The sequence below is a fragment of the Ammodytes marinus genome, assembly GCF_949987685.1.
Source record: "Ammodytes marinus genome assembly, chromosome: 1".
Taxonomy (NCBI): Eukaryota; Metazoa; Chordata; class Actinopteri; order Uranoscopiformes; family Ammodytidae; genus Ammodytes; species Ammodytes marinus.
This window is the reverse complement of record NC_137230.1, coordinates 20,910,328-21,198,685: the sequence shown is the minus strand read 5'-3', so window position 1 is coordinate 21,198,685 and position 288,358 is coordinate 20,910,328. Positions and strand designations below refer to the sequence as shown.

Here is a 288,358-nt window from a genome sequence, read left to right as displayed (position 1 = left end):
GACCTTCTGTTCATTTGATCATAAACAACTGATTTATTTACTTATTTTTTTCATTTGATACAACATGTAATGTATGTGTGAAATGATCTCAAAGAAAATCTAAATTGATTCAATTTATTTGTGACTTTTAGCTGAAAGAGCCACATACATAAGTTGCTGATAAGTCTGCAAACCATATTTCAAACCTCAGTCACATCACTAGTATTGTATACAGTATATAAAAAAGTTTTACTATTCTAATTTAAAAGCTAGTCAATGGGTGTTTCTAACCTTATAATGAAGAGTTTGCAGGAGCTTGGAGAAACCACAAGGTAATAGAAGAAAAGTGTTTAGCCTTGCATTGGGCACTCATAGATAGGCCTACACCTGAATATGTTAGGGTTACAGGGACACAAATTCAGATATGCTGACAAGCGCTGGCTAAACTAACACTGACTTCACAGATTATTTTGAAATAAACCCAAATACTTAATATTTCTTTATAACATTTAGCTCTTGTTCCCGTGTTGGTTAAATGCACTAATAGTATTCTACAGAAGTTTACCTTTCTGGCTTCAAATGTCCTGAACACCTTCCTAACTCCCCTTACTTGTATCTTCTTTTTTAAGTCTCAATGTATCTGCATATATGTAGAAGTGAGGATGCAGGACTGTCAAGTCAGAATAGGATCCAATAGACCCCTTACCAGTCTACGTCACACAGCGTCACTCCCCTCTCTACTGCGCATGTCCGTTGCAGAAAGAGACAAGAGCGACACGAGCCACAATCATGTCTTGTTGTGCTGTTGGATGCACAAACCGTTTATTTTTAGTTTGAATGGTGATAAAGCTAGTAAATGCCCAAATGCACCGCTGTATAATTACATAAATGAGTTGTGAAATGTTTACAATAAGGACAGTGACCGGAGACGAGGCTATAGCAATGGAAAGCAATGGAGGCTTATTTACAATGACCCACGTTATACATCTCCGTCCTCTTTCCTTGTGTTTGACTCTATGGTTTGACTAGGCCACTGAAGTCGTCGGGGCCATTTCTTCTCATCATTTATCTACTCAACTGCCGGCAACGTGTATGGGCCATTAAAGACCTACTTCACCGGTTTGAATATGAAGGTGTATTGAATTCTGAGATCCTATGTAGTATAAATGTGCGAAAAAAATTGAAATCGGTTCATCCTAGCCTGAGAAAAGGCAGAAAGAGTGTTTTTTTAACCCTATATTTCTCTTTCTCGTGACATCACAGAAAGAGAAATATAGGGTTAAAAAAACGTACTTTGTAAATATTACTGTGATGTCTTTTACTGTGACATCACAGTAATATTTACAAAGTACGTTTTTTTAACCCAATATTTCTCTTTCTGTGATGTCACGAGAAAGAGAAGTATAGGGTTAAAAAAAACACTCTTTCTGCCTTTTCTCAGGCTAGGATGAACCGATTTTAATTTTTTTTGCACATTTATAGCCTACTACATAGGATCTCAGAATTCAATAGCCTACACCTTCATATTCAAACCGGTGAAGTAGGCCTTTAAGACTTATCTCGTTCAATAGTGTTAATGTTTCCGCATAACCAATGTTATCACTCGCTGATAAACAGTTTTTTAGTAAGCTGACAACATCGCTATTTAGCACCATGGACCTATAAAGAAACACCGCAACTGCAATATAACCAAACGGGTAACCATGGCAACCAGCCAAACAATTTTTCTTTCTGCAAATATGCAGCGCGCGCATCCGCCGTGTTGATAAACACGGTAAGGGGTCTATAAGGTAAATAGAAATAACTCTCTACCTGTACACTGAGGACCCCAGCTGGTTACCAATCGTCATTACAGCTTTGTAAAGCAGAGGAAGTGCTGTGAGCGATAAGAAAGATTACACATTTCATGTTCCAAATAATCCTTTATTAAATTGTTGTTTTAGTATACAGTGGGAAAAAAACCCTCTTGACGTGTCTTTTGCAACAAGACAGCATTTTGCGTCTCTAGGTTTCACATGAAAGAACAGTTCAACATAGAAAAGACAGTGAGCAAATCACAGTTCTGTAGTGTTAATAATCCCTCTCTACTTTCTCCAACACTGTTACTTAACGGCATCGATCGCCGGGCTGGAAAGCTTTTCGACGTGCTTTCCAGACCTTGCTCAATCACTTCATTCAAGGCCACCGTCCATTTGCCATGCAATCAGAGCCGGGTGTGGTTAGGTTACAGCAATGCGTCATGTCTGTATGACAACAAAACCCTCTCACTTCCACTCCTCCACAGGAAACAGAAACATCTACGTTTGATATAAGTACAGATAAACAGATGTTTTTTTCCCCAAACAATATACAAATTTCAACTCAAAAGGTTTTGAGATAATTGCTTTTAAGTAAAGCAAATAAAGAAAAGTAAAAAGAAATCAACAAAGACTTGGAAGTCCTTATGGATAAATGCATAACCCTATTACAGATTGGCAAGGCCTCTGATGAGAGATGGAAACTAAGGCAAATGTAGTGGTGCACAAACGGTATAAAACACATGCACACACATTCACAGAGGACACAAACCAATAACCTCTAGGTTCAGTATTTACATATAATCAAATCAGGTTGTTGTGTGACTGTTTTTGTGTGCACACATTTTGCTTGTATATTAAATACTACAAGTATAAGAAAGTGCAGGTTTTTTGGTAAAACTGACGTTTCGAAAAGGGATGGGAGGCAAAAAATAATAAAATATATTGTTTATAGAAACAGATTTGTCAAACTTAAACTCTCTCCTACCAAACTCTTTTTGTTTAACAGATCAATCATTGGAGTAAATAAATCTATCCTGTTGTAAATGTATTATATTACAGATTTCCATTCAATGTTTTTATCACTTTACTTCTGTGCCCCTATCATCTCTGTAACAAGTTTGACATGTCACTGTAAGCTTTTCCTGGAGGCTGAAGGGTTTGACCTTAACCTTTTATCCTGGTATAAATTAAGCTAGAACTTTTTTAAATGTCCTTTCCACAGTGACAAGACTGCATTCTGTAAGTGCAAAAGACACAGAAAGTATTTCTTCTGATTACTTGATGGGAAAAAAATGGTTGTGTAATGGAACCTTGCCTCGGAAACAATCCGTAGCCATTGTTAGTGTGAATGCCAGCGAAACTAGGGCGGCCAGTTAGGCTTGTTTGACCAGTCTGAGAAAGGACTGCAAAAAAATATCATACAGCCAGACAGCATGTGGCAAGTACAATCAAGACAATGTACTGCAAATATGAGTCGGACCAAAAATTCGGAAAAGGCAACAGTTCAAATCTAAGTCAGATAAAACGGTAAATCACTCAGACAAATGGGAAAAGTTAAAAGTTGGTGAGACTTCAAATGAGAAGGAGTGAACAGGGGTCACCACCCACATGATTGTATGTAAAAATTCATATAATTTGCCCTATAGAAAGAAATGTTAATATGTGGTGCTTGCTGGTACCAAAGCAAAGAGAAATAAAACATCTGCTAACTGACAAGGTCAAGTGAGCAACCACACCCTCAGTAAGATGGTCATATTTATATAAATGAGGTAAGAGTACATGTATGCTTATTAGCTAAGTAAGATTACTTCCTGGTGGAAGGGGGAGAACTATTAAAAGCCTTTGATTACACTTTCCATTCTCTGTTCTGAGTCGCGTAGGTGACAAAACAGGCCTGTGTATGTGTGTTTATGTGGGAGTGTATAGACCAGTGTTCTAAGCAATTAGGTCTTCTTCTTCAGATCCTCAAACCGCCGTGTCAAATCGTCAAAGTCGATGTCATCCGAGGTGGTGGTGTTTCCGCCAAAGGAGGATGTGGGGAGTGTGTCAGGAACAGAGGGGAGCTCTGGGAGAGAGTTGTCGTCAAATCTCTTAGATGAAGGGCCAGGACCTGAACAGTAATAGATTGAGTTTTTTTTCATTTATGCAGCAGTATATCATGCAATTTATTTTTAAATTTAAGTTGAGTTTGCCTTTGTGAGTTTCACACAAGCAGTGAGGAATAAAGGCTTAAGAATATATATTATTTACTCTTATTTTGGTAAAGAAATACAAATATATAATAAGAATAAAAGCTGTGTACTTGGGGTCAAGTGCTGCAGACAGGTTAGGGAAGTCAGAAAGCAATGACTAAAGCAGTGTTGCTTTTGGTCTTTTCATTGGAATTGTGGAGAATAAAAAAATATAACATATCCTCAGCCTTATCCTTTAACTGCTGTCAATTGTTGGCATAACTCACCCATGGCCTGGAAAGGAACAGAAGATTTGTCATTTAGGTCATCAATCTGAAACACAGGACCATGTGTAAGAGATCAAGTCATCTTTAAACAATGAAAATTATAATAACATTGTGTATATTTGAGTATTAGTAGTTTGAGAAATAATTCACAATTGCGTTTGAAGGTGCAGAAGTGAAAAACAGTAAGAAAAGTAAAGTAAAATGGAAGAATATGGGGTATTTTCAAGAAACCATCACCTTTAGTGTGAGACAAAAACTGGTTTTAGGACTAATCTGGCCTGAACTCTCTCTAATCTGTTCATTATAATCCAATTCAGAGCAATTCATCAAGAAAAAGTTAGTAGTTATAGTATTAGCACAACCGAAGCAGAATCAGAATCAGAATCAGAATCATGTGCATTGCCAAGTATGTTTTGTCACATTTTAAATGTTCCATAATGGTCAAAATAAACATTAAAGAGAAAACAAAGTAATGCGATCTAGCCCTACTCTGAGAAATAGTGTTACAAAAAAAGTAGATGTTAGGCAAAAACTGTAAGCAAGCTGAATGAACTGCTCTTCCCTGAGTGGTGCCCTGCTCTGTCCGTCTGTCCATCTGTGGGGACAGGAAGGGGGCATGGATGGGAGGGGTTTGGTCACTTACAGACTCATATGTGGGGGGAAAAGTGGGCAGACTAGGGGGCTGCCCTCCTCCCATGGGATGCTGGAAGTTGCTGTAGGCTCCAATGGGAGCATTAAACGGCCCCTGGAGGAAAACAAGGTAGTGTGAGGAAGACACCTACAGTACATGTACAATGTTCATCTCTTTCAATCCAAAGCAAGAATGGCAAAGTACAGTTATTGGCCATGCATCACATTTTGGCTGCAATTATCATAAAACCATCTTTATCACATAATCACAATATGTCTTAAATCGCAATAAAAATCAATGGACCGTGAGGGACGTTCATCATCAAATCACTGAGGAAAATCCACAGACCTCTCAGCAGGCAGCATTTGTTAGAAATGGTTTCAAGAGAAAAAAAACAAGAACTGTGTGTGGAGAACTTTGAGTGACCTGGACATTGTTAATGAAAAAATATATTGTTGCTGTTGAGTTTTTCCAAAGGGTAATTTTGGGGGGATTTCCAGCACCAAAAACTAAATTCCCTTTACCTCTGTTGTATGGGGTTGGGCACTCTGTCTAAGGATTTAATAATGAATGACATTTGAAGCATTTTGGCAACGTTATTGCACTACATGGTTGGTCCATCGACAACATATACTGTGAATGAAGATGTATTCCATGTTGCACACTCCTATTGCACTCTAATGTTTTTGCATCACTAAATGCATAAAGTCACAATGAAACCACTCAGAATGGTGTCTTTAAGGAAAGCTCTTAAAGGAATCTCTTACTGCTCCGTTGGGAGGTGGATAGTCGAAAGCTGACGGCATGGGCATAGTCATAGGCATGGGCATGGGCATGTGCATGGGAGCAGTAAAACCTCCTCCTCCACCACCACCACCACCACCACCTCCACCTCTTCCTCCTCCGCCAAACTTCTTGTCATTGTCCACATCAATCAGGTCGGCCTCCTCTCCGGGACACACCTCGGGCTGTGCAGAGTCACAGGTGGATGAACCAGTAAGTAAAAACAACGTAAGACTTCATTGTTAATGGTGAATGATAATAGATTCTTTGAACGCTTACCCGGACCATGGCGTCAGGTTCATACGGCACGTTGTAGTTCTTGGCAATCTCTATCAGGTAGCGCTCCACCAAGATCTTGGGAGGGGCCTCCACGCTCAGTTTGTGCATCAGCTATCAACACATCAGATATTTGATTAGATGTAGCTAAAAAGTGACAAGGCTAAAAGGTTGGTGCATTTTTTGAACAGGCACAGAGAGAAAAAAAAAGGTTGCGTACCCTATCGTTGACCGTACCAATCTGGTTTGTTCTGCACAGCTTGCCATACTCCTTGCTATATTTTGCACATAGCTGGTCAGATACCTGAAATTAAGCATTCAGAGATAAGGGGGCAAAGGCTGGCCCGATAGGAGTAAATGAGCAAAACTTTAATATGGTTAGGAATGCCGCCAGCAATAATCTAGAAAGTACTTACAGTTTTTAGTTCAGTCACCTCTGCCTGGAGACGAGGCGCTGCCCAGATAAGGGTGGACACTGCCTCCTGTAAGCCGGGGTCCAGTTCCCTTATTAGAAAAACAGAAAAGGGGTTAACAAGGAAATGGCACAATGACAGCCAGAGAGAGAGAGAGAGACACCTGAACATTCCGCTCAGATGGACACGGTGCATGAGTGGGTTTACTCACTTCATGGACTGAATGAGACCAAGTCTAGTGATCAGCAGGTCACAGTAAAGCTCCAGGATCTCCATGGCTTCCACTAGATAGTCTTCTCTGATGATGTGCTCCACGCGGATCCGTGCCCGCTCATCCTTCCCTGATGACAGGTAATCTGCGATCTCCTTCCTCGCCTTTTGAGCAAGCTCAGCTACGTTTTAAAATAGGTTGATGGGTGTGTGAAAATGATAAAATTTCATTACTTGAACGATCAGAAAAATATAACACACACACACACTGGTCTTCTGTATGAGAGTGGGACACTGGTTGTTTTTCATTCAGCCCCAGGACTTACTTTTCTTTTTCTCAAGGAGTTTGAATCGGTTGATGACCAGTCGGAGATTGACTCTCAGCCTGTCAGCTTTGAATCCTCCTCCCAGCATGATGACAGACTATCTGTGTGAACAGGACAGAGAGCATGAGAGCACAAGTCACTCGAAACTAAAACTGAGAGGCCATGTAACCTCGCCCCCACCTCTGATCCAGTGACTCACTTAATCATGTGAGCATGACCGATCCCCTTTCAGCAGAATTGACTTACACAGGTTTAACTCCAAAACAATAAAATACACACAAACACAGAGAAAACATTAAGTTGGCTCACTGACAAAACCTACGTCCGTTTAACGGCTCAAAACAGTTAGCATTTAGCCTGACGAGACGGACAGCTAACGCGGCGACATGCCAGGCTACTTTTATAATTAACATCCTCCTATGTTTAATTTTTAATAAGTATATTAACTTAACCAACTGAAATCCTACCCGGTGTTTCCGAACATGAATGTTAGCTAGCCTTTGCTTTGTTAGCAGGCTTCTGTCTGTCACGGTCTGTCATCGTTTGCGCTAAGCTACGTAACCTAGCTCAACGCCAGCAAAATCAAAACAAACTTATCAAACACAAGTAGATACACGGGCTGGGTCGTTTTATCAGCAATGAATCGCGTATTAAGCTCAAGTAACTCACCTGTTAATGTTTGTCACGCGTGCAAACCAACTTATTTGTGTTTCTGTCTGTGTTGGTGTTTGGTGTTTCGTCGCCTGCTTCACTTCCGTAATGATCTTCAGTGACGTCAGGGGAGTTTCTTCTAGTCTGGGGCGTGGTTTTCATACCAAGGGGAAATACACTGGTCAAACAGGAGTCAAGCAAGTCAATCATAGGTTAGATCATAGTACTATTTATAACTTATACAATATCAATTGATTTACCTCTAGCATTAGTTTCAGAGAGAAATATTGCACTTTTTATGTTCTGTTTTCAGCAGCGAAAACAAAATTCCCTTCACCTCTTTGGGATGGTCCCTGTGTGTGTGTGTGTGTGTGTGTGTGTGTGTGTGTGTGTGTGTGTGTGTGTGTGTGTGTGTGTGTGTGTGTGTGTGTGTGTGTGTGTGTGTGTGTGTGTGTGTGTGTGTGTGTGTGTGTGTGTGTGTGTGTGTGTGTGTGTGTGTGTGTGTGTGTGTGTGTGTGTGTGCGTGCGTGTGTGTGTGTGTGTGTGTGTGTGTGTGTGTGTGTCGTATCTGCTATCTATGGTCTTAACTCTGTTTAAGGGGTTAATAATGATATTTACATCTTAATCATTGTGAGAAATGTACTTACACTAAATGGTTTTTCGATATTCCCACATGTATTATGTTTGAATGTTTCTTCCATGTTGCTCCCTCCTGTTGCACTATTTTCTATCACTAAATGCATAACTCACAACAAAACTATTATTACATTATAAAACCACTACAAAATAACTCAAAATGAACCAAAACACAAAGAGGAAGATCTTACAGTATGTAGTTATTAATGACAATACATATGGAATTAAATTTAAATCAAACTCCAAACCTTTCTAAACATAAACAAAAACAGGTTTGAGATCAAGTCAAACCCTATTAACCCTTATGCCCTGCTGGTGGAGATTTGTGTATTTGGGGTTGCATTTTTGACTGTGTGAGATGTTTTTGTTACACTGGGTCTGTTCGCTACACAATTTGTACCATTGACTTCCATTATAACGAGATTTTTTGAGCGCCACCTTAAAATTAAAGTGAAAAAATATTTTTACTGGAATTTCCCATTTCTCTCTAGCAAACTTAATAAAGTTATGTAAAAATAAGCTCTATAAAAAAATTGCCCCATTTTATATAATGTTTTGCAGTCATTTTGAAGGCAAGGCAAATGGGTCAGTGGCTGATTCCCTTGGGGCCATGTTTGCAGGGAGCACTGGTCTCCTGTGTGACTGGCATAATACACACGACACACACACACAGGGCCGCCGTTCCCTATACGCAGAGTACGCAGACTGCGTAGGGCACCAAGTTCCTGGGGGGGGCACCCCAAAAAAAAAAAAAATTATAATTATAATTTTTTTTTTTTTTTTTTTTTTAATTAAAAAGGAAAAAGAGATGGTCCGGGGGCCCCCCAAAATAGTTTTTTTTTTTAAAGTTCATGATAATCATTACATTACAAAAAATATATAAATTAGTTATGAACAGGCCCATCGTTGTTTTTTCTTAATTGTGTAACCTATCCAGGGGTGGATTACTGCACAGGCACACCGGGCACAGGCCCAGGGGCCCAAGGGCTCAGGGGGCCCTTAGCCAGAGATACTGATAGTAACTTTTCATGTTGCATAGTCAAAGAGCTCAGTCACTGATGTCAATAACAGGGTCCAAAAAGGAATAGCCTAAATATAAGTACTCATTAAAATGTAACAAGATAGTAATCATCATGGGCCCCTCAACTAGTAGGGGAGAAATACAAAAGCAAGTTAAAAACAACAGCATTAGTAGCTCTGTCTAAGGGGGTTGAAGGCCCCCTCACACATACACAAATAAACTTTATATGTGTGAATTCTAAATTGTTCATATCCACCCTTTATCTGTTGAAATGGGCCCCTCCATCATAGAACATGGGTCTGCAGACCAATCTACTGTTTTTACAGTTGCAGAGTAAAGAGTGCTACCTGTTTAAGAAAAATCTGAAAAATAATGTTCCTTCTGCATCTCAGGATTTGATATCTCTCTAGTCTCTAAAATTTCCTCACAAAGTGCACCAGATTGATGCATTTTACTTTAAAAAGGTAAAAAAAATTCCACCCACCCCCCAACAAGGTACAGGGTCCCTCCAACAATACCCCAAGATCCTGTGGGAAACACTGACTTCCTTAATATGTTTTTGCCATTAATTGTATGTATCCGTGTAGAAAATTCAGTGTACCTGACTGGATAGGGACAAGTGGGGGGCCCTTTAAGAGTGTAAGCCCAGGGGCCCATTATCTCATAATCAGTCTATGATCCTATCACTCAATTCCTTTGCAAAGGCAGTTTTTTCACAAGTTAAGCTGTTCTTTCTGTTAGTAAATGCTGGCAAATGTGCCAAAAAGCAGTCGCAGAGATCTTGCAATGGCAAAAAAAATTCGCTCGCGCCCTGCGGACGCGAGCTTCTGGGTGTTTTTTTTCTTTGGGGGGGGAGAGGGGGGGGGCATCACTGACAATTTCTGCTTAGGGCACCCAAAAGCGTAGCAGCGGCCCTGCACACACATACCCATACACACATGATTTGTGATTAATTAAATCACAACCTAAACTGAACAACAACCCCTTCATGAAATCAGTGAAAAAAAAATTGGGAAAAAATATTGATCTTTCATAATTTTATTGCAGTTCAAAGGTCAAAATACACAAAATGTACCGAACAGACTAGTGTAACTTTTTGATTCAATCTGACATTATACAAAAAGTATAAATGCACCAAAGTCAATTTTTTCACCCATCATTCAGATGGGTAAGCCGGTGATACTAATAATAATCAAAGTTAAAAAAATATATATATTATTGAATTTTTGTGTATTTTTCTAAAAAGTAGTTGGTGGTATATGATCAAAAATGGCATCTAAAGGGTTAATTTTTAATTGTGATTAATTAAATCACAACATACATTGAACAACAACCCCTTCATGAAAAAAATGAAAATTAAATTGGGAAAAAAAATGTATCTTTCATAATTTTATTGCAGTTTGAAGGTCAAAATACACAAAATGTACCGAACGGACCCAGTGTAACTTTTTTTGAACAGGGCATAAGGGTTAATGAGCTTGTTTACTACACATTTAGTCAATGCTGATCCATAAAAGTAGAAACCATAGAGAGAATCTTTGGATGATTCAGGAAAACAACACTGAATGGAATTGCTATTAATTCTCCCTAATGAATAAAACTTCCCACACAATAATTTCCACCTCCACTAGATACAATATTTAATGCTGTTTACGTATTAAATAATAATCATAAAAAATAATACCTATAATAATATAAAACTCTGACAGGGTCTTGTCTGCATAAATTATTCTTTTTCCTTTTGAACATTTTCCCAATATTTCTGAATTTGTACATGTCTATTTTTATAGCATGACTTAAGGACTTTTTTTTGTATACCGTTCCTTTTATCTGTTCATGTGTAAGGTATCTAAATACATCACCACTAGTTGTTGTGACAGTGTACAGTGAAATAAACCAATGTGAGTTTTTAATGTTTTTACTTAATGGATTTAACTGTACCTGATATTTGCCACATTTAATAGATGCTACTGACTTGCCTGGCTGAGCCATTAAAGGCCCTGGCAACCCAAATCCACTAAATCCTTGTAACTATGTTATTTGGGGAGTAAAATCAGTGCTAATATGTATATGAAAGGTTTTAGGAATATCTGTTAGGCCCCCGCAAACATACTGTCATGTCAGTTGGTCGACCATTTGAAAAATCCTGATTCGAATGTTGCCTTGGCTTAGAGCGAGCAAAGGCTTGGGACGTCACGCGATGGATCTCCGTTCTAAAATGCATTGAGACGGCCATTTGAAAATGTCTGATTCGAACTTTGGCTTACATCACAGGCTTGGGACGTCACACGTTCTTAAAAACAAATCAATATATCTGGAGCCGCGCAAGAGATACAGACTGTCTCTTTGCGCCTGAGCCTACACTCAAAGCCTCGTCTGAGCAGCGCGCACCCCGGTGAAACACTGTGATGGTGACGTTCACACAGTGAGACCTCGCCGAGCCGCCGTGCAGGAAAACTATGTGGTTTAATACTAAATGATCACCGGGGATTCCTGCACGTTAACGTTGTAGAGGGGACAGGCTTTCACGAGCCGATTGCATGTCCCGAGCCCTGATACACACAGAGACATGTATGGGCAGAGATTTGTGTCAGTAGAACTTGAATTTGAATTGATCGACTTGAATATGAATTGATCAACCTGCATTTGAATTATTGATACTTGAATTCGAATTTATACACTTGAATATGAATTATCCATTTGAATTTGAATTAATTGTACTTGAATCTGAATTTTATTTACTTGAATCTGAATCAGTTAATATGCCAAATGACTTTCAAATAAAAATTCAAAATTCAAGTTTTCAAATTCAAGTAGAAAAAATTCAAATTCAAGTAGAAAAAATTCAAATTCAAGTAGAAAAAATTCAGATTCGAGTAGAGATGTGCACATCCGGGTTCTTTGAGGAAGAGCAATCGAGTGCAGATCTCTGATCCTAGGCTACAGCGTCCGGCGGGTGTTATTATAGGCTAATATTGCCAGGCTATAGGCTATCAATGAAAACAGACGGTCAAACAGCGTCCAAATGAGCTAACATCCTAAATAGCCTACAATAAACAGTAACATGGCAAACTTATTTTTAGGCAAGCTCTAATTCATTATTTATTCATTTTTTCACACGTTTACATGTTTGGAGGCGGAGGATTCCTCCGGCGCTCTCTGTCCGGCTTATCAGACAGCACTCAGCTGTCTGTCAGTTGAGCTGGACAAGCAAACGTAAAATCATCAGGAAATGATAAAAACATCCCGATGGAGATTTCTATGCAGTGATTTTGCTTTAACTGTCCTACAGGGTCACGTTTGTGCCCCGCTTTCCCATGCACACTTCGGTAGACTCAGAGTGCTGGGGCGCGCACTAATGCATTAGGTTATCATTAAAAATCCAGGTTAATGGCACAAAGCAGTAGATAACTTCAACATAGTCACTATAGCCTACGTTCCCTCCGTCTGCTAAGAGCCCTACCACAGGGGGGAGAGAGAGAGAGAGAGAGAGAGAGAGAGAGAGAGAGAGAGAGAGAGAGAGAGAGAGAGAGAGAGAGAGAGAGAGAGAGAGAGAGAGAGAGAGAGAGAGACGCGCTGACAGGATGCAATGTTCACCTGCGCACCTGCTCCTCCAAGGTGTGTGCCGGTATCGTGCCAAGTTACCGCTGATAAGAATTGTGTCCCCGCCGGCCGGTGAGCGCGCATGCATCAAGTAGGCTAAAGGCGAACATAGCCTATTAACACTTCGGTCGTAAAGTCGGGTCGTCTTATATTCGGGGTCTAGTATTAGGCGTCCAGTAATGGACTGCCCGTTACTAGAGCGGTCATTCAGCTTCAGGGCCTATGTCCAAGTTGTATTTATTTTATTTTTTCGGGTGGAACCAACACTGGCTGTGCTCTCAGAAGAGGCCGGGGCATGCGTGTGTGCAATGGGAGAGATAACGCTTTGTGTGGAGAGAAAATAGAGGCAATGTAATGTCTTCATTTTATAGCATCATTATGTTGCGAGTCAACGTGTCAGAGGCAGGAATCGGCTGTGCGATCGACTTTTACTGTGGCTTTTTAGCTGCGGTAGTGTGCTGAGGAGAGATTGCCAACTGCGCTGTCCTTTTACGCACCACTAGGGCCGCCGTAATGTTTAGATTTCATCATTTGCATCAACGCCCTTATGATAATAAGAATGAGAGGCTTCATTAAAACGCTGTCCATGCGCTGTCTATGCGGTCGTTGTGATTGTAACTTTGTCGGCTGTAAACTGAAACTAACGGAGATCGCGGAAGCCTTCCCCTCGACAACGTTAAGGTGCACTGCCCCGGTTATAATTTCAGCCTTAAACCACGGCCTTGATAGTTTTCGTTTCAGCACTAGGCTGGCTATGTGATTAACTATGAGCATTAAATAAATGCTGCGTCTCAAATGCCGAGGACAGCAGCGAGGATGCCACGACCAAACCAGAGTAGGCTATAGAGATGACAGCGAGAGCGATCACAGCGGGGCACAAGAATAAATAGTCACACATCAGAGTTCGGTCTATTTGCACTACTGTTCATTTGCACTGAAGAAAGGTGTTTGGTGAATACAAATTCACCAGAATGCAGGAAATTAAGCATTTAATGCTCCAAAAAACAGCTGAGTGCTGTCTGATAAGCCGGACAGAGAGCGTCGGAGGAATCCTCCGCCTCTAAACATGTAAACGTGTGAAAAAATGAATAAATAATGAATTAGAGCTTGCCTAAAAATAAGTTTGCCATGTTACTGTTTATTGTAGGCTATTTAGGATTTTAGCTCATTTGGACGCTGTTTGACCGTCTGTTTTCATTGATAGCCTATAGCCTGGCGATATTATAACTACTTTCAGTTTCATTACTCAAACGTGATTAGTGTTCTAAAAGATACTTCAATTATAAAACAAGAGGTCAAAAACACAGATGATGATTAAACAAACTAATTTATGACTTTATATTTCCTGAACGTTAAACAACGGTCACCCGCCGGACGCTGTAGCCTAGGATCAGAGATCTGCACTCGATTGCTCTTCCTCAAAGAACCCGGATGTGCACATCTCTACTCGAATCTGAATTTTTTCTACTTGAATTTGAATTTTTTCTACTTGAATTTGAATTTTTTCTACTTGAATTTGAAAACTTGAATTTTGAATTTTTATTTGAAAGTCATTTGGCATATTAACTGATTCAGATTCAAGTAAATAAAATCCAGATTCAAGTACAATTAATTCAAATTCAAATGGATAATTCATATACAAGTGTATAAATTCGAATTCAAGTATCAATAATTCAAATGCAGGTTGATCAATTCATATTCAAGTCGATCAATTCAAATTCAAGTTCTACTGACACAAATCTCTGCCCATAGACATGTCTCCAAACTGACTGCGCGACTAACTGCAAAGTGAAACAACCGCCTCGCTCCGTTAGTTTCAGTCCACCTGCGCATTGACAACTTTTGAATAAAGCCTCTCATTCTTATTATAAGGGCTTTGATGCAAATTATTAAATCTGAACATTATGGCAGAGGTGGGGCGTAAAAGGACGACACAGTTGGCAAGCTCTCCTCACTACGCCTGCCACAGCAGAATCGCTGTTGATCGCTGCGCCGATTCATGCCTCTGACACGTCGACTCGCAACATAGCCTAATGCCTCGTTTCCACCGAGTAGAGCGGGTCGGATCGGAGCGGCTCAGAGCGGGACAGCTCACTTTTAAGAATCTCGGTGTTGTTTCCACCGCCGACCCTACCCTTACAGGGCGGGGTTTAGGCTGGACTGCGATAGCCGACGCCAGAATGTGGGTCAAACTATCGGGCTGTGGGAACAACTGTGGTCAAGCCAGCGGTCTCTTGTTTTTGCTTGGTCAAACCAGCCGCTTCTTTATTTATTCCCCCCGTGTTGTGAGCACAGAGACGGCTAGGTGCAACTGATAGAGACAGTGAGCGAACAGCACTGGCTGCGGCAGCTACGTGACATCGTAGCAGTGGGACACAGTGTAGCCAACTGATTCATTTAATGACGAGGAAAAACACCACACAATAAACAGTGCCGCGCTCACATTTTCGCCAAAACTCTCTTCACTCTAGCCGAGGTGACTACAAACGGCGGAGATGATTCAAACCAGCCGCTTCTTTATGTATTCCCCCCGTGTTGTTGTGAGCGTGTATTTTACTACTATCTATGGCGTAAACACACAGAGACCGCTCGGCGCAACTCATAGAGACAGTGAGCGAACAGTGCTGGCTGCAGCAGCTACGTGACTATGGGACACAGTGTAACCAACTGATTAATTTATTGACGAGGAAAAACACCACACAATAAACAGAGCTGTGCTCACATTTTCGCCAAAACACAAGACTCTCTTCACTCTTGCCGAGATCTACACATGGCGGAAATGATTCTTTCGACCAATCAAATGACGGCAGTGTGTAGCTCCGCCTTCTCATGCATTTTCGGCCCGCTTTCAGGCCGCTAGTACCCCTACGGAGGAGTACTGAGATCGGGAGCGGCTCAGAGCGGTTAGGTGCGCTTAAACCGTACCCTACCCAACTTTTGGCAAATGAAAAGCCAAACTACCCGGACCGAACCGCTCCGACCCGACCCGCTCTACTCGGTGGAAACGAGGCATAAGTCAAGGCTTTGAATTCTGTGCTGGGGGATGTGGAGCTCTTTGGCCATTTCCCGTGCCTCTTTTTCCTCTCGTCACTTCGTTCTCTATCCAAGCGCACACACCTCTGTCCCGGCCGCATCTGAGTGCGCAGCTCGTGCTCCACCCGAAAATAAATAAATAAACACAAGTTGGACATAGGCCCAGCTGATGATCGCTCTGGTAACGGTCAGTCCATAACTGGACGCTGAATATTAGACCCCGAATATAAAACAACCAGACTTTTTACGACCTATTCTCAGGGGGAAACCCTGTCTTATAATCAGACCAATACGGCATGTGTCACCGCTGCATGTAACAATATTGCATTGGTCATTGGTCAATAACTCGCTATCAATGTAGCGAGTTATTATTTAAGTGCAGGAAGAGCTTTTTTTTTGTCAGCACTCCCTTCTGGGAATATGTTTCTGCGGCTGCCTGTAGCGTAGGCTACTTCAACAGCGGGTCTCCACACTGTTGATCGTCTACACAACGTTAGCCTGCATGCTTAGGATCCAACTGGCCGGCTGGTTTGAACTCATTTGATTGTCTTTTTTATATTTGACGAGTTTACTCCTTGTGCTCTTAATTCAAACCGCATATCGCATCAGCTCACGTTAATCAGACTCCCCTCTCTCTCTCTCTCTCTCTCTCTCTCCCCACTCCTATCCTCAAAAACATTTAAAAATGCATATGCCTAAAATAGATAGCAGATTGTTTTGCAAGTTCAATGGTAATAAACTAATAGGCTAAGAGATAACAATACATATGAGACAGAGATATTTTCATATATTTTCATTGTGACACTGACACCTGTTTCAATTAAATAGGTTGCGGTTGTGGTGGGAAAAAATAGCCTATAACTAATTGCAATGCAAACCTATATGGGCCTAATAATAATAGGCTAAGTTACTTTCCGCAAGTGATTCTGAGCTGCGGCTCTCAGCTGTGCCAGAGCATTCACCGTTGCTAGGGAAACCAGCTACCGTGCAGCCCGGTGCAGCAGTGTGAACTGCCAGTCAGGCTCGTTGTGAGCATGTGCAGCATTTTCTAGTTTGCGTCTCGTTGTGTGGTGAATCTTTGGTCTGAACTGGGCTAAACCTGCTCAGCACCGTGAGTGAGAGAACGTTCCCTTACAGAACGTTATTGGCCACGCCCACACCGCCCTGCAAAATGTTCTAGACAGCAAAAAAGCAGTTTTTTAGACGAAATTTTATAATATTTATGAAAATTATTTTTTAATTGGATGACTGTAAATATCTTATAAAGAAACCCAACATTAATGTCATATATTTATGTCTGTGGGTTGCCAGAGCCTTTAAGGACTTTCCTGCTGGAATATTACTGCCTTGTGTTTGTTCAAACCATAACTTTTGTAATGACAAGTTATTCCATCGCTGAGAGTGTGAAATAATGATTACCGGAAGCTGTTTCAAACCAAATCAATTTCACTGTCAATGTATTGCCAATAAAATGGCTGGTCTTCAGACGGCCTAATACACATACACACTGAGTCTATTTGATGTTTGTGGTAATCAGCTGATCATTATTTTCTCTGAAAATGCTTCCGTTGACGAAATTAAAACATGTATCATGTGTTTTGTTTCCAATTTAGGTGTATATTTCTTTTAGGCATTTTGATCTTCTTTAGGCAACGACAGTTTGTCGTTCAGACAAGCACTGTACATTCATCTACCAATAAAAGGGCTCAGATATTTTCATATCAAATTAACATTTATTACAGTTGAATAGGCTCTACTTCTTGCCAAACAAACATTTATTTGAATGAAAATGGGAGGCATTTTACAAGGACTTTCAGATTTAATATATTGCAGCTCTCATAAAAAAAAAATCTGTACATAAAAAGTTGATATTCAACAACAAACCATCAGAGTTATAACTTGAGTTTGCCGACAGAAACCTCTTTGTGTTTCTTTTTCTTAGAAGACTGCTCCTTCGCCCCTTTGATCTGACTTTTGACCTGGTCCTGCAGCTGAGAGAAGAAGGCTTGAGAGGACCGCAGAGCCTTGTCCTTCCCTTCATCCTGAAACAGGAAAGCATTTATGAAATAACTAATGCAATGTGTATTTGGCACTAAAGGTTTATGACACATATGCTGATCGATATGATATGCTTGAACAGGCCAATACTGATTTCAACTTCTTTATGTGTGAAAAATACAGCCGCTTTAAAGGACGATGAGAGAAACCGCTCACCTTAAGAATCGTGGCTTTGCCTCCTTTTGTGAGTTTCTTCAGGCTTTCTGTGATTTCAGCCTTTGAAGCCTTCCTGTTCTCCCCGGTTTGACTGGCCTCTTTAAGTTTCTGTCTCTTTTCTTTCTCCTTGATATTGATACGCTTCACCGTCTTCTTGTGGCGTCTCTCACGCTTCTTGTCTGTTGACGTCTTCTCAGTATCACCCAGAACATCTCCCGCTTTGGTCTTCCCCTTTGGTCACAGGAGAGTATTATTAGATACACTGTGCAACTTAATATACCACAATAATAAGAAATGTTTGAAAGACTGATGACAAACCTTGACTTCTTCAGGCGCAAGCAGTGTAGCATCACTAGCGCTGACTGGAGCCACCTCCTCCATTGTAATGGAGGGCAGGTTCGACACCACTTTGACCTCAGGAACATGCTGTAGACAAAGAGCAACACAAATTTAATGGTTTTCATTAAATGCCCACGCTTGCAGTAAACAGTTTTCTCAAGGATATGTTCAAATATTAGTTCTATATTAATAGTAAATTTCATTTCTAATTTGTATTGCTCTCTATTATGTATTAAAAAAAACACAGATTCAATTGAATTAATAAATTAAATGTCACTAACCAGAGTTACATCCAGGTTAAAATCCTACATAATAGGTTTAAGCTAAATTAGCATGTGATTTGTTCTGAGTACTAACACAGTAGCTTTTAAAATTCTTCATCTACATCACATTAAGTTAATGTCAAAACTTTAGCCATATTTGGAGACTTTCATTCAGTGCTGTTGGTCAAAACTTACTGGTTTAGGTGTGAAGTGGAAGTTGGAGAGAGCATCCAACTTTAGGAAGAGAGTGTCCATGAGTTTTTGAATTTCAACATGGCCTGGGTTCTCCTCCTCCTCTGTCTTTTCCTGAAACAAAAAAGACAAAACAATTATGCAGCACAGGGTCATTTGTGTTGGAGTAGCAGTGAAAATAAAAAAATAAACATCAAACCTGGGTCTGCTTGAGGTATTCTTTCTCATAGATTTCTGCTAGACTCTGCTTGCTCTTCTCGTGGTCCAGCGTTAGCCTCTTCTTATACTCAAAGACCTCCTCTTTGGGTTTCTCCTTGCGGACCACGTCATCAAAGGCCTTAGAGATACACAAGTCAAAAGGCACTGGGTTAAATAAAAAAATAAAAGAAACACCTTATATTGTTTGAGACAGTATGAAACAAATGCCATTGAGACTAACCTGGTCTTTAATTCTCTGTTTGATGATGTCTTCAAGCTGTAGTGTGGTTTCCTCTGTTATAGCAGGGGCTGAAAGATAGAACAGAACATATTGTTATCTGGTAAGAAATATCTCCATTGTAACAGTAGCCTTAATTAAGCAAATAAACATAACACTGGTGTGAATAATTGTATTATTCAAAATAACTTGCAGTCATTAGCGGACACATAAATGCATCACAAAAAAGAAGGAGGTGTCACACACCCGTCCTGGATGTCTGGTCAAACTCCACATCTTCCTCCAGCATGCTGTTCTCTGGACGAGTCAGTGCCGTCACCTCTCCGGACAACTGCCAGGGCTTTGCTGCTAGAGCTGCGTTCTCCAGCTCCTTGATCTTCTCTGACATCTGCAATAGTTGGATTTAATAGAGGCGGTTAGTGGACATTAGGAGTTAGTGGGCCCTATGCTAAAAAAAAACAAATGCAAGGGTCTGCGCTTGTTGAGACATGAAACACAATACATGAATTACAGCTTCTCAAGGCCCTTTCAGACATGCAACCTTTTTACGGTAATCTGAGGGCAATGCAACATGTTGGGTGTCATGTCTGATTAAACCACGTGTCACCTTTTTTCTTAAAGTTACTGCTGCGATCTTACTAGGCGGGACCGAGTAAAATTCAAATAAACACCATACGTTTTAAACTGCAGTCATATTAATGTAAAGACTGCAGTAAGACAAGGCTAAAGAGAGAGAGAGAAATGTGAACTTTTGCTGCCCTCTAAAAGCCCTTAGACCACTTCCATAATTCCTCCACTACCAACTCAAGTCTTTACACAACATCAAGTGATATTGTGAAGATGTATTTAGTTACTTAAACTCTAGAACTTATTCTTCGTCTTACAATAGGTGAATTTCCAGCGGACCCCTACAATATATAAAAACGTGCAAGACTGTTAAGTGTGTCTGTTTTTACAGTGTGCTACTGCAGAAACATGGCAGGGCGACATGGAGTCATGTCCCACCCAAGTGTTTTTCAGTATTAAAAATCAGGCATTTGTTCACCAGTATCAAAGCAACAGTACCCAGCAGTACCATCAGCAGCAGCATTGCATTAATACCTTTGTGGTCTGCAGTTAGTACAAAACTCAAACTAATCATTACTTTTGCACCGCATTGAAGCCACACAGAGTGGCAAATCTCACTAACACAATCTTAAAGCTACTATGAGTAAGTCGGCACGTTGGCGACACCTTTGAACAAAAGCGGTAGTATTATTACGACGCCAGCTGTCGTGAAGCTGTTTTGTAGCTCGTGCAGGGAGTGCAAGATTCAAATAATCAGGAAGCAATATGGTGCGTGTCCGTGTGTTGAAAGTGTGAGGGCACCGGACTCTTTTCGGCTCCGTGAGTCTATGGGTGACACAGCATCAACTAATGCCAGTAAGTGCTAAACACACCTGATTGCAATGAGTTGATGCATTGTCACCTCTCACGGAGCTGAACGAGTCCCTGTGTCCTCACACAAAGCGAATGAACGAGAGATGGCAGTTAGTATGGATCACGATGAGGTAATGTGTTTATGTTGTAAATAATGACTATTTCCGATGAATAATGGTCATCTGATGATGCTGGTGAGGCAAAGTAAACTTTGTTTTAGTAGGCTACCGTTCATTCATTTAGGAGTAAACACTGCAGTCTAGTTTCGCTGCGTGAAATTGTGTATACGTTGCTTGGCAACGCCCTCCCGCCCGACTATCACTCTCCCTTTTAGCTTTTCTTCATTGCATTTTCTTTTTTTTCTTTTATGGTTCAGCCCCGTTATGTCATTATGACGACAAACGACTGTCTCAAACAAGGCTCCCGCTCCCCTTCCCTCACCAGGAGGGATAGGCTTCTCAATTCACGTTCCTGCGCCACACTGAAATCTGTGACCAATACGGATATGTGACCATAGAGCTTGCACGCGTGAACCGAAAATCGGACTGGGTGTACGACCAGATCAAATGCAGCAATAAAAACGCCTTTCTTTGCACTGATGGTCTCGTTTGCTGTTAAAGGTCATTTATGATTATGAGAGGAAACATGAGGCTGTTTAAAAGATATTTAAATGTTACTCGTAGCCGCTTTAAGCCGTGGTTACCTTTTCTTGTCGTTTCTCAAATGATGACTTGGATTCAGGCTTTGCGGAGGTTGAACTTTTCCCCCCCAAAATGTCCTGTATGTCCTCTCCCTCGCTGTCCTCGTCGGCAGAAAGGTTAAAGGACACTTTCTTATGGGATGCATTGGAGTGACTTCTCTCTTCATTCCTGGCAAAGGGTGGACACAAACATGCTGCGATCAACCATACTCATTACTCAATCAAATGTCCTTCCCCCACACATAATCATACGCATTATATAATTGATCACACTTACTTATCGTCACCCTCCTCTTCACCATCATAATCATCTTCCTCGTCATCCATTTCTTCTTCACCTTCTTCCTGGCTTCCATCCATGCCGTCATCCTCACCATCTGACTGGTCATCTGCTTTAGCTGGTTCACTACCCACAGCATCGAAGAAGTCCTTATATTTGAGATTCCTGGAGCTCTTTGCCTGTCAATATAAACAATTAATACATATTTGACCTTTTTCCTGTTGTAGTATAAGGACACGCTGATAGGTGAGAATAAGTGATTAGATACATACAGTGGTTTTCTTCAGCTTTTTTTGAGAAATTATTTCCTCTAGGTTGAGATCATCGTCCTCATCTGAGCCCACATCTTGAAATAAGTCCACGTCATCCTCGTCCTTATCATCCTTTCCCTCTTTTTTGTCCATATCGTCGAGAAACGACTCCATCTCGGACAGCTTGAAGAACTTATCGTCGACATCAGAGGGAACCACCTTTGTTGTGGAGCCTTTGCTTCCAGTCGCCTTCTTCCGTTTCTCCCGATTCTCCAGAGCGTCCACGTCAAAATCTAAATCAGAGTCATCATCTGTGTAATCCTCTGCCCCGTCCTCAGCCATTTTCTTTGGCTGTCTGAGCGGTTCGTCCTCCTCCTCTTCCTCATCATCATTTACACTTTGATACTCAGTCTCTACTACTTCTTCCGCCTCCTCATCACCATTCTCATCCTCCTCTTCGTCTTCCAGCAACGTTAATGTCCTGTCTAACAAAGCCTCTTGGGCTGCATTTTGAAAGTGTTTCAACACAGCATTGTTCTGCAGCTCCAGCTCCTGCCAGATCTGCTCTTCGTCAAACTGTTCCACCACCAGCTGAGCCAACGGGCTGCCTTTACACTCTGTGGGCTCCTGAGCTTTGTGTAGGTCATACAGGGCCTTAGTGAGAGAGGTAAAGTCTGCCGCCACTCCATCTTGAAGGCTGGAAAAGGTGGAAACACAAAGTCAGTATGGCACACCTAGTGGGTGCAGGTTTTCAATGGTAGGATTTGAAAACTGTTATCGATGTAACCCCAGAATCAGCTTTATTTCCAGGTCCCTTCCTAGTTCCCACATACAATGAATGTGTCTGACAGTTCACAATAATATAATAAACATAGAGAACATGATCAAAAGCAGAATATATTATAAAAGGAAATATATGAGCAATCATTCATTTACATTCTGAAATAATATAAATGGAACACATTCACGTGTGGTAAACTGCCATTACACCAGCACCGAGAATTAGAGAAATATAGTTTGTTATGAAAGAGTGACATGTCTTGTACTTTTTATGACAATTTGGTATTTTTAATAGTCCTTTTAGAGACAATATTTGGATTGGCATGTGTTGTAATGCACCATGGCTTGCCGCCTTAATTTGGTTATATAACGGGCCCAAATGATATCATGTTATACTGTATCAAATTAACAGAAGCCAAGTGAAGATGCAGGTTTCAGTGGTTGTAGCGGTTCTCAATTCTCATTGACAGACCGTCCGTTTTAAGACATTTAACTAGTAATGTTACAATAACAAAGAATATAGACTTAGTAAATAAGAAAGTCCTTATCCGACATGTTTGTGGCGGTTTCCCTACCCATTTCATAAAACGCGTTTGACGCTAACGCTAGAAGTTCACGCAGTTAGCTTTAGCTAACAGTTAGCACTTGTACCTTCTCTGCTCGGGCACGTGAACCACGTCTTGAAGTCACTAAACAGCTTTTATCAACAAATGCGCACACATCGAGCTAAAGACCTGCCTTAGAAAGTTCTCCGGCTGCGCTGTGTCTGCATTTATCGTTTTCACACACTCCTCCAGCACGCTCCACACATCTCCAGCAGCCATGGTTTTCTTTCACACATGTGTGACGGTCTGTGTCGCAGGTAAAAAGGCTCGCCGAGAAACGCTTCCGCTGCCGTTTGGGTTCCGACATACAAACATGGCGTCCGCCGTGCTGAAGGTTGCAGGTTTGTTTGCGCAAATAATGGTCTAAATACCAAACGGGTGATTTTCTGTACCATGATCTGCAATCGCTAAAATTACTAAGGTCGTTCTCTGATTCATTGTTGAACATTCTGCGTTAGGTTACTGTATGATGAAACCCTAGGTGAACATCATGAGTGTATCTTGCAACGCTTGGGTACAACAAGGTACTTTTCGTGTTTAGTGCATATTTTGTGCAAGTGAAAACATGTTTTCTTATTATTGTGTATCCGTCAATAAAAGCAGGCTATTTTTATCTTTGTTCAAACCTACAAATTACTTTATTTCAAAAGATACCGAATGTGGGGAAATTATGTTAAAATTATACAAAAAAATAAAAAAAAATCTTCCATTTGATAAAAAAAAAAAAAAAAACATGTTTTCATTCTGTAAACAACATGCAGCTTAGTCTAATTGAGGTGCTGAAACAAGCTGGTGCAGAATAAACTGTGGTAAGACATGTGATACTGAAAGTGTGTAATGAGATGCTTTTTCCAAGCTTCAAGCTACATAAAGGAAAAACTGAAAACCTCCAGTTTCAAGTCAAATGTTTCAACACAACAGCTACATCTAATCTGACTAGAGTTTAATGGGTGTATTCAGTGGCAGGTCTCTCCAGATGTTCTCGTCTCACACTCCTGAGGGCACATTCCACGACAGCCCCCGTTGGTCAGGCTGTTCCCGGGTCACTGTGGAAGCTTGGGAGGCTCAACCACATCGCCATCGCTGTCCCCGACATGGAGAAGGCCACGGCTCTGTACCGGGACGTGCTGGGGGCCACAGTGAGTGAGAAGCTGCCCCTGCCAGAGCACGGTGTCTACACAGTGTTTGTGGAGCTCGGTAACACTAAGCTGGAGCTGCTCCATCCTCTGGGGGAGAAGAGCCCCATCGCTGGATTCTTACAGAAGAATAAGTCTGGAGGGATGCACCACATCTGTATTGAGGTGAGAGAGTGCTGATAGCATGGTCAAGGAATATTACTCACTGGAAACTAGTACGTTACGTCCAGCGTGTCTAGGGTAAAGGAAGCAACATAAAACCAGTTGTAAATGGTAAATCAAATGTATTTATTTAATAATAAAGATTTAGATTGTTTAGGACAAAAACAGCAGGTGCTGTGAAGAACAAACTCAGGGCAAATGGGTGCTGTGAAAATCAATAAACAAATAACCAAAAGAGCACTCTTAAAGTATGAGCCACAATTACTTAATGAAACCAAAGGAAAACAACAGCTCACCGTTTTTACCAGCCAACCAAAACACAAGGAAAACAGCACCCCTCAAAACCTAGTGAATCAAAAAGTGCGAACAAAATCAGTAACCTGGTAAGGTGGTAAAGGCACTTACACACCTGGGTGGAATGTATCCATTATTCCTTGATAACAGTTTTCACCAGTGTTCGACAAGAGTGATGAGTTACAGTAATGGATTTAATAAATTGCCAGGCACAGTATTGTCTGCAGTAGTCAGACAGTAGCAGAAACGTGTTTGTATTTCCAATACAATGTTATTTGTCTTGTTTTGCTATATTTGTGAAATGTAACATTTTTCTCACAATTTTCTTAAAAAAACAAAACAAAATGTTTTGGTCAGACCATCCAAAGTTAGACCAATCAATAACATCTTTCCTATTGGTTGCAGGTAGACGACATTAAAGCTGCGATAGCTGACCTGAAAGCAAAGCACATCAGAACTCTGTCAGCAGAGCCTCGGATAGGTGCTCACGGGAAACCAGTTATGTTTCTCCATCCTAAAGACTGTGACGGTGTGCTGGTTGAGCTGGAGGAAGCATGATTACGTCAGTCTGACAGGGACCGTGGGAGCTGTTAGGTCACATAAACATGACCATGGTCTGAGTGATCCTCTCTGGGATAACAAAGGCTGATTTTGTAATATTTTTCTTTATAGCACTTAGGTTTTGATCTACTAATTTCAAAAAAGTGCCTCAGAGTTATTCTTGCATTTCCTGTTGTGTTGCGAATAAATTGTGGTGTGATATGCACATTTAGATAGTTTCCATAAACTTTAATGTGAAGTGAATGTTCAATGAATATACTGGCATTTCAGTTCCTGTCCATCAGCTGTCCTTTAGTAAGAGGACTACATATTCTCTCAAGCACATGGAAACATGAAAAGAACTGGTTTCAAGATGCAGACTACAGAAGGCTAAATTGAATAAAAAGTTAAAGGTTGATATGTTATTCATGTATTTTTAACATGGATAGGCCAAGTTCCCAAATGTGTCTTTTGGGAGCGTGTCTATGTTCCCACATCCTGATGATCCCACAGCCCTATGTTCCCACATTTCGAAATAATCTAACTATATAATAGCAGATAGTCAGTCTGTGTTCCTCACACCTATTCTAACCTATCCCTGTCTCCTTCACCATCCATCTGTGATACCTGAACCTAATTGGCAATTTCAGGAACACAGGGCTGTGGGAACATAGAGATGAGTTATAGATAGTATATAAAATGAGATGACCCCTGTCTTAAAGTTGAAACCCATATATTGTAACAGTTCAGACCAGAGTATGTGCAGGAATGGAGTAAAGTTTTGCCAAATCCCAAATAATCTATCTGCCTGGCATAGTGTTTATACAAACTTTATATTACTGTATTGTTTTTCCTGAATTGATAGTTAATTAAGCCAAAAACATTTTAAAATGTGTCCCCCCCCTTCCACTAGGGAGAGTAACAGCACCAACACTGTCCTATGCAGAATAGACACAGTTTGAGTCTGGCTTCTTAGTAGGCCTACACTACACCCCTCTGTCAACTCTCAAACATTTTCATTTTCTCTTCCTTTTAAAGTTTGAGTGTTGGAAATATCCTGGTGACTTGAATTTGTATATGCCCTCTTCATACATAGTTCAACTTTAGAAACTGGCCAATGGGACTATCAATTAAAGGAGACCAGACACCTCTTAGAAAAACTGTGACACAGCACAGGTCAATGGCAATTAGCGACAGATGATCATAATTAGTTACACACAAAGATGCGTATTTGGGATTTTTGGTGTATATTTTACGGAGACCACAGGTTCTGAGGCAAACAATAATTATGTCCTGAACATTCAGATAATAATGATTATTTTCTTGATAACCGGTCGTTCACCTTCAACTAGAGGATTTAGTCCACCATTATTCCAAATACAAAAAACAAACTCATTTGATTTGAAGAAAGACCCTACAACAGAGGGTTTTTTGTAGTATAGTTCTACTATTGCTCACTGCTTATTATAACGTTAATTTATAGTGAACATTTTATTTTTGATTATTTGCTACTGAAACAATAGAATTTCTCTTCAGGGATGAAAAGAATATTTATAAATTATACTAAAGGGGTAAGTCCACTACCTAGTTTTGTATTTTCAGGAAAGGGAAGTGAAAAATATCTTTAGTGCTATAATTACCCAGTTTTGAAAGTGGAGAGTTGAACTGTTTTTCAGATAGGTAGCTGAACTAAAACAATTCAAACATCACAACATTAAAAATGACACTGTTCAGAATCCAGAGGGTTTGTTTTATTTGGTCAGAGAAACAGCTCATGGCATAAAACACAGCAAATACATGGTGATGATGTAGGCATAGCTGACAGCATAGATACAAGTGCCAGAAATAAAGAGTGTTCTCCGAATGTTAAAGCTTATAGCTGCGGGAACAGAGGATTATTGATGTAACTGTAATGTGGGGGAAATGGCAATAACAACATGAGTAATAAGAGCCATGCAGGTGGCAGCCTTCTTTGAAAACGTATGGAAGCGAGATACAAATATACATAGAGAAAGCTTTTTTTTGTAAATAACTGGACGGATTTAGCTGCTTTCCTTGCCCGCCATGGTGTGTTTGTCAAACAGGTACTCGGCCATTCCATTCTGAGGAGCTCCCATTCGGCGCAGGTTGGTCACCCAGTCTGCCAGCTCCTTGATGGACTTCACCTGCTCGTCCAGGTAGTGAGTCTCGATGAAATCACACAGCTGGAACAAAGAGTTCAATAAAATTAGAGCTGAAAAGTAAAAACACTCACTGCATTTCTATGAAATACTCTTGTGACGATGACAATTCTACGATGATGAAGGGACAATCCATTATTTCGCAACCACTCAGTGAGTTACAGCTCCATGGTCAAAAACACGTCAGCTGCTGTGTTGCACGGATGCCAAATAGGCCAGGTCAAAGTCTGAAATCGGTTTTTATAAGTGTTTTCTAATGTGCAGAACAGGCCAAGACTGGATTCAATAGTGTACTAAGTCCATCAAAACCGTTAATATTTTATTTGTTTATTATTTTGGGATGTGTGTTCTCTGAAAAACAAATGTGACATGAAAGGATAAAATGTTTCAAGGTGTTTTGAACCGTCCAGGCCTGATCGAATACTCACATGTGGGTCATTGTGATCAGAGCAGAGCTTGTGCAAGTCCAGCAGGGACTGGTTCACACTCTTCTCAAGCTGCAGGGCACATTCAAGGGCCTCAATACCACTGCCCCACTCATCCCTCTCTGGCTTCTGCAATAGAAAAAGCAGGTCCAAAAAAGAAAGAAAGTGAGACACTTATCAATGAGTGGTAGGAGGCCAACGACCTAGACGGCAAGCTTACTCATCCTTAAAAAGTGGGTTCACAGTTTAACGTTTACCTCAAACGTTAAATGGGTTGTGTTTGTGCAGCAGGCAAAGATAAGTGGCACAGCGCACTAACGCCCTCGCTATCTGTTTGTCCTTATGTTGCCCTCCCAACATTGGGCTGCCTGATAGCTCAGAAAGTGCACACTCCCACATAGTGCTTATGTTAAAACACACATAAAACAAATGTCTGCTATCACATAGGAGCTCGTACCCTGACATCTTGGAGGAAGATCCTTCCCCCCCTCTGGTTCTGCATTTTCATCAGCTTCTCAGCATGCTCGCGCTCCTCGTGGGATTGAGCGCGGAAGAACTTGGCAAAGTTGTGCAATGCCTGGTCATCCCGGTCAAAGTAGTATCCCTGTAAGGAGGAAAAGAAGGGAATTATGGGGTTATCAAAACTAGCCCTTTCCTTCAGGTGAAGCAAACACTGCACTGAAACACCCAACTACCTAGCGGCCCCGATATGGCACCCATCTAAAACTAGTCACAAGTTGAATATGTTAGAATTCAGGAAGAGAAACAAAAAATAGTCCAACAAAAGCTTTCAGTAGCAGTTTAATAGTAAGAGACCGTAGACTGATAGGAAATATAAAACAAAACTTAAAAAAAAAATAGACAAATTGTGTTGTGCAAAATAGCAGAAACTAGACAGAATGTTTAAAATGTAAATCTAACATGGACAAGGTATAGAATTCCTTTTATATATCCAAAGCTGTGTTGGGGATTTGTAGGTGAAATGTGTATTAAGGACAAGCGGTGCACTCACTGCCCTGTAACTGAAAAGGAACTTCAACCTTTGTTTTATGACTTAGCCACACACCATTTCTTCCAGTTCAGACACATGACACCAAAAGGGACACCTAAAAACTCACTCAGGTGTTAATGTTTAACGAAAATGTTATGTTCTGATGCTGGCTGTATTCATTATGGCATTCACTCAGAATTAGAATAACTTCTCTATAATAACTTGTTCCCCTTATGCTAACAAAGGCTGTCCTGTATTATCATCTGCTGTTTTTCCCCCTTTTTTTCTTCCACTCATCTGCTTTTCTATTGTCTCAACTCTTTTTTCTTTCCGTCTGCTGGACTCTCACCATAGACAGGTAGACGTAGGAGGCATACAGCTCCAGGTTGATCTGCCTGTTGATTGCAGCCTCGCAGTCCTGGTGGAAGTTCTGTCTCACTTGGGAAGTCATGGTTCTGTAATACAGCAAACAAACGTCTGACTAGTAGACAAACAAACACAACTCAAAATGATAAAATATAGTATGTAGCATTATACATGGCTGATGTTGGTCTGTGGAGTAGGCTACAGATCACAATAAGAGAAGCTTAAACAATAAGTAAATTACTTAAGTATTTGATCTAATTTATCAGCACACCGGTTACGAGTAAATCATTCAAGTTATTTACCAAGAAAAACATTGTCATTCTAGCTTCTCAAATGTAATGGTTCTGCGGCTCACTTTACACAAAACACTATTATGTTCAAAAATAATTTTAATTCTGTAAAAATCAAGACTATAGTGGTTGTTTTGTATTTGTATGTCAAATTTGAATATAGACAACAAAACTACAGATTCACTTTCATGATTTTTTAGGTTAAAAAAAATATCCAACAATATAATTTAGGTGTATCCTGATAAGTGATACATGTTACTGGCTACATTTATCAGCCTTTGTGAAGCGAGGTTCACAATTGAACAAATAATTTACTGTAACTTAAGCGCATGCAATCGATTGGCCCTAGTTACTTTAAGAGGTATTTCATTACACGGAATGAATACTGCACCAGACCTTTTTATTACCCGAGTATCACTGGGTTGGCCACGGCAAATATGTTTTTATTATGGCAAGACCTTAAAAGAAGTCAAAAACTAACAATAACCAGAAAATCTTGTGAACTTTAAGTCTTATTTTTCTAAATTATATAAGAGTTAAATATCGCACTTTTAGTTAAAACAATAACGTATGAATATGGGAGAGTTTGGAGGCACGACTGTTACAATATACAGTATTTGAAGTTATGTTATGTTGGATAGATCCAGTGTTGTTCTGTTGCACTTTAGGGTTGGCGCAGAGGCTAGAGACATGGGCAAAGGCCACACTGGATGACAAGGCAAGGAGATAAACACAGTAGTACTAACCAAGGTTTCGCTCTGCTGACCAACATTTACGTAACCGTCGATGTATTTCAGTCAGGGTCAATTAAATAAACACAAGAGAAGACACAAAACTTAGATATTTTGTCTTACCTGGTCTGAGAGTTGGGTTTTCTTGAGGGGATGTCGCAAAGCTGTACTGAGTCGAGTGGCTTTAGCAAAACAAACAGTTAGCTAGTTAGCAAGCGTAACGTGTTTAGGGTAAATTACACTGGCTGATGTTTAAAGGTAGTTTAAATTTGATTCGATGGTTGTCGATGGAAGACCGAGTAATTAAAGAGATAATTTCAGGCCTGGTGGTGTCTGAAGACAGGTGGAAAGGTTGCCGTTCAAGCACTGTTGAAGCAGGTAACCTTCACTGTCCGCTAACAAGACGAGCAACTGTGGGCGCGCGGCCTGAAACTCAACACATAACCAAATGGTGCGGACCGTGACGTCACTGCCAGGAAGAGAAGGGAGGGGTATGGTGTTTACCTCCCCCCGACGTGACGTCGATTCCCCTTTTCGGCAAGAGGAGGAGGAGTAAAAATCTCACAAGATGGCGACGCGCACAAACCAGGATTATTGGATGCCGTGTGAATAACTGAGGTCAGCCCGGATGCTACATCCATATTATTTACTATCTATGGTGTTTACTCATTTGTCTGAAGAATTTTAAGGTTTTTATTTTGTTTATATATTCCCTTTCTATTTAAATGTAAAGCACTCATTTCTATATTGGTAAATACGTTAAGCTGCATTTCTTGTATGAAAGGTACTGTAGCCTACTGTACAAATAAAGTGCATCTTTTTAAAATATACAAATATACAAGTAGCAAATAGGTCAACCTTCTCCAGGTATTAAAATGCAGCTTACATACTAATGCATCGATAAAGAATTATATAATATGACACTGTATTAAATATTTCTGTTTTATTCTGTCCTGTATTACCCATCAATATTTACAAAAACATAAATATGGGTTATCAAATCCAATCAGTGTTGTACTGTATAGCCAAGAATCACAAATAACAGTTTGCCTCATGGGCTTTTCAATCTGTTCAGCAATACGACAACCTTTGTCCTTGGACATTCTACTCTGTTGAGAAAAAAATTCCCCCCAAAAAACCTTTAACAGGGAAGAAATGGAATAAACCTAAAAGAAAGGAACAGAGATCTCTTTCCCAGAATGGATGCAATAGATAGAGGTTTTGTGTGTCCAGAACAAAATCAAAATCAAAAAGGAACATAATTCAATGACACAATTGTTACATGCAGATAGTAAAACATATGAATAATGTGGTCCACGTGGATGCAGGAAGACTTCAGATGCTGCCAAAGGCAGGACTTGAGCAATACCGTCTCGTTTCAAAGGATTATAATGACATTTTCTAATGAACATTTTCTAATCAACATTTTCTAATGAACAATGTTTTTTTTGGGGCGACTGTGGCTCAGGTGGTTAAGCGGGTTGGCCAACGATCCAGGGGTTGGCGGTTCGATCCCCGCCCGGCCACCTGTGTCACGGTTGTTGTGTCCTTGGGCAAGACACTTCACCCACCTTGCCTTGTGTGAATGTTTGAGGTGGTGGTCGGAGGGGCCGTTGGCGCTGAATGGCAGCCACGCTTCTGTCAGTCTGCCCCAGGGCAGCTGTGGCTACTCTCGTAGTTTACCACCACCGGTGTGAATGAATTGAACCAGGAACCCTGTAAAGCGTCTTTGAGTGCCTAGGCAATAAAGCGCTATATAAAACCTGTTAATTATTAATTAAGTGAATAAATCATGGACTGACGATTAATAAAGTCTGTAGTTTCAAATAATTTAGGTAACAAAATGCAGCTATGAAGCATAAACCCCCCAGAAAGAATGCAATGTTCTATTCCCATGATTGTGAATTGGTGAACTCACTTGTTTAGCAGGGATATTAGCATTAGAGCATGAGAAAGGGATAACGTTTATTTATGCAGCCCCAAAAACCCAAATTTAAAATACTGAAGAGGATTAACAATCACTGCAGCATAAACAATCCTTTATCATCACATCTTCAACTCAATAAAACTCATAGAGCAAATATCTACTGACTCAGCTTTGACACATGACTACATTAGGACACTTGAGGAAGTTTGGGATTAAGTAATAGTCTTATCGTCACATAGGATATGACTAATTGCCTTACGAAGACATTGTATTAGTTGGCATGAGTTCAGAGTTTAACCTTACCTTGGTATATATTTTATCTACAGGGCACAAAAAGCTGTGGGTTAACTGTGTGCAGGGCCGACGGACTGCGGGGGAAAGTGCGACAGTCACGGGGGGGCCCAAGGCAGAGGGGGGCCCATCAGAAAAAAAAAATATATATATATTTTATTTATTTATTTTAAGCTGAATGTGGGGCCCCGATCTTCGAAGGCCCTGAACAATGCCATTCCAAAAAAAGAAATAATTGACTGGCTCATGATAGGCCCCTGACCCTTGCAAGGAGATCAGGGGCTTGCGCATGACTAAGGCATGTGTGCGGGAGAGTAAGCAGGAGCAAGCCGACATTGAATTGAACTGGTGGCGAAAATAAACGCAGCGATGTTTCTATGGGGATATTTAGCTGTACAGATATAAGTGCTGGTAAAGCTAGAACAGTTTAAGACTCCACATCACTGTGGCAACACAACCTATCTATCAGCTCAGAAAGCGCAGAGAAAAGTATGATAAATACATGAGAGTGATGGCCCCTGCAAGTTTCAGTAAGTTTAAAGAAGTGCCACACTGTTACTGTCTTTGAAATGCATTTAGACATTTTAAGGGGAAAACACATTGTATTTATTATTTCAACTATTGAGTTATTTGTAGAACAGCATGCTAGTGTAGGCCAACAAGATTTATTTTCTGAATTTTCAATGCTGCTTTATTTTTATGTTTTAAATTGGGAAAGACATGTTCCAAAACGACCAATAACCTTTGTATTTAAAAATAAATCAAGCAAGTAGGCTAATAATAACCATTAATGAATTATAGGCTATCGCATCACAGTAGGCCTATTGTCCACAATAATCACAGCCCCCCATCCATAAAGGAACTTTAAAAAGTTGAATTTGCACTTGTTGTGCATACACAAGTGTATGGTCTATTATTTGTATTTAGTGTGTCTGCATAGCATTGCACCAAAACAGTAGAAGTTTTCTTTAATTGTGTTTTGTACTGTCCGTAAAATTTTACCTGCACATAGCAAACAAAATTGCACAACTGTAAGGTCAGTGTCTGTTGTATTTTTGTATTCAAATAAACAGTTGTTTATTTCTATAGTGCGCATTGGCATCTTTGAGCAAAATACCCCCAACATTTTCGCCGACCCTGGCCAGTGACCACCTTGACTAAGACATTTTCTGGGGGAAACACCGGTAGAAGTAATGATTTGGTCATTCCTCAAATAAATGTATTGTGGAGTTGTCTGGCTCAGAGAGCCATGTGTATTGTAAGACCGCCTTTCAGGGGGCCCATCAGGACTTTTTGTATAGGGTCCCAGAATTTGGTGCTACGCCCCTGATTGTGTGGCAATTGGTTTTATGACAATTTAATTAGTTGTAATGTTATGAGAGAGTAGCCATAAACTAATACCAATGATCAATTTAAATAACAAGAGTTATTTGATGGCTCCTTCTTAATTGGCTGATTTTAGGCCCTGTATTGAAAAAATTGTCAAAATCTAGTTTTATTGTTAAATTGATGCTGTGTAATGTTATATCAATGTCTTACAGACTTTGACAAAAACACAAATTAGATGTTTTTGAAACTGTTTTTTCTCTGTCATTTTAAACTTTATCCACAGGAATCCCATATATGTTTAGCAAAGCACTGTGGTGCTCACTATTTGAAGATTTAAACAATATGAGTATTTAAGCATTGGTGAAGACACCAATATTTGTTCCACATTTTAAGCACTATTTTGCAATAACATTGACATTTCTGCATTTACAGCAATATTGTTACAGTTCCTTTGACATTTCTCCAATTTCAGAACTATTTTGCAGCTCCATTCAGCATAATTTTTCATTAAATATTTTCAAACTTTTTCATATCTTCATACTCATTCAGCTATCCAGTTAAGTGTCCGCTTTTTCAGCCTCCAACATTCATACATGGAAATGCTTCTTCTAAATTAGATAGCTGTTTTGTAATGAGCTTTAATTTTTGTCTCCTTCAAAATTCTTGCATTTTGTAATTAGATTTTTCTCTGAAATAGGCCTATATAATCGACCATAACACTTGAATGCAGTTATTTTTATCAACGTTAAAAACAACCTAGTGCATCCTAAAAATACATTGTTTGAGGCATGTATTTTAAGCATAAGATACGTTGTGGGCAGATACATGCTGTGGTGGAGTACATTTAGTAGGTAAGTTTAGGAAGTAGGCAGACAGTTGGAAAGTTTTTACTCAAATTTCTGAAACCTCATTTTTGAACTTATATCCGGAGGAAATATAGTAGCCTACTTTTTACTACACTATGGGCCGGTTTCACAGACAGGGCCTAGATTAAGCCAGGAGTAGGCCTTAATGTGGACTAGTTAAACTGGGACGTTTAACCCTTGTGTGGTGTTCATATTGTTGTTACACAGCCAGTGTTCGTGGGTCTGGTGGACCCACTGCATTTTAGGAGGTTTTAATTCAACACAATCAAACATTTTATGTTGGAATACTCAACAGATGTTTAGTTCAACCCAATTACAAGAAATATAAACAGCATATATGGTTAATATTTGCCCTTCACCTTTGTTAGATCACATTTATTAATTAAAGTACCACTCGTTTTTTGTCTGTTTTTGAATAAAATGTAATAAAACAAGAAAAACAATTATAAAAAAAGATATGAGGGGAATAAATTCAACACATTTACAAATGAAGCAGGGTTTTTCATAACTATTGATTTTAATTTATTTAAACTTAATTGGAAATTTAACCCATTCAGGTCACTTTACACTACAAAACTAAAGGGCTGGTCCTATAGGGCTGGCTGCTGAAGGCTGGTCCTGTGTCTTCGTTTTGGAACTAGCTGATGCTCAATCTCACTCTCTTCTTCAGAGTCACTGTCAGATTCTGAGAGAGTTGAGTTGGAAGGCTAAGCTCTCGATATACCGGTCGATCTTGGTTCCTACTCTCACCTATGGTCATGAAGGCTGGGTCATGACCCAAAGAACTAGATCACAGTTACAAGTGGCCGAAATTGGTTTTCTCTGGAGGGTGACTGATGTCTCCCTTAGACATAGGGAGAGAAGCTCAGTCATCCTGAGAGATTTGGAGTAGAGATGCTTCTCCTATGTGTAAAAAGGAGCCAGTTGAGGTGGTTCGGGCATCTGGTCAGGATGCCCCCTTGGCGCCTCCTTGGGGAGGTGTTCTCTTCACGTCCAGCTGGAAGGAGGCCTCGGGGAAGACCCAGGACTAGGTGGAGAGATTATATCTCCACCCTGATCTGGGAACACCTCAGGATCCCCCAGTCAGAGCTGGTTACTGTGGCCCGGGAAGGAGAAGTTTAAGGTCCCCTGCTCGAGCTGCTGGCCACGAGACCCGACCCCTGATAAGCAGTTTATGATGAGTAATGATCATGAGAGAGTGAGTGATCCTCACATTCTGACACCTCTAACTCTACATCATCTTTAAAAGCTTCTCTCTCTTCCAAAACCTACAATTTTCCCACTTTTATTAGTCCTGGGTCCAGTAGACCCGAACATCCTGAATGTAATATAAATGTGTAGGGGGGGTGTATAGTGCGTGTTGACCAATTTTTTTTTCTGATATATGTTCTTCACAGTAAATGAGCCAAGGCCAATGAGTCTCAGTTTGAAATTATAATTTATAGTATAATTTTTCTTTTGATAAAAATTAAAATGGGTCCCACAGACCCGAACACCACACAAGGGTTAAATCACTGTCATGGATATGGCTTAACTTTGGCTTAGTTTGTCTGAGACTATGAAGTCCGGGGGCCTCATTTATCAACCGTAGGGCGTAAGAACATTGCCACGCAAAGTATGGAATTTACCAAAATGTACTTAGACTTATGAATGTGTGTAAATGTAAGCACAACTCTGACCATGCTTACGAACAGAATCTAGTGGTAGAATAGCGATATTACAAGCACAAAGCAAAGCATGTAAGAGTTTCAACGTCTGCATTAACACTAGAACCGCCAGCGTTCTCTTTATATCTATAATCGCCACGCGTCAAATCCACCCGTGCATTTCTAGGGTAATATAAAGTCATACATTTATTTGTTAAATCATCATCTGTGTTTTGGACCTCTTGTTTTATAATCTAAGCTTGCCACAATCTTTCAACAAAGGACAAAAAATGACGTTGCATGAAAGTTAGCCCGAGAATTCCATGAACAGAAAATGCAATAGGCCTATCTGAAGGAAGTATGACATGAAAATGAAAATTCTACAGGCGGAATTGGACATTATTTAACCTTTATTTTACCAGGCAAAATTCCTTGAGGTCAAATGACCTCTTTTCCGAGCAAGGCCGGCAGAAAATGGCAGCAGTTAGAATGAATTAAATATAAGACAAACATAAGAAGAAAGCACAGACATGAGAAAACAGAGACAAATACATTCCAGAAGGCGAAGAAGAAGAACAATTTTGAGGCAATGAGAAAAGTTTTAAAAATCATTCTTAGTGATGAGTTCCTGCAATTTGAGTGTTTTTTAATAGTGTTCCAGGCGGTGGGAGCAGAGTACATGAAAGCCCTCTTCCCAAACTCAGTACGGGTTCTGGGGATAGAGGTGGAAAGAAAGTCCAGAGAGCGTAAACTGTATGACATGAAGTTGGAAGAGAGAGCTATGATTCAAACAAGATACAGTACTGAGACAATTGTGATTACTAATCACAGTGAAGATATAAGTAGAAAATAAAAGGTGTTCATGTTGTGTTTTGTCATTTTGTTATTCATGTGTGTCAGTATTTTAAATCACAACAACCACATTTGAAAACAGAATTGTTTTAGACACTCATTTTATTATGCTGAATACATCTTCAATTTAAATGCATCCATCTAATAAACTCAAGCAAAGTTGTTATTTCCAGTGCATTTTCCATATTGAAAGCGGTCTCGAAATCTAAGTTCGTCAAATAAATGTTAATAAGACTTAACCACAAGTACTCTTCTGGCTGGCCTCTGCAGTGGGAGTTGGTCTTCATTTAGATATTCCAAATAGTCCATGCTCTCACAAACACCACTAAGATGAAGTTAAACCTGCCTCCTTGGAGGATTAATTCAAACTCAAATTTAGACCTAGAGTAGCTCTAGTCATCCGTATTGCAATTGGGTTTGTTTAATCCAGAATAGCTTTAATCTAGGACTATTTTAAACTCAGTCTGTGCAAGTGGTTTTGAATTAATCCAGCTCAACAGGCATTTTCGTCTCGGACTAGGCTTAAGCCTTGTCTGTAAAACCGGCCCTATAATAACTTGACTTTTAAATTGAGATGAAGCTTAATTAATTTCATTAAGCTCCCCAGTGGTAGCCAATAATTATAATACAATATTCTTATATTAAATGGACCACTTTACATTGGATATATTTTGGTGCTAATCATTTTGTACTTGACAGCAGTTTTTATTGCTGGACTTTTACTTGTAACACGGTAACTTATTTCCATTTTTCATATGAAGGCTTAACATTGAGTAGCCTAGGCCTATAGCCCACTTTTGCCACCTATGGATAAATGGAAGTGAAAAAGAAAACAATGCAATAAGTATCCAGTAATCCTTATAAACCCTTGTTCATTTCTGGAGGTATGCTAATAGACTTACAATTTCAACAAATCGTTGAGGTACGCTCATTTTGTAAAAAAAAAAAAAAGTCACTAGCCACTGGCTGACATAAGTGACAATGTGAAGCTGCTGGAGTACCAGTAGCTCAACTACTGGTCAGTTTTTAGGCGTGGCACTAGACTAGATAATGGTATTGTTTTTACCAGTCAGGTGTCTGGATTTCCGTATAATTCAAACCGTTTTGAACAGTGCTCCACATGAAGGACCTGCAGTGTCTCATTTAATAATTTGGAAAAAAAATAACAGTGCCATCTACTGAACACTAGGCTCAATTACACAAACAATTCATCAGCTGCAATAGGCAAGTAGTTCTGGTTCACTACAGCAAGAAACACTAGAAATACTTTTACGTTACGACACTCGGACTTGTACTTGTTTGTGTGGCATACCTTCTTTTTTGTACCCTACTAAACCCCCCAAAAATCAACAGTGAAATAAATATTTATACAGTTCTGAGTTTTTTTTAACATTTTTTTATTCATGTTTTGAGAAAGTTTAGTCGAACAGTCCGAATCCCATGTCATCATCAGATTCCTCAGCAGACTCTTCTTTCTTCTCTTCCTTCTTCTCCTCAGCAGCTGAAAGACAAAGATCACTTGATATTATTTGCTGGTAGGATGACCCTAGTTAACAGCTATGCTAATTTTGACAATAAGAGTAATTTTTCTTGACATGTCTGTTAGCCATTGTTTGGTTTACCGGACAACTAGACCCCCAAAAATTGCACATTATCACTACTTTCTCTTAATAGACCATGAATTAAAAACTCATTAATGTCAGATAAAATAAAATAAATCTAACAGAACCTAGTACCTTCTTGACTGGTACCCAACACATAAAAACAAATGGTGACTTAAGGAATAGTTCGTTTTTTGCCTCACTCTCCGACCCTAGAAAAGGGGACAGAAACCGTTCCTGTAACTGCATGTATTTTGATATAGAAATGGGCAAAGGTCGCTCATCCAGGTAAGCTTAGCTCAAACACTGGTAGTCAAGGGGAGCAGGTCAAAAGAAACTTTACAACATCACTTAAAACTTGTGTGCTTTTTGGTACTTTATTATTTATATATATATATATATATATATATATATATATATATATATATATATATATATATATATATATATATATATATATATATATATATATATATATATATATATATATATATATATATATATATATATATATATATATTTCTACACGTTGTGTCATTTTAGAATCAAATACACATGGGACAGTTACTTCCTGGTTTCCTTCCCATATGAAATTTGTTTTTTTACAGGAACGATTTCAGATGATTTTTTTTAAACTATTCCTTTAAACGATTTGGCTGCATGTAATCATTTTACATACAAGGTGAAAGCAAAGGCAATGTGCCAAATATCACTGATACTGACAAACAAGGTGCTAAATTGCAATGTTTACCTGCAGCGGGGGCTGCGGCTCCGCCTGCGCTAGCAGAGCTGGCAACAGCCACGGCACCACCTGCTGGCATGCTGGCCAGCTTACCGAAACCTGAGGAGACATGAGTTGGCAGACATGAAGCACAAATGATAACAGTGACACTCAAGACAGGACAACATATAGGTCAGTAACAGTATGATGTTGTAATTAGGCATTCTGGCACACAACGTTTAAACAGTATTTTCTTGGGCTTAAAGTGGGAATGTTTAAAGCGTTTTACATGTTTAGCTTAGGGAAATGAACACTGATTTCTCCGTTATATAGCATTTTGCTATTACATTATCACTGTGATAAGATAGTAAGGATCACTATTATTAATGACAGTACACATACAATAAAAATTGGGATATAATTATTTCCAGGTGTAAATTCATCCACATAGTACAACTTTATGTTAACAGACTATCAGTTAATGAAGCGTTTGAATAAAGTGATCAGAATACCCCCATAATTTAATTTCAACACTTAAAAGCCTCATGTAAAAACTGGGAATCTTGAGCCCCTTTTACACAGAAATTGCGGCATATTGACGGAACAACATCACTCCAATATGCCGGCTTTGCTTGCTTCCGTGTTATTTACACAGAACCAAGCAACGCCGGCCTGCTGGCGCATCAGTAGCCCCTTTTACACAGCGTTCCGGAATGAAAGAGGTGCTTGTAAACAGCATCAGGTGTGACGTAAACATTTAGCGCCACGCCGGTCAGCTGCTTTACAACAACAACAACACTGGCCGGTGAATTGAGAGCAGAAGTGCTGGAGCTTGCAGTAAGAGGGCCGTATTTTACTGTCCCCACGATGTGCCGGTTGAGCTCGCTACGCGCTGAGTCCAACATCACTGGGACTGTTAAACAAACTGACAAAATCAATCCGCTTCACCTCTGTGTCTGTGTGACAAGTTGGCTGTGAGCGAGTCTCTTTGTGAGGGCAGAGATCTGCCAATGAGACATACACATACACACAGTGTGTGAAGTCACGTTACTGTACAGAAATAAAGTGTGGATATACGATCAGACTTAGGATAATAATAGCGGCGGCGATCCGGTCGCAGCCTAGCTTAGCCATTGTACAACTTCCCCCGGGCAGAAATAGACTCAAACTCTGCAAAATGAAGCGCGGGGGTTTGGATTGAGCAGCGGACCTTATGACCAGCTAGATTAAACGCCGTTCCTTTTATTTGGTGATTTTTACAGGACATCAGGCCGCCGTGATTAATGTTAAACACACATCCTTCAACTGCTAACATGGTCGCATGTTTAGAACGTAGGCTAAGGAACGTCAAACGCCCCCCTGTTCCGCAACAAGCCGGCCGCATTTAAACAGAGAGGCGGAACTGATTGTGTCGGCAATCTTACTACCCCCCGAGGTAGTAAAATTCCCGGAACAATCTCTCGCACTTTTCTTCCCTCGTTCCGCAACAGTCGCATTTATACAGCAGGGCGGAGGGCCGAAATTCCAGCATATTCAAAAAGGTGTTTGGATATATACGACGGGGTATTTAAATCTTTTATATCCTGCTCCATGCTGCCTAAAACTCAAACAAAAATAATTACTACACAAAGGTATCACTGACAAAGTGCACATTGGAAAACTCACCTGCGGCAATCAAGTCGTTCACACTCTTGCCAGTGAGCTCAGAGATCACCTGTTGAGAGAGATCAAAATGTGTGAAAATCACTCAGGCAATGATTAGGCACTGGCGGAGGAACTGTTACCACAGACAAACAATAAAAAGCAGATGGCTCTGTACCTTCTCCAGCTGGGCATCATTGGCCTCAATGCCAACACTCTCCAGGATCTTCTTGATGTCCTTGGCTGCAGGGTTTTCATTGCCACCCAGGGTAGCGAGCAGGTAAGCAGCTACGTGACGCATTCTGCAAAAACAATCACCATCACAATCAGGTTAAAATGGTGACTGAGCAATCCTTTATTCATTTTACTCCATTTAGAAAAGGTGCTCAAAGGAAATTTCAGTTTGTCAATTCTTGCAACCCCTTTGGATTAACACAGTGGTGGTATTACTATACCTACTGTTGTTCCACTTCCTGGGTGAGTATACCCATGACAAAGGCATAAAGAATTATATAAAAAAAGCGTTCTTTACACTGATCTTGTTTGCTGTAACATCATTTATGATCAGAGGAAAAATGCCGATATCCGAAATTTAAAAGTTCCTCATAGCACCTTTAACAGATTAAAGCAACATTTTAACTATAAATGGCATGTTAACTTCATTCGAGACACTGTTAAGTATTTGAGTAATACGGTTACCCTTAGATAAACTTACTTATTATATGATCACCACATCTTTATTCTGTGCCTCATTGCATAATTAGCCTATTTTACTGACAGCAAGATAAGCCCTGTTTGGCAGCACTGTCTTCCAATCAGCAGAACTCTTTCTATCTGGCATCAGGTTTAATTTAGTAGTGAACTTTTCCCACATTGCCATCATGACATTTAAAGAATATTGTATTGTTAGAACATTTCAAACTTTGAGGGCGATGGCAATTTAATTCCATTACAACACAACTTAGTGTTGATTTTCAGGCTCTATACACATGCTAGATAGCCTGGCATCAAATCAGAGCATCTACTGAGACTATGAATTACAGCGAGGGTTATTTACCATGGAGCAGTACGTCTTTGAATTAAAAAAAATTCTCAAGTGTGACAAAAGCAAAAACACAGGAGCAGATTTTTCTCCCATGTGGCGGCGTGCTGCAGTCCCGCTTACAATAGCTAGTTTAGCCGCTCCGCTGTTAAAATGGATTTAATTGCAAATATTTCGCTCTTTGATGAGATTGTCACACCAAATATGGAAGTTAACATATATATTGAAGTCACAACCATGTTCTTTCAGCAAATTACACATGATTTATACTGTAAAAAATATACTTACTTGTTAGACAGGCGGACGCGTGTTCACTACGAGGTTAGCACGGACAGAAAGGAAGTAACGTCACCGGAAGAGAAAGGAAGAGACCTCGTTTCTTCTTCGTGTTTCATTAAAGACGAGAGCATGTGAGTTGCTGCCATGGTCGAAACCTGCTGCACCGGAGGATTAAAAATGACCGAAGCATAGGCTACATATAATCTGTATGCATATATAAAATTAATAGAAATGATAACGGTATATGCAATAGATTAGAATAATAAACAATAAAGACATACAAAATAAAGTGCATAAACAAATCAGAGGTTGGCTTCACAGACTGTATATTTCTATAGATATATGTTTATGTAAATGTGCATATATTTGTGGTGTTTATAATTTGTTTTCTTATTCTCTTCATAATTCCCACAAATGAATAACGTGTGGTTCTTTTTTTTTTAAAGTTCATGAAAATCATTACATTACAAAAAATATATAAATTAGTTATGAACAGGCCCATCGTTGTTTTTTCTTAATTGTGTAACCTATCCAGGGGTGGATTACTGCACAGGCACACCGGGCACAGGCCCAGGGGCCCAAGGGCTCAGGGGGGCCCTTAGCCAGAGATACTGATGGTAACTTTTCATGTTGCATAGTCAAAGAGCTCAGACACTGATGTCAATAACAGGGTCCAAAAAGGAATAGCCTAAATATAAGTACTCATTAAAATGTAACAAGATAGAAATCATCATGGGCCCCTCAACTAGTAGGGGAGAAATACAAAAGCAAGATAAAAACAACAGCATTAGTAGCTCTGTCTAAGGGGGTTGAAGGCCCCCTCACACATATACAAATAAGCTTTATATGTGTGAATTCAAAATTGTTCATATCCACCCTTTATCTGTTGAAATGGGCCCCTCCATCATAGAACATGGGTCTGCAGACCAATCTACTGTTTTTACAGTTGCCGAGTAAAGAGTGCTGCCTGTTTAAGAAAAATCTGAAAAATAATGTTCCTTCTGCATCTCAGGATTTGATATCTCTCTAGTCTCTAAAATTTCCTCACAAAGTGCACCAGATTGATGCATTTTACTATAAAAAGGTAAAAAAAAATCCGGGGGGGGGGGCATACCCCCGGACCCACCAACAAGGTACAGGGTACCCTCCAACATTACCCCAAAATCCTGTGGGAAACACTGACTTCCTTAATATGTTTTTGCCATTAATTGTATGTATCCGTGTAGAAAATTCAGTGTACCTGACTGGATAGGGACAAGTGGGGGGCCCTTTAAGAGTGTGTGCCCAGGGGCCCATTATCTCATAATCTGTCTATGATCCTATCACTCAATTCCTTTGCAAAGGCAGTTAGTAGGATACTAGGCAACTTTTTTCTTTTTTCACAAGTTAAGCTGTTCTTTCTGTTAGTAAATGCTGTTCGCAAAAACTCATCACTACAGCAAATGTGCCAAAAAGCAGTCGCAGAGATCTTGCAAGGGCCAAAAAATTTCCGCTCGCGCCCTATGGACGCGAGCTTCTTCGTGTTTTTTTTTTTTTGGGGGGGGGGGGCATCACTGACAATTTCAGCCTAGGGCACCCAAAAGCTTAGCAGCGGCCCTGGGTGAAGTAAGCGATTTATTTATGTAAATATACGTGTTAAATCGATCTATATTCATACAGTGATCACTTATATAGTGTGCACGTTTCATAACGATCTCTCAGTCACCCGCTCGGCATGTAATCGGCAAATACACTTTTCTGGCATCCCGCAACTGATATCCAATCAGAAGAGGGAATGCTACAAACCAGCACGTGTCACTGCCGCTGCACGCACAGAGAGGGACAGAGGGGTGAATGTTTATTCGCCTACAATGGCAGCGCAGGTAAAAATCCTTCACAATGTCTGTTTTGATGGTTTTTATCATGTTTTATCGCACTTACGGATCTGAGATGATGCAGATAACTTGCTGCTTGAAGACCGCAGTGCATTAATGTGGTGACATAGGGATGAGGGAGGGGTCTGCTAACTGCAGTCACTGACAGAAAGTTAGCTAAAAGAACCATTTTGCTTACAGCACCTTTAATGTACTAGAGACACCTTATAATATATATTCATGCCTAATCTATTCTCTTGTTTGAATGAACAGAACTTTGTAAACAAATGTGTTGCAATAGAAAAACAGCCTCTGGAAAGAATGTATAAATAAGAACAGCAGTAAAATAGATGTATGAATAAGTAAAAACAAATAAAGGCTGTAATACAGAAATGTGTTAACAAAGAAATACATTAATCCTGAAATAAATAATTAAATACATATACATGAATAATAATATAAAACTTGGTAATCAAACAGGACCTACATAATTGTCTTAAATAACGACCCAGAAATATTGATGTCGATGGAAAAAACATTTAGAAATAGATTAATACATGTATTTATTTCTGTAGTTCAGCATTTATTTTTTATTTTTGTTATTTCTGTATTCATTTATTATTCTGGTATGTATTTGGACAGCTAATGCTTATTTATACATTATAAGTTATTTTCCTTTCTCCATAGAGGTTCAACCACCTGCTTTAAAATAACCTGTCTTCATTATTAATAAAAGATAAATGAGAATACATTATCCAAAATTGTGTCACTGCCAATTAAAGCAATCATTTTCCAAACATGAATTATGTCTTTCAAGCTGCTTATCAGCATCCTGTCTTTCTTGTGATACATTTCTTGATTGTGTCTCCCACACATTGTTTCACGGTTGGTGCAAAGCACACTTACAGTTCCCTCAAAGTATTGGAACGGTGAAGCCAATTCCTTTATTTATTATATGCTGTAGACTGGAAACATTTGGGTTTGACACCAAAAGATGAATATGAGACAATAGATCAACATTTCAGCTTTAATTTCCAGGTATCTGGATCTGATACACAACTGAGAAGATAGCATTATTTGTAAAGGAACACCACATTTTTAGGTGAGCAAAAGTATTGGAACAGATATACTTCAAATAAATTAAAGTGAATAAAACTTAAGATTTTGTCGCAAATCCTTAGCTTGCAATAACTGCATCAAGCCTGTTACCAATTGACATCACCAAACTTTTGCATTCTTCTTTTGTGGAGTTCATGATGGGCAAGAAGTTGAAGGTTTTAGACTGGCCAAGTCAATCTCCAGACTTAAATCCTATAGAGCATGCATTTTACAAAGAGGAGATTGAAGGGAGTAACCCCCCAAAATAAATAGCAACTGAAAGAGGCTGCGGTGAAAGCCTGGAAAAGCATCACAAAAGAAGAATGCAAAAGTGTAGTGATGTCAAGGGGTCACAGGCTTGATGCGGTTATTGCAAGCTAAGGATTTGTGACAACAAATTAAGTTTTATTCACTTTCATTTATTTTAGGTCTAGCTGTTCCAATACTTTTGCTCACCTAAAAATGTGGTTGTTCCTTTACAAATAATGCTATCTTCTCAGTTGTGTATCAGATCCAGATGTAAATACCTGGAAATGAAAGCTGAAATGTTGATCTCTTATCCCATATAAATCGTTTGGTGTCAACCCCAAATGTTTTCAGTCTGCAGGAAAAATAAAGGAATTGGCCTCACCGTTCCAATACTTTTGTGTATGTTTTTAAATTATGTACAGTATATTAACACAAACCAATATTTTCCTCCTTGTCCCACTGCTTATTTGGCTCAAGATCCAGTCCGGCCTCCTACCTCCTCCTCAGCCCCTGCTGCTGCTCTTGGGTGTGATTGATTTGGATGCCAGAAAAAAAAGACCGAATGAACCATCCCCATCCGACACTCTGCAATGGACCTGGTTCACAACACCAAGAGAAACCAGCAGCTGGGACAAACCACCAAATGCTAAATCTTCATTGAGAGGGGAAACATATTTTGGCTGGCTGCCAAAGGCTGCTATGTCATTGTCTGTCATAGGTTACCATCAAGAGCCTTATTTTACAAAAAGCTCAATTCAGATATAGCCTAAACGTGGACAAAACATAGCCTAGACAAGTTTCTTTTTTTCTCGACACACACACACATGCACGCACGCACGCACAAACACACACGCGCGCCCCCTTAAACTGGGCGATTGCCCACTTTGACTCGGCAAGTGAAGTGAAAACAGGGAAAAAAGAGAGACAGAGACGACGATCGCCTCAGACGCAAATTTCACTCGTGGACCTAACCAATAAAAATGCTTTCATATGCAGCTGTCTGCAATGGGGCTCATGCCTCAGCTGATCACGAGTATCAATAACATTATCAATAATGTAGGATGTGTCCCTCAGTTCCCAGTGCGATGCTGACGTCCGCACGTAATCGGTGATTAATGAATGAAGAGTAAAACAAACATGTATTAGATGATTATGAGACCCAAGGCAATTGCCTACCTTTGCGCAATGGTTAAGATCGCCTCTGGGCGCACGCACACGCGTGCGCACACTTCTTTCACTAAATTGAAACGTAAATGTATTTTTCAAAATCAACATTTAGGCCATTATTCTCATATTTGATATCCTGGTCATGAATTGTGATTAAAAATAGATAAAAACGTGTTTTAGTATAATATATAATGTAGATGAGAGGATGATTATTAAAAAATAGATCACTTTTCGTTTTTTGATTTCCAAACGGATATGGATTGAACGGAAGGTACACGGATTGAAGTCGTTCTTCAGTGGCTTATTTCAAACTTTGTTTTTAGACTACTGTTGACTGGTCTCTGCAGCTGAATGTTGCCTTTCTAGCTAGAGCACTGCAGGGCTGTGAAGCGCTAACTTCCTGTTCTTACCGGCTTCAAAATAAAAGTCAACTCACGTTTGGCTAGTAACAAGCTTTTAACGTGAAGGCGCACAGGAAATGTTCTGTTTGCACACGCGCTAATTTAACTGCGGTAATCTCCTTCCGGTTATTACCGTTGGTGAAGTTTTTATACGGTAGAATCGCTGCACGAGCACAGATCCCGAGGACACATATCTTTCACCAGCCAAGGTGAAGGGTGGACTCAATAACTTACTTGCCTAAAACTACATTTACCCACATTTGGAGTGTTAATGTAGAGCCCTCTAAGCAGTGTTCTGCATCTCTCCTCTGTGTTTCAAAGACAGCCTCTCCTCATTATCAACTAGCACTAGTGCGAATGGACTTGTATTCATCATCGCACGTGATCAATTTCAGTAGCAAATGCGATCAAAACTGTCGCACTGTACTGCCCTGATTTAAGTGTTCCCTTTATTTTTGTTTGAGCAGTGTATTATGTTGGAACTGCCATGTCGCTCTCATCAAGTTTAGATTTTCATAGCTGAAGCAGTTTCCTGCTTTTCAAACAATTGAGGCAAGAGGTTGAAAGAGGAGCATTGAAGTGGAACAATCATTGGTAGATGCTGAAGTGTCAGTCTGTGTTGCAGAAAAATAAATAGTTGGGAATTTAAGTTAATTCTGGGTTCATTCTTAGTATCTAAAACCAAACATGTTACATTAGCTCTGCATTAGCAGAGTCTCTGTGTGTTGTCTGCATGTTCATGGTGCTGAATCTCCATCAAACATTTACCAAACACGTGTCAGGCATGACAATTATTAGAGATACACAATACACTTTTTTTCACTACCGATCCGATTAGAAAAACAAACATTGATGTGGTTATCTGCCGATACCAATACTGATTCAAATAACAGAGCTCTTTTTTCTTGATTATTTTTGTTGCTATTTTTGGTATTATGTGTAAAGTTAAACAATGCTGTGGGAAACCACACAGCACGTCATATTAAAAAAGTAAAGAATATACAAAAATGCATTGAAATGTATTCCAAAGCCAAATCTTTTTACTGTTTGGAACTTTTTCAAAAGCATAACAGAATTTCAGAGGGTGCAATTGCAAATTGAAAGCTCTTTCATAAGGTTTCCATAATGAATATTTGAAAGAAAAATGCACAAACTTTGTAAAGACAAATAAATCTTTGCTATCAAAAAACCCTCTCAAATAAGTTAAAAACAAACAATGGCTGCTTTTTAAATTTGAACAGAGCAAGTCAAGTTGGGCTATATATTAATGCAGTGGCAACAGCTATACAGAAACAACAGCATCATTAAAGTCCAAGAGAATGTGCTTAAGATACCTGGATTAATCGTCAAAGTCAGTCCCATATGTGATTTACGGCCGTATCGGCAAACAATACTGACATCAGATCGGTCCCATCTTTAACAATTATTATGAAGAAGGAAGACTACTAGTCAGTGTTAGTACATCCTTTTGCAGAACAGTCTTACGCGCCCCACACACATCCTACCTCTACTGCGCGTCTACCTCGCGTCTGCGTCTGACTTTTGGTCACAGACTGTGAAATCAACGTAGAGCGAGCACACATCCAACCTCAGACGCACTGCTGAGGCGCGTCGGAGGCACGTCTGCAGCGCCGCTCCCCTTCACCTCAGGAGGCTCGCCTATTTTTTTCTGAGAGCAGCGCGTCTCTCTCGCGTCTCTGTGCTTTAACTGATAGAGAAATACTCTGTTGACAGTCATACCAGCAGCATTCACTCTAGTTACACGTTTACCCGGTGTGTTTATTTCAAAATAAAACATCCCTCAGTCGTATACGCGAATAATCCCTTTATTTCACGATTTAATTGTGCAATCAAAATCCGAGGGATTTAAAACCTAATTTTCAATTAGTTCTGGCATTTCATTTTTGGATAAATGACACATATAGAGATCCAATATAGTGAAGAAATAAAAAAGATCATGATGAGCGCAACAGTTTTCCGTTGCTCTATGTGTCTACGGCCTTCTTCTTCCCCGACCACACCCCCCTCTCTCTCTCCCGTATAAATCAGTAAAGTGATTTTTGAAATACTCTGCTGAGAGTCATATTGACTTCATACTGGCAGCTTTCGCTGTAGTTTCACCATTTCCTGGTGTGTCCCCTTCAAAATAAAACTTCCAACAAGCGAAAATATGGCAAAAAAAAAAAAAAAAAATGGCAATGGGGCGCACGGATTACTGTCCAGACTCAATATAAATCATATGCATCATAGATAACATGAAAGAACTTCATTTTTAATGGGAATTATCTATGAAAACTCTATGTAGAAAGATAGGGCTTTTAGAAGCAGCGCTGCAGCAGCAGCAGCTGCTGAGACGTTGCATGTGTGTCCGAGAAAAGTCCGAGAGAGGCAGCAGTAAGGTAACGCGACGCGCTCCAGAGGTAGACGCAGGATGTGTGTGGGGCGCGTTACATGTTTGGAACAAAACCTGAAACCTAAACAGCCTTCAGTGGTTGTTCCATATGTTATTGGGCCTAAAACTGAAAAATAAAAATTGTGTGTAAAAGATGTTCAGAAAGATCTTCAAAAGTCATAAATGTAAGCACTGTTTATTTAGCCTCCAATCCAATTATTATTTTCTACATCACAACAGTTTATATTCCACATCAATGTAACACAGAAAAATTAGTTAAGAAACCAGAGAACACAAAATAACAACACATTCTACAGATAATAATCCTAAACAGGCAACCACTAAAACATTTACAAACATTATAATTTTTTTTTCACAAATGTTGCAAGTTTGGTCTTGGTACTAGAAAGGAAATAAACCTCAGATCTCAAAGAAGGAGCCCTGATGTGAGACAGTCTCAACCATCCAGCATCAAAGCTGCTTTTCAGAGAGGTTGTGCTGATATGGCCTTGGTACACAGTCAAAGAGGAAGTACCAATCATTCCTGGTATTTAGGTTTTTAGGAAAATCACTTATAAAAATTGTGAAAAATATCAAAAGAAAAGTATTATAAAAAATACTCTATTGACCATTCCAATATATAGACAGGGAAAATGGTTAGAAAGTTGAAGGGTACTTCACAAAATGTTGCAACAAAATCAGACAATGGTCAGTGACATTCAGTGGAGAGCATGACTGCAATATCAATTCCAAGTCTCATTACATTTCCTTCTGATATACTATACATGTGACGCAGTGAATCTAGCTAGCTAATGCTGGATAAAACACAATTAAAAAGGACAAACTATACATTTTATATTAAGACATTTCATTTTGTATATACACCCCAACTAATCTGCTTAATGTTCTGCCTCAAAACAAAAGTATGCTCAAAAGTAGCTTATGGGATTTTATTGTAAATTCTTCATAACATTATGTAACTCCAATGTGTCCGAGTCTAAAATGGTTGAACATATATTACATTCGACATTGTCAGTAAAATTACAGCTATTTCGCACCATAACATGACATTTTCTGAAGGTTTTTAAAGTACTTTGCATAGATAATTTATTTGCATTCATGTTTTGCAGCACTGTGCGAGTGTTTTATTTCACACTTTGTCCGAAAAAATCCGCAATTTTTGATAAGGACTAAGGGATTACAAGGAGCACCACCAATAAAAAAAATAGGTTTATGTGCTTATCATTTTACTTGCACTATTTAAAGCGCTACTAAAAATCTTTGAATTTAATAAAAGTTAATAACACTAAGCAAGGAAACCCCATGTTTAAAGGAACAACAGACTTTGAGACTAACAGATAAAAGTAAGATGTCAAAGAGATGGATAAAATATGCATAAGAAAACTGCAATTTTTGTTTTGTTAAAAAAAACTCATCACATTGACATCACACTGGATTGAGGACTGAAGCTAAATTGAAGGCAAAGTTATTCTGCTTTTAGACACATGTTTCTGTTGCTTTATCCATCATCCATCTAATGTTTTAATAAATTAAATAAAGCATAACTATCTTTATCTATACTACACTCCCATCTCAATAGCTTGTCTTCATAAAGCCTAGTTTAAATGATGCTATATGTTCATGTTGTCGAATTAAAACAACATTTTGTGAAATACATTTGTTCCATGGATACTTTTGTGCCCCACAAACTAAAATAATGTTTGGTGAAAGGCTTCTAATGACAGTCATTGATATTGAAACATTCATTTCCCCCCATTTGCTGTGAAAATTAGAAAAGTCTTTAAAGAAACTCACTTTTTGTTATATATTGTAAAAATCATGATGCACAGATTTCTTTGATTGGCATGAGTGTAAGCACAATGGTCAATTTTGGAGTTTCACAATAAGGTTTTACACATAGCTATGATAGCTGGACATGCATCTTGCAAAACAATTACAACTTTTTTTATATGGGTTTTATGTGTAAACATGGGAGAAAAGCCTACATAAACAGTATATCGACATGAGCCTGCTTAAAACAAATGTAACTGTTTGGCAGTATTCAGTAATGAAATGTTATCATTCTTATTTTAACATGATGTGTCGTTTGTGTATGACATACAGAATACACAAGTTCCTAAACTGTGGGCTTTATTGAAGCAAAGACGATACTTAGTGATGATAAAATGTTTTAAAAATGTGTGTAGGGACACAGGTCAGAAAAGATTTACACTTATTGCTCTACTATATTATTGAAACGTATGGGCGTACTCTTGTCTTAAAATGGGGCACAAGTTTCCATAAAAGGAAATGATTGTTTAAATTTGAAGACATTTTACCATAAATCTTATCCCAGCAGTAGCACTGGTGTCATCTTTAGTGCAAGGATGTCAACGGTTAGAAGGGTAAAAGTTCAAATGGAGTGAATGTTTAATTTAATTGGTTCTGCAAGACATTGTTTTAAAAAACTGGACAGCAAAATTGAAATGAATGACATGCCAATGCAACAGATTTACAACACAAGACTTGATGAATATGCCGCAGCCTTATACGACATATGTGACATCAACATGTGCCATTTCATTAATCAGAACAACGATGAAAGCTCACATTAGATGTTATTGTTTCTTAAAGAGATTGTTTGATATGTTCAGACTGCTGGATATTAGGAAGGTGTTATTTTTTATTTTTTTTTAACTTTCACTGAATGATGCAACACAATGATAACAAGCAGTTTTGAGTAAAGATCAAAGACAAAATGATAAGTAACTTACTTCTCATTAGGTACTGTACTTGGCAAAAGGAAAAACATGCCATATAGTACAGTCCTGATTTATGTCAAGAGAAATGCATTAAAAGCTAAATAAAACTTCATCTCACGTCATGCTGCAGAGTTTATGCTCATAAACCTACTTTGATAAGTGAAAATGTGAGCATCTGGGGTGGCAGGAATTTAGTTCAAAGTAGCTGGACCCCATTACATCACTTACAGTACACTCTGAGCTTTTTGTGTGGTATGTTAGAAAATTTGAAGGGTAAGCCCAGAGAAAAACCTTTAAAACCTTTTTGAAGTGTCCTTTCAGTTGTTTCCCTTTTTATCAAACATGTAATAATAATTTTTTAAATAATAATATGCCCAACCTTCCCTACCCAGACATTCCCTTAGAGCTGCAATAAGAATAAATCCGTATCTTTTTAAAAGTTTTGCGCAATTAAAGGGTTTTACATACGTTTACCATGTTATTTATATCAAATTATCTTTGACAATAACAGATGCAAAGCATGTAATAATCCCTCCCACAATGATTTCATTAACTGAACTTGACTTTGAACCATTAAAGAGAAAAGGAACAATGGTGAACACAGTAAATAAGATAAATGTGTTTGCCCTGAGGCACTTGGTAGTAGCTATGATAAAATAATTAAAAACACTACCTTTTCTACTCAAAGGAATGTGTAGTTGGTCTCAAAAGCATTCAGAGTTGCATTCAAATTGTCAATTCAAAAATAATGCACACGTGTGAGTGACCACCTACACTGACAATCATTATCATTCTAGTGTTTGTCTACAGTTCTCGTGTCCAGTGTAAATATGGTGAACATTAAAAATGCTGCAGAAAAAGGGTGGAAGTGGAATATATGGTATGTGTGACGAGGAACTAAATCTAAACTTGGATAAGTTTGTTGTGTTTTTTTGATGTGGCAGGGAGATAAGAAGGAGACCAGAACAAATGTCCAGAAGGCTAGACGAGGAGAGACATGGGAGCTGGGCATCAACACGGAAAAATCCTACTGGGGATAGTTGTTCTGTTGCCGGCGCTTTGCTGACCTCATTTTCTCAAAGCGTGACTCCATTTCCTCTAGGACCTTGGGGGTGTACCTTACTACCAGCTTAACCGTGCCCTGAGCTGCTTTGAGGAGCTCCACAGCTTTCTCGTGGTGCTCACCTTCCACACTCTGAAAAGAATAAACAATACGGAAATGTAGGAGAGTAAGAATGTACTGTAAGAAAGTATCACAAACAGGCCTAACAACTGCAGTAAAGTCTAGTTTTATAAGTTTATATTACAAAAACAATTAATGTACTGTGGGAAATTGTTAAGCACAACATCAACAAGATATTATGTCTCTGGAAGAAACAAATACCCCAGAACTTTAAACGTATTGAAGTGAACTATATACAAGCTTATCATTTGGGAATTTTAATGACACATCAACCAAGCAAAGCCAATGGGATGACTGTCTTTGTCTGAACATGGAATGTACCTAAGTACAGCAAGCATAAATCACAACATCTGCTTGTTGTAGCTAATTTGGAAGAGCTTACATTTTTTTTTACCCCTGTTGAATTAATTTTAACAAAATAATGTATGTTTACATTACATTTTTCTCCAAAACCCATTTTGTTTATCTTTGAGACGTAAAGGCTGAATTAATTTCCTCCCAAATAGAACATTGAAATCTACATTGTAAACATCTAGTCTATTTTCATTTTTCAAATACAACAGTAGATACGGCGGGAGGTGTGCATTGTCAAGGCGATGCCTTAACTATAGCCTTAAGCGCTGCGATAACCCCTGCTTTTCTGGATGTTTGTTTTTCAAAGTTTGATGAATCACTTTCCTTGGAGAGACAACTTTTATAGCAAGGCTTGAAGGTGCTTAAAGCCACTACGAGTAACATGGTCCGTTGGCGGCCCCTTTGGACAAAAGCGGTAGTATTTTTACAACGCCCGCTGTCGCAAAGCTGTTTTCTAGCTCGTGCCAAGCGTGCGAGTGTCAACTGAGAAGGGCGCCGCGCAATATAGTGCATGTCCGTGTGTTGAAAGTGTGAGGGCACGGACTCTTTTCGGCTCCGTGAGAGTGGTTAGTGACACTGCATCAACTAATGCCAGTAAGTGCTACACACACCTGATTGCAATGAGTTGATGCAGCAGTGTCACCTAACTACTCTCTCACGGAGCTGAAAGATTATGTGTCCTCACAGAAAGCGAGAGACGGCAGTTAGTATAGATCACGATGAGGTAATGTGTTTTATGTTGTTGTAAATAATGACTATTTCAGATTAATAATGGTCATCCGATGATGGTGAAGCAAAGCACACTTTGTGTTAGTACCAACTAGGGGTGTGCACATGTACACGTGTACACGTGTAACCGTTTAGTAAATCATAACCGTTTAGGAAAAATCAATAAACGAAAACCGTTTTTTTTTTTTTTTTTTCTTAAAATTTCAAAGTTTTTAAATATGTTCTGGAGACACGCGTTTATTGATTTTACATCACTAATAAACTAATTGGGGAGGATAAAAGCTAGTCTTCCGAGAATCTGTCTGTCCCTCGGCGAGTGTGTGTGAGTGAGTGTGTGTATCGGCGCACACACACACACACGGGGAGTCGCCGTGCTGGGACTCGACTCACAGCCATGGAAGAGTGATGAAAGATAACCTAAAGATTAAAGTTACCCGGTTGACGTGAACTACGCTCGTAAGTAGCCCGAACTTTAAAACACCTGTTCAACATGCATTTAACGTGGACATGTAGAAAGCCATAGGCTATATTAATCAGGAAATTAATGAAGCGCGATTATGACGGCGAACGTGTGTGTGTGTGTGTGTGTACCATGGACCTATTATAAGAGGTGTGTAAACGAGCGTAGTTCATGTCAATTGTGTGTTTACAGGCGAACGAACGCGTATGTGTGTGTGTGTGCGCGCGCGCGCGCCTACAAGACGGCGGGGGCACGAGGACAATGACGTAACGGTTAACCGTGTACACGAAAAAAATTTCGTCGTGTACACGGTTAGGCATTTTTGTAAACGTTCACACCCCTAGTACCAACCGCTCATTCATTTAGGAGTAAACACTGCAGTCTAGTTCACTCCCGTGAAATTGTATACACGTTGCTTGGCAACGCCCTCGTCCCGTCCGTAGCCTATATCACTCTCCCTTTTAGCTTTTCTTCATTGCATTTTCTTTTTTTTTTCTTTGATGGTTCAGCCCCGTTATCAGTCATTATGACGACAAATAACTGTCTCAAACAAGGCTCCCGCTCCCCTTCCCTCACCTGGAGGGATAGGCTTCTCAAATCGCGTTGCTGCGCCACACTGAAATCTGCGACCAATACGGATATGTGACCATATAGCATGTACACGCGAACCGAAAATCGGACTGGGTGTACGACCAGACCAAAAGCAGTAATAAAAACTATATAAAAACGTCTTTCTTTGCACTGATGGTCTCGTTTGCTGTTAAAGGTAATTTATGATTATCAAGGGAAACATGAGGCTGTTTAAAAGATATTTAAATGTTACTCGTAGCCGCTTTAAGTGTTTTCAGTTTTGCTCTTTTCATTGGCTATGATATCAAGCCAAAATATTTCAAATAATACTTTGGGCTCTTTTTCAACGTGTTGTGGCTTTTACAAAGTTGCAGCGGCAGTGCCATTCTACTCATGCTTTGTCTTTGTTGACGCTTCACTCAACGTGGATCGGCTCATATTACATAGTGTTGATTCCGGTACTGTCCCCACTGACAGGCAGTGTTCCGCAATATGAATAACACTGGCGTTAAGTTTAAAAGTCATGTGGACAGAGTTCAATCCTTCCTAAATATTCAAGTGTTAAATGTTTCACCTGGTGGATGATGAAGCAGCAGCTTTGAATTTCACAATATTTGGAAAATAAATGTCCACATGGTATGTGTATATTTCATCTAACTGAAACAGGTGTAAAGCTACACCATCTAATCTCAACATCCCGGAGTAGGTTATGATATCTGTGAATTGAACATACCACCCCGTTAACAGAGAGAAGCTGGTCGCCTCTCTTCAGGCCTCCATGTCGGTCAGCGATGCCTCCTGGGATTATCCGGGAGATGTATATAGGGGAGTTTTGCTCCTTCCCACCCATTATATTGAAACCCAGGCCTTCTTCTGTCTTAGGCAGTTCCACGACACGAGGATGCGAGTGTCCCTCACTTGCAGCAAAAGCTGCCACAGTAGCCTTAAAAAAAATAAAAAAAGGTTGTTTAACCTTTGAACCTTTGTAATTCAGATTAGAATAAGTAATGCTTGTGTATTAAGTGGTATTTTACTTGGTTCTACCTTAGCTGTGGCGTTGGCCCTGACCTCTGGACTGCTGTTGATGTCCACTGTTTCATACACATGTTCATAAACCTGAAGAGACATTGGATAGATTTGGTCACATACCAGCAACAACTGTCCACATTTCCAAAAGTTAACAAAGTAATCATACCAAACTTTCACAGCTAGGTGTTTTTAAAGAACAATAAAAGGTAAAGTGTCTCACTTCTCTCACAGCGTTACAGAATTCACTCTGTAGGACCCTCTGCAGCGCCTGCAGCTTCTGGGGAGGAACTTCCCCTGTCCTCTGAAGCTTATCAAGCAGCTCAACCGCTCGGTTAATATCTGTCAACGAGAACACAAACACCACCATCAAGGTTTTTAGTGATCCGAAAATTGACTGTTACCTGTGTTAACTGTTTAGGTCAGTAATCTGTACCAGACAGTATAAAAGTAAGTACTGTCGGTCCTGTCCAGATCATTGTCAGTTGTTAATATGCAGCCTAGGCTCTGTAAACGGGTACGTAAACAACGGGGCCCCACAATATAGCAACATGCCTGTTAACAGATCCTAGGCTGTGTGATTTTTTTCTCCAGAGCAAACACAGTACATTGGACATGTAGCGGATTGTGAGCGATATTCACACATTTTAACAAATTTATTTGACAACAAACATAATAATAATAATAATTGATAGGTTTTATATAGCGCTTTATTGCCTAGGCACTCAAAGACGCTTTACAGGGTTCCTGGTTCAATTCGTTCACACACAGTCATACCGGTGGTGGTAAACTACGAGGGTAGCCACAGCTGCCCTGGGGCAGACTAACATTCTCCATAATCGCTGGTTCCACCTTTAATTAAATGTTTTAGAAATTGCCTCAGCCACCAGTGGGGATGTGGCTCTGTCAAAATAAATAACCATGTGAAACTGCACTTTCAACTGAACCTTTTTTCCTTTTATTTTTGCATTTAGAACGCATTAAGTCCAATTAAAATAAATCTACTTTAAATGTTAAAAAACTTGTGAGAGTTTTCACGTGGTATTTGATATTATTTCAGGTTATTCTAAAAAGCCAAAAAGAAATGCCAAAAATAACAATGTATCACTGAAAATGTTGCAAAGCGACCATATCGAATCATGCCATGCTGATCTGCGAAGAGAGAAGATGCTACCAATTATTTAGTTTAGAAATTGCAACATGAGAAAGAAACTGATTGAGATCATCCTATTCCCCATGTCTTGGCATTATTAAGACTTTTGATACATTTAAGACACTTTAAATTCCAATTTAGACCTAATTTTTAAATCAACTGAATGGAATTGAAAGCAGTGGGGGTTTAATTAATCCATAATGTTCTGCTATGTTTAAACAAAGTATTTGTAAAGACACAGCAAGAGCTAATGTTAGCATGTTGTTAAAGGGAAGACTGAGGTTGAATGTGAAGACGAAAAACAAACATTAAAAGTCTGTAATTGCACATTTCTATCCGTTCATCCTTTGATGATGAAGCTGGTAAAACATGTGTAATTTGTTTTATTTCGCAGACTTTCTGACAAACAAGACAGACAAACTAATCACTCTCTGTTGTCACTCAGCTAGCAAAGTAAAGCAATGCAGTTCTAAAAACTATCGTTTCTTTAACTCGACGTCAAGAAACGTGTTGTCCTGGCAAAGGCAATATTAACTACACGCAACACTTTATTAAGGCATTATTAACTAATTAAACAAGAAAATGTGCTGTTATTAAAACAATCACCATCTGTATTTGGCTAAGCTAAGCTAGGCTAGGTTAGGTTAATGACTCACTGCTATCACAACAAATGTTAGCCAATTAACTTTACCTCTTTCCAACCGCACAGGCTCCCCAAGCGATGCCATTCCTGAAATGAGTTGTTTATTTGACGTCAGATACACCTGGTGTAAAACGCTGGATATGGAGAAAACTAAATTTGGCAAATCCTGGCTAACGTTACGTCGCGCTTAGTCGAAGACGATCAATCAGATTAGCAAAGTTAGCCGGCTAGGCTAGCTGCCAGTGTCATGATGCGTTTATGTCACCTCGTAAAGTGGAAACACCACCGAACTCATCATGTTGACTGGATGCTGGTGGGCATGAGCTATCTTCCTGAACTTTTGAGAAATCTCAAACATTTCCCAAATAAATGCAATATTTCCAAATAGAATGAATTAGGTTCGACGGAGGATAGGAAGAATCAATGTTGGTTTCGAAAAAGTATAATTGAGGCCTTTAATTAATTTGGCAACCACATCTCGCACAGCCAGACGCCACTTGACCAACGCGTTACGGCATCATCCTGAAAATGGCTCAAGCTAAATATTGAAGCTCTTTCTTAAATAAAAAAAAGCAGATGCCTTTTAAAATGATGTTAAGTGGACATATCAAGTAAACTAAGCTAGGTCTGCAATAGACCAACTGATCGTTTATGACGAAAGGTAGGCTACTTTCGTCCTGTTAGTATAGCCTCTAGGGACGACACTTTCCCTATAGCCTAGGCTACTTCGTTACCGTCACGAAAGTGAAAGTAACTTTGGATTTCTGCTCGATAATTTCCGACATGTGCATTAAAGTGTCAATCTGGGTATTGACCATGGACCAAAGAAATTCAGCAGGAAACCCACAGTAGGCTTACCCACAGTCATATCCCCAACTAACCGTCACATCAACACAATCAACAATCATCTGCAGGTAGGTGCATCATTTATTTAACAGCTGTACTTAAACTCTCTCTGGATACTCATAGCGCCAGGGATTTTTACATAATGTCCTGTGTTTTGGTGACAAGGGACGAGCAACCAGAAGGTTCTGCCCTCTGCTGGTCGGCTGCAGCACACCTTGAGGCTTCAGTAGGCTACATCATTCTGCAGAACACTGCTGCTGCACTGCTTTCTGTGGCCTGACACTTTTAAAGCATGATTCACTCCTGACCACACCCCAGTTGGTGATGACACACAACGTGACAGATGATGAAAATCACCTGCTGTAACATCACAGATAGGGGCGTGGTTAGAGGCCCAACATACATGAATATAGGACCCACATTTAGTGGAGCAGCAGCATTTTCACACTATCCCTGCGTTCCAATTCCCATACTTCCATACTATTTAGTATGCCAGAAAAACATTTAGGATGTCGGATGTCCCAATACATGCACTTCAATTGTAGTACGCTGAAAATACATTAATGCCCCAGTAACTCCAATAGCATTTTGGAGTATGTGTCTGTACCTATTCTCGACATTTCTCGATAATGAAAAAAAAATCTCCCTTATCTGATTTGTTTTTCTCTTCTGTGGCCCTAACACTCTTCTGTACTGTAGTATGTATTGTAGTAAATAGAAAAAGTATGTGATTTGGAACGCAGGGTGTGGCTTTTGTTTCTGTGTTTATTTCCTTGTTTTTGTCTTCAAGGAATACTTCACCCATATGGAACCGGCGTTCTATCATTATAACATCGCCATTATAATATAATGAACTAGAAGCTGTCCTGTAAATCCTAACCCCACAATTTTACTAGTGTGATGTCACAATAGTACAATGTAGGGTTAGACAGTGAGACCATAAAACACTCTTTCTGCCTTTTCTCAGGCTAGGATGAACCGATTTCAAAAATGTTTGCACCTTCATATTTTCACCGGTGAAGTAAGTCTTTAAGGCTTCAGCCTTATTCATAGGTAACAGAAATATTACATCATACTCTGAGATTTATTCACATGCAGGATTTGTGATCACAAAAAACAATTGGATTTTCTTCCTCCTGGCTCAAAAACAAGTGGTGATTTCAGATCAACTTTGTCCATTACTTTTACAGCTGTGTGATTGGTGGATGGTGGTTTTCTGGTATGCTTTACGTAACAAAAATAGCCAGAGGCTTCTATTCTCATAAGAAATAGAGCAGCTCAGAATTCCTTGTCTAAAATACATTGCATGATGCTTGATTCATTGTCCCATCTGCTGAGCCACGTTGATCGTAATTTACTTAATCAGTGCAATTCTGTCTTGAGGTAGACTCTCTATATAGCTTCGGTATGAGACAAATAACTTACAGCATCTTTGTTGGGCTCCTCTGGCAGATCCGAGTGGAAAATTTTCCCCTGGACGCGATAAGAAAGGTTTTCTCTTCTCAGCAACATTGTTTTTCCAAATCTCAATACGTCAGGTACGCTTCTCTTCAGAGGTCGCACTTACCTTTGGGTTGATGAAGAAGAAGGAAAATAAGGGCTGGGATCACATGCAGCACTAACAGAAGTCGCGATTGAAGTTTTTTTTGATGCTTTGTATTTGTCTTTGTAAATATGGGTGTATTCTCTTTTTGATATTATGGGTAAATCTGGAGGTGTTTCATGATAAGTAGATGGAAAATTGGAATTAGTTTTATTGCTATCCTATTATGACCTTAAACTTGGCAAGCAAAGGGTTGTCACTATCTAGTGTACTGAGTTATGAGGGAAATCTTCATGAAGCAGCAGCAGCCTTTAAGCCACATACCAAACCGTTCTGTTACCAACAATGGCTATTCCTTCTGATCACAGATATACACTATACAGCTGTAGCCTGTGGAAAATCTGTGATGATTGTCTTTATGTGGAGGATTAAAAACTGGGATTACCTTGAACTAATGGGAAAATGTCTGGTGATTATTTGTAATGCACAGACATGTATGGGTGGGCAAATCCACTGTCAAACTCAGCTAGCGTTCATGTGCAACCAACTTGTACTAGTCTACGCTTGTATCTGTAGTGCACTGCTCATGTTAAGTTCTTGTAATTCATAAAATATGGCTTGTGCAGCTGGACTAACAATGAGGTACATCTCTGAATACCTGTGTTTGTTAACACCAATAAAGAGGCCTTTCAGTAAGTCTGTGTTCCAGTAATGTGCTGGTTGAGATCAGGAAGTGGTCACTGCTCAAAATAACAAGGAGATCACCCATTACACTGCAGTCAATTACCGAATTCATCAACTCCATTGTAACATTTTGAATAACTACATTAATTATTATTGAGCTTCCTGGTCATTTCATGATCTTAATTTGTTCACTTTGGGCAGTGTTCATGTGCATGTATGAATGTTTGTATGTGTATGTGTGTGTGTGTGTGTGTGTGTGTGTGTGTGTGTGTGTGTGTGTGTGTGTGTGTGTGTGTGTGTGTGTGTGTGTGTGTGTGTGTGCGTGCGTGCGCGTGTGTGCACCTGTCAGTAAAATAATGTTTACCCTGCCTGGAAATGCACTGTTGAAACTATCGACATTGATTTTGTTTTTTCAGTTGCCTATAGTCATTTTTATTTCTTCAAATATTTCAGTTTAATATTGCAAACAACTTCACAACATACAAAATGAATAATATTAACCCAGAAACATGTCAATGAATAAATTTTATATATATATATATATATATATATATATATATATATATATATATATATATATATATATATATATAGTTTTTTTTCTTTTATATATATCTTGTCCTCTGGTGGGGATAAAAAAATAAACAGCAAAGCTTTGACAACAGCACCTTGACATAGTATGTAATTCCAACATTACCTTGAGAAGTTTAGAACAGTAAACAGATAAATTACTTGAGAGGAAAATAGTTTTCTGCTGAAAATGTAAACGGAATGTTTTTTTTTGTTCAGCATCATATCCTTTTTTTTGTAAGTGGAGAATTTCTCAATTCACAATTGAAGCAGCATGCAAGCTTTTGAAGATGGAACTGTCCCCTCTCCTTCCTTGCCTGTTTTTTCCCTTCGTTTTCTAATTCTTGGCAACGTAAACAAATCACAATGTCTTGAGGAATGTGATATAGTAATTTAAACTGGGCGCAAATGACTGATCAGATTTTTTTTAATTGTTTACAAGGTCATGAATATGTTCAATAAATAGACTGTAGTATAACTTTTACTGTATAAACTTCATCTTTTTTTTACATGCAGTCCATAAAATTTTCATTTGACGGAATAATTTACCCTGTTATGTATATATACAAATAGATATTTTCTCTTTATTCTCTTTTTTAAACTCTTCAATAAAATCTATACATTTTATACACTATCTCCCTCTTTTAATGGTCAATGTGCATACACATGAAGTGTCTATCCTTATAAACCGCCAGCCGATCTTCTTTTTGCTATCCATGGTGAGCGCTCGCACGTAGGACTGGGTTGTCCTGCATTGGGAGTTATAATGCCGCTTGTCTATTCCTCTGCAGCCCTCCTTCGTGTACCCCATGGGGTTGCATTTGGTCTCATAAAAGTATTGCTTCAGTTGGCCATTGGGGACAGGGACCTTTTCCATGACGGTAACTGTCTGCCCAGACATGTCTATTGCCGTCTTTTTATCCACAGCTGTCACCCACTGGCTAATACTGTCACACACGCTGAGCTCCCCGCGCCGGGAGGGATCCGAGTGTCGCCGCACCCTCATGGACATGTTGGCCGAGTCCAGATAGTTTTTGTATTCCTCCAGAAGAAAGAGCAACGGTGGCTCCAAAGGCACTTGGTTGCTGATCATCACCCGCGAGTCGTACAGGTCGACATCCTTGGTGTCTCCTTGGAGCACAGAGGACGGGCCCCCATCAGGCCCCTGTCCCAGCTGTGCAGCCTCTCCCTCCACCTCAAGCAGCTCCTCTATCACCTGCTCAAACGTGTCTGTGAGAGAGGGCAGCTCCCCGCGCCCGCCGCTCTGTGGAGTCCCGTGGCCCCGCGCGGCCGTCGCAGCGGCGGCGCCCAAGTACCCTTCCGTCCGATGGCTGCGCATGCCCGGGGCGTCTCTCAGGGGCGCAGCTCTCATGCAACTGAAGTATGAAATAACCATAGTAAGGAACAGGATGGTCATCACTCTTCTAACCTGGTGGAACTACAGGGGGAGAGAGAAAACAAGAGGGAGGGGGAAAACAAGAGGGTTAGTCAAATGGCATTTTTTAATGAAGCTGGCTGGTCTTTGTGAGGGAGGCAGTGGAATTTGGATCATCACAAAATGTAACTGATATCGGTGCGATCAGCGTTTTGAAATTGTTTGCAAACTGTAATCGTCCTGTTCCCATGTGAGGTCTGGCTTAGATTTTTCATGTGTTGGCAACAATGCACAAAACGCTGCGCCAAGCATCAGAGAGATCGCTCATTACAAAAGATGAGATGGCACGAATAGATGTCACTGCATCCTTACAGACTCGCAATTATTTATGAGCTTTTTATTACACATGATGGAGCGTGCAGGGTTGTGTCGTTTTTTTTTATAATGGCAGCACCTGCCAGTCATCCCTCACTGCCTGAATCATTGTGTTGTCTTGTCCAGTTTTTTAAAAGCTCACACCTTCCCAATATATTGAAGGCTCATCTTACATCCTCAGACTTCATGTTGAAAAGTGCATGTAGTAAATTGTGCAATCTATTAATAATACAATTGACGGTTGGGTGCAATCTTGGCTCCAACCGTGGGAGGGTCAATTGACATTGTGCTGCACATGTTGACAGTAGGATATGGTTTTGTTTGTTCGAAGGGCTCGTGTATTATCTTTTGACTATGACTAAATCAACATAATCAACACTTATGGAACCTCCAACACATAGAACACTTTCGGAAATGTTGTTTTTTTGTCACCTGTGCTGCTGTGTAAATATTGTTGATTATTTTAAAACTGGTAAGACAGGTCTGATAGTAAACCTTATCGTCATGAGCGGGACTTTGTTGAGGGACAATGTTTGTCTTTGGCAGGTGGGTGGCAAGAGCACTGCAGGATAAACAGGATGTCATGAGGAAACTGAATGTCATCCTCCCTGCACTGTCAAGTTAAGTACCAATCTGGAGATGCCGAAGAGCAACTCACAAGATAAGCAAAGCACTGCCAGGGGGTAGAGGAGAAGAAAAAAAATAGCCTGGCCGAGGCTTTGACTGTACTCCGCATGTCCCAACTTGAAACCGCAAAAAACAAGTTGTGGAAGCACACTGCTGCTGCCTCCGCTCTGTCAGGACGGACACGAGGACATATACAGCAGGGAGGAACCTGAGAAACCCCACCTTAAAAGCATTTGTTTCTTTCTTAATTGGTATCTTGGGCCGCGGCTGCAATTAACCAACGCCGTGGTGACTGCCATAGAGATATCTTGTCTAAAAATAGCCGGGCTGGGAGTCTCACAGTCTCTATTCAGAATATCACATCCTTCTTCTTAATGAGCCACTTGTTCCCCAAGCTCTGTGACGTGCAACGCCGGAGTGTGTGAGTGTGTTTGTTGGAGGGAGGGGAGGGGGGCATGGGGAGGGGCTGGGTGTGTGTGTATTTGCAGGGAGATGTGGGAATTTTTTTTCCTCTCACCAATAAAACAACAATGAGGACAAAGCCAAGAATAAGGAGCTAATGCCCATTTCCCCCCCCCCCCCCCATTAACCATTGTTAATAAAAGTAAATTTACCATTGTGAGTAAAAGTCCATTTAACATGTGAAAATCCTAAGCCTATTAATAACCCATCAGTAGGCTCTCTAATGCCTCGGTTCCAATAACAAGAATTTCCTGTGAGGCTTCCCAGCACAGAAAATCACGTAGGTTTTATGGGATCTGGGCCAACCACAAGCTTTTTGTGCGTAGGATGCATTTAGGCTGATATTATTATCAGCATTTGCGCTCCAAATGGTTCCACTTCCACATTAAGGGAGGGCTGATTACTGTCAGGCGTCAAACTTTCATGCTGGAAATGGTGCAGACGAAGAGTGCTGCTGCATCTTCCGTAACAGACCACAGGGGTAATATTGCAGTAGCAGGGGGTGGAGAGAGTGTGCCGGCGTCATTTCGCAGCATAACAACCACAGATGACGTCTCTTCCAGGTCTCCATAGGGGAGAGAATGGAGGGGAGGAGGAGGAGGTTGCTGGGGGTAATGCCACTCAACAGCGTGCGATTGCATGCCGTTCCCCCGGGTACCCTCACACCGGGAACAACAAATGATTTTATTTCTATCTCTTGCGATTTCCTGTTTCCATCAGCTCCAATCAATATGGCTCATGCTCTCAATCAACATCCTGTTAAAATGCGATAAAGCCAATGAATCATTTAATTGCTGTGGGACGGCGAAGAATCTGTGGCTTTCTATCTACTGGAGGCTAAATGTGACAACTGATTGGTTTGCTCTGGTTTAAATACATCCAGGGAAGGAACATTTTTATGCTCGCTGCTGGATTTCACAGTTAATAAAAAAAGAAGAAAAAAAAAGCGGTTTGCGAGTTAACACAATGAGCATGAATAATAAAGCAATAAGGGGGCAACTACATATGAAGGAATGTCAGGAAATAAATTTGATTCTTTTAAGGAGCCTCTCGGGCAGCTCGGTTTGGTTATGAAAGTGTCTGACGCAAATTAGTGGTTGAGCATGTTCCTTCCACATAGATTGTTTATAAATCTAATAAATACAATCCGGGTAGCCTACAATTAAGCTGTGTCATCAGCATCCAAGTATAGCCAATGACGGCCCTTTTGACCGAAAGCATAAATCACTTAACATGGGCTGGGGGGAGATAAAGCCTCCGATAACTGCTGCTCAAACATGCCTTTATTCGTGACAACACACACGTATAGCACAAAACACCCAGAACAATAGGAGCAGATCTACCATTTGGCTCTGAGGTCTCTACATGACCACCTGTTCATCTGCTTTGAGAAACCGCGGCTGTATGGCAGGGATATGTAACTTACCCTCACATTCTATTCTTTGTGCCAGGTGGGGATTATAGTGATAAATGCCGCCTTTGACAGAACCTGAAAAGTTTCTCCAAAGCATGAAAGGACAAGTATGGCTAGTATTATTGCACATTCAGTAGGATAGGCCTAATGCTCCCCCAGCCTAACCTGCCGCATGCGTTTCCTCTTCACCATTGGCGTGCATGACATCTTAAAAACCGTTAAGGGGGGAAATAAACATCAAACAGGAGAGATGAAAGAGGCCAACGTGCCCACCACATTTGAATAGAAATATATGACCTGTAGCAACATTTGTTCTCTGCCGCCAACACTGTTTGCTCGTGGGCATCCGTATTTGTTCAATTCCTTAATTCCTTTCATGGCGGTTATTGGAGCTATTTATCTGGCAACATGTTTTGTCACGTTCAATATGTCAAAAAAGAGAGAAAAGAAAAAACAACAGAACAGCAGCACATGATATCAAAACGTTTTACCTGAGGACCCCTTTTGTGCCCCAATGCAGCACAAAAAAAGCAATTAGAGTTGTCTGCAGTAATGGCTGACACATGTGAACACTTCCCTGAGATCTGTTTTCAATCTGACAAAGTTTCACAGGACGTTTAGTAATAGATGAGCATCACTAAGGGATTATAGCTGGCCTCCAGGCCAACCCCGGCCACTGGCACGGAAAGCCCGGCATTCAAATAGCTGCTGAGTGATCTGTGCCATCCAAATGGGTCGCTGCCTCACTCTCACACTGCATGCGTGCAACAGTGGACTACAGAGAGAATACAGTGGCAAGTATGGGGAAATCATTACCGACTCTAATTTGAGGCTACTACACACTCATCCCTAAATGCGCCAAAGTCTAGCTGATAAGTGTGTATGCCCTAATTTGGTTTTTAATTATAATCTTGACAAAAAAAGCTCAAATTGTTTCCCATGAATCAGCAACCGAGAAAGCCAAATAATAAAGTATCGCTGACCAGAGCTGCAACTCCAAATGAACAGCATTGCAGTTCCCAATTGTGTACACTAGATGGCGTATGAGACCGTGAAATAATAAGAGCTCCTTCTTTCTTTCCATCCCTCAAACTTCCTCCCATTTCTCTATCCCTTCCTCCTATGAAAGACAATATGATAGATAGATAGATAGATAGATAGATAGATAGATAGATAGATAGATAGATAGATAGATAGATAGATAGATAGATAGATAGATAGATAGATAGATAGATAGATAGATAGATAGATAGATAGATAGATAGATAGATAGATAGATAGATAGATAGATAGATATTTTTTCCAGGACGCACAACCATGTTTTTGTGCGTAAAAGTCAATTGGAAATCGAGTTCACTGATGGAATTTAGTCACAATTTTTACCTTTTTTTTGGAAAGCACATCATAAATTAATCGTTAAAACGTCAACTAACTGGCCCCCTTTGAATCTCGGATTTAGTTTCTTGGAAAATAAACTTCCCCATGCGAGCCAATTTTCCATGACTCCATAAACGGGGCTTTATCTCAAATCCGTGTTCATTCTGGCCATTAATTTGAAGTTATTCAGTGCGAGCACAAGACCGAGAGGTAGACCCAACGGTGTAGGCCTACGTTTAAGTCTCGGGTTTCCTATAAAGTCTTAATGAGTTCATCAAAGTCCCCCCCAACAGTACAATCAACAGTACAACAACTGTCTGGAGTTTTTGTTTTGTTGTGTGTTCACAGGGCAGGAGGTGAGATTAGATTATGTTAGCCCCAAACAAAGAGTTTATTGTGCTATTTATGCGCATAAAAAGTTCAAACGTGGCTTTTTTTTCAACCAGAGACGCACGCTGGATCGTTTCCACTTCGTTACTTGGAGAAATACTTAGGTACAAAAAGTCACATTGCTCAGGCTGCTCTTATGATTACTTTCTTCTTCTTCTTCTTCTTCTTCTTCTTCTTCTTCTTCTTCTTCTTCTTCTTCTTCTTCTTCTTCTTCTTCTCGAGATTACATCTGCCGAGCTCGTGCTCTCGACTGGAAACCCAATCAACATAATAACTCCGTTTTTTATTAATGAACGAGGGGATAAGGTTACACATATCCCCTCTCGGGCTGCAGCGCAGTCTCTTCGCAGGATAGCCGGACTTGATAGAGCTACTTTTAGTCCCCCTCCCCCCCACCCTCTACTACATCCACCCCTCCCAAACACACAAGTAGTATAGTCTATACACACACCTCTGTCTTTTTCTCAGGCAGCATCAAACAAACACCAAAGTGGCTTAAAACAAACTTATGGAAAAGCAGACAAGACGCATAGCCTACCTTTAACTGCCCAGTCGTAAAACAGACCATTCAACAGGACAGTAGTGTCATCTGGGATGTTCTGGAAAACTCCCTGAGTAATTTTAAGCGATATTTTCCTCTCTGTGCTCTCCCCGACAAGCTTCGGGATATCTCTTCAGCTTTGGAGCAAATAGATTAAATTATTGATGGTGGAAATTGCATGGATGAGGTAATGCACTCCCATGGCTGCACGGCTCCTTTGGAGATCGTCTGAAATTGAAGTTGTCGCATGCTGAAAACGCTGCAGCGGCAGCAGCACGGGATGAGAGAGAGAGAGAGACCGCTGGAGCTGTAATGAGGAGCGTCTTTGCAACTACAGTAACTTTACTACACAATGACGCTGCAACATGTGACCAGCCGCTGGCTGACTGGTCGCCACCAAACTCCTGTTTAAACAGCCCCGAGGCGGAACTATTAGTGCGCTCTCAGTGTGCATTATGCGCTTCTGTTTGTCCGCATGTCGTGCAGCCTGCATCCACACCATAGAGTCTGGCGATATATTAAGGCTCTCCTCTTCCGTATTTTGCTCGCTCGGGGCTAAAGAGGTTGTGTATTTTCTGGATTGTTGAAGGTTTTTCCTAACAGCGCGTCTCCACCGAGTCCTGATACCCTGTGTGCCATTTGGAGATGGCCTATTTGTGTGTAAAATTAGATACGCTGAGATGTAAAAAAAAAAATAAGCATGTGTTGTGCTGGTGTGCAGCTAGTGAGGAGGCGAGGCGTTTTATTACAAAATAAGCTTTAGGATGATGCGTTTGAGTCGAAAATAGCCTATATATCCGTTTTTACCACCACTTAATCCATTTGAGTCACTATGAGTCTTTCTTAATCTCTTGATGTAGCCCAAATGTTTCCCATTTGACCATATAATGTGGTGTGTATAATGTGACCAAGAGTTATACATATATATATATATATATATATATATATATATATATATATATATATATATATATATATATATATATATATATAATTATATCCTATATATATATTGGAGTTTAGGATGAGGCTTATCCTTTGCTGCTGTAAAATGATAAGTGTTGAAACATTTGGATGGCAACAGGCACTAGAGGCCAACACGAAGGTTTGAACTTATAGAAAAGAATTAGGCTTCTCTTTGCTTTCAAAGAGATGGATGCTTCCCCTGAAAGTGCTCCACAAGGGTATTAAACAGCTTTTGCAGGTTATTATTACTAAATGTCGGCTTAACAAGCGCGTTTAAATGAATTACACAGATCTTCTTGAAGAATGAAACTGCTTTGCTTGGATACTCTGGTTTCTCTCCCCCCATCATCGGGAACAGACTGGGAACAATTCCTTCCCTTTACAATGCAGAATTCAAATAAAAATGTCAGTGGACCCACAACCTTTCAATGGGTGATGAACGTTTGGAAACTCCACCTCTGGTGAATACAAGAGTGAGCATAATGGGGAAATAGCAGCTCATTATCCTTGTGACTTGGCCCCGGTCCAGTGCAAAGATTTATTGTGATGTGTTTGCTATATTGCCATCATGATTTTTCCCTGCACGAGCTTATGAGCTGGAGAGCTCTTGTTTGGCATGTAGCAGTATGGGAGTGGATGCTCACACCTGCTTAATGAGTCACTCCCACCTCCAACACACCCGGGGACATGCCAAGATAGATATAGACCTCCCCGAAGGCTCACAGGAGGTGAGGGCAAACTCTGGATGACAAAGAGTTGCATCAGCAATCACTGAGCGACATGACTCCAAAGAGGATAAAAAAAGAAGCACACTGCACAAGGGGGCTGTTCCAAACAAGTAATTCACAAATAAATCACTTGGCATCTCATTAGAAGAGCAAAAACAACAACATGGTCTCTCTCATTTCTGCAAATACAACACAAGCAAAGATGGCGTATCAAGAGAAGCCTTTTGGCGTGCGTGTGCGACTGAAGCTTTAGGGACTGATTACTGAAGGATATTAACAAAATGTGTAATACCTGGAAGCAAAAAAGGAGCGGTGAGCGGTGACTCATCCGAATGAGGGGTCAAACAGAAAACATGAGAGAATTGGCTTTTTACAAGGCAACCAAGAGTCCTTCTGAAAACTGCTCATCCACTATTTCCTCTGAACTCAGATGTAAGATTTCTCTCCATGGCTCCAATAACAATGACTTCAAACTATCCGAGGGACTGGGATGAAACCTCTTGTCTTTGCACACTGAGACAAATATTTTCTACTGGTTTCATTCATGGCTAAACAATTGGGATTGTCAGTTGGGTAGTTCTCTCCTCACGTTATCCCCCGCTCGCAACCCCTTTCGCCTATTCGTGCAGCGCAAGAGAAGAAACAACTACAGGAGTTGACTACACAACACACTTGTATAACCTTTCAAGGCTTTTCTTTGCCAGACGCAGCACGATGCTGATGGGTCTGCACTGCCAAAAAGCTTCACTTAACAAGTAGAATTATGCCCTCCTTGTGCGAGAGGAGGAAACCGTGTAACACGGACGAAATGACATTTTGTGAAATGTCATTTTCACTGGGGATAAAGGAAGGCGATGAGGGTATTTTGATCAAAGTGAAATTGCATTCCTTCCCAGGGACGAAAAACACGTCAACTGAGGAAAAAAATATATGTCTCTTTTTTTATAGTATGAGGCTAGATGACGTCAAACAAGATGAGGGCGAGCTGGAGAACGCTTGAGAAAAACTCTCAGGCTGGTGAACAGGTAAATCAGTTTTAGGCCTTTTTCTAATCTGAGGCTGCAGTGAGGAGTTAATGTCATCCCTCCTGTGATGACAATAACCTTTATAGTAATCATCAGGCAGACAGACACATAAGACACCAGTCTGCTAAGCTTCACATGCACTCCATCCTTCCACCTCCTCATACAGCTGATACATTATATCCATAGTGGCAGAGACTGCAAATCACTCCATAGCCTATTAAGCCTCTCTCTGTTTCTGTCTGTCTGTCTGTCTCTTTTCTTGGCTCCCCCCTCCCCCTCCCTCCCATTCTCCTCCCCTCAATCCAATATCACCACAGCATCAATAACCTTTGCATGGTTCACTGCTGAGGGGAAAACACACTAATCACTACTTGGAAATGCTGAAATATTTGTTGTTCAGAATGAAATTCAAGAGAGCAGACATATTTATTTTTCATCTGCTGTAGAATAACTCAATCAGATGTCTTGAATATGCCTCATGCTGCCACTGCCAGCATGCGCAGCGACAAAGTCATCTTTGACCAAATAAGACATTGATTAGAAAGAGCCCGCTCATAAAAATGCAAAAAATAAATAAACAAAATTGAATGAAAACAAAATCAATCGATTTTTTGTTTTGGTTTTTCCAACACTGACTCAATTGGGTCTATCTGACATTCATGGAATAGAAACATTATAAATCTATATATACCTACACATGTTTGATGATTTCTGGAAGTCGCTTGGATTGAGTGATGCATGAGAGGCACACTTGCTGGCATGATCGAACATTTCCTCACACGCACACACACACACACACACACACACACACACACACACACACACGCACACGCACACACACACACACGCACACACACTCACTCACACAGCGTCATGAATCCGTGCAGTCTCGCACTGGTCCGACATACTAGATGTCTTTACAGTCAGAATAACTATATCCACTGTGTATTAATAACTTATCGTGAGCTTCTCCGCTGTAAAATCTCGATCGTGCCACTGTGACGAATAAGGTTCGGGATGAGTTTCATGGCTTCGCCTCGTGCCGGAACTTGTTTAAACAAGCCTATTAATTGGATGAAGATGTGGGTGATGAAGATGATATGCTAGTGGTGGTGGTGACTAAAGCAGCGGCAGCAGAAGCGACGGCGGCGGCGGCCGATGTAGTGTACATTTCCATAATGATGAAGACGCTTAATTTCTCTCTAAATATATTGTGACGTCTGACTGGCTGTGAGACGAGATTTTGTCCCAGCTACAGCTCCGAACATATTAAATTTGCCTATTTATAATTGATCACAGACATCATCTTGGATAAATAGACAAGTTATTACTTGTCATCATGAATGAAAGCCTAAGTATTTTTTCTTTCTTTAAAAAAGAAATAAAATACCCGTTATAAAATCAATTTGAACGTGCTTAATAGAAAACCAGATTTCGCCCAAATCCCTTTAGTCTCCCAAATTGATCGCAGCGGAAAACGAAACTCAAAGGCCAACCTTTACATTATGAGGAAAAAGCAGCAAACACATTAGCTATAGACCTAAGACACAAATTCTACGTATTATTTTTAAATTAATATTTATTATTAATTATTTCTACGGAATGCATTTATTCGTTTATTTTCCCGTTAAATAAATAGGCCTACCGGAATAATTTCATATGAAATCTCATCCGATTTTTATTTTGCAATGAAACCTACCATCAGGTTTGTTATTGACGCCCACCTCAACTCTGCAGAGCTGAGAGTGCAGAGAGAGGCAGAGAGAGGGAGGGAGAGAGAGAGAGAGAGAGAGAGAGAGAGAGAGAGAGAGAGAGAGAGAGAGAGAGAGAGAGAGAGAGAGAGAGGGGAGATTCTCGGTAAAGATAACACACGCGGAGACGCACGCACACAGTTGCGAGCGCACGCAGGCGCACGCCCGCACACAAACACACGCAGCCCCATTTATGGACTGATCCGCTGACGTACATTGCAGAAAAGTGCTATAAAAAAACCTTCATACATACAAAGTGTGTCGTGCCACCCCACAGACCCCTCCTAACTCGCCTCCGCTCATCCCTCCTCCTCCACCCAACACGCCCACGCCCACACCATAATCCCACGTCTCAGTAGAGGGAATTAAATAAATAAATAGAAATACTGCTACATGGCCAGAAAATCGGCAGTCTGCAAAAAAATGTTTTAAATTTATGAACAAAATGCACTCTGGAAAGATGCCGCAATAAAATGTCTAACAGCATATGTGAATAAAAGGCCAAACATGTATTTCAAGTATCACAATTTACCTGATCTTTTATCATCTTAAACGCTTATAGTAAATAAATAAATAAATGATAGCTAGTAATTTGTTCATTAAACGGGTTTGTGGTGTTGATAAGCACTAAATAGTTGCGACGCAGCCTTTATTAAAGCATCATTAAAAAAGGAAGAATGTCGGACAGCCTTATGAGTAATATGATGTTGCCTATTTTAGTTTCACTGTCATATAAATTTGGTGAGAAATAAGCAGCCTGCGTTAAAGGTAAGACGAAAGGTGGATAAAAGACCGAAAACGCCAGCACATAATACAGATTCAACTAGAAAGAATTTACTGGATACATTCGCTATTTGGAGTATTTATTGGAAAATGTGCAGCCTGCAAGATGAGCCTTTATTAAAACCGGACTGCGAGTGGGCGTTGGGGGCTTTCTCTTCTCTTGCAGTTGTTTTGCCATGCAATTGCTGCGTCTTGGATCAGAAATCTTTCATTTTTGACCAGAGGAGGGGAAAAAGAAGAAGACGAGAGAGAGAGGGAGGGGGAAATAGACAATATCCACCGCTCCTGCATCGGTGCGAGACGATTTTTTTCAGGCTAAAAGTCCTTCAGGACAGCGGAGAGAATAAACCCCCAGAGCAGTTTGGTGTGATGATCATCCGGATCTGACGGCTTCGCGTGACACATTTTACGCGTGCCTTCATTTGAAATAATGTTACTGAAATAAATAAATTTAGAAACACACAAGAAAGAAAGCGAAAGAAAGACAGTAGAAACATCGATGCCTCGCGAACAATTGCATATCAAGCCATTTTATCTGTCTCCATCAGCCATAACATCTGTGAGTGGATGCACTTTGACCACGCCCATTTATATTGTAATGTTCACACCGGAATGATGGAACAAGTTGTATACTGTAACCGAGACTCGTTCCGGCAAAACACGAGTCAGAGCCATTAAGAATTAAATAATTTTTTTCTTTTCTCTCTCTCATCTCCTTTTTATTTATTACATTATTCATCCTTAGCCGTCGTTTGACAGGTCGACACAGAGCCGTGCGCGGACAAAAGAGGGGGTAGGGTAGCAGGTGAAGTGAAAAGTACCTTATGAATGAAACCGTGGAGCGGTCGTAGTAAAACACAAGTGATTTGATGGCGATGACGGAGGGGGGAGGGAGGGTAGGGGTAAAGAGTATAGGGCTATTTTTGGTCGATAACAAAATCCAGAGGGTTAGACATCAAGACAAAACATGAATGCAGCAGACCAAACAAGAAAAAAAAGATAGATAGATAGATAGATAGATAGATAGATAGATAGATAGATAGATAGATAGATAGATAGATAGATAGATAGATAGATAGATAGATAGATAGATAGATAGATAGATAGATAGATAGATAGATAGATAGATAGATAGATAGATAGATAGCAGACTTCCAGACATATTTTCTGTGATATGCACCTGCATCAGTATACTCCAATTCGTGCAAGCAGAGAGGCTGGAAGGATCACTGCAGCGTCTTAAATCCCATGTTGGGAGCATGATTAGGCACAACGCAACGATTACGCAAATTATGTTGCAGCAGGCGTGTGTTCGGAAACTCCAGAATGGCTTCAAAAGAAAGGGGGAAAGAAAAGCCCACGAAAACAAAAAACGAGTCCTCCAGTCCAAACGTCTCAGATAGACTGACCCAAATCCGAACGTTCCACGCAGTCCGTAGGCTATCTTATATACGCCTACTTCAATTTAAGAAATAATTCAATTTGAGAAATAAAATAAAATAAAAGACGATGGTCTAGGCCTAAGATATGTTGGTCACCTGGATCGGGTTTCCCTTTCGGAGTTATTTCGGTCACTGATGTCCGTATAATGAAGACTCTGCTTAAGGCGAAGGCTGCATGCTGTAGTTTCTTCTAAAGCCGAAGTTCATTTGAGAAAATAAAAAAGCCAGAAGCCCCGCAAATACGACAGGAACAAAAGAGTGACATGAAAACAATGGATTGTGCTCTTACCTTTACAAGGGGCTGACAACCACTATGTGCGTGGTTAGATCTCCGCGACCAAGACTTGCATTTCCCAAAGTTTAACGCAGTGTGGGGGGGCTTATAGGTAGCCTACCGCGAATGTGGTGTGCAAAAGAGCAGACGACCTAACATTTCAACTTTCACAACGCTCTCCAAAAACTCATCGCAAAGCACAAGCTCTCCTCTTTCTAACGGCAAGCGCTTTTCCTTTTCCCCCTTTTTAATTGCCCCTTTCTCGCTCTCTCTCTCTCTCTCTCTCTTTCGTTAGAATCCCGTTTAATTTCCGTTCACAGACCACAGGCTCCCTCAGAATAAGCTTACCAAAAGTTGGAAAAAACAATCCCAGGTTTGGCAGAGGGGTGCCGGGGGGAAAGAGAGAAAAGAGAGTTGGCGTCCACTCGGCGTTTTAGTCCATGCACGACTCCGGTGCCTCTGTCCAACGTGCTGAAAGCATAACAGCCAGGGGTAACTATGAGGGGCCAATGAAATATCTATATACTTTTGTTTGAGCGCCCACTTAAAACTGTTTTTTTTTCTTCAGTTTTTTTTACACTGCTGCTTCTCCGCGTCCAGTCACGTGTATCCCCCCACCACACACACAGTTGCCAAACCAGTCTTGTAAATATTTGATCACATGTTGGTCAGACATTTCCTTCCAGATAACATAGCACATATAACAAAACTCCGGTTTAATTCAGTGTTTAGTCGCCTTTAAAAGAGAGAGAAAAAGAGGCTCCACTCTCACGCCAAATTACAACTGGCACCGGTGATATTGAGCCCTATTGTTCTTAGTGTCATGCATGGCAAGTGTCACAGGTAAGTGGCACATGTTGCTTTTTCTTTTTTTTTAAATTTGATATGCTACAGGTATTAACATGGGCAGCGCACAAAAAGAACATACATTCATCCATAAAATATGAAGCCCTCGCTGCACACACACACGCACACACACACACACACACACACACACACACACACACACACACACACACACACACACACACACACACACACACACACACACACACACACACACACACACACACACACACACACACACACACACACACAAACAGCCCTGCAAAGCCTACATCACATCCACACATTTGCGCGCGGACGCAATGTAAAATTCCCGTAGGCTACCTCTCTCTCGGCATATCCTGCGCCGAGAAATGCCTCACAATCTATTTCTTTCTTTCTTTCTTTCTTTCTTTCTTTCTTTCTTTCTTTCTTTCTTTCTTTCTTTCTTTCTTTCTTTCTTTCTTTCTTTCTTTCTTTTTTTGCACCAGCTTTAGTCAATGTCAGCCTCACCAGACATGCACGAGTCTCGATACTGAGTTTCTCAAGTAGCCACTGAGTCCAACCCTTCCAGCAATGCGTTGCCAGACTAAATGGCCAGCACGACTATCTACTGGTAATCATCCTTTCTATGCTGTGTGTTTTCTTTGCTACTTACCATTTTCCCCTCTACGCTGGGTCCTGGAGATAGAAGTGTCTTAATATCCACTCACTCCAACAGATGCTGGTAGGTAATGTGCCTTGTTTGAAGTCATCATATGAGAACTTCTGCTGTGCTCAGTAGATCGCCCACCACTTCGTTGACTTATGAATCTAATAACCCTTTGCAATATCGGCGTGCTTAAACTCTCTCAGGCAAACACCTTGGTGGCTCCACGGTGGCGACACATATCAACAAGCCCGGGGTTGTCAGAAAAGCTTGTACAGATACACGTAACACCCTCGCCCGGACAACGCCATTAGGGGTCTTACGTGATAGAAATAAGCGACGGCAATCCAAGTTTATGGGGGACACATATAGGCTAGATCCTGACTGATCGGCTCGTTCACCGGCTCAAATCTTTCAATCCACATCGGGCAACAATGACAGAGACATGACACTTCTTAGACATATCCATCTTCACGTGTTCGTGTTATAAGACTGTTAACTCCTTCTTTGGCGAAGGGCCATTGGTCTATTACGCATAGGTACGCGCAACTGGTAATTTGCATTTTTTTCTACGATGCTATGCCAGGTCGCTTTAATAATATATGATTCCCCACCCCCCCGAACAATACAAATATCGCATTGTTAGCGCCCCTGTGTCTGCCTGCCAAGTTGTGGAGGAACTTGTTGCTGCTCAAAAAAAAGAAACCCCCCCTCCGCTTTCCCCCCATCGTCCCCACCTTTTTTAGATAGACAAAACACTCTCAGATATATACTTACATTGTCAATTTATGTGTCAAATAAGTGCCTCGTGTTCTTTGCTCCGGAGAGATGTGACAGAGATCCCCCCCAGAAAAAAAAGTTTATCCACGTCCTCCAGAGGAGTAAGTATAGGTACTGAGAGACACGACCACAGCGATTAGGCACGCGTGATACTTTTTTTCGATCAGGAATATCTGGAAGTTCAAAGGCAAAAATTTGTTTTCAGTAAAATTCCATCAGTTACACTGCCGACACTCAGCCATCTGATTGTCATGCAGTGACGAAGCGCTGTGCTTGCAAGTGAAGCCCCACATGTACGAACTCACATGAGTAATAGGTGATATTTTGCCTGACTCTTTGCCAGCGTCCCTAAAACTTTCGACATTGTTCATAAGGAGAGTGTCATTCTTGCTGTATAATTAGCTTTTGTTTTATGGGTCATCGTTTGGAAATTACGTTGCAATGGTGTCGCGTTAATTTTCTCACAAAACAAGAAGCTGCTCATCAATGTGTTTTTTATTTATATTTTACACTCGCCACTCACACGTTTTGCCTTCAGCCTCTATACGTCACTTGTGGTTATAAGAGGAGAGGGAGACACCATCCCTAGTTCTTCATCCTGCGTGCTGGACAAAATGCACTGATTTGTGTTTTTTATGTGCAGCTAGTGGCAAAGAGAAGGGCTGCAACTTTCTGTGTTGTCAGTACCACTTGTCAATAACCACCAAACGTATGACACATTCAAAAGTCTCCTCTTTGCAAATACAGTTGATTCTAATTTGGTCTGACTATGCATGTACTCTGGCATCTCTTGTATAGGCAATGACCCAAAACTCAACAACACAAACTTTTTGTGTGTGTGTGTGTCAATGCATTTCTATCTCAAAGACACAGGATGGCATAATCAGATTCAATTAGAATACTTATTTTCACCATTTAAAATGTACCCTTTTTTGTGTGTCATAGAGGCAACAAGTGCTGGAACTGAGAGTCACACATAGCTGATTATCCTTAAACTCACTCCTCTCCAAAGGTAGGTTGCTTTTTTTTCTTCACACAGTGGCAACTCATTACATGCTACTAATACAAGGGAGTGACGTCAAAGAGAGAGGTAACACATATCAGCTCTGCGTGGACTGCATGCGGCGGGTGAACAATTCCCCTTCATCCGCTTCACAGGATTAAATGATTAGGATGTATGTGTCCCTACACCTTGCGGGCTCCTATACCATCATCAGCCTACTCTCAGTCCTTTTTGCCTCCTGACGTGGTAACTTGACTTGCTCCTACTTGTGATGTTGTTAACACTTCCTCTGCTCCCACAGCTTTTCGCAGACTCAGTTACTGACTCATGCTCGTCCCTTCTTTTTTTTAAATTTTTTTTTCTATTCCTCCACTATTCAAGCCCTCCCCCGCACTCTCCACCACAATATCCTATGGCTGAGACCTAGGTCACAGATCAATCACTCCATCCCCCTGGGATTCATATGACTGCGTGGCATTTTGCTCCACCGTGTGCCAAGACACTTCACCTCTTTCAAGCTTACTCCTGGAACTTTAAAGTGTTGGAGTGGACGGAATATGTTTTGGTAGAGGGAGTGTTATTTGTATGGGAATCCAACTGGGCTGCACCAGTGGGATGAATATGGAGAAGGAATTTTTCATCCTCACATATCTTCTGTAAAGAAAGGCAGAAATTTGTTCTGATATTGATATTCATTAGAGTACAGTCAATGCAGAAAGAATCACGGCAGGGAGAGTTGCAGCATCGCTCATTATCACTTGGTTAATATATCTCTGTTTTGTGAAACTGTCTTTACTTCTGTAGCAGCCTCTCCCCTTCAAGACGTAATTTAATTTGACTTCATTCAAAATGTCTCTCCGAATGAACCCCAGCTCCACCTCCTCAAATAACCCCCTAAAAAAGTATTGTTAAAGCCATTTTTAACATCACAGTCGTCACACTTCCCCGTGTAGGTCTGCTAATTACATTTGGGCCCTGTCTGGTCTCTTGAATCATTACTAAAATGTGGAGTGCCAGCCTAAAAATGTGAGTCTATCAGCACTTTCCTCCCCCTCGCCGTAATGACAACTATTAAGCGAGGATGGAATCCAGTAGGGGCTACGTGTATCATCGCTCTGTCTTAATCTTTGTTCCATAAATATTGATAACAGGAGCCCCACGTCATGTGTTACTAGTACCTGCTGTTATAAATAGAAGGCCTGCTGATGGCAGGTTATCTCTTACTGTCAGGTCCCAGTGTATCCCCCCTCCCTCCCCTCGTCTACCTCTTGTATCTACAGGAAGTTGAGCTCTGGGACACAGGAGGAGCATGCAGAAAAAACAACAAATACTCTTGATTACACACCAGTATATCAAACTAGTAAAGCTCATGTCTCCTCTGTTTGAGCCTTTGACGTTCAAACAAAGTGTCATTCGTTCAATATAACCTGGCACACATGTTTGAGACCTTGATTTATTGACGCCAAAACATCATTCCTTCCTTTCTCCATGATGAAACAGTCAAAAAAGCTTAATCCAGTCAACCCCTGTTGACAATGTGCTTCACGCTGTACATCTGTCATTATGTCGCACAGCTTCACAATCTTTCTGTGGTGTGGAATTAATTATCAGGCCCAGTCGGTGACTCAGAGCTCAGGTCTCCAGAAAGTAATGCGGCCCCGTAAATAATCGCCCTGCTGCCACCATACTTCACACTGATGGCGGGCGCTGCATTTGTGCTAATTTTTGCCGTTCTATGTATAGAGTGACGGACAGTGTGAGGATGGCTGATATTTGGGTTGCCCCAGTGGCTTGGCTGGCTGAAACTGGACTTAATTTTCTGGTTCTATATTGAGGGTTTCTTTCCGGCTTCTTTCCGGCTTTGCTCTGTACAGTATGATCGAGGGGTGAATTTTGTCATTTCTTCGGCCTGAGGCAAACACATGCATTGGGCCCTCCACACCCCTTGATATTCTCCCCCTTTTCAAAAAATTTCTATCTAAGAAAGATCTACGTGTCACAAATTTTATAGCTGTGTGGCATCTAAATAAAGTAGTAAAGTTGGAGTGCCATCCTCGTCTTTATTTCTTTATTTCATTGCTTTTATAAAACAATTAATTCAAATGGCTTAAATGGCACAAATGTATCAAAAACCATGCTTCCAAAGCACACAATTACCAATGGACAGTGGGGTGTAACCATAGATAGTATATAAACCATTGGTGTAACCAAACATCGATATACTGTATCAATCAATTGGCGGGAGATCGGACCGTATCGATGCAACGGTAAAACATTGATGCATATCGCCTTCCTTGTATACGCTTTTATTTCGACAATCTCTCTGCACATCTGTGTGTGGAATTATTTCCACTAAAATAATGGATTGTCTTCATTTCAAAATCTGGAAGAGCTCAGAAATAAAATTGTTAAACAGCATTTTAGTTATTTTTTGTAAATTGATATAAATGTAACGGGATGTGTTAATGGGATATTTGACATTGTTTCAAATCGATCTCAGGCCCCTGAATCGTATCGAATCAAAGTTGTATCGCTTCACACTTTGTTAAATATTATATTGTTGTCCAATGAATCGATCTAATATCTTATCGTGATGAAACTAGGGATTTACACCCCTAATGGACAGTACAAAATAATATGTTCACTATAAACATTAAAGGTTGAGTATACGGTGTCCAGAAAACACTGATATCTGAGCTTATCTAGGCACTATTTGATGCTCAGAGCGAGTGCTCCAGCCATCCAGACCTGAGTGCAATGACCAAGTGTAGGCCACTGACGCGCTGGGAGTGAGACAGTGTGGCTCGCACTCAGCCACTGTTTCCCTAGCCATTTATAGAACTTTGGTTGTGTATAAACACCAGATTATTTTTTCAAGCGCACACACACTAAGATAGACAGATAGCTATTGGTGAGTAGATATTCACTGACTTTCAAGTGTTTTTGATTTCAATGACTGAGTATACTTTTAGACACATTAAGATGAAATTAAAATTCATAATATTAACTACTACTACTACTACTAATATAACTACAATGTGTATTTTCGTGTCTTCATAATTGACCTCTTAATGTTGTGTGTTATCTTGTCCTGTTAGTAACACAAGACAGAAAACAAAATACCATAGAGAAGAGTAGTGGAGAGTGTGAAAAGTAAAACATTTATATTTGATAGTTTGGGGCCCAAGGCAATTGCCTACCTTTGCCTAATGCTAAGTCAATGATCCTTCCACCCCTAGCTGTCTGTTAACCAGCTAAACACCTGGTGAAGTATGTAAACTCTGATTTAATTGCCTGACGGGGAGAAATCTGGAGCTCTGGGTGTGACAAATAAGAGCATCGATCTTTTAACTCTGACTAACCTTTGTGTGTTTGACAGCCTGGAGTGGAGGAAGCTGGTAGTCTACTATTAGCTTTATGACCGCCTGGGTGGGATGGGTAATCTGGGTTTGCCACTGGACTGAGAGGCTGCCAAACTACAGCAGGTAACAAGGAGGGTAAACACAAAAATTTGGATTAAAATGATCTGGAGTATTTTAGATATATTTTAATTTCTTGGACAACAAGAACAAAGAAAAATGGATCCAAACAGATCAAATATCACGCAGAGTTCTGATTTATTCAAGACTGAAAAGAATGCAATGTATTTAAATTCTGTAGCGTGGTGCACTGAGATGACATCGTGTGCGAGGGTTTGGGTAAGCTCGAATGTGTGTGGAGTGGTGCGAATTTGAATAGATGTATTTGCATCTTGTTGCTTAGCCAAAGGCATTATTGGTTCCCAGTGGTAGTGACCTGAAATTTTGCATGCACGGCAACTCTTCAAATGGTAGCCCATTTTATGATCAGCCAAATTTTGCACAGAAGAAGTATGAGGCACTGACCTTCGATGCAATGCATATATGTAACACACGTTGACATAGATGTTTACGTTTCATGATTGTCTCTCCTTCCCAGTTTTCCCACAGAACTCTATGGAAAGGAAAGGAGAAATAGTTTGTCCTATTTATATGACACCCAGCTTTCAAGAAGTCCGACTGACTGTAATGTAACAATAAATTACAGAACAGACAATAGCACCAGTAAAATACCACAAGTTTGCAGATGAACAGAGGCAGCAATGCTGCATGCATACTTAGGAGGTAGGTGTTAGATTGTGAGTCCATATTATCAGTGATTCGGTCCGACACCAGTGAACTTAAGCAGCACATACTGTTGACTTTATAATGGCTTTTCGAACTAGACGATGAACCAACAAATGTCTTATTTTACTTTGAAAGCATAGGCTATCTTAGATTGCCAAAACAGTAAGACTATAAATAGGTTTCCAATATAACAGCAACAAACAATTGTAAATACCACTTTAAAATCCAGTCCAAGCCAACTTAAAATATAAAGTCAGACAAGGTCAGCAACCCGGCTGAATTTAAATCAGCATTACGCAGGGTTTAAAACAAAAACGTTTTTTCAATGTTTTTATGTAAAAGCTCTATTTCCAGATTCACATACTAAAATGGCTATGTGATGAATATAATCTTTATCTGCTTACGCACTTGTGGGCGCCCAGGAATGGACAAGAGGTCAAGAGTTTTAGCTCTTTTACTGGTCACCGGATATAAAATACAGGAGCAGCAGCCTGCAGAGGAGGTGGAGGCTCGTGACTTGGGAGCTGGCAGTTCAAATCCCCGGACTGAGTGACGAAAGCAGTGTAGGGGAAGTAACACTGTGATCTGCCTCAACAGCAACTGTCAGAGTACACTGAAGTCCCAACTGTTCAGAAATGACAGTGTGAGACGGTGGCAGTGTGCCGAGAAGCTCCCAGGTGTGAGCATGTAAACTTCCTCTTCCCTGTGTCCCATAAAAAGAACTGGTTATTACTCAATCAGTAATTTATGTTTGGAATTACATTCACAACTGAGAGTTTGCTCATCAAACCTGAAGCAATGTGTGGCTGCTTCGATGGAGATTTGAACTGCAATACTGGGAAATCATCATGTAAAACATACTGAAACGGTTGATTTTGAGGTAATAATTTTATTCTCAACAACTGCTCAGGAAGTACAGGAAGCAACCTCAAAACAAGGTCAATGTAGGAGCTTTCGATTATATCACATGATCTGTATGTGTAGATGGAGTTTGTTATGAAACAGCATGTTGAATCTTGGCCCAATGACGGAAGGCAAAGAAGGCAGCTTCTGATTGGTTCATGAAGTTTTCAGTCTAGCCTCATGAGACCAGCTATATCTCACATGCTTATTCGTTGTTCCATGCTGACATCAACGACTACAAGAACCTCAGGGGCTGCCTTCCACTAATGGACGGAAAGAGGGGAGGGTCGGTCTGACTGGATGCTAGATTGACAACTACATAAACCAATCAGGGGCTGCCTTCCACTAACGGACGGGGCCAGATTCCTTTCGACAGAGATTAGAGAAAGTCCAGACTGATCTGCAGGAGAGAAATAAATGTGAAGCTCGCGAGAGCAGGCTGGTCCACCATAACAGGCGGTGAAACCCCATTGTGTTATTTTTACATGTCGTTTCAAACTTGCAAGTAAGTGAGCATTTGAGATGCTGGCATGTGGATTTTGTTTCCTTCTTGTAGCTCTCTGAAAAGCTAAGCTGCTGGCTGTAGCTTCTTATTTACAGTACGGATACGAGAAGAATCAAGCTCATGAAACTCAAATAAGGATATCTCCCCAACTGTCAAACTATTCCTTAAACTGCTCAGCCAAATGGAAATGTAAACAGCTATAATTGTATTACAACTGTGCAAACTACATCTGCTGAAGAAGATGAAATTATTAAACTCCAGAAAGAGCTACTAGAAAGATCTTGAGGTGAGAAAGGATTTTGCCATCTACGGTTATAATATGTGCACACATTTTGACACCTCTTCTTTGTCTAAACGTTAGAAACACCAACCTGTCTTGAGAAACAATGTTTTTCATATCTGAACTTCATGCCCCCAACTCCCAATCAATCCTCCTCCCCTCTGTACGATAAAGTCAAACAAGATTCCCCATTACAGTTGACAGACAGACAGTTGGCACGGAGCTTAAAATAAAGGTCTTGAAGGGGAATAAAAGCCCTGCCGTGAATTGTGAGGGAATTGTTAAGGATAATACAAAGGAGTGGGATTTCTAGTGCATTTGTCTGCGAGGGATATCCCAGCCAAAGTTTCTCTATACATCAAAGGGCCGCCACAAATAAAAGCACACTTGTCATGGGCGAACAAACTGCCTCCTTTGTGCCTCCTACCAGCCAAATTCAGCCACACAAAGCCTATGGATGTACAACACTGCAAAGAATATACATGCTATTCAGATGGATGCTTTGCTCTCTGGTGGGTTGCTGTGTGCTTTTGTCTGCCCTGACCAGGACAGATATATAATATCACTGGATCAAAAATCCTTTCAGTCCCTTTTACTCCCTGTTAAAGACTCCCGTTACACTCCCTCCCACATACACTCCACTATTCTTTCTTCTCTTAAACAAAGTAAACTTGATGCAGCCAGATAACACTTGCAGCCCTAAGGCCTAATGCCCAAAAATGAGTCTCGGGTTCATTCAGGTTTTTTTTTTCCTTTTTTTTTGAAGTGCCTTGTACAAACTGTGGTCTGACAGACTGGATGTGTTTCACTGATGCCTTAAGTAATCTTTGTCTGTTTTGGGTTTCCATTTCTTGAAACCTCTGTCATCGGCATCTCTCACATTCCTGTGAAATAAATCACCAGGACACTTGCCAAGAGGAAAAAAAAAGAACAGGAAGAAAGTAGTTTTACCGCCCGCACACACTCTGGCACGACTCACAATTACACAAACCCATCTGAATCACATGGAAGTCCTCTGCTCCTTTTTGGCTCTGATCGACAAAAGCAAGTAAAAGTTTGTCAACACTAAAACATACTGTGGAGGCATCTAATGTTCTTCAAACAAATTCCTCTTCTGGTTATTTTCTCAGTCGATAGTTTGTGAAATATAAAATCAAATCAGAATTTCACACATATTCAGTTTACTATCACAGGAAACAACCAGGAGCACCAAACATTTAAATTTGAGAAGCTGGAGGAAATTATTTTGTTCATCACAACAATTTTTTCAGCTGTGATTTTAATATTTTGATATTGTATGCATTATTGCAGTTCTGCAAATGTGTTGATGATGTTCAATTCTGTTGATTTGCCCCCAAAAAGTATTTTTTCTTAATTACAATTTATATTAAATGTGTTTAAAACATTTATCACTTACAGTTTCTACATATACATGATTCCTGAGGAGTCTTGAAGTGATTAACAAGATAGACGTTACCTGAATCTTAATGTTGTGATTTATGAATCTGACTTATAATACATTTGCTATAGTTATTGGGGATTCCTGGTTAAGGAAAAGGTAGAGAGTGTTTGTAATTATAGTTTTACTGTATATTCGACAATACGGACAGCGAATAAAATACATTCACCATTATCAGCACAATAATTATCACAGCAGTTTTAAGCTTATTATTTTAATTATAATGACAGGTTTATTTCTGAGTAACACCTAATTAGTAATTGGTCAGAAATATTATATAGCCCACTGTGATCACAGGAGAGGGGAGCCCTTTTTAATTGTAAGGTGTGTGTGTGTGTGTGTGTGTGTGTGTGTGTGTGTGTGTGTGTGTGTGTGTGTGTTGGTGTCTGATTTCAATGCAATTACGTCTTGTGCTATTTTTGATTGATTGTATTTAAAAAAAAAATACATTTGAGAAAAAAACGTCAAGACACACCTAAGTTCACTTAGAGGCACGACGGCAAGAAACGGTGCCTCACTCTGCCTTAGGAGATTTCAGTGTGTGAATAAAGCGAATCTCTGAGTGAATGCAATGAGTCATCGCCAGGGTCATTTGCTTTTCGCTGCAAATGAGTGTGGGTGTCTGACTAACTTGCAGTTATAAGCTGGATATTGTTTTCTTAATCATGGAAAAGGCACAGAGAGAGAGAGAGAGAGAGAGAGAGAGAGAGAGAGAGAGAGAGAGAGAGAGAGAGAGAGAGAGAGAGAGAGAGAGAGAGAGAGAGAGACATAGTGCTTCTGTGTACAGTAGGAGTTTAAGAGCATGTGTGTTTGTGTGTGTGTCTGTGTACAGTTTGTGTGTCGGAGGCCACATTTTTAGTCTTTGAGACACATTGTGCGCCTGGAGCCACGCAGGCTATTTATCAAACAAGCGCTTTGGCCTGGAAATGCAGCTTCATGTCATCTGAAAGAGAAGTCCTCTGTGTCAGTGGCAAAGTACGCCACTCTACCACGTCCATTACAAGGATGAACACATAAGAAGTGGGAGGGGATATGATAAGTGTGGTCAGTTGCACATTCATCATGATTTCTTAGAGTTCACAGAGTTTTTAAAGGCCGGTTTAAATTGGAAACTTCTTCTTCTCTGCAAGGCAGTTGCAGGTTTTTAAAATTGAAAGGCCATGGTAGGCAGATGAAAATTTACTTAAGCTATATCTGCATCAATCTAGCCTATATACAGTAGCTTATACTTTATCCGTGGTAACACCATGGCCATGTCATGCACATACATTTTGGGGGGCATGGGCTCATGCAGTAAGAACAACAACAAAAAAGGGCACAATTGTATTTTAAAACTAACCTTCTGGCTAAATCTTGCATATTCACTGTCGCTGTCAAATACAATAGAGATAAAGATTTAAACAGGAACACTTTGGACATTGTCTTTGTATTTGATTGATGTGCCATTTCTCTCTCTGACTTGTTTTGGTTGGTTTCATAATTAAAAAAAGTGCCTACCTACCAAGGTGATATAATTTACTATAGCAGAACTGGGGTGGGGCTGATGTGTGCTTTACATGACAAGTCAGGACAAGTAGCAAAGTTAATTTACAAGGACGGGGCATGTGGAGTACTTTCTAAATTGATATGAAGTCATATTTCTCATGGACATTACTACATTTCTGTCTTTATATTTAATTTTTATTTTATTATAAGAAAGGGTACTTTTGGACTCTGGGGGCACAAGGGCATGAAGTCAGCCCCCCTTGTTTCCTATCTGTGCACTTAACTGGTTAACACCTTAATTAGAAAGGTACAAGGTTAGCATTACACTATGATAAAAAACTGACATGGGCACGGATCATTTATTTTAATAATGTGAGCCATAAGTTGTCACATTCTGATATGTACCTTGGGCAAATGCTGTCACTTTTCAGCAGTGTTATTACAATGACAGTGTCAAGCCACTTGAGAAAATGAGAACTCAGGGCGTTCGTGGTGTGGCTATTGGAGCTGTAAGCCCTCAGTGAGAGTTACTTTGTCATGACAGAGATCTTGATATTGCATAAAGTGAAATTATTATATATTATTACAAAATGACTTGCAAGAGGAAAAATGAAATACATATCCTGTACTCATCAGTTTTTCTTTATCACAGTGTTTATTTTAGAAATGCAAACGTCATCAGTTCTGTAAACATGCAACTCCCCCTAAAAAAAACTCCCTAAAAAATATATAGGGGCGCTCTTGGTGTAGTGGTTAGAGCGTCCCCCTAGAGGCTCAGTCCTCATCGCACCAGATAATCTCTCTTGCTTCCATTAATTATTTTATGCTAACCTTATACACATTCTTAAAATGGTGTACACACAAATGATTTAAAGCTCTACATTCTCACATGTTTTCAAATGTTCCTCTCAAGAAGGTCAATAGTATCGACTTTTCAGAAAATGCCCACAAACAACATATTTTTAGTTCTTTTTCTGTGTTCTGAGAAACAAAGCGGAGGAAAACTTAAATTTTCTCCCACTTCACAGTTATATCACCAGAGGCGACCAAACTATTTACGCACTAATGAGAACAATAAAGGTGTCAAGTTGCAGTTCCTCAACAGGTGCAACAAAATAAGAGTGATACAGATGTGAATCAAGTGCAGTCTGAAACCTGCCAACAAAGTCCAGTCTAAACCGTACAGACTGAATAAAAAGTTGTTAAATTGTTGAATAAAAAGGATGGAAAGAGGGTCTGTGTTGAGGTGTCACTTTCCCCTGCAGTTGGAATTTCTCACAACTGAGAAATTAACTTTGCTACTTGTCAGGCAGCTGTCTACACCGCCTTATATGAAATTTGCATTATGATGATCACTTAGGTTTTAGCACCATCACCCAACAAAAGGTTGATTGTCGGTCATTATACAAACTGCACTTGAGATGCTCCCAATTTGAGGGTCGGAACCCTCCAAGGGATTGCAAATCTGAGGGGTCACGAAATGGCCAACAAAACAGGAATCAGAAAAATATTTTTTGTAGCTACCACATAAACTTATTGTTTGATTTAAATATTTTCTTAATTAAATGTAATAATATTGAAATTTCAAGCCTCCAAAATGGTTCAAATGAAATTATCTGAGAAGGTGTGTTCACCCTTTGTTTCCCTGGCCATAAACTGTAGACATATGTGACAGTGTTGCATGTGGATGTAGCTTCGTTTAAAGGGGTGACAAGCCAAAAGTGTTAATAAGGCAACAACACCACTCTACTGTTAATATTTGCCCCAGAAGAAGAACATGCTGAGTGGTATTGAAAACAAGCCACTGCTCCAAAACAAGGAAAACATTTTTCCCACCGGGATTTATCAAGACTTATTAAACAGAGCTCTCACAAAAGCGTCACTTAAGCAACATCGTCATCAGGTGAAGAACCCCACCGCCCTCATTACTGAAAGACTTCATAATACAAACAGCACAAGCAGAAACGACAGAGCAGAACATGGGAGGGTTTACAGGATGTTTGAAGGGGAACAGGTGTGAAGGGTTGCCGAGAAACTAAATTCATTTGAATGGCTGCATATTCCCTCACCATCCTGAAGAGGTGGAGTCGACCAACCACTCAGTGTGCAGTGGTTCCTCGAAGTTGCGGTAAAGGGTAATGAGCATACACTCATGCACCGTATAATACCAGTAGGCTTGGGACTTAACCCTGTCTCCATGGCAATTGGTGCAATGATGACAAAATTTACTGTTTCAATAAACTAAATGACACAAAACACTAGAGCCTTAACCAATTTCTCAGTGTTATGTGTTTTATGGATAAAGTCATTACATGTGTGACACAGAAGGGACACATACACACGGGGGTATTTTACACTGTCTGCTTAAGAGCGGAAAATACAGAATTGGTTTGTCAGAGGTTTGTATTTGCGATCTGTGGGTTCAGACTGTAAGTCGGCAAAGTACTTCAGTAGACTCTGCAAATCTTGAAATGTTTATTTGCAAGGCTACCTGCACCATACAGCCCATTCTCCCAAGGATGAGTCATCCACAGGCTACATACAGTACGTTTGAGGTGGGCTTTGGATAAGTGCTTGGAGGAGAAAGCAGAGGGGCAAAGAACACTGCTGAGCCATCACAGCTGTACTGATTTTCTGTCACATTGTTTCACAACAGGAGACATTACCTGGTAAATGAAACTGTAAATCCCGCCCCCTTCCCCCATCACTATAACCACAGCACAAGGTCCTGCCAACAGTCGGCTACGTATTCTATTGATAAAGGGAGCCATGTATTTGCTGCCACATTGTTTTCACACCAAATTTGTTTGCCATGTATAAAGGTAGAGGGAGATTATAACATGAGACATCTCTGAACAAGACGGTCACTAAATACACACGTTATCAGATAGATTTTCATGCACGTCATGTGTGCAAAACAATACATTCGACAGAGGAAAAAAAAAAAAAGAAGCAATCTAGTTCCCTGAGTTTCATGTGACTGGCAGTTTGCATGTGATCTCATTGAGGATAGATGTTGGCTCAGATTAACAGAGCCTAACTTTTTTCCCCATGTCAACCAAATATCCAACTTCATTGGGTGTTCTTCTTAAAAAAGTGACAAACAACAAAATGTAGTTGTGTACAAAACTTCAGAAGTAAAAACTGAACAAAACATAACAATAAATAAAAAGCACCACATTCTCACAGTACAGTATACTGTATGCTAGTTAACTAACTTAAATATTGGTGATTCATTTTCTGCCGACTGACTCGTCCATTGATTGATTAATCATTTTAACACTAGTTTAAACCTGTGTGAAAGGTGATAGACGTACCTTGTCCAGAGTCACTTTGTTTGACAGCCTTTTGATTTGAAGTATCTCCCCAAATGTGCTCCAAACTTTTGGACAAAACAGCAATTATTTTATACTTGTTTCTCTATTCCTTTGCTTCTCACTGTTGGATATACTGGACACAAACGTACGTGGTGTACACAACAATCTCCTTTGCCCTACTTTACATGCCAAATCCAGGGTATGTTTCCCAGGAATTTCCATAAACCCCATTTAAATATTTGCATTTGGCATCACGAGACGAGACCATGAGTGAAAACAAACTATATGATGCTACAATTTTGAATGAAAATTAAAACACATTTGATTTTTTACTACAGCACAGAGACAGGTCAAACATTTTCCCTTCTAATGTTTTTTTTGTATCTTTATTAACAAAGGGAACAAAATCAATTAAACTTTCCATGAATGCATCAGTGTCCCCCTAAAAATCTGAATTATTAAGCTTAATTTTTCAGTGCGTTCACACAAAAATCAGATGCAATCAACATGTACAGTATACCTATTCCCAGGTGACATGTACATATCATTTTAGGCTAACAGGAGTTAAAACAAAGCCACAATATTAGTGGTAAAAGAGAGCACTGGTATAAGTGCTCCACAAGTTATTCCGCCATGACATATTGCTGTAAGATATGGGGTCATCTAATTAGACAGGAAACTAAAAGTTCACAGCTGTGACGTGATGCCTTGTGGGAGTCAGGAACATTGGAGGAGGGATCATATGCTTATATTAGAATGCGGCAGTCAGGTTTTCTCTCTTCCTGGCTACGCATATAGATCCATAAATGCCTCTTTTCAAATGCTGTATTTACCCAAAACTTGTTTAATTTGACCTCACACTCAATGTTTCCTGCATCAGAATAAGAATACAGAGATTTAATTGATTGCATCAGTACTTTGCCTGTGTGTTTGGGTATAGTAGTGTGATGGTATCTGGGGGTGTTTGCTCATGAAGTGTTGCAAACACTTCAAGAGCAAGTGCTGACGTTTCATCTACATGTAGAAACTTTTTTATTCTAAGCCTTGTCAGTTGTCTATGGTCATAACCACTCATCTCTGACGCTACATGGTTTTTCAGGACATTATTATCCCTGTAATCAAGCCAAAGAAAATAAAACAGTAGAATCAATATTCAATTGGATGTAGGCTACTCCAGTGACTTGGCAATGAAAACAAGACATATACTAACATAATGACAATCAAGTACACTTGTTCTGACTAGAGGGCAAAATGCCATTAAAGTCACTGTGATCTTTGTTTAACGATACAAAAATAGAGTTAACAACTTTGTGACGCATTTGCACAGAGGTTTTTTTTACTAACAAATCACAACACATAGCATGTAATGTCTCTCAGGGAGGCAAGATAAAACAATAGGTCCGACATGATCTGAGATTCTACCTGCAGTTGCTAAGCAACACCCACCTCCAACCTCTCAATCTGTCCCATTGGTCAGCAGGAAAAACGCACTAGGCGCCCCATTGGCTAAGAGAAAGTTAATAAACTTTAGCCAAGACCTGCCTCCCCGTGTGCGCACACACTATCTCCCGCCCTCCCTCACTCTCTCACACACAAAATGAAGAGATTCTTGTGAATGAGCGCATGAGAGGGTGTCAGTGCTTGCGCAGTACAGTGCTGATATATGCATTGAGCTCCTGAGCTAAAAATAAAGATCATACTGAATGCTGTGCCACTGTAACTTGCAAGACTGAATTCAAAGTGACAAGTCTAGTTCTCTCCAGACAGAGCAATGTGGTCTCACCCTCATCATAGATCCAAGTGATTTGTTTGATATTTTTTTATTTTCTTTTTTTTCACAAATAAAGCTTGTTCATGGATTTTCGTCACATCTGAACAAGATAAAAATGCAACTTAGAAAAAGCTAATTTAAATAGCCTACAATTTAAAAGTGGTAGATAGAGTGGATCATTTTTGTTTACCCCACAGACCTTTCACATTAGCACAATTATACCTTCATACAAAATTCATCCTTGGTCAATTTATTGGATTTAAACATGGTTAATGATATAAAAGTAGATATTAAAGGTGCAGTGTGATATATCTGAATATTTAGTGACATCTAGTGGTGAAAGTTCTAAAATGCAACGCTTCCTGGGTAACCCCACTGCTTTAGAATAATAACAGACCCTACAAGCGCTTTGAGTGCGAGAAAAGCGCTATATAAATTAAATATATTATTATTATTATTATTACAGTGGCCTTCAAGGACAGGAATCTAGTTACTAAAGATGGCTTCATCCACCACTGCCTCAAGTTTTTCCACAATATCAAGTGATGAAGTGAAGATGTATTTAGTTATTTATTCTATTTGACTTTTTCTTTGTCTTCCAACAGGTGCATTTCCCAAGGACACCTTCTCTAAAAATGCATATGGCCATTGTGTGTCCATTCTGTGCTACTGTAGAATCATAGCAGTGCAAAATGGCAGCCTCCATGGTGGCAAGCCCCACTCTTATGTAGATATAAAACGCTCATTATAAGGAAATAAAAGAAAAAACTACTTTTATTTTTAAGCGATTTTAGATCATTTAAAACACACTTATGAATATTATATTCCATTTCTACCAAGTCTGTTATGAAACATGCCAATAATAATGTGATAGTAGCTTGACTTTTCAATACTTTTACAATATTTGTTTATACCTATATGTCGGCTAAATGAATAGCTAAGAATAATTTAATTATTTCAAATGTATATACATCACATTTAACATTTAACAAGTATTTCCAGTGTTAATCAATTATTTCAAGCCAACTTTATTGTTACTTAGCACACAATATCGACCGTTATCATTTAGGTATTTAAACTATTTATAGATTTATTTTTAGCTATCCATCACAACCATTAATTTTTTTTAAATTAACTGTTCAGCCATTACATAACGCATGTTTTATCTGTTATTCTTACTAACTATCTCAACTATTTATCAATTTTTTTGTTTTGTTTAGCCAGCTAAATTTAATTGTCACTGATTAATGGTTAAGATACATTTCCACTGTTTACCAATTACTTTACGCAAATGTTATATGACCCTTTACCAAATTTTTAAACCTTTTATTCAAAAGCTTTTCTTCTGTTTATCAATTTATCTCAATTTATTCATCACTCTAACCTGTTAATAAAAACTAAATGGTTGAAATAATAAACAAACTCCACTTATATAGTGCTATAGTGCAGACCCAAAGTGCTTTACATTGTTTAGTACACATTCACCCATTCATACACCAATAGCAGCAGCTATCACGCAGGGTGCACACTAACGGGGTTCACTGTCTTGTCCAGGGACACTTCTACATATGGCCTGAAGGCAGGGGATCGAGCAACCGACCCTGCACTCCAGTGGACTACTGCCCTACCCACTTTGCCACAGCTACCCTAATAGGCCATTTCATCCATTACTTTTTTTAATGCTTAGCCATATATATGTATCAAGACACCCTTGGCTATGAGTGATGGATACATTGTCAAAATAAGCCATTTCTGTTTCTTATGCAAAGATCACAATTTCTACTATTTATCAATTAAGTTTCTTTTGATTATTTCGACTTCAGTGATCGCTTGTTACCATGTGCCCCCGTTTGGAAATAACTGGTATAAATCATGAAATAAATAATAAATACTAATTGGAAATCATTTTCTATACCCGTAGCTATTCTTAAAACTGCAAATCTTACGTTTTGGACAGCAGTATTTGGGTTGGTGGTTAAACATCTTAAGACTGAATGTGGAGTCTCTACTGTGTTGATTTGTTAAATACACTTACCATCCAAAATCACCTCAAAGCATTATTGGAGACCTACAACATTCTATCAATCGCGACAGTCTGGGCTCAACTTTAGAATCGGACGTCCCCCCCCTCACTAATAAGAGGAGAAAGTTATTTTAGCATGTCATGCTAGGACAACCCTAGGACAGTTACATTTCTCCTGCCTTTGAATTTTTACCTTCTCCGAACATATCCTTTTATTTATTTTTTGGAACCTCTCGTAACCCACACATTGAAAAAACCACATCGAAACTCTGTAGCAAAAAAGCTGATATTACATTTTAGAAAGATATTTATTAAACATAAATCAGCCATAGATTCTGTTACAATACATTTTATTGTGAACTATCTATAACCATGTCATTAACTGTACAAGAAAAAAAAGACAGAATAAAAAATTAAAAACAGAACCATTCCTCCCTTTGCAGTCGTGGTATTTTCTACCTATTATATTAGCTGCTCATCAAAATGTGTGGTCACTGGTAGAGTGATCAATGTAAAACACAGAACATCAACAGGACAGTTTGTTTTATTTCTTGCTGTTAGTGTGCACATGAGTTTTAAAACATATTTTCAAATGTAAAGGTAGACTTAGAAAAGACAAATGTAGAACGCTAAAATAACTATACAATGTTCTTATTCATTCAATTATGATTTCCCTGCAGCGTAAGGCTAAATCGAAGTGCATAACAGAATGATGCAAACTACATAACATTTAATCTTATAACATTAGCATTTGTGTTGGTGTAACCTACACAATAGAACATGTTTCTTTTGGGATTTGAGAAATTATAAAAAAAATAAAAGATAAATACGGATTTTAAAGGGTGAAAAGTGAAAATGTTTTCTTTCTTTAAATACAGTGAACACAATGTTGCTTTACAATCGTTTGGCCACTCGTTTCAACTGTTGGGATGTTTTATAGAAAATGGACTTGGATCTTTGAGGTTCAAACATGTTGAGATTTCCTTCAGAAATGCTTTTCACGACCCTTCGAGGCTCGTTCTCCTCTGAACCTGAGGACAGAGACAAAACAAGAAATAGTTTCAAGAATGAACAGAACACTACTTTTCCATCCATTACTCAGTGCGTTTACATGCAGACTCATAATCGGATAACTAAACGAATAAGACCTCAACAGGACTTTTAACCTGCATGTAAACACCTTTATCCGATCTACTTCGGACACAAATCGGCACAATAACGGACAAGAGAAGTCGGATAAGAACACCTAGATAACTCGTTCATTGTCGGCATTCTCTCTGCATGTATACAGGGATCGGATATCGCATATCGGACTTCTCGTTCTGTGCTTGTGTGCCTGCGCGTGATAGGCTACACCATGGGTTATTGACGGAAGAGAAGCGGACGTGGCTCTAAAACCACTTGTTGAAAGCATGGTTGAAAGGGCTATAGCGCCACCTAGCATAGTGGAGACAGCCATGCATCGGACATTTATCCGATTTCTGAAAGGCCATGTATACTCAGACAAGTGACACGGTCCGTTCGAGTGTCTTGTTCGATATATGTGATAATCCAATCTAGTTGTGCCATGTAACCGCACTGACTGATAGCTCTGAATAATTGCATGTCAACGTCATGATAACGATTTCATTTTAAACACTTTGCAACTTCGACACAGCCCCTTCTTCAAGTATACAATCATTGTAATGATTTTCAGACAGATAATGAGCTTCAATGGATCGTGTCCAGACCAATGGGCAGAGCAAATTTAAGTTTTCCGGCAGCAGGTCTGGATTTCTAGGCTATAGACTTGCTGCATGCGGAAAGAAAATGTAAGTAAACTAAACCTCAGAGAGCTACCTAGCTTCTTATTGTAGTTAATGAGTTAACTAGTAAGTTAAGCCTTCTGTCTTCTTCAGACACTATAGAGACAGTGCGGAACGCGTCATAATCGGAGGCCACGCCCATCGTGGGGGAAAACAATACACAGCGCTCCATCCACTTTATATTGAATGACACCCGTATTCGGCAAACTACTTAATATAAACGTAATACGACATGCCTTTCACACGTTACTTTCTTTAAAGCCACGACTCTTGTCTATCTATACGAGCTGTTTTTGTGAAAAAGTATTGAGTAATTTTCAATATCGAGACAAAACTCTTAACTAATGTATGCTGTATGCTAGGCTAATGTTAGCCTTCTGCTGTAGGCTAACCCTCACGGACGGAAAAAAACACCTCAATATTGAAAATTACTCTATTATTTTTCACAAAAACAGCTCGTATGGACAGACAAGAGTCGTGGCTTTAAAGAAAGTAAAGTTTTTTGTAAAATGGATGTTTGAATACGTTTTAATTAAGTTTGTGCCCTGAAATTCACAATTTTTATAGTACATATACATGCACATATTATTTTTGATATGTATTGCAAGAGCAAGAGCAGGGGATAAGCAGGTGAGGAGCTAGAACTGGCAAAGGAAATATAGAATAAGAGTAAATGGTAAATGGTAAATGGACTCCACTTATATAGCGCTTTTCCCTGGTTTTTCACAGACTCAAAGCGCTTTACATTGTTTTGTACACATTCACCCAATCACACACACATTCATACACCGATAGCAGCAGTTACCACGCAGGGCGCAAGCTAACTCTCGGGAGCAATTCTACTTAAATTTGAATTTAAGTGTAATTTAAGAGTAATTTCCACAGCTATTTAACTACTTTAGAGTTCTACTCAACATTTCTAATGTCTTTGCACAATTGCAATACAGCACTGCACATGAACTTTAAGTAACTTGCATTACTCAGTCTAATGGGCAGTGAGCAGACTAGTAGAGGATTACTTAGTAATACATAGACTGAATATAGACTTGAATTATCTGTCTCCTGAACATTCTGTCCCCCCTCACTACAGAAATCATTGCTACACTCCGAAAAGATCTAACCCAAAACATTTTGGGATTTTATATTGCTATATTTCATGTTATTTAACCCATTGATGACTATGGCAATCTAGGATACATGTCCTTATCACCTGAGGGTTTTCTGAAAAAAATACTACTAATTGTCAACGTCTACCAAAACCTTAATATATAAGCCTCTGTAGCGCATATAAATAAAATAAATTAAAAATTCAAGGTTCACAGTTTTTATATTTAAACATGCTCCCTCAGCACTTACAAAACAACACAGTTTTCGAAAAATCGTCAAAATTAGATGAAAAATAAAATAAAATAAAGAATAAATAATATAAAATATTTTAAAATAATGTGCTAAATGAGGTGATACTCCTACTTCCTTTAAGCATGGAAAGTAGTGACTGAGTGTGCAGTGGAAAGAGAAAGATAGACAGAGGGAGGAAGAGATAGCTTTATTTTATAATTTAGTTCAGTTATCACTGGCAACATAAATCCGACTTCCCAGTAGCCGATCACTTGGTCCAAACAGATGTATAACACGGAGATGAAAACGATACTGAAACTTAACCATCGCCTGGCTGGGCTGAATTTGAGTTGGAGCAGCAAAATATAGCCTAAATTCACATTGTTAATAAATAGATGCAATGGCCCTCATTTATCAATTTTGCGTGGAAACTGGTGCAGATTCTGGCGCAAATACCTCCCTACGCCAGGTGTCGCGTGGTATTTATCAAACAGTCGTATCTCGCCAATCTCAGCGTACGCCAGGCCATTATTGATAAATGCGGCGGCTGAAAACGATCGTACCACGCCCCTATATTTTCTCAGTTTAGAGGCCTCGCCCAGAGGTTTTACGACATGGATATGCGAATTACGGCACAGAAGAGGAATTTATCTGAAGTAAAAATTGAGAATAACAGCGAAAGTAGAAAAAAAAGAGTTTCATTTCGGAGCATTACAAGCGGCATCAAAGAACAACAGAAGGCAGCAGTTAGGAAGGAAATAACTGCTGCAGTCAACAGCGTTGGTATTGACAAAACGATCTCCAGCTGAGGATTTTGCATTTTAGGTTTACATCAGTAGGCTACTATCGCTCAAATGCTATAAAACAGCATATACAATTATATGTCGCCATTTCTTTACATAGATGAAGAAAAAGTGGTCTGGCTCAAACATCGCGTGTTGCTGTTCTGAAATGCAACCAACTGAGGGTGCGGGCATAATATAGCCTAAGTGGTAGAGGAGAAACAGACGCACCAACTGTCCGGTATTGGTCCCCATGAAATAAATACAGAGATTTGAATGATTAGAATGTATTGGCCCTTTTAGATAGCACTACTCAAAAGGGTTGTAAAAACTAAAAATAACACATTTTGCGTTTTACTGTATGACAGCAGGAGTGGTCAGCCCGGCGGTCAGCTGCACAAGCCGACCCGGCAACGATCAGCTGTGAGAGCGCCCACAGTCCTGCTCCACCAGCAGGTCGGAAAAACGTGCCGGTTAACGGTGGAAATAAATCGCTCGCTTAAGCGATCAATAACACATTAAAAGAGGAACTAACATCTAAAAAGTGCGTCAAATAAATAAAATGTTAAGCTGAATGTTGTGCCGTGTATTTTTTATCATAAAGAGCAGTGTAGGCCTACTACATATTTAATACTGTGGCTAACATTTTGAATGAATGCAGCCCCCGTGCCTCAGTGTCCCCCCAGCAGCTCCAGACGGAGATAACTGCCCTTACGCAGTCCCATGCAGCGCTCCTAAGTGGCCGGTGTGTGCACTATTGAATCAGTGCTCCTACTCAGTTGCGCACCATAAGCTGCACAATTTTAAGTGATTAATATCTTTATTTCGGTCTGAGCAAACACTGCATTTGTATTATCTTCTTATAATTGTCCAACAAAGTCATCGGCTACCCGGCACAGCCTGCACTGCGAGTCCATGCTGTTTACAAAATTGCGTACACCAGCTGAGAGCTGGCGTGGGATTTGAGCGTATCCTACGCTCACGTCCATATTGATAAATGCCGAGATTTGCGTGGAAATGTACGTACACCCATTTTTCTGGTCTACGCAAGATTGATAAATGAGGGCCAATGTGTTGTGCGATTTTTGTCAGATTCTGCGCTCCGAACGCCACTAACTGTTCTGTAATACAATCAGGTTACTCCCCCCACCCCCAATACAGCATTGATTTGTCTAAAAGCAAACATTAAAGTAACTGTGCCAAAAAGCAAGCGCAAAGATTTTGCCCCCCGTCTTTAAATCTTAGTGACGGCCCTGATTTACAGTAAAGTGACGATAAAATCATTTTTTTGTTTTGTTTTAGATGAATATCTTATCGAAAAACACATTGGATATTTTGAAAAATGTATATGCGTGAACTCTTGATCATGTGCTGACACTTACCTGCCAAACGATGCACTCTGAGTGGTCTCCGGGCCACTAAGGGGTCTTTCTTTATACGTTTCGCTGCAGTGAGACCCTGTGTTAACTCTTCTCGAGTGCTGCAACAGTGAATTAAACAGACAGGGAAAATAGAAAAAGTAATCAAACATGAGTTTCATGATCTGCAGCAGGATTCCTTCCTAATAACACTCAAAACTAACGATTCCTGTTGTAGACAGTTCTTAGTCTGACCCCATATTCTCACAAATATGTCAAAGCAGAGTGTTTAAGCCACAATTAAATAAAAGGATCCCCATGAACGCAAAAAAAAAAAACAGTGGGACATTACCTGTTTAATTTCCGCTTTCCTTGGGCAGCAGACGTCATTTCCATATAGGTCGGCTTGGCTCGTCTTGCTTCTTGTAAAGACGTGATCTGTTGTCTACAGAGCAAAGTTAATGTTACAATCACAAATCAGCCGGTTGGATTGAATAGAAAACATTTCCCTTTGTATTTAAAATAAGATGAAGAAAATAGCCTATAACTGATCGTTTTGTGTGCGTTTTTTTGGTATCCCACGACGCTTAATCCAATCAGGAGAGAGAACTCTTCAAAAAGGTGGGTCTCTTTGCCCGTTCATCATTTGAACTGTTGGAACCATCTAGTTCCGAGAAATTCTTACTTAGGTTACCTCATCTTGCTATGCAGTTTTCCTTTGAGATATAACCAGGTGCAAAGTGCTGTCATAAGGTCTGGATAGGGTTAGGGTACCTGATCTCAAGTATTTGAAGAAAAGCAAGTCCTCGTGAAACTTTGTTTGTAGGGTAACAGATGTTTTCAGGCAATTTGATTTGTTTGTGTTTATATTTTTAGGTGTGTAATGGTACACAAAAGTCACGGTTCGGTATGTACCTCTGTTTAGAAGTCACAGTTTGGTTCAGTATGGTATGGTTCTAAGTTAAGAGTAAAAAAGGAAAGAGACTTTAACTACAATTGCAGCTTAAAGGTATTTTCAGTTAAAAAAAGTTCCGTCCCACAATCAAAACAAGTCTGTTCATTTGGCATATTTACGTCATCTTGACGCTATTTACGCCATAATTACGTATTGCGGTAAGCTACGTTATGTTTTGTGACGGTTCGGTACGAATACGTGTATTATTACACCCCTAGTTATTTCATTAATGTGTTTTAATTTTGAGGTTGGTTAAAACACTTCTCTGTCAGGAGGATCTATGACTTTAGCTCCTTCTCCACAGCAGATACTTTCCCCAGGAACTAAGAACCTTTGGAGGGACTCTGAACTTTTTGATAGCAGGAACCAGGGTCTAAACCTAGTTACCGGGAAATTGATTTACCCTGGAAAAGGTCCATTCTTGGGCAGTAGTACTTTACAAAGGTTCAGGAACTGTGGGGGTTGCAGTGCTGAAGATCTCTGATTGGTTGAGTACTTGCAGCGTTTTATTTCACTCGCCATGTTAAAAACGGCGCCTCTGCTACGAGCAATCGTCCCATTTCCTGTGTGGATTCAATCCATTTGCGGCGTTATAAAGAACGATCAGCAACAGTACAACTTCAACTTCCTACATGCTGTGCTGAGCAGCCACGTACAGCGCATGTCAGCAGTTACGCAACACTATTTAGCTCACCAGCCTTGTTTTTTCCTGCCAGACTTTAGTCTTACTGCTAATATAGATAGAGAAATAATCTGTTGACCCTCATAGTGACATCATAATGGTAAGTTAACATTCACGTTAGTTTAAAAGTTTAGATGGACCAAATCTTATATCACAGGGCTCCAGACTAACTTTTTCATTGGGTGCACCGGTGCGCCTAACTTTTTCATCTAGGTGCACCAGCATATATTTTGGGTGCACCAAATTAGTGCTGCACGTTTTGGAGAAATTGTGTGATTGCGATTATAGTGGCTAATATTGCGATTTGCGATGCAATATAATAAATAAATGGTATTATGATTCTTGGTTTTCAAGGAAAATGTGCGATTATTGATAGTTTTGAAATTTGATCTCAATTTAAAACAAACACATATTAAGAATCATTGAAAATATATAGAAAATAAAGCTTGTACTAGGCTAGCAGCCTACACTAGGGGTGTGAATGTTTACAAAAATGTCTAAATGGTTACAGTCTGCAATTTTTTTGTGTACACATTTAACCATAATATGGGGGGGGGGGGGGGGTCAACGTCACTTTTTTTGCAGAGGCTGTTGGACAGTGTGCAGTGAGAAAGACAAGCAGACAGACAGACAGACAGACAGAGAGAGGCAGTCATTTCATGATTTAGCTTTTTGACTTAAGTGATCATAACTGCCTAGTGATCATCTGTCATTAGACTGACTCCCGCTGTCGGGCCGTTGGGCTCGCGAGCCGATCAGCTGTTTGAGACGGAGATGAAAACAAAAGTGAAACTGAAGGTGGAGCGTGCAGTTAAATATTTAAATTAATAAATATTGTAACCAAACACAATAATGTGTTGTGTTATCTGCTTTAGTACAGTAAATCACATCGCCCTCCACTCCTGGAGATAGCCTATAATCATTTCCCAAAGTAAAAAAAAAAAAAAAAACGGTTTTCATTTATTGATTTTTTCGTAGACGTTTATGATTTACCAAACGAGTACACCCCTTACCTACACTGTTTTCAAAATAATAAAACACTTGATTAAAAAATAATCATAATTTCCCCATGAAAATAAAGGCATTCCTCAAGACAATAGTCTCTATCAACTTACTGAAACTTTCGTGGCCCTTCACTCTCATGCATTCGACTTTTCTCCGCACTGAATTGATAGACTGGGTGAGTTGCCACCGGTTGCCACGCGACATATAGCGACTATTACTTTCCAAGTTTTAGACAGCAGTTCAATGTGTTCAACGTCACCGTACTGAATCCTAAAAATCCCCATATAGCAGACGTTGGCTTTGATTTCCGTCACAGTTCAGCGTGGATGCTGATGCCCGTCGGTGTCCATGTTTGTTTGTTTACTCTGCTGTCTGCACCATAGTCTGCACCTGTCTTGCACGCCGTGTAGGTGCTCGCGCAGCTACACACACACACTCACTGTCAGAGGAGCCGAGTACGCTACCAAAAAGACGAGAGGAGCGGTTGGAACGTTTAGACACACGTGCGCACATTTATCCTACATTAAATCGCAATTGCAGCCATTTGTGAGGAATGTAATCGCTCTAGCTCACATCGTGATTAGAAGAATCGTGCAGCACAGCACCCAATATTACATAATATGACGTGAAAAATTTCAGGTGCACTGGTGCGACCAGTGAAAATATCTGGGCGCACTCACCAGATTTTTGGGCGCACGTGCGCCCAAATTAGGCGCACTCTGGAGCCCTGTATCACGATATAGGTAATTTTATATCACGATATGGATATATATCACGGTATAGTATTTTTAGGGCTGCAACTAACGATTATTTTCTTGATTAATCAATTATTAATCGATTAGTGTTTTGGCCTGTAAAATGTCACAAAATGGTGAACATTTTTCAAACTTTTTCCAAAGCCCATGTTGACTTCCTCAAATGTGTTTGTATGTCCAAAACACACAGATATTTCAGTTTACTGTCATAATAGGATTAAAGAAACCAGAACATATTCACATTTGAGAAGTTGAAATCAGAGAATTTGGAAATTTTTTATTAAAAAATGACTCGAAACGATTAATCGATTATCAAAATAGTTGGCGATTGTTTTAATAATCGATCAGTCGATTAATCGTTGCAACTCTAAGTATTTTTCCTTTAAATTCAATGGATTACAATAACCGTACTGAACTTTAATCACATTAGATTATTTTCATCTTTTGCTTGGAACTTAAATTTCCATACAAAAGAGAAACTGGTACAAAATGCCACACCAGTCTGGCTTTAGTCAGTCAGTGCAAAATAAAAATGACAGCATCAACCAAATAGCCTACATTTTCCAATTGATAGTAGCCTATATCAAAATAATGAAAGACTTGAATTTTCCTGCAGTATTTGCTCATCTTCATTTAAAAAAGCTGTCAAAATTAACTAGTGAGCAAATGTCTGGTAATACTTTCACTCCAGCTTCAACACAAATAATATTTTCAAGTTTGACATGTTTTAAAGTTACATAAAACCAGCCTTGCTAGCTGTCTCCACCAATAACAGCACAGGGGTTAAGCCCTGATTGATAATAAAGATGTCAATGTTGGCCAGCTAGCTCACGAGAGCTAACCCATGTAGTTTGCGGCTTACAACAAGCCAACTCTGCGTCACGGCAACAGCACGCTGAAGCGCCACACACAGCAGCAAGTTTCCTTTGCCCGGTGACATTTTTGATCGTTAATACCAGCTGCTCTGCCACCGTGACATGGAGTTTGTTCGTTAACTGTAGTGACGGCGCAGGGTTCGACATAACGTATAGCCCGATGGCCCGGGGCCAGTAAAATCATATGCAGGGCAAGTTGATTGGCCAGTCACTGGCCCGGGCGGGACAGTGACTGGCCAATCACAGTTCAGTATCTTTTTGTAGACTACATCATGGTTCATTGAAATGCGCGTTGAGAGTCGGAATGAAAGCAGTGTTTATTTAAGACTCAATATAATAAACCTAATATAAAATATATTTTTTAATGAAAGGCCAGTGGACAAACGATGCGTGGGCGTTTTGACAGGCGGAGCAACAAGCGGGTGCACTCTCGCTCCATTGGCAGAGCTGCCTACCGTCAGCCTGCGAGTCGACAAATCAATCGACTTAATCTGCCCCCTTTCTTTCTTCCCACAGCAGAGGTTGAGGTGCAGAAAATGATAACTGCGCTTTTCCGTTAGCTGCCGCCGTAATGTTACAGTATTTGCATCCAAGCCCCAATGGTAAAACAAATGAGAGGCGTTATTTAAACGCTGTGAATGCGTCTCCGGTGATTGTGTCGGTTGTAGACAGAAACGAACGGAGGGACTCGGCTCACTGTACAGTTCCTATAGTCGCGCAGTTTGGCACTGTGTTTTCAGGCTCGAGACATTCAATCAGATCGCGGAAGTCTTTCCCATTGAAATCGCTAACGGGGAGAATATCCCCGGTTATTATTTTAGCCACAAACCACAGTTCATCTGCGCGGCGGCTCACTCGCTGGCGAGATCACACGGTGAAACGCTGCTGTGATCGGACGAAGGCATTGTGTGTTTCTAAGGTGATTTAACCTCATAGTCTTAGACGAGCGTTTAACGTAGCCTATGCTGCATATTTTGCACTGCATTGTTTTTTATCAATAGTTTGAAAAAATGGTCCCGACCCACACCGGACTCTTATGTGAAGCTGACACTTCATGGAGAAGTGACACTCCTGCAGCGCGCTCACGACCAGACGTGAACCGTACACGGTGAAATCTCCCATAAAAAAACTGCATAACCCACTGATTTTCGGATTTCTATTCTATTTTTAAAGTCAACTTGAGCGCAAGTGGAAAACCGGTCATTCGGTCGACACATTCACATCCCTAATGCATATAGAGAAAGTAATAAAAACAGCCTACCACACCACAAAGAATGATCAGACCTTCATCTCTTATTTTTTTTTTATGTTTGAACATGACTTCTGCAGGTGAACTATTCATTAAACTGCCCAAATTCAAGAATAAAAACAACCATCAAACTACTGGACTTTAAAATACTGGCCGACTCTTTTAACATACTTTCAGTTGTAGGCTTCTAATTCAATATGTTTGCCTGGTTTTATATTATGTGTATGAGCAATATCAACATTTCATATAGGCTAATTAACTAAAAGAAAATAGATATTCCCTTTAGATCTGGTTATCTTTCTTTATTTTTCTAATACAGGTATTATAATTATTGACACTAAATTATGAAGAAAAAAAAAGTGTGTGCAGGGCCAGTGAAAATATACAAGGGGCCAGTAAAACTCGGATCCACTGGCCCGGCGGGCCAGTAGGAAAAAAAAGTTATGTTGAACCCTGCGGCGCACCAGAGCTAAACAGCTAGGGCAACTGAGGCTTCTTCTGCTGAGGGTAGAGAAGCTGTATTACAGCCCAGAACTCTGCTGCAGTGTAACTGTAGGGACTCGGAGGGACAGCTGCCTCCCACGTCATGATCTTTTTTTCTCCGCGGTATAAACGGTATGGCCAAATCTCTCCCGGTAGACACTTTCATATCGTCCACGGTATGATACCGTCATACCGCCCACTCAGCCCTATTTGCTACTATAGCTTAAAATGTTTCCCGTTTTGTTTGCCACACAGCTGAAGAATTCAAGACGCTGCTCAGCTCACCCGACTTAAGCCTCTTGGCCCACAGCGTTCCAGTCTGGAAAACTTATACTATTTTTGCACTCTATTCTCAGTCTTGTTTTGAATAAGGGTTGAGGGATTTACCACTTGTGTATGAGTGTTTCTGTTTCATATAGAATTCTTGAATTGCTTTGAAACGTTCAGTGCGAAGACAAAGGGAAGGGTTTTAGGATTGTTGTTTTTAAACATCTAATGGAACTGTGTTAGCTCCCAGTGTATCATAAAAAAATGCAATAAAGTGATTTTAATTGTATAATTAACTATTTCTAAATGCAATTTAATTATACACTTTTCAATGTGTCGCAAGAATTTAAAAGACATGACCATTAACCAATGTTGAATCCATTTGCATGATATAGAGTTTCTTTGCAGAGAGGTTTTTTTCCCCTCTTTGACAATTGCTACTGTCATATTGTTTGCTATTCTTATTAAGGCCAGGACACACCGGTCCGACTACCGACCGCCGCCCGAAAATGTAGTCTGCCGATTCAGGCAGCTTCAGTCTGCTCGTCGTGGCCAAAAAAGTGCTAAGAACACACCGAGCCGACTACTGACTTTCCGTACACTCTGCGCTTGCGAAGGACGTAATGTCTCCATAACAGCAGGCGGCGCTAATCTGTATTGTGGCCCCCAAAAAACGGAAGCTGGAAATGATGGGACAACTCTCTAGACCATAAAGAGCACCATTTTTAGCAGGGAGTATCGAGCATGGTGTCGAGCAGTCAAGAAGGGTTGATGCATGCGAGTACTCGCCGAACGAAACAAACAAACAAATTAAAACAATGGCTAGCGATGCTTCACTTCCGGGCTTCACTGATTCGCTAGCCCTCCACCAATCAAATTGCTCCGACTAAAAGACTGCCCGACAACATCTACGACGGCAGACGTCACCGAACACACCAAACAGATTTGTGTCCCCGCCCCCTCCAGATTCTCCGACCATGTCTGATGGCCGATTATCGGGCCGGTGTGTCCTGGCCTTTAAAAGCTTAAAGAGGCTTTGACAGACATGAAAAACTGAGAAATACAAAGGCATGTGTGCTACGCCATATAGCAGTTAATGTTTGGGAAACAGGCTCTTCCCTTTGGTATAGTTCTAACACTAACTCCCAGCTAATTGTCCATTGCTTAAAAGAGCATGTTGAGATAAATTGTTTGGTGAATGTGAGGCAAGAAAGTGCGACAACTCGTTCCAAAACATTGTGGCGGCTGTTGCAGTTTTTCCTCTGAACATGACAGTAAAAATGTATGTCAAACTTAAGATCGTGATATTCTATATACCAGTTTGTCTCTGCTGTGAAATCAGTATTTTCTTTCCCAAAAAGTCCCTGTTCCCAAGAAGAGGAATGCATCCTACGTTTTTTTGTTACAATATTTCATGTTTATGTGAAGAGAACTGTACACTTTTTTAGCAGTGAATTGTGAGCACAGGAGTACAGCAGGCGCTTTGTGGGTGCATCGATGCATTTGTTTATGTCTGCTTCAACGTGAAAAAAAGCTGCTCCATATGTACTGCCAAGAGAACCAATATACTGTAAGGGTGTATTCACACTGGGAAAGTCCGCTAGTTCACTTGCTTTGGTCCAGACCAAATAGAGTTTAGATTTTTTTTGTTTGGGTTGGTCCACTTTCATATTGCCCCTTTTGCAAGTGGACCAGCATTAAGAAGTAAAACCACACGTGATCTGAGGTCATTCATTCATTGGACAGACATTCTGGGGTGGGGAGAAGCAGGAAAAACAAAGTAAAAACTGCGAAATATATAACTGATACGATATGGGGTTAAAAATTATAAATAAATAAATAGGCCTACATCTAGCCTATAAATAAAATAAAATAAAAAAACATAAAATTATTGTTGTTTCATATGGTTATAATATGTAGGCCTGTGTCAATGTGTGGCTTGTAGCCTACGATGTGAAACATAATATTTACTGTATTTTTGCTGCTGGACGTGCGGCTCGCGAGGAATAGGCTCAAGCTGACACACAGCTGATTTAGCCGTGTGTCAGCTGGGTGTGAGTTCGGCGCGGCTCAGCTCCAAACTGACACGGGGATAGTATTGCCGGTCCCGTAACATGGGATGCAAAATAAAAACACGCACTTCATACAAAGCGCAGCGTGAACCTGTTGTCACTGTGCGGGAGACGCTCCCCTCTCCTTCATCTGATCGCTGAACACATCAGCATGTTTAGGCGTCCTGTCTATCAAATGTAATTCGCTCGGGGCTCCCGGTCAAACCACAACTAATCTTCCTAACAATGGCGACAACAACACTTTCCTATAATGTGAAGCTGACAGCGATTCATTAAAAAAGAAAAGGCACAGTGCTTCCTGCAATTGGGTCGGATCGAGTCCGGCCAAATTCACACCACAAACGAACTGCAGCAGAGTGCGTTTTGAAGCGCATCGAGACCACCTCTTCAGCTGGGTCTCGGAGCGTTTGTTTGGTCCGCCCCCGAGTGCGATTGCTGTATTCACACCTGTCTGAAAGATGCGCACCGAAGGCAGAAGTGCATCTGAGTTCGTTTCAACTGAACTAAACACGGCATGTGTGAATACACCCTAAGTATATAGGCAAGATAAATGTAATTCACATAACAAGCAAGCCTAACAACTGGCCTTTAGAAGGGAGGAAATATCCTAAGAAACCATGTGAAGTGTGTACACTAGATGGAGAGGAAGTCATGGGTCAAATATTGATTTTTGACGACTATGGGAAAGTTAAGATATGAATATTTTCTCACCTTTTGGTGGGAATCTGGTTCCCTTCAGTGGCCTTGGTAGGATGGACTAGCTGGCTGGGACCTGAGAAGTCTGTGGACTTTGACGCTTGACAGGAAATACCGGTGCTTATAATGATGGTTGCATTACATCCAGTTTGATCTTCATTTTCTGGAACTTCAAAGGTCGTGTTGGAATCCATGGCCTGAACAGTCTTTTGAGCAGGTTCTGGCGTGCACTGGAGTGGGAACATGTCTTCTTCAAACCCTTGGGTCTTGGTAACAGTCCGGGGGCTTTCTGGTGGAAGTGACGCACACAGATTTCTCCTGATAGGCATCCTGGGAAGTGGTTCCTGTTTTGTACACCCCTGATTTGCTTTACCTAAAAACAAAACAAAAAACAATCACTAACTGTTCGTGGAAGACAAACACCGAAATGTCAATGCATATTAAATAACAACCTATTCATAAAGGGAGTTGTAATCATACACACAGAACAAGCCAATATAAGCCTGTTTGAGTAGGAGAGTGACAACACCTGTTCTCAATCAACTTCTTAGTATGAGTTATGGGGTCCTACAGAAACACAACACTTTCTGCCATACAGTTTTGGTTATTTCCCATTCGATTTCTGTATTTTCTTTTTTCTCATTTCGCTCGTTTTAAGAGGGAGGGACTCAGTGGGGAAAAAGTGACGTCACATACTTTCAAGTACCAATGACCATTCAGTAATATTTGAATCCAAATTTGTTGAATGTTGTAGGTTTGTTGTAAAGAGTCACCGTCAAACAACGCTGATCAACACACAGCCACAGACTTGTTGAAACAGGTTAAGTCTTTAACAATTAAAACCACTACTTTGCTCCTAATATGTTTGCTAATTGAACATCTCTTAAACTGACATTGTTTTAATTCAACAGTGTTATCTTTAGAACAAAACAAGCTGCATTGTAATCAATCATGTGGTTTTCAAGACAGATGAGATTAATCTTTCCCTAAAGTTACAGTGTACTCTGCTTTTGAAAGTAGAGTGTTGAGCAGCTGCAGCTGTTGTAGATAATGCTTGCTAAAAAAACCATCTTGTTAATATATAGTCGGATACCATTTTTTGCTGCCATAATGTTTAAATGTACCATCCCAGTGACTGTCAAGGAGCAATAAAATCACGAGTCCGTGATTGCAAAAGCGCTATCTGTTGTGTTAATATTAGCTAGCATTTCACAAAGGCCAAATGCATTACTGGGACTCAACACAGGGCCTCACATTTCTCTAATACCGAATTTTGGTTGAGTTTCTCTTAAATAAATACTTTTCTCTTGCACCCCTTTTTAACAGTTTGTAGTCAGTTACCTATAAAAATGGCTAGTCAGAAATGTGTATGTCTTAAAGTTTGGGCATGTAACAGAGTTTGTAAATTTGATGTATTTCTAAAAAGGAAAATGGGCGCAATGTCAGTTTGAATGCAAAGCTTAATTGCACAATTAAACACTTAATTTTAGGTCAATTTTGGAAATAAAACATTATGATAAGCCAAAATGATAATGAACCCTCCATTTTTTCAGCATTAGTAATTTTTAACACTGAACATTAAATGGGATTACTAAATCAAATATGATATTTAAATAATGTTTTGTTATTTGCCACAATCTTTGCCACTGCTTAATTTAAGAATGGCAGCGACATAAAAATTGCACTGGGTGCAGGGCAGAAGGAGTTTAAATCAGTGTGTCTGCATCACATTATGAAAAAAATTACACTGATGGCATTTCCTGCAGAGGTGTGGGAGGGGTTAAGGAAGGGGCTAAAAAAAAAAAAAAAATGCCAGCACATAAAGGAAATGAGCACACTTAATGCAAAGGTGAATGACTGATTTAACCATTACCTTAAATATCCAGATGCAATATTTAGAAAATGTGAGTCAGACCTCAGACAGCACAAAGTGAGGAGACGATGATAAATAGCCCCTTTCTGTGGCAGAGGAGTTGTCCCTAGCAATAAATGGCAGCAGAGTTTCTTCAATCACATATTTTTGGCTAGTAGGGGATTAATACATGCATGAGTTGCTATTTCTGGTGGAGGCTGCATTGAATTAGGGTCGCCTGGTTGCAGCTGCCAGTTTTTTATAGTGCGCCGTTTCTGGTTGGTGGAGCAGGGGAGTTTACGTCTTTTGACGTTTTTCCCTGCCCCGCTGTGGATCTGCATTTTCATGAATGAAACTCAAGAGGGATTGGGAGGGTAGGATGCTAGACAGACAGAGAACAACACGAGAGGGTAGGAGCAAAATAAAGGTAGAATGGAGGAGAAAGCCAGATTTACAGACGTTTGAAGCAAAAATCTAAGGAGAAATAAATAGATAAGAGAAGTGAGGGGTAGAAGATCGAATGTGTGTAAAAAAAGAACAAGATAAAGGGGCAGTCGGAGGTAGCTGCATAAAAAAATCATGTTGCTATTAATAAATGCATGTGTGAGCATGTTATAATCCACACTCAATTGTGCAATATTTTTGTGTGAATCACTATTATTAAGCAGTCTACAAAGAGTTAATGCTCTTACAGAACCCCAACCCTCTCCAAAGCCAGTGAAATTTGATTGGCTTTGCAAGCTGCAGGGTGGAGCTATTTCTCATAACATGCTGCAGTGACTACCATTAACAGCTGAGGAAGCAGTGAGAGACTCACAACAGCATCAGGATAAGATCAAAGCAGTTTGTCTGAATACTAAATAAAAGTCTTGTTTATTGTCTTTGCCTACTTTTTAACTCAATGTAATTTAGTCAGAACATGACCGGTTATTAAGAATAGCTGATTATACTGCACTACGCACGCACACACACACACACACCCACACACACACACACACACACACACACACACACACACACACACACACACACACAGCTCTAGACTGATATTAAAATGGACAGGGTGGTTTTCAAGGATGCAAATGTGAGCAAGTGAATACATAATTGAGGGGGATGCACAGTTATGATTTTATTAGTCAGATGGAACTGTGGCTACAAGGCAACAATGAGAAGATAGTGATGCAAAGACAATGATCAATAGTAAATGGTAATTCACTATTAAGCTATTTTAAAGCCTCTAAAAGGCTTGCATGTATGCTGTGGTAAAATTGGATGCATGCATGAATACAATTCATTCTGAAGGTGCTGCAATATGTGCCATAACTACAAGCAATCATCCTGCATTTTATGTAGATATTAGACATTAATGTTTACATACATTTCTTGTAGCAGGCACATTTACCTTTAATACTGTACAGCTGTGTCAACTATTGTCAAAGGCACACTGTATGTTACTTTTACTAAACTCTTAGTTAGTTCGGGATTTGGTATTTTAGATTTGTTGTCGGTTTGTCAAATTCTGCAAGTTGGAGTTTGGTCAATTCATTATTTTCTTTAAAAAAATAAAAGCTCACCATAGTTATATCATTAGAGCGAATACAGGTGATGACACATGTGGGAAATAGTGAGAAAATAATGAATGACCAAATTGAAAAACCATAACATAAATGACTTGACTGGTTTGTAATATTTAAGGAAGGGTTGGATGGACAGTCATACAGAAAAACTTTCCCAACTTAATAAAAAGTAACTCATTTATTATAAGTTTCAGGGGAATGTAATAGCAGTGCAGAAAAACTCCCTTGTGATTTCATGTTTCATTTGCCTTCAAGGAACTCTAGTCAACTGGCAGGAGTATTTTCTTCAAAAGTTACACTTCCCACTAAATTTCCAATAAAACCTAGACCACATGTAGTAAATATCATTACAGCCAATTTGAACTGCAATATTTCACCAAGGTTTTTGTGTTACTTTTCCCAAAAGGTTCCATGTGTAGTTTTCCCTCTATAAAACGGGTAGTGAGTATTCACATAATTTCATTATTCAAGTTTTGGCCAAGACAGAATGCCTAGAGCACAGCTATAAATCAAATTATATTACACGTCCGACTTTTACCTGTATTTTACTGCTCTGTACAAGTCTGTTTGGTTGAACTGCTAAAACATATTCAGCAAATAAATAGTAACACGTCAAAGTGAAGATTTGGGCTTAAGCAAAAACAAAAGAAAATGTATATGCCACAGAAAAACAACTTTGTGATGTTTGTGTTTTGCATCAATAAAACGTACTAACATCTCAAGGGTGTTTGAGCAAGTGTGTTGGATTGAGTGAAATGTGACAAGGAGAGAACAACTAAGTGAATGCTTGAGGGGGAGGGGGGGATTATCAGGTATGCAGGGGTTTTAGATTAATGACTACAATATGTTAGCAGGCCGTGGGAGAGAGGAGAGTACATTTACCTTTTGGTGATGGAGCAGCATTGCACAATGATGTTATTTTTGTTCTCCCCTCTGCACCTGAAAATGAAATATCAAAGATTCAAAGAGAAGCAACATCAACACATCATTACAATTACAACAACAACATGGAAAGTTGGAAAGTATTCTGGAACCCATGTGTGGTATTCCTTCAGTACAAATCCTGCTTTATGATTTAATGGTTGAGAAGTTCTAGCTGATATTCTTTTTCCTTTACTTGTTGCATTGGTGTCTTAAAGACTGTCAAAAGTAATCTTTCGGAAATAAAAAGGTGAAACATAACCAAGGCGAAAAATGTGTTCTTCCTGTGCAGATATTAAACCAGCTAAAAATAAATTGTGAATCCATCTTTTACTTTGGATAGTTTTCTCGGGAAAATGTCAATCTGGCAATTGTTCTAGAAAATCAAATCTGACCCAAAAGCCCAAGCATGATGTACAGTTCAATGTGTCAGTTACACTCTTTATTTATAATCAATTGCCCAAGGACCAAATCTACCTGGAGTGTTGTGGATTTTATGCAAACATTTATAATCTTTAAAAACACAGCAAAAAATTTAAAAGTTCTTTGTATTTCTGATAGTTAATGTAATTGAAGTAAATAAATAATGACTAATTGTTATTTAAATTGAGACAAGCCAGCAGTGTAACAGAGGGACAGGTGCAGAGTTTACTGCCTTGCAAATAATAGGACACCATCATAATAATTGAGTTTTGTTGGCCAGCTTTGGTTCATGCTCCACTGTCTGTCATGGCTTATATGTCATGAGGGCCGGTGCTGCTAGGTCATGCAGAGATGACAGTTAAAAATGAAGTGTGCAATCTCATGGGACCCACAATACACACCAGACGTGGACTAATGCCAAATACTTGAACTAAGACACCTGTCTAGTATATTTACCACCATATTAACATTGATCTTATATGAACATTTCACATGTGTATATCAGTATTTTCCCTTATATTGTAGGCCTGCCACATACACAACCCGTCAAATGAAAGAAACCCTTAAAAACAAACCTAAATCATAGCAAAATAACACACTCCTTTTTCAATAAACTATTCATTTGTATCACACTGCGTGTAGCTAGCTGCTTTATGTAACCACTTGACATAATAAAACCGTGCATATTTATTCTGCCTATGTGCGGCCACATGTAACTTAGTGGGTGGCCCAGTTAAGTCAAATTGACTGTCAGACTATTGATAGCTAATCTTTGACAAGTTACCATAATTATGCAGACGACACACAAAGAAACCATATTACCAGCAGACTGGCCAACAAATCAATAATTGGTTGGCCAGAAACCAACTAATTTTCTTCAATTAAATGGTGATCGGAGGAACTTTCAGTTTGTGTTAATTCTTGCGACAAAAGCGGTAGTGTTTTTACAATTAAAAGTCGGCGCACAGCTAGAATCTGTTATGTTGGAAATCACACACCAAGCCAGAAATCTTAGGGTGTATTCACACATGGAAAGTCCGTTAGTTCACTTGCTTTGGTCCAGACCAAATAGAATTTGGATTTTTTTGTTGTTGGTGTGGTCCACTTTCATATTGCCCCTTTTGCAAGTGAACCAGCATTACGAAGCAAAACCACACGTGATCTGAGGTCATTCATTCATTGGACAGACATTCTGGGGTGGAGAGAAGCAGGAAGAACGAAGTAAAAACTGCGAATCTATCATTGATATAATATGGGGTTAAAAATAATAAAAATGCCTACATCTAGCCTATAAATAAAGAAGAAAAACATCAAATTATTGTTGTTTCATATGTTTATAATATGTAGCCCTATGACAATGCCACGTTATGTGGCTTCTAGCCTACGATGTGAAACATAATTTTTACTGTATTTCTGCTGCTGGACGCGCGGCTCGCGTGAAGAATAGGCTCAAACTGAAACACAGCTGATTAAGCTGTGTATCAGCTGGGTGTCAGTTCGGCGCAGTTCAGCACCAAACTGACACGGGGACAGTATTGACGGTCCCGTTGGGAGGAACAATAAAAACACACACTTCATGCAAAGCGCAGCGTGAACCTGTTAGCACTGTAGGCTATGGGAGACGCTCCTCTCCATCTGATCGCTGATCCGCACGCGTCATTATCAAATGTAATATTTTCGCTCGGGGCTCCCGGTCAAACCACAACTAATCTTCCTAACAATGGCGACAACAACACTTTCCCATAATGTGAAGCTGATGGCGATTTATTAAAAAAGAAAAGAAAGAAAAGGCGCAGTGCTTCCTGCAATTGGGTCGGATCGAGTCCGGCCAAATTCATACCACAAACGAACTGCAGCAGAGTGCGTTTTGAAGCGCATCGAGACCACCTCTTCAGCTGGGTCTCGGAGCGTTTGTTTGGTCCGCCCCCGAGTGCGATTGCTGTGTTCACACCTGTCTGAAAGATGCGCACCGAAGGTGGAAGTGCACCTGAGTTCGTTTCAACCGAACTAAACACAGCATGTGTGAATACACCCTGAGTGTTGTCAAAGACTCAGACCTGATTTTCAGAAAACACATTAAGTCAATTACTAAGGCAGCCTACTACCACCTTATGAAGATATCAAGAATTAAAGGGCATATGTCTATCTGAGAAACTGATGTTAGTAAAGTACTGAATGGTGTAGGGCCCAAATACTGTATTCTTCTTATTTTTTTAAGATAATTTTTTAGCATTCTTGTTTAATTAAGAGTTTTGTAGAGACAGGTGAAATGGGGCAATGAAGGGAATGACATGCAGGGAACGACCTGGGCTGGATTCAAACCCTGGAATGCTGCGACGAGGACTGAGGCGCGCTCTAAACACTACCAACCCTTTTAATCTGTAATTTTTATATTCGCTTGTTTTTATTGTCTTATAAATGCAACTCTTTACATTTTTAACAATTTGTCTGCCTGTATTTGCTCTTTGTTTTTATAAACTCTTAAATGCATTTTTATAATGTCTAATCCTTATGTATTTTATGCCCTAAGGCACTTTGAATTGCCTTGTGTCTGCATTGTGCTTAATAAATAAACTTGCCTTGCCTTACGTACATCATGCCTAAAACATTAGGGTAACACTTTACAATAAGGTACACACAATTGCAGTACCTACTACATAGATATGTATTACCTACTACATAGGTTTTTTGTGCTACCTAACACAGTTTTTTTTTGTGTTTTTGTGATTTTCGCGGCGAGCATGCAAAAGCATTATTTATAAAAAAAAAAAAAAAAGTGGGGGGGCCCCTACACTAGGTCTTGAAACGGGCCCCAAGATCGTTAAGGCCGCCCCTGCCTGCCTGCCTGCCTGCCTGTGCTACCTAACACAGTTTTTTTTTGTGTTTTTGTGATTTTCGCGGCGAGCATGCAAAAGCATTATTTATAAAAAAAAATAAAAAAGTGGGGGGGCCCCTACACTAGGTCTTGAAACGGGCCCCAAGATCGTTAAGGCCGCCCCTGCCTGCATGCATGCACAAGTATTATTTAAAAAATAAAAAATAAAGGGGGGGAGGGGGTGTAGTGCAGACTGTAAGCTGGTTACCTACTACATAAAAACCTATGTAGTAGGTAACACAAAAAAAATAAAAATAAAAATAAACAAACTGACATCTTCCCAGTAAAGTAACATGGCAGTGCACTACATATTTTTAAGACTGAAACAGTTAGTTAATCGATCAAAAGAAAGTTAACTTAGCACTTTAACTTTGAGGATTATTATATTTTATAACCCATACACCTTATTGATCAATTGAAAAAAATGATTGATACCCACAATTTGCCCTAATAGATGTTTGACATGTTGTGTACACACATACAAACAAACAATCTAAATGTATGCCAAATAGGATACGATTATAAGATGATAGTGACTTACTGCAGGGGCTACTCTGGTGGTACAGCAGATGTGAGAAAGACAGGACTGGAGCCAATTCGCTGTGCAGCCCAGCACTTCCATCCTCATTTGTCTCCTGTGATTCCTCTCTATTCCCTCCACCTTTAAGAAGCTGCCCCGCCACTTCCTGGTCTGCCCATACCACACCTCTATCCCTCAACACAAGTTGCTCCAATTCGTGGTTCTCCAGCTCATCTGCTGCTTTGACCAGCCCAGCCCCACACGACGCAGAGTAGAGCTGACTGTAAGCTGGCAACAAGATGTTTAACATTCTGGAATGCAATGAAAAAAAGAAAGAAAATGGGTTGCAGGAAAAAAATTCACAGGTGTATTAGGGTTCAATTCCTTAGCAACACAGTAAGAATTGGGTCTTGGTATTGTAAACCTACTTCTGCATGCGCTTGGTCTCCTGATCCTGTAAGGCAGTGAGCTTGACAATCTGCTTGATGTGCTGTTTGAGATCATTAACCTGCAGCTCTAGTCTGTGGCAATGTAGGTCCTTCTCTAACACCTGAACAAGTTTGAGTACAGTCAGAGAGGAAATGATATGTTAATATAACATTATAACATTACATCAAATCAAAACAGCAGTATTAGGAGGAACAAAGGGTGGTTGGGGGTCAGGAATCAGGATACTACATAACAAATGTAAAGTTCTGTTTTCATCCATGTTTGATCAGAAAAGCTGTCTGCTCTGGGTGTGGTAGGGGAGAAAAAAAAGGAAAATACACTGTGACGTAAAGAAACTACGAAACAACAGCAGAGAGAACATTTGACCGGTGAGTGCGTCATAGTTCTGGGTCAGTTCCTGGAAGAAAGAATAAGGAAGAAAAAAATAACATGGTTTAAGGTAACCGGCTGCTGTGTGAGGGATGAGTAAAGGGTATTGATTTATTCTCTTCAGTGATCCACGAGTGAGCTGGAGAAATAAAATGAGCACGGTTCTAATTACTGGGAGAACAGATGGGAAGAAAACAAAGACAGTCACGACACCAGTGGAGACACAGCCTACCTTGCAATATAAACAAACACAAAACACCAAGCAATGAGTTTTGAAAGATGTAGAGAAAAAACTTCGCAATGTGGGCTACATCTAATCTAATCATGTTAATTTGTCTTCTTACATGAACTCAAACCTTTTCCTCCTGTCTACAGGTTATGTTATTAAGTACCTAGATTTACTCACTGTTCGTCTCTACTAATATATTGATCCAAAGTTGCTGAGATTTGTATAAACAAGGCTTAAAGCATTTTAAAAAGGGATAAAAATAAACAGAAATCACCAGAATTGTACACAACTTGTAGATGCATAAATGATAAGGTGATACTAATTCATAAAGCAATTCTACAATTTTTTTCTCTCTCCGGAAATTTAAAATCTAAATTTTCCAGCCGATCACTCAGCTGTTTTTTCAGTACCAATAAATGTGTACAGGTCAAAAAGTTCTTCTTACCTCTGAGGTCTGATCATTAGACTTCAGGAGCTTCATCTCATTTTCAACACGATGAAGCCAGCCGTCATTCTCCAGGAAACGTGTTTCTGAGTCCTTCAAACGTTTGCAAATGTGTTGCTGCTGAGTGCGTAAACTGGCAATCTTCCGCTCATGCTTACAAGTGGCCTATTTAAAGCAACAACAAGAAAAGGCGAATTAAGGGATATTGTGGAGCATCCACCTTTTGTTTTTCCACTTTCATTTGAAACAGTTAATGTGGTCAAAATAACAGTTAATGATTTATAAAGCAATATTGCAACCAGGTTTCAGTCTAGCAATACTATTTTACATTTGTTAAGAATTCCTTGTTGGAGAGGCAGATCTGAATAAACAATTTTATTTAAAAAAATAAAAATAAATAACATTCAGGCACATGACTTAGACGCCTCTGTCTAAAACAATGATCAAATAGTTTAGCTTGTTGTGAATTAAAATACATCATTATGCAAAGTTTGGTAACCAAAATTGGTCAGACTCCACATTTTACACTTTAACTGGCATTTACAGCTGGGCCTAACACCAGGACTCTAATGGGTGAGAAAAGCCAGAAACTCGGGGCGCGGTGACCCTGTCCTGTAGTGGCGTAAATGAGAAGGTAAGACAACTATAGAGAAGAGAGAAGTGAAATGATGACTCAGCAGCTGGTTTTCTGCAAGGATGATGGAAGCTGTGGATAGCAGAGTAAGCATCAGCTACCTTCTCACTCTTTTCCTTGGCACAGAAATATTGGACCTGCAGGTTGTCCTCCTCGCTGTAGCGCTGGCGCAGCTCATTCTCCTTCAGTTGCCTCTCCAGATCCAGCTGTTCTCTTCTGATTTGGGCCCGGCCCGAGAAGATTCGCTGCAGAGCTTCTGACACCCTAGAGAGAGAAAAAGAGTGATGATCAAATACATTAGCAGATATGAACTTACCAAAACTTAAATAATTATTGAACATGAATAAGAAAAAAGTTAATGAGCATGTTATCTTAGTTCCATCTTTTTTTGTGATTTAAGGAAAATCTGTGATTCAAATGAAGCATAGTAATCAGAGCCAACCTACAGTTGTATGTACAACACATTTGTAAAAATGTTGGATAAACTTCATGAATTGTCCCTTAAGACAAGAAAAAAAGTCATTTTGAGGTAATGGTGTTGTTTTTGATTATCATATTGAAAAGTGATTTCTCACATGCATAAGTTGGACAGAATAATAGAAACATCGATTTAGTATTTTGCAATCCAATCAAACATCACCATCATTACAGGAACCTAAGCCAGATGTTATTAGAAGCTGCTGCGCAAATTTATATTAATTGGTGTGCCAAGAGCTCTTACAAACCACTTCTTTGTGTATTTTACACATCCTAAATTAGGCATTTGGGATATTCAATATTTTTAAATTATTTTAAACCAGTTTCAAAACAATACGATTAATAAGTGTCAGAAAACGCAAATGAATGTTCACCACACTAATATAATAGTTATTTACCACAATTTATAATAATACTGAGTCAATTTTTAAATCATGTTGTCAACACATTAGTATAATCAAGAGGTTCCACAAGATCCCAATTGTGTTCGGAATGTGCCGGAAATACATTGTTGGTACACGATATACATGTGTTCCTCGGATAGAGTTGAGGTGATATACAGATTGAATGCAAGTGGCTGTCGAGTTGAGTTAAAGCAAGAGGCGAGACAGGAGAGGCATGCAGGTAAATAAGACTGGAGAGCTGTCGCTGAAATGTGACTGCACTCTTCCATGTAACTCCAGTGACGTAGGAGACGGCGTGGCCTTGCTAGACTGCTGAATTTTTAATAGCGTGAGAAGCGTGCAGCCTCTATTCAGAGCCTCTCACTGTGCGAGTTGTGAATTCTGATGCCAGTGAATGAAATGTGTGGGAGTGAGACTCATTCAGCTTTTCTGTGTCCCCTGCCCCCAACCCAAATACCCCAACAGATGCCACTGTATGCCTAAAGGCGACTAGATATGATGAGGTGGATCTGATTCACGTGAAGAAGAAAATGTTTTCAAATCATTTGAATTAAAAATAAGGTAAAACACAGCTGTCCTTATCTCCACATTTAAAGAAATAAGAGTCGAGTTTACCTATCATTCTGTGATTCACTTAAGAACCGACTGTATATTTGTGGCAGCTTGAAAATTAAATTGCATTTATTTCCAAACAGGTTTTTGAACCTCATCATTGTGTCCTAAAGTACATCTGGTTTTTAATCCAAAAATCCTAATAATGTCAGAGATTAGATAGCTAGATCAAAAACCAGCGGTTCAAGCCTACTTTAATAGTTTGGGAAATATCCTGTTTTAAATTATACACAAAAATGATATGCATAGCACATAAAAGTCAAAATAACAAATAAGAATTAATCTAAAATTAAATCTAGAAAAAGGCTGTAGGGCTTATTTTAGATTTCTCTGAAAGTTCATTTTATTTACCCACAGACTGTTTATCAATAATTTAGTAACTGGCTCCTATGTGCAGGCCTTCTGACTACATTACAGGTCAGGATCATAGGTCAGGATTGAATGTGGGGAAAAAAGTTAAGAATGAAAATAAAAAAAAATAGTATTGTAATGCAGCATAGCTCAAATTCTTACATAGGTGCTAGTACATATATAACCATTTTCTTTCCAAAACAAAAACACCAAATTATACAAACACAGAGGACAGAGGGAAATTGGACAACTATGGATCAGTTATGAGCGTGTAAACCAATGGTCAGTCAGTTACGGTGATAATGGCAGTTAAATTTGACAGAAACCCAAGGATGCTTAACAAAAAGTGTGATGAGTTTTCATATTTTTCTGTTTTGTATGTCTATTAGTGTGCCATTAGGTCCAGGGATGCACTGATCCACTATTTTTAGTTCCGATCCGATATATGGGTTTTGGATATTGGCCGATACCGATACTGTCCGATACGATATCATAAATGTTATACATTTTTTTGTTGGTGGTGATGTTATGTGTAAGGCTAGGAATGCTATCCCATGAAATGGGCCCTTCAACCTCCTGGGTAAATTCAATTTGTTTGTTTCTGGAAAACAGCATCTTCAGTGGTGACCTATTTCGGGATGGGGCCGATCCGATTCAGTATCTGGTCCGATATGGCCGAAGTCATAATGTGACTGACAGCTCCGATTATAAAATCCGATTTAAAAAAATATATAATATTTTTTTATGAAAGCGCGAACAAGCCGTGCGAGCATGCGCCGACATTCGGTGGAGGGGGAGAGAACACCACTTTCTAGTTAGACATACAGTACATATCAGTTTGTTAGCCAGTGAGCTAACCAAAGCTAACCCAAGTCAAGGAAGTGGAGAGCATCGGCGTCGGCAGACCCTTTTCACCGGGGCACGTGCCCCGTTGTGGATCTGCGGTGCCTGGGTATGCCTGGGGCACTGATTTTTTAATTAATTAATTTATTTATACCTTTAATTTTTTTTTATTTAAGTCTGACTCATCTGGCAATCTACAGAATGCATGCTTGCATTTTTTTTTCTTAAAATAGGCCTATATGCATGGTGCCCCCCTCATTGGCCGGCCGCTGCAATGAAATGTACGTGACGAATGCACACACTGAGGAGAGAATCATTCTCCTTGATATCGACTTTTTGAACCTGTCCAGCACAGCGTCAGCGACCATTCACTCCGGCCGGCGTGAAGTGAAGTAAACAGTAACGGCCTCCACACACATCCTGCGTCTACCTCTGGAGCGCGTCGCGTTACCTTACTGCTGCCTCTCTCGGACTTTTCTCGGACACACATGCAACGTCTCAGCAGCTGCTGCTGCAGCGCTGCTTCTAAAAGCCCTATCTTTCTACATAGAGTTTTCATAGATAATTCCCATTAAAAATGAAGTTCTTTCATGTCATCTATGATGCATATGATTTATATTGAGTCTGGACAGTAATCCGTGCGCCCCATTGCCATTTTTTTTCTTTTTTTTGCCATATTTTCGCTTGTTGGAAAATGGTGAAACTACAGCGAAAGCTGCCAGTATGAAGTCAATATGACTCTCAGCAGAGCATTTCAAAAATCACTTTACTGATTTATACGGGAGAGAGAGAGGGGGGTGTGGTCGGGGAAGAAGAAGGCCGTAGACACAGATAGAGCAACGGAAAACTGTTGCGCTCATCATGATCTTTTTTATTTCTTCACTATATTGGATCTCTATATGTGTCATTTATCCAAAAATGAAATGCCAGAACTAATTGAAAATTAGGTTTTAAATCCCTCGGATTTTGATTGCACAATTAAATCGTGAAATAAAGGGATTATTCGCGTATACGACTGAGGGATGTTTTATTTTGAAATAAACACACCGGGTAAACGTGTAACTAGAGTGAATGCTGCTGGTATGACTGTCAGCAGAGTATTTCTCTATCAGTTAAAGCACAGAGACGCGAGAGAATAGAATATATCTTTATTGTCATTGTCACAGGTACAACGAAATTAAGTGCAGTCCTTGTAATAAATAAATAAATTAAAACTAAATTAAAAAACCATAAAATAGTCACTATCAACTATAGGCATTAAAAAAAAAGGAACACATAAGACACATAGGACATAAGACACACCCAAACAACATCCACATTCATAAATGTGCTTTACACAACAGTGTCACACTATGCCTTCGTTTTAGTTTTAGCATCATTAAGTGAAGTTATGGCTGTCGGGTAAAAACTGTTAAGAAGTCTGTTTGTTCTGGTGTTCATGGACCGGTATCTCCTGCCTGATGGCAGTAGTTGAAACAGTTTGTGACCGGGGTGTGATGAGTCCTGCAGGATGGAGTGTGTCGGACGCGCTGCTCTCAGAAAAAAAATAGGCGAGCCTCCTGAGGTGAAGGGGAGCGTCGCTGCAGACGTGCCTCCGACGCGCCTCAGCAGTGCGTCTGAGGTTGGATGTGTGCTCGCTCTACGTTGATTTCACAGTCTGTGACAAAAAGTCAGACGCAGACGCGAGGTAGACGCGCAGTAGAGGTAGGATGTGTGTGGGGGCCGTTACATTTTTATCCTCTGGAAGCATAGAATGTCTAACAGCTGCAGTTGTGAAAGGACATTCAGCGTACTGAGACGCCTTCACACTTGGTTGAGGAGCACAATGGGGCAAGATAGGCTTCATCATCTTGCCATCATGTCGGTTGAGCGAGGAGAACTCTCCAAATTAAGCCAGTCACAATTGATCGACAGCTTCGCAAAAATGAAGCAGAGGCGCTACCGTTTACTGTTAAAAAAATGAACAGCTCCCCTATCTTTCTGGCCATGATATACACACCTCATAGGATCATCACCATCACACCATCATAGGATGGTCTGAAATAGAAATGATAAACACAGACATGTATGTATGTAGAGGTGTTTTTTTGTTTTTCCTTTTACAGTTGCACATTTCAAGTTTTCAGTTTTCAAGTTCATGTTTGCTGACAGATATTTAATGAAGATACGCTTTATGATAATAAATAAGTGCTATAAAGTATTTGCTCGCGTGCTTGCATTAATTATCTGTGCCCATGCTTTTTTTAAATAAGCGCGCGAGCATTTTTTTTTGTGCCCTATTGTGCCCCTGTATGGTATTGGGTGAGCTGACGCCCCTGGTGGAGAGGCTTCTGCACTGTGATAAATTCTACTATGTAAAATACAGCCAGAGAGAGGACGACTGTCTGACAAACAGAGCACCACATATTCTAGTGGGGCAGAAGTGGTCATTGAGAAGAATTATTTTTGTGTGACTCTATAATTTATATTTTCATTAAAATATTGCTTAGTCTGACTGTAAGATAAACCTATACGCATGTGTGTGTATATGTATTGCTCTTTTAAATTAGAATTGCTTAAGCCTTTCAAGAGTTACACAAACATAGCAGCAACACAAACAAGTTGTTAGAAAGTAAAATAAAATAAACGGACACATTAGTAGGGCTGTAACAATACACCAAATCATGATTCTATTTGTATCACGATTTTTGACCCACGATTCAATACATACAACGATTTTTTTAAAACACCATTAATGCATTGTGCTCTGATGGTGTGCACATGGCATAGCAAACAAATAAATTAACTGCATTTGGCATTTGCAAATAAAACATGACCACTGACACCGTTTGTTACTGAACCAAGCATGTAAAACTGGCTTTTTGACAAGGATGTCATTATACTAGCTTCATCGAACTGTGATATTCACCTAGATTTGGTGGTCTGTACCTAAGAGTTAAGTACCTCAAAGTCTGAAGCCATTACACTCTTCTAGAAAAAGGAGACTGGCATTAAGGCTGGAAACAACGTGTTGCGGCAAGTTAAGGAAGTGTAATATACCTGGTTCTTGTTAAGTGAGGTGAAGATTGAGCAGGAGCCTGATTGTTGGATTGGTATGTTTTAGAAGCCGGTCATACAGGTGTTGCAATAGAATATTGTGAACCTTTGAGTACTGACAGAAAGAATAAGGTCCTGCATGCAAAGTGCCAAAATGTTTTTTTCTTCTCAGGGTGATCTGGCCCCTGAAGGACAAAGTGAGGGGTTCAGATATCCACAAGGAGATCGGACTACGGAGCGCTGGCTGCGGCAGCTTCGTGACATCGTAGCAGTGGGACACAGTGTAGCCAACTGATTCATTTAATGACAAAACACCACACAATAAACAGTGCCGCGCTCACATTTTCGCCAAAACACACTGACTCTCTTCACTCTAGCCGAGGTGACAACACAAGGCGGAAATGATTCTTTCGACCAACTGTAGTCAAGCCAGCGGTCTCTCGTTTTTGCTCGGTCAAACCAGACGCTTTTTTATTTATTCCCCCCGTGTTGTTGTGAGCGTGTATTACTATCTAGGCTATGGCGTAAACACACAGAGACGGCTCGGTGCAACTCATAGAGACAGTGAGCGAACAGTGCTGGCTGCGGCAGCTACGCAGTGGGACACAGTGTAACCAACTGATTAATTTATTGACGAGGAAAAACACCACACAATAAACAGTGCTGTGCTCACATTTTCGCCAAAACACAAGACTCTTGCCGAGGTGACTACACATTGCGGAAATGATTCTTTCGGCCAATCAAATGACGGCAGTGTGTAGCTCCGCATTTTCGGCACCCTTTCAGGCGGCTAGTACCCCTACGGAGGAGTACTGAGATTTGGAGCGGCTCAGAGCGGTTACGTGCGCTTAAACCGTACCCTACCCAACTTTTGGCAAATGAAAAGCCAAACTACCCGGACCGAACCGCTCCGCTCCGACCCGCTCTACTCGGTGGAAACGAGGCATTAGTGACGTAGCAGCAAACATGTTATGGAAGCTAAATAGTCAAAAATCACGTCACGTCACTTCCGCCCAGCCACAGTACTTCCGCCCCGCCAGGGTATTGTTCTCCGGGGCTGCAGCTAGACTCTACTCCATGGTGAACACTCAATTTGGCCCACCTGATTGTGTTTAACTGCTCGATTTAAGCAACAAGCTCAGGGTTCACAAACTTTTGCACATACAAAAGTTGGCAAATCATTTGTTTTATTTTAATCTTTTGACTACACAATTGATTCCTGAAAAAAATAAAAAATAAATGTTGATTTGATAAACACACACCTGTTATTTAATATAAAAAATACTGGTGTTGATAAAAATGAATTAATAATGATTCAACTAAATAAAATTCCAAAAGGCTCAAGGGGTTCACATACTTTCAAGCAGCACTGTATATATACCGTACTTTCCGTACTATATGCCGCACTGGACAATAAGCCGCAGGTGTTATAATGTTTAATTACCATATGTAAGAGTTCGTGCACAGAGGGGATTGTCGGGAAAGAGATGGCTGCTTGAGGAAGCTCCCACATTTCAACAAACAAGTTGCATATTTGCATAACGTACGTAAGTGTTACCATTTTGTGCAATAGTAGCTATTAGGGATGGGCACGAGTGTTTTCGCTACTCGTGTGATCGCTTGCATTCCTCGAGGATCAATCGATTCCTCGTTAAACTTTTTTCTATTTTTAGGACGCAACGCATCTGTCTACAGAACAACGGTTGACCGCAATAAAGCGCTCAATGCTTATGTCAAACAGTCACAGTTGCCATATGATATTAAGGATTTATTTTCCACAAGTTTAAAACACATTTTCCTAACTGAAAGTAATTAAATAAGCGGGCCACAATTTAAACCGATCGAGTAGGTCTGCGGTGGAGAGAGAAAAAAGAGAGAGAGAAAAAGCATGGGCTGTAGTTGGCTAACATTCAAAATAGACATTTAAAATAAGAACGGCAGCAAATACAATAAAATTATTGTCCTACAATTTAAACACATAGATAGGCTAAATAACTCACCAAAGCAGTAGAAGTAGTAGGCTAGTATATCCAACCGCGTAATGATCACTCCTGTCCGTGACTAATTACCGCGACTAATTCCTCGTTAACGGAACGTTACACCGTCGGCTTTTGAATCTCAATCCTATATTCCATAATAAAGGCTTCTTAAATGTCGTTTGCTCGAATGTGCCCGAAGTCAGCCTGGCTTCTTTACGTGATTTTCCAAGTTTTCCAGCACCGCATTCAGCTCCGCGGTGCTGTGGAGACCACACACTGGCTGCGCTGCACGGAGGTGGCAGTTATTTGCGGTTTCTGTTTGACACAACGCTTAGTTTATTTAACTTGGATCAAAATATTTAATTTTGTTAAACTTTATATCCGTTTTGTACACGTATATAACATTTTAAAATAGGGGCGGCCCGCCGGCCGGCCTAAAGGCTACAAACACTAAAAAAAACAAAAAACTATTTTCCTCATCCACCAATCGAGATCATTTGAAACGAGGAGTACTCGATTACTAACGCCCATCCCCAGTAGCTACAGAATATATACTGTGCTGTGTAATAACAGGGTCGAAAAACGGGGAAAAAGTCGCGGCTTGTAGGCCGAAAAGTACGGTACTGTATTTACACACACACACACACACACACACACACACACACACACACACACACACACACACAGTATATATTATATATAAAAACTGATTACTGAAATGTGTCGGGTTACACTCTGAATAATGCTTACCTTTTGAACTCTGCTTGTTTCTGTGAAGATATCGTGTTAATTGCCCCAGGCACCATGTTCTTCTCATCATATTCTTTTAGTTTCCGCTTCAACTGTAGAATCTTTAGAAATATGACAGAACATTGAAATATTAGTCAGAAATTAAGCACTGATAATTGTGACTGTAGAGAAATGTTCCGTTTAAGAACATGCCATTAAAAAAAAATTGCGTGGTAGTATTAGTTCTTAAATATTACCTCTTGCCGTTGCTTCTCGCATATCACTGCATATTGGCCAATGTGACTGTCCAGGCTTACAACATTACTCTTCAGCTATTAAGTAATGTAAAGAGAAAAACTCAATGATTAAAAAGCAAAACATACATCTATAATCAAGGAAGAGGAAATATATCACAATTTACAACTATAAAAGAGGAGGAATACTTTAATACTAACCGAGGACTTAATCTCCTTGGCCCTGTTGGCATATTTAAGTGTGTTGTGGATGTCATCATACATCTTGGATGAGGGGCTAATATTGGCAATCATAACTGTCCTGCAGTTGCCCCCCAAGGAGTCTTTAAGTAGCCGTGTCAGCTTGCTGTCTCTGTATGGTATATGAGTTTTCTTACTCTGAAACGAATGAGAAAAGTTAACATTAGTCCAATAAATATAACCATTTTGTATTTTTCAAATCACTTGAAGTGGAAAATAAATCCATTAAAAGTTTGAAAATAACAAATACAAAATCTGAGAGTCTGCTACTTCCTGTCAAACATGAAACAAAACTAAATAAAAGAAATAAAAAATGTGTGAACATTCATTTTAGAGCACAAATATGATGTGCGCTTTAATATGCAATCTCCATCTGGACAAGCTTCACAAGAAAAGCTTAGTCAAATTACCCACAATTTCCCTAGAGGGAACACAATTCAGAATGGAGTCTTCATAACCATCCAAAACACTGGTCTTTCTGCAGCTGGGCTGTGAACACAGCTCAGTCTGTAATAATGGCATGAGATAAACTACAGCTGCTTAGGTGAGTCACAATCTTGTGGTCATTGGGATTGCAGGAAGTTATATTAAAGTTAAGTAAGAAAGGAGTGTAAAATTGCCTCTTTTGGGGTTAACAGCTGTGCCAGCACTTCAGCTTGGAAAACCCTTAAGCATAGTTAGCATACATCTGGATTCAAAGACCTTAGCTGTAGTACATGTGAGGTCCAGGGAGATTTAGGATTGCTGTGCCAATTTGGAAAATCACACTTTTTATAACGCGCGGCTCTCAGAAAAAAATAGGCGAGCCTCCTGAGGTAAAGGGGAGTGTCGCTGCAGACGTGTCTCTGACGGGCATCAGCAATGCGTGATTGATTACACCAGTGTTAATTTTGGCAGCAAATTCTGATTTAGTCTTAGTCTTTTGAATATCACACCATTTAGTCTTAGTCCTATTCTAGTCATCTAAAATCTTTTAGTCTTAGTCTAGTCTAGTCTACTAAATATAAGCAGATTTTAGTTTGACTAAATCTACAGCGGACTTCGTCGACTAAGTGTTTTTTTCTTCATTGAATGGTATTAAGTTTTGAATATGCAATACAGACACAGATTTAATGGTTGTAATACAAAACATGTATTCTATTTCATTAGTAATAATCTCACATAAAATCAGTGTACCTGACTGGATAGGGGGGAGGGGGGCTTTAAGAGCCTTTGTCCATTATCTCATGATCTGTCTATGAACCAACTGGATTCCACAATCTTTTTTCTTTTTGCGGGGAGCATGCACAAGCATTATTTATAAAATAAAATAAAATAAAGAAAATATTTTAAAAAAGTGGGGGGCCCCACACTAGGTCTTGAAACGGGGCCCGAGATTGTTAAGGCCGCCCCTGGGCAGCAGCAGCAGCACGCAGTTGAGGTGCTGATCAATTTGAGCAACTGCGCCTTCCTTTAAGCAACACTGCTGCCGCTGTGTGTGTTCGGACTTCTTTTGCATCAAAGCCTTTTAGATAATACAATTAGAGGTTTTAATTGAACGCTGTCCATGCATCGGAGTTGATTGTAACTTAAAAACAGAAACTAACGGACGGAGGCGGCAGTTTCACATGGCTCTGTGTATTCAAACTCGAGACAGAGCCTACTACAAACAGATCGCGGAACTTAGCCGTTCCCCTAGACAACGTTAACGGGCAGGATATCCCTGACTATCATTTTTGTCCATCATACCGCAGAGTTTTTCAGCACAGCGGCTCACTCCACCCGCTCACACCTGCGCGGTCTCCCGTCGATTTTCACCGAAACAGGGTTGCATTCGCTGCTTTGCACTGATTGGATTTCTTCCCAACTTGTCCCACAAAAAGAGTAGTTCTGATTGGATCTCTTCTCCATTCGTCCCGCCCTAACAGTTTCGTCTAGTTCCTATTCGTAGACTATAGTGTCAGTTAAATTAGTCTCAGTCTTCGTCATCACATCTGCCTTTTTATTTAGTTTACGTCCGCGAAAAAGGTTCGTAGACGAATATTTTTCGTCATAGTCTACGAAATTAACACTGGATTACACGGTCGTTGAAAAAAAGTCAGACGCAGACGCGCAGTAAGGCCAGGACACACCGGTCCGACTACCGCCCGTCGCCCGAAAATGGAGTCTGCCGATTCAGGCAGCTCCAGTCTGTCCGTCGCAGCCAAAAAGGTGCCAATAAGACACAGGGCCGAATACTGACTTTCCGTACGCTCTGCGCTTGCAAAGGGCGTAATGTCTCCATAACAGCAGGCGGCGCTAATCTGTATTGTGGCCCAAAACAATACGGAAGCCGGAAATGATGGGACAGCCGGTTGGAGTAATTTGTCAGCAACCGTTAACAGCGACGGTCTATCCTCTACCATGCTGATAAGTTGTTCCTTGATTTCTTCAGTCCTCTTGATCCCAAGTATTAAATATCAAGCCAACGAAATGATGACGAAGTGTTGAGAGTGTTACGACATTGCCCGCGCGTCACTGCTGTTTATGCTACCCGCCTCACTTCCGGGCTTCACTGATTCGCTAGCCCTCCACCAATCAAATTGCTCCGACTGAAAGACTGCCCGACACCGATTGAACATGTTGAATCGGCTGAAAAGAAGCCAGACGACATCTACGACGGCCGACGTCACCGAACACACCAAACAGATTTGTGTCCCCGCCCCCTCCAGACTCTCCGACCATGTCCGATGGCCAATTATCAGGCTGGTGTGTCCTGGCCTGTAGACACGCAGTAGAGGTAGGGTGTGTGGAGGCCGTGATCACAAAATAAGCTAGAGATGTTCTATATGAATGAGTGTCCCATGACATTCATTAATATAGAACAGATCTAGATCACACTCTTTTGGTTACATTGATTTCAGCATTGGTCACCAATGCTACTTTTATAACCATATAGGTCAACATTATTTTCAGGGTTGGAGCATTATTTAAATGCAAAATATGTTTGCTTCTTAACAATGTTGCAATGAACGTCTGACATGTTGCTTCCTCTGTACACCATGAAGCATTATCAAATGTATCCACTTTTGACAACATTTTCAGGAAGCCCCTTTTTTGTGGGTGAGGAACACTGGCCCTGTGTTGATGGACGGCCAAAATGGAAGAAATGATGCGTCGTCAAATGTATCTACATTGCCTAAGGCAAACAACTTACAACAAAAACCTCTGTTCAGCATAGCAAGAAGATGACATACTGAACAGCCCAAACAGAAGAAGCAGACATTCTTCTCAACCCAAACGAATGGCATGTCAGACCAGACACAAGTGGGGACATTCTTTCCTGTAAACAATGGCCACAACATGAATTCCTTGTCTGCCAACAGTAAACGTTGGAGCACCATTAACCATAGGGATAGGGAGGGGATGGAGTGGGGATTAGTGGTGGGTGTTACAGTCCATGACTGCAACACTGGTGAAAAGGGTATAATACTAATTTGGACGGTGTCGTATAAAAACACAGTTTTAACACAAGAACAAAGTAACCTGGTGAGGAAGGATCCCATTTCAAAACAGTACATTACATTTGAGACGGGTGTGTAAAACAAGTGGACTGCTTTACAGGTTAATGTATGCAATTTGAATGAAATAATACCCAAATACCTAGTTGACTCCACTTCTTAGACTGTCTGTTTCATAAGGAAGCTAGTGGTTAACTTCCATTACCTATAACCATAATAATCTCAAGAACATGATGCAAAATCAAGTTCAACTGATAATTTGCTCACCAAATATATGAATTAAAGAGACCATATTATATACATATATATAAAATAATTACTAATTTCTAGATTTTGGGTTTTAATGTTGGACTCCTATAGATCAGCTAGACATGATTGACAGCTCAGTAAACTCTGTACATCTTTGGGGAAACTGTCCCTCTCTTCCTTCCGTTTTATCTGCCTTCACTCAGAACGGTCTTTGTAGATTCCTCCTCCCCCTTGCCCCCTTCCACCGAGCAAACTCATCTTTGATTGGTCACCTTCCGGAAGACTGGCGAAGCTTGGCAGAAAACCACAGCTCGATTGAAAACATTATCTCCAAACCCTTTGTCCGATTACTGACATAAACTCCTACTTAAAATATAAGCTGCCATTTGTGTGGTTGTGATATTATTTTAGCAAAACTATGCTTCCTACATTAAATACAGTATATATAGGGTCAAACAAACTCACCTTTGGGTCAGCAAGAGCATTAATAACATTTCCCAAAGCAAGGAGTGAGCGATTGATGTTAGCACCTTCCCGCAAACGTGCCCCTTTAGCGTTGGTCGCGCTAGCTCTCTCCGAGCCTGCTAGATCAATCAGGCTCATTTTGGCAATGCAGACATTAGGATTGAGGCTGGCAACTTTGTCCTGCTGCTTCAAATATATCTGGAGAAAGTAAAAAACAAAAACAAAACTGCCATTAAAACCATCAAGAGGAACACTGTGATGCTTTTTTAGATGTATGCCGAGAAACAAGATATTTCAAACATTCATTATTCCATACACAGAAGACATCAGTTAGGGACCACTTTTACTTGACAATTAGGAATATTTTGGAGTTACCGGTAAGCTCTTTTATTTATGTTGATATACCTGAAATACAGCATGGGACCGGGAAGAGGTGGCATTCATATCAGTGGGGTGCTGTGTCCTGTTGCGATTGCCAGAGTCCAAAGCCCTAAGAATATGCTCTGCAGATTTGGGCTGTAAAAATAAATAAAATAAACATATACATTTTTTTTGTTTATTTATTTATATATATACACACACACACATTATCTCACAAAAGTGACTACCCCCTCACATTTCTTCAAATATTTCATTTTATCTTTTCATGGGACACCACTGAAGAAATGACACTTTGATACAATGTAAATATTCAGTGTACAGCTTGGATTTTTTTTATTATTTTTTATTTTCAAGGAGTGGTAGGCGATGTGAGCTACTGTAGGCTACTAAAGCAGATAACACAACACATTATTGTGTTTGGTTACAATATTTATTCATTGAACTATTTAACTGCTCCACCTTCAGTTTCACTTTCCTTTTCATCTCCATCTCAAACAGCTGGTCGGCTCGCGAGCCGACAACGGGAGTCAGTCTAATGACGGGTGATCACTAGGCTACTTATGATCACTTCGAAGTCAAAAAGCAAAATTATGAAATAAAGGCATCTCTGCCTCTCTCTGTCTGACAGACTTTCTCACTGCACAGTGTCACTCCAACAGCATCGGCAAAATAAATTATTACTAATTATAATCATTATTACGTCGACACCCCCCCTATCAAACGGTTAAACGTTTACACAAAACATTTGCAGCCGTGTAACCATTTAGAATTTTTTTGTAAATGTTCACACCCCTAGTACTTGCTAGAGAGACCATCTTATTTATTCTTCGAAAACTTCCACAGACTTGGAAAATATAATTCTCTAATTTAAAACCTTATGTTATGTATTGCAAGAGCAACAAAGGAAAATCTAAGATGGACCAACATTAACAAATTCAGTTTGCAATGACTCCATTATTAACTATATACAGTGCCATGAGTGTGTTTGATACATGTTTCTACTAACCTGATGCAGTGTGAGGCCCTGAACAACCACTCCTTTAGAACTGTCCTCTCTGACTGCAAGAGGGCCTGCATTAGCCAACAAGTCTCTGATCTGTTCATTGTAAACCTGTAAACAAACACACATACATTACTGCAAACAGCCTGCAATCTACCAAAAACGTTTGAAGAGTAAATCAGTATGATTTGGTTAACGTTGAAATGTTTTTTTTTACATTTTGTTGTGTACATTTCTTTTTTAACTTCCATAAAAGCAATGTGTAACCCAGTGGTTCTCAATTATTTTCTGTCATGCCCCCCCTAGGGGACAGAATTTTTTTTATTTTTTTTTTAGCTGAGATAACTTCTGCAGCAAAAAAATTCAAAGTTCAGTTTATTAGTTCAATTTGTAACATTTAAACAAGACTACTCAGTCTGTGTGAATCTCAGGACAGAGAAAAAAGAGCAAATGATTCACTGAGGTTTGCATTTCATTCAAAAATGTTAAACTGTAAACATAGTTAAGGTGGTGTTTTTTTGTATCATAGGCCAATAGGCCTTCTGTGATGTGATAACCAATAATTCATTAATGTTATTATTAGTCTACTTGCTTGATTTCTTTTAAAATAGCCTACAGAGACACTTGGAGACACGTGGACATTTATTTACTGCAAATCGCGGCCTTTCGCGCGGATATGACCATACATAACACCATACATGCCCCCCCTGACAACACAAGGCGCCCCCCCAGGGGGGCGCGCCCCACCATTTGAGAAGCACTGGTGTAACCAATTCATAAATGCAAAGGGTAACCAACTCATTTAGACAAAAACTGTTTAATTATCAATTATAATTTAAATCCTTTGTTCAGAAAATCCATTTGAATACAAAATGTAAAGTTCTAATACAGAGAAGAATAACAAGAAAATAAACACATTAACAAATAATTTAGATTAAAATATCACCTCAAGATATGAAAATGCAACAGCAAACTCTTTCTCTTCCTTGACATCTTCCATGCGCTGGAACAGCTCAGTCATGGTACGGTACATGACTCCAGGATCCTCTTGTGAGCCCAACATAGTGTGTGTCTTACCTGCTCCAGTAGCACCATACGCAAACACTGCAATTGAATTGCAATAGATAGACAAATTAGGAATTGTGTATATTATAAAGTGGGTTGCAAAAACAAAAGCAACAACTACAACTTTGAATGAGAGAAATGGATATATCAAGTATAGATTAGCCTTCAAAATAAAGATGCACTTAATGTGACGAACATGGCTTATGTGAGCCCAACTAATAAAAATTATGTCGTAATCCTCCTAGATGTGAAACTGGGCCTAGGGAATGCAATACTTTCTCATCACCAACTAAATAACAATGTTAAAACTAACAACACTAAGCAATATACAATACTAACGTTTTTAGGTACATTAAATTCAATAAAGACAGGCTAGGTGCTAAACATTAGTATTCTGCGCCCAATTTATTGGTTCACCTAGTTTTAGCTAGGTGAACCTAATATAATGGCAAACAAGTTTATATTGTCAAGCAGCAGCTTAGTTGCTAGGGTATTCCTGCATCTCCCTTCCAGGATCAGAACACCTCTTAAGTGCTGATGGTCACCTCACTACAGAGTCCCTGTAGTGAGAGGGTCAAGGTGAGAACTGCAATACCTCGCAATGTTTTCCCTTACACTGCAATATGTTTTGCATTCCCTGATGTTTTCTTGGCTTATGTTAATAGATGCAGTACAGAGTAGCCACAATACAGTTATAGCCACAACATAGCATCATTGATACAAGCAAAAATGTAGCCATAGTTAAAGGAATAATCCTATCCACAGCCACAAATTAAACCACTAAAGCCAGGCAGAGCAGAGCTCTAGAGTTGTGGTAACAGCTAATGGCTGTCTCCTTTCTGTAGTATCTGTAGAACGTTTACATGGCAGTAGGGGTGTTGGAAAATATCGATACAATATTGCAATTCCTATCATATGCGATTCAGTATTGATTCATAATAAGTAAATCTATAGATTTTTTATTTATTTTTTTATGTGTATTTCACTGCAGCCAGCCAGTAAGACATGGACTTTATTTGCATTGATGCCATAATTTACACACAATTTACAAATGTTATTTTCTATAGCTTAATAATCTTTTTCGATGATAAAGTGGCAGATAATTCCTTATTTCAAATTGCACAAAAATAGTGTTATAATAACACTGTTTACAAATTGTATTTCTTAAAAGGTGAAGTAAGCGGTTTATTTATGTTAATATAAGTGTTAAATCGCTCTTTATTCATACAGTGATTACTTACATAATGTGCGCGTTTCATAAAGCCGATCTCTCAGTCAGCTGCTTTGCATGTAATCGACAAATAAACTTATTGGAGGACCCCGAAATGTTTATCCAATCAGAAGAGAGAACGCTACGAACCGACACCCGTCTCACTCATAAATATGTACACTCCATGGTCTCACTGCCGGTGCACGCCAGAGCAACAGATGGGTGAATGTGTATGCGCATACAATGGCGTAGCAGGAAAAAATCCTTCCCAATGTCTGTTTTGATTGTTTTTATCATGTTTTATCACACTTATGGATCTGAGATAATGCTAGATAACTTGCTGCTTGAAGACCGCAGTGCATTAATGTGGTGACGTAGGGACGAGCGAGGGGACTGCTAACTGCAGTAACTGACAGGAAGTTAGCTAAAAGAACCATTCCGCTTACAGCACCTTTAATGTCTATGTTAGCCTTACTGTACGTACGCAGAGTTTTTCACTGATTGTGGCAGATGTTAATTTCTATGTTTAAACTGCTCAAGAAGTAGTACTATGAGGATTTAGGATGCTATAACTGTGAAATACAAACGCAGGTCCAACTGTTTTAAGTCTGAACTAGGGCTGCAACTAACGATTATTTTGATAATCGATTATTAATCGATTAGTGGTTTGATCCGTAAAATGTCAGAAAATGGTGTAAAATGTTGATCAGTTTTCTGAAGCCCATGTTGACTTCCTCAAATGTATTTTTATGTCCAAAACACAAAGATATTCAGTTAACTGTCATAAGAGGATTAAAGAAACCCGAAAATATTCACATTTTAGAAGCTTAAAACAGAGAATTTTGATATTTTAAAGGCCCTGGCAACCCAAATCCACTAAATCCTTGTAACTATGTTATTTGGGGGATAAACTGAATGCATATGTATATGAAAGGTTTTAGGAATATCTGTCAATCCCCCGCAAAAATACTGTCATGTCAGTTGGTCGACCATTTGAAAAATCCTGATTCAAATGCATTAGAACACACATTTCCACACGTCACACGATTCTAAATTACATTGGACTTCCCGTTGTAAAAATTTCTGATTCGATCGTTAGATTAGAATTTTGTTTTCACATTTCACACATTCTAAAAAAACAATTTTATAAAATCTCTCTGGTGCCGCGCAAGAGATACAGACTGTCTCTTTGTGCCTGAGCCTACACTCGAAGCCCCGTCTGAGCGAAGCAGCGTGTTAGTGTCGTTCACAGTGAGACCGTGCTAGTGGGAGCCGCCGTGCAGACAAACTATGTGGTTTAAGACTAAAGGATCACCGCGATCCGATTGCATGTCCTGAGCATGGATGTCCCGAAACTGACTGCGCGACTAACTGTAAAGTGAAATAACCGCTTCCCTCCGTTAGTTTCAGTTTAAAGCTGACACAGTTAATATGATCACCACCTACGCATGGACATCGTTTAAATAAAGCGACTCATTCTTATTATCCTAAGGGCTTTGAAGCAAAAATATTATTAAATCTGAACATTACGGAGGCAGTGGTGGCACTGGTGCGTAAAAGGTCTGAACTGGGCTTAACCTGCTCAACGCCATGACTGAGAGAACGGTCCCTTCAGAACGTTATTGGCCACGTCCACACCGCCCTGTAAAATGTTCTAGACAGCAAAAAAGCTGTTTTTTTAGACTAAATTTATAATATTTATGAAAAATTATTTTTAATTTTGATAATTGTTAACAGCTTTTAGAGAAACCCACTGCTACTGTCATATATTTATTGTAGAGGGTTGCCAGGGCCTTTAAATAAAAAAATTACTCAAATTATTAATCGGTTATCAAACATTATTCAATTAATCGTTGCAGCTCTTGTCTGAAAGCATAGAAATAAACAGTATTTGTTTATGCATGGCATTGTGTTATTTACACTTTAATTTAAATAAATACATATTATTATTATTATAAATGAAAAAAATTGCAATATATTGCCTTGCTTGTAGATCGCAATATATCGTATCGCCACCCCTGTATCGGGATATTTTCGTATCACGAGATTCTTGCCAATACAGCCTACCTGGCAGTATAACTGGACTCAACAAACACACCTACTGTTCCTATGGATCAGAGGGAATGCAAAAACATTGCAAAGTAAATTAAAACTTAATGTGAGGAAACAAAAAACGTTTTACCATTTGGGGATCCATTTACCTGTGCAGTTAAATCCATTCATCACACCATCCAACACTTGTCTAGTGGTGTTCTCAAAGATGTCAACTTGAGTAGAGTTCTCGTCGAAGACATGGTCAAAAACAAACTTTAGGTCTTTGTTAGCCCTCTTGTTTAGGTTTCTGTTTCGTACTCTTTGTCTTTGTGACCCAAAACATGATATGTCCTCTTCCTTGGGGTCAAATATGAGCATGTTGTTATCAACAACCTGGACCACATTTCGGCAGTTTTCGCGCTTCTCATTTTCGGTGTTTGGCCTCACCCGGACAACGACCTTTACATGACTGCACACATCACTTGCCATTGTGGTCACTCTGCCCTGACAAAGGTGTTCCTTCAAAACAGAAAAAAGGCTTAGTTTTCCACATTGCAAACACCAGTGTCATTTTTTTTTTACAATATGCTCATTAAACCACAGAAATTGATGATACTGAAGGTAATTGATCATTTGTAGCTTGCAGTGCAGTATTCGTGTATTCGTTTTAACAGTGGCTTAAATGCTTTCTAACATGTAATATAATGTAATAATTGGTCCAACCTCGTTGATTAGACGGCTGTACCTGCTAAACAGGCAAAAAGTGTATACTGTGCAGTAAATGTTTAATTTAGATGCAGTACTGGTCACTCTTGACATTGTTATTACCTAAATTTCTCTATGCTTGCACATTTAACTGAATCCCATGCTCCAATACAAGGAAGCTCAACAGGATAAAGTGATACCCCGCAACAATGAGCTTTGATACCGACATAAAACATTCAAATCTTGTTTATGATTTACAATAGTCAAAGACTTGTAACTATTCTCAAGGCTCGATACAAAATACGAGATAGTGGTATTCTTATTGAAAGGCGAAACAGTTCATGATGGAGTCTGTCACCGTTGAAATGGCAGGGCTGGCTAACGCCTGCTAGCTCTCGGTTTTCACATTTTTAACGGTAACCTAACGTTGTTTTCCTTATGTATCTTTGTTTGTATATGTATTCTGCATACGCTGTGTGCGAATATGTCTTACCCTTTTGTCAGTATCTTTCACCTCATTAAACCAGTAGCGTGTTCTGATAAGACACGAGTAGTTCGTTTTGTAAATATAAATCCGCTAGCAATTCCCAGATTGTAGTAGCTAGCAAGACAAGCGCCAATATTTTCAAAAACAAGCCGTCTTCCTCTGTTGCAGCGGATTGGTTGGGTCTGCTACCAACCAATCCGCTGGGCTCTTGTTGGGAGTCTCTCCCCCAGAGGGCGGTCCAGAGTGACGCGGCCCACGTGCTGCTTTCTGAAGTCGGGGCGGATCTCTGGTCTACGCGTCTACAACGGTAAGCTACTGTTAACACTGAAGTGTTGTTGACACGGGTTTCCGCAACAGTTCACCCTGGTTAACAATTTTTTTAATGTGACTTAATCATAGATACTTAGCGTACTGTTTGACTCCTATACGAGTGTTCGTAAGCATATTTGTGTTGCTGGGTGTGCACGTCCATCCAACATGGTGGCATAGCAACAAGATTCATGATTGCTACTTGCACACGCGACAACAAGCAACACACTGTGTTATAAACCGTTCATAAAACCTTATCGATAACAGCCATCTCAGAGATATAGCTATGCGCCATACATCTTTAACACCTTTGTTAAAGATATTGCAAGCAAGTGAGTTAGCTCTACGCGTGTAATCCACACCCACTGTTGCACAACTTCTCCATGTTAGTTGGCCTACCTGCCTCACGCTGTGGAGTAATAAAAATAACAACTTGTAGGCCTTGACCTCAATTTTTCCCTTTGTGTTGAACATATATTGTTTGGTTTCTTTAATTACACCCCTAGTCAAACAAACCAATTTTTATTATAAACCTTATTATTGTATTAGCTAAATGGCATATTCATAAATGTAAGTACTCTAATCAGAAACCTCTATTTATTGTGTTTGAAAAATAAACCAAGCAATATATGAAAAATATTATATACTCTAAAAATAAGAAAGCTATCAAAACACTTTATGTATGTCATTTATATAATGTTTTTATTTAATGTAATGCTGTTTTTTATTTTTGTATCTGTATTTTTATATAGGCCTATCGGCCTTGTAGGCCTTGTAACAACTTGTAGGCCTACGTGTGTGGTTAAATTAAATCTACAACCAACCCAGTGTTGTAGTATTGACCTCTCATTCACTCCCAGCTAAATGGCTAGCAGCTTAGTAGCCACATCAGCAACTTAAAAAGACTTAAAAAAGCAACTTAAAAAGAGAGGGGTGTAGCTAAAATCATGGGCACTTGAAAAATTTGAATAGGTAAATCTAAAAAGAAGGCCTTAATTGGTATTACAGTGTGTTCTCCAAAAATTGTCCCTAAAGAAAAGTAATTGACGTTGTTTTATTCTACAATTGATAGCCTATCGTTTTAAAGGGAATCTTAATTTGATTCACAGATGTAAACAGTCTTAAATTTAACTGGCCTTAAACTGATGAAACCCTGCTTCATGACAGGAGACAAAGTTACTTTTATAATATGTTGGCGATAAAAAAATAAATCTCAATAGGATTCATAAAGTGTGATAAAAGTATGCTCAAAGGCTTCCAATTATTCATTTGCCTCTTTTCTTGTGTTTAAGGATAGCTTAGGCCTACCTTACTGGAAAATATGACATTTTGATCTACACACAATGTCAATGCAATACTAATTACATACAAAGTTGATTTGAATTCCTGTAAGGTAATCTGAGAGCAATCATGCATTGTCACTCATTTTGTGTATTGCCATCTCTTCAAATATTGTGTAATCCTTTGCTGCCATTGAACTTTTGCTTTTGCGTACACCAATGCCGCACACACACATTAGTTGAATTCCTTCATCTCCTGCACACATTTCCATTTTATTAGAATCACACATACATTTTCAATGTTGCCAGGAAACACCTGAATACCTTTCTAACTATGTGGCTCAGTCTGGTGCCTGATGCAGTCAGTGTTGCATGTAGAATGCCAAAATGGTGACCTGATCAGCCAATGATGTTACTCTGTTTGTATCCAAAGTGTCCAACCTATGCACCATCAGATTCCTGGGCAATTTGCACTTAATAATGTAGGTGATTTTTGCATTATACATACATGTCCAGGGCTCCAGACTAACCTTTTTTACCAGGAGCACTGGCGCCCCTAACTCAGAATTTTTAGGGGCGCAAGCAGAAAATTTAGTGGCACACCTTAAATAGACCTGTAACGCATCTATTCAAATGTTTCCCAATTTGAACTATATTAGGCTTACTGATATTGTATTGCCAGCATGTTTTGGACCACACTGAAAACAGATGATACAGTTCATTGTGTTTTTGGTTTTGCATCAACATTTCTATAGGAAAAGGACTTTTTTTTGCCCATTTTCACCACAACTACGTTCTACATCCGAGCCCTCTGATTTTTCCTACTCTATCTCTGCTGATTCCCGTAAGGAAAATAGTTATTGGCCCAAAAGTAACTAGTAGTAGCTAGATTACATTATCAACTAATTTGCATTATATGCAATTTTGAAAAAGACAAAATAAATGGAAAATGCTGACCAGGTAGTTTAGAAATTAACTAGGCCTATTTATATATTTATAAACTCATTTTACACACTTTTTTTGTTGCCATAACTACAAGGTTAGCTTTTTTATAGATATGCACTGGCCTATTGAATGTGGACCAATAAAACAATTTTCGTGTTGACAAACTTCACCTGGCACACAGTGCTGTCAGTTTGCTGGCTGCTGCAGGTGGCGGAGGGCTGCTATCAGACTGTATGATATGATGTGACTGAGTGCAGTCAGCGGTGAGGAGTAGACAGCTCCGTTGCTACTCTGCTCTCGTGCACGCGGTTTAAAAAAAAGTTGCAAGATGTGTCTATGGTCTTTAACAGCCTTATCGCTATGGCGGAAAGTCGGCAAATATATAGCGGAAAAAGTCGCCAGTTGGCAACATGTTAAGGTGCGAACACACTACACGCGTTACCCGCGTAAGCTTCACGCGCGTAACGCAGCTAAAATGTTGCTTGATAATTTTGTGTCAAAAATGGTTCTACGTGCGTAACGTGCCTAGTCTCCCTCCCGATATTGTATTTCCCCTAATCAACCATGGCTGCGATCAGACCCGACAACAGCGTGCATGTCCGCACAAAAACAACAACAACACGGCCAACAACTCTGCCAAAAGACAAACTGAACAGCACAAATAGCCTAGAATTAAAACAGCATTGCATATTCACGGCAGCTACATAACAAACACAGTTACAGCAGCATCGGTGCACGGCGGCACAACATAAAGGCAAGTAGCCAACATTACCCTCCCTGGCTGTGACAGGGGACCGTGGCTGGCGTATATCAACACCGGTGCTTCGCTGTACTTGTCGTAAAAGTCCCCCAGACATAGCCGTCATGTTTGGGTTCATAATATGAGGCGCTAGCCGGCCGCACACAACCGGGTGAGTTAACTAATGCTATACGGCGCTAACTTGGTTTATCGGCTAAAGCACAGCCGCACATATTCACTGAATTAACCAGGAAGTCCATTCTCCTGGTTTACTTTCCCCACGTCTTCTATTCCCGAGCTGCTGTCATACAGCACCGACCGCCTGCAATACATTTTCCTCTTCGGTGTTTCTCAGCCTCTGTCAACACTGTTCTCCGACCGTGCCAATGTATGTGACGTCGGGTCAAGCCCAATGCTAATCGTCACACGTAGGAGCGTAAAAAGTTAAATTTTTTTAACTCCGAGCGTAGGTGCGTAGGCGCGTTAGGTGCGTATATACGCAGCTCAAACGCGGCTAACGCGCCCAAAGTGTTGCTTTAGCGCGAGTAACGCATCTAAGCGTCATGTACGCGCGTAAACCAATGGTTCCCTATGGAAAAATTGCCGATTTTATACGCATCTGTACGCGTGTAACGCGTGTAGTGCGTTCGCACCTTTAAAGACGTGATGACAGCGGGACACTGAGATGAAAGTAGGTCACGTGCGCTGTTGATCGTTTCACTGATCACTCGCGGACTGTCCCTTCTCTCTATCTCTGTCAAAGCACTAATACTACTAATAGCCTAATAATAATGATGAAAATGTCGGCGAATTTTCCGGTCGCGCGCGTGCCCCTTGTTTTTAAAAGTACTCGCTCTGTCTCCAAAAATGGTCACAAAATGCGAGCATTTGGTCGCAGTCTGGAGCCCTGATGTCACAATGATAAACTGTAAATAACAACTTGATATTCCAGATAATAGCATAGTAACATTTGTCAGTCATCTCATCATCACCATATTTTTTTAAAACCTCCACATATTTCGAAGTATTGCTCCTCTTGATTGACTTTAGTACCTTATTTTTCTGCTCATATCATAACATAATGTTGCTCTAATTCTCCCCATAGATCATTATAAGGATCATGATTTTCCACATGGCTGTGCGCTCCAACCCAGTGATACGGAAAACAAATCTGGCTGTGTGGAGAGCATGGAGGTCATGGAAGTTAAACCTGCACTCTGTTAGTGCGTCTTCTGGTCCTGGTCCCCTGGACAGATCTGAAGGACTGTCGTCAGTTTCAAATGAAAAGCCTCCTCACATGCCTGTCATGCTTAAAGAGGTGCTTCATTACTTAGACATCCTACCAGGCCAGGTATGTTTGCATCTTTGTTATTTGTGCAAGCTTTTTGATGCCCTTAAGACAAATAATGTCTGTTTAAATTCTTAATTCTTTTAAGTATGACAAAGATTCATTCAGACCAAATGAGTGCCATGTGAAAGTAATTTTACTTCCTTCTTATTCCCATTTTTGGGAACAGAATGTATTCACCCACTGATGGTTTTACTTATTAGAAAGCTCCTATAATCAGTTCATACTGTAGGCAAATCTGATGTGACTAAATTGAATCTCTAGGACTGACTGCCCTCACTCAAATGATTTGGTGTTATTTGTATTTTTAGGCATCGTTATCTGGTGTGCAATGGTTGCTGTGGTAATAGCATAGGCATGCAAACTCATACTAAGAGGTGTTTCTTATATTCTGTCCCTCTAATATGTGTCAGAGCACATGAAACACGGATGGGCATGATTTAAAATAATTCTGTTGTGGCAGTCAGCATTGGAGGGGATGTGATGCCTCCCCCCTATAATGCATGGTCAAGACAGGTGGGTGCCATGGGTCAACAAGTTAGTCAGGAATTGCGCCACTGTAAGGCTGTTGGCAGGACACAGGGTGCTGCGTCGCTCCTGCCTGATCTTTAGCACCTCGAAACTCCTCCGCTGCCCGCCCATTTGCCAACTGTCCCAAGACAGCTTGCCAATCAGATGCTATTAAAAACACTTTGATAGATTTAGTTTTTTTCCTTCAGTACATGCTGTAGACTTCACTTAGTGTGATGTTCTGTGGAAATGTTTTATGCTACCATTCAGAAGTCATTTAAATGTTTCCTTACTGAAGATGTATTCTTTTATGTGGTGACACATACGTGATGCTGCAGTTTCACTGGTATTTCACAGCTATTACCACAGCATTACAACCTTAATAGTGTGCCGAGACATATTACACAATCATATACCTGAATTGAAACTCTGTAGACACAGGCAATCAGAAGTCTGAATTATACCATGAGTCTCTGACAGGGCTGCCTTTTAAGCAGTAAAATGTGTGGTGGTGAAATGCTGGTGTCAGTAACATATCGGTTGCTGTGAGGAGAAAAACTTACCCTCAATATCAGACACATATCTATTGAAATCACTGAGGGCAGTGAGATGAATCAATTTGAATGGCTATTGTAAAATAATAACCAATATGTAATTGCACTTGTCAGCTGAAGCACAGTGTGTATGAATGGAGTACTTATTCGATTATGGGTGTCGGAGCAAATACTGCAGTTAAACCAAAGTGTGTAAATGGAGCCTTTCAGTGGCCTGCTACCTCCCACTCAGGATGTCTGGCTGTAAATGTGTATGCAGGTAGCTAATTTGCACTGTTAGCTGACACTATATTTTCGCAGGTTTACAAGTGGCAAGCATGGTCGTTGGATCGTGATTGATTGTTTTTCATCCTTCATCTCCAAAAATATAAATTACCTTAAAGCTCCCATATTATACACTTTTCGGTTCTATTATACACCATATTATATGGTCTTAGTGGTCCCTAATAAGTTTTTCTTCAATTGTTTGCTGAAAAAAACTTTCAGATAATTTATTGTACTATGCTGATGTTCAGCTAATCTCACAATGGCCTATTTTTTAAAAAGAGCTGCATCTCCCCTCGGAAATATACAATCTTTGAGCTCCCCCCGCCCCCTGTCCGGAAGCGAAGCCAGATACGCCTCGCCCTCTGTCTGTTTGTAAACAATGATGACGTATAGCCTGTTAGCACAGTTAGGTTTAGCCTACCCATGAGAAGAACCAAGTCTAGTGCTAGTAACGCACTTTGAACAGTTTGACATGACCTATCCTTGTCTACATGAAAGACTATGTTCATACAGATGCACTGACAGCCACACGCTAATGGAAACGGCATGTTCACAATAAAAATGCTGCAAAAGATGGTGGCTACTGCGAAGCTAGCTCGGGAGCAATACCACTAAAATCAGTGAAAAAATTATCTTCAAAGTCAGACTTCTTCAGTGGCCTGCTGCCTCCCACTCAGGATGTCTGGCTGTAAGCCTTTGTCCTATTAAAAACGAGGCATTTCCAGACTGGTGTGGGGAATAGAAATATGTTTTTATGAGCAAAAGCTGAATGCTTGTCCCAAAGCTAATAGCTATACACCAGTCAGGCAAAAATACCAATAAAAACATTTATTTCAGTTTCACTGTTTGAAAGAAAGCACAAGTAGCTTCCTATCCGTTGTGTTATTAAAAACGAGGCATTAATTGACTGCTGTGGTTAAGATAAATTAGTGGATTATGCAACATTCATCATGTTTTGCCGTACTACAGGCATCTTGTCCTTAGCAACAAGCAAACAACATGGGGGTGAAGGAATATTTTTCGAGAGGATCTCGGGGCCGTGGACCAATAAGAAATATGGGGGTGGACTGCACAGTGGAAGCTTCTGGCTTTCCAGTTTTTGACGTCAGAAACGGGGAGAATTCTGACTGGAGTATATTGGGTGGAGAGGTGGAGGGTTTCAGAAAAGGGGAGAGTGAGAAAAGGAGAGAGCTTTCTTTTTTTTGATACTTTGGCAGTCTGTAGGCACACCGTAGACCCATAATTATGTTCAAAAACATCGGAAAAGTGCATTTGCACAATATGGGAGTTTTAACAAATCTGTACTTAGTTAACCACTGAACAGTCCAATGCAATGGCTGTGAGATAGTTTTCTTCCTTGGCATAAAGTGTTTCTGTATAAAGCAGCATGGAAGCAGGACTTCAAACAACACACTACAGCAGGTTATGGAATTAATAGCTACGAGGAACATTCAGTTTCTGTTAATTCATGCGGAACCTTTGGACAAAACCGGTTCTGTTTGTAAGTTCCTGGGAAAAATCGGACCTGTGCATAGGCATTAATATTTATTATACAAAAATAGAGTTCTTTTTGCTGATGGTCTTGTTTGCTGTTCCAGGTCATTTGTGATCATCAGAGGAAAAATTACACTGTTCCATAAAGATTTTCAAAGTTCCTCTTGGGTGTTTTAAGTTATGTGTAAATACAAGAAAAAGCCTCAACAAAACAACTGTTGAAATGTCATTTTAAAACTTTGCAGCTTGCATTGCTGTGGCGCAATAAGATTATATTTACTTTAGGTTTAGGTTTTCTTTGTTTTAATATCTTCAATAAACTTCCCCTTCAACTCGGTAATGTGCTGAAAAGGATGAGGCATGAGGAGTCCTCCACTGGCAAAGGCTGCTTGCGTAGGGGACCTCCTCTAGAATAGATTAATGAGCCATCAGCTGAGAGTCCAGGGGAAAAACCCTGTGATGCTGTAGAAGGAGAAACGAGCTGCCTACCCTTACATTTTAGTCTCAACACACTCCCCCTTGTGGAATTAATGAGGGCACAAGTGTTGAACCTACTTTTTTGGATCAATATCATAGGTTGCGTTCCGAATCGCATACTCTTTCTTTTTTCTATTCTACATACTACATCTGACGATAAAAAGAATCTAGTTAGGATGCAGTAGGCATACTATTGGGACGTACTTTTCTCTCTTATTTCATCATAACATTGCGCCTTGATCTTGCCTCTTGCTTTTATATCCGTCGCATCCCCGTTTGTTTTCATAACATGGACCTATAGGCTTCTTCGATGTTACGTCACTTCACGTGCGCACTGGATTGTGGGTCAGAATCGCCCAAATAGGATGCACTTTTCAACACTAACAATCTTGGCCGCATGAAGTAGACCATCCGGGTATTCTAACCATCCTAAATCTGGCCACAAGAATCGGGACATCCTAAATCTTTTTTCTACATACTATATAGTAGAAAGTATGCGATTCGGAACACAACCATAGTCTTTTTACAATCAACTCTTTTCATGCAGGATTAGGCACATTTTACATATTGGTTGGACAGTTACATGAGCTACGCTTTTTTTACATCCAACATTTTGATCTCCATCAATGCATAAAGGCAAGTTTTAACCCTGTCATTTGCTGACAGGAAAATTATTATTCCTAACTAATTATAGGCTTGAATATGTGTTAGTATTGATGTCGAATGAATTACATAATGTTATATCTAACTTTCATATATTATGCTGCTAAAATGCATGCATCGCCCAATCATAAACCAAATGCACATTTCATCCTGTTCATACGATGACTTCTTTAATGCTAAAACACTGACTTCTTTATTAAGCAAGTCTGAGGGCACCAACAGTCAACAAGTATAAAACTCCTGAAAGTATAAACGTTCTTAGGATCTAGTCCTGAGGTCATCATGAAAGAAACACAAGCATTAATGCCAGCTTATGTAGAATGCAGGTGGTCGCCGATTTTGGAGCTTGCGCGCCATAAATAGCATGAAGCAGGCTAACTCATGATGATAATGGAAATCTAGCACAAAAATACAGCAAAAACAGGCATACCATAAATCGCAGGTGTTGTTGCTTGTTAAAGACCTACTTCACCGGTTGAAATATGAAGGTGTATTGAACTCGGAGATCCTATGTAGTATAAATGTGCAATTAAAAAAAAATCGGATCATCCTAGCCTGAGAAAAGGCAGAGCGAGTGTTTTATGGTCTCACTGTCTAACCCTACATTTTCCTTCTTGTGACATCACAGTAAGGGTCAGGATTAACAGGACAGCTGGGCCAAGGGAAGACTGAGGGAAGAAAGAAAAACCTAATTCATTATATTATAATAGTGATTTTATAATGATAGAACGCTGGTTCCGTATGGGTGAAGTATTCCTTTAAGGTTCTGAACCACAGCAGACTTGGTTGAGTGCTGCATTTTTCACTTCCCCTGTTATTTGGGTTATTTGTCTGGCTGTAATTCGGACACATGAAGAGGCACTCCGTTCTATGGATAGATGACCACAAAACACTCCACCAGCTGCTACTTCTCAATGTTTTCTTCTCTTTTTTTCCTTTTTGCATTTTTCTCAAGACTGGTAAAATCAATGTGCACACTGTGCAGTTGTGAGCAATGAAAAAGGAGTTAAGTAGTCACAATCAGTTTTATCTGTCATTTACCACATTGTCACATTAAATGTGGTTTTGCAGAATTTATATCTTTATGGAGGTTAGCAGGGAGGAAAATGCATTAATCTTTTATGCAAGTTAATTCAGCATATCCTCAAGTGTGTCTATTACCAGAGTCAGCACAGGGTTCTGAGAGAACCTTCTTATAAAGACGTATACATGGGGTTAATATGGTTGTGTCTCTTAAAATTAGATTAAATATACAGCTGAACTTTAGGCCAGTTAAAGCAGCTATGAGTAACATTTAAATATCTTTTAAACAGCCCCATGTTTCCTCTGATAGTCATAAATTACCTTTAACAGCAAACGAGACCATCAGTGCAAATGAAGACGTTTTTATATAGTTTTTATTACTGCGTTTGGTCTGGTCGCACACCCAGTCCGATTTTCGGTTCGCGAATACAGGCTCTATGGTCACATATCCGTCCGTATTGGTCGCAGATTTCAGTGTAGCGCTGCAACGCGATTTGAGAAGCCTATCCCAGGTCAGGGAAGGGGAGCGGGAGCCTTGTTTGAGACAGTTATTTGTCGTCATAATGACTGATAACGGGGCTGAACCATCAAAGAAAAAAAACGTAAATGCAATGAAGAAAAGCTAAAAGGGAGAGTGATAGACGGGCGGGAGGAGGCGAGGGCGTTGCCAAGCAACGTGTATACAATTAGACGGGAGTGAACTAGACTACAGTGTTTACTCCTAAATGAATGAGCGGTACTAACACAAAGTTTACTTTGCTTCACCATCATCAGATGACCATTATTCATCTGAAATAGTCATTATTTACAACAACATAAACACATTACCTCATCGTGATCCATACTAACTGCCGTCTCTCGCTTTCTGTGAGGCCACGTTATCTTTTAGCTCCGTGAGAGTATTTAGGTGATACTGCATCAACTCATTGCAATCAGGTGTGTGTGGCACTGACCGGCATTGGTTGATGCAGAGTCACTAACCACTCTCACAGAACCGAAAAGAGTCCGTGCCCTCACGGCTTTCAACACACGGACATGCACTATATTGCGCCCTAATCAATTGAGACTGGCACGACCGGCACAAGCTAGAAAACAGCTTTACGACAGCTGGCGTCGTAAAAATACTACTGCTTTTGTCCAAAGGGGCCGCCAACGGACAAAGTTACTCGTAGTGGCTTTAATGTAACAAAAGACTCTTAAGTCTACATTACAGTTGGTAGTTTGTGCAAGACTATTTAGAAATGTAATATACAATCCCTAGAACCTCTACTGTAAAACAGACGTTCTGTGTCATATTAAATCTTCTTGGTCAGTGCATAGGCTGCTACATTTGAAATTAACACTATTCAAGATAAAAGGTCCTTTTTTTGTGTGTCTGAATCTGTGTTTCCATCATTAACCAGCTACAGCGCTGTTGTGTATGTAAAGGGGTACCGTAATATGATCCTGTCTCTTCAAATTAGTTAAAAGCCTTGCAGTTGCTGTTCGTACCATGCAGCTGAAGCTTTAGGAGTACATATGCAGTGCTGGGAGTTACAGTAGTTCAACCCTGATGTTGAGGATGATGTCTTTGCATATTTTCTTTCTGTGGCATACTTTGTAACACTTTTAAGACAAGAACTTTATAAATGTTTTATTTATTTTCATTAAATATGTGACAGTTTCTCAGAGTATCCTATGACAGGCAATCCATGATTTAACAATGTTGCTGTTCTGAGTGAACATTTTCTTAATAGTTTATTGTATTGTTTAAGAGGATTTGTAGTCATCATATAAAAAAGATGAACCAGCCCTAACACATTTATCTTTTATGTAATGCACAGAATCATCTGGATCCAGAAATGTTATGTTCTCTAAATTTCCCACCACAGCCTCTTCTAGGTCTTCATGTTTTTTTCTTTTTTTTCTTTACACTCCTTTTTTGGGAGCACTGAGTAGTGAAAGAGGAGGCTGGTAAATAATTGATCCTTGTAATTAAACACTCCAGCCAGGGATGCTGGGGCTGATTGACGGCCAGATATTAGGCCCTTGTCTCGTAAGGTTGCAAGTTTAGTCTGAGGTTATCAGTGGCCAGAAGAGTCTTTCTCCCTCCCTGCCTCATTACTTTCATGAGTAGAACATTTCATAGTGGAGTGGTGGGTGGGGGTGTGGTGTGAAGACAGTCCGGGACTCCATTAGCCAAATGGGGTGCCTCAGTCTACAGAGCGCCAAACCGTTGAGCCTTGCTGAGCTGACAACCCGTCTGTGGGTGCTTCACCACACTGTCCTGAGGAAGCATTTTCATCTTATACATTTTTCAGCTTCAAATTCACTTGAACAACAACTGATGCAAATAATGCAAGCCCCCTGCACCTACCTGAGCAGATGGTGTCTATGGTAGCTTAGCTGAAGTAAACCCCACTCCCACCCTTCAAACTAAATTTGCTCAGCTTTCCAGTTTTGACACTTTGTGTGCACAACTGTAAATTCGACAGACTACAGTACAGTTTGTTGTCCAATGCTCCCCTAAAAGTAAATACTTCCCCAAAAGTTGCACTTTATTAATGTTTGATTGAATTTACTATAAGAACATTGACTGTGTGTTTTTGTTTAAGTTAGAGAAATAGAGAGAAAGAGAGAGACAGAGAGAGAAATCCCTCAACAACTGATGTATGCACATACTGTATCATAAAAGTGCATTGCAAAGGGGTAAACTGCTGGAGAACAGTGTGCTGCTACAACATCAATTACTGAGAGTTACATTTGCATATAGCTTCATTAAAAATTATTGAAATTGTTTAACTCTATAGGGGGCTTATATGTTTATCAACATGGCGGATGCGCGCGCAGCACGTTTGCAGAATGAACAATTGTTTGACTGGTTGCCATGGTTACCCGTTTGGTTATATTGCAGTTGCGGCGTTTCTTTGTAGGTCCATGGTGTTAACTAGTGATGTTGTCAGCTTACTACAACAGTTTATCAGCGAGTGATAAAATAGGTTATGCGGAAACATTAACACAAGTGAACGGGATACGTCTTAATGACCCATACTCGGTAGGGGCAGGTGAGTGGATAAATGATGAGAAGAAATGGCCCCGACGACTTCAGTGGCCGGACTTTTTTTTGCAGATGCTGTTGGAGAGTGACAGTGTGCAGTGAGAAAGACCGGCAGACAGATAGACAGAGAGAGAAAGAGATGCCTTTATTTAATCATTTTGCCTTTTGATTTAAAAGTAATCATAACTAGCCTAGTGATCATATGTTTTTAGACTGACTCTCGCTGTCGGGGCGTTGCGCTCACGAGCCGACCAGCTGATCAGACCAGCTGTTTGAGACGGAGATGAAAAGGAAAGTGAAACTTATGGTGGAGCAGTTAAATAGTTAAAGGAATAAATATTGTAACCAAACACAATAATGTATTGTGTTATCTGCTTTAGTAGCCTACAGTAGGCTAGCACATGTCGACCCCACTTGGTTTTAATTTATTTATTTTTCCTAAATGGTATTATTTAGCCTACTTACCTGCTACACGTGCAAACCCCTACTGCCTAGTCAAACACAAGGGAAGAAGACGGAGATGTATAACGTCTGGGTTAGGGCTGGGCGATATGGGCTAAAATCAATATCTCGATATTTTTTTTACTGTATCTCGATACACGATATATATCTCGATATATTTCAAATCTCCTCTAAAGCACATCCTAAATGCTCAATTTAATTTATTTTTTGCATAACATCACACCAGTAATATGATTTAAATATTCCCTGCAAAATGTGTCTGCACTAATGATGTATTAGGCTACACGAAACAACATCTTGTTTATATTCTTTAGTGCTTTCTAATCTAATTTTAAACTTGCACATGGCAAAGAGTTTGCACATTGTATTGATTATTCCACATCCTTCCACTCCCATACAGTAGATGCAGCATTATTTTATTTGGAAACAGTTTTTTTTCCATCTTCTGTTAATCTGTAAACTGAGAACACTAATTATGACTCATTACAACCACTTACTAATTGTTTATCACCACTAACCCCCTGAAGATAGCTGCCACACTTTAAATGCAGAACAGATTTTGCTCCATAATAGTAGTCTATGTTTTATTTTATAAAAAATACTCACAAATGTAGCCTACTTTACATAGACTTTTAGTTAATAAACGGTGTGCACCTCCCTTGGTGCTGACATGGACCTATTATAAGAGGCTGCCTGTAATAATTAGCCTTGTTTGAGATGTCGCCGTCTTGCTAAGACCTGCGCAATTATGACGCTCGTCTTGCTGAGCACACAGCATTTTTGTTGTGCGCTCACCAAGACGCGCGTCATAGTTGCGCAGGTCTGAGCAAGACGGCTCCAAGTCGAACAAGGCTAATGTGATGCCGTGGTTGTGTGACGTTGGACCAAAAACTCTCCGTGAAGTCGGAGTAATCCGCCCCCCGGCGCTCGTTCGCCTTCCTCTCATAAGGACCAGGCTCTGTACAGCGGCAGCTTATGCTGTCAAGCGCCCGCCTCCCCGTTCTTTCGCCTGTGTAGCCACTAGCCTTCCTCTCATAAGGACCAGGGCAGGCTGTGCTGTGTACAGTGGCCGCTAATGCTGTCATGTGCGCCCGACTCCCCCGGTCGTTCGCCTGTGTAGCCTTCTTCTCATTTCATGGACCTACAAAAAAGGTCCATGCAATGAAAGACGGCCACCATCGCCGTCTTTCGCGCCCCCCTCCACCCGCTCGTTCGGCTGTCATAGGTGCACAAGAGCCCTCGTCTTTTTTTCTCCCCCTCTCGTTGTTTTCACACAAGTAAACACACACACACTGCAGACTACGTCACAGGTGCGCGCCCATGAGACTTTGGTTGGGAGGGGGGAGTGAGTGAGTTGCCAATGCATGTGAGTCTGTGAGGCAGAGAGCCACAGGAAAGAGCGAGAGAAGCGAACACCAGCGAGTTTGCCGGTGGCGCTGGCGGCTAAAAAACACACATTACGTGCCAATTTGTATTCGATGGTCGCGATAGGGTCATTTTATACATCCCGTGGAGCACATCTCGCGATACATCGCATATATTCGATATATCGCCCAGCCCTAGTCTGGGTCATTGTAAATAAGCCTCCATTGCTTTCCATTGGACAGTGACTCGTCTCCGGTCACTGTCCTCATTGTAAACATTTCACAACTAATTTATGTAATTATACAGCGGTGCATTTGGGCATTTCTAGCTTTATCACCATTCAAACAAAAAATAAACGGTTTGTGCATCCAACAGCACAACAAGACATGATTGTGGCTCGTGTCGCTCTCGTCTCTTTCTGCTAATGACATGCGCAGTAGAGCGGGGAGTGACCCTGTGTGACGTAGACTGATAAGGGGCCTATACGAATATGCATCCAATAATGCTAAACTTAGTATAAAAAAAAATCCCAACTAAAATCCACTCTTGATGCCGAATTGATACTATTACAGCATGATGAATTGCAATATTTACATTTGTTCCTGGTGTGTGAGTGTGGGTATGCTAATCAGATACATGCCCTGCAGACAGCTGGATTTAGATGACTCATTCCTGCAACACATCTTCAGCTGGTGTTTGTGTGAGGTCCATCCGCATTATCTCAGTGGTCCTCTTTTAAATACGGTCATGATAATTGGATAACAATTTTAATTTATTGTAGATTCAGATTCAGAAGTACTTTATTGATTCTCGGGGGGGGGGATTGTCTTTGTTACAGTTGCTCCAATTTAGAATAGAAACATGTAGAAAGAAACAAATGTAAAGAATATGTGCTTAAGGCCACAAGGGTTAACCACCAATACAAATCTAACAATATAATATAAGAATAAGAAGTAAATAAGTATGTATGAACATTTTTATTATTATTTTTGTTTTAGATATTTTTTTTGCATTTTTTTTTATGCTTTATTGATAGTGTAGAGACAGAGTTGAAATGGGGCAGAGAGGGGAGTGACATGCAGAGAACGACCGCGGGCTGGAATCGAACCCGGGTCCGCTCCTAGCCGAGGCCCATGGGGGGGACGCCCTACCAACTGAGCTAAGGGCGCCCCCTTGTATGAACATTTTTATACAATATTAGGGCTGTGAATATTTTAGAATCCCTCGATTCGATTCTGATTCTTGGGATCACGATTAAATTCAAAACGATTCCCAATTCAAAATTGATTTCTCGGTTCAGTTCAAAGGAGGATTTCAGGATCTACTCCAGTCAACTGTTTGCTAAGAGGCGATGTGGCAAATTATGTTGTGAAAAAAAATTAAAGTCCATGTCTTATATATTTTAATTTTTTTGTCTATTTTAATGTGAAGCTTGTAATGCATATACTAATTTTTATTTATTTTTCAAATCCATTTTTGCTTATAATGAATCGATTTAAAGTCGCAGAAGATAGGAATCACATTTTTTCACCACCCCTATACAATATGTACGTGTAAGTACAGTAAATAACTGGAGTAGGCTATATTAGAAATTTAATATTTTCCAGATAATCATCAATATATTCTTAAAACTTTGATTCTAAGAAACAAATATTTTTGATGCATCACATAAAGGACACACATCTCTCTTTTTGGGATGCAATGGGCAAGACAGGCCTTCAGCCATGGTGGTAAACGATATAGGAATGATCTGAAATACCTGCATTTTATTCTTGAGCACAATGATGGGCACAATCTTTTACCATCCCAAGCATTTCAGGGAAAGCCTTTCTGAGAATCACTGCATCAGTTCTCACAGTAAGTCCCAAGAGGCCTGCATCTCTTTGCAAGTATACCACTCTTAAAGAGGACCTATGATGCTTTTTGACTTTTATGACCTATAAACGTTGTTATGATGATTCATAGTCATGCTTAACCATACTAAATTATCAAATAATGACTTACATGCATTTCGACGTATTCCCTGCTGACCGTCTGGGGTGTCTGTGCCGAGCACTAAACACTATTCTAGCCAGTCGAGAAGTCACATGTTCAAAGCGGTCTACCCTTTGTAACTTCGTGACGTCGCATGTAACTTCGTGAAGTCACCACGCGGATGTTTACATGTATGGTAATGCTGTCACTTCCCTGTTCGCGTCTGCCTCGTGCCCTTATAGGTCCATGCTCGCGCTTCCCGCCACTGAAAGTGTTCCGGAAGGAAGGTAACCATTCACAACGGAGTGGGGTTTGCAGGAGGGGGGGAGGGGAGCGGAGATGGCCGAAGCACAGGCGGAGGGAGCGGAGATTGCCGAAGCACACACACTCAAGTGTTGACAGGACGTGCTAGATCGCCAAAATAAGAGAAAGAGCTTCCCGAAAATCTACATAGTTTTTTGTGATGTGATTCGTGTCAGGTTGCTCTATAGCAGTGTAAAACAAGAAATTAAGACCAGAAAAGTAGTATAATAGGTCCTCTTTAAACTAAAAGCTATGGGGCCAATTGTGCACCTCTACCTCTTGCTGATGAGTACCTGGAGGACATTTATGTAGCCTCACTGTATTGGCAGCGTCCTGCTGAGAGGCACAAACTTAAATACCCTCCAGGCAGCCCCAGCTCCCAAGACGGACCAATACCCCCCACAGGCTTAAGGCCAGGACACACCGGCCCGATAATCGCCGTTGGAGAGTCTGGGAGGGGCGGGGACACGAATCTGTTTGGTGTGTGCCGTGACATCGGTCGTCGTAGATGTCGTCGGGCTTATTTTGAGCCGATTGCGGCCAGTCTTTCAGTTGGAGCAATTTGATTGGTGGAGGGCTAGCGAATCAGTGAAGCCCGGAAGTGAGGCGGGTAGCACAAACAGCTAACAACAGTTAGCCATTGTTTTAATGTGTTTGTTTGTTTCGTTCAGCGAGTACTCGCATGCATCAACCCTTGTTGACTGCTCGACACCATGCTCGACACTCTCTGCTAAAAACGGTGCTCTTTATGGTCCATAAATATAAATACGTATTTCTATCTATGTTTATGGTCTAGAGAGCTGTCCCATCATTTCCGGCTTCCGTATTTTTTTGGGCCACAATACAGATTAGCGCCGCCTGCTGTTATGGAGACATTACGTCCCGCGCAAGCGCAGAGCGTACGGAAAGTCAGTAGTCGGCTCGGTGTGTTCTTGGCACTTTTTTGGCCGCGACGGGCAGACTGGAGCTGCCTGAAACAGACTCCATTTTCGGGTTGTCGGACCGGTGTGTCCTTTAAAAGACTGTTTTCAGACTGGAAACCCCAAACTGGCTTACGGTCATTTTTCGAATTGGCAGCTCAAAATCTGACCTTTGGTCATTTCCATCTTTACCAACTACTGCATCAACCCCTTTAACTTTGGGATAGACTTTATGACCATATAGACTTTGAGACGATTGAAATGTTTCAACTATTAAATACAAATGCAGCTATAGCCTGGTTGCAGATCTCTAAAATGTGATGTGCTCTGTGGCCGTTACACTAGATCCACCTCTTTTTAAAAAGTACTGTATGTAAACATTGGTGGACTAGTGCTAATACCAGTCATGTTAAGGCCCATGGCAACATTGTCAGTACACTACACAACAAAGCTTCCCTCTGAGCCCGCCCCCTCCCCCATTCCACCTCCACTGCCCCTACCCCTTTCCCTACTTCCTTTCATTTCATATTATATTGTCAACAGTATTCCAACTATGGAAGCATCTTCGTAAATGCCTCTAGATGTCTTTTCCCTATTACCATGCCTTCCACCACGAAGCGTTCATTTAGCTCGACTCCTCTTTGTACTCCCTAATGGACTTGGCCTTGTTCTTCTTTTGTCTTCCTTTAGTGCCATGAAATTCACCTTCAGGAGAGAAAGCCATCTTTTTTTATGCTTCTTTACATTTTGTGAATATAGTTAGATGATTCCACCCCCTCTTTTTTAGTTTCTCTCAGGCTTTATATAGTTTGCATTGTTTCCTTGGCACACTGTATTGACAGTAGTGTCACACTTAAGAGAAATCTTTCAGACCAGTGAAGAAGAGCAATGAAGCATGTAATCATTTTGAATAGATTCACTGCATCATTTTTGACCTTAATTCTTGTTTCCTGTTAAAACAAAGAAATAGCCTTTTGGCATTTCTGTCTCAGTTTGTGGTTTTTCCTATCCCCTAGTTATCAGTTAGCATTTTGTATTTTAAGTATGCATTTTTAGGCATTTCAGAAGAACAGCATATGAGGTAAGTGAAAACAAGAAGTTTCTATTGGCAGAAATGACGACACCCTTGAGAAAAAAGACAGCAGTTTGAACGGCTTAAAACTGCAGATGTTTACCTTCAGTCTCAAAGTTGAGGTACTGTGACGCACAGGGCAGCAAAATGTCGTAGGGAGGTGTGGCATTATATAGCGTTTGCCTAGAACAGGGTGTGTATCACCTCTTCTTGAACAGGCTTTTTTCCTGCCTTTATTATTCGAGTAGCTTCCTAAACTTAACCATACCTTTCACAATTCCTATTTGGCATTTTACATTTTGCTTCACCATTCCTTTGACATCAGTGCAGCTGCAAGAAGTCACAGAAAATAAAGCCAAATGTTCCAATCCAGGGAGCACATGTGTTAAAGTATTTTGTGAATAGTTGACTTGTGTCAATGCTCGTAAATGGGACAGTGGCATTTCCCAGTGTGCATCCATCTGTGATAGCACACATGAGTACTCCAGTCAGTACTCGTGTATATCAGGGCTCTCAAACGTTAAATTTTTCTATCAAAATTAATCACTGAATTTCAATAGTTTATTGTGATAAATCTATTATTTTGCATTACACTGCAGTTTTTAAGTCCATATTAACAATGTAAAGCAATTTACAATTTTCAATTCGTGAATCCTAATTGGTAATTAAGTTAATGCAAATAAAGTTACTTTATGAACTTATTTCAAATCCAAGAATCCATACTTTCATGTTGTTTACGCCAAATTCTGAACCTGCCATCTGAATGTCGCAACTGAAATCGAGACTCATCAGACTAGGCATGATTTTCAGATCTTTTATTGTCCAAATTTAGTAGGGGTGGGAAAAATAATCAATTTTCCGATTAATCGCGATTCCCTCTCAAACGATTCCGAATCGATTCATAAAAGTTAATAATCGTTTTTTTTTAAGATTTAATATTAGTATTTCCTGCGCCACTGCGCATGCACACCACACAAGTGCGAGTTGTTAAAAGTGCCGACAAAAGGGCAGAGAGCAGCAAACCCATATGACCTGCACTGGCTTTGTGTCTGTTTACGTTTTTGTATGAGAGCTGAATTCCAAGCCATAATTTTTTGCACAATGTGTTGAAATGACATAGAAAATAATAGAATAGAAATCCTATAGAAACATGATTCACAAGAGTAGAAAGAAAATTAAACTGAATCGGTTTAGTTTTTACATACTTCCATATTGTGTTGAAAGCAGCATTGATTATTGCACTGGTCATAGAAAGTCATATTTGTGACAAGAAAAGCTTTTTCTCTAATACAATATTAGAGAAGGTAATTCATCTGTTGATTGTATTTAATGATCATCACAAAAGTAGGAAGTGATTAGCAAACTCTGAGTAGCAAACTCAGATGTGTATATAAATATATTTTTGAAAATCACACATAGGTATGTAAGTAAAAAAAAATAGCATCGAGATGCATTGAGAATCGATTTTGAATCCAATCGTTGACCTCGGAATCGGAATCGAATCGTGAGGTGCCAAGAGATTCCCACCCCTAAAATTTAGTGATCCTGTTTGAATTGCTCTCTGGATATTTTTCCTTTTTCGGACCATTCTCTGTAAACCCTGGTTGTGCGTGAACATCCCGGTAGATCAGCAGTTTCTGAAATACTCAGACCAGCCCTCCTGGCACCCTCAACATTGCCATTTTCAAAGTCACTTAAAACCCCTTTCTTCCCCATTCTGTTGCTCGGTTTTAACTTCAAAGTTGTCCTGTACAGTTCTACCTGCCTAAATGCGTTGTGTTTCTGCAATGTGATGGGCTGATTGGTTATATGTGTTCAGAAGAAATCTAACTGCTGTACCAAAGGAACTGGCTGGTGAGTGTGAGTGTGTGTGTGTGTGTGTGTGTGTGTGTGTGTGTGTGTGTGTGTGTGTGTGTGTGTGTGTGTGTGTGTGTGTGTGTGTGTGTGTGTGTGTGTGTGTGTGTGTGTGTGTGTGTGTGTGTGTGTGTGTGTGTGTGTGTGTGTGTGTGTGTGTGTGTGTGTGTGTGTGTGTGTGTGTGTGTGTGCGTGTGTGTGTGTGTGTCTTTCCAGCGGAGAAAATGTAGCTCAGTAAATACCTAACCTGCAAGACAAAAACAGACAGTTTTGCTGGGGGTGGGGTGGGGTGGTGGTAGTGAGTGATGACTCATGCACACTGTAGAGGTCCCTCCCTTTCCATTTATTTCAGTGTCCAATCAGTCTTTTTTTCAAGCTGTCCCTCATTGCCTCCAAATCAGGGCTTTACTATCCCCTTTCACTTTATTCGCAAAGATTTAGAACATGTACAGTAAATAAAAATCCCATTGAAATAATTTTGCCACAACTTGTTTTAAAATGTGATCATCTTACAGTGCAGATGATAGTCCTCTGCCTGGAGAATATATTCGTCAGTCAGTACTACTGAAGGACACATTAAAACATTTTTCAGCACTTTTTTAAGAATGTAAGCAGCTTATAAAATGGTAGAGAGTCTAATAGTTGTCTTGGGTTGCCAATTCACAGTAAATATTGAGTTATTGGCTCATAGTTTCAGAGAGATACAAGTGCCTGCTATCCATGCTTCTCCAGGGATCTCCCTAGCACCACTTTGGTGTAAGAGCAAGTCTCAGGACTCCTTGAGGTGGGCGGGTGCTTGGGCTTTATGAGCTTCATGTAGAGGAGGACAAGCCAAGGACCGGGTATTTCCACTTTGCAGTCCGATTTTTATTGAAAAATATTACAAATGTAATCAGTGCCGTGGGTTAAAGGTGTCATGGTATTCAACTGTAGGTGAATAGAGTGAGGGGAGATAACTTCACAATATAACAAGAAGCATCAGCTGAAGCATCACGTTAACCACTATCCATGAAGTTGAACTTCCAAAATGATAACATCAAAGAAAAAAATTATATGATGGCATAAGAGCAGATTCTTTTCACTGAATAATCTTAATATTTTATTCAGCTGTTGTTATGGCAATGCACATTTGGTGTTTCAGGAAACTGAGAGTTGAAAGTTTAAAATTGGCATAGTTGCCGTCACTGTCACTAATGTCAATTCAAACACTTTTGATGACTCAATATCACTAAAATATGTAGCAACACACCATGTAAAGAGTGGGAGGTTTCCGGTGTTTTTAATGGCCCTGGTGACATCAAGTAAGAACTCCAGGGGCTTGGATAACATGGCACAGTAAATCCTCAAGTCCTCCTACATGCCACGGGGTTATTCCAGTGCTCAAGCTATATACACTCAACAAAAATATAAACGCAACACTTTTGTTTTTGCTCCCATTTTTCATGAGATGGACTTAAAGATCTAAAATTAATTCCAGATACACAATTGTACCATTTCTCTCAAACATTGTTCACAAATCTGTCTAAATGTGTGATAGTGAGCACTTCTGCTTTGCTGAGATAATCCATCCCACCTCACAGGTGTGCCACATCAAGATGCTGATCTGACATCATGATTAGTGCACAGGTGTACCTTAGACTGTCCACAATAAAAGGCCACCCTGAAATGTGCAGTTTTGTCTCACAGCAAAATGCCACAGATGCCACAAGCATTGAGGGAGCGTGCAATTGGCATGCTGACAGCAGGAATGTCAACCAGATCTGTTGCTCGTGCATTGAATGTTCATTTCTCCACCATAAGCCGTCTCCAGCAACTTCGCACAGCCATTGAAGAGGAGTGGACCAACATTCCACAGGCCACAATTGACAATCTGATAAACTCTATGCGAAGAAGATGTGTTGCACTGCATGAGGCAAATGGTGGTCACACCAGATACTGGCTGGTTCTGAGTCCCCAGACCCCCAATAAAGCAAACAAATGCACATTTCAGAGTGGCCTTTTATTGTGGACAGTCTAAGGTACACCTGTGCACTAATCATGATGTCAGATCAGCATCTTGATGTGGCACACCTGTGAGGTGGGATGGATTATCTCAGCAAAGCAGAAGTGCTCACTATCACACATTTAGACAGATTTGTGAACAATGTTTGAGAGAAATGGTACAATTGTGTTTCTGGAATGAATTTTAGATCTTTAAGTCCATCTCATGAAAAATGGGAGCAAAAACAAAAGTGTTGCGTTTATATTTTTGTCGAGTGTAATAGCAAGTGAGTTAAAGCTCAGCTAAACTTTTTTTTTTAAAGCAGTGATTCCAGTGAGACGAATAACCACCCAACCATCCATTAAATTAGGAGTCATTAGGTATTCTACCTTGGCATACTACTACATTGACTGTCACCTGAAATAGAGATAAAGTGATACATATTAAGGGCTCTTAACTCGTGACTGTTTTCACTGCTATGTCGGCAACATTTTGGATGGTAGCACTAGAAGGTAATTTATGTGCTACAAGGTTACCATTGCACTGATTCCAAACCACAAATGTATTTAATAGACAAAGTTTCAGCTACAAAAACTTTTATGATGCCTATGTTGAGTGTTGACAGTTATAGCACAGAGGTTGTAGATAGAAGCGGTGCTGTAATGGACTGCATTATATTGAGGTGTTGCTAATGTTCTAGCTAACCTCCTCTTGATGGAAAGAACAAAAAAATTGGAAAATGTATTCATTTACAGTAATATTTATTTGCAATAGATTCTCCAGGTTTACCTTATTAGGTGGCTGCTGAGTTTGTATTTATAACAAACACATTAGCAGTAGCATAAGCAGTTCTGCCAAATGAGTTACATTCCCCCACACCTGGATCGAACATGTATTTCTTCTAGTTTGTTAGGATCTGTGCATTCCCCACTACAGTGAAGTTGATTGGTATTTCTGTTGTTGTGATCATTCCCACGGGGCTGCACCTTTCAGCAATGCAAAGCGATACACACCTACAGTCAAACATATTTTTGTCACAAGTTAAACCGACCTAAGGGAACTGTGTTGAGTATCCTCTGACAGCTCCCACATCCTTGGCTGTCCCCGGATCAGCACCTTGGACAGCGATCAGGGCACACTTGTATACAAAATGTTTAAAATGATCCACCTGAGCTGAAAGTACATGAATTAATTGAGTGTGTTGAACTTTACTGCAGCTGAACATAATCTTTTTGAATTAGTTAAGTTTTCAGTTAATCATTGTCTGTTTGTCATCAAAGGGCCTACAGAGAGACAAAGTCACATTGACAGGGTCCAATGCGCTCCAGTTGGAAAAATACATCTCAATATATCTTCATATATATACTTTTTATAAACACACCTAAGCATTTTTGATTAGTTTGTTAAAACGAGTTATGTGCAGGTTTTAATGATGACTTTAAAGTGACTAGGAGGAACTTTCAGTTTTTGTTGATTCAAGCAGCCCTACAAAAGTTGTAGTGAATTTTTGTCACCAGTACCTGCTTTCGTAAAGATCTTTGCTTGTGCGTGCTGAGCATTTGTGTGTGCCGTGCATTTGTTTAAAGAGGACCTATGATGCTTTTTGACTTTTATGACCTATAAACGTTGTTATGATGATTCATAGTCATGCTTAACCATACTAAATGATCAAATAATGACTTACATGCATTTCGACGTATTCCCTGCTGACCGTCTGGGGTGTCTGTGCCGAGCACTAAACACTATTCTAGCCAGTCGAGAAGTCACGTGTTCAAAGCGGTCTACCCTTTGTAACTTCGTGACGTCGCATGTAACTTCGTGAAGTCACCACGCGGATGTTTCCATGTATGGTAATGCTGTCACTTCCCTGTTCGCGTCTGCCTCGCGCCCTTATAGGTCCATGCTCGCGCTTCCCGCCACTGAAAGTGTTCCGGAAGGAAGGTAACCAATCACAACGGAGTGGGGTTTGCAGGAGGGGGGGGGAGGGTAGCGGAGATGGCCGATGCACAGGCGGAGGGAGCGGAGATTGCCGAAGCACACACACTCAAGTGTTGACAGGACGTGCTGGATCGCCAAAATAAGAGAAAGAGCTTCCCGAAAATCTACATAGTTTTTTGTGATGTGATTCGTGTCAGGTTGCTCTATAGCAGTGTAAAACAAGAAATTAAGACCAGAAAAGTAGTATAATAGGTCCTCTTTAAGGCGAGACACCCCAGGTGAATAGGGAATTTTTTTTTACTTATAGATATCATCATGAAACTTTGCCAGTTGATTACTGACACTAACACAATTATCTTTTGTATTACATGTTTTTCTTTAATATTTTATTAAATATGCAAATATGGCAATATTTAAAGGTGCAGTGTGTAATATGACATCATCAAGAAAGTTCTACAAAGTTCTAGAATGCAACGCTCCCTGGGTAACCCCAACCCTTTAGAATAATAACAGAAGCTACAGTGGCCTTCAAGGACAAGAACAATTCTAAATTTTAAACAATGCACCTGATGACATTCCAACTATGACACTTTCAACATGGCGGCACTAGGCCTTGGTCCAAAATATGCAGAAATATGGACATATATGAGACCCTTTCTAAAGGAAAAAAAAATTATTCAAAACATTTTTTTCAGCTATTATGCACTACATTAAACGTACTTATGGATATTATAATTACTTTCTACAAAATCTGCTAGGAAATAAAACCCAACATTCTACACACTGCAGGTTTAAAGGGGTAGTTCAGGATTTTAGACATAGGGCCTTATTCCCAAGTTAGCCTTGGTGTTCTTTATCAGTGGAGACAGTTTTCAACACATTTAATTCAGTCCTTCTAGTTGCAGAGTGCGCTCGTGCTAAGCTAGCGCACGGCATCGGGGGGATACCTAGCCTGCTACTAAAACAGTCTTACCCACTCCACAGTACACCCGAGGCCAATCAATTATAACGCCAGACTATCGATGTAAATGTCTGTGTTGATAGAATAATTTTAGAAATAAAACCAACCTCGCATCGCATGAATTATCGCATTTTGAGGGACTACTTTCTTAGCAGCAGCGGACTTTTACTTTGCTGTGTAACCGAATCACTACAGCAGAAAGTAAACAGAGCAGCGTGGGACAGAAACTGAAACTGCACTGCCACCAGTCTACCGTCATTCTGTCCCGGTTCTCTGCTGCAGCTCCAGCGGGGGCTGTCTCTACAGACGCTCTTTCTCTTTCTGCCCTTTGAGCCCTCTCAATTCTTCATCAGTGTATTCCGGCTCGTACAGGTACGGTTCGTTGGATACAACAAATTCCTCATAATCGTCTTCAAAAGCAGACGCATTGCTAAGTCCTCCAAACGTGTCCATATCTTGTTTATTGCATAGGCTAATACAACTCCTTTGTGCACTGTACTCTGCGTCTGTAAGACAGCAGCAGGTAAACAAACTATTATAGAGCCTGTAACCTAGGTATTAGTCCGCAGCTGCCGCAGCCTACAAGGAATAAAGTCCCTCAAAATGCAATATGCGAGGTTGGTTTTATTTCTAAAATTATTCTATCAACACAGACATTTACATCGATAGTCTGGCGTTATAATTGATTGGCCTCGGGTGTACTGTGGAGTGGGTAAGACTGTTTTAGTAGCAGGCTAGGTATCCCCCCGATGCCGTGCGCTAGCTTAGCACGAGCGCACTCTGCAACTAGAAGGACTGAATTAAATGTGTTGAAAACTGTCTCCACTGATAAAGAACACCAAGGCTAACTTGGGAATAAGGCCCTATGTCTAAAATCCTGAACTACCCCTTTAACCAATTATGCGTAAATTTGGGTCATTTTTCGAGAAAAAAATCTAGATGTTGGATAAAGTTAATAAGAGTTAAAATCTCTATTTTATTTTAAGCACATATTAGTTTCTAAAGTTTTTACACAACAGATTTTGGATACAGCCTTTTTTCATTTAATAAATAAAAAATACTATGTACATGTCTTAGAAATGCATTTTAGGCATGTTTTTAGGAGGAAAATGTATCATAAATCAGACAATTAACAATATATTAACAAATCCTTGTGTAAAAACCTTTAAAATAGTGCTATGAATGATTATGGAAAGTTTGGTTGATGTCAGTGGTCTAGAAGTTGAGATATTTTTCTCAGAGTATTGGAAAAAGCTCATTTTGAGAAAACGGCCGTTAAAGATAAAAACGTGAATTCTGCTGATAATCACTGATTATATAGCTAGAGTAATTTATTGAATTAGGCCCTACACCCCTCAATGCCATATAGGCCTACTACTGCTTAACATATATAAACCATAGCATAGTAACATTTACATCCACATGCTAATTTAAACGTGATTAATTTATTATTAGCCACTGTCTGTCAACCTGCTCCGGAGTCGGCACAGACGCTCTCTCTCCCCACCATCTCCCCTCTGATCCTCTGACAGTCTGTGTCTGTCCGACGTGATCGGCGTGATTTACATGTCTTTAACACTTCTCCCCTTCAAATGGCGATCATGTAATGTCCGTAGCCAATTGATTAAGTCTTTTTTTTGTGTTGATTTGGCATATTTTTGAAGTTTTTCCCATTTTATTTTGTGATTCTCGAGCTACCCGCGGCTAGCATCACGTGATGCCTTTTAGCGAATCACATCGTCAGAAATGTGCATTAGCCAATGAGGTCGCGTTCCCTCCTCACACTTTCACGATTGGTTACTGATACAAAGGAAATTACCTTATTTGGATCCGATAACGTTGTTCTTGAGATTCAGAGCTTTCCAACAGTACCATGGTTATTATGATTCATACAGCGGTTGCGGTGCTATATGTTACGTTAGAATGCTCACTTTTGACAAACTTAGGAGCAAAATACAGACGCATGCAGTCAAGGTTTAGTAAAATAAACACCTAAAACGTATATTTTGGACCTTTTAGCCATACTAGTATGAAAGAAGACATGTTATGGAAGCTAAATAGACACACATCTCAAAATTGACCAGTGCTAAAAAAAAACGATGTTTTTGCCTGCCGTGTCTCGCCTTAAGAAGCGACTGAAAGAGAGACCACAGGATGCATCGTGATGTGGTAATGTATTTAGATTAGGGCTGTCAAGCGATTAAAAAAATTAATCTAATTAATTACAGGCTTTATTTAATCAGGATTAATTAATCTAAATTAATCGCATACTTATATGACACTTTTATACCTGTTTATAAACAGCTGTATAGCCTACTACTGTTTGTTTCTCTCTCTCTCTCTCTCTCTTTCTCTCTCTCTCTCTCTCTCTCTCTCTCGCGCGTGCTCGCTCTCCGTCTCTCGTAACTTCTGTCTCCTCCCCTCAGCCAGTTTTATAGGCTACATGAACTAGCGCCGAATTTTCTCAAAAAAACAAGCAGACAAATGACGACTTTCCATCTCCCACAACAGACAGCGCTGCACTGCCACCGGTATATAGGCAAACATATTGACACACACACACACACACACTCGTTTAAGTGCGAGACAGCTAGCAAACAAAATTGGAGGAAGATTGAGAGATAGGCCTACTGTTTTGAACCTACAGCCTACATTGTTGCACCCACTAAATCAATAATGCACGGACACTGCGGAGAATTAAGTAAGATGTCTTCCTACCTTCATGTTTATTTGCCGAAGCATCCCATAAACCGTCCATAGAGCCCTCGAGTCGGCCCCTTTCCCCTGCTTCACTCTTTACATTTCTCCCTTTTACCCGCGCGCCCGGCCCGGCAACATGGACATATAGAAGCTACAGGTGCAGCTCCGCACCACTTTTGCACCGGATCAAAGGGCGTTATAGAAGTGCGATTAATCTGCGTTAATTTTTCTGTGATTAATTCATCGAAATTATCGCGTTAATTTGACAGCCCTAATTTAGATGTGACTGTGTAAGATTTAAAATAATAATATGACGATAATGAAGCAGAGAAATCGTTGGTTTTGTCCCGTTCGGGAAACACATTTATAATTTTATGAATTGTACATAAAATGATTGCACATAAAATAGTACAGTTAAAAGACAGAATCTGTTTGTGTATTTTTTACTGTTAATTTGTTTATACTTTCATTATTTTATGAATATGCTTTTCGAGGTAGATATTGTACTTACAGTATATTGTACGAGGTACAAAACGATGTAGCTTTTATTTTTTTTAATTTTAACTAAAATGCAGAAAAACAATACAATAAGACCAGATGTAAAGTTAAATGTACTATTCAAAATAGACTATTAAAATGTATTTAAAAACTGATGACAGTTTATAATACCTACATAAGTAATATGGTCCTCTAACCGATCATGTGATTTCATTGAAATTAATGCATTATCGTGAAAAGTGTTTTTTCTGACTGTTATTGTACCAGTGTTTCCCGCAGGATTTTTTTAAGCAGCGGTGGTGTGGTCCCCCGAACCCTGTAGGGGGATCCGGGGGCATGCCCCCCCAGCCCAAACTTTTTTGTACCCTTTCAATTTGAATGCATGAATCTGGTACACAGAAGAATATGCACTTAAATCCCATTCAAGGAGTCTTGTGTATTACTATAGATAGGATAATTGATGCTGACTGTTAAAAACGTTTAACCCTATCAACCCTAGCCCCTAAGCTATTTTTGAGATGTTTTGGTTCGCCTGGATTTATTCTCTTGTTAAGATTGCATCTTCCCTCTTTCATCACCCCTTTTACCGCACAGCAGTCAAGCTATGAACATCATTTATTTGGGCCACAACCTGGACTATAAGAATATGTGCTGCAGTGATGTCGTTTGAATGTAGGAAATATCAATTAGACCAAGGTGTCAAACTCATTTTCACATCTACGATATGATAATCACACTAAGGGCCAGACATTTAGTTTACCGACATGCTTTCTTTTTAATCCAAAAAGTAAAAACAACATACCTATGAATATATTGTAAAACAACCTGCGTACAGGGCATATAGGCTAGGTTTTGTTTCAACATTTGGGGGTACAAATTATAGGAGGGGGTATGGGGGCGCCCCCTGAGAACATTTTGAACTTAACATTTAATTTCCTGCAGTCTGGTGGATAAAAATCCACCGATCTGTACCTTTTCTATAATCTATTTAGTGGAAATGTATTTTTTCTCTGTGAAGGACAAAACAACACTCAGGTTCATTATTTTATTTAGGAATCATGACCCAGCACCGGTGTAAACTATTTATGACAGTTTACATTGGTAATGAAATGCAAAGCCAGGGATGGGCTATCAGTAGCTAATTAACGTTAGCTAACATGATCTGGTTATGTGTTATGTAGCTAACTAACACATAACCAGATAATGTTAGCATTCATCCTTAGACACTTGACACACTCAAACATCAATATTAGCATGCTATTTAGCCACATAGATTGGCCTATTTAAAGCCCTTTAGAAAACTGACATCTTTGCTTTGATGCAAGTTCATCAATTCATAGCTTAAACTCCTGAGCTGTAGAACTTTCAGCAGACATTCCTAGCAGTAAGCTGCGCGAGTGTCCACCCGCTGGGAGCGTGGGCGACGTGCGGGTATGATGCAGGCTCTGCATGCAGCAATTTATTTATTTATTTTTATTACCAAAATTGATATGCAAATTATTTTTATAGCAGCGGCGGGAAAGATATAGCAGTGGCGGCCCGCCGCTGCTGTGTGAACCTGGGGGAAACATTGTGTACCATCAAAATCAAAAATCGCAGCATCCCTATCCACAACCTTTCACTCTCCTCCGCCCTTACACAGCAGATATCCTGTGGTAAGTGTCCATTGTAGAAGCAAGAAATATGATATGCTTTCATGCATTAGCTCTGCCTTATTATTTTTGTCTTTCAGGACATTTCATTGTGTTTTATGGTTAGCAGATGTTTACTAGTGCACTGTGTTTGTGCAGTGCTTTTAATTAGGACCAAGAAGGAATGGAACTCTCAAATCAGAGTTACAGATTACAGAGTTGTAGCGTATGCAGTCCAAAACAATAACTTACATGCAAGAGTTGTATACAGTAATTGATCAACACTATCGGTGTACTGCTTTCTCCGCAAATACAGTTAATAGGATACTTTATGTCCTAGTCTTTATTTACATTTATGAATCTTTCCTGAGATTTCCTGAATGCAAGGTGACACCAGAAGGAACATAAAGACACTTAACCATGCTTATGTGTTTCATACCAGCCCAGATTGTGCCTGATATTTGCTATATATGGTGTTGGGAGTCACTGTGAAAACCAGACTGGCTAGCTTCCTGAAATTGTTTAGATAGTTTTCCAGTATGTCTCTGGTTTGTGCTAGACTGAGAACACACGTCTCTGGACCAGTAGCCCATGTCCTGTTGCAGCTAATCCAAAAAAGGGATGTCTCTCGAAAAAAGGCAAACCACTGGCTAAATAGAAGTCCCACGGGTGCCTTCTAAGTATTTGTAACTGAGTCAACGCTTTCCCCAAGGATTAAAGCTTTTCCCAAGAAAAAAAGTCAGCCTTCAGCAACTGAAGATGTTTTTCTCACAAATTGTATGCATCCAAACTTGAATATAGGGTGTCCATGTCTAATAAAGCCTCACAGTCCCGTTTTTTGGCAGTATACTATGTGTTTCTGTGTATATGCTTGTGCAGTCTATGATATAAATGTACTGCCAGTCTCTGTAAGTCTTAGTATTTTGTAATTGACAGGATAGTGAGTTGCATTTCTAGTTGAGTGTGAAATTTGCGGGAATGTTCGTGAACATGTCAGTAGGATTTATATAGTCATGCCCTCATTAGATTTTGTTTGATCCTTAGGAGGGTTCACCTTTGTGAGCCTTATTATACTTGTGTGTACATGTTGGTAGACGTGGGAGCACTTCCAGCAAATCAAACAACGTGACCCAGTCTACTTGTTAAAAAATTGTGAACACAAATGGTGCAGTGACTGACGTTGATAAACAACACTGCTGAGACAAAACAGCAGACAAAAAAGTTGAATAAATTAATTAATTGTCAGTGGATTGAAAACAGTATTATTCAGTATTCAGTTTTTTCAGCTTACTTTGCTATTTTCTCAGCACCAGAACACATTTAATCACACGTCACCTGTAATTAGCATGATGATGTTCGCCAAATTAAAAATGTATCTTGGTCACTATGAATATCAGCACCAAATGTCATGGCAATAAGCCGTTCATTAGTGTTCCTGGCACTTAAAGGCCTACTTCACCGGTTGGAATATGAAGGTGTATTGAATTCTGAGATCCTATGTAGTATAAATTCAGACACTAGACATAAACAAACTTGTTGTATGATCTCTTTTTACCCTCTCATAACTAAACAACCTCACTCCTTGTAGGAGGGAAGTATAGAGCCATCAAAGAGCATACCCCTATTATCATGTAGTCTTGACTCCCAAAAACTTAAAACCAATCCCTTGGGCAAAAACTGTTCTATTTCCTTATTTGTGCACAATTTATCTTCTGGGATGAGTAAACTCTTCTGCTCATAATACCATCATGACTTAACGGCCCTAATGTGAGCTCCAACAAATCTCGAAGAGTGGGGTCACTTTTTTCCTTCACAAATCCCCCATAACTAATGTCTGCTACTCACTGGCATACTCAGCATTCTAACGCCAGGGAACACTTCACAAAAGTTATACTTAAATATTTTTAAGTCTCTGGCATATGTCCTGGCAGACCTCTGTGTGGCTTTTAAATGCCTCCAATACGATTCACTTGGAATGACCTACAAACATTAGATGGGCGTCTTGGGAGGGATATGCAAAATAAATATTTTCACTCGAGCAGTGTCTTGTCTTAACTAGCTCAAATACCTCTTCAAGAGCCTTTATTCAAACCCGTGCCAAAAGAGTGCAAACAGCGCTGAATAGATGGGGAACAAAAATATTTGCCATAACTCTGCAGCATTCTTTCAACAATAGAGAGATTACCTCAACATACAAAGAAGCATTTTGAAGGAGGCCCCTGGCAAAGCGTTTTGTCAAAATGTTTGTGCTCCTGTATCACTTTTTCAGTAACTGATTTATTTATTAATTCATTCATTCACTCTCTCTTACTTACTCTCAGACACACAACTAGTATGTATAGTCCACTTGAAATTTAGGAAGATGAGGTGAAAGGCTGCTATCATCTCAGCCCTTTTCACCATCAACATAAGCGCTTGACAGAGTAATTGCAGAGAGCTTTCATGCCTTTTGAGTATGTCTTCTCTCACTGGCCATCTGTTTTGTGCACCCAATCCCCACCTCCGCCCCCTACCTGCAAGACTAATATATACACCTACTGCATTTGTTTACATAAAGTGGAGAGGGGCATAACTTATTGACAACCTTTTTTTCAAAAAGCTGCAGAGAAAAAGGCAATCTGGAGCTGTGATAAAATGGTTCGGTTGTAACCGTTTAAAAAAGTAATTGCTTCGTATGATCATCTTCATGTAGGTTTTTGGTTTGAGATGTGTGTCTGGAGTCAACGGTTAAGGTAGACAATTCACGGCTCTCTGCAGTCGATCATTCCTATAATCACAACCTCCACCTTCATCTATTCATACCATGGCTTCTCACTGCAAACTGGCTTAAGAATTGTGCACACTTGTTATCTAGCCATGAACTTTGTGTGACAGAGAAAGAAATGCAAACCGGTTACCTCCACTCTTGCCATGGCAACGGACGCGACAAGAAAAGCGATCCTGTACCTGTGTATCTGTCTCCCTAATGGTCTGTGTGTTAGTGTAACAAGATCTGTTAAAACTCCCCTCAATGACATTTTAGATCCCCCACTGTAACTGACCTGGGCTGGGGAGTCACAAGTAGGATTTAGGTGAGTACTCAGCCCTCTCTCAGGTTCCTGTTCCCCTTTTTCTAATGACTTCAACCATAAGAAGACCCGGGTTGAGGCCCCTTTTTCCGTACCAGCAGGATATCATTTACTTTTGCACATGCTGTTTTGTTGGCAAAATCTCCTCCATGTACAAATGATACTTTTCCCACATTAGAAAACTTTTTAATATGTCTTTTTAGATGCACCTTATCCCTGTCTTTGATCCAACATAACAAATGATGGTCTATAATGTGTTGACCTTTTGTAAAGAAGCTCTCAGTGTGAATGCTGTAGGACAGTTTGTGTTTTTGATATTAACATCATATTAAGCAAATGTAAGTTATCATGGTCTAGATAGTTAATAGCCTAATAATTTAATTAGATCATCTGCCCAACCCAGAGGACCCTGCATAATATTTTATTTTAAATTAATATTTTTATGGAAAATTCATTTGTCTTTCTTCAATAGCTTCTAATTAATCCGACCCAGTGTCTCCAAATTATTTGTTCACACAAAATTCCTCATATTTAGTCTCTTAATTTTCCTCCCAAAGTGCACCAGATTCATGCATTTCACTTTAAAAAGGTAAAAAAGGTCTGGTTCTCTGCTGGCTACTATTTTCACCCAGCAGGACATTGGAGGCACTAGCGAAAAAGCACTGCGTGTGTGAAAGACATTTAACGATAATCAAACATTTGGGCAAGTCTGTCCGCCTATCGTTCTCACTCCGTTGCACACTCAGTCACTACTATCCATGTTTAAAGGAAGCAGGATTAAACCACTGGATTAAGATGTTCAAATGTATTTAAAAAAACTAAAACATACTTAGATAAGGATGTAAAATTAATTTTTTTAAATTGTTTAAAAAAACGCAGAAAGATGTTTAGAATGTTTCAAAAATATGTTTAAAATGTGTAAAATAATTAAAAGATCTTTCAAAACAGACAGGGATTAAGATTTTATTTTTTTGGGCGGGGGGACTCATCTGAAATTTGTTCTCTGAGGGGGGGCTCACTCTCTCACACTTTGAAAACCCCTGCTGTAGGATGACAGCTGAAGTGTCCTGCATTATTACAGCACCTTGCAGCCTCACTGTCGGACTGCACCACTCGGACCACTCCTAACTCTCCTATTCCCTCTGCTGGGAAAGGCAGATATTACACACCCTAAACATAGTAGAGAACATAAACCCCATTAATTACTATTATTGTAAGTATCATCACTGCATTTCGAGCCTGAGTTGACCCACGTTGTGCTCTGGCTTAATTCCAAATTGGCTGCTGTCTCTAGGAAGGACCCGGTCTTGGTGATAGTCTCGCTGACACTCCTCCATATGAAATATCAATGTGAATGGCTCACTCCCAAGTTTGGTGTCAATTATCATTGCAAATGCCAAACTCATTATCACCCTGTCTTTTTCAATAAGTTCTTTCTATCTGTTGGCAGAAGCGGCAGGCTTTTCGAGAAAGAGGGAAGAACAGCATTCAGGGATTTTTTAGAAGCTTGTTTCCCCTCAAGGTGGGGAAACTATGCTTCCAATTTACCAAACAAATTACCTTCTAAACTTCCAATTCTAAATTTTTGGTTAATGTTTAAGCTTATTTTGCTTTGTGTGTAGGGGTGTACCTGTTACATCATTTGCATCAGTAGCTTGAATAAGCTTTACCTATTGTTCCTTTGGCCACAGCTTCAAATTTGTGACAAAAATGTTGTTGTTACGAGTGCTGCACACTCCAGCAGACGACTACTTTGTCTCCCGATTGCTTGTGTCGACTTTTTCATTAAAAGTCAGCCTACTTTGCTGTTTGTGTTTGTGTTTTCCTTTTTTTTTGTATTGAATAGCACAACAGGCAAGTTCATTATGCGCGTGACTCATCCCACTAGCCCACACCCCCTCCCCATCTGCTGCTGTGCGCTGGAAAGGAGAGGGAACCGCCATTGATCACTTCTTCCCTCACACATGCACGCACACACCCCACCTTCAACGTCACTATCGATCGACATGTTTAATGTTTTTGTGGGGAATAGCTGGCATTTCCTTTTGTGTCATTTTACATCTGTTCCCCCACCATTTGCCGACAATGTAATAAATTACAGAGCAGAAACTTGGAAAAAAAAAAGTATAATCTTAACAAGTATTCAAACAATATCAGACTGATCAGTCAGTGCAGGACTGTGATTTTTATTCGTAGCAGTGGCTGTCAGGAAATTTTAAGGAAATAAGCCCCAACGCAAGATGTTTTCTGCTTTGCAAGTGTTAATCCATGGAAACGGCATAGTTTACAGCTACCTGAACAGCAGCAAGATGCTGAATGCAGAATGGTTGTCAAGTATTTGATATTTCCTTTATAAAACATTTCCCCACTCTCTTCTCTCCTAATATGATTATTAAATGCTGTCCTGTAATTCAATATAACATTGACATGCAAAATACAAGAATGTGTTGAAACAGTGGGTCACAGCCTTATAAACGTGAAATCATTATGCATCTTGTACAACGCAAGTATTACAATTATAAAAAATACTCAAGCTCAAACATCTCTTTTGGGCCAGTCTAAAATTTCAAAATGTTATCAGTTTAATATTGCTCCTTTACATCAATTAAAAATATCAGTGATTCTTGAGAAGTGGGACAAAACGGGGTGCAATGTTGAAAAAATACAAACCCCATGTTTAGGCAAATTAAATTACATGTATGTTTCCAACATATACTAAGCTACTGAGCTACACTTTGATACAACCTCCCAGCTTTTATCTTTTTTATCAAAATGGGCTTTTTACCTTGCCATTCCTTATTTTGTGTCAACACCGTCAGACACCAAAAACACAAATTAAAATTTCCCTCAATTTATGCTAGACCAGTATCAACAATGATCAATTGTGATCACAAGTATTCACCAAGACTGACAGAGGCCACACAAAATATTTTCAAAATGTATATGACTATAGATATTTTATATTGATTTTCCTCTATGTTCTTCAGTTGAACTGTGTAATAGAATGTTTACTTTAAAACTAACAGCAATCAAGATGTGTTTCAAATTTCAAAACACATTCTGTTGTTAGGTGACTGGTTAGATTTTCACATATGACCAACCATTCCTCAACAACTATGAAATATCATTAGTGTGAATGCTGGAGCATTCACACTATTTTTCTTCAAATTTTATTAAACTTATTATATTTCCACTTCCGTACGTTTTTTGGCTCACTTCAACTCCTTCAAATCTTCAGCTATTTCAACCATTCAAATACCAGAATGTTCAGCTCTGTAAGGACATGATGTGTCACCTTTCGGCTTTTTTCTACCTTTTAAAATAATTAAAATATTCAGCTTTTTAACAAATTATTTTAACATTGAAGCGGATGGGAGCAGCATTCCAAACCGCTAAAACGTCCTCCGCTTTGAAACCTATCTCCTCCGGCATTTTTTCAGCTACAGACTCCATTCAAACTTTAAACGATTCACATGAATTACAGCTATTCAATTCTTATTCAACTTTTTAAAATCTTTAACAGTCTTTGAACAAACACAGTTTTAGTTTTAGGTTTTTTTCAGCCTCATTCTAAATTTATAATGGGATCCGGATGGGACGGAATGTTCAGAGGCAGAGTGGGGAACCAACCGTTACAGTGTAGAACTGGTGTAAAAAAAACACCAAAACCTATGATATAACTGCCTCTCACTTCCACAAATTACACCCTACATGGATAATTTTGACATAAAAATGTTGGACATATTCTGCCGGTCGCATAGATTGAAGCAATCGGACCTACACAATGGGAGTTTTGGGCTTCCAATATAAATGGTGTCCAACCAACTGCTGCATAGACTCCCTTGATAAGTGAGACATGACATTTCTGGAGAGAGGCAGACTGTACCACACGTTTAAAATGCTTGTGGTTCTCACATCCATCACATTAGACACAATCTTTACAATGTGTCTTCATCAGATTCTTCTGGTTCTAACAGTAAAACAATTTTGACAGTTAGACTCACGGTCCGTCAGTTAGAGGCAGTGGTTTGAGAGGAAGTTTTGGATGAAATGACCTCTCTGAGGCCTCTAGAAGGTGGGATTCCTGCCTGATCACAGGCCCTCATTAAGACATACACTCAGCTGGGTGACTCACTCTGCCCATTAAAGGACTATTTCACTTTTTTTTTGCTTTATTAGACAGTTTGGATAAACAAAGTTGTAACGGGGCAAACACTCTGCCCATTGATGGACTATTTCACACTTAATTTTTTTTTCATGTCTTTCAATTGTAATTTAATGTAAAACATTGTAATATTCAACATCATTCCTATAAGAGTTCAGTAATTCATTACTTAAAATGTCTTACTTTTTCACATCTTCATGCTCCTTTAGCTGCTTCATATCAATTCAAGCCATCAATGTAGTTTAACTTCAAGTCTATTAAATAACTATTTCACAGTTTTTTTGTTCAATTTATTCATAATTTCAGCAAGAAATCATGTTCAAACTTCTACTATACTTATATATTTTCAGCTTCTTCTATACTAATGAAATCTTTTTAAACTTTTTCAAATCCTCATACTCAGCTATCCAGTTTAGCGTAAACTGTGTCAGCATTCACACGCATTTTCAGCAGGAAATGCATTTTCTAGTTATGTATTGTTATCATAATAATATAAATCTGACGGAGTTGACAAGTATATCTTATGAATTTGACATATCGGACGGTGGTGACAAAAACCCAGATAACCATCAAATACGTAGAATAATCAATAACAGTGATTTTATAACAGCATATTATTGGTTGAGCGTTAATTCAAGATTCACATTACAGTCTTTCAATCAGACTTGCTCTAAAAGACTCAGACCAAAACGCCTCATTTTGTATATCATCCTGTACTTTTTTAAGAATCATCCATGACAAAAGAAGATTGTGAGAGTTTCCATAAATACAGTATTAGAAAAACTAAACCCTATTTCTGTATTTAATATAATTTTAATAACTCGAAAACCACCCAAATATGATGCCTTCACATTGAATATCAACTCCGTAATTGGCCTGTCACCACCGTCAGACAGGAAATCTGACGGAGTTGACATCTGACGGTGTTGACATATTTAACGTTTCTTAGACAAAACAAATGGAATTAATCTAGTTAGCCATTTGTTTTTTCTGTTGATGATTGGTGCTAGTATGAACTACTTCAGGAATATAAAATTATCGAAACATTTCAAATAACTTCTTCAGAAATTGTAAGTCGGTGTTGACATATCATGGTTGTGACGCATGACTTTCAAGATTTGGAATGTAAAATATTCTAAAACTACAACACTTATCAGAGCCTGTCTGACTCTAACGTAATCTGCAGAGGTAGAATGTGACAAGAGGTCCTTCATAGTGACAACTGCCCCTTATTTTGTCTGATTTTCTTACATTTTAATGGATTGTCTGACGGTGCTGACAAAAAGTGTCCCACCACTTTGAAACCATATAAAACATGAATGTGTTGAAGAAAAACAGTTTTTATTGATATGAGAGATTATTTAGTGTTGCTTATGATGAAAAAAGCACTTTTTAATCATTAAAGAACATTTTTAATAGGTTTTATGATGTTTATGATGCATATGATGTTGTGGATGTCGTGAGAAGATAGCAAGTGTCATATATTTGACATAATAATGATAAAATTAAATTTAAGGGGATAATTGTGCTCCAGACATTCTATTCTTAATCCCTAATAACGTCTACAATTTTAAATATTTTTATTTTTAAAGATAACAGCAGTTACATATGGAAGACGGCCTTTTGTCCCGCTTCTCAAGAATCACTGCTATATATTAGATGCTATTTCAGATTTAATTCTGTAACATCATATTGTAAAATCTGACACTGTTACGCTTTTCAAGAATAAAACATGAAACGCCACTTTAAGTAAAACAAGTTGAAAATGGGGCTGTGACAGGTTTGATGAGCTGCTAAAATCCAACGTCTCCTGCATCAATAACAGAATACAGAGTTTAAATCAACCAGTCTGACGCGTAAGGAGGTGTGTGTGTGTGTGTGTATTTGTGTGTAGTCATTTTGTAGTAGTCTAGTGTCATTTGAAAGTTATCTGAGGTAACCAGTTGACTGCTGCGCTATGAAGCTGCAATTCTAAGTCGAAGACCCAGTTTTCACCTAAATACCAACTATTCGCTTACATCATTTGAATGAACCTCTCAACTCTTTGCACCTCACCTCCCACCTGTGCAAAACAGACAGGCAAAGCTACTTTCAAAGTAAGGAAAATAACAGTCTGAGTGCTGCTTGTGTTTATACAAAGTGTTAACATCAGAAGGGCATGTGAAAGGAAAACTGATAGTAGTGATTGAGTTGGGAGTGCTTGTGCTGTGTCCACGTCATGTGGGATTTATATATAACCTTTATTTAATCAGGGAATCTCATGTGTTAAATTGATAACAAAGGTTGATAGGGATGGAAATTATTCCCATGTAAACGACTTGCAAAAATGCATGTCATCAGGATGTTGATATTGTTACACTGGATTAAATAAAAGGTGTAATGCAAATGTAAGGCATCCATGTTTGTGGAATTTCACACGAAAAACAATTTACAAGTGTAAAAATGTATGACATGAATTATTATCATCAAAAGAAAAAATCTGATTAAAATTAACAATTTTGACAGTGCATCACTCAGTGAATTCAGGATGTATAAAGGGAGAATTAACATTGTCCAGATAAGACGATGATTATTTGTGTTGTCTTGTCTTCTCGCACGTAGGTGGTCCTGGACATGACATTTGGGGGTGGTGGTCATACTAAAGCAGTACTGAATATGGTTCCTGATGTCACAATCCTGGCCTTAGACCGAGATCCCACAGCAATTTCCCTGGCCGAGCAGTTAGCCAAGGAACACTCGTAAGTGATTTTTTTAGAAAATAATAACTGGACCAAAACACATGTTAAAGCTTATGTTATAAGCCGTCTAGACATATGTTTATACAGTGTCATGTTTTTGCCATCTATTATTATAGTGGCAGCTTGACCATTTTGAGCAGTGTTTGGTTTATGGTCATTATTTCTTAAAACATAATGTAGGTGTGATATAGTATGGCAGTTCTTTCTCTGTGTTTCTTACTTCTTGCCTGAGCCCAAAACAAATGCTGCTCGCCAAGATACAGCCCCTGACTTGCGCTGTCCAATCAAATCCATTCCTCCTCCTTAACTTAAAGCTTTTCTCCCCCCACGCAAAGCGGGTGGGCCAGGCATGTCATTTGTCAGAGTAAGGGCCCACGCCTGCAGTGTGAGGGAGATGCTGCCTCCCACGGAAGATCTATAAGATATGAGGAGGGGGGAGAGAAGCCCAAAGAAGTTAAGAAGTGGAGAGAGAGAAGATAATGAAAACATGAGAGTGAGAGAACAGGGAGACACGAGGACACATTGCCGGAGTGAGAGGGTGTCTGTCTGTGTGTGTGTGTGTGTGTGTGTGTGTGTGTATGTTTGTGTGTGTGCATGAGCAAGGCGCGGGAGGAAGAAAATGCGATGTTCCTAAGACCCTGGCGTGGGAAGGAATCCTTTTACGTAGATTCTGGGGAAACCTCTCTCAGGGGAACCTGCCTGAGAAATGTGCCTCTGAGCAGGGAATGACAATTAAGAGAGAGAGAGGGAGTTGAGAACACTGTATTCTGTCAGCTGCAATATACCCCGCAGTAAACTCTTCCACGCCTACTCGTGATGCAAGTTGAGAGAAGCTAGAGAAATCTAGCAATTAAGCAATATTATTGGAAGCCTGAGTAAAAGACCCCATCAGCCTACGCAGTGCATTCACACAACAGGGTTAAAGGATTTTCTCTCTGCACTACTGGAAAGTCTAACCTCACTGCAAACTGTTGAGTGTTTGTGTGAGTCTGAACCCAGCTTTCCAGTACAAAAAGGAAATCATTTCACATTTATTTAAAAGCATTTTCTTATAAAAGTAGCCCTCTCTTTCCCGAATAATATTGAGCCATGTCTTTAATAGGATTTGTCTCCTGCATGTTGAGCCTGCTATTCTCTGCTTTTCACCATTCTTGTTGCTATGACTTCCCTTTGCTTGAAGCTCCGTGGTAGTTTTGCACACAATAAGGCAGCAAACGTTATCGAGAAGCCACTTCAGGCAAACATTGGATTTAATATGTGCACATGGAGGTCACACAGAGACTGTTTTTATATTAGTTGTCTGCATGAATTATGTAATTTGATGCTTTTACACCAAATGCCATGTTGAATATCACATCACAATATTACTGTATATCTAAAGACTTTGGTATTCAAAGCCCAGTTTAATATTATTTATTATTTACCTGTATATACCCGTTCTCTCTTCTTTCGGCTTATTCAAATGTTTTAATATCTCATCTTGAAACTATTTTAATTTGTTTTCAGTAAGGCTAACACTGACTGTATCTCCATAGTTTGTCTATCATTAGGTTGTAATTTTCTAACATGATGAGTTGACCAAATCCCAATTTCACCTCATTCAGCCTTAATGAACAACTTTATGTTCATATTAGCCTATTTCTTGGGATAGGGTGTCTTTTGTGTGTGCCCCATATTTTGGTAGCTTAAACAAGCTGTTTGAAGTTACACGTTTGCCAAAAGCTATACAAGTTGCAACAGTAAAATATAAGTACTGTAAAGGGAACTACAGTTTAAAGGGCCTTAAAATAGACTGGAGTAGACTAAAGGCTCATTTATGCTCTACGTTTCATACGCATACGGATGGAGCCTTCTGTCCGTACTCTGCGTTCATTACGTCCGTATATCTGCACGTATCCTGCAAGCTTGCGGATGCGTACCAAGCGGACAGAACGGAGCAGTATCACCGAAGATCACGGGGGGGCGCATCGCCAACAGTTCACTTTCACTTACTGTACATTTGTTTACAAACATAAACGAAAGACATAATACTTTAGAAAATGTCTTAACTTTTGAGGAGAGGTTTTTGTGAGTTGGTACGAAATTACATTCACATTTATCTTTCTATGAAGTTACACGGCCGGGGCACAGGGACATACAACTACAACAGAGCAGCATGAGCGGGGATCGAACGGGGAAGAATGTCAGCTAGACGGCAGGCTGACGGCAGCAATAGAGAAGTGCCGGAGGTCCGTGCGAGACTAGTTTGTTGACATGTCGTGATTAATGTGTTCCTCACAGACCCCCGCTGTCTATAATACAGCCTCTAGTTTAGCCTCTTCCATCGCTACGGTAGTAGGCCTATATCGCTAAAGCTGTTTCTTCCATGGACCTATTATAAAATATTTATTCTATTTAATTCACTGTTTGACTCTTCTTCCTATTTGAGTAACTTTTTACTCTGAGCGGCGCTGCTGCCCACTAATGGTTGATTTGCTTAATTTCGATTCCAACATAAAGGACGCATGGAAGTATAAGGGCAGTGATGGATATAACGTTGTTAACGTACGTCTCTTTTTACACACGGAATTAGAGCATAAATGAGCCTTTATGTAGCTTGAAAGTGTCGAACTCCACCTTTTTCCATCGATCCAAAAAAGGGTGGAGAGGTGACGTTGGGGGGAGGAAACACACCCATCTAGCTGACGAATGACATACTAGCTGCTGATTAGCACAGGCTAGGAGCTAGGCTAAGGAGTTAACAGGCATCAAGCGAGCTTCTCCATCAACGGCTCCCGATGTGTAGCGTCTGGTCTATTTTCTACGCGCCACATCGGGCAGAAACAGATTATAAAACTGTCTCCTGTCAAATAATTTTAGACAATTTTTGTTCATTGTTTGTCTGAGATCATGGTTTATCTTTAAAAGGGCTGTATCCGTTTTGTTTGGGATCAAAATAAACCTGCTGTTTTGTACTATAAAGGTATGAACACACTACACGCGTTACCCGCGTAAGATTTACGTGCGTAACGCAGCTAAAATGTTGCTTGATCATTTTGTGTCAAAAATAGTTCTACGCGCGTAGTCTCCCTCCCGATATTGTATTTCCCCTAATTAACCATGGCTGCGATCAGACCCGACCCGACACAACAGCGTGCATGTCCGCACAAAAACAACAACAACACGGCCAACAACTGTGCCAAAAGACAAACTGAACAGCACAAATAGCCTAGCATTAAAACAGCATTGCATATTCACGGCAGCTACATAACAAACACAGTTACAGCAGCATCGGTGCACGGCAGCACAACATAAAGCCAAGTAGCCAACATTACCCTACCTGGCAGTGACAGGGGACCGTGGCTGGCGTAGATCAACACCGGTGCTTTGCTGTACTTGTTGTGAAAGTCCCACGGACATAGCCGTCATGTTTGGGTTCATAATATGAGGCGCTAGCCGCCCGCACACAACCGGGTGAGTTAACTAATGCTATACGGCGCTAACTTGTATTATCGGCTAAAGCACAGCCGCACATATTCACTGAATTAACCAGGAAGTCCATTCTCCTGGTTTACTCTCCCCACGTCTTCTATTCCCGAGCTGCTGTCATACAGCACCGGCTCGGCTGCCTGCAATACATTTTCCTCCTCGGTGTCTCTCATCAGCCTCTGTGTACAGTACACTGTTCTCCGACCGTGCCAATGTATGTGACGTCGGGTCAAGCCCAACGCTGATTGGCCAACGCGGCTAATCGTCATGCGTAGGAGCGTAAAAAGTTACATTTTTTGAACTCCGCGCGTAGCTGCGTAGGCGCGTATATACGCGGCTCATACGCAGCTAACGCGGCTAAAATGTTGTTTTAGCGCGAGTGACGCATCTACGCGCCATGTACACGCGTAAACCAATGGTTCCCTATGGAAAAATAGCCGATTTTATACGCGTCTGTACTAGGGTTGCTGAAAATTCCCGGAATTGACCCTTTTCAATTCCCGGGAAAAAAGAGCCTCCTCCCGGGAGATCCCGGGAATTCCCGTTAAACCGGAAGTGCCTTTTTAATACTTTATTTTGTACCCACGTACTCGGCCGAGTGGTTTATTGGGCACGTTATAGCCTCATAAGCCCAGGGCAGACTGGATGCTAGCTCTAGAATGAACTAAGGGCATTAAAAGTGAAGTCATCTAAAGGCGTTTTCAGACGGGAGGAGACTGTCTGTGCACTCGACATGGACCGGTGGAGATAGGAGGCTCCGTGAGGAAACGCCGTGCGGTAACCATGGAAACCAGTTTTGTTTACAACCCTGTGTCGCTGCTGTTAAATATCTACTCATATTGTTAACATTTGTTTAGTTAATAAGTGGATTAGTTATTCAGTTTGGTTTGGTTTAAATGTCTACTTTGTGGATTAGGTTTAGGTTTCACTTTAGTGTTTGGTGGAAGGAACGGGGCGAACAGCGATGCTCCAGCTGTTTCATCTCATTAGATTCATGTCGCTACAAGAGAAAGCAGCAAAAGAAACAGGCTGCTTTATGTTCATCATACAATCTTGACTTGAATACAGAAGAATGGTGAATATCACCATCTCATTGAGGAGAGAAAAGTAAAACACTGTTCAGCTGTGCCAGGCTGCCAGCGTGTGTGTGTGTGTGTGTGTGTGTGTGTGTGTGTGTGTGTGTGTGTGTGTGTGTGTGTGTGTGTGTGTGTGTGTGTGTGAGAGAGAGGAGCACATACGTGACAGTTTAGCTGTGCGGCCGCTTGTCTGTAGAACTGCGGACTCTCTCTCTCTCCACTCGCATGTCAATAGCTGGGTTACAGACGTAACAACAGTTTAGTGCGGCCGCTTGTCGCCACGTCTGTAGAACGGTAGTGCGTCTCTTTCCACTCGCATGTCATTGAAAATGTATTACCAGACACGTCAAAAGCCTCCCTTATGAAAAGGCCATGATGGCGAGAGTATATTTTATTAGTAAAGGCCACTATTAATGAATTAAAATAATTTAAAAAAATAAAAAACGGGAGGACGGGTCCCGTGGCCAATTTCCGGTACTCCCGGACTGACTCATTTCCCGGGAATCCCGAAATCCCGGGAGGCAACCCTAGTCTGTACGCGTGTAACGCGTGTAGTGTGTTCGCACCTTTATACACGTGTCTGTATACGCTCATTGTTCTCATCTGAACAGATTTATGTCAGTTAAACAACTCAGAATTGTACTTTTAAACTTTTATTATGAAAGCCAACTTATTAAAATGTCAGGTTTTATTGGGGCTCGAGTCCATAAATACAGTTAATGGGGACGAAGACGGAGAACACGAGAACAGACTCTGTTTTCTGCGGTTAGCTTGGTTAGCTCCTGTAAACTCCATGATAAAGATCAGCTCGAGCAAAGCATACTGCCGCTGAGAGGGTGAGCAACAAGGCTCTGATAAATGACGTTCAGGCGCTTCCACAGCTGTGTGGCAGCTGCGTTTCTACGGTTTGATAGTACAGTCCCATGGAAGCCACAACACCAAAAGCAGCATGCTAAAGACTAGCCTCGGAGCCAAGCAGCTAGCTTTCACTGAACCATGCCACACCCCTAATTACTCCTACATTAAAACCTCTCAATAAAATCACTCCCGGTACTATCATGAAAAAAGAACTTTAAAGCTCCCATATTATACACTTTTCGGTTCTATTATACACCATATTATATGGTCTTAGTGGTCCCTAATACGTTTTTCTTTAATTGTTTGCTGAAAAAAACTTTCAGATAATTTATTGTACTATGCTGATGTTCAGCTAATCTCACAATGGCCTATTTTTTAAAAAAGAGTTGCAGGTCCCCTCGTAAATATACAATCTTTGAGCTCCCCCCGCCCCCTGTCCGGAAGCGAAGCCAGATACGCCTCGCCCTCTGTCTGTCAGGGCCGTGGACCAATAAGAAATAGGGGTGTGGGCTGCACAGTGGAAGCTTCTGGCTTTACGGTTTGTGAGGTCAGAAAAGGGGATAATTCTGACTGGAGTGTTTTTGGGGGGAGGGGTGGGGGTTTCAGAAAAGGGGAGAGTGAGAAAAGGAGAGATTGTTATTTTTTTTGATATTTTGGCAGTCTCTAGGCACACCGTGGACGCATGGATATGTTAGAACACATTTAAAAAGTGCATTTAGCATAATATGGGACCTTTAACATACAGCCAAAAACTTTTTTTGAACCAGGCTGTACATGGGTTTAATTTTGCTGTCAAACTGGGCATTTTAACATGGGACTTCGCTACTTTCTGAAACCAGCCTCAAGTGGCCACTTAATGAACTGCAATATTTTGCACTTCCGCAAAGGCTTCATCCGGAAGTAGAGGAGGTTGCCGCTTGGGTTCAACTTTCACAGTTTCAAAATAAAAGTCACAAGGTGAAATAAAACCAGTTTCATTGGTCCCTAATAAATCAATAATATAACATTGACAATGTATTCTTTTCTTTTTTTAAGTTGAGTCCTGGCTAAATTCCACAATGTGTCATCTTCACAGAATTTGTGAGTAATAAGCCAAGCATAGGCTTTGCATTGTTCAGTACAACACACACGTTTGACATTCTCTCAGTTTTCAGTAGCTGATTATTTACCTAAATTAATCAGTCAGTAAATATATCACACATCATAGACAACATCCAGGGGAGTGTTGATTTCCGTATATGGATACTTCCCTCATCTGTGAAGCAAGATTTTCAATCTCTTCAGAAAAAAGCATTTAAAGCAGGAAATAAAAATTATAAACTTACAGCGGAGACACAGCATCCACTGATTTAACCGTTATTTATATTTATAACATTTCAAGGCAAGACCACCAATGAGTTCAAAGCCATTTACTTACAAATTCACATTGTTCCTGTAGCTTTAATAGAAAATAGATAAGTCAAAGGGAGGGTCTTTATAACCTTACTTTGGTCAACTGAGGTAGAACAAATTTAAGTTTTGAATGCAAAGAACAACATGTGTGTCTGTTGGTCTTGCGTTTGTAGCATCTTCCTTTTGTCTTCTTCTCTGGACTGTAGATATTTTCATCACTGCTCCCCTGCTGAAAGCAATCAATCGGCATCTTGTCTTAGGCTTCAGTGACGCAGGTAAAAGGAACTGAGCAGGTCAACACAAGGGAATATTTCAGGCTTGATTTGTGAAGAGGCAGCATCGTGTTGTACGCGCATGCGCTCACACTGAGGCTGGTGTGAAGGTTCCTGATGTCCTCCTCACAGAGTGTATTCTTATTCAAGACAGACAAGAACAAGTTAATGCAAGCAATTATTTAGTAGAGCTTGATATACAACGTGTAGCCTAAAATGCTTTAAGCAAAGTTAAAAAAAATTAAAATAAAAATTGTTTAGCGTGGACTGTCATTATTGACCTTGGAAAAAGCAGTTTAACCAAAAATAAATACATAAACTTTTTGCAATGACAACTTTTGGGAAAAGTGTTGAAGGTTCAGTTAGCAGAATGGTCAGTTTAGCTAACTTCCTGTCAGTGACTGCAGTTAGCAGTCCCCTCCCTCGTCCCCACGTCAGCACATTAATGCACTGCGGTCTTCAAGCAGCAAGTTATCTAGCATCATCTCAGATCCGTAAGTGTGATAAAACATGATAAAACCCATCAAAACAGACATTGGGAAGGATTTTTACCTGCTCCGCCATTGTAGGCGCATACACATTCACCCATCTTTCGCTCTGCACGTGCACCGGCAGTGAGACGGGTGCCGGTTTTTAGCGTTCTCTCTTCTGATTGGGTATCAGTAGTGGGATCCCCGAAAAGTTTATTTGCCGATTTGCCGATATTTGCAAATTCAACTTTTTAAAGTTAATTTTTGGATGGGGGGCTGTTGTTAATTTTTTGTAGACAATAGGCCTACTGTGATGCGATAGCCTATAATTCATTAATGGTTATTATTAGCCTACTTGCTTGATTTATTTTTAAATACAGAGGTTATTGGTCGTTTTGGAACATGTATTTCCCAATATAAACATAAAAATAAAGCAGAATTGAAAATTCTGAAAAATAAATCTTCTTGTCCTACACTAGCATGCTGTTTTAAAAGCTTAATTAATAGCTTAATAGTTTAAATAATAAATACAATGTGTTTCCCTGACTAAATGCATTTCAAAGACTGTAACAGTTTGGCACTTCGGTAAGCTTACTGAAACTTGCCTGGGCCAGTCATGGGCATCACTCTCATGCATTCATCAGACTTTGTTCTGCACTGTCTGAGCTGATAGATAGGTTGTGTTGCCACAGTGATGTGGAGTCTTAAACTGTTCTAGCTTTGCACAGCAGTTCTTTCTGTTCAGCTAAATATCTCCATAGAACAGCGTTGCCTTTATTATCGCCACCAGTTCAATGACGGCTTGCTTCTGCTCGTTTACTCTCCCGCATGCATGCCGTAGTCACGCGCGTGGCGTGGCACGGTCACGCGTGCAAAGCCGCATACACAGAGCAGCTGATAGAGAAAGGCTTGGAGACACATTTATTTACCGCAAGTCACGGCCTTTCGCGCAGTTATGACCATGCACAAGCACACATCACTCCTGCTAGTACATTTATTGTGCAGCACTAAAAGGGGCGGTCCGTAGTCAAGGCGGGGGGCTGGCGTTGCTAAGGCGGCCGCCTTAGCCATAAAGCCGTGTTCTGGCCGTGCATGTAGTATCAGCAACGAAACAACACACTCACCTGCTTCCTCCACTATCATCTCATTTTGCACCATTATGTTCCTGCGCACGACTGAGGTGTGTGTGTGTGTGTGTGCGTGCGCGTGTTTGAGTGCGTGAACACGAGATTAACTATGGTGACAGAGTGTATTCTTATGTGTTATATTGATGGTTGTGTAACAAAGATAAGGCAAATCCTGTTTGCCACAATATGAATAGTTAGTTTATTGTAAGGGAATTTGGTGTGATTGATTTGAGGCTCCATGTTATTTTCTGTCTTATTTAAAGCTGGTTTTGCCAGCATTTTTAACGTTTTTCTAAGCTGTTTTTAACAGTTTTTCTTGGTAAATAGGCTACCTACACACTTTGTATTGGAAACGTCAAGAAGGTTGGCTGACTAACTTTTTTTGCTCATTTTACTATTCATCTGACAACGTTTTTTTTGTCCTTAATTCTCTTCACCAGAATACACCAAATTGCTTCTCTTAAATGTTCAAATCACAAAAAAAATCTTCTGGGGGGATGCCCCCAGACCCCCCTACCGTTGTTTGTTTTCGGGCTTCTCACCTTTTTCATGGCTCATGAGTTTGCATGCCTGATATTATTATAGTCCAGGTTGTGGCCCAAATAAATGATGTTCATAGCTTGACTGCTGTGCGTTAAAGGGGTGATGAATGCAAGCTTAAAGAGGACCTATGATACTTTTCGACTTTTATGACCTATAAACGTTGTTATAATGATTTATAGTCATGTTTAACCATACTAGAGTATCAAATAATTACGTACATGCATTTCGACGTATTCCCTGCTGACCGTCTGGGGTGGCTATGCAGAGCACTAAACACTATGGCAGCCGGTCGAGCCGAACTCGTTCAAATTTCCGGATAGTTTCTGTCACGCTCGGGTCGTTTCTGTCATGTCTCCATGTATGGTAATGCTGCCGCTCAGGCAAGCTCCGGCTGCATGCCCCAACCTTCCTGAAAATTTCCCGCTGCTGGAAGGAAGGTAACCAATCACAACGGAGTGGGGTTTGCAGCAGGGTGGGGAGGGGCGGAGAAGCTCAAAGCAGTGTGTAGAGAGAGACTGCTGTGCTCGCTAGGGTAAAGCCTGTTACATACTCCGCGAGAAGAAAGAACAAAGTTCTCGGTGACAGAGCTGCGAGAAGTTCTTTCTGGTCTGACATTACATACTTCACGAGAACTCAACTGCCGAACTACTCACCGCGGCGCATTGTTACCATGGTAATTGACTCAGTAGCGCCAGCTGATTTCACTTCCCTTTCCTCATTGACTTCAGACTGACCAATCACACAATAGTTCTCGGACAAGCTGCGAGAAGAAAGTTCGGCCCGGGTGATGTGTCGAGAACAAGCTGCGATAACAGCTAAACAAGAGCTGAGAGAACAAAATGACGTAATTTTCTTCTCTCAGCTCTGTCACCGAGAACTTTGTTCTTTCTTCTCGCGGAGTATGTAGCAGCCTTTAGAGGAAGAGTGTCCCGAAAATCTACATAGTTTTTTGTGATGTGATTCGTGTCAGGTTGCTCTATAGCAGTTTTTAACAAGAAATGAAGACCAGAAAAGTAGTATAATAGGATCTCTTTAATAAGAGAATAAATCCAGGCGAACCAAAACATCTCAAAAATAGCTCAGGGGCTCGGGTTAATAGGGTTAAACTTGTTTAAGAGTCAGCATCAATTATCCTATCTATAGTAATACACAAGACTCCTTGAATGGGATTTAAGTGCATATTCTCCTCTCAAAGTGCACCAGATTCATGCATTCAAATTTAAAGGGCACAAAAAAAATTTGGCCGGGGGGGCAAGCCCCCAGACCACCCTAGAGGGTTCGGGGGACCATACCACCGCTGCTGAAAAAATCCTGCGGGAAACACTGATATCTGTGGTGTTCGTGGTCATTTTAATGGTAATAATGATAGTTTAATAATATAAAAAAGTTAAACAGATGGACCAGCAACCGAGATTGCCATCTTTGCTTACGTGGCTAAAAAACCTAGATGAGAATAACAATGTCAGTTGTACTATAATTTTATTATATGTTAAAAGATAGAAGAATACTAAGTGGTTTGTTTCACCATTGACTTGCACTTATCAGCACTGCCTCATAATCTTTGTTGCTGCCCTTTCACATGTCACATGATTCAATCTGCAAAGCTTTGGACCATCTAAGCTTTGAAAAAAAGCATACTCAGTGTTAAGTTGATCCAGTGAGATGCTAGGATAACAAAACAAATGTGCATGATGCCAATGTTGCGGGGTGCAACAACTAGAAATAGCTCAGATCTCTTAAGCAATTATGAGCCCACACTTGGACCTCAGCACATACACCACTGAAACTTGTCCTCTTTAATAATATAAGACCTTACATAAGGCATTTATATCTCCAACTCTGTGTCTAAGCCACATAAAGAAGTTAATAATTTAGAAATGTTATGTGACTGTTTTGCATATTTTTAAATCCTTCAGTGGCTTACAAAAAAGCTTGTAGAATAAGTCGCCACAGTGTGTAGTGGAAGGTATGTTCATCACCTGCATGTGGGCGGACACACAGACTTCAGAATTGTAATTTTCCAATAATTAAAAAGTAGAAGTAATTTGTACAAAACATTCCTCTATAATTGAAATGGGGGTTGATTACCAGCCTTTGATTAACTTTCAATAGTGTGGAGTAGCTAGCTATTACAAGGATAATTATGAACTTCAAATTCTTAATTGTGTTTAATAAAATTATGTATACAAATATGATAAAAAGGCAGAGGTATCTTGCTCTATAAGCATGTTGTTTTGTATCAGTATACTCATTTCCACCTTTTCCCATTCACACACTGGGCAACGCTGAGAACACTGCTTAATTTCTTCATAGTTACTTCATTAGTTATAAACTACTCTGATTGCTGCTTTCAAATTAAACTAAGAAGTCCCATAGACTGAAGCTAAACTTGCCTAACTTGCTGCTCTCAACCCTTTTTTGCCAGTTAGTATGCTGGCTGGCGCTGATGGCACCACAACAATGTGTCTTGTCCTCTAAATTGAAAAGCTCACATTCTTTCTTTGCCCCGAGACTAATAAAATGAGGATTCAGCAATCCTTTAATGCACACCTAACTTGTGTAATCAAATCAAATCAAATCAGTTTTATTTGTATAGCACAAAATCACAAATACATTTGTCTCAGTGGGCTTTACATTTCATACAATATGATACAATATGACACCCTGCCCTTACACCCTTAGCTCGGCTGAGAAAAAACTCCCAGTAAAAACCCTTTACCGGGAATACATTTTTTTTAAGAAATCTCAGGGAGAGTCGACAGAGTAAGGGATCCCTCTCCCAGGACGGACATACTGCAATAGATGTCATAAGTAGAGAAAATCACGAAGGAATTTGTAACATTGTAACATTCATCACAAGCGGGCATTGCCCATCAGACAGTGGACCTCTGTCCCTTCCCTGTGGCCTTTCTCTGCTGACAGATGAGCCACTACCTTACTGGAGGTGGATAATTATTATCTGCTAGCTATTGTAACTATCTAAATCCAATGATGCCTACACCACAAACATACCAACATCACTTTATTATCTCAAAATTGTATCAATCTTATTGATAATTTGTTTTGGTGCCATCTATGTTGTTATACAAATGCTAATGTATTTGAATTTTGTGTCAAACTTTTTTCATATTCAGAATTGTATTTGTTTAATTTCAGATATATTGTTAACAAATTTTATTGGGGACCCATTGAATTTCCAAGGGATCGACTCAAATCACTACCTGTGGGTCCTGGAGACTCACTACATTGAAAACCCATCACTGCCCATGTTCATTTCCTTAATGTATCAACACATGGGCATCTCTTTTTGTTATCACTGAAAATATCATTATACATGTTAATAGGGGAGAACGGGGTAATTTGTCACACGGGTTGGTTGTCACAATCGTTATATCTCGGAACCAGAAGGCGCTGTCTGTGAAATGTTGGTATGTAAATATCCATAATTGGGATAAGAGGTCACCTACATAGTCTTCCTTGGAGTTAGACTGCTGGATTTGAGGTGAGAGGAATGTTTGTGTTTTTCATGTCAAATTGAAAATATTTAGCTCCTCAGTATTTTTCTTCTAGGCTTTTACATAATGGGTTTATAACAAAACACTTGTTACCCATAACAAGTGTGAAGGGTAAACTATAGTTTAGATTGTGGTTAGCAAGCTAATTAGTTGTCAGATGGTTGTTGGCATTGATGCTAGCAAAAAATTCAAGTTGGGGTTGGTCGTCACATTTTTGGGGGGGTTGGTTGTCACAATTTATCCAAAGGCTACAGCCAGAAAAGGAACCCAATAACGAAATAAATTGTCAAGCTGTATCATCACTGACACCCCACAGAAGGAAAGAATAGAGCAGGAAAAGGCAGCTAGCATGCAAAGGAAAAAAGGGCAACAAAATCAAAACAACCCAGTGCATCCCAAACTAGACAAGCTGCCAAGGCTACAGTATGTTATACTGTATAGGCCTATTTGTCAACTTGACAATGCAATTGCATTTTCAAATTTAGTTCTACTTTCTTTCCTTCTTTTCAAGATTATTCCCATTAAGATAACATTGTGACAAACAACCCCATAGTGTATGACAACCGAACCCTTGATGGGGTTGATTGTCACAATGTGTTAGGGTGTCTTTGATGATTAATTTCTTCTTTATTACAATAAGATAGAAAAAGTGAGGGGTACATATTTCAAGCCAACACTTTAAGCTTCAATGTAATGTAGGAATGACTATCGAAAGATGTTTATGTGATAAGCAATTCTCAGTAGAGTAAAAAGTGTGCCTACTTACCCCGTTCTCCCCTATGTAATCTGTTGGCAATATTTTTAATAATTTCAGATTCATGTAGATGCTTACATCATCTTCCAGTGGTTGACACTAACGCTTGCCCGGGGCAAGTGGAAATAATGTTCGGGCAAGTTGATATTGCTTTTTGGTTGCCCGACCGGGCAAGTGGATTTTAGATGAGTTGTCAGCCAGCAGCATCACGCTCTCTCTCTCTCTCGCTCTCTCTTTCTCTCTCTCTCGCTCACACACACACACAACAGCCTGTGTGCGCGCAGTTTCGCTGTCTACGTTCCGAAAGCCGGCTCTATTAAGCTACGGACCTGGTTCCGCTATATTCAAACCCCAGAAATCAATAACGTTTGAGCTTATTGATACCGCTATGGAGTCCAGTAGGTCACATGATGTAATTTTAAATATCGAGTAGAGTCGGGTCATCTTCAACTAATTAGGCCTACTTTGGCGAATTATTCCATCACTGGTCTGCATCATAGACTGTAAAAGTGTTGTACCTTCGACTGTCTTGAAGAAACTCCTTCAACCTGCTTCAACTCTGTCTCCAAAAATAAAAAAATAAATCCGTCCGCTGAGCCGCCCATGCTGCAGACGGGCTCGGCACCGTCTCATCATTCATTCAAAGCAGCGGTGATCAACAAACGCAAACGAGAGACTGTGTAGCAAGTCCCGCAGTTAAAAAATGTGATAGTTTTTAAATTCATATTAAAATCTGCAGGATAAGAACTAGTTGGCTTTAAAAAAAAATCGCAAACGGTTCAAACGTGATGTGTTCAGGTTGACTCAGTAAAATGATTATTAGGCACAGGTCAATAAAATGACATCATGATGTGTTCAAATGTAACATCAAGAAAAAAAGAAATTTAAGTTTTTCGTGAGAAGCTTGAATAATACAGTTTGGGTGAAAAACTTGTTTCCCCAGCAATATAACATCAGTGTTTCCCCCAGCGCTTTATAGTTAAGGCGGCCGCCTTAGCAAAACCAGCTCCCCGCCTTGACTACTGACCGACCAAAAAAATTAAAAATAAATTAAATCTTTAATTTTTTAATTTTTAGTGCTGCACAATTAATGTACTAGCAAGCGCGATGTGTGATTTTTCATGAAATGCGCGAAAGGCCGTGATTTGCGGTAAATAAATGTGCACATATGTCTCCAAGCGTTTCTCTCTGCTCAGACTATCAGCTGCTCTGTGTCGGGGCCTCTGCGCGCGCGACCGTGCCGCGCTGTGCGTGACTACGGCATGTACGCGGGAGAGTAAACGAGCAGCAGCAAAGCGACATTTAACCGGTGGCGATAATAAACGCAGTGCGGTTCTATGGGGATATATTTAGCTGAACAGAAAGAAGTGCTCTGCAAAGCTAGACTAGTTTAAGACTCCACATCACCGTGGCAACACAACTTATCGGCTCATACAGCGCAGAGAAAAGTCTGATACATGCATGAGAGTGATGGTCCAGGCACCTTTCAGTAAGTTTACAGAAGTGCACACTGTAACTGTCTTTGAAATGCATTAGTCATTTTAAGGGGAAAACACATTGTATTATTTAAATAATTTAATTATTTTTCAAACAGCATGCTTGTGTAGGCCGACAAGGTTATTTTTTCTGAATTTTAAATGCTGCTTTATTTTTATGTTTTAAATTTGGAAATACATGTTCCAAAACAACCAATAACCTCTGCATTTAAAAAGAAATCAAGCAAGTAGGCTAATACAGTCATATGAAAAAGTTTGGGAACCCCTCTCAGCCGGCATTATAATTGACTCTGCTTTCACAAAAAAAAATATAAAAGTGGTATGTCTTTAATTTACCAGGAACAGCTAAGTACTGGGATGTTTTCCAAACAAAGATTTTTTGAAAAGCAGTATTTGGTTGTATGAAATAAAATAAAATGTGAAAAATTGGCTGTGCAAAAATATGGGTACCCTTGTGGTTTTGTTGATTTTAATGCCTGTAACAGCATGTAAAACTGATGAATTTAAACACAAAGTTGGTTGGATTATGTTGTTAAGCCTTGAACCTCATAGAAATGTCTGTTTAATCATGAGAAAATGTATTTTAGGTGCCTAAATGCAAGTTGCACTTCTCTTTGACTCTCTGCTGAAGTGAGACAGAATGGGATCATCAAAACAGCTCCCAAAAGATCTGAAAAACAAAGATTGTTCATTGTCATGGTTTAGGGGAAGGCTACAAGAAGCTTTCCCAAAGGTTTCAATTGTCAATTTCGACTGTAGGGAACGTTTTTAGGAAATGGAAGGACACAGGCACAGTGGCAGTTAAACCCAGGCATGGCAGACCAAGAAAAAAACAGGAGCGGCATAGGTGGAGGATTGTGAGAATGGTTGCACACAACCCACAGATCACCTCCAAAGACCTGCAAGAACATCTGGCTGCAGATTGTGTATCTGTACATCGTTCAACAATTCAGCGCAATTTGCACCAAAACATCTGCTTTTTATAAAGACCAAATAACTTAATTTTTGTCTCATCAGTCCAAAGCATTTTCTTCCAATATGAATCTGGCTTGTCTAAATGAGCTTTTGCATACTCCATGCAACTGTATCTGTGGCGTGGGCACAGAAAGGGCTTCCTTCTCATCACCTGGCCATACAGATGTTTTGGTGCAAATTGCACTGATTTGTTGAACCATGTACAGATACACAATCTGCAGCCAGATGTTCTTGCAGGTCTTTGGAGGTGATCTTTGGGTTGTGTGCAACCATTCTCACAATCCGCCGCATATGCCGCTCTTGTACTTTTCTTGGTCTGCTAGACCTGGATTTAACTGCCACTGTGCCTGTGTCCTTCAATTCCCTGACAACGTTCCTTACAGTAGAAATTGACAATTGAAACCTTTGGGAAAGCTTCTTGTAGCCTTCCCCTAAACCATGATAATGAATAATCTTTGTTTTTAAGATCTTTTGGGAGCAGTTTTGATGATCCCTTTCTGTCTCACTTCAGCAGAGAGTCAAAGAGAAGTGCAACTTGCATTTAGGCACCTAAAATACATTTTCTCATGATTAAACAGACATTTCTATGAGGTTCAAGGCTTAACAACATAATCCAACCAACTTTGTGTTTAAATTCATCAGTTTTACATGCTGTTACAGGCATTCAAATCAACAAAACCACAAGGGTACCCATATTTTTGCACAGCCAGTTTTTCACATTTTATTTTATTTCATACAACCAAATACTGCTTTTCAAAAAATCTTTGTTTGGAAAACATCCCAGTACTTAGCTATTTCTGGTAAATTAAAGACATACCACTTTTATATTTTTTTTGTGAAAGCAGAGTCAATTATAATGCCGGCTGAGAGGGGTTCCCAAACTTTTTCATATGACTGTAATAACCATATATGAATTAATCGCATCACAGTATGCCTATTGTCCACAATAATCTCACAACAGCCCCCCATCCAAAAAGGAACTTTAAAAAGCACTTTGATGTGCATACACATGTTAAGTGTATGATCCATTATTTTTATTTAGTGTGTCTGCATGGTATTGCACCAAAACAGTAGAATTTCTTTAATTGTATTTTTTTTGTCTGCATGTTTGCACAAAATGTGTACATAGCAAACAAAATTGCACAACTGTAAGGTCAGTGTCATTCAAATAAACAGAACTATTTCTTTAGTGCGCATTTGAGCAAAATACCCCCAAAATTTTCGCCGAGGCGCGTTGTGCCGCGCCTCCTGTACGGCTAGACAGTGACCACCTTGACTAAGACATTTCCTGGGGGAAACACTGAACATTATTAGTAGGCCTAAATATAGAATTTTGACCTGTTTAAAGTCCTATCCTTAGCTCTTCTAATCAGGGCCGCTGCTAAGCTTTTGGGTGTCCTAATCTTAAATTGTCAGTGGTGCCCCCCGCCCCCAACAAACAAAAAAACACCAAGATGCTCGCACCCGTAGGGCGCAGGCGGAAATTTGTTGCCCTTGCAAGATCTTTGCAACTACTTTTTGGCACATTTACTAATAGAAAGAACAGCTTAACTTGTGAAAAAAGTTGCCTCGTACCCTACTAACTGCCTTTGCAAAGGAATTGAGTGATACATTCATAGACGGATTATGAGATAATGCGCCCCTGGGCACACACTCTTAAAGGGCCCCCCACTCGTAAATATCCAGTCAGGTACACTGATATTTCCATACAGATACATACAATTAATGGCAAAAACATATTAAGGAAGTGTTTCCCATAGGATTTTGGGATGTTGTTGGAGGGACCCTGTTTTTTTTTACCTTTTTAAAGTAAAATGCTTATACTTATATTTAGGCTATTCCTTTTTGGACCCTGTTATTGACCCTGTTATTGACATCAGTGACAGAGCTCTTTGACTATGCATCATGAAAAGTTACTATCAGTATCTCTGGCTAAGGGCCCCCCTGAGCCCTTGGGCCCCTGGGCCTGTGCCTGGTATGCCTGTGCAGTAATCCACCCCTGGATAGGTTGCACAATTAAGACAAAACAACAATGGGCCTGTTCATAACTAATTTATATATTTTTTGTAATGTAATGATCATCATGAAGTTTTTTAAAAAACCTCAATGTTGGGGTGCCCCCGGATCATATATTTTTCCTTTTTCATAAAAAATAAATAAATAAATATAAAAAAAAAAATTTTGGGGGGCCCCCCAGGAACTTGGTGCCCTACGCACTCTGCGTACCCTGCGTATATGGAGCGGCGGCCCTGCTTCTAATCTTATAAGCAATTAAAGCAATAATACCAGTTCTCTTTTAACAAAATTATAGAAAAGTATCAATAAAGATTTGGATTGTGGAGTCTTTATAATGGTATCAATATGAATAGAAATTAATGATCCCCCTCCCTACTTACAGTATAACTGGGCAATAGCTTTAACATGGTGGACTTTAATAATTTTATGGCAGACTATCACTTTTTCGCACAATGTGACCGTTTTAAATAAGTAAAATAAGTTACATTTTTCTGAACACTTTTGTGTGGAAGTTTACCTTCAGCTTGACTCTGAGCTAGACTGAGTTTTCTGAGACCCCCAAAACCAGGCCAGGTGCATGGCAAAAAGAGGCCCTTTTACAATGCTGCAGCAGGACCAAGCGCTTGGTGTAGTGTGATGTCATGATATCTAGGCTTATATGAATTGTTGTTGGTTGTATGTGGTCAGGATGAGACAGAAAGCAGTGTTTGCATTTAAGAGATAAGGTTCGCTAAAATGTATAATTTAATTAGCCTATATATATCATTGTTTAACAGTTTTTTTGGGCAAGTGAACACGACATTCGGGCAAGTAAAACATTACCTGTACTTGCCCTATGGGCAAGTGCTTTTGAAACCTTAGTGTCAACCCCTGTCTTCTATGATTTCATGAGAAGTACAAATAATACAAGTAAAACTAAAAATGTATTTGAATATACTATTTCTATATTGACAATGTTAAATAATACAAGTAAAACTAAAAATGTATTTGAATATACTATTTCTATATTGACAATGTTAATCATCACTTGTAATTTTTAATTTAGTCGTTTCCTCTGGGAACACATCCAAGCTGCTGTCTATTTCCCCTAAAACCAAAAAACTTTTGTGTTTGCAAACTATAGAAATGTCCAAATTTGATAAATTTCATTTATGTACATAATGAAACATTTCTCTAATCTTGACCCCTGAGGGGCTGCAGCTGCTCTACTGCTTTTAGCTGATTTGTTTTTGTTTTATTGTTGCACATAAACAGAGTTTGGTTAAGTCTCACTGCTTCTATAAGTGGGAAGGGGCTGTTTTCAGGTACAAAAAGTAAGTAACTGCATGCTATATTTTCAGAGGCAAACTGCAGACAAAGTTAGCAACTAGCTTTGAAGCAAAAGCAAAAACATTATTAGCTCAATGTTGCATGACCTCGTACTTTTGGAGGAAATAGAATTTACCAAAATCCTGTAAGACTGCAATGGTCAGAAAGGCCTTGGTAGCCAAGCAGTTACCCGAGATGCCACAAAATCGCAACCTTTCCGGTTCGATTTCAGATGGCGACCATGCAATAAGAAGTTTGCAATCATCAAAAAGACAGTTTATACTCCAACTTTCCAAAATGGAAAAGAAAATTTAGAAATTGGATTTGATGGGTAGATTGATACGGAGGAGGCAGTAACAGAAAGAGATTGTGCAGGTGATGGGAAAGAACAACAAAGTCTTTACTATGGATTGTTCAACAAATCAATCACCATGCAGGATAGTGAATAACAACAGCAAAGCATAAGAAGACCCTGGCAGCGTGGGTGAGATGCTCCCTTGCCATTTTGTCTTCAGAGGGTTTTGAAATAGATGACCTGCTAATTTGTGTTCTTTCCCTGCATGCCCCCAGTTATCTTAAGGGAGGTGGAGTCATTGTTGTGTATAAAAGGGCCAAGTTTCAAATGTAGTGAAATATCTGAGAAGAGGAGGATATCGACTAGGGGTGGGCGGTACACCGGTGTCATAGTCATCATGGGTGTGATGTTGCACCAGGACATTGATTTTGCAATCATAAAGTTTGTCTTAAATGCCCTTATATGGCAGTGTTTTCCCTTTGTTCATTGCTGCTGTTGAATGATAAGAGCCACTGCGAAAGCCTCCTTCTCCTCATTCTTCAAAGGACATCTACATAGCGTAGCTCCTTTAACAAATACATGAGTGAGCGCCACAAAATTGACTGTAAATGTGAATGGAGCAGAGGGATAGGTTAGCAGTTAGTTGTCCACATGTACAGTTTAGGCTTAATGAGTCAGTTAAAAAGAAAATCAGTTTGTTGTGTGTTGTTTCCCAACTGCTGGAAAAATGAAAAGGGTTAGCCCTAGCTCATCTTGACTTCAGACTAACATTACAGTCTGATGTGGCCACAGGAGAGAAACACAGGGTCCGCCTCCTTTTACTGCTACTTTATTCTGGTGGCAAACCTTGCATTATGGTGAAGTTTGCTCAATGAAATGCCAACAAAAGGTAGAAACACTAGCAATGGTTAACCATGACATACCTCATTTAAACACATTTTTCAACTAGTTGCTTGTATTGGAGTGAACTCTGATATCTGCCTAAACTGCAACAACAGGCTTGGCCACTAGGCACTGCTGGATTGTAGGGTTGCCGCGGTAGTAGGTGTTACCGGTGTTACTCGGTGTTGAGGCTCACACCGGTGGGAGCCTCAACACCGAGCAACACCGGATAGTCTAGGCATAGATGCCTATTAAAAAAAAAATAGACATAGAAGCCAATTGGTTCAATTTTGCGTGACGGCGGCAGTTCATTCGGCTAAATAAAAAACTAGTATGTCTAAGGCTACTCTAAATTCTAAGTTATAATAAGGCTACTCAGAAAACAATGAAACTGAAAGTGTCTGCTCCACTCCGTGCAGCGCAGAGCCGCGTCACAGCAGCGGAGTCTCCCGTAGAGAGTTTATAAGACGATGGCGGAGGACTTGGCTTCAAAGCCCAAAGCAAACGCGCCTATTTGGCAATATTTTTGATGAAACCCTATTACTAGGGAACCTGAAAACGTAGGCTAAACTAGGTAGTCTGCAAACTGTTGAAGATTCAGCAACGGGAGGTAACCGGAGGTAACACACACACACTCACACACCCGCACCTACACAGCGGCAGGCTGTCTGTGTGCTGCTGCTCCGTGTCGATGACAGCTTGCAGTGAAAAAAGTATTAATTGTAAAGTGTGGGGGGGGGGGGGGGGGAACATGTTAAGTCCCCAGTGGAAATCACGCCGCAAATATAGGCCTATCCGTGGTAGCTTCACTCAAAACATTTGGAGCTAAAGCCCCGGTAAAATGACGTCGCGTCACCGACACACCTCAAAGTGCACGACAACAGTTATTGACAACACTGTAGAAAGTTCATATGGGTTGGTATGAGTCAAGGATCACACCGAGTTTAAACGAGTGAATTTAATCCAAGCATTCAATAAACTGCGCTCCGATCATGGCTCTGATAGCCTACAGACAGGTAAAAGTGAAGTAGCCCACCAGTCATTCTGATTCGATGAGGCAACACAGTACGGTGGCTCTGGTGGCTCATATTGAACAAATTGCATAATAATTTAACCAAATGATCTACAAACACTAAGCATTTGTTTTGTTCAAGAATAAATTGCGCGATCTAATGTTTAAGATCAAAGTAAGCGCCTACAGAGCCGACGGACCGTCTTCTCTTGAAATCTGCGGTGAAGCCTAATAATAATATTTTTTATTTATTTTATTTTTTTTTAAAGACCCTGTCTGGTGGTGTAACCGGTAACACCGGTGTTGACGCACGTGTATTACTCGGTATGAAAATGTCCACACCGCGGCAACCCTACTGGATTGCAAGCAGGCGCTATTCCTGGGGGTCTGTTTTGTTCCCACAGCCCGATGGTCCCACAGCCCTTTGTTCCTGAAATTGGTGATTAGGTTCAGGAATCACAGCTGGATGGTTAGGGCAAGGGGACAGGGAGAGGTTAGAATAGGAGTAAGACCGACACACACACCAACAGACATACTATTCGTTTTATATAGTTAGACTACTTAACATATGTTAGCCTAACTGCTAGCCCTGTAGAGCCTGCATGTGGATCCCTCATCAGATTTCATGACAACGATGGCAGGACTCCCCTTTTTGGTATATCCCATCTTGAAACATATTATTTCAGCTTTTTAACATCGATTAGAAATGTACAATAACGCCTCTGATTACATGCTGAGTGCTGGATATGGAGGGTGTATTCAAATTTAACTTTTTATCTTCTGCTGCTGGTCTGTGATGTAAAAAAAAACGTTTGTGTTACATTTAGAAATGACAATTATATTTCTATTGAGCAACAGTTATAACGTATAGGTTAAAGTGAGTAAAAGAGTAGGAACCTCATTAGCTAATAAAAGGGATAATTCAGTATATTTGAAGTGGGTTTGTATGAGGTACTACTTAATCATAGTTATGTTACCTTATGGAGATGACGATCAGTGCAATCACTATAATATAATAATATAATATATAATATATTAGTTGTGTGTTGAGATGGATCTGTAGTGGAAGTCAGCCTAGTACTGTTTCAGAGGGGCCAGCGGAAAAGCGTTTTTATTTTTTGCCACATATAAATGCTTACCTAAAAATTAAATATCCATACAAGTGTGCACTTAATTTAGGATTTTTTCACTGCTCAAGTTTGCCGCCAGACAGCGATATATATTTTAGCACTTTTTTTTACAAACGTAGTTCGGACATGCAGCTTATCACTCTGCCAATCAGCTGGTTAACTCAGAGCTACCGCATTTTTTACAAGAGAACACAAATCAGTGATTATGAAAGCAACAACAACATGCCATACACTTTCAGGTGGAAAACAGATGCATTATACGGCAGTCTTTAGTCCACCTCTGCCTTTATTTGTGGAGGTGTTTGACTAAAATGGTTTTACCAGCTCCAAGTATGAGCTGTTTTGTCTCGACAGTATGAAGTCATAGTTACATGCCAGTCTTTCTGGCTGATAAACAGGTCAAAATAGAACAAATATACACCTCCTTTAATATTGTTGATGTAAAAGGAGCAAAGGTTACCGGTAATCGCAAAGCATTTGACAATGAATAATCTGATACTAGTACTTGATATTGCATTCCATCAATTCGCCCATTCTTGTGTTATGGTGGATGGTTTCATATTTATTAATTTAACATCTTGTAAAATTATTTCTCCTCTGTTTCTGATTTTTCTTATACCTCAGAAAATGATATTCGGTCTACTACTTCCTCTCTTACATTAATTACTAACCTGCTTTATGTAAATAATTTAGTGTTTCTTTTACGCTGATGACACATCTACCAGTCTGACCCAATCGTTGATGTGAGTAACTTTGTACTGTCTGCATATTTTAAGGGTTATTGATAAGTAAAACCTTAAACTATTTAAATCAAGAACATTTTAGTATGACTGCATACTTAAATAAAAGTTCCCGTTTGTGCCAAATTCTCTTTCTATCCTTTATCACAGAAACGGAGCCACTCTTTACTATACACTATGTCACATAATTCTTCCACTTGTATTATTTTATCTGGGAAAAATATTTGACTTGAGATTTGTATTAATAAAATGCAGAATACAATGTAATAAATACAGCATCAAAAATACTTCCTCCTCTCCACAATTTGAACCTTTATCAAGGCATTTTCTACTTTACTGTCAAAATCTTTAATGCGTTCTTCTGTTGCACCCATTTACTCTAATGTCTTTGAACCATCATATTTGTTATGTGTTGTGTACTACTCATGTATTGTCGTTTTCCTTAATGTTTGATTTGATTCAATCGTTTGCTTTTTTATTTTTTGTATTATTTTATTATTACGAAATAAAATATCTTCTCTGTTTAAGATGCCAAAAGCTAACCAACCAGTTCAGTGGATAAAATGTGACTTATTCAACCTATTAACAAAAAAAAAATCAAAAATAGTCTTTGAGAAAACATCTATGTGTAATTGTGGTTTTACTTTCCCTGATCCTTTCTTCAGTGGCCGTGTGAAACCGTTACTTGGCCGATTCAGCGAGCTTGAAGTGTTGCTGTCTAACATGAACATTAAGCCAGGCAGCATTGATGCGGTCCTGTTGGATGCCGGCTGCTCCTCCATGCAGATGGATCAGGCGGAGAGAGGCTTCTCCCTCAGCAGGGATGGGCCCTTGGATATGAGAATGGATGGAGAGAGGTAAGAGATTCACAATGTACCGTTGGTCTGATGGATCTCAATTTAATGTTGCAATTAGGGCTGCAACTAACGATTATTTTAATAATCGATTAATCGGTCGATTATTTTTTCGATTAATCGATGAATCGGATAAATAAAAAAAAACATTTGTAAATGCCGCATCTTTATTCAAAAACTGAACATTACTTCAAATTCACAGTGCAGACTGAAGTGTCAAAACACCAGGTTATTGCTCCAACGTCCCAGAACTATTAAAAGTAATATTAAATGATAAAAACAAATTAATAAACTTAACTGGGATAACACAAAAAAAACATACAATGTATGATATACATTCTACAGTATATAAGGGATGTCCATGGTAAACCAGTCAACCGATAACGATCCAAGTCTTTATTGATATCACTATTGATACTTTTCTATTATTTTGTTGAAATAGAACTTGTATTATTGCTTTAATTGCTGATATGATCATAGCTCAAGATAGGACATTAAACAGGTCATAATTCCATCTTTACTATCTATTTTATATTGCTGGGAAAACAAGTTTTCGCCAAAATCTCAAATTTCTTTTTTTTTGTGTTGCATTTGAACACATCAATCATATTACTGAGCCGGCCTGAACACATCACATTTGACATGCTTGCTACTTTTTTTAAGCTAACTAGCTCTATATCCTTCCGATTTTAACATGGATTTAAAAACTGGATTACTATTTTTAATTGACGGGACTTTCTACACCGTTCGGTTGTGTGATTACTGCCGCTGCTTTGAATGACTGTTGATGCGCCGATGCCGACTCTCCGAGCCCGTCTGCACACCGTCTGCAGCAGCAGCAGCTGACAGAGTTTTTTTGGACTAGACGGATACTGAGTTGAAGGAGTTTTTTAACCCAAAGACAGCAAAGATACAACACTTTTATATAGGCCTGCAGTCCAGTGTTAGATATGACCAAAATACAAGCTGTGGCCGCTCACACTATAGCTTTCCCGCACCGCTTCACGTGCGGAAGGCTCGCTGTGGGCGTGCATGAACCTGTCGGCGGCTGGATGTAAACAGTCCCGCGCCTACAAGTGACTTATTAATCGCGCGACTCAACGAATCGATTACCAAATTCGTTGCCAACGCTTTTAGTTATCGATTTTAATCGATTTTATCGATTCGTTGTTGCAGCCCTAGTTGCAATGTTGATTCAAAGCGCATAGTGCATTAGTAGCAAATGAGGGCAAAGAGTGACGATATATTACTGCAAAAACTCTTAGGTGCATGGTTTTGTACAGACTACATGTCCTCTGTTTTACCAGCATTTGGTTTTCTAATCATACCTCAACCACTGGGGCAACCGATGAAAAAAAATCTCACATGGCCATTTTTGGGAATGCTTGTGACCATTTTGTATTTGTTTCTAATGGCCCTATTGACTTATAAAAACTAAAATGCAAATTAATATTTTGATTAATAATAATAATAATAATAATAATAATAATAATAATAATAATAATAATAATAATAATAATAATAAGCCTCTTTCACACATACAGTCTTTTACAGCAATTTGCCAGTATTTTACTGAGGTCATGTGTTAATGAAAGCCAGTATCAATTTGACTGCACTATCAATTAAATTGTTTTGAAATTAAGATGCATGACCACAAAGAAATAACCATTACGTTAAGATTTGTGTAACTGAATCATGAATGTTAAACGTTACATAAAAAACTGTGTTGTGATTTTTTACAGTAATAAAAACATTTTTTGGTCATTTAAAGTATGATTTATATGTTTTTGTCTTAAAATGTGTTTGCATGTGTGTGTGTGTATAGCTACTGTATGTAAATACTGTATATATATGCAGCATAATATACATAGCAACCAGCTAAGAAAACCACATTAAAAGCGATTGCAGAACCTGCATTTCTTTTTTTATTCCCTTAAAGGCCCTGGCAACCCAAATCCACTAAATCCTTGTAACTATGTTATTTGGGGGGTAAAATCAGTGCTAATATGTATATGAAAGGTTTTAGGAATATCTGTTAGCCCCCCGCAAACATACTGTCATGACCATTTGAAAAATCCCGATTCGAATGTTGCCTTAGTTTAGAGCAAGCTATATCTTGGGACGTCACGCGATGGATCTCCGTTATAAAATGCATTGGGACGGCCATTAGAAAATTTCTGATTCGAACTTTGGCTTACGTCAATATCTTGGGACGTCACACGTTCTAAAAAACAAATCTATACAATCTCTCTGGTGCCGCGCAAGAGATACAGACTGTCTCTTTGCGTCTGAGCCTACACTCAAAGCCCCGTCTGAGCGAAGCAGCGCGTACCAATGGTGAAACACTGTGATGGTGACGTTCACAGTGAGACCTCGCCGAGCCGCCGTGCAGAAAAACTATGTGGTTTAAGACTAAATGATCACCGGGGATTCCTGCACGTTAACGTTGTAGAGGGGACAGGCTTTCGCGATCCGATTGTGTCCCGAGCCCTGATACACAGAGACATGTCTCCAAATTACGTGACTAACTGCAAAGTGAAACAACCGCCTTGCTCCGTTAGTTTCAGTCTACAGCCAACACAGTTAATATAATCACCACTTGCGCATTGACAACGTTTAAATAAAGCCTCTCATTCTTATTATCATTAGGGCTTTGATGCAAATGATTAAATCTGAACATTACGGAGGCAGTGTTGGTGCGTAAAAGGACGGCGCAGTTGGCAAGCTCTCTTCACTACGCCTGCCACAGCAGAAGAGCCACTGTCGATCGCTGCGCCGATTCATGCCTCTGACACGTCGACTCGCAACATAAGTGCTGGGGATGTGGAGCTCTTTGGCCATTTCCCGTGCCTATTTTCCTCTCTCGACACATCGTTCTCTATCCAAGCGCACACACGCATGTCCCGGCTGCATCTGAGTGCGCAGCCAATGCTCCACCCGGAAAAAATAAATAAACACAAGTTGGACACAGGCCCTTAAGATGATTATCGCTCTGGTCAGTCCATAACTGGACGCTGAATATTAGACCCCGAATATAAAACGACCCGACTTTTTACGACCTATTCCCAGGGGGAAACCCCGTCTTATAATCTGCCCAATAGGCCTACGGCATGTGTCACCGCTGCATGTAACAATATTGGATTGGTGATGCATTTTTTTTATCAATGTATCACCGCTGCATGTAACAATATTGCTTTGGTGATGCATTTTTTTATCAATGTAGCGAGTTATTACACTCAACAAAAATATAAACGCAACACTTTTGTTTTTGCTCCCATTTTTCATGAGATGGACTTAAAGATCTAAAATTCATTCCAGATACACAATTGTACTAGCCTGGCATTCCCAGACCTGCCACTAGGCGCTGGCAAATTAAATTTGCTGCGCGTGTTGGTCTGGAGACGCTCCGTTGAAGCTTATCAAGACTACCAGAAATCTGGTATAACGTTTCAATTGGTTCTATCTAATATGGGCGCGCCAGAGCCCTTTATATGGTGCTCTGGGGAGGACGTAACCGGATGACGACAGTGACGTGCATGCGACGTCGAAGCTGTGATAGTAAACATCAAAGATGGCTGCGGATATGTTGTGTGAGTTTGAGACTGCTTTGGCCTCGACCCTTTACGATTTGGAAGACGGGACTCATAGCTTTCACTAGCAAGTAAGTGGAATGTTCTGTTTTGCCGACCGACAACGGCAAACGTTTAATTGAACAGTTTAACAGCTGTTCGCTAAACGAACGGGGCTTACGTCACTTGTGCATCGCTCTGATTGGTTGTAGTGCTATCCAACTGCGTGCAGTGGCATTTGAAATGCACGAGTAGGAGCCGCCCCTAGAGTTGGAAATTACTATTGATCGTCGCCAGACCCTCTATCGTTCAAGATATCAGGGTCAGGATTTCCAGGCTACAATTGTACCATTTCTCTCAAACATTGTTCACAAATCTGGCTAAATGTGTGATAGTGAGCACTTCTGCTTTGCTGAGATAATCCATCCCACCTCACAGGTGTGCCACATCAAGATGCTGATCTGACATCATGATTAGTGCACAGGTGTGCCTTAGACTGTCCACAATAAAAGGCCACCCTGAAATGTGCAGTTTTGTCTCACAGCAAAATGCCACAGATGCCACAAGCATTGAGGGAGCGTGCAATTGGCATGCTGACAGCAGGAATGTCAACCAGATCTGTTGCTCGTGCATTGAATGTTCATTTCTCCACCATAAGCCGTCTCCAGCAACTTCGCACAGCCATTGAAGAGGAGTGGACCAACATTCCACAGGCCACAATTGACAATCTGATAAACTCTATGCAAAGAAGATGTGTTGCACTGCATGAGGCAAATGGTGGTCACACCAGATACTGACTGGTTCTGAGTCCCCAGACCCCCAATAAAGCAAAAAGATGCACATTTTAGAGTGGCCTTTTATTGTGGACAGTCTAAGGTACACCTGTGCACTAATCATGATGTCAGATCAGCATCTTGATGTGGCACACCTGTGAGGTGGGATGGATTATCTCAGAAAAGCAGAAGTGCTCACTATCACACATTTAGACAGATTTGTGAACAATGTTTGAGAGAAATGGTACAATTGTGTATCTGGGATGAATTTGAGATCTTTAAGTCCATCTCATGAAAAATGGGAGCAAAAACAAAAGTGTTGCGTTTATATTTTTGTTGAGTGTATTTACGTGCAGGCAGAGCTTTTTTTTGTCAGCACTCCCTTCTGAGAATATGTTTCTGCGGCTATGCCTGTAGCGTAGGCTACTTCAACAGCGGGTCTCCACACTGTTGATCCGTCTGGACAACGTTAGCTTGCATGCTTAGGATCCAACTGGCCGGCTGGTTTGAACTCATTTGTTTGTCTTTTTTATATTTTACAAGTTTACTCCTTGTGCTCTTAATTCAAACCGCATATCGCATCAGCTCACGTGATGAGAAACATAATCAGACTCCGTTTTCTCTCTCTCTCTCTCTCTCTCTCTCTCTCTCTCTCTCTCTCTATACCCACTCTATACCCACTATCCTCAGAAAAATCTGATTTTAAAAATGCATATGCCTAAAATAGATAGCGGATTTTTTTGCAAGTTAAATGGGAAATAAACTAATAAGAGATAACAATAAATAGACAGAGATATGTTTATATATTTTCATTGTGACACTGACACCTGTTTCAATTAAATAGGTTGCGGTTGTGTTGGGAAAAAATAGCCTACAACTAATTGCAAACCTATAGGCCTATATAATAATAAAAAGTTACTTTCTGCAAGTGATGCTGAGCTCGCAGCTCTCAGCTGTGCCAGAGCATTCACGTTGCTAGGGAAACCAGCTCCGTCGCAGCCCGGCGCAGCAGTGTGAACTGCCAGTCAGGCTCGTTGAGCATTTTCAAGTTTGCGTCTCTTTGTGTGGTGAATCTTTGGTCTGAACTGGGCTTAACCTGCTCAGCACCATAAGTGAGAGAACGTTCCCTAACAGAACGTTATTGGCCACGCCCACACCACCCTGCAAAATGTTCTAGACAGCAAAAAAGCAGTTTTTTGCTGGAATCATGAAAATGTATTTTTAATCAGATAATTGTAAACAGCTTATTGAGAAACCCAGTATTAATGTAATTTATTTATTTGTGAGGGTTGCCAGGGCCTTTAAAATCATTCTATTCATAACTGTCAGCTATAGAGGATTCAGCTGTATCGCAGAGTTGTCAGGATTCGCCACTGTCAGCAAGGACATGACGTCAAACGGCTTAATTGGGCTTCTCTTTGTGCGTAGGTACCCTGAGATGCCCTACGCTGCTGACGTTGTGAATACCTTAGATCAACAGGCTCTTGCATCCATCCTCACTGCATATGGGGAAGAAAGACACGCCAGGAAAATAGCTTCAGCCATTGTGGAGGCACGCCGTGTGAGCCCCATCACCCGGACACAGCAGCTGGCCAACGTGGTGGCAGGTAGCTCGACACAATTCTGATTAATTCTGGAGGCTGTGAGGGAAAATAAAACACAAGTGGAGTTATTAAGGCTGTCTCCCAGTGGGACGTATGTGTCTCGTTCGAAAATTACGTGAATAGTGACCTCAGTCAACATCTTCTCTCTTGCCTAGGTTTTGGTTGCCTTTCTTCCACACCTTCCCGTCAGAGATAAAGTTGAGACAGGCAGGGCTGGAGGGGGTCTGGAACCGAGTAAGGCTTAGACCTTTAAAACAAACAGAATCTCACATACAGTTGCCCATATATCTCTCCTCCCACTTCCTTATTTTTCCTTCTCTTCTCTTTTTTCTCGCATTTCCCCCCGGTTCTGTGCTCACAAATATACACACACACACCTGACACAAATGCAAACACCCCCAATGTGCTCACACACTACACACTCCTAAATCCTGATTGTTTTTTTCTTTTATCTTTTTTTGCCAAATGCCTCTCGATTTGAGCTGCTGAAATAGTGAGATGTTGTTTCAGTAGTTATTGCACAGAGCAGTATGTGCGTCAGTGTTACCCTGGGAGAACAGGTGTGAGTAAGAGCAGCTGTTTAATCTTTTTTGAAGAGCAAAGCAAGTCCCTATCAATGTTTTTTCAGAGCAATCATATACAGTAGGTCTTGATTTAAGAAGGTTCTGGGGGTTCAATTGGGCAATCGTGACAGTGATGTTGAAAGGAAACAATTATAAACACAAGAGAATTGACCAGGGTTAATGTTTGTGTGTGGGGAGGGAATCACTTTAGGGACTGAAATGTTGGTTGTGGTTTTGTCACACATTGCACAATAGTAAATATTTATTCAAAATGTTCTAGAGGGAAAACAATAAATAACACTGCAGATAATGTGTTGTATTTCTACTTTAATGTATTTGAATCAGCATCCACTGAGAAAGCTTGTTATTTGGACTGTCATTTGAATTCAATTGTACAGGAATATAAAACGTACTGCATGTAGTGGTATACAGATGTGTCGCTTTGTGAATTATCAGGGATTTGGGATGTTTACTCACCTTGGGCCAAATGTCAATGATGGGTACCCACAAAACCAAACCACACATGCGCTAGTAAAATATTACAATGTGCACAGAGTGTCAGGATTGTACCAAAATGGCAGGCCAGAACCCAATAGCACGACAACAAACAGTTCAGGTATTGCAACAAAGTTTAATGAGGAATCAAACCAGGTGGTAGCGAGGCAACAAGTCCAAGAGGGGCAGGCAAAGGGATAATCCAGAATCCAAAAAGGCTGGGTCAAAACACGAATAGGCGGGCAGGTAAACAGGCAGGAATTCAGAATGGGCTGGAGAGCAATGTAACACAAAGACAATCTGGCAGGGAACTGAGGGAATGAACCGGTATATATACTGTGGGGCTAATAGCTGATGGGGAGCAGGTGAGTGTGGTTAGGCCAGGTGGAAGTAATCAGCAGGGAGTGCAGAGCAGGGGGGAGTGGCCGGGTCTGAAATGACAAGAGAGTTAATATGGGAACAGACAAGTGACAAAAAACTAAATTGTGGCTGAAGTAGTGACACAGAGTTCACACACTTCAGACCAGGCATACACATGGATTAGGTGATATAAAGGAGTTGAGATAGTGATGTTAATCTGGAGATGTAAAGGTAGAGACAGAGTCTATTAATATGAAGAACTTAATAATTATTTTTTTACCATTTTTTTTGTATACAAATTTTTCAATATAAATGTTTTCGATACAACAAAGAAAGACACGCACATACAAAAGACGGAATACGACAAAAAACAACAAAACACACAAAAACAGACAGCCAGCACTCACTCAGTACAATGAAAAGAAAATGTATAAATGCACATGTCATGTAAATAAGACAAGATGACACAGAAAGTCCACTCATGGAACTAGTCAGAAATGAAGTCCAGGGGACCCGAAACAGAGGGAATCAAGGCAGGCTTGTAGCAATATTGATAGCAAGACTCAGGATGTGGATACAACACAAATCAACACAATGCATTACAGTTTAGGTACACTTAAAGGTGCTGTAAGCGGAATGGTTCTTTTAGCTAACTTCCTGTCAGTTACTGCAGTTAGCAGTCCCCTCACTCGTCCCTACGTCACCACATTAATGCACTGCGGTCTTCAAGCAGCAAGTTATAGCAGCAAGTTATCTAGCATCATCTCAGATCCATAAGTGTGATAAAACATGATAAAAACCATCAAAACAGACATTGGGAAGGATTTTTACCTGCTCCGCCATTGTAGGCGCATACACATTCACCCATCTGTTGCTCTGGCGTGCACCAGCAGTGAGACCATGGAGTGTATATACTATATACAGTACGTTCCAAATTATTATGCAAATGATTTTTTTCTCAGATTTTCCTAAATAGTTGATGCAAATGACAGTCAGTATAATTTTCAAGTCATCAACCGATAGAGTATGATTAAAATTTTATTGAACAAACCTCCCGGTGATAAAAACTCAAAATGCACCTTTCCAAATTATTATGCACAACAGAGTTTCAAAACATTTTATAGGTTGTAAAGAACTAAAAATGGTCATTTGTTGAATTTGCAGAATGTGGAGGTCATATTTAGTGAAATCAAAAGCTATTTAAATCAAAAACATCTTAACAGGCCAAGTTACATGTCAACATAGGACCCCCTCTTTGATATCACCTTCACAATTCTTGCATCCATTGAACTTGTGAGTTTTTGGAGAGTTTCTGCTTGAATATCTTTGCAGGATGCCAGAATAGCCTCCCATAACTGCTGTTTTGATGTGAACTGCCTCCCAACCTCTTTTGCTCAAGGATGCTCCAAAGGTTCTCAATAGGGTTAAGGTCAGGGGAAGATTGGGGCCATACCATGAGGTTCTCTCCTTTTATGCCCATAGCAGCCAATGACACAGAGGTATTCTTTGCTGCATGAGATGGTGCATTGTCATTCATGAAGATGATTTTACTACGGAAGGCACAGTTCTTCTTTTTGTACCACGGAAGAAAGTGGTCAGTCAGAAACTCAACATACTTTGCCGAGGTCATTTTCACACCGTCAGGGACCCTAAAGGGGCCTACCAGCTCTCCCCATGATTCCGTCCCAAAACATGACTCCGCCACCTCCTGGCTGACGTCGCAGCCTTGTTGGGACATGGTGGCCATTCACCAACGATCCACTAGTCCAACCATCTGGACCATCTAGGACTGCACAGCACTCATCAGTAAACAAGACTGTTTGAAAATTAGTCTTCATGTATTTCTGAGCCCAGTGCAACCGTTTCTGCTTGTGAGCATTGTTTAGGGGTGGCCGAATAATAGGTTTATGCACAGCTGCAAACCTCTGGAGGATCCTACACCTTGAGGTTCGCGGGACTCCAGCGGCACCAGCGGCTTCAAATACCTGTCTGCTGCTTTGTGATGGCATTTTAGCAGCTGCTCTCCTAATCCAATGAATTTGTCTGGCAGAAATCTTCCTCATTATGCCTTTATCTGCACGAACCCGTCTGTGCTCTGAATCAGCCACAAAACTCTTCACAGTACGATGATCACGCTTCAGTTTCTTTGAAATATCTATTGTTTTCATACCTTGTCCAAGGTATTGCACTATTTGACGCTTTTCGGCAGTAAGTTTATTTGCCGATTACATGCAAAGCAGCTGACTGAGAGATCGGCTTTATGAAATGCGCACATTGTGTAAATGATCACTATGAATAAAGAGTGATTTTACACTTACATTAACATAAATAAACCACTTACTTCTCTCTTCTGATTGGATAAAAATTTCGGGATACTCCAATACGTTTATTTGCCGATTACATGCAAAGCAGCTGACTGAGAGATCGGCTTTATGAAACCCGCACATTATGTAAATGATCACTGTATGAATAAAGAATGATTTTACACTTATATTAACATAAATAAACCACTTACTTCACCTTTAAAAAGGAATACAACAATTTTTTAATAAAGAACCTCAGGACCCAGTTTGAGGTCTTTCCCTCTTGATGTGTTCAATGAAAGGGCTACAAATATTTTAAACTTGGAATGGGAGGAAGACAATGTAAATCGAATTTCTTCAAGGTGCAAACAAGAAACCATATCGTTTAGACACTCTGTGAAGCAGGGAGGAGAAGTTGACTTCCATTCTCTTAAAATAACCCGCTTTGCAACGACCATACCAAACATGAGAGCTTGTTGTAAAACGTAGGGAAGAGTCAGGTAATAGTCGGAGCAGCCCAATATCACCAGGAGACAGTCAGGAGTCAATGGTCTGTTATATATCGTACTGTACAGATGAAAAATGTCAATCCAAAAACTTGTGAGCTTAGAGCAGGCCCAGAAAAGATGTCTGAGAGTTCTGTCAGCAGACTTACATTTATCACAGGTAGCAGACACAGAAGGGAAAATTCTATTCAGCTTAGTTTTGGAAAAGTGCAACCAGTGAATTACTTTAAACGGAGTCAGCTGAGACCCCCCCCCCCCCCCCCCATTTACAATGTGACCCAAACCAAGGTTTAATCACAACCTACACCATTAAAATTCAGGAATGATTTTGTTTTATTTTGTATCTATAGGCCTTTGTATAAGGATACTTTGGAATTCTAATCACATTATTTTAAATTAAAGTCTTAGGTCGTGCTTATCAATTGCTCATAATAGCCAGTAAGCCTACTTCTGTGTTGGACATTACTGAACCTATTCCCTTTTACAGCACCGCCCCTAAGAAAATAGTTCCAACGTCCCTGGCTCTACTCCTTGTTGAGTGATGGCTTTGTTGCTTGAGTCTATTGGGTCCGGCTGGCTATTATTTTTCTTCTGCATTGTGACACCAAAACACTATCGAGAGTTTACAGGAAAGCTTATACGGCGTCCGAGCGGAAAAAAAAACATTGGAAGTGCAGTGTTTTATAGATAAAATTAAGGAGATGGCACGCAGCACTCGAAAAACACATCTACACCATTACTGCGCACAAGCCCCCCCCCCCCCCCCCCCTTCATGAAGTATATTTAATGGTGTTAATATAGCATCTGTTCTAACTAAATCATCATTGACGAGTACAATTCATGAAATTAGAACAGGTTTTTCCCTTTGTCCTACTTTTGATTTGATTGACAGGTGTTACTTCTCACCCCTTTGTTTGTGACTGGTGACAACTTCTGTCATGATCAATCCCTGATATAAATGTTGTGAAGTAGTTCTGTCTGTGAGTCACATCAATTTCATATATGAGCCATATTGCATTTTGTTTATTCATTTCAAACCTTTTTGCATCTGTAGACCTTCAACTCTTGACAACTCTTCCTTAGTCTCCAGTTATTGTTCTCTCTCCAGTTTTGATTCATGTAAATGTGGCACATTTATTTTTTTCAACTGGTTATCCAGTATGCACGGGATTCAAGGAAACAGACTGACATAACGTTGCATAAAGTCGAGAAAGCCATAAAACTAAATGGCACAGACTAAATTAGGGCTGCAACTAACGATTATTTTGATAATCGATTAATCTGTCGTTAATTTTTTCGATTAATCGATTATTAATCGATTAGTGTTTTGGCCCGTAAAATGTCAGAAAATGGTGAAAAATGTTGATCAATTTTCCAAAGCCCATGTTGACTTCCTCAAATGTAATTTTATGTCCAAAACACACTGATATAAGTTCACATATATATCTATATCAGTTTACTGTCATAATAGGATAAAAGAAACCAGAAAATATTCACATTTGAGAAGCTGAAATCAGAGAATTGAGATTTTTTATTAAAAAATGACTCGAAACGATTAATCGATTATCAAAATAGTTGGCGATTATTTTAATAATCGATTAATAATCGATTCGTCGATTAATCGTTGCAGCTCTAGACTAAATAAGCTATAAACCGACATGAATATATTGCACACCTTGCCCATTGTCCCGAGGAGATCTGTTGATATTGGACGACATGATTTACATCCGCTGCAGATGTCCATGTCAACCAAGAGGCAGTGTTTGGGTGTTTTTCACATTTATAATTTTAAGTTTAATTATTTTGTGTGCTTTGTTTTTATGTCATGTTTTTTCAAGTTATCCTTTAACCCTCTGAGCCCTGAGGGCATTTTCTCGATTTTACATGCTTTTATAAATTACCATTTTAGAGGGCAAGTAGATAACATAATACCCAGCTGATTCATATTAAAATGTTCAGAACACTCTCAGCTCTCAGTTAGGAAGGTTAAATTTTGCCCTAGTCCAATGTAAAAAAAAAATATTTTGACATAAATGTTGTAATTTGAAGTCCGATTTTTGAAAAATTTCGAAATTTGTGTGAAATAATACCTTTATTCATCTGATTAAATTATTTTGGCTCTTGAAATTGCTTCTCCAAAACCTTAGCTTCTAAAATGTACTAGAATGTTTCCATCAAAAGGTTGGGAAGAGCAAAAAACATGACTAAAATTATCTTTTTGTCCAAACGTTTTTTGGTTTTTTGGTTCTCGATTTTACATGCTTTTATAAATTACCATTTTAGAGGGCAAGTAGATAACATAATACCCAGGTGATTCATATCAAAATGTTCAGAACACTCTCAGCTCTACATTAGGGAGTTTCACTTTTGTCCTAGACCAATGTGAACAAAAATATTTTGACACAAATGCTGCAATTTGAAGTCAGATTTTTGAAAAATGTGGAAACTTATGTGAAATAATACCTTTATTCACCAGGACAAATTGTTTTGGCTCTTGAAATTGCCTCTCCAAAACATTAGCTTAGCGAAGGAATACAATAATTGACTAATGTTAACATGCTAATACTAAAATAAAATATGAATAGTGTGGATGCAGGAGAACTTCAGATACTGCCAGAGGAAGGACATGATCCACACCGTCTCGTCTCCACCAGGGAAAACTGGAAGAGAACAGACAGACAACAAATGAGCCAAGAAAAGTGAACAGGCATGAAAACAAAAAGACTATCCTGCTGAGCGAAAGCATTATCCCCATTTACAAAGCATTAGCTTCTATAATGCACTGTCATTTTCCCAAAAAAAGTTGGGAAGTGCAAAAAACATGACTAAAATCAAATTAGCCAAAATACAAATAGTCTCTTACTCTACTTTGACCACATATGAGGAATTAAGCAAAATGAGACTGAATAATGACTTGATACTAGTGTTGTTTTTGTCAACGAAATGTATGACAAAATATCGTCGTCAACGAACATTTATCACGTGACAGAAACGAGACGAGACGCAACGTAAATGGTGGTCATGTGACGAAGACTATAATCAAATATATAATGCTTTATTGTTGACTAATAAAAACTGGACTAAATGTGGTTTACAAAAACAAAAACTGACATTACAGCATCGTAAGAGAGGCCGTGTCCGGAGGGGATGTCACTTTTCCCTGTGTAAATGTTAAAATCTATGGTGTAGCCATTGCTTGAGTCCGCCAAAATGAACAATTTGAAACCCCACTTAGTAGGTTTGGCCTTCATGTATTGAGTAATTCCGGTTTTAGCCTTTGAGGCAACCATCCTTTCATCCACAGCTAGGTTTTTGTATGGATGAAAATAGGTCTTTGCTGCGGTTTTGATCAAATTGAGGAGAGGTTTGACCCTGAAGAGTTTGTCGAATTGTGGCGTTCCCTTCTTCCTATCATTGTTTACATCTTCATCTGGATCACCTATGTGTAAGTTCCAGGAGATGACACCAAATCTGTCCCTACTCATGACTGTTGCGGCAAATGGACAGGTTAAACTGTGGTTCTGCCTCCAGTAATCAGCAATGTGGTGTAGTCTAACCAGGGCCATGTAAAAGAGGAGTCCAATGTACTTGTAAAACTCCTCAACTGTCAAATCAGTCCATTTAAACTTTTTACCCATGGCAATTTTTTTGGCAGCCTGTTTATTTGTGTTGCTACAGAGTGTGTGTACAGTGTGTGCAGTGAAAAACAATTTGAAGAGCTCAATTGGTGTGTAGAAGTGCGTGCCTAGCTGTGGGCCAGGGGTGCGTGCAGGTTGAAACCTGGAGACAGGAGGAGCGGTGTCCTGGTCTTCCTCAGTCTTCCAAGCCCGCTGCTGCGTAGGGGGTGCTGGTGGAGTTAGGACACGGGACCTCTTTGCGGGTGGTTCTCCTCTTCTCCTGGACCTGGTGCTGCCACAGATTCACAGAAATCAGTCTCATTATCTCATAACAAAAATATTCAAACTTCACAACTTGTATTTGCAAACAACAGTGTAATAAAAGTCGATGCAAAAACATTTCCATGCTGTACTATTTGTAAATTGTAAAGGGAAATACTTTTACACAGAATACACATCTATTACTATTATTTTCAAACAAAAGTAAACAAAAGTAGTGCTATCAATAGAGAAATCAGTCCCTGTAATGTCAAGAATGCAAAATTCAAGCTATCTTACATTTACACACAGAGCTTCATTTGCAATTTCTAAAATAAATTATACCCGTTTATAAACAGCTGTATAGCCTACTACAGTTTGTTTGTTTCTCTCTCTCTCTCTCTCTCTCGTAACTTCTGTCTCCTCCCCTCAGCCAGACTAAATGACGGCTTTCCATGTCCCACAACAGACAGCGCTGTGTGTGTGTGTCAAAATATTGACACACACACACACACACACACACACACACACACACCCCGGGTGTCCATTTATGCGAGACAGCTAGCAAACAAAATTGAGACACACGGGGAAGATTGCTTACTTTTACTTGTTTTCAAACTATTACTTGTTTTCAAACAACAGAAGGCTGGCGACAAGAGTATACAGCTCTGTCACGTCAGTTCCAAAAAAAAAATCGGTCATGTCACGGACGCAACATTCAAGCTAGTTTACATGTTCACACTTAGCTTCCATTACAAAAACAGACGTTTTGTCAAATAAATGCTCTTACCCGTCTTCAAATGGATCCATGTCATCTTCATATTCCTCTTCGTCAAAGCCCTCAATGTCGGAATTGGCGTCTTCCTCTGAATCTCTCAGCTGTCGAACATCCGCGCCATGGTGAAATCGAAATTAGGAGCATGATAGGAGAGTCCTTTGTTCAGTGATTGTGTATGTTTGACCTTAGTGGGAGGTCCTTAGTGATTACACTAAGTTGATTGGATGGTTTTTCACAAAATATGACAGCAAGCAGCTCTACCAATCACGCAAGGGAAAGGGCCGATGACGTTTTCGCAAAATGTTGATTGACAAGCGGCTCAGCCAGTAGCGCAAGGGAAAGGGTTGATACATTTTCGCGCCTCTCAGCAACATATCTCTGGCTGTGAGTCACGTAGAATCACGCGAGAATATGTCCCGGAAACGGGAGAATCTCAGCTTTCCGGTGATATTTAAACCACATTGCTGCGATTTAATAATGTTAAATAATGTATTAAAACATAACGAAATCACCGACAGAACGCCATAGAACGCAGTACTGCGGGCTCCGGGTCCAGAGGGTTAATGTGAGGCTCTTTGTAAAGTCTTTTTCAGTTTGAGATCTATAAATAATTGCTAACTTTTTCTGACGTTTAACAATAATGAGTGAGATCCCATTGCTGGATGGTTTACAAATAGATGTGATAAATTGATGATAATCACGGTTCTACAAATAGCCACGGCTGTGCGTAGTCGTCTTGTTGTGCACGTGGCATCTGTTTCATAATTGATTGAGATCCCTAAAATAGAACAATGACATTGCTCTTCAAATCCGACAAAAAGAGTGTGTATACACATGTTTTATTCAAGATTCCCAGTTTTGTTTTTTGATTCTGACCTTTGCTGAGCACTGACAACATAAATCAAGTGGGAAAAAGTCCTCATCTTTAGCTACATTACAGCGCGTAATGCATTAAACATGAACAACCCCATAAATGGCATAATCACCCTGTATTTAGCTGTGGTTTTGTGTGTGTTTGTGTTTGAGTGGTCAGAGAGAAGGATATGAGTGCATTGATTTAGAGAAGCTAACAAGCTGTTTAAAGTTAGTTTCCCACCCAGAGCAACAACTGTAACAGTAAAACACACGTGGTGATCTACTCGAATTAAAACAAGATTAGAATATATGCTACCACAGTTTATATAAAATGCATTTAGAGAAACTCGACCTGTTGCAAGGCTCCATGAAAAGGCATCTTAAGAACCCGGTTTACCTAGCCTGGCTCAGCCCGCCTACCAGTGGCGACTGGTGAATTTTCTTTTAGGTGGGGCTGAAATTTTACAAACCAAACCCATGTAGGGGGGATCTGGGGGGATCCCTTCATACAAATGAAGCATTCTGACAAAATAATAAAGACAAAATAGAACATTTCCTTACAAAGACAAATGGGGCTGGGGAACTAGGTTTTAACTTAATTGATTTGCCTTGTAGAATTCAGCAAGATTAAAAGTGCAAATACATCAATAACAATTCAGAATTATACACAAGTTTACATTCTCTCTCTCTCTGGCGTTAATCGGTATCACACCCAGAAGTACAAGCCTTCAAAGACTGAATAAGAGATAATAAAAGTTGAAATAAATCATCAGCAAGTGCTGGGAAACAAGTGATTATGATCACTGATAAAATTAATACATAAACACAAATTGTGACCATATGTCTTGTGTGTGTCACACCACCATAGGTTTGCAGAGAATTATATATATACAATATGCACACTAAAAGCATACCAACATAGGTTTGCAGAGAATTATTTACAATATGCACACTAAAGGCATGATGCAAACATAGGTTTGCAGAGAACTATATACAATATGCACACTAAAGGCATGATGCCAACATAGGCAATAGGTGAGGTTCTAGTGTTATGAACGTGTCAATCGCATAAACAACCAACGTGATAATGGTAAGTCTAGCAGTAATCATACATGCTCAAAGTTTAAAAAAGCACTGCATAATATTTTGAGTTGCACTACTCGTAGACTGTAGAAGAGGGGGGGAAAGCTGCGCGGTGTGTATCTCCTGCTCTGACCGCAGCTGGGAGGGACTGCTGCGCGAGGACCGGGCCGCCTGTCAGTGCTCTGTTACGGGAGAGGGGCCGGGGAGTCTCCCGCTGCTCGTTGAGAAGACTTAAAAGTGATACTTGCCTTGACGAAAAAGTCACAAATAACACCAGAAAAAAAGCTAGAGTTGTCGCATGTCGCTGTTTTGGAAAAAAAAGTCGCCAGGGGGGTTGAAAAGTCGCTAAATATAGCGACAACATCGCTAAGTTGGCAACACTGCACGCGACTCCGAAAGCAACCGTTAGTAGATCCGAACGTTGGTGTTATTGTTGCCAGGTAACCAGTTACTGGGCGCCAATGCCTAGCGCCCCAAACCCTCAGTTAAAACTGAATGGCAATAGAAATTGATAGGGCCACTCTGAGTGAACGAGGGTTTGGGGCGCCGTGAACTGGCGCCCGTAGAAGCTAAATGAGTCAGTTTAGAGCTTGAATTTCGCCATGAAATGTAAATACAGTGCCAGAATATAAATTCAGTGTGCATTCTTAAGTGAAATTAAATAGTTTAGTTGCCTCAAATTAACACACACAAAAAAAACGATTTTCTTTTTTATACTCGGAACTCGGAGATTTCCAACTTGGTAGTTCCGAGTTCCGACGTGTCTGTGTTCCAGTGCATCTGCTCGCGAAAGTATGCACACCTACAACCTTTCTCATCCAAATAACTAAACGTTAGACTCTAGCAAGTTACCGTTACCAGGTACCGGTAGATCCATAGACTACAATATGTAGTGAAGTCGGAAATTTCCGAGTTCCCAGTACAACTGAAACGCACCGTCAGAAGCCGGCTCATGACACGACCAAACGTTATGCGATTGGTTGGCTGATCCAGATTGGCACTGGACAGATCCAATAGTTTTAAACTTCAACAGACACCCGCCTCCAAGTGAGTGAACGTTTGCCAATAGGGCAGTTCCAGACCTTCTGTACAAATGAAATTAAGAACGATGGTCTGGTTGGACCAGGCTACGGTTTACCCATTTTTACCAACTGTTTTCTTTGTAAAGATTCCTGGCTTAAATGTTTCCTAAATATATATGTTCTCACTTGCATTAAGTTGCACAATATGCCTGTATAATTCAATCATAGAATATGTTTATATACTGTATATTGTATATATATTTCAAACTATATTGGCAGTGAAAGTGACATTGCTGACCTTTTGAGGGAAGAAAAAGCTACAAGTGCAACATGAAGGAAGATAGCATATAAGCTTTTCTGCAACATATAATTTTATGTAAACCTGACGAGGCGTAGTTTGCAGTCTGTTATGAAAAAGGAATCGATCGTACAAATACTTCTTTTGAATAAATAAATTAACAATAAATCAAATGTTATGTTCTTTTATGACAAAGCACCTATGTTTGACAAATTCCTGATTTGTGGTGTTGCCACTTCACTCTCAACAGTCCAACAGTGTTTCTGTCGATTTACGGCTCAAATTGTAGGTTCAACATGAGCAAATACATCCTATCATCTATTGTGCTGCTATTAGTCTCGCAAAGCCAGACCAAACTACAGCAAGTAGTATGGTCTGGAAGCACTCTGTTTAGAGCCGTCTATTCGGGTGGGGAAACCGGGGGAAACTGGGCTAGCCTGTTTGTATTTGTTTAAACCAATCACAATCATCTAGGGCGGGGCTAACCCCGGGAAGCAGCAGCGGTGTCCTGCAAAATAGTGCCGGGGGGGGGGACTTATTTTGATGGAACGTCTTCACGCCCAGAGACTGTCAGAGAAATGGCTAAACCCGCAAACGCCACACAAAAACTATTAAAGACAAAAGGAATATACATAGTGTGTTGCTTTCTAACCAGCATGTCAAGACACCATACACTTTAGCCCCCGAGGAGCTCACGGGATAACTTAACCGGAGTTAACTTGCCACGTAGTGTTATCTCTGGTAACATTATCATCTGCGGTTGAGAGGACGGATACGGCGGTCGAGTAGAATTTATAGCATTCGAGAATTTATGTCACCACCTCCTATCGCTGTAGTCAGAGCCGTAGTCCGTCTGTTTACAGGCAGAACAGGGTTTTGACGTTGTGAGCGCTACACCAACTGCAGCAAGTAGCCGTAAGTTGCTAGGTGATAGTGGAAGCCGTTGGAATCTTTCCCCGTCGCTAAAACACCGCTGCTTAGTCCCTAATTCACCAAAGAAAGGGAACGGCGGATCTTAATCTAGCTGGTTATAAGGTCCGGTGCTCAATTCAAACCCCCACGCTTCATTTTCCAGAGTTTATGAGGGTATTTCTGCCCGGGGGTAGTTGTACAATGAAGTTGGACAGCTAGGCTAAGCTAGGATGCGTCCCGGACCGCCGAAGTATCGCCACACTTTATTTCTGTCTACAATAATGTGACTTCCCACACCCTGTGTGTGTGTGTGTGAGAGAGAGCGCTGCACATAAGCACACGGGTTGACTGTGAGCGAATTGTTTCCGAATTTGAGGGGGATCACAATAGGGGAAAGCCAGCAACCGGAAAAGGAGGGGGCTGTGTCAGGGCAGCGTAGCTTTTCGACGCAAGCGAATAGACGCTGGCGGAAGTGGTCATGCCAGACTATGCTGCTATACATCATACAAAGTTGTTACCTTGTTCCCCTGTTCGATTTATTCTGTTGTTTCGAACAAACGCCTGCCTTGGTTTGTATGGCCGGTATCATGAAACATCAATCACTGTTGCTGTCCAAATAGCTCATAGTGGACTGTGCTTGTCTTCTCACCTTTGTTGATGCATGCAACAAACATCAAATATAGCAAGATGAAGAATACACTTAACACAAAGGAAGAGTGCAGCGAGTGTTGTCCTGTGTAACACATTCACAAGGTTGTGGTTCAATCTTAACTCCCCGATTTTTAATATTAATACATATTAATCTCTAGTTTTCTCCATGGATTTGTCCGTAGGATCTTTGAAAGATGAATAAGAAAGAGAGCTTATGGCTTGGTGAGGCCAGATCAGGGCTGGTACTTGCTGTGGAGGCATCGTATTGATTCTAGTGTGAGTCACACCTCGGGCTGTTTAGTGCAGGAGGAGAAAAATGCCACATCACTCACTTCTCTATTTATTGCAGTTTCTGTTTAGGTCTATATAAGCGTCTAATTGTTATTTAGCCTTCTGTGTGGTGGTTATGTGTTAGTCAATCTACTCATATATAAAGTTAAGAATTCCCCAACTTTCATGTGCAGCAAATGTTATAGGTTTAGCCACTATTGTCTACAATATAGGTCCTATTTGTTCAAAAGATTCTGAGGCATTCTGCAACCTGCATGTTATTCATTTAGTTAGCTTGTAAGCAAGTGTGTTTTCCTGCCATTCAAGGTGTTCTCAGCACATCTGCATTCGTTTTCATCTGCACATGCATTTTTAGTGAGGATAGCTCAAATAACTTTAGGAAGATTTGGACAGCATGGGAAGTTTTTTGGTTCATTGAGAAAAACATAAATCACTTTTAAAGTTACAGAAAGCAGGGCAAGACTGAGTGCTCGAATCAAAGAGAAACAACCTCAAAAATGTTAAATAGCTAACAGGGCATGTGGAATGAATTAGTAATTTTCTTCTCTGTGATATTTACTGTAACTTTAACTTGGCATTCAACGATGTGAGACATAACAAGAGACAATTGGCTGCATTTACCCTGGTATTTTGGTGACACATCAGCCATAACAGCATCTCCACCCTCCATCTGCTCCACACTGCGTCTGGTGAACCTGCCACTCAGTCCTGTTGAAGCGCTCTCTCCACCGGTTTTGGTGTATTTTTCAATAAGCACTGTTTTTTTGTGCCTTGTCAATTAATCTCCCTTTTATTTAAATTGTAAATTGGCCTATGTTTGCTGATCTCAGTTGAACAGAAGTGAATGCAACTGGATTCATTTTATTGTTTGATATTTTTTCACTCAAGAGGCTTCTTTCATTCCCCTGACTGGTGCAGATCCCGCCTTTTCATCCTTTTTTGTGTTAATCAAACACTGATAATAACACCCGTGGGGTGATGAATCCTGAGAAGCAAGGTTTGGTTTGGTGGTCGTTTCTCTCTTGCCCTTTAAATGGATAGATTGAGAAGCCTGAAGAGGTGGCCCTCCTGGCCCTCAATCTTGTGCAGTGGTTGTTTTGCATTTGGACTGGGTAATTCATACATATATATAGTGCTGCATGAAAGTTTGTGAACCCCTTGAGCCTTTTGGAATTTTATTTATTCTAACCATTATTAATTAATTTTTTATCAATACCAGTATTTTTTATATGAGATAACAGATGTTTGTTAATCCATTCAACATTTTTCTTTTCCGGAAATCAATTGTTAAAACAGATTAAACAAATTATTTGACATCTTTTGTATGTGCAAAAGTTTGTGAACACTGAGCTGCATTGCTTAAATTGAGCAGGTAAAAACAATCAGATGGGCCAAATTGAGGGATGAAATGGACCAATGTAGTGAGAGATCTTTGGGGAAGAAATTGGGCGGCACTAGATAAAACAGATATCAAACCAGGTCAGTTTAGGCTCACCAAAGTGAACCCATACAGGTCAAACATGCTAAAAGGGAAAACAATCTCAGAGGATCTCAGGAATAGAGTTGTGATGCTGCACATTTGTCTGGGGACAGCTATAAATTAATTAATCCATCGGTCCACCGTGAGGCAGATCATCTACAAATGGAGAGCTTTAAGAGTGACTGAACATCTGCCTAGAAGTGGACTTCCTTCAAAAATATCCACAAGCACCACAAAAAAAAGTGATTTTTCAGTTCAAAGCCAACCCAAACATTACATAGGCTGTATCTCGATTCAGGGGTTGCGGTCTACGAAGGCTGCATTTGAAGACCGATTGCGTCATAGCGGCGCGCAAAGGTTGTTCCATTTGCAAGGCTCCTTGCAAGGCTCCTCATATGCGGCCGAGAAATGCAGCCTTCGTTTCACGGTTTTGAAGGCTGCATTAGATGTATCCTTCGCAGCCCAACATATCCCATGATTCATTGCGTTTTTTTCAGAGATGGCATACAATAAAATAAAAAATAACAAAACAGCAACGTGTTGCTCCATCTTCTTAACTTTTATCTTCCTTTCTTTTTTTCTTGTACTTTTTTTTCTTTTCGTCTGGTAGGCAACTTCTTTTTCTTTTTTCCTCTGTTGACAAGGCTGTTTCCGTTGGCAGCAATCAGGGTTGCTAGGCAGCACAGGAGCGGCGAGTCGTCACGCAAGGTAACGGCTTGTTACGCAAACCGGAAATGCTCGTAAACGGAGACCTGCGGAGACCGTCCCGTTTAACAACGCTCGTTCGGCCCTGGTTCGGCCTTCGAATCGGCCTTCATAGGCTATAGCCTTCATAGACCGCGAGACCGCCTCCTTGGTAGGTCTCTGTAATGGGATACAGCCATATAGTGATTTGCAGACCTCTCTTGCAGCATCTGGGACAGATGTGCATGGTTCCACAATAAGGAGAAAACTCAGTCAACATGGCTTTCATGGGAGGGTTGCTGAAGAAGCCTCTGCTCTCAAAAAAGAACATAACTGCTTGTCACAACTTTGCCAGAGAGCACCTGGAGATACCTGAAGAATTATTCTGTGGACAGATAAGTCCAAAATTTAACTGTTTGGTGATAACCAAAACCACCATGTTTGGGCAAAAAGTAAACGCAACTCTGCCTAGCACCAAGAGAACCTTCTCCCAAGTGAAGAATGGTGGTGGCAAATGGTCTGCAAATCTCCAGATGTAATGTTTGGGTTGGCTTTTACCAGGAGGATATTTTTGAAGGAAGTCCACTTCTAGGCAGATGTTAAGTCATTCTTTAAGCTCTTCATTTGTAGATGATAGCTCAAACTTTTTTATATGAATTTATAGCTGTCCCCAGACAAATGTGCAACATCAAAACTCTATTCCTGAGATCCTCTGATATTTGTTTCCCCTTTTAGCATGTCTGACCTGTATGGGTTCGCTTTGGTGGGCCTAAACTGACGTGGTTTTTTCTCTGTTTTACCTTGTGCCACCCAATTTCTTCCCTAAAGATCTCTCATTACATTGGTCTATTTCATCAATCAGTTTGGCCCACCTGATTGTTTTTACCTGCTTAATTTAAGCAATGCAGCTCAGGGTTCACAAACTTTTGCACATACAACAGTTGGCAAATCATTTGTTTTATCTCTTTTAACAATTGATTTCTGGAAAAGAAAAATGTTGAATTGATAAACAAATAAGTTGAATGTGTACGTGGTAAAATTGCCGCTGCGTAACGTTTAGTGGTCTGGCTGTGTGAGACTAGAAGGGATCAAACTTAGCAAAATGTACCGCCTTTCTCGTGTTCATATAATTTTTTTTTCAATTACTTTTTGGTACTGTTGTTTGTTCTTTCTGATTTCCCAAATGCATATAAAACACTGACTCAGACCATTTCTCTTTCTCTAGGATCCTTTCCCTCTGCCGTTCTCTACGCACGTAAAGACCGACTCCACCGACCTGCACATGTGGCCACTAAGACCTTCCAAGCTCTGCGTATCTTTGTGAACGATGAGCTGAATGAACTACACGCAGGCCTGCGCGCTGCCCGGGCAGCACTGAGACCTGGAGGACGTCTCTGCGTGATCACCTTTCATTCTCTAGAAGACAGACTAGTCAAACGTTTCCTCAAGGGAGAGGACTTGTCTAATCTAGATCAGTATCACTTCAGCCCGAGGAAGCAAGGTGCTGCCAGGGAGAAATTGGTGGATGAAAAAAGAGCTGGTGAAAGGGATTATTGGCTCCCGCTGCGAAGAAAAGTGATCACCCCAGAAAGGGACGACGTAAAAGACAATCCTCGAGGGCGCTCTGCTAAACTAAGGGCAGCACTCAGACGTTAATTTTTTATTTAAGAATTTCTCTCTTTTCATCCAAACGTGGGGAGTGGGCCCTTAACCACTACACCACTAGCGCCCTGAGTTGCAGTTTCATAATATTTATTTTCCAGTGTTAGTCTGCTGTAGAAGCATTTTTATTTTTTTCTTCAATTTTTTCTATTTTAATCTTGCCACAGCAAAAACCCAGGGTTAAACCTTGTAGCATTACCTCTTGCTTTCCAATTCACACATAATGGTGGTAATCCGGTTAGTGTTGTCATCCTCTGCTGCATTAGTTTTGCCTGCTGGTCGATTAGACTGTATTTAACTAATCACTAAAATCACTGTGCTGTGCTCTGAACTTTACAGCACAGCACAGTGATGGATGAACTCTTGGCAAGGGAAAGAATGAGTCTCCCACACAATATGCCAGCTGGATGGAGATGTTTTATTTCATTTGCAGTTGAAGAAATATAAGGTGACACCATGTGTCACAAATGCAGCATATGACTGCAAACTGTAAACTGCATTTTTCCAAATGTTGATCACTTATGTACTGTAGGTTTGGCTTGGAAAAACTAATTAAATTAAGTGAGTATGTGACCTTAGTTCATTTAATTTATCTTTTTCCATCCCAACAAAAAACTTAGTTTGATTCAGCACTGTAATGCCATCAGTTTGAGGGTGCACACTTTGAACAATTTTAATAAAGAAAATATCTACAATGAAGTTTCTTTTAACTTTATTTCTGTGTCCTTTTATAAAGAAATGTTTTGCTTCATTTAACTGTGTTTAGGCGGGCTGTAATTAACACTAAATTACTCAACTTACATATTAAACAAAAAAAACACCTTTTCCCACTGACGTCTGTGTTCTCCCTGAACTTCCCTTGATGAGTAGCTCAAGTGAAATCTCTACTGTACCATGTGAATCAGTAATGCCACCAAATACTGAATGACGCACGTGTCAGAAGTGGTGCTGAATGAGCCGGGTATTTGTTCTTGAGCGTTCTCTCACCTTTGACTGTAAGCAGATGAGGTGTTTTGATCTTTACTATCTGACTTTGACTAATTGTAATTGCACCGTCAGTATTATTAACACCTTTTTTTTTACTCTTCTGTCTCAGTTTAGAACTCTCTAAATATACCCTTGTCGTTACCTTGGAAACTAAATGGCGCATTTAACTGTGTCTAAAATTATATGCGGTTTTAATCCAATATGAAATGATGCCATATCGTGAGTTTGAATGTCCCTCCCTTTTGACATCAGTGGATTTCAGTGAACGCAAATCGCTGTCCCTGTTGACAGATTATGTCTTGGCATTTGAATCTTTTGGTGCTTTGTTTCTATTTTATTGCCATGAGATCTCCACTGAATCACAGTGTTAACCATGCATGAGAAGGTGAACACCGGTAAGAGAATGTTACTCACGACTTCACTTCATAGTGACGAGTGACAATGTTCATATAAATAGAAAAGATGAAGAAAACGGGAGAGATGGACACTTTTTTATTAAGTGAATACATCTAATGAGCATTTTTTTTTCTTAAAGGGTTATTCTTGACCTTTTAAGTGTTCTTTTTCACTGCCACCGTTTACACACAGGATTGGATGTTGCCCGTGTGTGTGTGTGTTTGTGTTTGTATTCAATCCTCTTAACAACTCAACACACAGATTATAGAAAACACCATACTCACCATATGTACTGTTCCTAAAGCAATGATGAGATCAGACTGATGTCCAACTTCGTATAATTACAGTATTACGGAATTGCAATAGAAAAATGTTTGTTATATTGCTGTTGATTCTAATAAGTTAGCAGGTTTGGCTTACAGTATAATCATGTGAACTCAGTTTGAAACTGTGTACATTTACACCAGTATTGAACACAAAGGGAAACTCAAAGTCTGTTTACAAGTGTTGGTAATCAAGAACCTGCCGCTGGCAAATTTAAATTTGCTCAGCTAACTGGTCTGGACAGGAACCATTGGAGCTCATTAACTTTGTCGGAAAATTCGGAGCTACCAATCAAATCATACTATCTGATATGGGTGGGCCAGAGCCCCATTCATAAGGCTCCGTAACTGTAACAAATGTGGTGGAGGAAAGTAAACTTGATCCACCTTTTTGGGAATGTTAATGTGTTTAATTGTCAGAAGTAAAGCTGATATTGCCCTCATTAATTAACGTCATTTGAGGAATCTTAAATGAGGTATATTGGTCTGTTTAAAATGTTTTCAGCTGACACCTCTACATCTAGGCAACATAATCCATTATACCGTTCAAAAGTTTGGTATCCCCTGACACAAAAGTTTGATTGGATATATATTAGGATGGCTGAGAGGTCTACTTTGTATTAATGCATTGTCTTTCATGCTTTCAAAATACATTTTATTTTGGATGAAAATTTATGTTTTATTAGATTTGAGCAACAATAATAGGAATAAAATAAATCACCAGTCATTGGTACAGGAATTAGAAGCTTAGCATCTAAATATCTGCAGATAAAAATTGGAACAGGTTCCTGTTAAAATGCTGTATATCGCCTAAGTAAGAATATTCTGATGCCGCTGTTCCTTACAGGTGACAGTGCTGCCTCCACATACCTGCTGCACACCATCATGGATAACAACAGCCCAAATGGAATGGTTTGGTCGCTCTGCTCTGATACGCGAACCAGAGGAATTTCCGTTGCGCGTAATAAATGCCGATGTGACAATATGCGTCTGATAAATGTTATCAAAAAAATCAATCGCCTGGACGGATTGAACAAGAGAGCACTTTGTGTGTTAACATCCAAAATGTGTATTTGCACAGATGTCTGTTCAAACTCTCATACTTTTAGAACCATGCAATGTAATAAAACATTGAATGTGTCATTTCCAACTTTGAGATCACCAGTGTTCAATTTGACATGATTCCCATTAAAACCTTTTGAGATATTAAGTTCACAAGGCAATCCCACCTTACCAATGATCGGCTTGTCAGTTGCTGTCAAAGTAACAAACCTTGACACCAAAGCAGCAAACTGCCGTCAACAACCAGGCATCAGCAAAACCAACCAAACAAGTCATCCTCCTGTGGTAAATTGTTCCCAAAATTGTCATGTTAGCCAGCTTCCCCGACGATGTCCATTGAGAACCACATCATAACTACTGAGTGTGCGTTATCAAAGAACAGAGGCAGTAGTGCAATGATTGCATGGCTCAGCAGGTCAAGACAGCTGTTGAAAAAACCAATGGATGGCATCATATTGTGGTTTTACCACTGACGCACATCATGATATCATTTTAACTGCAGCAAATGTTGCACTACCGCCACTGTTTCTTGATAACACGCGGCACACACAGTGTTTATGACGCAGCACCAATGCCTGGTTCCAACAGTTGGCCTGGTAGCATATACGTTGTATGTGCTGCTTGAGTACTGTCTGAGTTGGAGGAATATTCGCAAGAATTTTAGACTTCTGTGGGAAGAGCCGTTTCCTATCCTCATTAATTTTTGTGCACTCACTAGTTTGGTCATACATCAGCACTACACATTGTTCCAGCAGTGTCATTGATCTAATGCTCTGTGGTCTGGAAGATTCTATAAAAGCCAGGTTTAACATGTAACTGCAAACTTACCAATAGTTTGAAAAGAGTGAAGTGTGATGCACTGCAAGTTGATCTTGTATACTATTAGTGGGAATTTGGTTCTTGCTGGCTCATACTGAAACTTTAATTGAACTTTGGCACAACAAAAAAAGAGTTGGAGGAATAAATATTGTTGGAAACTAGGAGCTGTTATTATTATAATTATAAATTTTCCAGCTTAAGTTTTTCTATACATTTGGAGGCACATTCTGCATTTTGAAGAGTATGCTGCAAGTAAAACTAATGTAACACAATATCACAAAAACATTTACAAGACAGAAAATACGAACTAAATAAAATTGTAGGCTAGAGTATGAAGAAATAACTCAATCTGTCTTCCACCAAAAAAACGAATGACTATACACTGCCTCTGAATATTCATCTGGCCCTGACTGAAGCTTTTTGTTATTTCTCCATCTCCGGCAAAGATGGGTGAGCGAGGCTCTGTGACCATTAACTCTCTGTATGAGGAGAGAGGCATGCGTCAGCCTGTAGCTCCCCCTGTGACAGAGTGAAGAATGTATGAGTTTCACAGCGTTCAGAGAACAGACAGAGGCACACAGCCACAGAAAACTCATCCTGTCTACATATTTCCTCCCTCCCTTCCTTCCTTCTCTCACTCCCCAAACAACTCTGCTGCTCTGCCTGCAAATAAAGATTGTGTGCTGAAAAACACAGAGGTCAAACACATTTGAATAATTTTTGTGATTGATACAGGGCCTGCGGGTCTCATGGGAAGAAGATCCAACTGTGAAAGAAGACAGCCATGTGCAAGTGCACAGCCGGGGGCTACTACAGCGATTTGCTGACTTTCAATTTGAAACTTAAAAACTTAGAAAATTCAAAGGGTTAAGATTTGACATTGACAACATGTGTTGGATTTTACCGACAATCATCACCTTTAAGCTGCCAAAAAGAAAATCAGAGGTGTTTATGTATCATGGATCACAAGCTGATCACAGCCCCTTTGTTATGTCTGACCCATCGACAGATTACTTCTTGCTGAAGGAGACACAACACCTGATTTCTTACGTTTCTATAAAAGTTAGCACCTCTTTTTTTCCAGCTCTACTGGCTGTATATCAAACCCTACCACAGCCATCCATCAAGACAAGGCATCTCCCACGACCACATCTATTCATAGATTGTAAAATGTCTTGCTCTAGAACAGGCTGCTTTGCCGGTTTACATTTGGAGCATTTAAAGAGTCTGTAAGATACAATTTTTCCGAGGCAAACATTATATGCGGGAAAGGTATAGTTTGCATGTTTGATTTGATCACTACAAAGTGGATGTAAGTCGGGGTGGATGGCGCTGTATGTTCGCCTCTCACCCTCAACCTTCCCAAACAATGTGTCAGTTCCATGTTGGTATTTCTTTTCTATATGGTGGTAAAAAATTGCAAAATGAGAAAGAGAGGAAAATTACAATGGAGAAAAAAAACTATACCTTCAAATCACATTGTAGGAGGTGAGATGGCAAAACCCAAAAACCAGGAGCTGTTTGTAATCAACACCAATGAGGCGATATATTGGATGGTGGCAGCAGAATAAAATCACAACCTTCCAAGTGGGTCCGCAGTATATGACTAAATCTTACCACCCCCCGCTTATTGCCATCATCCCACTGTAGGGAAAATTGCCTGTCTGGGTACAAGCCTGCAATTTTCCCAGCAGTTGTCCATTTGGCTTTTACAGAAGCACCACTCTCTAGAATAACAGTGATACTGAGGTCACACGCTGAACAGTCACCCTGGGGTTAAAATGATTGAGTTTGTGCGAGTATAAATTACTCTATAACACAGGACACCTTTACTCCAGTCTTTAATGGATACCTCCCTAGCCTTGTTTTATGGTTATCATATCAGTGTGAGCCCTGTCGCCTTGTGGTTTTTGCTCTGCCAAAGCAAGCATAGGACCTTGTTAACTCAGAGACTGGGATCTATTCTATCTTTTTGGTAATTTTCAACTCACAATGTTGTTAATATGTGCTGTGGTAGTGGTGCTTTGAGCTCTATTCCCCATAACAGGCCATTTGAGCATCAGCAGCTCCTATAAAGGAAAATGTTATTGTAATGTCCAATTAATAAGAAGAAAAATAGAAAGCTAGTACATCTTTTTATTTCTTGTCAATATTTATCAAAGAAAATGTTTTGCTCTTTTGTATTTTGCTTGACTTGAAATAAGCCACTTTCCTAGGAGAAGTAGTTCAGATAAATGCCAGAAATTATCCTAAGGAGTGGCATGGAAATTTGCACAACATTAAAATTTAAAATCAACTTTTTTGCTGTTATCATCCCATGTAAAGTCTTAAAATAAAGCTTGTGGTGTAGTGGTTAGAGCGTCCCCCTAGAGGTTGAGTCCTCATCGCAGCAGACCTGGTTCAAATCCGTTCCCAAGGTCGGTTTTGCATGTCCTCCCCTCTTTGCCCCATTTCAACTCTCCAAAATCTGTCTAATAAAGTAAAAAAATTAATATTATTAGATTATTGAAAAATACATACATCGGTTTTATGCTGTACGTAATGGTTAGGGTTTCGTTCAATTAAGGCTAAAGAGAGAAAAAAATTAAGAAAAAGAGACCTAGTTATGTTTAGGAAAAGATTGTTGTTTGGGTTCAAATCACTACGCCTGCAAGCTAAGTGGAACTTTGTTGTCAAGATGACAACTGTCTTAAATCTGGTGCTTCTTAGGGTAAGTATATGATTTCTGGGAAGAAAATTGTGGCCTAAATAAAAACATAAAATCATCAAATATATGCAGGAACCAATCCCAACCAATGACCGAAGGTAATATAGAATTAATATTATTAAATTAACTTCTATCAAATGTAATGGAGCTGGGACTACAGTAGAGAAAGGTCAATATAGCCTTTTACAATTTTACTGAACCATTAGGACAAGTAAACAGAGTTTTAGTTATCAAGTGAGAAGGTCTAATCTGATCTTATTTTGGCAGTATTTCTGACTTGTTATCAACAACAAAGTAAGCTTTTTATGGATTTTAATATTGCTGTCAGGGCAGCAAAGCCGCTCTCTGTTTAAAAATAGATACACAGATGGGTGTCATCAGCATAACAGGAGTAGGCTTAGATTAGAAAAATACATTGTGACAAGGAGTACTATATACAGACTGAATCAAATTAAATGAAGTACTGGCCCATTCTGGACCACACAATACATGTAAGGAGAAAATACAAAACCATAAACAGCAGTTTAGGAGTAGGCTATGAGGATTTCATGATTGAAATTTGTGTTCCTTTCAACTATTTCTAACAGTTGCTTGGCAACCACCTTCATAACTGCTTTAAAGGTGCACAAAACGAAGTCCTTGAATGTGACGTGTTTTCAAAACAGAAAGAAGGAACCTACAAAATGATTTGAGCAATGTTGTAACGTGTATAACTGGTTTGACTGGTCTCATGTGTTTGACTTTGCGGCTCATATGCAAACTTAGTTGAATTTTCATCCAAGTTGGACTATACTAATTTTTCCTTCCAAATGTTAAGACATATCTTGGGTACAAGCAATAGCAGTAAAGCAATAGCAGCATTGCTAGAAATTAATGCAAATGCTACAGGTTGCACATTGTGACAACACTGCTCATTATTACATATTATTACATATGTATTACATACATATTATATATATATATCACATTATTTCAACTAAAAACGTATCTGCCCTGTCACTTAGCCATTAAGAAGTATTTTAATCTTAAGGGGGAAAAATGCAAAACGCGTCATTAAAACATGTAAAAATCCACCTTTAAAGACATTAAGGGAATACAAGCCCTAACTTGAGGCAGTTAGAACTAAAACCAAAGAGAAACATTATGATACATTATTGATTTTCATACTGTATATGCAATGTAATCCTGCATTCATCCCGTGATAATAATGCTGGCCGCCCACTTATGCTTGCATTACAGTAAATACATCCTGTTCCTGCAACATTTGTGTTTGGTCCCCTGAGATTGTAATCCTGCTGCAGCTCTCCACTAAGAAGAGGAAGATTGTGATTGGTACTTGCTATTGTGGTTACGCGTCATGCTTCATCGTGTGAAAAATTCTATATTTTCAACTTCACTTGATGAAGCGATTGAGGCGATTTCAACCGCTAATCGCGTCAAACACTTCATCTCACCTAAACCAATGATTTCCGATGTAATTATGCTGATTTTCATTGCTGGCATCGCGTTTGGTGTGAACGCGCCTTTACATTTGGACTAAAGTCTGCTTAAAATAACAGAGCAGTAAGAAAAGCTCTAGCAGAAAATGACGATATAATTTATGTATTAAGGCGAGACACTGCAGGTGAGTGGATTTACATTTTTAACTTATAGAAAACTTATGTTAAACTCACGTTGCGCTCCTAGTGTTAATTGACAAACGATTCAGATTTTTCAACCGCTCCTACAAGTGCGTGCATGCGTTTGACGAGCACGGGAGCGACAGTTCCACGGGAGTGTGCGTGCTTGTCGCTCCGCTGTTCAGAACGCTGCGCCTCCCTATCTGCCCGCTCACCTCTCCATTGAGGCACGACAGACGCCTCCCGTGTGAAACAGATTTCAGTAAAGTTTTTCAGTATACAAAAAATAAAGGTTTTGCCATGTTTTTACTGATTCACTGTGTCGCATCAGTGAGGTTCTTCAACAGCAGCAGAACATCAATCACTATACACGACTATGGCTATTGTGGAAGAAAAACTTAACTCCAGTTTAATTTGAAAATATCATCCCCAACTAGGCTGCGGGGTAAACTGAGACAGACCAGAGAAATCAAGGGGGTAAACTGAACCACTTACTTTTTCCACTCTGAAACTACCATAACAACAAATGTTGTAACAGTTAGAATCCTGACAGCTTGCTTGAAAACCAAATATTCCAAAAGAAGAATCATGGGGTTTGGTCAATTAAGCAAAACATTTGGTAACACTTTAGTTCGATAGTCCACAGTTGACACTCAACAAGCCATCAGTTGATACGCAGTTGCATGTCAACAGTGAATGAGTTTACATATCTCAACAGATACGTAACATGAATTCAACTAACTGTAAGTTAACTATAAGTTGCACTATTAGTAGATGATTAGTTGATATTCAATAGAGCTTGTTCAACAGATAAAAAAACAAGGATTCAACTAACTGTCTGTTAACTATAGGTTTCACTATTAGTAGATGTTTAGTTGATATTCAACAGTGAGTAAGTTGATACATATTTAGAATGCATTCAACTGTCAGTTAACTATAAGTTGCATATTTAGTAGATGTTGTTTTGTACACGTAGCATGCATTCAACTAACTGTCAGTTAACTATTAGTTGCATTATTAGTAGATGATTAGTTGATATTAAACAGTGAGTTAGTTGATACTTAACAAAGCTTGTCATCAAATATGTAACATGCATTCAACCAAGTGTTAGTTAACTATACGATCATTTGATTTTGTTAATTTATTTTTTACAAATAGTCTGCAACAGACATTGTACTTTTTATTACATGTTCTTTACAAATATTCAACTATCAGTTGAGTGTCAACTTCTAGTGAGTTGACTATCAACTGCTGTTATCAACCAATTCTCAACTTACGTTTCATATGGATCAACTTTCCCCCACTCACAAGGAACACATCTAATGAATGAACATTCAACCCTCTGTTGATCATATATGTTCATTGTAAAATAAAGATGAGAATGTTTTATCAATCAATAGGCACCCTGTGTAGGTGACTACCTGTTGATTGTCATATGCCTGTCGACAAACTATCAGTCAATATTCAACTTAGCATAAGTAGACAGGTCTTGGGACTGTCAAATTAAAGTGAAAACAGTTTAGTGTCTACACACTATTAACAGAGCAAAACAGAGAAAATAGTTGATTCTCAACAAACTATCAGTCGACGTTCAACTAAGCATTAGTAGAGAGGTCTTAGGACTGTCAAATTAAAGTGAAAACAGTTTAGTGTCTGTAGACACTCTACAAACTAGTAACAGTAGAAAATAGAGACAAGTTTTGCTCAACTGATGAGTAACACTGGATGACCCCAAAGTAAAGTTAAAAAATATATAGGCAGCATATCTGAACAGGAAAGAACATTTATTTGAAGTAAATTTAACTTTTTTCAGTAGTTACACAACATGTACACAGCAAGTACCATCAATACCTCTAAAAAAGACAATAAAACTAATGCATGTATTTATTTAGGTGTCACTTAGGCAATTGTTTAACGACAGATCGTCCAAAAATTGACATTCAAAAAGCTCAGTAAAGTGTACCATAACACCCAGTACCACTAGTTATGATACTGAGCAAACATATGTAATATATAACATCAGTTCTCATGAAACGCTTTGTTATGGTAAGAAAAAGATATATAATTTTGTTATGGACCAGAATATCTGAAGCTCCTAGTAGTTCGGGAGAAAATGGATTAACAGCAATGGTGAAACAAGACACACTGATTCAGCAGTTAGGTTGGACAAGTAAATGTAAAATACTTATTTTCTACTCTCTCTTCCTTGAAGTGTATGTCATTGTTGATTCTCAGTAAAACATAAAAAAAACACAACAGTGCCATTTTTTTCATTATGGACTCAAGATAAAACAACTTAATTATCACTCTCCTGTGACCAACCACTAGTTTAACCTGGTCCTGCCACTGTTATTTGAATGAGCACATTTGAATAATTTTTCGCTCTCTTTAGATCCAGTTGTTGGGTTACTAGCCACTCCAGGCCTGCTGTACTCCTCTTCAATTGAAGCAGTCGGGCTGAAGAATCCAGGAATCTTGTCCTATCACCCAGTTGATGAACATAGAAAGAAATGATCTGAGAATTACCACAAAATAGTTCAAATGCATTTTGATTTCCTTTATCTAAATCATTATAGCATTGTGGTTCCACATTAAAACACATAATGCTTTATATTGCTTTAATAAAATACATTTGGTACCCTAATCAAATAAAATTCTCACTGTACCTTGTACAGATTGAAATTATTTTTTAATTAAAGAAACATGTAATCTCTATGACCATTCTACACAACACCACATGCATAGACTCAGTTTTTGCTCACTTTAGACCAGTGTTAATTTTGGCAGCAAATTCTGATTTAGTCTTAGTCTTAGTCTTTTGAATATCACACCATTTAGTCTTAGTCCTATTCTAGTCATCTAAAATCTTTTAGTCTTAGTCTAGTCTTAGTCTACTAAATATAAGCAGATTTTAGTTTGACTAAATCTACAGCGGACTTCGTCGATTAAGTGTTTTTCTTCATTGAATGGTATTAAGGTTTGAATATGCAATACAGACACAGATTTAATGGTTGTAATACAAAACATGTATGCTATTTCATTAGTAATAATCTCACATAAAATCAGTGTACCTGACTGGATAGGGGGGAGGAGGGGCTTTAAGAGCCTGTGCCCGGGGGTCCATTATCTCATGATCTGTCTATGAACCAACTGGATTCCAGTCTTTTTTCTTTTTGCGGGGAGCATGCACAAGCATTATTTATTAAAAAAATAAAAATAAAGAAAATATTTTAAAAAAGTGGGGGGCCCCACACTAGGTCTTGAAACGGGCCCCGAGATCGTTAAGGCCGCCCCTGGGCAGCAGCAGCAGGACGCAGTTGAGGTGCTGATAAATTTGAGCAACTGCGCCTTCCTTTAAGCAACACTGCTGCCGCTGTGTGTGTTCGGACTTCTTTTGCATCAAAGCCTTTTAGATAATACAATTAGAGGTTTTAATTGAACGCTGTCCATGCGTCGGAGTTGATTGTAACTTAAAAACAGAAACTAACGGACGGAGGCGGCAGTTTCACATGGCTCTGTATATTCAAACTCGAGACAGAGCCTACTACAAACAGATCGCGGAACTTAGCCATTCCCCTAGACATCGTTAACGGGCAGGATATCCCTGACTATCATTTTTGTCCATCATACCGCAGAGTTTTTCAGCACAGCGGCTCACTCCACCCGCTCACACCTGCGCGGTCTCCCGTCGATTTTCACCGACACAGCAGGGTTGCATTCGCTGCTTTGCACTGATTGGATTTCTTCCCAACTTGTCCCACAAAAAGAGTAGTTCTGATTGGATCTCTTCTCCATTCGTCCCGCCCTAACAGTTTCGTCTAGTTCCTATTCGTAGACTATAGTGTCAGTTAAATTAGTCTCAGTCTTCGTCATCACATCTGCCTTTTTATTTAGTTTTTATTTAGTTTACGTCCGTGAAAAAGGTTCGTAGACGAATATTTTTCGTCATAGTCTTAGTCTACGAAATTAACACTGCTTTAGACTGAAATAGCAATGTGCACTTTGAATGTGGAACATGCAAACATTTATTCAAATACAGTTTAGTGTCTATAAACACACTTTATTTAGACAGATACTTTTGAAGCTAGGCAGCGCTAGGCTCATGCTAACGTTGCTAATATAGCTAGCGTGCTAGGCGCGGCGCTAATGCTAACGTGGCTATGCTAGCGGGAGGCCGCGTCGCTAATGACATTATTACACAAAACGATATCTCACAAATACCTCAGTTAACTCACCAATTATTCCCTTTGGCTAATGGCAGCATACTTGTGACCACCACGGGTCTTCAGTGTGAGATGGATTGGTTGGTCAAGCGGTCTTTAGCATATAGCTGCTGCTTTTACTGACCAGACACACAACCTTCTCTTTAGCTGCCAGTAAAGAACGAGGCCTCTCGCTTAAACAGCCCTTACCAACCAAGCTGGGGGAGTTCAAGTGCTTGAAAAAAGTGGGAAATCATATTGTCGATACAGTTAGAAATTAAATATGTTTCCTAAATAAAGTCTCTCCAAACATATTTTCACCTTCCCAAAGTTTAAAATACACATTAATAGATCAATATACAGTATCTCACAAAAGTGAGTACACCCCTAACATTACTTCAAATATTTCATTATATCTTTCCATGCGACAACACTGAATAAATGACACTTTGATACAATGTCAAGTAGTCAGTGTACAGCTTGTATAACAGTGTAAATTTACTGTCCCCTCAAAATAACTCGACACACAGCCATTAATGTCTAAACTGTTGGCAACAAAAGTGAGTACACCCCTAAGAAAAAATGTCCAAATTGGGCCCAAAGTGTCAATATTTTGTTTTGCCATCATTATTTTCTAGCACTGCCTTAACCCTCTTGGGCATGTAGTTCACTAGAGCTTCACAGGTTGCAACTGGAACCCTCTTCTACCCATTCATGACGACATCAAGGAGCTGGTGGATATTAGAGTCCTTGCGCTCCTCCATCTCCCGTTTGAGGATGCCCCAAAGATGCTCAATAGGGTTTAAGACTGGAGACATGCTTGGCCAGTCCATAACCTTTACCCTCAGCTTCTTTAGCAAGCCAGTGGTCGTTCGGAGGGGTGTTTGGGGTCATTATCATGTTGCAGTACTGCCCTGCGGCCCAGTTTATGAAGGGAGGGGATCATGCTCTGCTTCAGTATGTCACAGTATGTTAGAATTCAATGAACTGTAGATCCCCAGTGCTGGCAGCACTCATGCAGCCCCAGACCATGACACTCCAACCACCATGCTTGACTCTAGACAAGACACACTTGTCTTTGTACTCCTCACCTGGTTGCCGCTCCACACTCTTAACACCATCTGAACCAAATAAATGTATTTTGGTCTCATCAGACCACAGGACATGGTTGCAGTAATCCATGTCCGTAGTCTGTTTGTCTTCAGCAAACTTTTTGTGGGGTTTCTTTTGCATCATCTTTAGAATAGGCTTCCTTCTGGTATGACAGCCATGCAGACCAGTATGATGCAGAGTGCGGCGTATGGTCTGAGCACTGACATGTTGACCCCCCACCCCTTCAAGCCCTTCAGCAATGCTGGCAGCACTCATACGTCTATTTTCCAAAGCCAACCTCTGTGTACGACGCTGACCACGTGCACTCAACCTTCGTAAACTGGGCCGCAGGGTGGTATTGCAACATGATAACGACCCCAAACACACCTCCAAGACGACCAGTGGGTTGCTAAAAAAGCTGAGGGTAAAGGTTATGGCCTGGCCAAGCATGTCTCCAGACCTAAACCCTATTGAGCATCTTTGGGGCATCCTCAAACGGAAGGTGGAGGAGCGCAAGGTCTTTAATATCCACCAGCTCTGTGATGCTGTCATAAATGGGTGGAAGAGGGTTCCAGTTGCAACCTGTGAAGCTCTAGTGAACTACATGCCCAAGAGGGTTAAGGCAGTGCTGGAAAATAATGGTGGCCACACAAAATATTTACACTTTGGGCCCAATTTGTAAATTTTTTCTAAGGGGAGTACTCACTTTTGTTGCCAGCAGTTTAGACATTAATGGCTGTGTGTCGAGTTATTTTGAGGGGACAGTAAATTTACACTGTTATACAAGCTGTACACTGACTACTTTACATTGTATCAAAGTGTAATTTATTCAGTGTTGTCCCATGGAAAGATATAAAGAAAAATGTGAAGAAATGTGAGGGGTGTACTCACTTTTGTGAGATACTGTATATTTTTTTCATATAATTTCTGCTCACAATATTATCAATAATGTCCTACAGGTTATAGTTGTTATTTATCAGTAACCACTATACGTTCTCATTGTATTGCACACCACTCTATGTAGGCCTATTTAGGTCCTCTAATCTTGAGAGGTTTATACAGCCATTGCTGATATTAACAATTATATTAAAAAAAACATAGATACATCTATAAATATGTATTTAAACTTTGGGAAGGTGATAATATGTTTGGAGTCTGGATTTTCGAATATTATCGACAATACGATTACCCACCTTTTTCAAGCACTTGAACTGCCCCAGCGTGGTTAGGGCTTTTTCGAGACAGAGAGGGCTCGTTTTACTGACCTGGGCAGCTAAAAAATGGATGTGTGCCTGGACAGTAAAGCTATGTGCTAAAAGCCAGCTTGACCAACCCATCCATTTCACACTAAAGACCCGTGGTGGTCACAAGTATGCTGCCATTGGCCAAAAGGAATAATTGGTGAGTTAACTGAGGTATTTGTGAGATATCGTTTTGTGTATGTAAGAATAATGTCATATATATTAGCGACGCGGCCTCCCGCTAGCATAGCCACGTTAGCATTAGCGCCGCGCCTAGCGCGCTAGCTATATTAGCAACGTTAGCATGAGCCTAGCGCTGCCTAGCTTCAAAAGTATCTGTCTAAATAAAGTGTGTTTATAGACACTAAACTGTATTTGAATAAATGTTTGCATGTTCCACATTCAAAGTGCACATTGCTATTTCAGTCTAAAGTGAGCAAAAACTGAGTCTGCATGTGGTGTTGTGTAGAATGGTCATAGAGATTACATGTTTCTTTAATTAAAAAATAATTTCAATCTGTACAAGGTTCAGTGAGAATTTTATTTGATTAGGGTACCAAATGTATTTTATTAAAGCAATATAAAGCATTATGTGTTTTAATGTGGAACAACAATGCTATAATGATTTAGATAAAGGAAATCAAAATGCATTTGAACTATTTTGTGGTAATTCTCAGATCATTTCTTTCTATGTTCATCAACTGGGTGATAGGACAAGATTCCTGGATTCTTCAGCCCGACTGCTTCAATTGAAGAGGAGTACAGCAGGCCTGGAGTGGCTAGTAACCCAACAACTGGATCTAAAGAGAGCGAAAAATTATTCAAATGTGCTCATTCAAATAACAGTGGCAGGACCAGGTTAAACTAGTGGTTGGTCACAGGAGAGTGATAATTAAGTTGTTTTATCTTGAGTCTATAATGAAAAAAATGGCACTGTTGTGTTTTTTTTATGTTTTACTGAGAATCAACAATGACATACACTTCAAGGAAGAGAGAGTAGAAAATAAGTATTTTACATTTACTTGTCCAACCTAACTGCTGAATCAGTGTGTCTTGTTTCACCATTGCTGTTAATCCATTTTCTCCCGAACTACTAGGAGCTTCAGATATTCTGGTCCATAACAAAATTATATATCTTTTTCTTACCATAACAAAGCGTTTCATGAGAACTGATGTTATATATTACATATGTTTGCTCAGTATCATAACTAGTGGTACTGGGTGTTATGGTACACTTTACTGAGCTTTTTGAATGTCAATTTTTGGACGATCTGTCGTTAAACAATTGCCTAAGTGACACCTAAATAAATACATGCATTAGTTTTATTGTCTTTTTTAGAGGTATTGATGGTACTTGCTGTGTACATGTTGTGTAACTACTGAAAAAAGTTAAGTTTACTTCAAATAAATGTTCTTTCCTGTTCAGATATGCTGCCTATATATTTTTTAACTTTACTTTGGGGTCATCCAGTGTTACTCATCAGTTGAGCAAAACTTGTCTCTATTTTCTACTGTTACTAGTTTGTAGAGTGCCTACAGACACTAAACTGTTTTCACTTTAATTTGACAGTCCTAAGACCTCTCTACTAATGCTTAGTTGAACGTCGACTGATAGTTTGTTGAGAATCAACTATTTTCTCTGTTTTGCTCTGTTAATAGTGTGTAGACACTAAACTGTTTTCACTTTAATTTGACAGTCCCAAGACCTGTCTACTTATGCTAAGTTGAATATTGACTGATAGTTTGTCGACAGGCATATGACAATCAACAGGTAGTCACCTACACAGGGTGCCTATTGATTGATAAAACATTCTCATCTTTATTTTACAATGAACATATATGATCAACAGAGGGTTGAATGTTCATTCATTAGATGTGTTCCTTGTGAGTGGGGGAAAGTTGATCCATATGAAACGTAAGTTGAGAATTGGTTGATAACAGCAGTTGATAGTCAACTCACTAGAAGTTGACACTCAACTGATAGTTGAATATTTGTAAAGAACATGTAATAAAAAGTACAATGTCTGTTGCAGACTATTTGTAAAAAATAAATTAACAAAATCAAATGATCGTATAGTTAACTAACACTTGGTTGAATGCATGTTACATATTTGATGACAAGCTTTGTTAAGTATCAACTAACTCACTGTTTAATATCAACTAATCATCTACTAATAATGCAACTAATAGTTAACTGACAGTTAGTTGAATGCATGCTACGTGTACAAAACAACATCTACTAAATATGCAACTTATAGTTAACTGACAGTTGAATGCATTCTAAATATGTATCAACTTACTCACTGTTGAATATCAACTAAACATCTACTAATAGTGAAACCTATAGTTAACAGACAGTTAGTTGAATCCTTGTTTTTTTATCTGTTGAACAAGCTCTGTTGAATATCAACTAATCATCTACTAATAGTGCAACTTATAGTTAACTTACAGTTAGTTGAATTCATGTTACGTATCTGTTGAGATATGTAAACTCATTCACTGTTGACATGCAACTGCGTATCAACTGATGGCTTGTTGAGTGTCAACTGTGGACTATCGAACTAAAGTGTTACCAAACATTTTTCTAAACACTTGAAAGTAACTCTGATCAAATATAACATATAATTCATATTCAATAATTAACATTCAAATGACAGATATAACCAGTTAGATTAAAACCAAGCCCCAACCTCAGCGATTTTTACCAGCATCAAATAAGGAAGTGACCAACATTGTAGTACCTTCCGGTGGCCACTGGGGGTGGTACCAAGACTGAGCAATTTTTCTTTGACTCACTTGTTTGACAGGCCGTTTTCAAAGTCTTATTAAACATATTTACAGCCTGGTCCACAAAACCATTCTAGTCTGTATGTTTAGGTAACATCTCAATGACAACACTGAGGGGGATGCATTTTTTTCTAGCAGGCTAGTTTTTATTCTTTTGGAGATAAAATGTATTGGCGCGATCTCTTGAGTGACAGCTCTCCGCCCGTTGTCCCTCACTTTGCCTCGGAGGTATACGTCAGCTAGATGGGCAGATCTCCCTCCCCCCGACGTGAGGCGGAGTAAAAATCTCACAAGATGGCGACGCGCATAAACCAGGATTATTGGATGCCGAGTGAATAACTGAGGTCAGCACGGATGATACATCCATATTATATACTATTTATGATTAAAACACAGTTTGGGGTCAGAACACAGGACCCTTAGAGCCAGCTAGTGTCTAGGGATTAGAGCAAAGAACAATCAGAACCAGATAGAACAGCCAGGGACTCAGAACACAGGACTAGACCCAACTGTCATTTTCCATCTTTTGAGTCTTTGAGTAAAAATGTTCTGCATTTGTTTTATTGGGATCATTCATTGAATAAAGACATGTTACTTAAAGTCCATTGATGTTAAAGGTCACTCTTCTTTCCCCCACATACATACCTGCCAAACCATGCCCTTGCTGACACCCCTTCAACCATCAACCCCCACCTCCAGCCCACATTGTCTTTTGTCTTACTCAAACTAGTCTCCTTACTAACTAAAATATAATGGATTCATTAAAAGAGGGCACAGACACTGTCTCACTTTACCCCACAGCATTTTTCTCACTTTACCCCACTGCCACAATTTGAGAAAAAACTACCTCTCTCAGCAATTCAGGCTAATCTTGAGTTAACATCATCACATAGTTTCATAAGTTGGTAGTTCATCAACATGTATGATAGAAGTTTTTCTACCTGAATCAATTTGCTTTGGCACAACAATCGATTAAGTTGACGGCAAGAACATTTACTTTTACATGCAAAAAAAAACATTTTTGTGAAAAAAACATGTTTACAAAATCACCATGAGGTCCTCTCTTTCATGGCCAAGGGGAAATGAGAGGGGCTTGAAAACATATACAGGTCCTTCTCATATAATTAGCATATTGTTATAACGTTGATTATTTTCCATAATGTAATGATAATAATTGAACTTTCATATATTTAGATTCATTGCACACCAACTGAAATATTTCAGGTCTTTTGTTGTTTTAATACTGATGATTTTGGCATACAGCTCATGAAAACCCCAAATTCCTATCTCAAAAAATTTGCATATCATGAAAAGGTACTCTAAACGAGCTCTTAACCTAATCATCTGAATCAACTAATTAACTCTAAACACCTGCAAAAGATTCCTGAGGCTTTTAAAAACTCCCAGCCTGGTTCATTACTCAAAACCGCAATCATGGGTAAGACTGCCGACCTGACTGCTGTCCAGAAGGCCATCATTGACACCCTCAAGCAAGAGGGTAAGACACAGAAAGAAATTTCTGAGCTAATAGGCTGTTCCCAGAGTGCTGTATCAAGGCACCTCAGTGGGAAGTCTGTGGGAAGGAAAAGGTGTGGCAGAAAACGCTGCACAACCAGAAGAGGTGACCAGACCCTGAGGAGGATTGTGGAGAAGGGCCGATTCCAGACCTTGGGGGACCTGCGGAAGCAGTGGACTGAGTCTGGAGTAGAATCATCCAGAGCCACCGTGCACAGGCGTGTGCAGGAAATGGGCTACAGGTGCCGCATTCCCCAGGTCAAGCCACTTTTGAACCAGAAACAGCGGCAGAAGCGCCTGACCTGGGCTACAGAGAAGCAGCACTGGACTGTTGCTCAGTGGTCCAAAGTACTTTTTTCGGATGAAAGCAAATTTTGCATGTCATTCGGAAATCAAGGTGCCAGAGTCTGGAGGAAGACTGGGGAGAAGGAAATGCCAAAATGCCTGTGTCAAGTACCCACAGTCAGTGATGGTCTGGGGTGCCATGTCAGCTGCTGGTGTTGGTCCACTGTGTTTTATCAAAGGCAGGGTCAATGCAGCTAGCTATCAGGAGATTTTGGAGCACTTCATGCTTCCATCTGCTGAAAAGCTTTATGGAGATGAAGATTTCATTTTTCAACAAGACCTGGCACCTGCTCACAGTGCCAAAACCACTGGTAAATGGTTTACTGACCATGGTATTACTGTGCTCAATTGGCCTGCCAACTCTCCTGACCTGAACCCCATAGAGAATCTGTGGGATATTGTGAAGAGGAAGTTGAGAGACACCAGACCCAACACTGTGGATGAGCTTAAGGCCGCTATCGAAGCATCCTGGGCCTCCATAACACCTCAGCAGTGCCACAGGCTAATTGCCTCCATGCCACGCCGCATTGAAGCAGTCATTTCTGCGAAAGGATTCCCGACCAAGTATTGAGTGCATAACTGAACATAATTATTTGAAGGTTGACTTTTTTGTATTAAAAACACTTTTCTTTTATTGGTCGGATGAAATATGCTATTTTTTTGAGATAGGAATTTGGGGTTTTCATGAGCTGTATGCCAAAATCATCAGTATTAAAACAACAAAAGACCTGAAATATTTCAGTTGGTGTGCAATGAATCTAAAATATATGAAAGTTCAATTATTATCATTACATTATGGAAAATAATCAACTTTATCACAATATGCTAATTATATGAGAAGGACCTGTATCTCACATGACCAAAAATGTGTTCCATTGCCTAGATACAGGGGGTGTCTCACATTACCCGATGTCTCACATTCCCCCATTCTCCCCTACTGTAGAAATCATTACTAAACTGCAGAGAATGAGCAATGCCCAATTTGCAAAGCTTGTATTGAAAAAAATATTCAGGTGAAATAATGGCTCAAAAGTAAATAAAACAAATTATAACATACATTACTTCATAATGCATTACTTAAACATGACTTGGAGTGACATTTTCTTGTTTTCTAAATTGAAAAAAGGCCAGTTTATGTGGGGGGATTGGCATAAACAGTACATGTTTTTTCTCCATATGTATTTCTGGCCAGTAAATCAAATTAGTGTGCAGAGCAGACCTTCAATCTTCTTGAATCTCTGAATAACTGGTTCCTTGTTCTGGGTTTAATTCATGTTCAGACACACTTCAATGGATTGTTTGACACTTTTTGCCCATCTCATAATGGTGTTACATGTTGAATAGGTAACACTTTACAATAAGGTACACACAATTGTAGTAGCTACTACATAGGTTTTTTTTGTGTTACCTACTACATAGGGTTTTTTTTGTGTTACCTACTACATAGGGTTTTTTTTTGTGCTACCTAACACATAGGGTTTTTTTTGTGTTACCTACTACATAGGGTTTTTTTGTATTACCTACTACATAGGGTTTTTTTTTGTGTTACCTACTACATAGGTTTTTTTTGTGCTACCTAACACATAGGTAGCACAAAAAAAAACCTATGTGTTGGGTAGCACAAAAAAAACCCTACGTGTTAGCTAGCACAAAAAAAACCCCTATGTGTTAGGTAGCACAAAAAAACCCTATGTAGTAGGTAACACACAAAAACAAAAACTTATGTGTTAGGTAGCACAAAAAAACCCTATGTAGTAGGTAACACAAAAAAAACCCTATGTGTTAGGTAGCACAAAAAAAAACCCTATGTAGTAAGTAACACAAAAAAACCCCGATGTGTTAGGTAGCACAAAAAAAAACCTATGTGTTAGGTAGCACAAAAAAAAACCCTATGTGTTAGGTATAGCACAAAAAAAACCCTATGTAGTAGGTAACACAAAAAAAACCCTATGTGTTAGGTAGCACAAAAAAAACCCTATGTAGTAGGTAGCACAAAAAAAACCCTATGTAGTAGGTAACACAAAAAAAAAACCCCGATGTGTTAGGTAGCACAAAAAAAAAACCTGTGTTAGGTAGCACAAAAAAAACCTATGTAGTAGGTAACACAAAAAAAACCCATGTAGTAGGTAACACAAAAAAAAACCCTATGTGTAAGGTAGCACAAAAAAAACCTATGTAGTAGGTAACACAAAAAAAAACCCCTATGTGTTAGGTAGCACAAAAATAAACCCTATGTAGTAGGTAACAAAAAAAACCTATGTGTTAGGTAGCACAAAAAAAAACCCCTATGTAGTAGGTAACACAAAAAAAAACCCTATGTGTTAGTTTTTTTTTGTGCTACCTAACACATAGGGTTTTTTTTTGTGCTACCTAACACATAGGTTTTTTTTTGTGCTACCTATGTGTTAGGTAGCACAAAAAAAACCCTATGTAGTAGGTAACACAAAAAAAACCCTGTGTGTTAGGTAGCAAAAAAAAAAAACCCCTATGTAGTAGGTAACACATATCTATGTAGTAGGTATGTAGTAGCTACTACAATTTTGTGTACCTTATTGTAAAGTGTTACCGTTGAATAAATAAATTAACCATTACACATGAATACTGCCCTAAAGCATATATTAACCCTCTGAACCCGGAGCCCGCAGTATTGCGTTCTATGGCATTCTGTCAGTGATTTCGTTATGTTTTAATAAATTATTTAACATTATTAAATCGCAGCAATGTGGTTTAAATATCACCGGAAAGCTGAGATTCTCCCCTTTCCGGGACATATTCTCGCGTTATTCTACGTGACTCACAGCCAGAGATATGTTGTTGAGAGGCGCGAAAATGTATCAACCCTTTCCCTTGCGCTACTGGCTGAGCCGCTTGTCAATCAACATTTTGCGAAAACGTCATCGGCCCTTTCCCTTGCGTGATTGGTAGAGCTGCTTGCTGTCATATTTTGTGAAAAACCATCCAATCAACTTAGTGTAATCACTAAGGACCTCCCCATTACTTGTCAAACATACACAATCACTGAACAAAGGACTCCTATCATGCTCCTAATTTCGATTTCACCATGGCGCGGATGTTCGACAGCTGAGGCCCGCGACGAGATTCAGAGGAAGACGCCAATTCCGACATTGAGGGCTTTGACGAAGAGGAATATGAAGATGACATGGATCCATTTGAAGACGGGTAAGAGCATTTATTTGACAAAAACGTCTGTTTTTGTAATGGAAGCTAAGTGTGAACATGTAAACTAGCTTGAATGTTGCGTCAGTGACATGACCGATTTTTTTTTTGGAACTGACGTGACAGAGCTGTATACTCTTGTCGCCAGCCTTCTGTTGTTTGAAAACAAGTAATAGTTTTCAAAAGGTAGAGGTCTGTGCATTATTGATTTAGTGGGTGCAACAATGTAGGCTAGGTTCAAAACAGTACAATCTCCCCCGTGTGTCTCAATTTTGTTTGCTAGCTGTCTCGCATAAATGGACACCAGGGGTGTGTGTGTGTGTGTCAATATTTTGACACACACACAGCGGTGTCTGTTGTGGGAGATGGAAAGCCGTCATTTAGTCTGGCTGAGGGGAGGAGATAGAAGTTACGAGAGAGAGAGAGAAACAAACAAACTGTAGTAGGCTATACAGCTGTTTATAAACGGGTATAATAATTTATTTTAGAAATTGCAAATGAAGCTCTGTGTGTAAATGTAAGATAGCTTGAATTTTGCATTTCTTGACATTACAGGGACTGATTTCTCTATTGATAGCACTACTTTTGTTTACTTTTGTTTGAAAATAATAGTAATAGGTGTGTATTCTGTGTAAAAGTATTTCCCTTTACAATTTACAAATAGTACAGAATGGAAATGTTTTTGCATCGACTTTTATTACACTGTTGTTTGCAAATACAAGTTGTGAAGTTTGAATATTTTTGTTATGAGATAATGAGACTGATTTCTGTGAATCTGTGGCAGCACCAGGTCCAGGAGAAGAGGAGAACCACCCGCAAAGAGGTCCCGTGTCCCAACTCCACCAGCACCCCCTACGCAGCAGCGGGCTTGGAAGACTGAGGAAGACCAGGACACCGCTCCTCCTGTCTCCAGGTTTCAACCTGCACGCACCCCTGGCCCACAGCTAGGCACGCACTTCTACACGCCAATTGAGCTCTTCAAATTGTATTTCACTGCACACACTGTACACACACTCTGTAGCAACACAAACAAACAGGCTGCCAAAAAAATTGCCATGGGTAAAAAGTTTAAATGGACTGATTTGACAGTTGAGGAGTTTTACAAGTACATTGGACTCCTCTTTTTTTAGATTTTAACATTTACACAGGGAAAAGTGACATCCCCTCCGGACACGGCCTCTCTTACGATGCTGTAATGTCAGTTTTTGTTTTTGTAAACCACATTTAGTCCCGTTTTTATTAGTCAACAATAAAGCATTATATATTTGATTATAGTCTTCGTCACATGACCACCATTTACGTTGCGTCTCGTCTCGTTTCTGTCACGTGATAAATGTTCGTTGACGACGATATTTTGTCATACATTTCGTTGACAAAAACAACACTAGTATCAAGTCATTATTCAGTCTCATTTTGCTTAATTCCTCATATGTGGTCAAAGTAGAGTAAGAGACTATTTGTATTTCGGCAAATTTGATTTTAGTCATGTTTTTTGCACTTCCCAACTTTTTTGGGGAAAATTACAGTGCATTATAGAAGCTAATGCTTTGTAAATGGGGATAATGCTTTCGCTCAGCAGGATAGTCTTTTTGTTTTCATGCCTGTTCACTTTTCTTGGCTCATTTGTTGTCTGTCTGTTCTCTTCCAGTTTTCCCTGGTGGAGACGAGACGGTGTGGATCAGGTCCTTCCTCTGGCAGCATCTGAAGTTCTCCTGCATCCACACTATTCATATTTTATTTTAGTATTAGCATGTTAACATTAGTCAATTATTGTATTCCTTCGCTAAGCTAATGTTTTGGAGAGGCAATTTCAAGAGCCAAAACAATTTGTCCTGGTGAATAAAGGTATTATTTCACATAAGTTTCCACATTTTTCAAAAATCTGACTTCAAATTGCAGCATTTGTGTCAAAATATTTTTGTTCACATTGGTCTAGGACAAAAGTGAAACTCCCTAATGTAGGGCTGAGCGTGTTCTGAACATTTTGATATGAATCACCTGGGTATTATGTTATCTACTTGCCCTCTAAAATGGTAATTTATAAAAAGCATGTAAAATCGAGAAAATGCCCTTAGATCTCAACCCAAAAAACGTTTGGACAAAAAGATCATTTTAGTCATGTTTTTTGCTCTTCCCAACCTTTTTATGGAAAAATTCTAGTACATTTTAGAAGCTAATGTTTTGGAGAAGCAATTTCAAGAGCCAAAATAATTCAATCAGATGAATAAAGGTATTATTTCACACAAATTTTTAAATTTTTCAAAAATCGGACTTCAAATTTCAACATTTATGTCAAAATATATTTTGTTTTACATTGGACTAGGGCAAAATTGAACCTTCCTAACTGAGAGCTGAGAGTGTTCTGAACATTTTGATATGAATCAGCTGGGTATTATGTTATCTACTTGCCCTCTAAAATGGTAATTTATAAAAGCATGTAAAATCGAGAACCAAAAAACGTTTGGACAAAAAGATAATTTTAGTCATGTTTATTGCTCTTCCCAACCTTTTTATGGAAACATTCTAGTACATTTTAGAAGCTAATGTTTTGGAGAAGCAATTTCAAGAGCCAAAATAATTCAATCAGATGAATAAAGGTATTATTTCACACAAATTTCGAAATTTTTCAAAAATCGGACTTCAAATTTCAACATTTATGTCAAAATATTTTTTTTTTACATTGGACTAGGGCAAAATTGAACCTTCCTAACTGAGAGCTGAGAGTGTTCTGAACATTTTAATATGAATCAGCTGGGTATTATGTTATCTACTTGCCCTCTAAAATGGTAATTTATAAAAGCATGTAAAATCAAGAAAATACCCTCAGGGCTCAGAGGGTTAAACGGTGAATTTGGTCATTACCCCAGCATCCATGGCCTCTGCAAATGGGTTTTCTCTTCAACTTGATAATATATACTAGATTTGTGTCACTCTATAGCCCCCTTCAAAACTTTGAAGGAGCAATGCAACCTTCCACCTACTGCTCTCAGCTGAACCTCAGTGAATTAAATGCCAACAGAACTTCATGTAACATCCAAAAGGTGTGAGCAGAACAGAGCCAGGTGTGCTACTTTCTGCAGCCCCCTTCACTCGCTCTGCCAATTTACGTAGAATAAAAGCACAAGAACTGGTTGTGCCTAAATATAAAGTTAAGGTCACGGCAGAAATATGTAAGTTGTATGTTTCTTTAGTCATATTTTACATGTCATTGTCATATACATTGTCAAATATGTACTGCTTTATTGTGGTGATCGGAGAAGGTTAAGGTCCTATGCAATGACTCCTCCATTATTCACACCGTTATGGATAAAGATGTACTGCAAAGTACATAGGGTTATTTGCACCATTAAAATACTGTATCCATTTTCATCTATTGCCATTACACTGTATTTAAAAATAATTATCATATTGAGTCTGTTAAAAGTAGACATCTCTTCATTATTTTCTCTCTTAACCTTTACATGGTTAGGTCTGGCAGATATTAGAGGTGGTTTGCTTGCTGTGCTTTTCTTTGTCTAACCACCAGTGTTGAGCAAAGGTCTGCTCACCTGCCCCACCTAACTGCGGGCACAAACTTGGTGTGTTCAGACAGAAATAAATGCTGAAAATTTTCATTTAATTTTCCTTTATTTAACCTCGAAAGATCAATTGAGGGGTGACCCTCTTTTACAATGACGTCGAGTTTGTACAGATACACAATATACAATGAAAATACATAACAAGTTTACACACACACACACACACACACACACACACACACACACACACACACACACACACACACACACACACAGATAACAACAATTTAAAACATTCAGATCAATTGAATTAAAGAGACAATAGCCTAATTAAAACAGTTACAAGTGTAGAGGGGCTGATTCAAAATAATAATTTTAAATTGGTTAACAGTTATGAGTGTATTTATTTTAATTGTATGTTGTAGGCTGTTCCAGGAGTCAGGGGCACTATTGCTTAAAGCGGTTTTACCAAGCTCAGACCGGGCATAGGGAACATATAACATGAGCATGTCAGTTGAGCGGGTTTGATAAAGCCCATCTGAAATAAGCAGCATTTCTGTCAAATAGAGTGGTAGCTTTCCAGTCAGAGCTTTATATATAAAAATATGGAGGACCACCCAACCTTTTCATATAAAACACAATGGTGTGTATCTTAAAATAAAAGGTTATGGTATTGTTAGGGTTCTGTCGTGAGGAAATTAAGCACAGTGATAAGTTTGTAATAGCAAAAGGTTTATTTTCAATCAATATAGCAAGAAAACTCCGCGGAGTGGTCACTAGTTCCAACACATGTAACGTGCAGCAAAGAGTGACAACATGTTACTGAAATGGTCAATTATTTAAGGAACATTTGCCCCCCAGGGGGGAGGCGTCTAACAGTGGGTTTGGGGAGTGACAGGCTGTTTTGCAGACAGTTCTAATATACATGCATTGTTATTGTAAACATGGGAGGGGTCAGGTTGGTCTGAAGCTGGGGAGACAGGTAGGGAGGCAGACAGGTTGAAATACAACAATGGCTTCAGTTCACCATAACAACAATGCAATGCTCTCAATTGGCCAGTCATGTGAGGGAGGGTGGTCGGGGGGACAGTTTGAAGATGGCACAGGGGGAGCATAGTACAATAGGAGAGGTGTGGCCCGTCTGAGTGGTTTGTTGGATACACATTTGAGGAATCTACATTTCAGTTTACAATTCATTACACTTATAAGTCTATACAAGATAATAACAATGTTTCCTATTGCATTAATAAGCATTCCAACATTTGAGATATATCATATGCAATATCTGCCACTACACTTCCAAGGTTTGTCATTGGTTGTGAGACAAAGGAAATGTGTGACCAGTACATTGTAACATTGGGTTGATAATGTAAAGAATGTTACTCATTTTGGTTTAAGCGCAATGAGTCACACCTTTGCTTGACCATGAACTACACAACAGACACAGCTCTAAATATCTAGATAGATAGATACTGTAGATAGATAGAAACAAAATGTACACAGACAAAAGCGTACACATAGACAAAAGCACCGAATCTCTCGGATGCGAGAAAGGCTCAAGTGTGTCTGCTGCTCACAAAGAAGTTGAAGCAGAGAAATGCCACAGCGCACGCTGAGTGACGTCAACCAGGAGGCCCCGTGGGGATGAGGTGAGTCAGAGCCAGGGCCGCGGCCTTGCCAGCTCTCCGCAGCCATGAGCGCGTCATCACCAGTCTCACTGACACCCTCTCACATTTCTCTGCATCTGCTTCAATGTGCCTCTGCCTCCCTCCATCCCTCCGCCTCCTTAAGAGGATCTCTTCACATCCATGGCATACGCCAGTACTAGCTATGCCTGTCCGTCTTTGTCTCTCTCCACACTTTGGGGTGGGTAATCATCAAGCATGAAATGTTTTACATCTAATAATGGTGAAAGCTTTCTGTCTTTGTGTATGTATTTTAAGGAATATGCTGAAAATAGAGGTTATATGAAAAAAAATATTTAAACATGTCTTGACCTTGTGAAAATTACTGTTTTATATTGATAATGTACACCTTTGCTCAATACTGGTAGTTAGACAAAGAAAAGCGCAGCAATCAAATCCCCTCTAATTTCTGCCAGACCTAACCATGTACAGGTTAAGACAGCAAATGCCTCTGTATCTTATCAGTGTAAGCTTATGCTGATAAGGGGCTCATTAATGCAGGATATACTGTACTGATGGATCGGGGCTGGCAGATCCGAGCTGTGATGATTCATCCATCACAAGCAGAACAACACTTAAATGTTTTTGAGGAACTGCTCAGACACAAAGTACACTATAACTCAGACCAGGTCTTCTCCTTACACTCAGCCAGTACAGATTGGTAATATGTTTTTAAAAATTAGGATAAAAGGATTCTCAAAACACTTACTTTTCTGTATTTTCTGTACAATACTTGTCATATATTATGGAAAATTAAACATATTTGGGAGCTTGTCAGTACACAAAAAAGATGTCCTCTTGGGCAATTTCCACCATTTCTTGACTTTTTAAAGGTCACATTATGCTCACTTTCAGGTTCAAAATTGTAAGTTGGGTTTCTGCTAGAAACTGATTTCATGTTGTTGTGTAAAAAAAAATCATATTTCTCACATTGCCATTGCTGAATCACCTCTTTTCACCCTCTGACTGAAAGGCTCTGGTTTAGCTAAGCCGTGCCTTCCAAAAAGCCCAGTTTGCTCTGATTGGCCAGGTCCCTATACGTGGGGGCTCAATATGGCGGACTGCCTGTTAGATTGAGGGGTATCTGGGTGTGTACTTATTATAGATGGAGGTAGTGCTAGGTCAGGTTGGTAATGAGGGGGTGTGAGTTCTCCCCTTAGGACATCATATGGGGAAAGATATCTGGCTGGGTTTTTAACACAGGATATTTGAAAGATATCATCATACTTTGGGAGTTAAGTCACATTGGGGACCCATATTTATGTTGAAAAACCATTAAAAAGTGCATTTTGCTTAATGGGTGACCATTAAAGGCCAACTATTAAATCCATTCATTGCAAAAATGATCAGCAGATTATCTGATAATGAAAATGATTTTATGTTGTCACCCTGATTCTTTTATGCATATTTTTAAAGCACATGTTCTTAATACCAATGTTGTCATAAAACACAAACATTAAGGTTGGTTATATTGAAATGATCAACTAACTAAACTTGAGTTTTTGTATTTGTCAAGTTGCAATACTTGCTTTGTTTAAGTAACTTCCTGTCTTACCCCTTCTGATTCCACTACATCTTGTAGTACGTCTCTGTGAAAAACAAGTGATAAACAAACACTTTCACAACATATTTACTGACAAAAAAAACTGGTATTTCACATTTTACACTTGCTAAAGATTTTTTGGGGATGCAGCTTACGAGAGAAACCAGTTGCTCTCCAAGGAAGCAGTGCATTGATGGCATGGCACAGACAGGTCCCCAGTGATTGAGAAGAGGGGCGCACGATATAATGAAACATACATGATTTGTGGATGAACCTCCCTCCAATTGGCCGAGGCCTGTCTGCGAGCTTCTTGCAACGTGTTCAAGCTCCATTCATGCCAGGTAGAGCCGGCTCAGCTAAGGGGGAGCATGAGTATGTCTGCTGGGGGAAAGGGATAGTTGCTGGGTTGTGAGCGGGGTGGGGTGGGGGTAGTTGCTTGCCCGGAGAAAGAGGTCTGCACCACATTCAACATTCAAGGGGACATCTGACGTCAGTACATCAATAATTAAAGCATTTTATTCATAGCCTGGGAGAAAAAGAATCAATTGACAAATCACATATTCACTTTGAGTTACTTCAAACGGTGAGACAATTAAAATGCACGACATGTCTGCCATGTGCGTGTGTGTTTGTGTGGGATGCCGTTCAGCCGTTTTTCTATTTATAGCTTGCATGTTATTTAGGATGCGCCCCCTAATATATGGCAAAGGCTGGCATATAAATCGTGACTCACTTTTTCTCCTACTAGTCTGCCCTTGTTTTCTGATTGGTTTCTAGATGCATCCAGCCATTGTATTTATCCCATCCATCATGATTTGACATGGCAACCTCCTCATTTGTATTTCAAGTATTGCTGTGCATGCTATCGTAGAATATTCCCAAATTGTATTTTTTCCCCAGATTTGAGCATATGTGGTTCACTGACATGAGCCACGGGTTACTGCAGCCAATCAACTTAAATATTTAGTTGAATTACACTCTATGTATAGCTATGGTTTATGAAACTGCATTTTTACAGGTGTTCATAAAACAAATTAAGTCAAATACAAACAATTTAGACAGCAGGAACATACAGTATAATGTAGGGCTAAAATAATATGTAACTCTTATCAGCTAAACAGCAACTATGCTCAGCATAGCCATATAATTAGAAGCATGCCAAACACACTTCTACAAATATAGGCTACAAAAGCAAATAATACCTTGCCAATCTTGTCCATCTATTTCTGTTAATCTATTTTACCAAATGTTCTATGATTAAGTATTCCTTTTCTCATTGTAAAGTGTAAATAAGTCTTAAGCGACGGAGTGTTTTGACTATTCGTTTTTAAAGTAGAACTAATCTACATTTCTACCGTCAAAATTATCAAATAAACATGTGTAACAGGAAATTGCTCAATTTTAGCGATGACTTTTCAATCAACTCTACTTTTCCCCTTAACTCTGCAGAGCTTTTAAGCATCTATCACCTCACTATTTTTGTTCCCACCAGAAAAACTAAGAAAAGCATTCTGCACACTATCTGTTCAGCACCAAAAAATGGGCGATATTAGTGAACATAGTGGAAAATGTATGACATACAAAGCCAATTATTTTTTAGGAGTTGGTGGAGCCCAAAACAGTGGAAAAGGGGGGTGAATACTGCTCACACATTTGTTTGGTTGCCAGAGACAGCTGACTCTGAATAAATGCGCGTTTTAATATACTTATTCTGCAGTCCCTAAATCCCCAAAATGTTGGTAAATACGGTTATATTCTATCTTGCCGAGAGTGAGATGAGAAGATCAATACCTTACACTCCCATGTCTGTAGGAGGATATATTTAGTATACTGTAGCTGAAGACAGCAGCCGGTTAACAGCTAGCCTGGCTCTGTGTAAGTAACAACATCTGCCTAATCAGAACCTCTGAAACTCACTAATTCAAACCTTAGTTAGTAAATTTAAAATGTAAAAAACAAAAATTGTTTTGGTTTTACAGGAGGCAATTTACCTGACAATTTATTGGCATAAAGCAGGGATTATAAAAAACAGTGTGTGGATCATGTACCAACTCAACAAATGAAAATGTAGTTTTAATTAGTAAGCTTTAAAGTTGCTGGTAGGGGCATTCTGGAAAGAGCAAAGCTTGCTGTTTCCCCATTTCCCTTCTTTACGCAAATCTAAGCAAACCAACTGGAAGCAACTTCATATTTAGTGATCAGACATAAGAGTAGTATCAATATTCTCATCCAATTCTCGATAATACTCTCTCATAATGAAAAAAACTGCTTCAATAAATTTCAATGAGTTTACTCATGTGCTACGTTAACGTTTTACATTTCTTTATATTATTTTAATACTTGTAACTATGTCAAGCCTGCTATCTTAAATAAAACAAAAATAGAAAACCAATGGCAAAGAGTTCAAGATCTTAGTGATGTTTTTGTATTATTGTATAACAAGTGCAAAACTTGAACCGGCAAACCAATGTGAATCCTCTTGCTGAGCATGTCCTTTGTTTTCCCGTCCTGACTGTCTCTGGCCTGCCCCTGACCTAACCTGACCTACACTCTGTCTTTGCCAGTTGCAGCATCGGAGCCTTTGCCCTTTGTGCATCCCAAGACACTTATTGTTGCTCCTTCTGCAGGGTTAAGACAATGTTATTATTATGGTCAGAATTTGGTAGTAGAGCCTTTGTTTAAGAGAACAGTTTCACTGTCACCTCCAGGCTGAGTCAAAACAAGGCTTGAGCAGATGCTTGCAGAATTAAGGACGGCATAACAAAATATTAAAAAAAACATGCAAACGGTATTATAAGTATTTTGAATATTTCTTTAACACAATCATCAGCACATTAAAATTGCAAGAGTGAAAGGTAATTAATAAACACAACAACAATGTCAACTCTGGAACATAGCAAATGGGATTTCTGTATGAGAAATGCATATTCTACTGTAAGTCTCCTGGCTACCTTTCAATTTGTAGAACAGTAAGCATATTGCATCAATAAAATAGGTTGTCAGTGTGCTTTCAACTGTCGAGAGTTAGCACTTTGCATTAGGATGTCCAGTGGAAGATGTAGATATTTACGTACATACAATCCTTCTTTGGTTGCTACAAGTAGCCTAGATATTTTAGGAAACAAAATTAAATGCTTGCAGTGAACATTTCGCTGATTCGTTCACATTTTACAACTTGGCTGATAGATCCTTGAAATATTCCTAATTGTGAAGTTAGAAAAATTAGGTCAAGTGGCTTTATGTTTCTCTCAAAATGCCTGCTGTTTTATAATTAATAGTACATACATTTCATTATTAGGAGCCAGGATTTTATGTTTGGTCATAACCTGATTCCTTTCTCTTTTGACTTATATTTGGTAGACATGCTTTGAATTGCTGGCTTTCCCCTGTCAACTCAGTGCTGCCTTTAATTAATGGATCTGTACCACTTAGTTTATCTGTGATTCCACTCTTAAAGGGGAATTTACAACTTTATTACAACGTCAATGTGAGTCAATAATCCATGTCAAGTGACAGCTTCAACTAATGTGTAAGCTCTGTCACTGGGGAAGGATGCTGGCTTGATTCTCAGGACTGACTGGAAGAATCATAACTAACATCACTCTCCTGTCCTTCAAATCATTCACTTTTTTTGCCTTTGTCCAGCTCCCCAAGGCTCTCATCGTATACTGCAGCAACTTCTATGTTGTTCTCCCAAACAATAAACCTGTGTTCTCTTAAAGTTTGTTCAATCTGCGACTCAGGGTTACTCAAAAAGAACATATATTACAAAATCTGAACGGTGAAATGATTTTGAGGCTGTATCTTTGACTCTGTGTGAGGCGGGCCATGTCACTCATGTCAATGTGCCATTCTCTGACTCATGGTGGTGCCTACAACGGGGAGGGAAACTCAGGAGGCAGAGAGAGAGGAGACAAGACCAGTAGCTCGGATACTAACGCTGCGTTTCAATACTCGCTCAACATGCCCTCGTTCTCTTGCCCTCGGCACTTGCCCTCGGGGAATCCCCGCCGCCATTATAAGTGTTGTTCCAATTGTCTGAAAACTGAAGTGAACTTGGTGAGATAGACCCTCGGAGGGCTGAGTGATCGAGTGAACACCAATGGTCACTCCAAGGTGGATATCAGCCACAGTGCATTGCAGTTAGTCGTCTTCTTCTTCTCCTTTAATTTTCCGGCAGACTGTATGCCTATAGGCACATTGCTGTCACCCACAGGACAAATATGTATATATTTCAAAACGCCTCAATTAGACTACCCTATTTCCATAGACTATAGGCCTACCATCCGGGGAATGCATTGCAGTTTACACATTGCCGCTATAAGGCCGACAGCTGCCAATTAGTAGGCTTATTTAAAACAGATGTTTTTGGTTGAAACTGACAGAAACTAAAAAATATGTCGGGCCAAACAATTTACAAGTGTAAGTAACAATATCTTGATAATCTGAGAAATCATGTCGAACTCTGTGTTTGCATGTGGGCGTGGCTACACTCCTTGGCAGGCAGCTCCAGGTGAAGCTCGTTGGCTAATCAGACCCTCTCTACAAAAGCCTCTGGACTCCCGTCATTCGGTGCCAGATTGTACTACCTACCAGAGCGGTAAAATATCCGAGATCAAGATTCCTTTGTTTGTTGTTTTCCACGACTCCAGTTTGAGCTTGTTGCTAACTCTGCTCTTGTTTTCCTTCCGTGCTAGTTTGCCTCCGCCGCTCACCTTTCCTGCTCGCCTGCCTGCGGTTTCCGGATTCCCACTTGCCCATGCTCGCTACGCCACACAGACGTCCAGTGTTCCTGCCAGTCTGTCGCGGATCCCTAAAATAGTAAATATTGTTCGAAAACTTACTTACCTGAGTTCTGCATTGTGCTTTTGGGTCCAATCCCCGAGGTATCACAACAGGCTTTATGCAATATACTTTAGTAGAATGTCATAATTCTCTATTATTTGCATTCGGAACTACCTTTGTAACTGACGGTCCATTGTTACTACAAGGGCAAGTGGGTTCCATTTAAATCCCCCACTCCTCCCCCGCAAACTCTCCCTCCAAGCTCCAAGTTCCCTCCGTGCAACGTATGCTGTTACGTCATACCAAGGGCTGAGGGTAAGTGAACGAAGGGAAGTGGAACTTGTATTGAAATGCAGCTTAAGAGTGGGATGAGGTGTTTTCTCCCCCTACTGACTGAACTCAGAGGACATTTCACATATATGCGAAATTATACACGGACAGAACCACATTCATTCATGTATTTATTCATATTTAGCTTTTTTTCCCCTCTTCTCTTTTTTTAATCAAAGCTTCATTTTAACATTTCTTCTCAAATGCAAGTGGATGATTATTATGTTTTTTTCTTTACCATGACATGAAACGGTGTTAGGGAACAGCAAATGTAAGGTAATGAATGTATTATATAATATAATTGTTATATATATATATATCATGTAATAATTCTCAAGTTATAAATAACTTGATTTTCACTAACACTATTTGCTTCACAATGATTTGATATGAGCAAAGAAGCCAAACTTGTTTTTACTTTTGTATGCAAGTTGAATTGCACATTTCCGCGTGAGTTCAGAGATACAGTGTCTGTGACAAACCAGCAGTCAACAGGCTGATCCTATACCCTCACCTACTGTGAGGATATTACAGGTGAGAGACAAAAACATTTCCGAAATCCTTCCATTGCTGATGCAATTCAGAATGTGTTCCAGATTTAGTATTTTTCTCGTTTCACATTAACGTACATACAAATTATCCACCATTTGAGTCACTGTGTACCAGGTATTGAGAGAGAAGCACTTATCTGACTACACACGTGCACACGCACACGCACACACACACACACACAAACAGACACACAGACAGACACACACATACATTGTCTGCCCATGTGCACATGAGTGCATCAGCCGTGTGTATGTTATGTGTTTGTGTTTTGATTCTAACATGAAAAGGCACTTCCACACCATATATTACCTTCTAAAAATAAAGTCATGACGTCAAACAACAGTTATTTCAGTTGGTCAGCTAGCATCCCCCCTCCCCTCCCCAAAAGGCATTCAATAACAGCGCAATTTTTCAGGTTTATAAAAAACTTATACAAATATTTCTTAGTAAACAAGATACAAACAATTGTACAATGCCACCAATTATGTGAACGTTTAATTGAAAGACTTTCCAAAGCAATATATGTAATGGGATAATCAGAGAGAAACTGTAAGTCAATTTCTTTAATTCTTTTTTCAAACAGCCTGTCTGTTGTTCAAGCTATGATACAGAATCATGCACTTGTTCAAACACATATCCAAAGCAGACATTAATGTGCTTCTGTTCCATCTATTCACTCATAAAAGATAGATATATTACAGCCAGGCTGAAGTGTGGAAACAAGTTTAGAATTGTTGCCTCAATAAGTATTCGCATCACATATAATTCTCTGCAGTGAGGCTTAGATATGAGTCATAGTCTAGAATGGTAGGGAGCACATTAACAGACTGACTTTCTATTAACACTCAACTGAAAACAAATATCTCCAACGGCTCGGTGAATGACAGTGGACCAATAATTAGGAACTGACTAATTGAAGAAACATGAGGATATAATAATATATGTAAAGTGCTTTCTATAAAATGTTCAAAGAAACAGTCTGTGATCCTGGAGAAGCAGACTGATTTCAACAATGCCGTATGGCAAGGAAGCCTTTGATTCATCTCACATCAGGACAGACCGAAAAAACATATTCAAAAAGCAATGTTAAAACTATGATGACCATCAGGATTTATTTTCATGACCCAAAATTTAGTTTTCATTACGGAGGCTGTGATATGCCTATTGGGATAATAATACATTATATAATAATTAATATTAATTAGGGCTGTCAAACGATTACAATTTTTAATCGGATTAATCGGAGGATTCCGTGGATTAATCACGAAAGATACCCGAAAAATTAAAATTTTCACTGTATATTGTTGTATGAACGGAAAGATAAATGACAGAAGGTGGATATGTACACTTAAAATTTGTATTTTAATTAATTTAAAATCCAAATGATGGTTTTAATACTGAAATTAAATGTAAATCAAACTAATATATATACCTACCACACCATAATTCAATCGGTTTCTCTCACTATGTCTTTGGGCAAATATAGGCTATAGGCATATATAATGGCATTTAATTGGTGAATCTATAGGTTGTGCATTCTTGAATACAGTTGATTACAGTCCGCGTTTTTTTTTTTTTTTTTAAGATATTTTTTGGCATTTTTTTGTTTTATTGATACTGCAGAGAGACATAGGTGAAATGGGGCAGAGAGGGGAGTGACATGCAGAGAACGACCGCGGGTGGGAATCGAACCCGGGTCTGCTGCTGGGCCCGGCCCATGGGGGGACGCCCTACCAACTGAACTAAGGGCGCCCCATGTTTGTGTTTGTGTTTGTGTGTGTTTGTACACGCGACCACGTCCTAGGGGACTGTTCATTTGTGCCAGGAAGCCGATGTTATGTTGTCTAATCACACACACCTCTGAAAACTGCAGACGTTTGTGTCCTCGCGGGCTCTGAACAGAGCGGACAATGTTTCTCTGTTGCTTCGACATCAACTGCCACCCGTGGTAGTTGATTTTATATACTATCTATCCCCGCAACACAGACGTGGCCGTTAGCAGTTTAAAACACGGCAAGGGCTAACGTGCTGCTATGTTTGGCTGCGCGCAGCTACTGATCCTGGGTCAGCCACAACGGTAGAGTGACTGTAGTGCAGAGCGGGTGGGATGTACGGGGCGGATCATTCTGCACATGCGTTAATTGCGTTAAAAAAATTAACGCGTTAATTCCAGAAATTAATCACCCTACGTTAACGCGTTAATTTTGACAGCCCTAATATTAAAGATCTCCTATTATACTACTTTTCTGGTCTTAATTTCTTGTTTAAAAACTGCTACAGAGCAACCTGACACGAATCACATCACAAAAAACCATGTAGATTTTTGGGACACTCTTCCTCTCATCTGAGCGAGCACAGCAGTCTGCTCCACACCTCGGCTTTGTGCTTCCCCCCCCCCCCCTGCAAACCCCACTCCGTTGTGATTGGTTACCTTCCTTCCGGAACATTTTCAGCAGCGCGCGGGGAGATTTCAGAGCAGGAAGGTGGAGGCATGGCCGGAGCTTGCCTGAGCAGCATTTCCATACATGGAAACATCCGCTTTCGTGACGACAAGAATATCCGGAAATTCTGAACCGATTTGAACACGTGATTTCTCGACCGGCTGTCCTAGTGTTTAGTGCTCTGCACAGCCACCCCAGACGGTCAGCAGGGAATACGTCTAAATGCATGTACGTCATTATTTGATAAGCTAGTATGGTTAAACATGACTATAAATCATTATAACAACGTTTATAGGTCATAAAAGTCAAAAAGTATCATAGGTCCTCTTTAAGCAATTATTCATTATGTTACTGATGCGCTGTGGATTGAAACGCCTTTCATTTTGATTGCGAAGCCTTCATGGCTTTAAAATGAAACAGCTTTGTCCCTTTATTTAGATAAAAGTGTGTGTGAAAAGGAAAGAAAAGCATTTATAAAATATATGAAAAATTAAGAGATCTTTTTTTCTCCTTTATTTTTTCTAATATACTTCAATTCTTAATAGGACAGCTGTGGCTAAGCATGTAGAGCAGTTGTCCACTGATTGCAGGGTTAGTGGTTTGATCCCCGCCTCATGTGTAAGACATTGAACCCCAAATTGCTCCCGATGCATAGCTTGGTATCCCCCCGCTACCAGTGTGTGTGAGACAAAATATGTTAAGGGTTTTGGGGGGAAAAAAGCACTATAGGGCAGTAGATTTACCATTCCATTAAGTAAACATGACTTGAACAATGCATGTGGATGGTGTATACTATTAAAAGCTCCGTATATCCTTAAAATAGCTGTAAGTCCCTTCAAGGTCAGTCAGAATAAAAGCACAAAGATTTTTTTTCTTGACTATCTGTAGAGGGACTATTTTCACACACATTCTTGGTAATTCTTTAAAAAAGACATAGGTGACTGGGCAACCGTACTTGTCATGCCGCTCAGCTCCATTCACTCCAGCAATTTTCTGGAAGAATTCAAAAGTTAAGAAAATGTTACTGTGAAAATTCAGAAAATCATTTTCCAATAAAAAACTTCCATTGTAAAAAAATCTCAACACAGCACAGAGGTGTAGCTGTAGCAGTGCTGACATATGTCCTCTTAACATAGTTGAGTTCAGACGTCGCACTCTTAAAGGTGCAGTGTGTAATATGACATCATCAAGAAAGTTCTACAAAGTTCTAGAATGCAACGCTCCCTGCAGGGCCGCCGCTCCCTATACGCAGAGTACGCAGACTGCGTAGGGCACCAAGTTCCTGGGGGGGGCACCCCAAAAAAAAAAAATTATAATTTTTTTTTTTTTTTTTTAATTAAAAAGGAAAAAGAGATGGTCCGGGGGCCCCCCAAAATATATATATATTTTTTAAAGTTCATGATAATCATTACATTACAAAAAATATATAAATTAGTTATGAACAGGCCCATCGTTGTTTTTTCTTAATTGTGTAACCTATCCAGGGGTGGATTACTGCACAGGCACACCGGGCACAGGCCCAGGGGCCCAAGGGCTCAGGGGGGCCCTTAGCCAGAGATACTGATAGTAACTTTTCATGTTGCATAGTCAAAGAGCTCAGTCACTGATGTCAATAACAGGGTCCAAAAAGGAATAGCCTAAATATAAATACTCATTAAAATGTAACAAGATAGAAATCATCATGGGCCCCTCAACTAGTAGGGGAGAAATACAAAAGCAAGTTAAAAACAACAGCATTAGTAGCTCTGTCTAAGGGGGTTGAAGGCCCCCTCACACATACACAAATAAACTTTATATGTGTGAATTCTAAATTGTTCATATCCACCCTTTATCTGTTGAAATGGGCCCCTCCATCATAGAACATGGGTCTGCAGACCAATCTACTGTTTTTATAGTTGCAGAGTAAAGAGTGCTACCTGTTTAAGAAAAATCTGAAAAATAATGTTCCTTCTGCATCTCAGGATTTGATATCTCTCTAGTCTCTAAAATGTCCTCACAAAGTGCACCAGATTGATGCATTTTACTTTAAAAAGGTAAAAAAAAAAATCCACCCACCCCTCAACAAGGTACAGGGTCCCTCCAACAATACCCCAAAATCCTGTGGGAAACACTGACTTCCTTAATATGTTTTTGCCATTAATTGTATGTATCCGTGTAGAAAATTCAGTGTACCTGACTGGATAGGGACAAGTGGGGGGCCCTTTAAGAGTGTAAGCCCAGGGGCCCATTATCTCATAATCAGTCTATGATCCTATCACTCAATTCCTTTGCAAAGGCAGTTTTTTCACAAGTTAAGCTGTTCTTTCTGTTAGTAAATGCTGGCAAATGTGCCAAAAAGCAGTCGCAGAGATCTTGCAAGGGCAAAAAAATGTTGCTATGTCGGCCCCCTGTAGCTTTCCAGCAGCTAGTTGACCAGGGGCCTATTTCAGGTAGCTGGTTTTACATACTCTGAGTTTAATCCTGCGCTCTGAGTTGGTAAACTCAGAGCGCAGGGTTGATGAGTAACTCTGGGTTTTCGGTTTCAGAACAGTGGATCAGCGTTGGGTTTATCAACTCTGAGCGTGTTCACTCTGGGTGGAGCGTGTGCATAAAAGCCATCGTCAATGGATCGCTGATAACATGATTCACCATGGAAACAGAAGAAACAAATGATTGATCCTCCCACTTCTCCACTTCTCAAAAAAGAAAAAAAGAAATCTCCGCTCCTCCCACTAGAGTTAGAAATATTAACGAATGAGCTTATGGTAGCCTATGGAGAAGAATTAACGGGATATTGTCTCATAACTCTGATCTAATCTCCTCGGCAATTCAGAAAAAAACAGAGCAAACATTTTTTGTCAAGATAATCATTTCTCTTCCGTATGAGAAGCCATAGTCTATTTTAAAAAGTTACGCATATCAGCTGTAAAGTAATAAAGCTGGCGCGGCACAGCATTGCTTACAGTGCCTAAAGCCTGGGTGAGTTGCCCTAATGTGGGACACTGCCTAATGTGGGACACCTAAGGTCTAGAGCATTTATCTCTTATTTCTGACACATGTAAATAGATAATATTGTTGTCAAATCCAAGCAGGGATACCCTGTGATTGAAATCACGTGACTTCACGATTTTGATTATAAAGATAGGGGAGGGGCTACAGCCAAACCGGAAGTGCACAGTGTGAAGTCCAGAAAAAGGTCAGTAACATAGGTTTTAGAGAGAATTAATGCTAAGGCTATAAATTTGTTATAAACAAAAAAAAATCCTATTTGTTATCAGATTGTGTTTATGATATAAGTATGATGCAAATTATGCAAAAATATTATGACATTTTTTATTTATTTTTTAATTATTTATAAATCTTTAGCTGTCCCACATTTGGAAAGGTGTTTCCGAATGTGGGACAGCATGATTTGCCTAATCTGGGACAGTCATGTAAATTGGGATAATAAGCATTTAACTATGTAATATGTATTTAATTAAGGGTTTATTAGTACATTAGTGTTGTAATGCAGGCCAAGCAGTCTTGATGGGCCAGTTAATCTAGCTAAGTGGACTATCTATGTTAAAACACTAGCTTTAGTCACACTAAAATCAAGCTAGCAAGACTAGCTATGACAAAGGCTTTTAGTCACTCACACATCACACACACACACACACACACACACACACACACACACACACACACACACACACACACACACGTACACACACACACACGTACACACACACACACACACAGCTAGAATAGCTAACCGGGTTAAAAGCAGTCTTCTTTAGTCACACACTGATACAAACACACTCAATACACTCTCTCTCTCTCACACACACACACACACACACACACACACACACACACACACACACACACACACACACACACACACACACACACACACACACACAGCAAGAATAGCTTCCCAGGTTAAAAGCAGTCTTTTTTAGTCACACAGTGATGCACAACACACACACACACACACACACACACACACACACACACACACACACACACACACACACACACACACACACACACACACACACACACACACACACAATAAGTATAAAGCAATGTTAAGGAAAATTAAATGTAACTTCTGTGCAAATCATATTGCAATTTTCACATATTAACAATGCAATGTATTACAGATAAGGCTACAATGGCAAAGCAGAAAGCAGGGAAAGAATGCAGAAAAGGAAGACAGGGCAAGAAGCTCAACCAGTGGAGGCAAGAAAGAATGAAGGGAGCAATAGATGAGTTCAGGGAGATTGTTGAGGCCGGTGGGGTCCCTCAGATGAGGCTGTTGGCCAGGGCCTGGAGTGTGCCAAAGTCCACCCTCCAGCGTAGACTAAAGGGAGTAGGCCACCATCACCACACTGTCGGCCGGAAGCCACTTATTGCTGCGGAGGACGAAGCTGAGCTGGCTGATTTAGTTAAGACCCTCGGGAAACGGGGCTTCCCTCTAAGGATTCCTGACATTCAAAAACTAGCCTTCCAGTTTGCTCAGAAGAAGGGCATCATTGGTTTTAGCGAGAAAAACCAGAAGGCTGGTTATCGCTGGTTCTGGGGCTTCATGAGACGGAACCCTAACCTGGGAATTCGCAAACCTGAAGCCCTGTCAGCAGCGAGGGCGGTAGGCTTCAACCCCACTGTTGTCATGGGCTGGTTCCAAAAATTTCAAGCCCTCATCAAAACCCTGGAATTAGAGGATGTGCCCAGTCATATTTGGAACTGTGACGAAACAGGGCTCCAAGACCACTTCCTCTCCCCCAAGGTGGTGGCTGAGGTTGGAGAGCCATGCTATGAGGTCACTGGTGGGGAGAAAGGGGTGACAACCACCTGTCTGGCCAGCCTGAATGCTGCTGGCGGCTTCGGGCCAACCATGATCATATTTAAGGGGAAGAGAATGAAGCTTGAGTGGCTCTTGGGGTCTCCCCCCAACACATTCGTGAAAATGTCTGACAACGGCTGGATTAACAGCGACCTGTTTGTAGAATGGGGTAAACTTTTCCTTTGTAGCCTACCAATAAATGATCCTCGACCCCACTTGCTCCTTGTAGACGGGCATACGTCCCACGTCTACAACTTAGAATTTCTGAAGTTGATGAAGGACAACAATGTCTTTGTATTCAGCCTGCCCCCCCACACCACTCACTATCTGCAGCCTGCAGATAGGGCACTCTTCAAGAGTTTGAAGCACTTCTGGAGGCTGGAGGGGAGGACGAACATAAGAGAAAGTGGAGGAAAACGACTGGAAAGGGTGCTGTTTATGCCACTGTTTGCCAAGGCCTGGGCCAAGGCAGCCACAGCCTCAAATGCCATGGCTGGCTTTCGAGGCTCCGGGATTTACCCTTTCGATCCGGCTCGGATTAAGGAAAGCTTATTCACCCCAAGCAAAACCACTGAGCGACCCCTCCAGGTGACCCCAGTGGACATGCCAGTAGTAGAAGCGGCAACTCCAACCCATCACCAGCCTGCCCCTGACAGTCCCTGCTATAACCATGTCGAATGGAATCTTATGGTCCAGCCATCCCATCCTCTGCATGATGCTGTCCAGCCATCCCATCCTCTGCATGATGCTGTCCAGCCATCCCATCCAGTGACCCAGCCAGAGAGAGAAGAGGTCTCCTTCATTAGTCTGACTCCTATTCCAGTAAGAGAGCGACCAACAACCAGCCGCCAGAGAGTCAAACCTCCTTCCTGGAACTTAACCAGTGAGGAACATTTTGCATATGTCGAAGGAAAGGGGGAAAAGGGCAAAGGCAAAGGCAAGGGCAAGGGCAAGGGCAAGGGCAAGGAGAATAGGCAAAACACAAAGAAAACCAATCAGCAGAACCAGGAACCGTGCACGGTCTGCAAAAGTGCATACGGGGACAAACAGGACCCCAAGAGCACAGAGGACTGGCTTGCATGTTCTATCTGCATCCGCTGGTTCCATCAAAGCTGTGCAGAGGAGAATGGGATCCTGGACGACGATGGCTCCCTGACATGCAAGGACTGCTTGTTTATTGAATTGTAGTAAAAAGTGTTTAAGAATGTTTAATCGGTTACATGTGTTACATTTTTATTGTAGGTCCAAATCGATACACTGTTAAAAAAAAAAGGAAAAAAACATGTTGCTGCATATGCTTGGACCTATATTACAGGTCCCAGTTCCATGAAATTATATGTTGTACTTTATTACTGTAGGCCTATATGTTGCATTTTGTATTTACTGTAAATCCCAGTTGGATTAAATAACATTTGATAAACTTTTTGTATTTGCTGCTTATTTTCATTAATATATGTATATATTAATGTATACAGTATATATATGTATATATTTATAAATGAATTGTAGTAGTTGGTATCACAAAACATGGGTATGCACATTTGACCATGAATATTCATGAGCAGATACATTTAAATTAAGGTGATTATAGGCTTTTTTGTTCCTAATAATGACTGTCCCAGATTAGGCCACACACTGTCCCAGATTGGGCCACACACATTTTCTTGAGCAATTTTGCACATGTAACACTAAAATATCTGCCATTTCTTCTCTGAGTATGATACCTGCATTATTGTTTCTGTTTTCAGTAGCCAACATTATGGGGATTTCAGAATGGTATCAGGTTTGGTTATAATGTATTGGCTTAGTTTGGTAATATCGCACATAAATTGAAATTGCAAAAAGTGTCCCACATTAGGGCAACTCACCCTAGCTGGTTTTACATACTCTGAGTTTAATCCTGCGCTCTGAGTTGGTAAACTCAGAGCGCAGGGTTGATGAGTAACTCTGGGTTTTCGGTTTCAGAACAGTGGATCAGCGTTGGGTTTATCAACTCTGAGCGTGTTCACTCTGGGTGGAGCGTGTGCATAAAAGCCATCGTCAATGGATCGCTGATAACATGATTAACCATGGAAACAGAAGAAACAAATGATTGATCCTCCCACTTCTCCACTTCTCAAAAAAGAAAAAAAGAAATCTCCGCTCCTCCCACTAGAGTTAGAAATATTAACGAATGAGCTTATGGTAGCCTATGGAGAAGAATTAACGGGATATTGTCTCATAACTCTGATCTAATCTCCTCGGCAATTCAGAAAAAAACAGAGCAAACATTTTTTGTCAAGATAATCATTTCTCTTCCGTATGAGAAGCCATAGTCTATTTTAAAAAGTTACGCATATCAGCTGTAAAGTAATAAAGCTGGCGCGGCACAGCATTGCTTACAGTGCCTAAAGCCTACTGTGCAGTAAACAGAACAGACTGTCGCTTCTTTTAAATGGGGAGTGAAATACATTAACGTCAAGACACATTAGGTGACAGTTTCCATTGAAGAGCCTGATTGATTTATTACCAGATCCATTTTCCTCAAGTGATCACAGTTTAAATTATTATATCATTTTTATATTCATATTAGGCTATTTAACGAGGCTTGTCTGTGACTTTAGGATCGCACAAGTGAACTACAACGATCGCGTGCAGCCGCAGCGTTACATGAATCCACCTGACATAAATCTGTTCAGTGGCACAGACGTTAAAAAACATACAATAGGCTACAAATAGGTTTATTAATCTGAATGTAGAGCATGTCACGATATGTAAGGTGGCCGCCTATATGAACGGACCGAGGGCTGAGAACAAGGCTACTGATCAGATAAATGATTGGTCAAACGTAAAATCATCAGGAAATGATAAAAACATCCCGATGGAGATTTCTATAGAGTGATTTTGCTTCAAACTGTACAGGGACGCGTGTGACAGTGACACTCTTTCTTCAGTCGGAGCTGCAGCGTAAAGTGAAAACAAACTCGGGTAGGTCTAACCACCTATCCAGCAGGTTAGACCCACGGCGTATGTTGCCGCAGTAACTGACTCTTGGTTGCACTGAACCTGCTACCTGAAACGGAAAACCCAGAGTTTCCACCAACTCAGAGCGAACAAACTCTGGGTTGCCTCAAAACCAGCTACCTGAAACAGGCCCCAGGTTGTCCACCCAGGTTGGGATCCTGGAAGGTCCTGGATATCATTTCTGGTGAACAACCTTTTACAACGCTCCATGTCTGTTTTTCCAAAAAAAGGGGTTTTGCCCCCTAGGTATGGTCCAAAATATGCAGAAATATGGACATATATGAGACCCTTTCTAAGGGAAAAAATAATAATAAAAAAAAGTGCTATTATGCACTAAATTAAATGTACTTATGGAGGAAATAAAACCCAAAATTCTACACACTGCAGGTTTAAGTGAAGCTCAGGAGAGTTTTTCTCGGACAAATGAGAACAGCTCATTTCCTCATTGCTTTATATTTTTCTAACCGGCTCCTGTGGTCTATAATTAACACTTTACCTCCTCATTACGCATTCCACAACATTGTAAACAATTCATGAGCCATGCTTTGCTATTTTCTGTCATTGGGTCAGAAGGTTTTCACTGATTGTTACCATGGAAACACACATCAGCAGGTGTCACTGATTGTTATCGAGTTACCATGGAGACATGGTTCTTAGTTCTAAATTATCCTGGTGGTGGGCTAACTTTTTATAGATGTCTTTATTTTATTTGAAACAGCATTAGACCAATTTAAGTAAACATTACTTCACAACTATCCAAAAAAAAACTTTCAATTTGTATTTCAGTAGCCTACATGAGTGAATTTGGGTTTTGGACTGTTGATTGGACAAAACAAGTTGAAGAACTCAAATAATTAAAATATATTTGTACAATCAATCAATTAACTTAAGAAGTACTCAGCTGGTTAAGTGATAATAAAGGTAATCCGAAATGCCAGCCCTAAAGGCTAAACACAGTAGAACGAAATAGTGAAGGCAGAATAGGTACTCAAACTGTAAAACGACACTAAACACTTAGCGTTTTGACAGTTACACAACTGAGCCTGTAAATGCTTCAGATTCCATGGAGGGACTTGAAGTGACGGCACTTCAGATTCTTTGAGGACGGGCAACTGTTTCCTTTTGAAGAACAAAGCAACAGAGCTCTGCTCCATATTCCTACTTCTTTTGTTATGTCTACTGCATTTTGATGCCATGGAAAAATGTAAATATTGAAACTTGTCAGGAAGTGCTGTGGGAGCGGCAGTCTCATCCGCTTAGCAAATGGCAGTTTACATACTTAAGTTGTGAGAAACGTATTTCTGAATGGGTCTTACATAAATATCTCTCATCAGCTGGGTCCAGAGATGTACAGCGGGGCATCTTCAGTATTAACCAAAGTTTTTAACCAACTTCAATAAGACAGTCTGCTTTTCAGTAAGCCTTGTCAACTTTTTCCGAGAACTAGCCTGAATGAATGGCAGGTTTATTTACAACCCACCCCTCCCCCCCCACACACACACACACCAAAAAACCCCAGATGCATTACAACTCCTCTGTGAATGCTGCTCTTATTTCCCCTGTGGTCTTATTTTGCTATTCTTAATTATCTGTAGCCTTTTTATGATCTGCAGTAATGCTGACCTTGTCTCAAATAATCTAAATCGTGACTTAACATTATACTAATACATCCACCAGTGTTTTGAAAGTCCAGACTGTGGGTTCATGGTGAGTTAATCAAGCCGACAGCAGTGACATGACACAAACAGGCCGACAATGGTGTCTGTTATCAATGTGCAACACAATTAAGTTAACCTCTTTAATTGTAATGTTACCATTTCCATTCGTCACTCAAATTCGATTAATTTCATACCAACTTTTACATACAGCATCATTGAGCTGCCTGATGACCTATCCGTTTTGAATGAAATGAAACAATTAAATGAAAGGATATTGTATTGTTGTTCTATGAACAGCAGCAGCAGAGTTGGCTAAACTGAAAACTCAAACAGGAGAAGAGCGTTGACATCTTTAAATAACCACTTCATTCCAAATCTTTGGATGCAAGTCACAGCAAAAAGATAACAATATTGTCATTTTCAGTGACAGACAGGGTTGTTCTGGCTCAGATGTTTTTGTAAATTAGTCTGTATATCACTGTCCTATTTACACACAAAAAATGCAGATTGGCTTTAATTTAAAAAAATGGTTAGGCCGAATGGCAGCTTTTACTTTGTTGAAAATACTGTAAATTAAATACATGAGCACGCTTTGATGGGAATGTGGTCAAAACGTCGACGAATTCATCTGAGACTAAAGAAAGCTGGTACAAATCATAATCCCATTTTCAAATTAGACAATAGTAAGTACTGAGGGCAGTTTCAGCAGGTTGCGAGCAGTTGTATCAAGGCTGTGAATGAAACAAGGCGCTTGTAGCTACAGCAGGAGAGGAAGTAATAACTCTTAATGTTGGGCACTTGGGAGATGCACAAGCTCTCATTATCTCCCTTAACGCCTCAGGCTTTCCGATGTTCTCACCTTACACCCACTGCTGACCTATGACTCACCAGCCCCTCTATCCTCATAGTAAACCCTTATCACATTACCTTAATCGCAATGCAGCCTGTTGGAAGGTTGGAGGGCAAACCCCCGGCCCGTCATCATTTATCATTTCGCCCTCTTAAGTGATGTACAGTATACCTGACTTGATCCACGGCTGTTTGGGAAAATACTGTGCATACTATACATTCTTAAAGCATGACGTAAAAGAAGAACCGATCTAGACTATTTTTATTTAGATACACCAGACTGGTTGAGGTGTTGGCTGACGTCCCTGCGTGACATAACAGATAGCTGTTTAAAGACTGACGTCACTCCACTTAGATAGTCAATGGAGGGACTTTTGTCAGGGCATCTGGTATGTGTCTGTTAAATCATGTGTTATAAATTGTTTAAGTGGATGTGGATGTAAATGTAAAATATGTTTGTCTGTTAGCGCCCTGACCCAAAATAGGTCCCTCGCCCATACGGAACTAGGGAAACCCTAAACAACCTTACAAATTGACAGGGCCGGTGAGGCTAGACAGGTTTGCAGACTCAGGAGCAGAAGTACAAGGTATCCAGCGATCGCAAGAGCAGAGTCCTGGCTCGAGACCAAGTCCTCCTGCAGCGTTGCACGAAAGCTTGAGCAGAGGGAACTCCCACCTCCTCCACATGGGATGGAAAAAGCGGAGTCTGGTAGCCCAGGCAGCAGTGGAAGGGGGAGAGACCAGTGGCGGAAGTGGGCAAGGAGCTGTGGTAAATGGACTCCACTTATGGTAAATGGACTCCACTTATATAGTTCTTTTCCCTGGTTTTTCACAGACTCAAAGCGCTTTACATTGTTTTGTACACATTCACCCAATCACACTCACATTCATACATCGATAGCAGCAGCTACCACGCAGGGTGCAAGCTAACTATCGGGAGCAATTTGGGGTTCAATGTCTTGCCCTAGGACACTTCGACATGTGGAGGGGAGGCGGGGGATCGAACCTCTGACCCTGCACTCCAGAGGCGACCTCCCTGCCCACTGAACTGGGCGTACTCCACCCAGGGAAGAGTCCTGCTCTAAGAAGCCGGGTTGGGACGTCATGCACCTGAGAGCCACCTCTAGCTTCTGGTAAGCCCGCTCCGTCTTTCCATTTGTCTGGGAGTGAAAACCTGAAGACAAACTGGGAGAGGCACCTATCTATTTGCAAAAAGCTGGATTGAGCAGATAACTGTGGACCTCGATCAGACACAATATCAGACGGGAGACCATGCAGATGAAAAACATGAAGGACCATCAACTCAGCAGTCTGCTTGGCAGAAGGTAGTTTGGGTAGGGGAATAAAGTGAGCAGCCTTAGAGAAGCGATCTACCACCGTCAAAATGCATGTGTTGCCATCAGAAATAGGTGTGACCAGGGGCGGTGAGGAACAGGAAGAGGCCTTAAGCCCCTATCTAACTGGGCTGCGACTGTTTATGAAGTTGGAGACTGCATTCGCGAGGGAGTCTCTAAACTGTCTTGAAACGTTCGCAGGGGTCTCAATTTTCTCGCATGAGTCGCAGAGCCTCGCAGTCCTTTTGCTTAAATTATGCGACAAATCTACTCTCAAAATAGTGTCAGAGCTGTCGCAGGTGTCTTGAACCTGTCGCAAACCCTTCTCAATATAGTTTCCGCGAGTCAGAAAGTGCGAGAAATGTGAGACAACTTTGTGAGGGTTTGGTGACATATGAAACTAAATTGCAACTGATTTGAGACAAAAAATTAGACTGACATTCCGCTCGCCAGACGTTCGCGAGACATAACTGCAAAATTCCGGCAAGTTTTGGCCAGGACATTCGCAAACCTGTCGTGAGGAACCAACTCAATGAGACTACAAGTGAAAATGTACGCTAATTCGCATATTTTCTCGCAATTTTGTGTCTCCAACTTCACAGCCCAGTGAGATAGGGGCTTTAGCAATCCTTCCAGAAGCTTGTTACCTGATTTGCTTCTGGCACAGACATCACAGGCTGCCACAAAAGACTTGATATCCATCTTCATGGATGGCCACCAAAAGTGCTGTCAGATCAATGCCAGAGTTCGAGTTGCCCCAAGATGACAGGCCATTCTGGAGCTGTTTCCCCATCTCAACACCTGTGAGAGAACTGAGACGTGCTGCTCGCTCTGCCCGCTGCCATGCTGTCGAACTGTTGCTGCTGACCTGTTTGTGTCCTGAAGTTAAGTGTATGCTTTTGTTTGAGAATTTACCTGTTTTCTGCCAAGCTGCTGATCTGTTTTTACTCTGAAGTTAAGTTTCCTCTTTTGTTTCGAGAATTAAACACACATTATTTTACTGCCTGACTCTTACTTTTCTTTTATCTGGTTTTATGTTACAGCCCTATCCCTAGACACAAATGGGGAAGTAACAAGGTGGCTGGCAGTTCGGAGGTATTCGAGATTTTTGCCACATGCATACAGTTATTGATGCAGAAAATTTTAAATAACCTAGGTCTACTGTATGCAGCGCTACTTTCATTGTGGGCTTCTTTCTTTTCATCAGTAGCGTATGACATCTACCATAAAAGGCATTATGAATAGGCTATCACTGGAACATCAGGGAAAGATGAGGGCAATGAAATAATGACTAAACTTGGGCAGTGTGACAGGTGGCAGCTGTCACAGTTCGGACATCGCTGCAGACTCGCAGGTTAAGCTTAGTAGATTCATATTTGTCCGGAAAATACAGACTACAGATTTTGTATCTAGGCTATTTAATTTATTGGTATTTGTATTAATTTTTATTTGGCCCAAAATGAGAGTGATTTTCCATAGCCTATTAATTTTTTTTCTTTTTCCATTTAACCTTTATTTATACTCGAAAGATCAGTTGAAGTGTGACCCTCATTTACAATGATGTCGAGTCAAACAAATGCAAAACAAAAACAACAATACATACACAATATACAATGCAAATACATCAAATATACAACAACTAATAAAGAGTAACAATTTAAACAGTTAGACAGAGATTTAGAATGGCTGGAATTAAAATTAAATCGGTAAAAGTACAATATAGCCTAATTAAAACAGTAGCAGGTAGAGTTTGGCAGATTTAAGATAGTTAGTTTGAATTTGTTAAAGGATCAGTAAGCTGTTCCAGGAGTCGGGGGCAGTGAAGCTAAAAGCTGTCTTTCAATGCTCAGACCCGGCTTGAGGAACATAAAGCATTAGTATTAGGGCTGTCAAATTAACGCGTTAATTTTGATTAATTAATCACAGAAAAATTAACGCGATTAGAAAAATTAACGCAGATTAATCGCACTTCTATAATGCCCTTTGACCCGGTGCAAAAGTGGTGCGGAGCTGCACCTGTAGCTCGCCGGGCCGGGCGCGTGGGTTAAAGGGAGAAAGGTAAAGAGAGAAGCAGGGGAAAGGGGCCGACTCGAGGGCTCTATGGACGGTTTATGGGATGCATGAAGGTAGGAAGACATCTTACTTAATTCTCTGCAGTGTCCGTGCATTATTGATTTAGTGGGTGCAACAATGTAGGCTAGGTTCAAAACAGTAGGCCTATCTCTCAATCTTCCTCCAATTTTGTTTGCTAGCTGTCTAGCACCCGCCCCGTGTGTGTGTGTGTGTTTGTCAATATTTTTGCCTATGAGTAGGCTACGAAATGGTGGCAGTGCAGCGCTGTCTGTTGTGGGAGATGGAAAGCCGTAATTTTGTCTGCTTGTTTTTTTGAGAAAATTCGGCGCTAGTTCATGTATAAAGCTGGCTGAGGGGAGGAGACAGAAGTTACGAGAGACGGAGAGCGAGCGCGCGCGCAAGAGAGAGAGACAGAGAAACAAACTGTAGTAGGCTATACAGCTGTTTACAAACAGGTATAAAAGTGTCATATAAGTATGCGATTAATTTAGATTAATTAATCACAGAGCCTGTAATTAATTAGATAATTTTTTTTAATCGCTTGACAGCCCTAATTAGTATACATATATGTCAGTGGAGCGGGTCTGATAAAGCCCGTCTGAAATTTGCAGCATTTCTGTTAAATAATGGGGAAGCTTCCCAGTCAGGGCTTTATACACTCAACAAAAATATAAACTCAACACTTTTGTTTTTGCTCCCATTTTTCATGAGATGGACTTAAAGATCTAAAATTCATTCCAGATACACAATTGTACCATTTCTCTCAAACATTGTTCACAAATCTGTCTAAATGTGTGATAGTGAGCACTTCTGCTTTGCTGAGATAATCCATCCCACCTCACAGGTGTGCCACATCAAAATGCTGATCTGACATCATGATTAGTGCACAGGTGTGCCTTAGACTGTCCACAATAAAAGGCCACCCTGAAATGTGCAGTTTTGTCTCACAGCAAAATGCCACAGATGCCACAAGCATTGAGGGAGCGTGCAATTGGCATGCTGACAGCAGGAATGTCAACCAGATCTGTTGCTCGTGCATTGAATGTTCATTTCTCCACCATAAGCCGTCTCCAGCAACTTCGCACAGCCATTGAAGAGGAGTGGACCAACATTCCACAGGCCACAATTGACAATCTGATAAACTCTATGCGAAGAAGATGTGTTGCACTGCATGAGGCAAATGGTGGTCACACCAGATACTGACTGGTTCTGAGTCCCCAAACCCCCAATAAAGCAAAAAAAATGCACATTTCAGAGTGGCCTTTTATTGTGGACAGTCTAAGGCACACCTGTGCACTAATCATGATGTCAGATCAGCATCTTGATGTGGCACACCTGTGAGGTGGGATGGATTATCTCAGCAAAGCAGAAGTGCTCACTATCACACATTTAGACAGATTTGTGAACAATGTTTGAGCGAAATGGTACAATTGTGTATCTGGAATGAATTTTAGATCTTTAAGTCCATCTCATGAAAAATGGGAGCAAAAACAAAAGTGTTGCGTTTATATTTTTGTTGAGTGTAAATAGAAAATGTGCCAATGTGCGTCACGTCTATCTTTAAGAGAGGACCACTCGACCTTTTCGTATAAAATACAATGGTGTGTGTCATGAGCATCTCCAGTGATGAACCTTAAAGCAGAGTGAAAAACAGAGTCCAGGAGTTCAAGACATGAATGTGATGTGTGCTGGTAAACCACATTACCGTAATCAAGGCCAGACATGAAAACTGCCTCAATAATCATTTTCCTACTAAATAAAGGGAAGGTGGTTTTGTTCCTATAAAAATAGCTATTTTTTTGTTGTAGTCGACATACAAAATTGAGTTTATAATCTATCCATATGCCGAGATATTTATATTCTGGGACTCTTTCAATTAAAAATCCATTCTTTGTCGATATATTGAAATTATTCAAATTTGTAGTTCTTGCTCTGGAGAAACACATATATTTAGTTTTGTCTGTATTAAGAACAATCCTGAGGTCCACTAGACAGTCCAGCAGGGTGTTAAAAGAGCTTTGTAGGTTCTGAATAAATTGGTGCACCGATTCAGAAATGCAATACAGTACTGTGTCGTCAGCATACAGATGGGTATGACAGTTTTGTAGCGATGAAACAATGTTATTGATATCAATTGTGAAAAGGACTGGACCGTGTCAGACTTAACCAACATTCTTAAGTGTGGGATAGGCGTAGTGCTATAAAAATAGCAAAGTAGCATATAACCCAATTAAGTGTTTAAATCCGAGTTTAACGTTTAAATAGCTTTATAATGTCACGTTACGCACTGCGAGAACGATCGGTAAAATGAATAAATCAATTCAGTAGCGTAATTTTCTGACAGTATTCCACTCTCTCCTTATTTGCAATAAGAGTTTTTTTGGCTCTCTGTTTTCAGCTGTTTTGTGATAAATTGCAATTTTTTAAAGACAGATCCTTTTAATTTTCTTAGAAAAATAAAATATTGAATCAAAGCAGGAACTTAACAAATGCTGCTACCAGATATTTTTTCCTGAGTAAATTAAACTATAGAAATTAGCCTCCAAAACCTAATTTAGAGAAACTCTGAGACATACGGTTTCAAATGAATAGAAATGTCACAACATATATTATTAGATTGTACAATGAATTACATTAAAACATAACCAGGTTAATAACATATTTAAAGCGGCAACGAGTAACTTTTAAATATCTTTTAAACAGCCTCATGTTTCCTCTCATAATCATAAATTACCTTTAACAGCAAACGAGACCATCAGTGCAAAGAAAGACGTTTTTATATAGTTTTTATTACTGCATTTGATCTGGTCGTACACCCAGTCCGATTTTCGGTTCACGCGTGCATGCTCTATGGTCACATATCCGTATTGGTCACAGATTTCAGTGTGGCGCAGTTACGCGATTTGAGAAGCCTATCCCTCCAGGTGAGGGAAGGGGAGCGGGAGCCTTGTTTGAGACAGTTGTTTGTCGTCATAATGACTGATAACGGGGCTGAACCATAAAAGAAAAAAAAGAAAATGCAATGAAGAAAAGCGAAAAGGGAGAGTGATAGTCGGGCGGGAGGGCGTTGCCAAGCAACGTATACACAATTTCACGCAGCGAACCTAGACTGCAGCATGGACTGCAGTGTTTACTCCTAAATGAATGAGCGGTAGCCTACTAAAACAAAGTTTACTTTGCCTCACCAGCATCATCAGATGACCATTATTCATCTGAAATAGTCATTATTTACAACATAAACACATTACCTCATCGTGATACTAACTAACTGCCATCTCTCGTTCATTCGCTTTGTGTGGGGACACGGACTCGTTCAGCTCCGTGAGAGGTGACAATGCATCAACTCATTGCAATCAGGTGTGTTTAGCACTTACTGGCATTAGTTGATGCTGTGTCACCCATAGACTCACGGAGCCGAAAAGAGTCCGGTGCCCTCACACTTTGCTTTCAACACACGGACACGCACCATATTGCTTCCTGATTATTTGAATCTGCACGCCCTGCACGCTGCCTGCACGAGCTAGAAAACAGCTTCACGACAGCTGGCGTCGTAATAATACTACCGCTTTTGTTCAAAGGTGTCGCCAACGTGCCGACTTACTCGTAGTGGCTTTAAGGTATGTCTTTTGGAATTCTGAAATAGCATTTTTTTTAACTACATTCCTGATAACGGTGATACATTTTCTATATACGTCTGGATATTTGGCATCATCCTGTTGTATTGGCAAACCATAGTGACCAAGTGAATCACTCCGTTGGAGCTTGGAGGGACATTTTTACAACATTGATTTATGGTAACAGAGTAGAGGCTCACTGAAACAACTAGGGATACAGCAATCTTTGTGGGTCACCTTAGTTGTGCACAAGTGTGTCTGTTTCCAAGAAGCAAAGGTTTTCATCTCAGCCAGAGGCCACCGTCTTCACATTCCTTATTACCAAGCCTCACTTGTGCTGATGACTCATCTCCCCAGGCTTAATACGGGGAGCAGCATTCGCTCTCCGTCATCGGACTACAGGATTAGTTTACTGCACACACCTTATAATGAAATGGATAGGCTGATGCAAAAGGTAAAGGGGCGACATATTGATTGTAAAGCGTTTCTGATATCTGTTAATATGGCCGAAGGATTCTGCTATCATGAAGAGGTACATACATAGCTAAATGTAAATATGCCCTGAAGCAAAGAAATACTGCATATGGTTAATAAATCACATAGATGATAGTAAATATCACGTTTTCTAAATGTCAAAGCAGGTGGTAGAATCAATGCTCTCAAAAAGACCTGGAAACATGTATGGTATTTTGGGAATGTTGTTTATGTTTCTCGGATCATAACCAAGATACAAAGATGTGAGAAGCCAGAGGTGTTCCCGGAATCAAAGCACTGTTGTTGTCTGTGCACACACCCTCTATTTCCATTACAGTGTTTTCATAATGCTCAATAACTTTTCACCAAATTATTCACTTTTCATGTTAATAAAAAGCTTTCATGGTATTTTGAAATGTCTGGAGATATTAAAGGTACCCCCTGGAATTTATTTTTATTTTTTAAATATATCTTTTGGGTGTTTTTCAACCTTTATTTGACAGTTTAAGTCAGAGAGTACAGAGTGGAAATGGGGAAGAGAGGGGGATGACAAAGGTCCACGGGTTGGATATGAAACAGCGGTATGCACTCTACCCACTACGCAACTGGAGCACCCCCACTCTGAGTAATTGACCCAGAAAATAAGTTTAAACGTGAGACTTGATATGTTTGATTTATGATAATTACTGGTATTCAAACCAAAATGGTTACCTAAAGAACTTTGTTTAACAGATTTATTAGCTCCAGATAATATGGGGGAAGAAGTCACTCCACAACCATGCAAAAAAGGAATATAAGTACTAGCTTGTTGTTTGTTGTATTGTATTGTTTGGGCCATTGTGATGGACCACCATTATGACTTGCCCTCTGCTGCTTATTCTCTTGCTGAATCAGCTCCCATGATCCCGTGCAGCTTCATGACGTCATCAAACCAAGCCCCAACCACATCGTGTTCTACCAGCATCCAATAAGGAAGTGACAAACATTGCAGTACCTTCCATGGCCACGAGGACGTGGTACCAAGACTGAGCAATTTTTCTTTGACTCACTTGTCTTTCTAGTCTGTATGTTTAGGTCATATCCCCATGACAACACTGAGGGGGGTGACATTTTTTCTAGCAGGCTAGTTTTTATTCTTTTGGAGGTTAAAATGTATTGGCGCGATCTCTTGAGCGATAGCTCTCTGCCCGTTGTCCCTCACTTTGCCTCGGAGGTATACGTCAGCTAGATGGGCGTATCTCCCTCCCCCCGACGTGAGGCGGAGTAAAAATCTCACAAGATGGCGACGCATATAAGCCAGGAGAATTGGATGCCGTGTGAATAACTGAGGTCAGCCCGGATGCTACATCCATTTTATATACTATCTATGCATCAAACTCAATAAATTGTTTTTGAATGGATCATGAGCCCCTTAGTGGCGGAACATTACATATTGTGCGTTTAACATTTCTTTTAATATTTTTTTGTAAGCATAACCACGATAGTTACCACGTTTACCACATGGTTATAATTGTAAGCCAACCAAAGATCTTTTCCAGAACTGAACCAAACTTTAGAACACACTTTAGATTGTATCATAAAACTGAAACATTATTGCACAAGTCCAGAAGTTATGAAGCATGAAGCTGTGGCAGAGAACAAGGAAACGGAAGCCGTGGGAGTGAAACCATAGAGTAACGTTAGAACAGCTAAACAATGAGCTGAAACTATCTAGGATATACAGGTTTTGAGTGATGATTATCTAAAGGTTCATTTGATTCATTGTTATTATACAAATTGATTATGGCCTCTAACCATTTTTCAGCAGAGAGATGTAGGGGAGACCGGGGTAAGTAGGCACACTTTTTACTCTAGTGAGAATTGCTCATCACCTAAACATCTTTCAATAGTCATTCCTACATTAAATTGAAGCTCAAGGTGTTGGCTTGAAATGTGAACCCCTCACTTTTTCTAACTTATTGTAATAAAGAAGAAATTCACCATCAAAGACACTCAAACACATTGTGACAACCAACCCCATCAAGGGGTTGGTTGTCACACACTATGGGGTTGTTTGTAACAATGTTACCTTTATGGAAAAAATCTTAAAAAGAAGGCAAGAAAGCAGAACTACATTTGAAAGTTTACTTTAATTGTCAAGTTGAAAAATAGGCCTACATAACTTTATGCATCTTAACACAAAATGAGCAAGGAATTAACAAAAAGGAAATCCATATTAAGAACAACCTACTGTATGTAACAACATAAAGAACAAAACAAATAGGTCTAACAATAATAGCCTACTCAACTAGGATACACACATTCACTATCTGAGTTACAGTGATGGCAAATGTAGGGTCTGCTCACTCTAACTAAGCAGAGATTGTGTGCCCACTGGTTGCACATACAACACTTCTCCCTTACCTCCCCTGAACGGGTGCTGGAGAACGTTTCCATACAAACCAAACACAAACTATTCTCTTCATCTGATGAAGATTCCTCCTCCTGTCTCTTTCTCTTCTGTTTCTTCTTCCCCAACTGGGGTGGATTGCACTGGGGTGCAGTAGCCTTGGCAACTGGTCTAGTTTGGGATGCACTGGGTCGTTTTGATTTTGTTGCCCTTTTTCTCTTTTGCATGCTAGCTGCCTTTCCTGCTCAATTCTCTCCTTCTCTGGGGTGTCAGTGAGGATACAGCTTGACATTTTATTTTGTTATTGGGTTCCTTTCCTGGCTGCACCCTTTGGATAACATGTGACAACCAACCCCCCAAAAAATGTGACGACCAACCCCAACTGGAATTTATTGCTAGCATCAAGGCCAACAACCATAACTAATTAGCTTGCTAAAAACAATCTAAACTATAGCTTACCCTTCACACTTTTTTAGGGTAACAAGTGTTTTGTTATAAACCCATTGTGTAAAAGCCTAGAAGAAAAATACTGAGGAGCTAAATATTTTAAATTTGACATGAAAAACACTAACAGTCCTCTCACCTCAAATATGAAGGTCACTATGTAGGTGACCTCTGATCTCAGTTGTGGATATTTACATACCAAAATTTAACAGACAGCACCTTCTGGTTCCGAGATATAATGATTGTGACAACCTACCCTTGTGACAAATTACCCCGTTCTCCCCTACCGGTTATTTTGTTATTTGTTATTTAATTTGAATGACTTATTGCCAGAACCCAAACTCCAATGGAATGATAGTGTTCAATCACTAATGGGTGTGTAATTTGGCAATACAAGTCAGCCATTTTTGACAACTTTATAAGGTGGTAATATTCTAGGTTAAGTGTCTTTCAGCTTATTTTGGAATTATTCTGCCCTCTAGTGGCCAGAAATGTATTCTTGCAGCTTTAAGTGAAACACTCATCCTCTCTATGGTCCCTGTTCAAATAACACTGCTTAGGCTCATGTTCACATCCTTAGAATTTGTACTCTGCTATCCACTCTGTATACATCTATTATTCATGTTATGTATGAGCCAAACATGAGGGAATTTAACATTTCAAATATTCTTTAAATATACTGTTGACTGCTGCCTGTGTAGGCTTTATTGCCCTGTTTACTGTGCCTTTATTTATCACTCGCACATGCATAGGGCCTAGTATGTTCAATAACCCTCTTTTTTCTCTTCCTTTATGATTTAATCAGTGAGTGACCTAATGGCAAGGCCAGTGATGAGTCAGCCAGGCTGCAGTTTTGGGAGCTGGAGGTGAGAATAACACTAAGGGGAGGAGGAATGCAGGGACAGAGCGAAAACACAAGCAGAAAGTAAGACAGAAAATGAGGGATAGTGTATAACACTGAAAAGGGATTTTTTTTCTTCTAGTCGCCATACGTCTGAACAGTTACTGGTATTCAAAGGGGCTGTTAACTTCCGGAAATCCTCATTAATAGCCCCCTTTGCAATGTTTAACATAAGGATGACAAACTTTTTGAAATTAGCCAATTTGTTCCATACATAAAACACGTTCCAGTACGTGGATGCCTTTTCTTAAGCAAGAGTCTGGGTTGGACCTCCCTCATCTTTGCTGAGTGCAATCAAGACAGCTATGCTGGGTTAGGATAGCATGAGCATAAATGTGGTTGGTAATGGTTTCTCCAGGATGCATAACCATGTTAGATACACATACATACCTCCTCTCAACCTGATGGACGAGCCAGACTTGTAACATTCCTTCCGTATCTCACCAAATACCATCATGACAGGAGAGCTTTCCATGACTATGTTTAGTCTATGGCCGAAGGTCTTTATTTTCAAACATTGAAGTAAATCTAATGTTAATTATGGATCCATTTAATAGTTGACTGTATTTTTTTACTGCCTGAGGCATCCAGTGACATTGTTTGGGTATAACACACCACAGTTTAGACAGTGTGGTATTTTCATTCCTAACACTGAAGCTATTCCTGTTCCTGCTGTTGAGCAAAATAAACCAATATGATAGGAGACATCCTTTAGCTGATAAGATTTCTAAACTCTCCTTTCTATATTTCATTCTCATTTAAAAGTTATTCCAAACTTTCTAAATGAAATGACTCATTTGATAATCTGTTACACTGACAACAAGAGTGGTGCCTTAAAATAACTACACTGACGTATGGGAACTTTGTGTTTGTCTCTTAGTGAAAACATTTGACAATGTCAACAGATGATGGTTCAATGAGAGAAGAAATTAATAGGTGTTTTTCATCGGAAGTAAGAAATGCAGAGGTGTAAATGACACCTATTAGTAATGGCTGAATTGCATTTAGTTTCTTTAGTCTCAAGGTCCTGGTATTGTGCATGCTGGCTGACTGTCACATTGTCAGGGCTTACTGGGAAACTTGAATAGAACAAATACACTGTCAATGTAATTAGTAACATCTATGCTTTTCCTACTATGACAAGTCAAATGGTGATGGAGATACAGTACTTAATTGTATGCATGTGTTGCACTTCAAGGTTGCACATAGTTACTTACAAGAGTAATTTAAGTAATAATATAAAACAATATCATAGCAATTGTAAATAGATTCTCAAGTATTCATATTCATCTGCAGGTTGGTCTGTCTTCAAGTTTTTATGATTCTGAAGTTGGCTGCGAAAGGTTCAACTATAAGTGCAGAACTTGATCGAGAAATATCTTGTTCTGTGGTTCGCAGTGCAGGTGACAGCCTGTTTCTTACTCAGCCGACAGATATTGAGGTACAAACTCTTCCACTGTTCTTGTATTTTTTTTTTCATCTTCCCAGCCCCAACACCCTCTGAGTGTCGATAAGGTTCTTGCACTTATTATGAGCTAGAACTCAAAGGTAGATCCCACTCATTAAACAGCAATAATATACCAGCAATGGCTTATTCTATATTGCTTTCATGCAGTCAAAGCATTCACTGGCACCTGAATGTAAAATATGTTTGCAAATGAATATGAATCATAGAACTATCTGGTGGAATCTGCAAAGCAACTTCAAGCTGAAGAGCATACATAGGCTTGATAGGATGATAAGATGTCAGCGACAAATAAAGGTGTGAGTATAGTGTGAAAATATGGGAATTCTGCTAAATTATTTATTAAGGATATGGGTATGAAATGTCAACAGGACTTGGACTGCCTGTGAGCTGACTTTCAAAGAAAAAGAGA

At 39.9% G+C, this 288,358-nt stretch overlaps 9 protein-coding genes and 1 long non-coding RNA gene across 10 annotated transcripts; 2 read left to right on the top strand and 8 right to left on the bottom strand.

Annotated features, from left to right (window-relative positions):
- Window positions 1–1,881: 1,881 nt before the first annotated feature.
- On the bottom strand, window positions 1,882–7,650 carry ist1 (IST1 factor associated with ESCRT-III). The gene is made up of 10 exons (XM_080032329.1): window positions 7,545–7,650; window positions 6,876–6,976; window positions 6,551–6,731; window positions 6,343–6,430; window positions 6,147–6,230; window positions 5,930–6,040; window positions 5,635–5,835; window positions 4,880–4,981; window positions 4,237–4,282; window positions 1,882–3,888 (listed from the first exon to the last, which is right to left on the bottom strand). Exons 2-10 carry the CDS (start codon window positions 6,961–6,963, stop codon window positions 3,722–3,724), a joined length of 1,068 nt encoding a protein of 355 aa, XP_079888455.1. The 5' UTR covers window positions 6,964–6,976; window positions 7,545–7,650; the 3' UTR covers window positions 1,882–3,721.
- A 9,888-nt stretch (window positions 7,651–17,538) lies between these two features.
- On the bottom strand, window positions 17,539–23,613 carry mphosph10 (M-phase phosphoprotein 10 (U3 small nucleolar ribonucleoprotein); the record flags this gene model as incomplete). The annotated part of the gene is given in 13 exon segments (XM_080027925.1): window positions 17,539–17,861; window positions 18,034–18,264; window positions 18,352–18,459; window positions 18,831–18,941; window positions 19,027–19,164; window positions 19,267–19,334; window positions 19,510–19,651; window positions 21,386–21,551; window positions 21,660–21,841; window positions 21,935–22,610; window positions 23,432–23,526; window positions 23,529–23,595; window positions 23,597–23,613. Coding segments are annotated over 13 exon segments (2,151 nt in total). The 3' UTR covers window positions 17,539–17,711.
- On the top strand, window positions 23,577–25,662 carry mcee (methylmalonyl CoA epimerase). Its single transcript, XM_080027935.1, has 3 exons — window positions 23,577–23,639; window positions 24,259–24,599; window positions 25,296–25,662. The coding sequence occupies exons 1-3, from the start codon at window positions 23,612–23,614 to the stop codon at window positions 25,446–25,448; spliced, it is 522 nt and encodes a 173-aa protein (XP_079884061.1). The 5' UTR covers window positions 23,577–23,611; the 3' UTR covers window positions 25,449–25,662.
- Window positions 25,663–27,159: 1,497 nt separating this feature from the next.
- On the bottom strand, window positions 27,160–30,843 carry fth1a (ferritin, heavy polypeptide 1a). The gene is made up of 5 exons (XM_080031477.1): window positions 30,537–30,843; window positions 29,376–29,481; window positions 28,493–28,639; window positions 28,039–28,164; window positions 27,160–27,634 (listed from the first exon to the last, which is right to left on the bottom strand). The coding sequence occupies exons 2-5, from the start codon at window positions 29,475–29,477 to the stop codon at window positions 27,473–27,475; spliced, it is 537 nt and encodes a 178-aa protein (XP_079887603.1). The 5' UTR covers window positions 29,478–29,481; window positions 30,537–30,843; the 3' UTR covers window positions 27,160–27,472.
- Window positions 30,844–38,670: 7,827 nt separating this feature from the next.
- Window positions 38,671–42,677, bottom strand: LOC307249779 (large ribosomal subunit protein P2-like). The gene is made up of 5 exons (XM_080026631.1): window positions 42,618–42,677; window positions 41,466–41,589; window positions 41,312–41,360; window positions 39,677–39,766; window positions 38,671–38,825 (listed from the first exon to the last, which is right to left on the bottom strand). The coding sequence occupies exons 2-5, from the start codon at window positions 41,586–41,588 to the stop codon at window positions 38,743–38,745; spliced, it is 345 nt and encodes a 114-aa protein (XP_079882757.1). The 5' UTR covers window position 41,589; window positions 42,618–42,677; the 3' UTR covers window positions 38,671–38,742.
- A 7,271-nt stretch (window positions 42,678–49,948) lies between these two features.
- On the bottom strand, window positions 49,949–58,861 carry lin7c (lin-7 homolog C (C. elegans)). Its single transcript, XM_080027691.1, has 5 exons — window positions 58,697–58,861; window positions 57,076–57,194; window positions 56,871–56,942; window positions 56,560–56,769; window positions 49,949–53,725 (listed from the first exon to the last, which is right to left on the bottom strand). The coding sequence occupies exons 1-5, from the start codon at window positions 58,731–58,733 to the stop codon at window positions 53,558–53,560; spliced, it is 606 nt and encodes a 201-aa protein (XP_079883817.1). The 5' UTR covers window positions 58,734–58,861; the 3' UTR covers window positions 49,949–53,557.
- Window positions 58,862–62,809: 3,948 nt separating this feature from the next.
- On the bottom strand, window positions 62,810–69,126 carry bdnf (brain-derived neurotrophic factor). The gene is made up of 2 exons (XM_080033808.1): window positions 68,850–69,126; window positions 62,810–63,729 (listed from the first exon to the last, which is right to left on the bottom strand). Exons 1-2 carry the CDS (start codon window positions 68,877–68,879, stop codon window positions 62,923–62,925), a joined length of 837 nt encoding a protein of 278 aa, XP_079889934.1. The 5' UTR covers window positions 68,880–69,126; the 3' UTR covers window positions 62,810–62,922.
- Window positions 69,127–95,860: 26,734 nt separating this feature from the next.
- Window positions 95,861–139,686, bottom strand: kif18a (kinesin family member 18A; the record flags this gene model as incomplete). Its single annotated transcript, XM_080028518.1, has 18 exons — window positions 139,590–139,686; window positions 138,559–138,910; window positions 135,029–135,186; window positions 134,089–134,193; window positions 133,107–133,217; window positions 132,702–132,899; window positions 128,470–128,646; window positions 128,272–128,346; window positions 128,036–128,136; window positions 119,685–119,847; window positions 118,950–119,114; window positions 117,885–118,006; window positions 117,478–117,767; window positions 113,600–113,656; window positions 109,304–109,661; window positions 100,602–100,694; window positions 100,274–100,371; window positions 95,861–95,997 (listed from the first exon to the last, which is right to left on the bottom strand). Exons 2-18 carry the CDS (start codon window positions 138,878–138,880, stop codon window positions 95,861–95,863), a joined length of 2,730 nt encoding a protein of 909 aa, XP_079884644.1. The 5' UTR covers window positions 138,881–138,910; window positions 139,590–139,686.
- A 155-nt stretch (window positions 139,687–139,841) lies between these two features.
- Window positions 139,842–228,460, top strand: mettl15 (methyltransferase 15, mitochondrial 12S rRNA N4-cytidine). The gene is made up of 6 exons (XM_080024878.1): window positions 139,842–139,890; window positions 143,962–144,207; window positions 179,723–179,859; window positions 203,854–204,045; window positions 209,813–209,991; window positions 227,370–228,460. Exons 2-6 carry the CDS (start codon window positions 143,977–143,979, stop codon window positions 227,798–227,800), a joined length of 1,170 nt encoding a protein of 389 aa, XP_079881004.1. The 5' UTR covers window positions 139,842–139,890; window positions 143,962–143,976; the 3' UTR covers window positions 227,801–228,460.
- Window positions 216,828–218,912, bottom strand: LOC307248587. The gene is made up of 3 exons (XR_013844794.1): window positions 218,881–218,912; window positions 217,996–218,124; window positions 216,828–216,875 (listed from the first exon to the last, which is right to left on the bottom strand). It is a non-coding gene; the product is annotated as an uncharacterized lncRNA (long non-coding RNA).
- Window positions 228,461–288,358: the final 59,898 nt, after the last annotated feature.

Excerpts from the sequence above, each read along its gene's own strand:
- ist1 (XM_080032329.1), bottom strand. The coding sequence starts at position 6,963 with ATGCTGGGAGGAGGATTCAAAGCTGACAGGCTGAGAGTCAATCTCCGA. Across the intron at positions 6,041-6,146 it reads TTGGTACGGTCAACGATAGG|CTGATGCACAAACTGAGCGT; the intron begins GTACGCAACCTT and ends ATGTGTTGATAG. Across the intron at positions 3,889-4,236 it reads TGTTCCTTTCCAGGCCATGG|GTCCTGGCCCTTCATCTAAG; the intron begins GTGAGTTATGCC and ends ATTACTGTTCAG.
- mcee (XM_080027935.1), top strand. The coding sequence starts at position 23,612 with ATGGCGTCCGCCGTGCTGAAGGTTGCAG. Across the intron at positions 23,640-24,258 it reads CGCCGTGCTGAAGGTTGCAG|TGGCAGGTCTCTCCAGATGT; the intron begins GTTTGTTTGCGC and ends GGGTGTATTCAG. Across the intron at positions 24,600-25,295 it reads TGCACCACATCTGTATTGAG|GTAGACGACATTAAAGCTGC; the intron begins GTGAGAGAGTGC and ends TATTGGTTGCAG.
- fth1a (XM_080031477.1), bottom strand. The coding sequence starts at position 29,477 with ATGACTTCCCAAGTGAGACAGAACTTCCACCAGGACTGCGAGGCTGCA. Across the intron at positions 28,165-28,492 it reads TCTTCCTCCAAGATGTCAGG|AAGCCAGAGAGGGATGAGTG; the intron begins GTACGAGCTCCT and ends TTTCTATTGCAG. Across the intron at positions 27,635-28,038 it reads CTGATCACAATGACCCACAT|CTGTGTGATTTCATCGAGAC; the intron begins GTGAGTATTCGA and ends TCTTTGTTCCAG.
- LOC307249779 (XM_080026631.1), bottom strand. The coding sequence starts at position 41,588 with ATGCGTCACGTAGCTGCTTACCTGCTCGCTACCCTGGGTGGCAATGAA. Across the intron at positions 41,361-41,465 it reads ATGATGCCCAGCTGGAGAAG|GTGATCTCTGAGCTCACTGG; the intron begins GTACAGAGCCAT and ends CTCTCTCAACAG. Across the intron at positions 39,767-41,311 it reads GAACGACTTGATTGCCGCAG|GTTTCGGTAAGCTGGCCAGC; the intron begins GTGAGTTTTCCA and ends ATGTCTCCTCAG.
- lin7c (XM_080027691.1), bottom strand. The coding sequence starts at position 58,733 with ATGGCATCGCTTGGGGAGCCTGTGCGGTTGGAAAGAG. Across the intron at positions 57,195-58,696 it reads GCCTGTGCGGTTGGAAAGAG|ATATTAACCGAGCGGTTGAG; the intron begins GTAAAGTTAATT and ends TCTCGTTGACAG. Across the intron at positions 56,770-56,870 it reads GGGCCAACGCCACAGCTAAG|GCTACTGTGGCAGCTTTTGC; the intron begins GTAGAACCAAGT and ends ATTTTTTTTAAG.
- bdnf (XM_080033808.1), bottom strand. The coding sequence starts at position 68,879 with ATGGTCTGTTTTACGACTGGGCAGTTAAAG. Across the intron at positions 63,730-68,849 it reads TTACGACTGGGCAGTTAAAG|TTCCACCAGGTTAGAAGAGT; the intron begins GTAGGCTATGCG and ends CTCCCCCTGTAG.
- mettl15 (XM_080024878.1), top strand. The coding sequence starts at position 143,977 with ATGATTTTCCACATGGCTGTGCGCTCCAACCCAGTGATACGGAAAACA. Across the intron at positions 179,860-203,853 it reads CAGTTAGCCAAGGAACACTC|TGGCCGTGTGAAACCGTTAC; the intron begins GTAAGTGATTTT and ends TCCTTTCTTCAG. Across the intron at positions 204,046-209,812 it reads ATGAGAATGGATGGAGAGAG|GTACCCTGAGATGCCCTACG; the intron begins GTAAGAGATTCA and ends CTTTGTGCGTAG.